Source organism: Scyliorhinus canicula, chromosome 5 (genome assembly GCF_902713615.1).
Source record: "Scyliorhinus canicula chromosome 5, sScyCan1.1, whole genome shotgun sequence".
Lineage (NCBI taxonomy): Eukaryota > Metazoa > Chordata > Chondrichthyes > Carcharhiniformes > Scyliorhinidae > Scyliorhinus > Scyliorhinus canicula.
Genome location: NC_052150.1, coordinates 123573953 through 123862310, shown reverse-complemented (window position 1 = coordinate 123862310; position 288358 = coordinate 123573953). Strand labels below are relative to the sequence as shown.

Genomic DNA, 288358 nt, shown 5'->3' with positions numbered 1-288358 from the left:
ACTAGTGGAAGATGATCAGGTGATTTTTTAAAAATTCATTCAGGGGATCTGAACATATCACTGGCTAGGCCTAGCATTTATTACCCTCCTTGTGAAGACTAGTGATAGGAAAGGTGAGGAAAAGGGGACTCAATTGTAGTTTCTAAGGGATGTAGTAGTGAGGGCAGAAGTGAAGGAGGACAAACCTAGTTGAAGGCCTAGTCTACAGAGTGGAAGGAGAATCCATGGGTAAGAATAGCAAAGACATTTCAGAAGCTCTTGTGTAGATCGTGGAATCTGACGAGCAGATGAAATGGAGACAAAGAAATTGGGAGAAAGGAATAGAGTCCTTGTAGAAATTAGCTGGGAATGAGTATAATCTAGTAGTTATGTGAGTCAATGGAAACCCCAACTCTGGAGCTGGAGAGCAAGAATCCCAGGAAGGGGAGGGAAGAATTATGCATGGATCATAGGAAGGTGAGGAATGGATTGAAACTCTTCTTGATCAGGCAAACTGGAAGCAGCATTGAAACAGTCATCAGTATAATGGAAAACCTGAGCAGATCAGAAGCAAAAGAGGTTCTACTAATGCTATGAACAAAATCAGATATAACTCAGGTTCCCACAGTTTTTAGCCAGAGAAGGATGCTGAAATTAAAAGATAATGGCTGGAATTGTCCGATCATTGCAATTCACTTTTCACACTGGCAGCACACCCCGCCAGCATGTTTCCTGTTGGCGTGGGGTGTTTTTTTTATGGGAAATCCCATTGACAAGCAATGGGAATATAGAATTGCGGCACCAGTCAACAGCGCGCCACCAAGAAACCCTGAGCTGGCGGACCAGTGAATATTACCCAATTAGTTTCAAATGGGAGCAGGTTCAACCAAATGGAGGAGGGTTGATGGAAACTGATTTCGTCACTGTGCAACAAGGAAGCAGACGGGACTTCCGGTGGTGGCCCTGGAGTGAGCGGTCACACATTTGGTGGCTCCCACTCAAGGCGGTATTTTTTACTCCTTTCCCCGCCCAAATCGCAAAGTGTTTGACGGCAAGACATGGGGGAGTGCCTGTGGAAGGTGTTACTCCTCTGGTGTGGCTGGTGGATGGATTCTCAAGCGAGGAGTGGGCAAAGAACAAAAGAGCTGCTGGACCATCAGAGTCTTCATGGTGTGCCACGGGATAAGATGGCGGAGGGCAAGGGAGCTCTCCTGCCCGCCCAGTCGTCAACGGAGCAGCTAACAGAGTTTTATTTTAAATTTAGTGTGCCCAATTCTTTTTTTCCAATTAAGGGGCAATTTTAGCATGGCTAAATCCACCTACCCTGCACATCTTTGGGTTGTGGGGGCGAAACCCACGCAAACACGGGGAGAATGTGCAAACTCCACACGGACAGTAACCCAGAGCCGGGATCAAACCTGCGACCTCGGCGTCGTGAGGCAACAGGGCTAACCCACTGGGCCACTGTGCTACCCTGCTAATAGAGTTTCTAAACGCAAAGTTCTGTCAGCAGAGGAAGGAGGCCCTCGAAGACCTGGCCAACATGGTGGAACCGATCAAATCAGGGATTGAGAGAGTGGAACAGCACGATAGCACAGTTGCTAGCACAGTTGCTTCAACGCTCCAGGGCGCCACGTTCGATTCCCGGCTTGGGTCACTGTCTGTGCGGAGTCTGCACATTCTCCCCGAGTCTGCGTGGGTCTCCACCGTGTGCTCCAGTTTCCTCCCACAGTCCAAATATGTGCAGGTTAGGTGGATTGACCATGATAAATTGCCCTTAGTGTTCAAAACAAAGGTGAGGTGGGGTTACTGGGTTGCGGGGATAGGGTGGAGGCGTGGGCTTTAGTAGGGTGCTCTTTTAAGAGCCATGCAGACTCCATGGGCCGAATGGCCTCCTTCTGCACTGTAACTTCCATGAAGTCTATGAAGCAGAGGCTGGAGTCCCAGGGCCGGGCGATCCAGAAAGTGGAGGAGGCGGTGGGGGAGCACAAGGAGCAGCTGGCCTCATTGGTGGCCGAGGTAAGGGTGAATGCGGGAGACCCAAAAGAGGCTGAAGGAGAAGGTGGAGGATCTGGAGAATCACTCTAAAACCTGAGGATCGTGGAGATGCCCAAAGGCATCAAAGGTGCGACGGCCGGCGCGTATGTAGCCAAAATGTTGAAGAAGCTGATGGGGGAGTGGATTGTGACGGACCCCTGGAGGTCGAGTGAGCGCTGATGAGGAGGCCACCAAGGGCAATGGTGGTGCAGTTGCACTACTTTCTGGATAAGAAGAAGATCCTTCCATGCGCGAGGCAGATGAGGAAGTGCACCTGGAGAGGGAATTAGCTGCGGGTGTACCAAAATCTGGGAGCAGAATTGGTGAAGAGGAGGGCCGGGTTTAACTGGGACATGGCTGCCCTCTTTAAGAAGGGGGTGAAGTTTGGAGTACTGTACCTGGTGGGGCAGGTATTCCACTCGGGACAGGATATGAAGTCGAGGGAGGTGGCAGTGTTGGTGAATAAGCGGGTGGCATTTGAGGTAGGGAATATTGTGGCAGACTTGGGGGTGGGGGGAAAAGTTCGCGATGGTGAGTGAAAAACTGGAGGGGATGCCGGTGATCCTGGTAAACGGTTGCGCCCCAAATTGGGATGATGTAGATATTATGAGGTGGGTGTTGGGGAACGCGGCGCTTTCTGGACAGGCTGGAGTTTCCCAAGGTAGAGGAGGAGTTGGTGCAAGGATTGGAGGCCACATGATGTGCAGGTTAGATGGATTGGCCATGCTAAATTGCCCTTAGTGTCCAAAAGGTTAGGTAGGGTTACTGGTTTACAAGCATAGGGAGGAGCCGAGGGCTTAAGCTTAAGTAGGGTGCTCTTTCCAAGGGCCGGTTCAGACTCAATGGGCCAAATAGCCTCCTTCTGCACTGTAAATGCTATGATTTTATAATTGGGTTGAGGGAGGTGATGGACAGCATGGAGGTGATGCAGGCAGGGAAGGCCCCAGTACGGACGGGTTTCTGAAGGAGTTTTATAAAACGTTTGGGGGACCTGGGGCCGCTGCTGGTGAGGGCGTATAATGAGGTAAGGGAGGGGAGGGAACTTCCCCCCTACACTGTCGCAGGTGTCCATCTCCCTGATATTGAAGAAGGACAAGGATCCGGAGCAGTGTGTGTCATATTGCTTGATATCGTTATTGAATGTATACGCCAAGTTGTTGGCAAAGGTGCTGGCTTCGCAAATTGAGGACTGTGTCCTGGGGTTGATAGGTGAGGATCAAACGGGTTTTGTGAAAGGGAGGCAGTTATCGGCGAATGTGAGGAGGCTACCCAATGTAGTTCTGATGCCTTTGGAGGGGCAGGAGGTGGAGGTGGTGGTGACGATGGACGTGGAGGAGGTGTTCGATCAGGTGGAGTGGGAATATCTTTTGGAAGTGCCGGGGTGATTTGGGTTCAGGCAGGGGTTTGTGGACAGGGTGCAGTTGCTATACATTGCAGCTTTGCGGACGAACCGAGTGAGTCCGGGATATTTTAGGTTGCGTCTGAAGACGTGGTAGGGGTGCCCGCTCTCCCCGCTGCTCTTTGCTTCGGCGATAGAGCCACTGGCAATGGCGCTTAAGGCATTGAGGAATTGGAGAGGGATTATGCGGGATGCGCCAAGCATAGGGTCTCGCTGTATGTGGACGACCTGCTGCTGTATAGTTCGGACCCTTTGGGCAGTATTGGGGACATAGTGGGGATTTTGGAGGATGTTGGCCAGTTCTCCGGGTACAAGTATCGGAATGAGCGAGGTATTCTCGGTTGAGACTAGAGGGCAGGAGAGGAGATTAGGGGAACTGCCGTTCAAGGTAGTGGGGGTGAGTTTCAGATACTTGGTTATCCAGGTGACGCGGGACTGGGTGCAGCTGCACAAGCTGAACTTGACTCGGTTCGTGGAGCAGATGAAGGGAGATTTTAAGAGGTGGGATGTGCTGCCGCTTTCGCTGGCGGGACAGGAACAGACAGTGAAAATGACAATGTCGCCAAGGTTGTTCGTATTTCAGAACCTCCCAATCTTCGTCCCAAAGGCATTCGTTAAAAAGGTCAATGTGCTGATCTCTGGGTGGTTTGTAATCCCGCGAGTTAGGAGGGCTTTCCTGGAGTGAGGCGATGAAGGGGGGCGGGTGCTGGCATTGCCGAACATTGCCATGGTCAGGAGATGGGTCATGGGGGGATTAGTTAGCATGGGGTGGATGTTGGCATGTAGGCAACTTTGTGTAGGGGAATGAGGACTTTGTTGTCAGTACCTCTGCCATTCTCGCTAGCCGGTCACTTCATGAGCCCAGTGGTGGTGTCGGCCTTAAGGGTGTGGGGGCAGCATTTGGGACTGGACGGTGCCTCGGTGTGGGCAGCAACCGTAGGTTTGTGCCGGGGGTGGGGTGGGGGGTGGATGTGATAGGAAGCAAATTTGCGAAGCTGGAGGAAGAGTACAAGTTTCCCAGGGGGAACGGTTTCAGGTACCTGCAGGTCTGAGTCTTTGTAAAGGGAGAGATGCCGTCCTTTCCTCTCTGCCTCCACTGGGGTTGCAGGATAAGGTGCTGTTGAAGGAGGAGATAGGGAGGGGAAGGTGTCCGAGGTCTACAAGGTTATGGACTGAGAAGGGGCCCTGGTGGGGGACATAAAGCATAAGTGGAAGGAGGAGTTGGGAGAGGAGGTAAAGGCTAGGATGTGGGCTGAGGCCTGCGGAGGGTGACTGTGTCCTCGTTGTGTGCGAGGCTGAGCCTCATTCAGTTTAAAGTAGTTCATAGGGCACACATGACGGTAGGACAGATGAGTAGGTGTTTTGGAGGGGGGTAGAGGATAGGTATGGGAGGTTCGCATCACGTCCACATATTTTGGGCATGTCCAAAGCTGCCTGTCTGTGTCCTGCTACCAGTTCTGCCTTCCGTGAAGTGTGTCCTCACTTCCTGTCCCGGTGTATTTATAGCTCTCCCGTGCTCCCTCTAGTGTTTGCTCAGTTGTATTGCGTCTACTCAGATCTACAATCACCACATACAGTGATTTTCATCCATAATAATAAAGGAGCTGCTCTGAGCCAGAAAGAATTCTTTAAAACAGCAGAGGGCTTCACACCAACAAAGCAATAGATATTGGTGGATGAGAACAGGGTATAGAGTCAAGACATGAGGAAATTAGTTGGGAGAGACAAGGGCATGCTGAAGTCCTGTTTCTGTATCGTGTGGAGAAGCTGGAAGTTAAACAAAGTTGGGTATTTAAGAATGTTGCATGGACCTTTTAACAAGATCGGTAAGCTTTACTCTACTAAAAAACGAGAATTCCAGCCTCTAGCATTCTAGTTTGTGAGGGTTTCTTCAGGGTAAAACATTTTCTTGAAAATTGTGAGCAGTAGTTTGCTTTAGAAAAAGCCTAATCTGCATTTGTAACAATGGCCGGGATTCTCCCCTACCCGGCGGGGCGGGGGCTCCCGGCGTGTTGGAGTGGCGTGAACCAAAGGTGCAGAAGTCGCCGCACCTTTAGGGGCCAAGCCCTCACATTGAGGGGCTAGGCTCACGCCGGAGTGGTTCCCACTCCACCGGCTGGCGTGAACGGCCTTTGGCGCCACGCTAGCCGGGGCCGAAAGGACTTCGCCGGCCGGCGTAAGTCCGCGCATGCGCCGGAGCGTCAGCGGCTGCTGACGTCATCCCGGTACATGCGCAGGGGAGGGGGCTCTTCCGCCTCCGCCATGGTGAAGGCCATGGCGGGGGAGGAAGAAAAAGAGTGGCCCAACAGCACAGGCCCACCCGCCTATCGGTGGGCCCTGATCGCGGGCCAGGCCACCGTGGGGGCATCCCCCCCGGGGCCCGCGCCGCCAATCCCGCCGGTCAGGTAGGTGGTTTAATCCACACCGGCGGGAGAGGCCTGTCAGCGGCGGGACTTCGGCCATCGTGGGCCGGAAAATCGACGCGGGGGGCCCGCCGACCGGCGCAGCGCGACTCCCGCCCCCGTCGAATCTCGGGGGTGGAGAATTCGGGACATGGCGGGGGGCGGGATTGATGCTGGCCACGGGCGATTATCCAACCCGGCGGGGGGTTGGAGAATGCCGCCCAATGCTTTAATATCAGACTGTCTTCTGACTGATCCTCACACACTGGAATAGTTTTTGCTTCAAACTCAGTTAAAAATGTGAATATTTGTGTCATACATCGTTATAGAATAGCCCAATGATATATTTTTAACCTTAAATTACAAAATATAAATACAGCAAAAGAAGTTCAGACCAGCATTCAATAAAAAGATGCCAGTAACTCCAGTGATACACAATTAGATTCCAGCCTAATAATTAGTTAATTATGTTCAAATGTTAGATCAGTTGTCATCAACAGTGAGTTTTGACATTTGCTAATTGAGCTACTGGGTGAATACGGCAGCACCATGTCCATTTTGCAGCCTAATACCTGCTGCCAGTCAGTAGCATCATGGCATTGATGTCGGCCATCAATCCTGCTAGCAGAAGAGAAGAGTTTGGTTGTGAACAGTGAGATGAAAATAGATCACGTATGAAGAGATGGCTACATTCTATAAATATGTTTCAAATATTAGTTCGAGATTGAAAACAAATAATTATCAATTTCAGGTGGTCCACCTTTAAAGTTTTTAGCAAAAGACAACTTGTATCCCTGTGAGGACCATGGTACTCTTATGGGGTAGACCGATATTGGGAAAAAACAGTTTGCTGATGGACCTGGAAACAACGCAACCACCATTTAATTTTGTGAATAATTTGTCCTCTTGATTTTATAGGTGCTTGTTTAATTCATGTTAACGCAAAACTGGGCAAATAAGTGTTGGGATTATGTTAGTTACATAACGGGCACGATTTGACTAAATGGGGACAAAGTCCCATAGCGAGCACAGCACCGAGAAACACCTCACTGTTTAACGCAGCCCCCGGTTAGATTGGGGACCTCAGTGAAGAATGCGTGGACAAGGCCACACAAAGCCCTGATTTCTGCACTCATGTGCACCACTCACCAGAACTCCTTGGCGTAGCAAGAGATTGGGATGTCATTTAAACATGGGCTTCCTGATCTCTGGAGCCCCCGATGGAATTTCCGATTCTCTTTCCCCCTCACCTCCCTAGCCCAACTCACTACGTGGGGGTCTGCGCTCCACTTACCCCCCCCCCCCCAAATACCCCAACATAGCCCCGGCTTGATCACCGCCACGTAGAAAATGCCAGCTTGGCCAACCTGGTACCCTGGCCATCCTGCTGGCTGGCAGTGCCATCTGGCACCTTGGCAATGACAGTGTGCCCAGGTAGCACCATAAGTACCAGGCTGCCACTCTGCCCAGAGGGCAGTAACCTGGGGGTCTCCAATCCCCTGGGAGATCCCCGTTTGTGGAGACCAGTACTGAACGTCACTCACCCCAGTTTTCTGAGGCGAAGCGGATAGATCCCAATGCCTCGAGTGCCTCGGGAAACTATATATTAAAGTGAGACTAGCTGTCTCGCTCTCATATGTAGATTGGTCAAAAAGTGATCTCATTAAATCTCACGCGCTGCCATTCAGGCGCAACGTGGCCGTTCAATCACGCCCAACATGTCTTTGTAGTCTTCTGTATGTGAACAGAAAGTCTTTATTAACTACTTGTAAATCCAGACATATTTTAAATTAAGGATACAGACAAGGAGCTATCTCCATGACTAGGTCTTAACATGTCTCTACTCAACACCACCCTGACCCGAGATTTGGGTCATATGACTTCTTACATCACTGTGTGGGCGGGACTATACTCAGTTCCACATTAACCCTGAAAATGAAAATGAAAATTGCTTATTGTCACGAGTAGGCTTCAATGAAGTTACTGTGAAAAGCCCCTAGTCGCCACATTCCGGCGCCTGTCCGGGTAGGCTGGTACGGGAATCGAACCGTGCTGCTGGCCTGCTTGGTCTGCTTTAAAAGCCAGCGATTTAGCTCAGTGAGCTAAACCAGCCCTGTATGTCTCAATAAGTGAAATAGTTGGCCAACTAGGGATGAGCAGCAAGTGCTGGCCTTGCCAGTGACATTCACATCCCAGAAAATAATTTTGAAAACATACTATCCAGTCTGAGCTTGGGTTTAAATCTCGCCCCAAAATGCAAGTTTCATCAGTCTACTGGTTGTAAGAGTTAGATGAGTTTGATCAGCTTGGTTCCGAGTGGGAACAAGTCCTAAGTACAAAACTAAAAATTTGTATAGTTTAATATTATCATTCCGAAGGATCCTAGGAACAACTAACGCAGGAACTGGAAAAAATTGTCCAGGGACAGTGTAATATATTCTTCAGTGTTTACAAATTAATATTTTACAAAGTGATAATTTTGGTTCAAGGTTTGAAGTAATTATTCACTCCAATAATACAAATGGTTTTATTTCTGAAACCAAAAATCTGTGTCATAGTTTAAAATCGCAAATGCTGAATTACGTGACTTTCTTTGCCATCAGATTTATAACTAATTAAGTCTGTTCCAGGGCAATATGTTGAGGAGCTCTTAAGGTCTATCACACAGACATCAAAGAAGGTTCTCCCAAATAACAATGTAGGGCACGATTCTCCGAGGCCGCGCCGGCAGGGAGAATAGCGGGCGGCGGCAGTTTTTCACGCGACGCCGGTCCGACACGCTCCCGCGATTCTCCTCAACGGTAAAATGGGTCCCGTCGTGTTCCGCGCGGCAAAATCCGGAGAATCGACGGAAGCACCCAAAATGGCGATTCTCCGGCACCCCCACTATTCTCTGGCCTGGGGAAGGCTTCCCCGAGAACGCAGCAGCCGGGGGGGGGGGGGGGAGAGGGAGTGAGTAGTGGGGGGGGGGGGGGGGGGGAGAGGGAGTAGTGGGAGGGGGGAGAGGGAGTAGTGGGGGGGGGGGGAGAGGGAGTGAGTGGAGTGGGTCGTCCACCCCTGGATGCAACATGTCAGCCACCCTGCCATGGCAGGACAGTGACGAGGACACGGCCGCTGGTTGCCCTGTGGTTGATGGGCACAGCCCACTGATGCTCCGGTGAGGAGGACGTTGTTAACTGACCGTTGGACGCAGAAAGTGACCAGGGGTTAGGCTGGCCGCGTGTCAGCAGCGCGAGCAGGCCACCGGGACACACAGGTATCCCGTGGCAGACGGCTGCCGAGGGGTCGAATAACCTCCGTCTAACATGTCGCTTCTCTGCCCCCCACCACCCTTCTGTCGGTGACCATGTATTCGAACAGAAAGGTGATGTTCACCGCAGTGGTTGGGGCCGCTGCACTGCAGTTGGCCATCCAGCAGCGTCCACAGCCACATCCCACAGTGGATGCAGGGGCAGCTGCAGCAGCAGAGGGAAGGGCCGAGGAGTTGCCAGTCGTCGCCGTACAGGCCGCAGGCGCTCATGGTGGAGCTAGGGCGCCAGAGGCGCCAATTGAGGCCTAGGGTGTACTGTGACCGGATCTCTTTCGAGGCACTGCCGGACATCACCTGCAGGAGGAGACTCCAGTTCAGCAGGGAGACGGTCGCACATATCTGCCACCTCGTGGCGCACCTCGCCCCACGTGGAACGGGAGGAGGACACGTGATACCGGTTGCCGTCAAGGTGACGGTGGCACTTAACTTCTACTCTACCGGTTCCTTCCAGTCTCCGAGTGGGGACCTATCTGGGATATCACAGGCATCGGTCCACAGGTGCATCCGGGACGTGACCGACGCCCTGTTCGCCATCGCAGACCGTTACATAACCTTTCCCGAGGACCGAGCAAATCAAGAAGCACAAGCCCGTAGCCCGCCGGCAATGTCATGTTGGCTGTGGCGCATTGCTGCCTGTGAGAGGGCAGCCCTCTCCTGGGCCATGGATGACGCGTGCACATGAAGCCCAACACCTTGCAGAACCTGACCCATGGCCGATAGCGTTTCACCCATTGCCTTGACCGCAGATGCCACCCGTGTGGCGATGAGCGGCACCACTCCCTGCTCCTGGACGCGGTTTGACTCCTCTAACTGCGTCTGCAGCTGCTGGAAGATGACCCTCATCCCGTCATTGTGTCCCTGGGTTTCAAAATGCATCGGCTGTCCAGGTTGGTCGAGTAAATCCAGGAACCCGGGAAACGCCTGGGAGCCAATTGGATGCTGGGCCTGGTCTGCCCTCCGACCGTCCAGCCCCTCGGCTGCTCCGACCTCCACCTGCTGTACCGGCTCGGCTGTGTGGTGCGCACCAGACCGTGACCCAGGAGCTTCATCACTTAATTGCCCAACCGAGGTGAGTGTCTCTGGGATGGTGGATGGTGTGGGAGACAGCAGTGCCGCAAGCTCTAGGTCCTCGTCCGTCAGAAATTCAGGAGTGTCCTGGTCCCAGTCATGTCCCGGCGCAGGGCGCACGCAGCCCATGTACGGTTCAGCGTCAGGTGAGTCCATTGACTGCGTCGCCGTCCTTTGTGCGTCTGGGTCCACTGACCCCGTCCTGTCCAGTCTCACGGCCCGACCTTCGGGCAACGCACAGCCATGAAAGTCGTCACTGTCCGTCCTCTGTACGTCCCGCTCGAGAGTCCCAGATTTGGAGGATGGCACTCCTGGCCGACCTCCTGCCACCCTCTGGCGTGCACCCGTAGGTGCGGTGGTCGTCGCGGATGGTCGGCTGTGTGTGGCACCAGACGGCCCTGGACGTTCGTCAGTTGGCCCTGGGGAACAGAATGATACGGGGTTAGTTAGACACGCTCGGCCGGGTGTCGGGTGGTCCAGTGGGCAGAATGTGAGGGGACAGAGGATGGGTGGTCCAGTGGGTAGAGTGTGAGGGCACAGAGGATGGGGGGTTCAGTGGGCAGAGTGTGAGGGGACAGAGGCTGGGGGTCCAGTGGGTAGAGTGTGAGGGCACAGAGGATGGGGGGTTCAGTGGGCAGAGTGTGAGGGGACAGAGGATGGGGGGTCCAGTGGGTAGAGTGTGAGGGGACAGAGGATGGGTGGTCCAGTGGGCAGAGTGTGAGGGGACAGAGGATGGGGGTCCAGTGGGCAGAGTGTGAGGGGACAGAGGATGGGCTGGGGGGGGGGGGGGGGGGGGGGCTTGTCATGCAGGGTTGTCTCACTTGCTTCTGCGCCTCCAACCTCGCATTGCGCAATCTCCCGGGTGGCGGATCCCCCAGCAAGGTCCAGTGCCCTCTGCTCAAACACTGTCAGGGGGTGCATAACGGGTGAACCCCCTCCTGTTCTGTTGCCCTCCCGGCTGTTGTGAGCAGTCTTGTCCTGTTGCGATAGATAGAGCATCACAATTCGGCAGGTATCATCAGGGCGTCCAGATATAGGCTACATTAATGCAGGATGGGGGGAAAGTTGCAGCCACACCACGGCATCTCTCCAGGGGATTGCAGCGCTCATGTGGGTCTGTGACAACGTTGTTAACCACCCTCCACTCACTCTCGCCCCCTCTTCCCCTCGTGCCCGCGGGGGGTGGGGGGGGGTGATGAGGGACATGGGGGGGGGGGATGGTCGTGACCCGGGGGCACCCTCGTGGCACTCACCCTGGCAGCCCTGGTGAGGTTGTGGAGCTTCTTTAAACACTGCTCCCCGGACCGAGGGGTCTGCCCCACAGCACTGACTGCCGTGCCCACCTCGGGGCAGCCCTCCGTGGCTCTGTCATTTCCCTCCCTCCTTTCTTTCCGTGGATAGCGCCCTTTTAGGACGCGGAGCGGCGTCATTCGGACATCGCATGCTGACGACGCGCATTCAATGTCACGCCCCCCGTGTTCCGCGCGGCCCCGATGCTACCCATTCCTGGGGCCAGAATAGGTCACGATTGGGGACATTTTGCGCCGTCGTTGAACTCGACAGAGTAAAGCGCCCCCAAAGTAAGTTTACTGTTGCAAAGATGACTAATGGCACAGATCTATTTAGGTTAGAGGGCCAGTAAATAGCTAAAATGGATTACTGACATCTGCAATATATTGTTCAAAGCAGAGAATAGGAAGAATAACACAAAACTGGCGAAGAATTAAAGTGTGATTCAACCTATAATGCCCATTTTATTATAGCAAGGTTTTAACTTGCTCTCAAATGCTTTACTATGATAATGATCTTCTGCAGTTCAAACCATGAGAGAAGTGTTTAGAATTATGAATCGATGGAACAGGATGGAAAAAACAGATTGTCTCTTTGTGTTGTGGGCTGTGGAATGAGAAATCTTCAATACATGAATAAATGTGAGAGACTGAGAATAAAGAGCAAGAAAGTCTGCTTTTTACAGAGAGCTGTGAGGATGTAGAATTTGCATCCAAGGTTTGTGGTTGAGGCAGAGAATATGACAAAATTAGATTGGGTGTGTTGATGAAGATCTTTGGCCACATCGTGAGTAAACATGATTGAAACTATTTGCGTAAATGGAGGGTAAAACCTTGTATTTTTCAAGCCAAATGGACTATTTCTGTGTTTCACTTTGAATCTGAGCAATTTATCAAAATAATTGCAGAGTTGGATTAACAAATTATTAAAATATTGTAATGCAAACTAACTGAAATATCATAGGGAGCAGATTGGCCTGAAAGAGGCACAAGATCGGTTAAGGTTTAGAGAGTATCAGTGAAACATTCACTTGCAATGTGTTAATGTGACTTCCCTGATGCTTAACAAATTGCTGAGCCATGCAAATCAGGACACTCCCAATTTCATACCTCCCTCGTGTTAATTAGCTGACTTGACCAAGCAATATTTGTATACAATTAGACGCAGGAGGCTGAATATTTAACCCTCAAATGGGTTGGCATGGAGGTGGGTGGGTACACAATTTAACACTGGATGACATACCAGTGCCCCAGGTCAGGCCCACCTCCAGGTAATTTTCCCAGGGTGGAACGTGAGTGCAGGGGGTGGCGGTGGCAGCAGGGTTACCAAACAGTGGGTTGCCAATTAAGATGACTAAAAAGCCTTTTCAGTCCTATTCTGGAAGGCCGTCTGAGATTTTACAGTCAACCCACAAGCTGCAGGAAACAGTAAAGCTGCCTGGAAGTGGCCTCCTGAAGGCAGACTGCAGATATAGACTGGGTAATAATCCTGCTTTACTGGCCTGGCTTCAGCATCAGCCACACGACGTACGATGGAGAGGCAACGGCCATTTTCTGTTTTTGACTTAAAATTGATGGTGAGACGGCGCCTCCGTTTTGGGGAGGCTTCCCTCACTGAATTGTTGCTGCTTCAGTGCTGGAAGGCCTCCTAATGGCCCACTGACTTTGGAAAGGTGTGCAGAAATAAAACATCTAGATACACAGAGAATCTTTATACACACAAGGCCATTAATGTAAAAGAGGAGTTTCATCAAACAGGAACAATTATCCCATCATCATTAATTGGATAGTGAACCCATGCTCTGGCTGCTAATACTCTAATTCAGGGAAATCACAGGTGAGTGACTGTTCTCCACACGGTGCGGTCTTCTGACTCCCACTTGAGCCAGTCGTCAGAGTCCTGAAGCCCACATGGCAATTCTGCCCTGGATTAGGGAAAGGATAATTCATCCAGTGGGAACCTTGTCAAAAATTCCATGTTGGACAGTACATATGTTAAAAACATCAAATGATAATAGGGTGGAATTTTACAGCCCCTCCGGCGGCAGGAACCTTTGGTCCTGTCAAATTTATTGGACATTTGAATGGCTCGCTGCATTTTTCCAACCACAACAATGCCATAGAATTCTGCCCATGTTCTTGGTGCCTTTTCAGTTAAACAGCTTGATCCCCTGTCGAAAATGTGTAATTAGTTTGGTCTGTCTTTAACTAATGATTATTCAAATTTCTTTGGCTTCAAAATGAGATTTTATGAATCTTTGCTTCTGACACAGAACGTATCAATACTGTCGGTGACTCCTTTTGCCACTCGACTGATTGGGAGAAGGCTGTTAACATGGCCAGACTAGAGTTTTACCTCATTTTGTCGACAGGATGAAACCGAGCAACATTTCGTTATTGTGTCGGTGCCAGGGTCTGTATTGTACCAGGGCCACTTGGCTATATGGGAGCGGTTAGCAGTGGTTTGCAAGCTTCAACACTACAGGCAGCATTCTGTCAGGATAAACTATATTTTCTATGTCTGATGCAGTCAGCAATCTTTGACATTATGTGGAGTGAACCATATTGACCAGATATTGACAAAGGAGACTTTGGGAAGATGCAGAGTCAGCTTATCTGCTTATCATTTATTGACTGAGGACAGTTGCAAGCATTCTCGGTCTTGTTTCTTGCTGGGCATTTAGACTTCTTCCATGTACTGCTGCATGCTCAGCGATGCTTAGCAACCATTAATTGATCATTGGAAAAAGGTGCATTGCATTACACGGAAAATGTTAAGGGCCTGATCAGACACAGAATTGGGCACTACGGAGGAAGAGATTTTTAAGGTTCAGAATTCAATCTGTGTTAAACAGTACGTCAGGGGCTGAACAAATCAATACCTTATTGTGCTCTCTTGAAGCAATTGCTGATGATGTGTTCGCAAGACAAGACATTAATGGAGCATCAGCCAAATTCAAAGAGGACTTAAAAGCCTTTGATTATTTTAATTTACAGAGTAACAAGATATTAGAAAGAGCCAAGTTTAACAAAAAGGTTTAGAAATTTGGTGAACCAGTCGATACCTTTATTAATGACTTGTATTGACTGACTGAAGGTTGTGAATATGGCAATCTTAAATCGGAGCTGACACGAGACCGCACCATGAGCCGGGGTAACCAACGACACAATATTCTGACCTACTGCAATCCGAAGAAAACATAACTTTGGAGAAGGTGTTACAGTTAGTCAGGCAATCAGAGGTCAGTCAGCAAAATAGAGCCATACTAAAGGGAAGACAAATTTTGGTTTGGGAAACCCCCAATGAGGAGATAGCTTATTATACAATAAACTGCCAAAGACAGTCTGGGGCAAAAAAGACCTTATGAAACAAAAACTCAAGGTGCCAGTTAACTATGATAGCGCTGTGGCGACATAAAGCCTCATAGGTACAAATAGTATCCTGCAAGCATTGCAGTACGCGTTCATTGTGGAAGGTTCACTTTGGAAAGATATGCAGAAATAAAACATCTCGATACACAGAGAATCTTTATACACACAAGGCCATTAATGGAAAAAATGAGTTGCATCAAACAGGAACAATCATTTTTCCTCGGCAAGATCAAAGGTCACGCTTTCTGGAATGTGGACGTTAGTGTCAATGAGCATATCACTAATTTTAAATTGGACACAGGCACAAGGGCCTTGTCTTGTCCAGTAGTCCAGTGAACTGTGGCGAGTAAAACAATGTTTGTAACCATCTACACCTCAGTTATATGACCAGAAGGGATCAAGCTCCAGGTCAAAAGTAGATTGCAAGTAACGTTCCAATATAAGAACAATAGGGGGGGGGGGGGGGGGGGGGGGGGGCATTTTCCGCTCCCATTTAATTGGGTGGGGTTCTGAGTTGTGGGGGTGAGTTGTTTTGGGGTAAGTAATCTTCAGTTTTGACTTTTATGTATTGGGGTACCCTTTTAACAAGCTAAGTTGCTGGCGGGGCATGCTGACTCAGAGCCTGTCACACGACACTGAGAGCTGCAAGGTACAGACCAGGAGACATCGGCTAACAAGAGCCAGACATCCAAAGTAATCCTAAGGTTGGTGACAGCTTAATACAGCCTGTGAAACAGTGGTATTCTGTTGGTGTGGCTGCATACCCGAGATTGTGTGGAAGCTTGAATGCGCTTTATCAATGACTTTGTTAAGAGATGAAGATAGTTGAAGTGGTGATCCAGGAGAGAAATACTGAAAGGATATGTTTAAATCCTGGATGTGGTTTCTTGGTGAAGTCATCAGTTCACCAGCTCAATAGGTGCAGGTACACATCGGGACGTCTATCCTCGGAGGAGACATGTGGCAGCTGAGGTGGGTCAATCGGCTGCTCATCGCCCCAGGTCACCCTGTTCATTGGCATGTGGCAATCATGTTTCTGTGAGGCAGGAGTCAGACATATATGAAAAACATTTCTCTGTCCTCCCTGCCAAGCATAATCATTCTCCTGCATCATCCGGTCATAACAATTTTGTGCCCTGCCCATGAAAGGAGCGATCTATACAACACCTCCCGCTGGCAGGACACAAGGGATGCAGACTCACAGCCCATGGAGGACACAGACCGAGCCTTCCAATCCCAGTCCTGAATCAAGAGACTATCAGGCTGTCCCTAACCCTGCATCCCATTTGGGCAGTGGCCATCCTCTGCCTCCTCCAGGGGTTGCCCCTCCCTGCCCTCTTTGATTTCCTCCTCATCTGAGGAGATGTGGCGCTCCATTCTATCTTCATCCAGTGGAGTGCCAGGTTGTGGAGTGCACAGCACACCACCATGATGTGCAACATCCTCTGTGGGTTGTACTGGAGGGATCTCCTCCCCCCCCCCCCCCCCCCGAGTGGTCCAGGCACTGGAACTATATCTTTAACTAGTCTATTGCCTGCTTGACCGCACACTTGTAGATGCATGAGCCTTGTTGTACCGAGTCTCAATCGGTGTTTGTGACCTCAGCATTGGTATAATCAGCCATCCCCTGAGGAGCCACCTCTCAAACCGCTGCTCTCCCTCAAACACGGCTGGGATCTGAGAGCATCCAAGAATGTAGCTATCATGGACGGACCCTGGGAAATTGGCACAGACCTGCGGCCCGACGACAGAGTGGTTCACGCCACGCTTTGGCGCCGGTACAGCCCACCCCACCGGTTGCGGGAGAACCGCCGGTTGTGGGAGAATCCCGGCCCATGTCAGAGATACTTAAAGTCCATCTGGAGCCACATCCGCTGGTAGCCATTTTCAGAGTATCAGACTCACCAGATGCTGTAGATGGGGGTGAAGACAGATGCCCTAACCTTTGCCTCGTTAATAGCCTGGAGACGAGTTTTGGTCGGTTGGAGGTCTCCAACTCCACCCAGTGCGTCGGCCTGGTTGAATGACCTCATGTCGTTCTTTCATTTGGAGAAGGTCAAGTATACCATGAGGAGATTGGTAGAAGAGTTCTACCTGAGATGGCAGTCATTAATTTCCTTTTTTAAAGAGCTAGTCAGTTGTTGAGGTGTTTAGTTTAATTTTGGGGGGTTAAGTTAATTAATGTTTTTGATTGTTTGTCATGTTTTTGTCATTGTAACTTGAATTGTTTTTTCTACATTATCTGCTTTATGATGAAACATTTTTAATAAACATATATTTTTTAAAATGGCAGATAAGCTTAACTCATATAAAGCTTTACACATCTACTCAAAATCTTAGATATGTAAAATCATGTAAATGCTTAAAACTTAGTTTGTTCAGTGATAAGTATTGCTGCCTCGTAAGTAGCTGTCAGCAAACCTCAAAATATGATATAAAGAACTGATGGAGTAAAACTAATGCATCGACGCTTTTAAATGAATAGTTTGGGGTATTGTTAAGTATTTATCATGTATAACTTAATAAATTTTGATGTAATTAGTGTATCATATTATCAACATTGCAGATTCCACTTTATTAATCCAATTTTAATCCGGTTTTTAAACCTAACGCCCACCCATCACTTGTTCTTAAGTTTTGCTTTCACGGAGCACTGATTCCTTTCTGCTATTAACACATTCTGTTATTTTTATGCCACAATCAGCATCTTCTTTAGTCTTTAACATTAGCATTAACACTCCCTTTGTCTTGAATCTGTGGCATCTTTGTCAAATTTCTTCTGAGCTCCCACCTTTCCCTGAGCTATTTTGCTGCTCCAGCCCCTCTTAAACAGGATAAAATCCATCACATTTCTCCCTCTCTCTCGCTCTGAAGAAGTCACAAGGGCTCAAAACATCAATTGTTTCCCTCTGCACAGATACTGCCAGACCCGCTGGGCTATTCAAGCATTTTCTGTTTTTATTTCAGATTTCCATCATCTGAAGTATTTATTACAATGTTCTAATGTTATGATGTTACAAGTTGACATGTCTATATCAATGTTCTGTGCGTTCTATTTATTTTTAAGTTTATTGCCATCGGGTAAGTTAGCATTTAGGAATATATCTAGCTTTCAACTGCACCTCATTTGAAGGAAGCATCCTCCTGCTCCTCTCAGGCAAAATAAAAAGTTGCTTTCCTGTGGCGAAGTCGGAATGTGAATTGTTCAATGTGGAAATACGATGATGTAACAAAAAATCCAGGTTGAATACTGGCCTGTGCTGTATCATCTCAGCTCAGAAGAATAACTGCAATAGTGCATTCACTTACGTCAATCGCAGCATTAAAAAAATAAAGTGGTCATTTTAATGGGAGCTTAAAAGGACTAAAGGGGGAATTTTAACTTAGACCATCGACAAGAGAATGACCAGATCGGCTGCCTGTTTTATACCCACAGTGACATTATTCTCTATAGCCTTCAAGTAAAATTGTGTAAAATAAGTGACCAATACACCAGTTTCTTACCAAGCAGGTTAGGTTAAAAATACCCATTAAGGCACAAAAATGTTCCGAAATTCAAATTCCATGCCACATTGATCAGGTATTGGTCATTGGTGATCCTACTCTCTGACACTTCTAAGTAGTGTTACTTTGGTCTTGAGGTTGTGAAGCATGTGACTGAGATTGTACAGATGGAACTCTTGAGGGCAGAGATGGAACTCATCAAAGTGAAATCAATTATCTTCAAAGCACCTACCTGCAAGTATTGTGTTGCTCGCTCGTCCAAAGCATATGGGCCAAATGTCTGTTTTATGCCAACATTGTCAAGGACTGCATGATGCTAGTCACCGTCGTGAGAAGCAACAATACCTGTATTCATTTTTCAGATCTACTAGTGCTGGTGACAGGTTCAGTTGCGCTTATGGTCCACATGAGAGCAGGTTTAATATCCCTCATCCTGAGTAAGTGTATCTGGACTGGTGCTTGAATAACTATGGTGCCATAACATATGATGAATCAGGAGCAGGGAATGTCCCAGTGGAGCTGCCTGATGGCCCGTCAGATGCTTCCTAACTGTGCCTGTAACTGTTCAGTTTTTTGAGTGAGCATACACGAGTATCATATTCACACTGAAGCTCAATAACGGAGGTTGGATTGAATTTGGTTTTGGATTGAAGATGGCCATCTGATCTCTAGATTATCACCAATCCTGCAGGTAATTTGAAGGAGGTGAGGTGCAGTATTGCAGTGAGGACAGTGGAGAAGAGAGTACATTCACACAGGCTTGTTTGATCACAGTTTTCACTGAGCTATGATCTGTGGTGGTTCCTTTGGTGAGGATCATGATTTGCAGTCATCATAGAGGAGGCGGAGGATGGTGACAAATTTCTGCAGTCAGCCAAATTTGAGGATAGTCAATAAGCCTCTGCAGTTGAGAGTTAAAAGCTTTTTCAAGGTTGAGAAATGTCACGTACAGCAGTTGAAGCTGTTCCTTATTCTTTTCTTAAATTTCCTATATAGTGAAGATCATCTCTAGGGTGCCTCTCAATGGGCAAGAGACCACACTGTGTCCCTGGAAGGAGTTCCTCAGCCACTGGGAGGAGGCGGTAGAGGAGGATCCTTGCAATGGTCTTCTATGTGACAGACAGCAAAGAGACTTCTCTACTGTTACCAAATTGGACTTGTCTCCCTTCTTGCATTCAGAGCATTCCTGAAATACCCTGGCATACGCTCTTCTTTCCAGATGAGGAATGTGAGATTGTGCAACCATGCCAGGAACATATCTCCACTGTGTTTCAGAATTTATCTGCTCGAGGGACTTTGCTGCTTTTAAACTCAGAAACCGAGCTCCAGGTCATTGGCAACTCCTTCTCCAAAGAATTGGCGAGTAGAGGATTTCTTCTAGAACTGATAAACACTCCCAAAATCTCTGCTTGATGGCTCCAGTGTGTGCACCCTGGTCTTTATGCCAATATTAAAGAATCATATGTGGGCATTTTAAGACCTGTGTCTTTTTAATGGTATTATAATTTACTTTTTGTGTTGCCTAATATTTTGCCCCTCTTTTTGCTTCTGTGAATCAATTTAACTGTAACTGAATCTGGTCAGTAATTTGACCTTTGCAAAATGATTTAGAAATGTGAATATTTTCTGCCTTCTACATTGGCTGATGATTAAATATTTGCCTATTTAATTTTTTGACGCGAATACATTAAGCTGATACAACAGAGAGTAAAAACGCACACTTCCATTTGCAGATAAGGTCTGGTTACAAAAATCATTGGTCATGCTGTGAGAGGAGGATAATGCAAAAAGAAATCCGAATCTTATCACTGCAGCAGATTTATTAAAGAATTTGAGTTTCTCGTGAAACAAATGAAGCTTCAGCCAAACATATGAAAACTGTTTACATCAAGCCATGCCATCTGTCGGTATATTAAACTATATTGGCAAGGCAACACCTGGAATATTGCGTACAGTGGTGCTCTTCTGGAAGGTTCACTGCGCTGATTCCTGGGATGAGGGTTTTTTCCTTGCGCGGGTTCGGCCTAAACGTATTGGAGTTCAGAATAATGAGAGGTGATCTTATTGAGATATGAGATTCTGAGGGGAATTGGCACGGTGGTGATTCAGGTGATGTTGAGTCATGGAGGAATCTAGAACTAGAGAGCACAGTTTCAAAATAAGGCATCTCAAATTTAAGACAGATAAGGAACAATTACTTCTCTCAGAGGATTGTTAGTTGTTGGAATTCTCTTCCATAAAGAGTAATGGAGTTAGGGGCATTGAAAATCTTCAAGGCTGAGTCAGACAGATTTTTGGATCGACAAGGGAGTTAAGGCAGGAAAGTGCAGCTAAGTCTACAATCTTATTGAAATTTAGAGCAAGCTTGAGGCCAAATGGCAAAATGTTCTTGTTTCTCATGTTCTTCGAGGAAAACAAAATATTGATTGCATGGTTTGGACCATTTCACATGAGCAGGAACATTAAATACACCTCTGCTTCCTTTCATATTGGATATAACAGAAAGCTAGATAAGAGTCCGGCAAGGTGGCACAGTGGTTAGCGCTGCTGCCTCTCAGCACTGAGGACCCGGGTTCGATCCCAGCCTCGGGTCATTGTCTGTGGGGAGTTTGCACTTTCTCCCTGTGTCAGCGTTGTTCTCACCCCCCACAACCCAGGGTAAATTGCCCCTTAATTAGAAAAAAAGAATGTTAACCTACCTGATGTTCTATTTCTGTTTAATGTCACTGCATATTCAAAATTGGCATACACATGACACCTTAAAGTGGAATACATAGAACATAGAACAACACTTCACAGTACAGGCCCTTCAACCCACAATGTTGTGCCGACCATTTATCCTAATCTAAGATCAACCAAACCTACACCCCTTCAATTTACTGCTGTCCATGTGCCTGTCTAAGAGTCACTTAAATGTCCCTAATGACTCTGACTCCACCACCTCTGCTGGCAGTGCATTCCACACACCCACCACTCTCGGTGTAAAGAACCTACCTCTGACATCTCCCCTATACCTTCCTCCAATCAGATTAAAATTATGTCCCCTCGTGACAGCCATTTACACCCTGGGGAAAAGTCTCTGGCTATCTACTCTATCCATTCCTCTCATCATCTTGTACACCTCTATCAAGTCACCTCTCTGCCTTCTTCGGAATACCTTCTGACATGACAAAATTAGGATATATTAAATTATTTCAAAGTAATTACAATTTAACAATCTTCTACTCAAAATGCCACATAACTCAAATTTGTTGGGAGTTGTGTCAGTGTCTTTAAGCAAAATGGAGCATTATGTAAATATAGAATATAGAATATAGAACAGTACAGCACAGAACAGGCCCTTCGGCCCTCAATGTTGTGCCGAGCCATGATCACCCTACCCAAACCCACGCATCTAATGTCTCAGGCTGTGGCAGATTAGTTGCAAATACAACTATCTGTTGAATTCCCGAGATATGCATCTAACTCCCTTTGCTCTTCATTACAAAAGCTGTACCATTGTCCACTTAGAACATAGAACAGTACAGCACAGGACAGGCCCTTCGGCCCTCAATGTTGTGCCGAGCCATGATCACCCTACTCAAACCCACATATCCACCCTATACCCGTAACCCAACCCCCCCTTAACCTTACATTTATTAGGACACTACGGGCAATTTAGCATGGCCAATCCACCTAACCCGCACATCTTTGGACTGTGGGAGGAAACCGGAGCACCCGGAGGAAACCCACGCACACAGGGGGAGGACGTGCAGACTCCACACAGACAGTGACCCAGCCGGGAATCGAACCTGGGACCCTGGAGCTGTGAAGCATTTATGCTAACCACCATGCTACCCTGCTGCCCGTATGTATTTGAAATACATGCAAATAATTGTAATTTTTGAAGTTATGTTTGCATTATTAAAGGGAAAAGAATCAGTTCTCAGCATGTTTCCTTGAAGCAATAGAATCTTGAACAGATCCACGGATAAGTCACTGTAGTTTCTGGAAAGAAGTGTCAGAATAAATTGTGTTCCTGACCACAGCGCGAACACTCTGGTCATTATCATAGGCATTGTTACAGTAAAGAGTCAGTGTTTCCTTCTGCACCACCCAGTGATAAGTAATAAAAGGAAATCATTAATGACAAGTCAGCCTCTCTGGGTTTATTAAAATGCTATGAAAGATTGGGAGTTTAAAAAGTTAAGGAGGAGATTATTATCTGCTTTCACAAGGATAATGCATGATGTTTTACCCTATGAGCCCATTAGGAAATTTAGAAGTGATTATTACCTTCCAGGTAGTGACAAGAATAAAATTGTTTCATGAGTGCCAAAAAGGACATTGTTGTTCCATGAAAATGGTGAGTGATTATGGTGTTAGTTGGCATCAACAGCGGGATAGTTCTCATAGAAGCTGACAGCAAATCTATAACAATCTCAGGAAACTTGGAAATATTGCAAAGATTGTGGGCGAAAATCTCTGTTGCGCACCGTTAGTAGCGAGGTTCTCGATGCATAGGAGAACCAGGCGTCCGGGCTAACAACGGGCGCTGATCCATTTGCGATGCTCTAGCCCACCGCTGCCAATAGAATTGGGGTTCCCACCTGTATACCATTTGCATCTACTTAGCGGGCCAGGTACCATGTACTCCGTGCCCTTGTGATTCTCCGGTCCTCTGGGTCAGGAATCGCATCGGCACAGATTACACTTGTATGGACAAGTGTGGCCCTGATGTGATGGATCTCGCCGTGGGTCAAGGGGGTAGGCCTTAATGGGTTGCCCCCAAAGTCCACCCAAAGGTAACCCCCCACTGCCTAGCCCATCCCCACCAGACCTCATGTCCCCCCAGCGATGCCTAAATAAATAGACCCCTTGAGACCTCCTAAATAGGGTGAGCCCTAGAAACCCACTACCTAAAGGGATCCCCCCAAAGACTTTCCAACTAAAGGGATCCCTCCAGAGACCCCGAGCTAAAGGAACGCCCCAAATACCCCCAAGAAAAGAGACTGCTGTTTGGAAGCTAGAGAGAAGTCCAAGCAGTAAAAAAAATTACTGTTGTAACACTCACCTGGGCAATACACCTGCTGGCTCAGGCAGAGGAAGCACCACTTGTCCATTCCTGGAATGTGAATACCCTCAGATCCTTTAGCTGCAAGCCATTCATTCATTTCTTTTAGTGAGTTGTGATTGACAGCTTCCGCAAACACAACTGTGAGCCTTGCTTCATTCATCTCCCTTCATGGATGAGGACCTCTGAAGTGCTGTAACCACAATGTTTACAAACATAAACCACTTCAAAGAGAGACAAGTGCTGTGAATTTCCAGCTCAGCACTTCAAAATCACTCAAGTGTGAAGAGGGGTGATTGAAATGCACTAAACAAGGGAGTGTTGCAACAGTGAATTTTTTTCACTACCCCTGTATTGACTGCTGTCTAACATCCTGGCGTGGGTCTCTTTTCTGGAGGGCCTGTGGGGGTGGGGGGTTCCTTTAATTAGGGGATCCCTGTGAGGGATTTTTTTATTTAGGGGTCTCTGTGAGGGGCTTCTTGAGTTAGGGAGTTTCAGGGATGATCCTTCTATTCAGGGGGTCTATGGGAGTGGCCCCCCTATTCGGAAAGTCTCTGTTGGGGGGATGCCTCCCCCCCCCCCCCCCCCCATTCAGGGGATCTATGGGGAGGCGGGTGGGCAGGGAAGGTCACTCTTGCACTTGGGGGAGGGAGTTGTGTTATATTACTTGTTTGTAATATGTTGTTACTCTTTGCTTTATTTCCAGAATGGTCAGATGATTAGATTAGCGAGTTGGTCACACCGCAGGTGAAAATTAATGAGGGAGATAGAAAATGGGTGACCAAAAGAAAGAGCAAGAGTAGGAAGGCAGTGCAGGTGTCCCCTGCGGTCATCTCCCTGCAAAACAGATATACCGCTTTGGATACTGTTGAGGGAGATGGCTCACAAGGGGAAGGCAGCAGAGGCCAGGTTCATGGCACCGTGGCTGGCTCTGCTGCACAGCAGGGCAGGAAGAAAAATGGCAGGGCTATAGTGATAGGGGACTCGATCATAAGGGGAATAGACAGGCGGTTCTGTGGACACAATGGAGACTCCAGGATGGTATGTTGCCTCCCTGGTGCAAGGGTCAAGGATGTCTCGGAGCGGCTGCAGGACATTCTAGGGGGGGGGAGGGTGAACAGCCAGCTGTCGTGGTGCACATAGGTACCAACAATATAGGTAAAAAACGGGATGAGGTCCTACAAGCGGAATTCAGGGAGTTAGGAGTTAAACTAAAAAGTAGGACCTCAAAGGTAGTAATCTCAGGATTGCTACTAGTGCCACGAGCTAGTCAGAGTAGGAATGTCAGGATAGATAGGATGAATGCGTGGCTCGAGAGATGGTGCAAGAGGGAGGTATTCAAATTCCTGGGGCATTGGGACCGGTTCTGGGGGAGGTGGGACCAGTACAAACCGGACGGTCTGCACCTGGGCAGGATTGGAACCAATGTCCTAGGGGGGGTGTTTTCTAGAGCTGTTGGGGAGGGTTTAAACTAATGTGGCAGGGGGATGGGAACCGATGCAGGAATTTGGAAGGTAGTAAAACAGGGACAGAAGCAAAAGGAAGTAAGGGGAAAAGTGCAAGGCAGAGAAGACATAGTCAAAAATCTAAAAGGGCGACAGTACAAGGTACAGTGACTGAGGGGAGCTCAGTGAATAGGCCCAGTAATAACAAAAGGAATAAAACTGGATGTGTTAAGATTCAAAACAGAGGTAAAAAAATCAACACAAGTGTACTTTACCCGAATGCTCGTAGTATTCGGAATAAAGTTAATGAGTTGACGGCACAAATCATCGTAAATGACTATGATTTAGTGGCCATTACTGAAACATGGTTAAAGGATGGTCACGACTGGGAGTTAAATATCCGAGGGTATCAAACTACTCGGAAGGACAGAGTGGATGGTAAGGGAGGTGGTGTTGCTCTGTTATTTAAGGATGACATCCGGGCAATAGTAAGGGATGACATTGGTGCTATGGAGGATAAGGTTGAATCCATTTGGATGGAAATCAGGAATAGTAAGGCGAAAAAGTCACTGATAGGAGTAGTTTATCGGCCACCAAATAGTAACGTTATGGTGGGGCAAGCAATAAACAAAGAAATAACTGATGCATGTAGAAATGGTACAGCAGTTATCATGGGGGATTTTAATCTACATGTCGATTGGTTTAACCAGGTCGGTCAAGGCAACCTTGAGGACGAGTTTATAGAATGTATCCCCGATAGTTTCCTAGAACAGTATGTAATGGAACCTACGAGGGAACAAGCGGTCCTAGATCTTGTCCTGTGTAATGAGACAGGATTGATTCATGATCTCATAGTTAGGGATCCTCTCGGAAGGAGCAATCACAATATGGTGGAATTTAAAATACAGATGGTGGGTGAGAAAGTAAAATCAAATACTAGTGTTTTGTGTTTAAACAAAGGAGATTACAAGGGGATGAGAGAAGAACTAGCTAAGGTAGACTGGGAGCAAAGACTTTATGGTGGTTCAGTTGAGGAACAGTGGGGAACCTTCCAAGCGATTTTTCACAGTGCCTTTTTCAGCAAAGGTTTATACCAACAAAAAGAAAGGACGGTAGAAAGAGGGAAAATCGACCGTGGATATCTAAGGAAATAAGGGAGAGTATCAAATTGAAGGAAAAAGCATATAAAGTGGCAAAGATTGCTGGGAGATTAGAGGACTGGGAAATCTTTAGGGGGCAACAGAAAGCTACTAAAAAAGCTATAAAGAAGAGTAAGATAGAGTATGAGAGTAAACTTGCTCAGAATATAAAAACAGACAGTATACGTTTTTACAAATATATAAAACAAAAAAGAGTGGCTAAGGTAAATATTGGTCCTTTAGAGGATGAGAAGGGAGTTTTAATAATGGGAAATGAGGAAATGGCTGAGGAACTGAACAGGGTTTTGGGTCGGTCTTCACAGTGGAAGACACATATAACATGCCAGCAACTGATAGAAATGAGGCTATGACAGGTGAGGACCTTGAGAGAATTGTTATCACTAAGGAGGTGGTGATGGGCAAGCTAATGGGGCTAAAGGTAGACAAGTCTCCTGGCCCTGATGGAATGCATCCCAGAGTGCTAAAAGAGATGGCTAGGGAAATTGCAGATGCACTAGTGATAATTTACCAAAATTCACTAGACTCTGGGGTGGTCCCGGTGGATTGGAAATTAGCAAACGTGACACCACTGTTTAAAAAAGGAGGTAGGCAGAAAGCAGGAAATTATAGGCCAGTGAGCTTAACTTCGGTAGTACGGAAGATGCTGGAATCTATCATCAAGGAAGAAATAGCGAGGCATCTGGATAGAAATTGTCCCATTGGGCAGACGCAGCATGGGTTCATAAAGGGCAGGTCATGCCTAACTAATTTAGTGGAATTTTTTGAGGACATTACCAGTGCAGTAGATAACGGGAAGCCAATGGATGTGGTATATCTGGATTTCCAGAAAGCCTTTGACAAGGTGCCACACAAAAGGTTGCTGCATAAGGTAAAGATGCATGATATTAAGGGTAAAGTAGTAGCATGGATAGAGGATTGGTTAATTAATAGAAAGCAAAGAGTGGGGATTAATGGGTGTTTCTCTGGTTGGCAATCAGTAGCTAGTGTTGTCCCTCAGGGATCCGTGTTGGGCCCACAATTATTCACAATTTACATAGATGATTTGGAGTTGGGGACCAAGGGCAATGTGTCCAAGTTTGCAGATGACACTAAGATGAGTGGTAAAGCGAAAAGTGCAGAGGATACTGGAAGTCTGCAGAGGGATTTGGATAGGTTAAGTGAATGGGCTAGGGTCTGGCAGATGGAATACAATGTTGACAAATGTGAGGTTATCCATTTTGGTAGGAATAACAGCAAATGGGATTATTATTTAAACGATAAAATATTAAAGCATGCCGCTGTGCAGAGAGACTTGGGTGTGCTAGTGCATGAGTCACAGAAGGTTGGTTTACAGGTGCAACAGGTGATTAAGAAGGCAAATGGAATTTTGTCCTTCATTGCTAGAGGGATGGAGTTTACGACTAGGGAGGTTATGTTGCAATTGTATAGGGTGTTAGTGAGGCCACACCTGGAGTATTGTGTTCAGTTTTGGTCTCCTTACTTGAGAAAGGACGTACTGGCACTGGAGGGTGTGCAGAGGAGATTCACTAGGTTAATCCCAGAGCTGAAGGGGTTGGATTATGAGGAGAGGTTGAGTAGACTGGGACTGTACTCGTTGGAATTTAGAAGGATGAGGGGGGATCTTATAGAAACATTTAAAATTATGAAGGGAATAGATAGGATAGATACGGGCAGGTTGTTTCCACTGGCGGGTGAAAGCAGAACTAGGGGACATAGCCTCAAAATAAGGGGAAGTAGATTTAGGACTGAGTTTAGGAGGAACTTCTTCACCCAAAGGGTTGTGAATCTATGGAATTCCTTGCCCAGTGAAGCAATTGAGGCTCCTTCATTACATGTTTTTAAGGTAAAGATAGATAGTTTTTTGAAGAATAAAGGGATTAAGGGTTATGGTGTTCGGGCCGGAAAGTGGAGCTGAGTCCACAAAAGATCAGCCATGATCTCATTGAATGGCGGAGCAGGCTCGAGGGGCCAGATGGCCTACTCCTGCTATTAGTTCTTATGTTCTTATGTTCTTATTTCAAAGTAACTACCAATCTTCAATTCAAAGCAAAATAGGTTTAATAAATAACAATCTGAATACTAATCAGTTTGTTCACTCTTACAGAACTATAACTGGTGATAAAGTAAATCAGGATAAGTATTAACTATATTTAACTATAAGTATTAACTATGCTATATCTATCTCTCTAACTGCTGTCTAGTCACTCCTGGTTCACAGAGACACAAGATCCTTCGCGTTCACTTATTTATTCATGAATCTAGTGCTGCCATCTAGTGGTGTCTTACACTATGACGTTGTTGTTGACTCTTACATGGCAGCATTTTTACATATCACTACATGTGGAACTCTGAAAATCGGGGTGGGGGGCTGAATCGTGATGTGGGTGGGGGAGGGGAGCTGATCCACGACACAGGGTGGTGTCCAGCTGCGGAACCTCACTATCGGTCCACCTGCTCAAAATGGAGGTCCGGGTAGCAGGATTCCCTTGGGAATCCCTAGTATACTTCACCATGCATAAGTTTGCATGGTGAGGGAAATTAAATTCTTTCCTGCTTGCTGGGAGCGCAATCAGGTGCAATTCATCTCTGGAGGGAGAACACAATCTCCTGAACTAAGAATTGTGCCCTGTGTTTTGAAAATATTGTCCTGGAATCTGTCAATACCAGGGTTGGGGCATCTCAGTACACAATGTGTCATGAAATTATAAAACTAGTTATAAATCATATAGCACACAGGCAAGCTCAAGCAAGATGGTACAAAAGAACCAATGTATTTTAATCATGTTGTTCCCTCCAAATTAATAGATTCTCTGTTGGATTAATTTGTTATCATTTTCTTTCAACACGTTTGCACTTTGCAACAAGTTCAGGAGTTTGCACATTCTCCCCGGGCCTGTAGGTTTCCTCCACGTGCTCCGGTTTCCTACCACAGTCGAAAGTTGTGCAGATTAGGTGGGTTGGCAATGCTAAATTACCCATTAGTGTCCGAAGATGAACATGTGAGATGGGGTTATGGGGACAGTGTGGGGGAGTGGGCTTAGGTAGTGTGATCTTTGAGAGGGTTGGTGCAGACTCGATGGACTAAATACCGCCTTCTACACTGTAGGGATTCTATAGAATCGAAGGGCAGAAGTGTCTAAAAATGGTTAGTTGGGGTTACGGGGAAAGGGTAGAGGTGTGGGGATAGGGTGGAGGTGTGGGCTTGGGTAGGGTGCAGACTCAATGGGCCGAATGGCCTCCTCCTGCACTGTAAATTCTATAATAAGTGTTATATTTAGCCTCTTTCTAACTGAACACGAAACATCCCAGTTTCAAGTATGATGTTGATCCAAGCACATATCGTTATGCTGAATTAGGAGGCCTGAGGCTGACTGGAAATTGGGCCTCAGGCCTCATTAATATATATCGTGTCAGCTGCCAGTGCCTGTTGTGACTCTACAGGGTGCTACCCCATTTTGAATTGATGAGGCTGCTTGCTCACTGGAAACATTCCTCTTTGGTGCTCCCTTAAATAAAGCATTTCATACCAATTTACCTTGATATACACATGCAGGAGATTAATTTGGAATCAAAACTGTTCCACTGGAAGAAATATTTCTTTTGATTCATTTAAGAATATCTTGTTTAACAGTTTGAAACTGACTCTATGGGCGCGATTTAATTTTTAAAAATTAGAATCTGCTCCAGGCGGGATTTGGGAACAATCCCGCTATCTAACGGCACTTGGTTGCTTTTTCGGCCCCAAGCGGGGAATGCCATCCAAGGCCGCACTTAGCAGCATTTTCTGCACTGAGAAGCTTTGACGAACAGAGCTCCTCAGTACAGGAAGTGACCAGAGTGCCATTTTTAAATGCAGGCTGTTCTCCCAACATTCTGACACAACCCCCGGACCCCTCCCAACGACCCAAGGCACCTACAAGGGGGTCCTCGGGGCCTCCGCACCCCACCTCACATGGGCAGGGCACTCCCGAGCCTGATCCCTGGCATGGGCAAAATGCCAGCCTGGCACCATGGCAGTGCCCCTGCCAGCCTAGCAGTTCCATCTGGGCACCCATTGTGGGTGGGATTCATATCGCAATGTCCCGCAAGATTAGGTGAATCTTGCGTGGCGTTGCGAGCCAGGTGATACCGGGAAAGGGGTCTCCCGGCTTTCAATGGCCACGCGGTGTCGAGGTGAACTGCTTTTCGGGTGCACCCAATGTCTATATGAAACACTCAGTTTTGTATTTGAGCAATATTTTTCAGGCTACACCTGAACCTTACATTACCCATTGTGTGTTACGCTCACATCATCTGCCTCTTGCTTCTGACCAATCTCCCAGAAGTTTCTTGAATTTTGCTGAAGTCTTCTATCCCCAATGGTCCATTGAGACCTTTCTTATACCTTTTGATATAATTCAAAAACTAATGAGCTGTGTTTAATAAATCATGGTTTCCACCCAAAGCCCCATTATCCAGTGCAAAGATTACCACACACCCAATGTCCCTGTATGCTCAGATTTCAAATTTATGACCTGCCCAGCCCCACCCACCAGCGAACATCGTTTATTTTGACCATTGGGACAGTTATCAGAATTATCAAGCACAAAGGGGCATGGTTTTTCATTGGGGACATATAGTATCCTTGTTGGGTAATGGTTCCTGTGAAGGACCCATGATCAAAGTCTTCAGCCTTATGCCTGTAGTTAGATATCTGTCTTCCCCTTCTTTTCACAATATCGCAACACATCTGTCGCTGACCTTGGTTTCCATACACAGCTAGCCCTGCCCTACCTCATTTTTACCTGCTATTCAGATGTCTTCTGCCACATTGCTCCAGTGTGAATAAAATGATCTTACTTTTATAGATAAATGTAATGTAGTAATTTATTAGTAATGCACTGGGCTAAAGAACCTCCCAGGTTTTGACATGATAAAGGAGAAAAGAGACATTCTGGCATCAGTGCCAGATCTCTGTTACTGACTTGCCAAAATCTCTGGAGTAATGACTCTATGCCTTATCCAAAATGGCACTTTGAGCCTGAATCCAGAAGTCCCATCCCTATAATCCAGCACCAGCCATTTCATCTGGGGGCTGAACAGATGCATTTTCCACATGCACGGTTTACTGAAATGGCAAATTTAAGAGTGCAGTTGCCTTCAATCAGAAGCTATTTCTGTCACAGAGATTTCCATAACACAACTCGTGGGACTTAAGACTTTGAATAAAAGGTGGAAAGCTTAGTGGAAGATCTTTGGAGAGGTCAGGTACCCTTTTGGAGAGCTTCAAACATTTCAATAAGTGCCACAGAAGTTGACCATTTCAAACACAGGTGTGTAGCTGACAACCAATGGAGTTGGAAGACGGGACCTGTGCCCTTGGAAGGGCAACATATCCTCAACCTTCCTGACTCGAGCATCCAGGTGAGGGAAGGCGGGTGTTCCAGATAAAGGGATGAATGCATGTCATGCCAGAGATGCTGCAAAATGGGGATGGCACCTTTACATATCCATGGTATAGAAGTATGTGATTGGGAGCAACATGCAGTCAGAGAGAGGGGATAAGGCCAGGAGTTGGAGGCACCACAACATTGTGCCAAGCAGAAGGAGAACAACATGGTTTTACCTCAAGGCAACAATTTCTGCCACCAGTCAGCAGATCCATGTGTTCTAAGGTCACAGTGGCTCTGAATCTTTGGTTGCATGGATATAAAATGTACTTATTGCATTTATTGGTTTATTGATCCTGTGTATCCCAAATATTTGAAGAAAACAAAGTTTTACTTAGGCACGAGAGCTATGAATATTTCTTCTGAATAATGGTTTAGAACTGCAGTGGTTTAGCTCTCCACTAAATGGCCTATTCTGTAACATGACTACTGTGTTGCTGTATTCAGCCACTTCAGTACAAAACTAAAACAATGGAAATCATGGCATAGTAGTGAACAATATATTTGCTATATTTTACTGAGATGAAATATGCAGTAGTTCAATAACTATTCTTGCACCTGCAGATTGGAAACTCAGACTGCTAACATGACCTTTTCTGCAAGAATTTTATTTGAACGTAATTCAAGCTCTCCAAAATCAATTCCACAGATCCATTGCAAAATTCTTCCCTAACTCAGTAAAAAATGTATTAAGTAGATTCTGCATGTTCTACACCCTGGGACATGAGATAGGGCAGAACAGTAACTGTGCCAAGCCCTGGGACACACATTAGAAATAGGACAGGACAGGAGGCAAACAAGCCTTTTGGGACATTGTTAATGACAGGACAAAACAGTAGATGTACTGGGCCCCGGTGCACAAACCTGTCAGAGCAGTCTTTAACTGTGTCCCAAAACCAGGTTACTCAGTCCTTCCTCAAGATTTTCAATAATTTAACCCCAACAGCTTTTGCCTGCCCATTATCTTTTTGCCTTCCTTAATATTAACTTTCAGCACACATCCCTAATCCAGATGAAACAGCTTTATGGAATTGAAGGATGCCAGCTGTCAGCAAATGGTTGGGATTTTGAAATGGAAAACAATGGCAGCTCATCATCAACACATCTGTGTGTGTCAGAAAATGTTGTTTCAGCATCCCAGGCAAAAGTGGAAAAGCCATCTTCATAGGCATCATGTGAGCCTCATAAATGGGAGTTGGAGGAGAGTGAAAAGATGACCATCGACTCAAACTGGAATAGTTCGTAACTGCTGATGTATTGTAATGGCAAGCACTAAAACAACATGCACAATTGTAAAAGTTAAATACTCCTCTTTCTGCACAGAACCTAACTCATGTTTTTCTCATGAGCATTCTCTTAATTATAGGTTTCTGCAATGTCCCACTACCCTCTCAGGAATGTCAAATAATCCATTGGTCTCAATAAAAATGATTGGCAGACAACAGGCAACCTTGAAGGATTTGTTTCCACCATTTGTGTGTCTTTTGATGTTTTGGGGAGCTAAATTCTTCTGAAAATGTGCCGGCTCCAATTTGTTATGTTAATTCCATGCAAAGAAGATAAATTGATCAAATAATCATACGGAGGACATTAAAATTGAAACTTTATTTCCACTAGTATGATAGACTAAGTGCTCGATCTAACCGGATTCGGGATTCGTTTTAAATGTGGTAGTGAGCAGGAAATGCCAGGTGTTTCCCAACTGCTGATCCAACGGGCCGTCACCGGTATCTAACATTAATTAGTGCACTTAATGATGCCCCACAGGCTTCACACCACAAATGATTGTCCCACCGGCTGATTTACAGGGACTGTCATCAGCACATATCCGCTAATAAGGGGGAGCAGCACTTAAACCGATCCCGCAGAGCAAACCCCACACAGCACCCAGCCATGCCACCAGACCAGCTCTAAGATTCAAGGATGCCCACCTGACCAGACTGTTGGATGTGGTCAAGACCAGATGGGATACCCTGGACTGGATTCTCCAATTTGGAGACCGTGACCGCATGCCAGTGTGGGAACGGTGGAAAACTGGCACAAAATGGCCACCTGCTAGCCCCCTTTTTGCTGGGGGCTAGCAGGACGACAGCGTAGAGCACCTGGCTCTAGTTGCTGGTACGGCCTGGAGAATTTCCCAGTCCATGGCCATGCAGGCGCACAGCGGCGGCCTGTAATGGCTGCGCTGTGCTTTATGGCAGACATAGCCAGTGAAATAGTCCCACCCTTCGTTCGGCTCACAAACCCTGGACCGCCCCCCCACAGTTCCCCCAGCCCCTGTCCGTGGATCAGCTCTCCCCCGACTGTGGCGTTGCTGGACTGAGTCCGCAGCAGCCGCGCCGTGTTCCCGATGGGTGAGACGATATGTGTCCCATGCCATCGGGAACTCGACTGATTGTGGGCAGACCACTGGGGGTGGGCTACGGGCAATGGCCTGAGGCCGTCAATACGTGGTGTAGCGTACTCTGCAACTATGCCGCTTTGGAGAGGGCAGAGCATCATGAAAACGGCACCACTTCTGATTCGGTCGGGAAATGTGATTCTCTGGCCGTTCGCCAAAAGCGATTTCGCCGTTGGCAACCGGAGAATCCAGCCCCCTGTACCACTGAGGGGGTCGACAGGTCAGCCACAGGTCAGCCAGTGTCACCTGGGAGCTAGTGGCAGCGGCCTTCAGCTCAGGGAGCATCACCAGGAGGTTCACCACCCAGTGCCGTAAGAAGTTCAACGACCTCCACCGGGTCGCATGGGTGAGTTGGCATCAGCCCCTTGGCACCGGTGCCCCACGACCCTGTGCTGGGTGCTTACCCTCCACCCAGCCCCAGCACAATGCTGCGACATGTCCCAGTGCACCCTGGCACCCACCAGCACACCATTCCCACGACTGTCACCCACCATCCCCCCCTCCTCCCCCCCCCCCCCCCCCCCCCCCCCCCCCCCCCCCCCCACCCAGCCTCGATGTTTGAAGTGTGTGGGCCACGATGTCCCCAAAGAATAAGTTAGCCCACAACAGATGGGAAACGGCCCCGAATGGTTGTGAGGTGCTGGGCCTCTGAGTCCTCACCACCTACGAGAAAAAGCCTCTGGAGGTCACTGGGGTGGCCAAGAACTGATTGGTTACTGACATCGAGCTTGGCCTGCGCCGCAGAGGTGAGCATCCACCAGCCCCCGACCCGGTGACTGTCACACGTGAGTTGTTCGTGCCAAAATGATGACCCTTCCCTCTCAGTGGTGATCTCCATTCCTCCGCAGGATCTCATTAGATGGTGCCCCTCACCTCTCCCCTGCCAGCCAAACGAACACCTCAGAGGCGAGCTCCAAGGTTATGATCATCGATGCGCCATGGCTATCATCCCAACCCTCCACCAGTGCAGAGACAACACACCTCGTGGTCAGAAGTAATGGACAGGCTTTTGGGGCACAATCTTCTAAGCACCACACAGTCGCAGATGTACATCAGGTGGAGACAGGAACTCCCAGGCGAGGCTACAGTCGGAGCTCTGCTGGATCCCAGGACCCAGCTGGGTCCCAATCAGATACTGAGCCTCTGGATCAGGCTATCCCGGAGCTGATGCAGTCGATTGGGTGTAGCCATGAGATTCATAGGGTGATATCAGTGACACTCCAATGGATCCATAGCCGATTTGAGGAGTCCCAAAGGATATGGGCACAGGAGAGCGCCGGCAATGCATGGCACCGAGGCCAACACTGCCATGGTGGCAACACACAGTGGAGAGCCTGGAGCTCGATGTCAACACCATGAGTGGTGGTGACCAAGGCGTTGCTCAGTCAGTGACCGCCATTGCTGAGCGCCTCAACAGCATATCCAAGTCACTGGGGGATGTGTCCCTGATGCAGGTGGACCTTTCTGAGGTGCTGCGGGGAATGCCCCAGTCTCAGGCGAACTTTGCCGGAACACTATGGAGCATGTCCCAGTCTCAGATGTGCATCGCTGAAGCGCTCCAGAGCATGTCCCAGTCACTTGCGCTCGTGTCCCAGATGAAGGTAGACATTGGCGAAGCACTGCAGAGCATGGTTCGCTCACAGAGGAGCATCACCGAGGGCATTTACACCATTGTGCAGACAATCGGGGAGCCACCAGGGCTGGCAGAGCCAAAAGATGCAGGGGCATCTGGAGCTCAATCCAGCTGCCCCTCAGTCCCGAGGTGATTCCCAGAGCTCTGCCAGTGCCGATTATGAGGGGAGAGCACTGGAGGCCAATCAGGAGCCTTCCTATAGGGTGACAATTGCAGTCATCACCTCTCCCGAGTCCACCCACCCCCCGACAATGGCGCATCCTGGGGTCAGCTTGCAGAACAGAGTAGCAGGGAGAGGCATGTGCCATCACCAAGTCGGTCAGGGACCTCCGGGCCCAAGCCTTCCAGAAGACGCCCGCCAGAGGGGCATAAAAGGCCAGTGGCTATGGTAAGCAGCAGGCTATCCCCACCCCTGATGTGTGTTCTGGGGTACACCTAAACATGGCGGCAGAGCACAGAGGGCTAAGCAGATAGAGGATCACTAAAAGGGGCGGAGGGGGGGGGGCGGCACCACTTGGGGCTAGGGACAGTTGAGATTACAACTGTACACCACTAAAGAAACATTACACCCGAGACATGTGAAGCCTCTGTCAGGTTATTCCGCACTACCAGCCGGCATGCACATTCTTCCCCCATAGCCTTTCACCCTCCCCCAGCTCCGACCCCAGCCCCAGTCCCCAGATTCCCAGCTACCAAACCTGCAGCCCCACCCCCACCGCAGGCATACCATGGGATGGGTATGAGCACTCACTCAGAAACAGACAGGAGTCAGACTATGGCATAGATTGAGAAGCGCCAGAGCTCAGCTCACAGAGAGCCTGCCTTGGCATTCACATGCTGCTGTGCAGGGCCGGCTCAAGGTACCGGCAACTCGGGCAGTCGCCCGGGGCGCCATGTGCCATCAACGAGTGTGTGACCGGCGTCAGAGACCTGCCGACAGAGAGACCGGCCCGCCGATCGGTGAGTCCCGATCATATACCAGGTCACTCCGCCCCCCCCCCCCCCGACCCGACCCGACCCCCCCGCCCCGACCCGACCCGACCCCTCCGACTCCGACCCGACCTCCCCGACCCCCCCGACCCGCCCCCCCCCGACCCCCCCGACCCGACCCCCCCCGACCCCCCCGACTCGCCCCCCCCCGACCCGCCCCCCCGACCCGACCCCCCCCCGACCCGACCCCCCCGACCCGACCCGACCCCCCCAACCCGACCCGGCCCCCCCGACCCGACCCGACCCACCCGACCCGACCCCCCCCGACCCCCCCCGACCCCCCCGACCCGACCCCCCCTGACCCCCCCCGACCCGACCCCCCCCCGACCCGACCCCCGACCCCCCCCGACCCCCCCCGACCCGACCCGACCCCCCTGACCCGACCCCCCCCCCGACCCGACCCCCCCCCGACCCCCCCCGACCCGCCCCCCCGACCCGACCCGACCCCCCCCCCCCCCCCGACCCGACCCGACCCGACCCCCCCCGAAGTTCAGCTTGCCTGGGGCGCCAGCAACCCTAGGGCCGGCGCTGCTGCTGTGGCTGCCGATGAACTGCCTATGGAAGCAGCAAGCCTGACTCCATCCTGTCTTCATCTCCCAAAACTAAAATATGGTGGGCAGGGCTTCTTTTAAAGGAGACTGATCTGCCAAATTAGAAAGTTTCTGGTCTTGGCCTCCCTTCCTCCTCCACAGAAATTCAGCACTTGGCGTGGGACCCTAGTTAAATCCCAGCAGAGGCGGAATTAGGCCCTTAGGTGGGTCATTAATTTACTACTTGCAGCCACAATTCACCCACAGGTTGGATGGTTGCCTAACGCAACTCCCCAACTGTCATTGGTAAAATTGCGGTATGGGGGGGCGGTCATTGGACATGGCACCCAGTGGATTTTATGTGCCTCCCTGCCTTCAACCCTGCCACTGGGGGAGTGTCAAATCTGGTCCTATGTGTCAGATGTTAAGTATTCCCACATGTCCAAATGGAAATCAAAATTCACCCTTCTGCATTCCTCATCATTTCCAATATTCCTAACTTGACACATAACTGTTCCTATACTATGTTTAATATGGGAGTAGTGTCTGGTAAAAGACTGGTATTCCAAGGCCCACACATTGGAAGCTGGTGACTTGAGCACCCTAATAAGCAGAATGTGAACACAGCTATAATCATCCCTTTTCTTCATATCTGTCAGCCATTCTCCACGTAGTAAGGTTTTCAATGCAGAATCACAGCAAGCAAAAGAAATTGGCCCATTAATAAAACATGACTCCATTTCAAAATCAGATGTCTTCAAAACAACACTGAATAATTCACTTTTCTCCAGAGTTCTCTATTCAATGCTTGACTCTTAAGACGAAGGAGAGACATTGAAATTTGAGTGCAAGTGTTCACTTTCTTCATCAGCAATAAAGCTAGAAGGGTAAGAGGGCAGGAAGAAAGTTGCCCATGAACTGGCTGAAAGATTCAGGGATTAAATTTTCAGTGCTGTTGTCAGGAACCTCTCAAAGTACTTGGGAAATTGCTAGCTCGAGAACTGAGGAGGGCAGGGTTCCTAGAATCATAGAATGATACAACATGGGATGCAGTCATTCAGCCCATCATGCAAGTGATAACCCTTTGGATAACACTTTCAGTTTGTCCCACTTCCCTGCCATTCCATGTAGCCGGCATCCTTTCATTTTTGCAGGATGATAAACATTGCAGCGGGGCATGGGGTAGCTGCATATGGTTGACATTACTGATGGCTGAAGAAACCATCCCATGAGGTGCAGATGCTACTACAAGTGCCGTATATGAAGTGGTTATCAGATCTTAATGCAATTTGGTGTTTTCAGTGTGGCATCTGTTGTCAAGTCATTGTAGCCACTGGTTATCTTGGTGGAAAACACCAGCCTGCAGTTGGTATCGTCATTTATCTCTTTCATTGACTTGTAGCTCCCAGTCTGCAAATCAATGTTTGTGGCCTTCATGTTACACTTCCAGGCGTCCTTGAGATGAAACTGTGGACATTCTATTGGTCTTCCGGCTCCAGAGAGCTGACCGTACCAAAAATCCTTGTATGTACATCTGTCTTCCATCTTGCCTGAGCCAGTGAAGGCGCCTCTGTTTAATAAGTGCAACATACATGGGAAATTTGCCTTTGGGCAGACTGCTCATTTGAAATTTTCTCCTTTCATGAGATGCCCTGAATGTGGCACAAACAGCAAAGATGAAAGTTGATGAGCTTCCTTTCTTAATAGTTGTAAACCAGTGGTAGGCAGCCATCAGCCCGAGGGACACAAGCGGCCCATCTGGGTTCTGAGTGTTGCCCACAAGAAATTTTGTTGACCATTGCCCATGTGCAGGGTTACCACATTCTGCTGATTTCCATCCACATAGTTTGTTCCCTCCCAGAATACACACATAAAGCAAGAGGAACTGAAGTGAAGTGCACGCTGATTGCACGCAACATTGGCTGTGAGAGACGTGCATTCCCTCTGCATCCAAAGCTTAAATATGCATTTTGCTTTTACCATTTGAAGCTGATGATAGTTCTATTAATGTATGAATGATTAAGCGTTTTTTATAATTTGCTATGAAATATGAAAATGAAAATCGCTTATTGTCACGAGTAGGCTTCAATGAAGTTACTGTGAAAAGTGGTGTGTATTAAATATATTTCATCTTATCCATGGGTGATGTTTAATGAACAAGCCTGATTTCAATCTTGGGAAAAGAAAAGCTCCTGGTCAGGAGAAGGCCCACTGAGGTGAGGGAGGGTCACTCATGCAGCCCACCCACTACCTTAGGTTGCCCATCATTGTTGTGGACCTTTACGGGTAGCCCTGCAATTTTGCCTTCTTCAAATATTTAGCTACTTGCTTTTTGAGATATATTATTGAAGTGATTTCCCCATACTTTTAGGTTCTCTTCTGTCAGGCCATGGGTCAGGCAGGATAAAATTATAGATTGATTATTTGCTATTCTGATTCTGGAAGTTTATGTAAAACAAAATAGTTCCATGCTATGTGACACCAACATTGATGAATAAATGGACTGTTGGTTTAAAAATAGGTGCTTGTTATTATTGGAGTCTTATAAACAGTCCAATGAAAATTTGTCTAATTAAATGGCGCTATTTGTAAAAGAAAATATCTCACTTAAAAATGCAGACTATTCTACTGAGTTCAAAAAGGTTCTTTGTGGTGCCAATAGAAGAGAGCTCCATTCACCAACACAAGGTCATAGTGTTATGTTACTCAGTTTCCTGGAATTTGAGTTGAAGAGGAAAGATTTTAAGTTCTGGGCAGGAATATGGTCTAATGAGCTGCCAGCCCATCTTGGAATGGCAGTGGGGAGCCATAGATAATACTTACTAAACAGCCTGGATTTCAGACGGAAGCAGTTTTCCAACCTGATAAAATTGAAGGCAGGAGAACATGATTGGGGACCAGAGAGAGGCTTTCCAGGATTATGCTGTCTTCAGAAGAAACGTCCAAGAGAGCTTGTTGTCAGGGGAGGGAAAAGCTCCTGGTAAGGGGAAGGCCAACATTTCATTCTAGCTCACAAGAAAGAGTAAAATGATTTTTTTTTTTTAAAGCTTACTTTTCTGGGCTCTTCTCATATTCCTGTCAGCTTTGGAAATCCATCAATGCTCACTGCTCAGACTCATGGTTAAAATTGCAGTTGGGCCCCAATTTATTTGAGCCCTGTCAGCTTATTTAAAAAACACTATGCCAGGCTCCACCTTCAAACCAAGAGTTTTAAATCAATCAATTCATCACCCCTATGCATCATCCCTAATGCTACGCATTAATTTGTTCAAAATGGTGAAGAATTGTTCATTTCCCAGCAATCCTCCTAAACATTGTGATGCATCATTCCAGTCACAAATCAATGACGCTGCTTGATTGCACTGACTCATTGGAGATATATATTCAGACTAGCGCTGATAGGTTTGTGTGAAAACTATACGTCTTCAACTCAGCAAAACTAATGCAGTGTCCAAAGCATTAAGGTTCATTTTTTCTAATGACACTAGAGGAAACGTCTGATTTGTTGTGGTCTCTTGGTTCTAGTTTGGTCTGTTTTGTCCCATTGCGGTCTGTTTTGTGCTGTCCGTTCCAGTAGATTTTGTCAGTTCAGTTTTCTTGGTTCTCCTTTGTTGTGTTTGGTTCAGCTCTATTTCGTTCTGGCTTTACAGATGCCATTGAGGATAATGGAGAAGGTATTATGTTTCATTACTTGCTTTAAATCACGTTTCTGGTTTTGCATTTATGGGTGAAGCAGCTCTTAGGGATGTTCAAACAAAACATGTATAGGTACAGAGAAGATAGCAGCAGGAGGAGGCCTTTTGACCCTTTGAGCCTGCTCCGCCATTCATCACGATCATGGCTGATCATCTAAGTAAAATGGGAAACAGTGGGTAACCAAACTGTCCTGTGCTTTCTATTATTTGTTTTTAAATTACATTTAAAACTTCTGTGAAGTGTTATGTTAGTTCCTGTACTGCTAGCATGTTGTCCAGCACATACCTATGTTGGCAAGAAGTAAATTAAAGGTTAAGAGAAGCGTAGACCTAGGTTTCAAATATTTACTTAGTAAATTTGTACTGGAGTGAGGTGGTTTTCTCTGTTCTTTCAGTTCTTTCCAGAATACATAATGTGGCTTGGCTGAGAGCTCAGAAATCCATGGGCTGGATTCTCTGATTCTCAGGCTAAGTGTTGATGCCGTCGTAAATACCGTTGCGTTTCTCGACGGCGTCAACATGCCCTCAGGAGCAGCAATTCTGACCCCGAGAGGGGGCCAGCATGGCACTGAGCGACCCACGCCGCTCCAGTTGCCGATGCCGGCATCAGATGCATAGTGGGACCGACACCAATGTGCGCTGCACAGTGGCTTCCTTCTCTGTACCGGCCCCGACGCAACATGGCGTAAGGCTACAGCGGCCGGCGCGGAACAAAAGAAGTCCTCAGCCCGAGAGGCCAGCCCACCAATCGGTAGGCCCTGATCACGGGCCAGGCAACAGCGGAGGCGCCCCCCGGGGTCAGACCCCCCCCCCCCCCACCACTCACCAGGCAGCCCCCGGATGCATGTACACCGAGATCCCACTGGGTAAGACCACATGTGGACGGCGTCAGCGGGACTCGGATTTTTTGTACAGTCGCTCGGTGCATCCCGGATGGAGAATCACCGGGGGCGGGGGCGGGGGGGGGGGGGGGGGGGGAGGCACATAGAGCCCATGGTGCCGATTCTCCACTCTCCGGCATTGGGGTGGCGTTGTGTGATTCGCGCCCATCCTGGTGATTCTCCGGCCCGGCCTGGACTGAGAGAATCCGGCCCCATAAGTGTGGTAAAAGATTGATCGATTGACAGCTTTGGCTCTCTGAAATCTGCTGCCAATTGCACAATGTTTATTTACACAAGGTGAAGAGATTTCAAGTGCTCGCAGTTTCAGTGATTGAAACTTTAAAGGCTCTGGGTCACTGACATTTTCATTACCCTGTGGCAAAATGACTGAAAAAAAAAAATATAGTGGACATTTATAAATGAATAACATTTTAAAAATAAAAACAGAAAATGCTGGATAAACTCAACAGGTCTTTGGAGAGAAACAAATGTTTCTGATCTAAATGGCCTTTCTACAGAACTGTAAGGGTCATTTATATCTGAAAGATTGGGTGGAATTCTCCCCAAAAATAACTTGGGCTCGATTCTCTGGACCCCGGCCATGTGTTTCAAGGCCTTGTGCTGGTCGCTAACGGTGGAATTCTTTACTCCGCCACTTGTAAATAGATTTTCCATTGAAAGCACCCGATGCCACCACAAAGCCCACTTCCTGGGGTGCGCTGCCTGTGGGAAAAGTGAATTATAATAATCAGAGAATTCTGGCCAGTGGCATTTTGGGGGGAGGAAAACGGTGCAGATCCCACCGGCTGTTCCAGTACAATTCCCATTGCAATTCCCCCACCCTTCTGGCCAGCATCAGGTTACTGTCCCAATTATCAGAAGAAGCAGGGTTGTCTGGTCCGTTTCCCCTTTCCCCCGCCCCCCAACCCAGTGAGAGATATCCCACTATCAGGTCACCAAATGCCCACCCTTCATGCCTCCTGCTTTCATATCCCCCTTCATGCCCCCCCAAACACCCATTTCATGGCCGTGCGCTATGGCAGTGCCAACCTAGCACCCTGACAGTGCCAGCCTCTCTGTTGATGGAGACCAGCAGTTCTCCCCCTGCGCCAGCAGAGGGGGGCAGTGTAGTGAGACTCCGGCTTGAAATGGGCTGAGCATATTTAAATGCTTACTTAATTATGCTAATCTGGTTTATGCCCAGTGAGGGTGTGAACCAGATTGCATTGTTGCTATGGGCCGGGAGCATTGCAATCCATTCAGCGCCCACCACAAACTCCACTTAGGGGCTCTCTCACTATTCTCCGGGAATACCGGGATGTGTGCCGGGTGAAATGAAGTTGAAGATTTGCCCCTTTTTTTTTTTTTTTAATTTTTTTTATAAATTCAGATTACCCAATTATTTTTTCTATTAAGGGGCAATTTTAGCGTGGCCAATCCACCTACTCTGCACATTTTTGGGTTGTGGGGGCGAAACCCACGCAGACACGGAGAGAATGTGCAAACTCCACACGGACAGTGACCCAGAGCCGGGATCGAACCTGGGACCTCAGCGCCGTGAGGCGGTTGTGCTAACCACTAGGCCACCGTGCTGCCCTAAGATTTGCCCCTTTAACTCTGTGTTTTTCTATATAGGTGCTGCCAGACCTGCTGAGTTTATCCAGCATTTTTGTTTCAGACTTTCAGCATCTGCAGTTCTTGGTTTTTAGAATCGTTTAAAAGTTGACTTTGCGCATCCTATTCTCCCTATAGGGTTGGTTGGTTCTTTTTAAAAATTGATTTTTATGGGATGAGGGCTTCGCTGGCTGGGCCATCGTTTGTTGTCCATCCCTAATTGCCCTTGAAAAGGTGATGGTAAGCTGCTGCCTTACACTGCTGTGGTCCATGAGGTGTAGGTACACTCACCATGCTGTTCAGGAGGGAGTTCCACAATGTTGATGATGGTCAGTGACTTGGAGAGCAACTTCCCATGTATCCGCTGCCCTTGTCGTTTTAGGTGGTAGTGGTCATGGGTTTAGAAGATGCTGTCAAAGGAGCCTTGGTAAGTTCCTGCAGTGCATCTTGTAGATGGTGCACACAGCGGCTACTGTCTGTGCGTCAGTGGTGGAGAGTGTGTAAGTTTGCGTTTCTATACGGTCTCTAGTGGGAATGGAGATTTAAATGCCACAGTTTGGCATAGGGAGCATGAGGGTCCATGCGAGTGTGGGTGGAGGGGAATGTGGTGGCATAGATGGGCCATGGGGAATGTGTGGCGAGTGTGGCTGGAGGGATTTTTTGTTTTTATTTTAACTTGGGCTAACCCTTGCCTCAGAGCCTGATAGCTGCTGTTGCCACATTTTCCCCAGACCAGCAGTCCCATATCCAGCTCACACCAGTCCCGGCACAATGAACACCCCATTCTCGCGGGCACTTCCACCTGAGGCGAGAGAGCCAAGTCGGGAATTTTCTTTACTTCTGCTATCTGCCTCGAGGATTAAAATCCAGGCCAGAATTGGGAAATTTCTTGGATGCTTCAGATTCTGGAACAGTGAGAACAACTTTGCTTCTGTACAACCAAAGCAAGTTCAAACATCCTGGGAAAAAAGTTTGAAGACTTAATTTTATACATTTTTTTTTAATGTTTTAGTTAAGAGTGGAAGCATGATTTAACATTGCAATTTATTACTGGCAGATGATTAGCATTGTGATATTGTAAGGTATGCCGTGATACCCTCTTCTATTTACGTAAGGCAGTGTTTTTCCTTTAGGATCAGCCCCTTTAGATCTGACAGGCAGTGGAGAAAAATTTTTTAAAGTCTCAAAATGTTGCTAGTAGAGTCCAATAGAATATACACATTACCGTGCCAATTACTCTTCGGGTAGTTTGTAACTGTGAGAATCATGAGTTGTACAGTGGAAGGTAATTGCTATTTCATATTGTACACAAACTGTTTCCACAATTTACTTGCATCTATACCAATTCACGGGGGCCATTCATTCATCTTCTGACCAGATATCTTTCTCGGGGTAATTTCACATCCAATCCTAACAACAGTTCTACCATTGCCAGATAATTTAAAATATTTCAACTTTATTTGACCTGGTATTAACTCCATTCTTTGTTCTTGCAGCCGGATCCTGCTGGGAGAGATTTTGCAATCCAACCATTGCTGGAGCACTGTGAAAATTCCCACATGAGTATTTGGCTGGGCATTGTATATGCATATAAAGGGCTACTTATGGTACGAATGCACTGTTTTTATTTCAGAGCCGTTTTTGGATGAATCACATGTATAGTCTCAAATTGTACAACTTTGCATTTTCTTTGATTTTCATCTGAATCTGCAGTGGTCCCATTGACACATTAAGCACACAAGATGATAGACTGTGGTCAGATACACTCTCCACTCTGAACCGCAAGTGAATGTTTGTGGATGTCTCCTCAGAAAGTCCACTCAAATGGCTGTCACTTGACAGTTTCCAAACTCTACACCCAAAGTCTTCTCTCATAATTATGCTTTCCCTTGGCGGTTTGCATTGCGAAATCCAGACCAGGTTTACCAAATGACTCCTCAACAAAGCTTCCACTCCATCTTTGGGCAGCACGGTAGCATTGTGGATAGCACAATCGCTTCACAGCTCCAGGGTACCAGGTTCGATTCTGGCTTGGGTCACTGTCTGTGCGGAGTCTGCAAATCCTCCCTGTGTGTGCGTGGGTTTCCTCTGGATGCTCCGGTTTCCCCCCACAGTCCAAAGATGTGCAGGTTAGGTGGATTGGCCATGATAAATTGCCCTTAGTGTTCAAAATTGCCCTTAGTGTTGGGTGGGGTTACTGGGTTATGGGGATAGGGTGGAGGTGTTGACCTTGGGTAGGGTGCTCTTTCCAAAAGCCAGTGCAGACTCGATGGGCCGAATGGCCTCCTTCTGCACTGTAAATTCTACGATAAACAGTCAATCGAGTCCAGGATTTTGCACCACTCCTTTCAGCCTCCGATTTCCAGTCATTTCAACTCATGTTCCACAGGCTGTAGTAAAATCTCACAAACCTGAAAATTGCTTCAGATACCTTTCTGGTGTCTCAGCCTTCTTCCCAGTTCTGTCTAACTTGACTGAATAGTGCTCTGTTCTAGTCCTTTAACCCCAGACTTCTTGGAAACCTCACTTCTTTTCCCTAATTTCCTTAACCATTTGCTCTTCAGATCTCTGCACTTGTTTTCACAACCATTACTCCATGGGATGGCTTTTCTTCTAGCAAAGCTGAGATAGACATTCCCTCTCTAGTCTTCTAAACCAACTCCTTCTAGCAGAGCTCTGAGAGCTGCCTTTTCTCTCACTACCTATCTCCAATTTCCCACAAATTCAGCTAAAACTAAAACTTAAAAGCGTCTCCACCTTACAAAGCCCCAGTTTCTACACAACCCCCGCTGGATTATTTATTCTTCACAGTGTAGCCCTCTCTAAGCACAATAGAAAAACAGGTGGAACTTAATCAACCCCCACACATACATCACCTTTCTCTAACATAAATCTAACTGTAGGTTTCATGCATCCAAGCACAAAAACATTAAATTAAACGCACTTAAAACGATACCTTATTTCTAATGTTTACCGATACAAATATAAATCCCTTATAACTACTTTTGTTTTTCTAAAACTACATTTGTTTTATATCAGCCTATTAAAAAAAATAACACTTGCTATTAGTTTGCCATTATAGACATAGTTGAAAAGATAACAAATGGAGATAAGAAGGTACATAGCAACAAAACAGCTTTATTAATGCTCATTTGTTAAATATTCCTTCATTGCATGTTTTGTGGCTAAGCATTTACTGTATCCACATAATATTCCTCTCTGTTATTTTAATGCGTTAGTCTAGTTATTTTAAATGGATTCATATACTCTCTTAGATTAGTGAACTAAGCATTCATCTGCTTACATTGCAAATAGTATTTTAACTGATTTTTTTTCTCTTTTTCAGTTGTTTGGATGTTTTCTTGCTTGGGAAACTCGGAATGTGAGCATCCCAGCCCTGAATGACAGCAAGTATATTGGAATGAGTGTATATAACGTGGGAATCATGTGCATAATAGGAGCTGCTGTTTCATTCCTAACTCGAGACCAACCAAATGTCCAGTTCTGTATCGTTGCTCTGGTGATCATTTTCTGCAGCACCATCACTCTCTGCCTGGTTTTTGTGCCAAAGGTATGTTGAATGAGAAGTTATCAATAAAGTAATTTAATGCTGTTCTTCAAAGAACCTCGCCTGCTATGTCGCATCTATCCCACTAACAATGGGGAGCAGCACTTGGACTGATCCTGCTGAGCAAAACCCAAACAGCACACAGCCACGCAGCCAAGGAGACCAGTCCCACGATTCAGGGATGCCAACCTGACCAGAATGTTGGATTTGGTCGAGTCCAGACGGAATACACATTCCCCCAAGGGGCTCGGAGGATCAGCCACAGACAAGCCAGTGTCACCTGGCAGCATCCGTCAGTTTGGGGAGTGTCACCAGGAGGATCAGCACCTAGTACCTTAAGAAGATCAATGCCTCCAGCTGTTGAGTTGGCACCAGCCCCTCCAGCCACCGCGCACCCACCCCCCTGCTCCTGACGGCCATGCACACAGCACTGCCACCGCCCAGCACCATACCATGCACTGGCACACCCATACTCATACCTGCCACCACACCCCCCCCCCCATATCCCCCCCCCTCCCCTGCGATGCACAAAGCGTGAGGCACACGATGCCCTCTCTGTGTCTCCGCAGGAGAAATTGGCACACAGCAGGCGGGAAAGGGCCCAGACAAGTGGCGGTGCAGCACATGAGAGTCCTCACCTCCTACAAGGAACGGGCCCTGGAGGTCGCGGGGGTGGCCGAGAACAGATCCGTTACCGACGTACATGTTGACATACAGCACGGATGTGAGGATCCATCGGTGCCCATCAGGATGACCTGTGACACATGCATTTTAATGCTGGACAAATGATCACCCAGTGACCACAAGTCCATTCCTCCTGAGGGTCTCTATCCGATGGTGCCAGGGTGGTTCCCCCGCTCCTGCCTCCCAAAAGAATGCCTTGGAGGGGAGCTCCAAGGAGACCACAATAGATGTGCCACAGCCCTCAACTCCACCCTCCACCTACACCGAGATACACACCTTGGTGTGTAAAAGCAGTGGACAGGCTTCCTGGACACAATCTGGTGAGCACCACAAAATTGCTGAGGCACATTAGGTGGAGGCAGAAACATCCGGGGGAGATAGCAGTAGGAGGTCTGCTGGATCCCAGGACCCTGGGTCCCAGTCAGATGCTGAATCTCTGGACCGGGTTTACCCGGAGCTGATGCAGTCGATAGGGCATGGCTGTGAGATTCAGAGAGGAACGCTAGTGATACTCCAGCAGGCCTATAGCTGATTGGAGGAGTCCGTACGGGCGCAGGAGCTTTTACCAGCAATGCGTGGCACTGAGGCCAACACTGCTCGGGTGGTGACTGCAATGGAGAGCCTGGTGCACGACATCGGCAGCATGAGTGGGAGGTGTCCAAGGCATGGTTCAGTCAGTGACAGCCATGGTTGAGGGCGTCGGCAGCATGTCCGAGTCGCAAGGCAATATTTCACAGTCCCATGTGGATCTTTCTGAGGCGCTGCAGAGCATGTCCCAGTCTGAGGTGGGCATTGCTGAGGCACTCCAGAGCATGTCCCAGTCACTGAGAAGTATCGCTGAGGGCGTCAACACCATGGTGCAGACATTGGGGAGACGACAGGGCTGACACTGCCAGTGACTCAGGGACACCCGGAGCTCAATCCAGCTGCTCCTCAGTCCCGATGTGACCCCGAGGGCCTTATGGTCACCGACTGGTAGGAGGGGGCTCTGGGTGCCAACCCGGAGCTGCCCTATGGGGTGACAACGGTGGTCATAAGCTCACCTGAGATATCACCCTGACAATGGCACATGTTAGATAATTTGGACATTCCTGTGGTGACTCGGGGCTCTTCACAGTAACTTCATTGCAGTGTTAATGTAATGTAATGTAAGTGACAATAAAGATTATTCAGTAAATTCATCTCAGTGTCAACCTCCGGAATGGGGAGGAACAGGGAGGCATGTGCCGCTGGCAACTGAGCCATGTCCCTCCAGCCCCCAGAGGACGCACGCCTGGGGCAACAAAGACAATGGGACACAGAAGGCAGCAGGCTGCCTCCACCTCTGATGTGCATGCTGGGGACATACCTAGATTCAGCGATGGAACACGGAAAGCTAAACAGGTCAAGGATCACTGAGAGGGCACTGGAGGTGGAAGGGGAGAAGGGGAGAGTGGCGGGGAAGGGGGGGGGGGGATCGTCACCATCAGCGGATAGGGGCAGTTGGGGTCACCAATGTACATCATTAAAACATTTTGCACCCAAAATATATGATGCCCCTGGCACATTACTCGGCAGTGTGGACCAAAATCCGAGCCCCTGCTTCAGGGGTGCAATGACGGACGAAGCCACGTCCTATGAGAAGCAGAATAGGATGAGGGCCTTCCTGGCCCTACAGGAATGCCGGGCACTCACCACTGCTGCCGGCCTCCATCCTCTTGCTGGACCCTCGGGCCCTCCCCGGGCTTGTCCTCCAGCTCCTCCTGGTCCGGTGCCTCCACGTCCTCCTCCTCCTCGGTGGCCGCATGTTCATTTTCCTTCACATCCAGCAATTCATCCTGCTGCTCTGCCAAGTTGTGGAGGGCACAGCAGACCACCACAAAATGAGGGACTCTCTGGGGGCTGGACTACAGGGCACCACCAGAGTGGTCGAGGCATCGGAACCGCATTTTGAGAAGTCCAATGCACTGCTCAATGACAGCCCAGGTGGCCACATGGGTTCCATTGTGTTGGGTATCGGGTCTTCACATCGGTCACCAGGCTCTGTACTGGCATAATTAGCCAGGTCCTAAGCGGGTACCTCTTATCCCCAAGAGCCAACCGGCTATCCTGGGATGGTCCTCGAAGAGGCCAAGGATCTCCGACAGCCACAGGCTGTTGCTGTTGTGCACACTCCCTCGGAAGCGTGCACGCGCCTGCATGATCAAGAGATGGTGATTGCGTACAAGTTGAACATTCAGGGAGTGGAATCCCTTACTGTTGATGTACGGCATGCGCAAGGCGACATGCCACCTAGGCATCTTGTTGGGTCTGATCCATGTCAAACTTTATATAGCTAGCTGCCTGGGTGAACATGGTATCCGTGACTTAATTGGCAGGGTGTAACTTGTGAAATGCTGCACAAGTCCCTCTCGGGGCCTGTGATGATCCTGCGGTGTAAAATTTCAGGTTTGCAATGACCTTGATGCCCACCAGGGGTGGGTATCATTCTTCTCCACATGGTTCCAAGTCCGCAAGGGCATGGCACAGGTACCATACCATTCCCTTGTTGAGGCGGAGCCTCCAGCGGTACACGCTGTCTGTCATCTGTGCGAAGGACCAGCGATGTTTGTACACCTTGGGCTGTCGGCCACCCCCTCTGGGGCCCTCCAGGCCTGGCGGGCAGCCGTGTCCTCAGGGTGTGGGGCAGGCTCTGCACATGGGCACCGCTCCATCGACGCTGCTGCTGCCTGCAGCGACTGGCCGCCTGGCCTGTCCACACCATGAGGGCAGCTTCCACGGGGTAGAAGATATCATCCATCTCATGCAGTATCTGGAAGGAATTGGAGAGGTTGAGTGATGGACAACCAGTGATGGCTTCCACCCCGGGACCCTCCTGTACCCTGTGGCTTCCCCACCCCCTCCCTCTGCCCCTCACATCCCCTGCCATCCCTCAGGGTGCCATCCAACCCGTCCTGCTCACACATTCCCGGCGCACCAGGGGCCCTGGGCACCGGACCTCAGACCCTGTACCACAGACACCGACTCGAAATCTTACCTGGTCTGGGCGCTGGTTCCCTCACTGGTCCCCAACCCAAACTCTGGTCGGGTTGATGGCCCCAGTGCTGTGGCCCAGTCCCTGGGTGTTCGGAAGTTGCCTGCTGAATCTGTGGTGTTGAGTCCTCCAGAGTTCAGGCAGAATGTCCAGGCCTCGTGATCTGATTGAGATGCTAACCAATAGCTCCCACCTGCAACATGGCACGCCTACTCACGGGAATCCACTTGAGGGCTGTGAAGTGCTCACTTTACTACGATTGCCAATTCCCTATTAGCAATAGCCTTCAGCCATGCAGCCAGATGCCCCCACGGTCAATAGGAGTTGTGGGTGGTCGGTGGGTCAGAGGGGTGTGAGCCGGAGTTGCAGGTGGTGGCATGGTGGACCCGTGGGCACTGAGAACCCACCCACCACACCCATGGACACCTCCCCAATCCCCAACATTGGTGGCCCACCCCTCCCCCAACCCCCGACTGTGGCCTCCCTCCCCACGCCCCAGTCAGGGCCAAGGTTGCAAAAGTGTCGCGCTGATTCTCTATCCCATGCTCCCTTTGGGCACATCTCTCTGCTGTGAATTTACCCTTCTTTGTATCTTCATCTTTGTAATGAATAAAAAAGCTATTCCTCTGAGACAGCTTTTGTAAATTAAGCTTATTCTGCTACGTGGGATCTTGTATAACTGGGTTATAACCTAGTTATGACAGGAATACCCCCTGAACAGCCATAGATTTTTAAAAACCCTTTGATTTAGTGTAGCGCACTTAACTGTCCTTTCCTGGTACTCTCCCTACAGTTGATTACATTAAGAACAAATCCAGATGCAGCCACTCAGAATAGACGATTACAATTTACCCAGAATCAGAAGAAAGAAGACTCGAAAACATCGACCTCTGTGACAAGCGTGAACCAGGCAAATACATCTCGACTTGAGGGCTTTCAGACTGATAACCATCGTCTGCGAATGAAAATCACAGAGGTGCTCACTTTTCTTTCAACCAAATCTGTTTTGTGTTCTCTTTTCTTCCCATGGATCATGCAAACAGTTTCACGCAAAAACAACAGTGAATTTCTAGTGAATACCCTTAAGAAGAACAATTGTTTGAAAACTCAAAGGAAAATGATTATTGTTTCTGCAGGGAAGCATGAGGTCAATGGGGTGTGGATAGAGAGGCATAGGTTGGGATGGAGAGAATGAGGAGCCATGAAAATGGGTGGAGAGGCTACATCAAGGCAGAGAATGGGTGCCATATGCCAACCAACATCAATTTCTCAGTTAGTTTTAATAGACTCAAGCAAATAGACAGTTCCCAATGAAGGTACAGACCAAAGCTTTATAAATTCTGAAAATTAATAAATCCCTTGATGGATGGAAGGACTCAATTCATTTTCTGTGGTTGTTTACTATTCTTTTTTATCTTAACTGTTAGCCAGTTTACTGATCATGATGAATCAAAGCACATGTATGACCATCTCACACTGCAGTGATATATTTATATAATATATATATTACATGTGAAAGTGTAGGCATGTTACTTACCATTTCTAAACTGTCAGAGTGCAAATATTTTGGTCTGAATTTTTGCAACGACTGGGTGCGTTCGCAGCTTAGCCAAAATTCCGCCAGAGCCCCAATTCCGGAAGTCCCATCCACAAACCCAGCATCCATCACTTTCAGCAGGGGTAGAGGTAACAGGGCAGGTTGTATTTTGCAAGTCTGTGATTCACAGAGGCTGCTGCACATTGAAAAATGCAGCTACCTTCAAACAGATAGAATTTTCATTCATGGGATGTCCAAAACACGATTTATGGGCTTTACATTTTTCAAGAAGGTCTAAACTTACCGGAGTTCTTTGGAGAAGTAGGGTACCCATTTAGAGAGTTATGGTACACCCTTTTTGCATAGGTCTAGGTCCACAATTGGGAGACGTCAAGGGCCCTTTGGATTGCCAAAAGTAGATATGAATGCATGTAAAAATTGAATAAACTCATTGGAACTATCAAGCTGTCAAAGCATATAAATCACCCTGAAACTTCAAATTGGCAAAGCATTTAAATCCTTTAAGGCCTTTAAATTTAGAAAATCTGTATTTAAAGAAATATCAGTGTTTCATATCATTCTGTCTGTTGTCATAGGCCTGAGAGCTATCATTATAGGATTTATGCTGAAGAATGATTCCACAATCTATCATTATGAAAGTGGGTACCTGTCAGTTCACAAGTGGTTTCAAGTGGTTATAAATCCTTTGATATGGAGCTATGAATACGTGCTTGGTTTGTAAGGGATTAACTAGTTGAATGAATCTAAATATAGTGAGTGGGTTTTAAAATCAATTAGAGTGTTTTATTTTTATTAGAATGTCATATCTCAGCCTGGATCCTGTGGTGTGCCAATGGTGGAGGCTGTGTGAGTTGTCATGGAAGATGTGAGGTGGATGGGGGTCATGGGTTGGCATGAAGTTGGCAAAGGGGTTATAACAAGTCATGAGATGGGTAGAGAGGTATTGGTTGGCATGGGGACATGAGGCACCATGAGAGGGTGTGTAGTGGGACATAGGTTGGCCTGGGGATGAAATGTAGGGGTGGGTCAAGAGGAATAGGCTGATCTGGAGTGTTTGAGGGGAAATGGGAATTAAGAGAGGGGCATACTTTGGGATGGAGGGAATGAGGAGCCATGAGATTGCGTAGAGAGGCATAGTTTGGCATGGAGGGTATGGGAGTCCATGGGGAGTGAGTGGAGGGCAAGAAGTTGCATGGACTGGGCATGGGGAGTGTGTGGGGGTATTATCGGTGAGAGCAAGATGCTTTTTTTTGTTTACTTGATTTGAGCTGTGACAAAGTGCCGGCTGGTCTTTCACACATCCCGCCTTCGCATTTGGCAAATCACCTTTGGCTGCTTTCCAGGGGATGCAGCCCACCCTCACCCCATCCCCCACCCTCTCCTCCACCCCCGACTCCGGCAACGGGACAGAAATCAAACCATCCAGGGGCACTTTCTCCCAAGTTGGGTTGGGGAGTCAGGAATTTTTCCAACCCTGCCCTCCTGACACAAAAGTGAAAATTCAGGCCTCTGTTTACATTCAATACATGTTAATGGTAACAGAGACAATTTCTCAAGGAGAAATTATTTGCACGCACTGGTTGTTTGCCAGTGTATGCTCTGATAGATTTATGTTTACTGGAGATTGTCCAGTGAATGTGACAATTTAATTTCTACTGGGCCATCCTAATTAATTGACTTTGACTACATCACAGGGCAGGATGAGAGCGAAGTGCAGAATTCATGAATCTGCGATGAACTCCGAGAAATGGAAAATTCAAACTCTTATCTACAACTTGGATGCGGTACAAATTGCAATTAAATTCCTTGAAGCATCTGATGCTGCAAATCCTCTCTTTGCCCATAGCTTAGGAAAGGTCACAACCATTCACAGAGCCGTTATTGAATTGAAACTGTGTTCATTGAAGGTGTGCCGTTTCCCTTTTACAGCTTGATAAAGAGCTTGAGGAGGTTACCATGCAGCTACAGGACACGCCTGAAAAGACGCAGTACATTAAACAAAACCACATTCAAGAGCTCAATAACATCCTGAGCATACGGAACTTCACAGATGGAAATGGTAAGAGCATCTGTCTGTAATACCCTCAGAAGGTTCAGCAACATTTCAAAGAAGACACAGCCAGTGGGCTTTCTGACATTGTTTAATCATATTTGATGCATAGCAGCAAACTGATGGTGTTTGCTGCAAATTGCAATATTTGTATATATTTGTCCTGGAAGGCTCTTCAGTGCATTCAACAATTTGCATACCAGCTCATGTAGCTTTGGATCGCTTAACTGAAAAATTACAGTATAAATTGTGTATTTATTTTTTCCTTGGCTGCATTGGTAACTCTCTGATCGTACTGGACAGCAAATGGAACATGAGATCCCCAAAAAAGGACCAAAGAAAGCCCAATAGATTAGATTTTTCTGGCTGACTAGCTTCTAAATTGTTCCATTACAGAGGGGATTACATTGAGATACCTGTTCAGGACAAGTTGAGGTCACAAAGGTTTTTTTACATTAAATAGCTGGTAATATATTCAGACGATATAAGGGAAAACCCACATTAGACCAGATCTTCGAATATATTACCTTTTTTATTTTGGGAAACACACACAAGTATTGACTAAGGAAATTAGTTAATTTTCCTAATAATTTAAAGTCTGTATTACTATAATTTTTGTTACCATTCCTTAGCAATTTCAAAATAGCATCAGATGGCACCCCATGCATTAATGGGAAAGGCAAGGTGCTCTCCCTTCTCACCCCTTCCCCAGTGCTCAGCAACTTACATCTGACATTGCTTGTGATTGTCTCTGTGCTGATGCTTGCACTGGTAAACTCTAGAATAAAGTTGGTGAGTATACACTAGCAGCTGTAAATCTGGGAATGATGAGCAATCATTGAAGTGATTGGTTTCTTCCTCCATTATAGCACCTGTGATGTCAGTGACAGAACACTGATGGGAAAAGGAATGGGAAAAGGCCATACAGCCCCTTGAGCTTGCTCCATCATTCAGTTAGATCATGGCTAATTGGTGTGTTAACTCTATCTACCCACCTTGGTACTGTAAGCATTAGTACATTCACCTAGCGAGAAAATCTAACAACCTCAGTTTTGAAATTTTCAATTATAGCCTCAACACCTTTTTGAAGGAGAGATCTCCAGTTTCCATTCCCGTTTGTATGAATGAGTGCTTTCTGACTTCATCCCTGAATGGCCCAGTGAAGATTTTAAGTTTATACCCCTTGTTTTAGACCCTTTTCCCTCCAGCTCGAGGAAGTAATTTCCCTTTATCAAATCTATTTGTCATCTTAAGCACCTCAATTACATATTTCTTCTACTTTTGAGGAAATGCAAGCCTTATCTAGTTCAGGCAATCTGACCCTTTTAGTCCTGCTATCATTCTGCTGAATCTATGCTGCATCCCCTCCAACGCCCGTTTATTCTTCCTGAGACATGGTGCTCAGACTGGGTGTTGTACTTCAGATGAAGTTTACCTGGAGTTCTGCACGTATGTATTAAAACTCCTACCTCTTTTTTTCGGCATTCTTGAGATAGAGGCCAGTGTTTCATTTGCCTTTTTAAGGCAAGTTTAGTAGCTTTGTAATTAGTGACATTTGCCCTTAAATTAGTGAGTAAGTGAAAGAACTTTAAAATACTTCATGAATGCATAAGAAGCTGGAACTACATATGATGATTATTGTGGACAGTCTTTATCAATGTCCTCTTCTCAGCTCACCCCTGTTGGGATGGTACGGGTGAGAGAACATTTTTGTTCAGGAAGTCTTTGTACCTTCTGTATGTTAACAGCAATTTTTTATTAACTATTTTATTAACTAGCCCCTGCTCCGTAAAGTGGAGTGTCCGTTGTTCGAAGCCAGAGATCTTTGAGCCAAGAGCCTTTGAGTCTTGTCCACCAGGGCTATCACCTGAATCTAATTTAAAATATGTTCGCAAACAGGATATCAGCATTCTAAAATGAAGAACCATAATCTTTGACCTCACCCAAGAAGCATGGCCTGATCCGACCCAACCTGACTCCAACCCAATCCAATGTCCAACTCACCCATGTCCAATCCCCGCAACCCCCCAATGTCTGATCCCTTCCACCCTCGCTGATGCCTGACCACCTCCATACTCTTCCCCAGAAGTACGAACCCCACCTGCCACCCACCTGTATCCGGCCCCCCCTCAGCCGATGTTTAACCACCCCCATGTCTGACCCCCGCCCCCCACCCAACAAACCCCATCCACTTACCTTTGACACTTTCCTTCTCCCTGATCTGTTATTTTCATTGGTGACTTTGAAATCGGTTGCTTTACAGCAACTAGTGCCGTAAAAAGGTTGCGTGTCTTTCTTTTCTCCACTTCTTTTGGACTTTGATGCTGGAGCTGGGGATGCACTGCACTGCCAGAATCCCACCCAGCTTGAGTCAGGAAGGACAGTTGAGACAGGCACTGATTAGCGCAGATAAGTGGGTAAGCAGTGGCAATCCGGCACTGATTGCCTCCAAGGAAATGGTGGCGCATCAAGTTTTGAAATGTACCTACTGCGAGTTCATTGCATTTAAAACAAATTCAGAGCATTTTACAATAAGGGAGAAGGTGCAAGGAGCCCTGGGAAAAAGAGAGAAGAATGGAGAGACTCGGGGTGGACTTATCCCCACCAGGATTGTCTGGTCCCACCGCAAATCAATAGACCTTTGGCTGCCCCACCACGTTACCTGTGGCAAGTTCCGCCATAGCAAGGCTGGAAAGTCCCAGCCTAGGATTTGGAATTACTTAGAAGCTTCATAACTACTTCTTCCCATTTATATTCATTAATTCAATGCCAGTACATAAGTATCTCATTCTAACACTGCTCCAATGAATTCATTCTAAAAACATTCAGCAGTTATTTGACAATCTACTATTAAATTTTGTTTGAGACACTTGTCTGATAACTCAGCTCCTGTTCTTGTTTACAACTTCAAATTAGTTTCCTGAGCAGTATGATTGTAAGGCTGCTGACCTGTCCTGTGCATAGGGTACTGGTGATGCCTTTGTACATCCACACAACACTGGACAGCTTTTAAATAATCAAATGTGTGATACTGTGTGCACTCTTCTTTATTTTTCAGAATCACAAATTTTGTTACAGAATTAGTATCAATAATAAATAAGGATGCAACTATGGCAGTAATGGTATATTTATCCTAAGGAATAACTCATTTGGGGAAAACAGGTCTTAATAATAAGAATAATAATCGCTTACTGTCACAAGATGTCTTCAATTAAGTTACTGTGAAAAGCTGCTAGTCGCCACATTCCGGCGCCTGTTTGGGGAGGCTGGTATGGGAATTGAACCCGTGCTGCTCGCATTGTTCTGCATTACAAGCCAGATATTTAGCCCACTGTGTTAAACCAGCCCAGCATGTACCGCACTATCATTTAAAAAAAAATTTAGAGTGCCCAATCATTTTTTACAATTAAGGAGCAATTTAGCATGGCCAATTCACCTACCCTGCACATCTTTGGGTTGCGGGAGGGCAGCACGGTGGCCTAGTGGTTAGCACAACCGCCTCACGGCGCTGAGGTCCCAGGTTCGATCCTGGCTCTGGGTCACTGTCCGTGTGGAGTTTGCACATTCTCCCCGTGTCTGCGTGGGTTTCGCCCCCACAACCCAAAAATGTGCAGAGTAGGTGGATTGGCCACGCTAAAGTGCCCCTTAATTAGAAAAAATAATTGGGTACTCTAAATTTAAAAAAAAAATAAAAAAAAAATCTTTGGGTTGCGGGGATGAAACTCACACAAACAAAGGGAGAATGTGCAAACTCCACACGGACAGTGACCCAGAGCCGGGATCGAACCTGGGACCTCGGCACCATGGGGGAGCAATGCTGACCACTGCGCCACCGTGCTGCCCGAAATGCATTAGCGTATGATTCGCATTATTTCAGATTATAATGTCATTTGATCAAGACTGTGGTGTGCCTCTATGTTGTCAGTTTGTTTAACATCCAGTCTTGGATGAACTGCAATTTCCTTCTGCCAAACTTTGAGAAGGCCAAATTATTGTCTTTGATCCTTGCCACAATGTACATACACCTGTCATTAATTCCACCCCCCCCCCCCCCCCCCCACCCCTCTTTTCCATCTAATGTCTCAGGCTGTGGCAGATTAGTTGCAAATACAACTATCTGTTGAATTCCCGAGATATGCATCTAACTCCCTTTGCTCTTCATTACAAAAGCTGTACCATTGTCCACTTGCAGTGAACTTCTTAGCTATTGTAATTTCATGAAAATGTCAATACAGCTATAGCTGGAAAGAAGACCTATCTTTATTTTTCTAACTGGAATTTTCTGTATATTCATTCTTTGTGAGAGATCAAACTACTTTTATCTTTATTTTTACAACTGGAACTTAGAGATGTTGCTTATGATAAGTCAAGACATAAGCTGTTTTAAAATAGAACGGTAGATTACTTTTTTCTGAAGGCATATCTGTGACTCTTAAGTGCTATTTATAGTAAATACAAAATCCAGAGCTGGTTAATGGTTATATTTTCATATGTAAGGGGTCTGACATCAGTTGCAGGCACCTGGGAGGTTTACCTTAAAGATGAGCAACCCACAATCAGGTTGGATGTCGTTTGGGTGCCCTTTTGACATTGGTCTCCAAAATTGGTTCTTAATGCACCAGTTCCATATCCATAAAATAGACACATTATTAAATTTCTAGTCTTGTAAAAATGAGAAGTATGATTATTGAACCGTGGGTGGCATCGCACCAGAACAATCAGGAGTGGGAGTGAACATAAGCCAGTCCAGCTCCTCTCCCCTGCTCCACAACCCTATCAAATAGCTACATGATTCTAAGGTCAATTATATATTCCATTATTAGAACGCCAACTAAGATGAGTTAAATGACAGCAGGCAGAAGGTAGAACCTGGAAGATTCTGGATCTGTAGTTCAGCTACTTATTGCTTTAACCAACTAAATGATCAATGTTATTTAACTGAAATGAAAGAGCCAAGGTAGCAGTGTACTATAAGCAACAAATGAAAGCTCCTGCAAACATGTAATAAGTATAATAACAAGAAAATTTGGAAACCATTTTGGGGTTTAAAACTTTGATGCACCCCTTTTGGGTGTACTTTGGAATATGTACAGCAAAGTTACACTTGTACACTGCTTTCATTTAGAGTTAATACACAAGCACCTTAGTACTGGGAAAATGCAATTATGCAAAATATATAACCAGTGCATGCCAAGGAGCAGTGCATTGGTGTTTTGAACCATATAACATAAGATATGGGATTGGTGCCAGAGGACTGAAGAATTTCAAGTGTTGCACTTGGGGAAAAAAGGGGAACGGTAGATTCTCGGCAGCCACAGGCCAGTCAGCATACCATCAGTGGTGGAGAAACATTTAGAGACAATAAGGGTTGATGGACACTTCAAAAACTGTGTTAATAAATGAAAGCCCGCATGGATTTGTTAAATGCAAGTTGTTGACTAAGCTCCTTGATGAAATAATGGACAAGATTGATAAAAACTGAGTTGCATGTTTATAGGCCGGGATTCTCCCCTACCCGGCGGGGTGGGGGGGTCCCGGCGTAGCGGAGTGGCACGAACCACTCCGGCGTCAGGCCTCACCAAAGGTGCGGAATTCTCTGCACTTTTAGGGGCTAGGCCCGCGCCGGAGTGGTTTCCGCTCCGCCGGCCGGCGCAAATGGCCTTTGGCACCCCGCCAGCCAGGGCCGAAAGGCCTTCGCCGGCCGGCGGAAGTCCGCGCATGTGCCGGAGCGTCAGCGGCTGCTGACGTCATCCCGGCGCATGCGCGGGGGAGGGGGTCTCTTCTGCCTCCGCCATGGCGGAAGAAAAAGAGTGCCCCCATGGCACAGGCCCGCCTGCCGATCAGTGGGCCCCGATCGTGGGCCAGGCCACTGTGGGGGCACCCCCCAGGGCCAGATCGCCTCGCCAGGACCCCGGCCCCCGCCCGCGCCGCCAATCCCGCCGGCACCAGACGTACTTTGATTCCCGGCGGCGGGAAAGGCCTGTCAGTGGCGGGACTTCGGCCCATTGCGGGCCAGAGAATCGCCGCGGGGGGTCCGTTGACTGGCGCGGCGTGATTCCCACCCCCGTCTATTCCCACTGGCGGAGAATTCGGGCCAAGGCGGGGGACCGATTGATGCCGGCCCCGGGCGATTCTCCGACCCCTCGGGGGGTTGGAGAAATCCGCACATGGTCTTTCAATGGGCATTTGATAAAGTATCACACAATAGACTTGTTAGCAAAATTGAACCTTAAAGGGACCACAAGGACAACAAACCACCATGCACATCAGAGGGAAATTGGAAGGAACATTACTTAGGAGCTTGTGTGTAGGGTCTTTGTAGGCAGCAGGACAAACTGAGAGACAGTTGAAAAGGCATATAGGGATCCTTAGCTTTACAAATAGAAGCATAGAATACAAAGGAAGTTATGCTGAGCCTTTGCAAAACAGACCCCCAGCTAGAGGATTGTGGTTTATTCTGGGCACTAAACTTTTTAAAGGACATCAAGGCCCTAGCAAGGTTAGAGAGGACAATTAATAGAATGCTAGAGAAATCAAAGACTTTTGTTACATAGAGAAACTGATGTGGTTCTCCTTTGAGCAAAGAAAGTTAAAGGGAGATTTGATAGACTGCACAAAATCATGAAGTGTTTTGATAGAGTAAATAAGGAGAAATTGTTCTGAGTGGAAGCAAGCTTAGTAACCAGAGGGAACAGATTAAAGTAATTGGCAAAAGAACCACAAACAACATGAAGAATAAAATGTTTATACAGTGAATTGTTATGATCTGGAATACAGTGCCTGAAAGGGTGGTGGAAATGGATTCAATAATAATGTTCCAAAAGGAACTGGATGAATACTTGGTGGAAAAATTGCAGGTCTATGGGGAAAGAGCAGGGAAATGTGATTAATTATATCTTTCTTTTCAAGATCTGGAGGAATTGGTTTCCTTCTGTGTTGTATCATTCTATGTTTCCATTACACTGATGCAGTGTTATTTATATTTTGTTCTGATTTGCATTCAGTAACGTGGGGATGGATTCCTGCAGGGTGCAAAATTCACATTATCACATTTCTTTATAGATAGTGACAAGCCTCTAATGAAAAACCAGCATGATTCGCGGACAGAGGTGCCTTGGGGCACCACTCTGGAGCCTTCCAGAACAAACAAAGATGTCATAGAAGATATCAACTCTCCAGAACAGTACGTAATGTAACATGTATATTATCAAAATTCAGAAGCAATTATTATTGTTATTATTAGTGTATTTCATGTTAAAGTCAAGACACTGTCTCTCTAAAGACATTTTCTGTTAATTTTTCAAGTAATTTGCCTTATGATTTATTCATATTCTACATTTTTCACTATGTCCTCAGCTGCAAATATACCTTAATGTTGTGACACTAAGCTCAGAACAGTGAGCAGCAGTGCAATTATTTAATTCCTGTGTTCATCACTGGTGAAGCCATCTTCTACATCTTTTTACATTGACAACAGCGAGACAAAGATGGTCTTGTTTTCCAATATTGTGATCCAAAAGTCACTTGACCAGGAAACAGATCGAAGCTACACATTAATTCACAGAGATATCAGCTTGGATAATCAGCATCAATAGTTTCAACATTGAGGAACTGTTCTATTCCAATACCATCCACTAGATGATCTGCATACTGATAACCTTGAGATCCCCTATCAGACCAGCTTTTTCTTCTGCCACTGTGGCAGAGGATGACAGCAATGTGTTTGGCCTCAACTTGAGATTCTCCATTATAGCCTGGTTCATATGCTGTACCAGTGTCACATGGAGGAGGAAGTAGATATTTGTGATGGCCTTACTCTGAGCCTTTTATCTGCTGAAGTCTGCCGTGTTTACCATAATTAGGGTAGCCTTTATGAGAAGTTACTGTTGCTGAAAATGCTGCAATGTGTGGCAGAAAGTGAGAATAAAACTAATGTATAAGCAACTTGATGTTTCTCGTAACATTTCGAGAGAATTCAGGGAAAGATTTTTGAAAGCTTGTTGCATGATGCATTTTGTGGGATAATGGTTACTGGTAGCTTACAGGTCCCATTGATATTTTTAAATAGAATTTACAGTGCAGAAGGAGGCCATTCGGCCCATCGAGTCTGCACCGGCTCTTGGAAAGAGCACCCTACCCAAGGTCAACAACTCCACCCTATCCCCATAACCCAGTAACCACACCCAACACTAAGGACAATTTAGGACACTACGGGCAATTTAGCATGGCCAATCCACCTAACCTACACATCTTTGGACTGTGGGAGGAAACTGGAGCACCCGGAGGAAACCCATGCACACACGGGGAGGATGTGCAGACTCCGCACAGACAGTGACCCAAGCCGGAATCGAACCTGGGACCCTGGAGCTGTGAAGCAATTGTGCTATCCACAATGCTACCCTGCTGCTCCGTCTTGCTTCAGGCAAGAGGTTTCTTGTTTGAAACATGCCTAGTTTGTGACCAAATCTGCATATGGACAAATATGAGACACATCTTGTAGAAAATACCCATTTTATTGTTGTACACATTCTGAAACTGGCTTCCTGCTTCGATTAATTTGATTTTGTTTGCCTGCAAGAGTCCAAGATATTTCCATAGAAGCCGAATAATTCCATTATAACAGCATCTGACTGCCTCTTTAATGTTCTATATGCATTAGCAGTCCAAGGTCCTGTATCTGGAGGATATCTGAAAGATGCCAACCTGATTTTGTTTCGAGAGAAATGTTTGTGAGGCCAGAAAAAGTGAGGGTGCTCCTTTTAGCTCCAGAAAATATTATGGTCTGCTGACAGCCTGTGCTCAATCACCTCTGGATCAACTGCTCTCACAGACCCAATCTACCATTAGGTCCCGCACAGGAGCTGGCCAATTTCCCATCCTGTCACTCCTGGCAGTGTTCAAATGTGGCCTACACTCACAAAGTGATAAAGTGCCATGTTATGATGCTAGCTGCTGTCAACACTGGACAAGTCAAATCCTAGAGTGAAACCTGGCTTGTTAGATCCTAACTTATTTTTTAGAAAGCGTGGGGAAAGTAACTGAACAAATTCATAGAAGGTAGCTGATGAACTTTTAATACAAATAATAAAATATTTATTAAATCAAGAAAAATAAAATATTTTGCATCAGACAAAAAGTTAGGAAAGACTAATACAAATTCAAGAAGATGGTTCAAATGTCCGCTATTCCTTTACCCAGCAATCTTTACAGATGCATTAACCAGTGAAGAATTACCACTAGCATGGCACAAAGGCTTCTTGCTTGGGACTGGGACAGTTGAAAATTATTTTCTTGTGAATTCCTGAGCATTCATTTGATTGTAAGTCAAATTCCCAAAAATAAATTTTAGTTACTGAGGAAACTCTGGCAGACGAAGAAAAATGTTAAGTGATTTGTGCACCCATTTCCCACATCCAGGGGGTAATATATCTTTGCTGGAAAGTAGCAGCTGATCTGTGTAGTGCAGGCCATGACACTGAAGCTTGCCCCTATCATGGTGCCATCTCCAGCAATAACCTGAACTTCTGGGCCTTCAAATAAAAATATGTCCTTGTACCAAATTCAATACATAACTTGCCGACTGCGTGGAGTTTGCACATTCTCCCTGTATCTGCGTGGGTTTCCTCCAGGTGCTCCAGTTTCTTTCCACAATGTAAAGAAGTGCAGGTTAAGTGAAGTGGCCATGCTAAATTGCCCCTCAGTGTCCTAAGATTAGATGGCATTATTGGGATAGGGTGTGGGAGTTGGCCTGGATAGAGCATTCTTTCCGACTGTCAGTGCAGACTTGATGGGCTGAATGGCCTCTTCCTGCACTGTAGCGATTCTATGATGCTATAACTCACCAATCACTTGTGGAAATTCACACAGCAAACTAGAGATATCTCTCTCTGCTATTCATGTGTTGCTGAACTCCTCTTTCTTTTTCTGCTTCAGTTTCTCTTTCCTCTGGTACGGAGGGCATTAGCTATGAGGAGAGGTTGAATAAACTTGGTTTGTTCTCACTGGAACGAAGGAGGTTGAGGGATAACCTTGTAGAGGTCTACAATATTATGAAGGGCATAGACAGAGTGGATAATCAGAGACTTTTTACCAGGGTAGAGGGGTCAATTACTAGGGGGCATAGGTTTAAGGTGTGAGGGGCAAGGTTTAGAGGAGATGTATGAAGCAAGTTTTTGACACAGAGGGTAGTGGGTGCCTGGAACTCGCTGCCGGAGGAGGTAGTGGAAGCAGGGACGATAGTGACGTTTAAGGGGCATCTTGACAAATACATGAATAGGGTGGGAATAGAGGGACACAGACCCAGGACGTGTAGAAGATTTTAGTTTTGACCGGCAGCATGGTCGGTGCAGGCTTGGAGGGCCTAAGGGCCTGTTCCTGTGCTGTACTTTTCTTTGTTCTTTGTTCTTCTTGCTGTGTGTGGAAAAATACAAGGTGGTACTTTACCTGAATGACCAAGAATCAAAGTTGACTGCACTCCAGTGATAGAACGGCTAGCAAATTAAAGAAGCAATAAATGGAAAATGATGTAAAAGAGCAAATAGCAAACTCGAATAGATTCAATGAAGAAGAGACAAGGTTACCTTCATAGAATACCAACTGTGCAGGACTCCATATAGCCCCTCAAATCTGCAGCGACCCTTTGAAAGAGCACCCCACCTAGGCCCACTCGCCCACTCTATTCCCATAACCCCACCTAACCTTTGGACAATAAGGAGCAATTTAGCATGGCCAATCCACCTAACCTGCACATCTTAGGACTGTGGGAGGAAACCGGAGCACCCGGAGGAAACCCACGCAGACACAAGGAGAAAGTGCAAACTCCACAGTCACCCAAGGTCATAATTGAACATGGGTCCAGCGCTGTGAAGCAGCAGTGCTAACCACTGTGCCACCGCGCCGCCCATCTTTCCTGCAATTGTGGAAACACAGAGGTTTTATCTCTTCTTTTCTTTGATAGTATTGGTGATCTACATCTACAGGCACCAATCAAAGAATAATAAGAGCATCAAGCTAGCAAGTTTTACAACCAAGTTAATAAAAATAATTACTTAAACAGACTTTACTGCTGTAGCTAGTGATGAATTTGAATTTCTTGGCAAATGTCCTATAAATGATGATTAGTAACTTTATATTTTCTTTTTCAGTATACAACGCAGACTGTCTTTGCAGCTACCAATTCTTCATCACGCCTACCTGCCATCAATAGGTGGAGTTGATGCTAGTTGTGCCAGTCCGTGTGTTAGTCCTAGTGCCAGTCCACGGCACAGACATGTGCAGCCACCATTTCGAGTCATGGTTTCCGGCCTGTAAAGAAGAGGTTTTGTAGCCTGAACTGAAGAGTACTCAAGTGTTTGGACTGTGTACTCCACCTAGTTCTCTGCTACGTACACGATGCACGCTCTCCTTACCACAGAGGAATAGGCATTTGAAACAGACACTACTGAGTTCCTGAGCCAGTTTGTGTGGTCTTGGGAGATGTCCTGAATCTGACCTGTAGCCTTATCTGTGAAGTTTTTGTTTCTGCATAAACTGGATGTACGTTTCCTCCCCAGAAAGAGTGACAGGTTTTCTTAAGGAAGCAGGGACTGGAGTTTTATCGAAGCTGCACAATGGTTTTTTAATGTCACAATCATGAAGGGAGAAAATTGAGTTGCTATGCAAAATTTGATACATAATAATGGTTCACACTTCAAACAAAATCAAGTATATAAATATAGGTTTCAATTGTAGCATATAAGCAAATATTGTCACTATTTCTGCACATGAACACACAAAAGAAGCATTCTGTACTAACCCCCTTGGCAAATTTTGATATGGAAAATGAAGCTTTGTAATAAATATGTCCACTGTAGAAGTACGTTTCTGTTGTAGAAACGTCTGCCTGATTTAGGAAGACACATTCCGATAAGTCACAGGGGTCTTTTGAACATGGTAAGTGGACAGTATATAGGTTGGTGTAGAAGTGGTTTTGCTAGCAGTTTCATAAAGAGTTAGGTTTGCCAATTAAAAATATTCTGGCTTGCTTGCGTCCTTTGTCCTGATAAAACTTGTTATCTGTTGCTCGCAAGTTGATGATTTCTGGTTTTGATGTACATTTGTAGTACTACAGACTGAAACTGGTGTTTACTCATCAAATCAGAACTTGAGTGATACCAGTAGACATGTGGAGGTAGTCAGTTCCTGGTTGAACAAGAGAGAACAAGTGATGAGTTTTCTTAGTTCAAATACTGAAAACAAGAGATAAACGGATTTGATGTGGATATGTTTCACTCTCCGCCTCTGTTTTCCCATATGCCTATCAGTATCTTTGCTCAGCTATCTCACTCTAGGTGCGGATTTATTATATCCTTGTCAAAATACTACATATGACTAGTTGAAAGGCTGTCACATGTGAAAAACAAATCATTACTTTCCCCAACTGACTTCAGCAGGCAATCTGCTGAATGGGCAGCCAAGAAAGAGATTATCGTATTGTTGTGACAAAGTACACATTTAGGCAGTACAAAAAGATGATTAAACAGAATCTGTTTTGAAGCTAAAGTCCAAGGTATAATCAAAAAGATATACTGTGTGCAAGTTGAGCTACAACGTGACTTATGACCTTTGCTTATCGTCAGCTAGGTATCTGACATGTACAGAAATGTGACACCCTGGTTGACAATCTCCAAATTCAAATCATGCAGATCTTGTTTGCCTGGTATACAGTGCATATTCTGTCCCCAGCGGGGTAGACCCCATTCAGCGACACCATCAGAATTTAAGAGAAGGTGAGCAATAGCAAAGCTTTTGGGATCTCCAAGTGAGTGTGGTGGTACTGCTTGTTTTTTTTTAACCAGCTGAGATTGAGTCGCCCACTGACACAGAACACTGGTCAGCCTCCAGTTAAGTGTCCAGCTTGGACTATACTTCCTGTTAGGGAATTAGTCTTGTGGATTATCTGCATCCAAGTGGGGGGAAATCTCAATGCCCATGACAAGTATACTCCACTAGATTCCCCGAGTGAACTGAATCCACTTTCAAGCATCTGCAGCACTTTAGAGGAAATATCTGGCTCAGGTATTGAATTTAGAGTTTTGTCTCAAGAGAATTGGCTCTGTGCCATTTCCCATGCGTCACCTTGAACTCAAATTAGATCCTTACCAGATGCCACTTATTGCCCCTTGAGAGAAGATGGTGCCTAGTTGATCAATGAGACGACTGACAAGTGTGGTTTTGAGCCCTCACTTGCAGGCAACATGTACTAGGAACTCATCTCGACTACAATGGAGAAGCATCTGAATGAGAGATTGGTGTTTTACTGCTACCACAACAATCAATGGTTGTATGTTATAACTTCGATTCTGATTGTGTCCAAAAGGCCCCATTGAAGTTTAGGTTTACACTCCCCATTTCTGTAAAGGTTGCACAATCCCATGTTCATCTATGTCAAAGGAGCATGCTCAGTGCACTGATAAACCAGTAATAAGCTTTTCATAGGATTCCTACAGTGCAGGAGGCTATTCGGCCCATCGAATCTGCACCAACCCTCCGACAGAGAGCCCCACCATGCCCCGCCATATCCCTGTAACTCGACCTAACGTTTTGGACATTCTGGGGCAATTTAGCATGGCCAATCCACCTAACCTGCACATCTTGGGACTGTGGGAGGAAACCTGTGGACCCGGAGGAAACCCACGCAGACGCGGGTCGAATGTGCAAACTTCACACGGACAGTCACCCATGGTCGGAATTAAACCCGGGTCCCTGGTGCTGTGAGGCAGCAGTGCTAACCACTGTGCCGCCCAACGTTAATCAACGTTGTGAAGAAATGCTGTTTTCTGGTATTCTGAATGGCAACACTGGCTGTTAATGTATTTCCCTGCCTCCTTAACTCAACTTCTAACCAGGTTTATTTTTGAAGACAGTTCATCACATGGAAGGAGGACTGATTATTGTATATAATGTATACACAAGTTCTCTGTAGAAATATTATTCTAACATAGCAGGAAAAAACAAAAAAAAAGTATTGGACTTGGAGGTGAGCGTGTGTATCTGTGACTGTCTGTGAATACTGACTGTGTGCAGTTTATTAGGTTTAAACCATGCAGTACATTTCTGTCTTAATGATACAGTAGTTCTTTCCCGTAAGGAAACATTTTTATTTCCTGCCAATATCAAAGACCCACAAAGTAATATAGTTATTTAATGTTTCTGTTCTTTTATACAGCAGCAAAAAAGGGTAAATTTATGGAGAAGGCTGTGCCCCTAATGGCATTTTCCAAATCATATTCGTGCACAAATGCTTTAAACTAGACTGGAACTGCCAGGATAAACTGTAAATGGACAGGAGGTTTCTTGTACCCTTATACTGCATGAATCAATTTTTAATAAATTGTTGCGAATCTGTTTTTATGAATAAAATACAAAAACTCAAGATTCTTGTATTATCATTCTGTGAAGTAACCTGACTTACAGATCTGAGAGTGGTGCACGCTGCGTTCCTGTTGCTTCCCATATTGCAGCACTGCTGAAAGACTGCTGTGGGCAGAGATTACTTTCACACTGTGAGCTCCTTGTAACAATCTTATTCAAACTGCCACATCACAGACAAAAAAATAACATTCCCTCCCTCAAGTATGGCTCGTTTCATCCAAAAAGGAATTCAATTTAGCAGACATTTATCTGTTTGATATGCTATTAAATCAAAAGGTCCTCCCATGTTCACAATGTTTTACTATATGATTCAGCCAATTTTGAAATTGTTAATGTTTTGGTATTTTAGATGTTATTAAAATTGGCTTGAGCACAGTGAGGACAGGGTATGACACCTGCACCTCGATGGAGAGGACCTGAATGCCCTCCGTATTGGGTCACAGACCTTCTGTCTCAGTCCCATATTGCTGAAAGGCACCAGGAGCCCCCACACCCAGTAAGGGGTGATGCAAGACTGAGCTAGCATTGCAGTCTCTGCCAGGTAAGTCAAAACCAGGCAAGGGGATCCTAGATCAGGGAGAGCTGGGAAATTTGAAAGCTGGTGGGGTGGAATGGATGGGGGTGGGGGGTGGGGTGCCGGGGGAGTAGTAGAGAAGAGGAAGAGGTACCCAGCCTTGTTCTTTTGACTGTGGAATCGGGAGATACATATATCAAAAATATAACCCAAAGTTTGGTTTTCCTGATTGATGTGTTATTTACTCTGGGATAACACAGGCTGCAACTGGATGCTGCTTTAACCAAAAGATACTCCAGACCTTGAAGTTAGTTCAATCTGTTTTATTGAACCAGTATCACAGTTAGCACAGTTCTCCATGAGTTCAACTCTTGGCTAACCTAAGTGTGGTTACTCTGTCTGACTGAACCAGACTAGCTCTTAGCCATGTGCTGGAGGTGTGATACTGTACATACACCCTGACTCACTCTGTAGATGTTCATCAGTGGAAAGAGGCGGAGTGTGAGTGCCTTGTGCCTTTTATGGTGAGCTACCACCCCTGAGTGTCCTGCTTGCTCATTGGTCATGTCCTGTTCTCTGTGTTGATTAGCTGCCTGTCTGTGCCTGTCTGTATATCATTATCTGCATGTCTGCATATCATGACACTGATTACAGCTGGAACTGGCTGCCTCAATATAAATCAGTTTTCACATTGTTATTCGGTTGCTTATTTCTATATGCATAGATCCTATCACCTACAGCAGAGAAGATGTAAGCACAGGGTGGGCATGTGCGCATGCATCCTGCCTGATATATTGGAACTTAGTAGACCGATTAATGTCTTAAAAGAGGTGCTGTGTGGCCTAATTTATAGGACATATGAAATAGGAGTAGCCATCGAGCCTGCTCTGCCATTTAGTGTTCCCATATCCCTTGATTCCCTGAGACACCAAGAATCTGTCCATCTCAGTCTTAAATATATTTAATGATGGAGCGACCACAACATTCGGGGAGAGAATTCCAAAATTCACAAGTCTTTGAGTGAAGAAATGTCTCCTAATCTCAAAAATGATCAATCCCTTATCCTGAAACTGTGTCCCTGTGTTCGAGAGTCCACAGCTGGGGGATACAGGGGGCGGGAAATCAGGAAAAGTGATTGAGCGGAGAATAGGTTCTGACGCCAAAATCATGGCAGACGCTGATTTGACACCCAATCACAATTCTCCGTCCCCTCAACAGCGGCGTCAATGCATTGTGGAACGCACATATGGTAGAAAGCGTTTGCATGTCATTGGCGGGCCTGATTGGGTATTCTCCGGGGCCTCCGAGATTCTCCACCTCTGATTGGCCGAGTTCCCGACGGCGCAATTAACTTATGCTTTTAAAAATCGTGAAACCAATGTCATAGCTGCTGAGGGAGAGAGAGGGGTACGGAAAGTGTCCAACGTCACCATAGTTTAGAACATAGAACAGCACAGAACAGGCCCTTCGGCCCTCAATGTTGTGCCGAGCCATGATCACCCTACTCAAACCCACGTATCCACCCTATACCCGTAACCCAACAACCCCCCCCTTAACCTTACTTTTATTAGGACACTACGGGCAATTTAGCATGGCCAATCCACCTAACCCGCACATCTTTGGACTGTGGAAGGAAACCGGAGCACCCGGAGGAAACCCACGCACACAGGGGGAGGACGTGCAGACTCCACACAGACAGTGACCCAGCCGGGAATCGAACCTGGGACCCTGGAGCTGTGAATCATTTATGCTAACCACCATGCTACCCTGCTGTCCCCTTGACTGTTTGCTGACAGTCGTGCCGCTGTCTGGGGGGCTTCTGCCAGGGTCAGGAGAATAGCGGGGAGTGGCCAGGAGATGGGCTGTGGGGTCGGGTGGACAGTCATGGAACACCATTGCCGCAGCCTGCAAGGCAGCCATGCAGCTGTGCACGCTGCTGACAGCCCACTGTGAACGTAGGGTCACAGGTCATATATGTGTCCCCCTACCCAGGACACTCCCCCAAGGTGCCCTCTGGCCTCAGATGACCCATCAGCGGGATGGGAATTCTCCACTGCAACCTTGTTGGCTGGGATGAGTGTGTGCGGGGATTGTAATGTGTATATGCCGCTGCAGCTTGTCAGCCTCCAGAGTGTCAACCAAGGATTCAGTGAATCCTGCACTGTTTTTCATTGGAATCGATTGTGTTCCACATGGCACCGGTGCTAGCCCCTCCACAGTTGCTGAATCGGTCCAGGTTCTGTGCCAGTTTTGCTGTCATAAAAGTCAACAAATCCTGTCCCGGCTTAGTCTCAGAAACGGAGAATCCAGCCCAACATCTCCGTATCTACCCTGTCAAGCAGTTCACTGTGGGGGACAGTCTGCAGGCCTTGGAGGTCCAACCAAAATGTTGAGTTTTATTTAGAAGATGTCAACATTACAGGCTGCCATGTTAGATGCCATGACATCACGCAGTCATTCTCTTATAATTACCCTGTCCAGCTACAAGGCTGCTTGTGAGGAAACCGTAAAAGCACTTTGAATATACGTTTCCTTCCACTGTAAATCAAAGATCCCTGACACAATAAACAGTATATTAACAATCGTCAATGCGTCAGACATTCTGGAGGTTGTCGTTCTCTGTGTAGTTGTCGGCAAACGTCAGGCATCTGCTTCTTAAATGTTTTTTATTTTTCCAATTAAGGGTCAACTTAGCATGACCAATCCACCTATCCTACACATCTTTGGGTTGTGGGGTGAGACCTACGCAGACACGGAGAGAATGCGCAAACTCCATGCGAACAGTGGCCCGGTGCCGGGATTAAACCCGGGTCCTTGGTGCCATAAGGCAGCAGTGCTAACACTGCATCACCGTACTGCCCTTGGGCATTGATGTGTTAGGCAGGTTGGTTTGACGTTGACTGCAACTGGATGCAGGGAGGCTGGAAACAAACGTCTAACACCGGAGGTGATCCAACACGGTTTTATTTAAACAATGAACTGCTGTACATGTTCAGCTGTGGGTTGACACTCTACTAATCCTACTGACAACATCTTACTGGCTTGACCAGATTTACCAGCTACCGCATGGCAATAATGTCCACTGACTTGTCCACTCTGACTGTCTCAGTGTCTGTGTCCCGAAAAGAGCGGGAGTCTTAATGCCCTGTGAGCTTGATAGTGGTGGTGTCTTGTCTGGCGATTGGTTGTTCTGTGTTATGTGTTCATTGGTCATCCTATGTGTCAATCACTGCCTGTCTGCATCTCATTATATACTTGAGTGGATATTATGACAGGCATCTCCTTTTTAATAATTGCTGCAACCTCTGGTGTCTTTGGCTTGGTGTGAGCGTCAGTGGTTATCTTAACCGGAGTCAATGTAGTAATATGAGGTTGACTCCGTGTTTGATTCATAATCGAGGTGCTGTTATCTCCAGTTGGTTCGATTAGTGTCAGGTTCTTGGGCAGGTCCAAGTTGTCTTTTAGTACAGCTGGATTTGGACTCTCTCTTGGTATTGGTTCTTGCTGCCAAATGTTAATCTGCATGCCTTTTCCATACTAAGTTTGTGTGGCATAGGAAACTAGTCCTCTGTATGCTAAGATGGGGGCAGGAATCTACTTTTCAATTGAGTATAATTTCTTGCCAAAACGTTGTGACCCTGGTGGAAAACACATTTTGCTTTGTTCTCCCACCGTATGACCTGATCCTGCTGCTTTTTCTTGACAATTTATTTTGTCTTGGGTGATTTTAGCAAATCGAATGCTGTGTGTAGTTGACATTTAACCATTAGCAACACTGGAGAAACTTGGGTTGTTGAGTGCACAGTATTCAAGTACATAAGCAGGAATTAACTCAAGTATTTAGGCAATGAACATTGTTCTCTGGTTAACTTTAACAAATGTTTCATCATCTGTACAAAACAGTCTGCCAGCCCATTTGTTGTAGGGTGATAAGGAGCAGACCAGATGTGTTGAATCCCATTCTCCTTCAAGTAGTTTATGAACTCTTGAAATATGAACTGTGGTCCATTATCACTCACCAGTTGTCCAGGGTAACCAATCTGCTGAATATTTCACCCAATCTCTCAATTGTTTTCTCCAATGATGTTGACTTCATGATAGCAACTTCAGGCCATTCCGAGTGAGAGTCGCATACAATGAAAAACATGCGCCCTTCCAGTGGTCCGGGGTACCTGTTGTCATGCCTCTTCTGACCATTCCCCTGGGTGCAAGGAGGCTCATGGTCACAGGTTCCATACTTTTACAGAAGACTAACATGTTCTCGCCTTCTCCTCAATTTCGGCATCTAACCCTGACCACCAGAAATAGCTCCTGGCCATCTGCTTCATCCTTCCAATACCACAGTGGCCTTCCTGCAATTGGCTTAACACGCATTTTCTTAATAATGGTGGAATGATGACTCTCATTGTCCAGAGGGCACAAGCTGCCTGTGAGGCTAACTCAAGTCTTCGGGTGAAATATGGCTTTAACTCGGGGTTTGCTCCTGAAGCCTCGCCTCAAAGCACCATGCCCATAACCTCTGACAGTACCGGTTCACTTCTGGTAGGCTTCTTCACCTGTCCTGCACTTATCTACTTGCTCAAAGTAGAAAATGTTTCCACATGAACTGCATATCAATGAACTATTTGGTGCGGATAGTCAGGAAAGTCCATCAGCGTTCCCATGAAGGGTTGACTGATGGTACTTGATTGTGTATGTGTGTGCTGACAAGAGCAATGCCCACTTCTGCATTCTGCTTGCTGACAAACCTTCCATGGTAATCTAGTAAACCTAAGGAAGATCGACGTTGGTTGACAGTTTGAGTTGTATGTGCCTCAGTAATGGATGTGACTTTTGAAGGCGACTTATGCAGACCCTTGGCATCGATGACCTAACCCAGATATTCACTTGAGGATTGGAAAATGTTGTATTTGTCTTTTCGGACTCTTCATCCATAATCTTTTAATCTTTAGTGTGGCATCTTGGTTGCGGAGGTCAAATCTGCTGTTTGTCAATTTAATTGCACTGTTACATCAATACAGCCACTTACTGGAACCTTCCCCGGTGTAGGTTTTTAACAATATTTTCGAGGGTTGCAGAACAATATGCCGGAGCTTTGCTTAATAAACAGTTTCTGGCATCAGTGAGACAGCTGCACCATCTACACTGGCCGGCCGGCCAGTAATGAAGTGACCCAATATCGGTTTGTTGCAACAGCAATACCTGGTAAATTTAATGGCAGGTTATTTTCAGAATGTGAATAGAGTTCCTTCTCGTGTCCATTTTGTACCACATGGACACTTTTCCCTTGATTCAGCTTGCCATTTCTTTATTCGGATCTTGCTTCCTGCAATTTTTCCTGGAAGTTTGTTTCTTTTTCCAACAGGTGTGTGCAATGTGACTCTATCTGCCACAATTTCTGCACATAATGTCTTTGCAGCAACAATCTGCTGCTAAGCGCCTGTTTTCTGCATTTGCGTCTGTCTTTACGTTTGAGATTCAGTCAACATTGAACCATAAATGTTACAGCACAGAAGGAGGCTACTCGGTCCATATTGTCCATGCCAGCCCAAGAACACCCAGGTGCCCTTTCTAATCCCACCTTTCTGCACCTGATCATAGCCCTGTAGCTTATAGCACTTGAGTTTAGGGTCTCTGCCTCAACCACCAACTCGGGCAGCGAAGTCCAGACTCTCACTACCCTCTGCGTAAAAAAGGTCTTCCTCATGTCCCCACTATACCTTCTGCCACGTTTCGTGAATCTATGTCCCCTGGTTCTTGAATTCTCCACCAAGGGAAATAATTGTAACCTGTCCACTCTATCACTTCCCCTCACAATTTTGTACACCTTAATTAAGTCATCCCTGAGCCTTCTTTGTTCCAAGGAAAATAACCCCAACCTATCCAATCTTTCCTAATAGAAATGCTTTTCTAGCTTGTAGCCACCTAAGATGGACACTGGGCTAACAAAATGGAGAACTGCTAAGACTGTAGGGAGAAAACAGTCTTAACCAGGACAAGCAGTCTGCAAAGGCTAATTAGCATTCTGCACGTAGCGAAACTAGTTTATGGCCAGGTGGAAGATCTCAACCAAAGGTGTAAATAGCAAAACGCTTTGCATAGTAATGAGGCAATCCAGATCTGGGCACACACAATAGCAACATTTGGGTTTGAATGGATACTTTGAGTGGACGCCCAGACGAAACGGCACCAGAAGTATCCATCACAAAAGACCCTAGAGACCGCCCCACCCATCGAGAAGAGACCCTCAGATTGGGGGATTTGTAAGACATCGATTGGGAAATGACCCAATCGATACATGGCAGGTAAAGGCCCGCCCCAAAAAGGCACGGACATTGGGGCCCTATAAAGATAGACCCCGCACATGGTTCTGTCTGTTGTGCTCCGGCTCCGTTGCTGTTTTGCTCCGGCTCCGCTGTTGACTCCAGCCCAGATCTGCTGTTGTATCCTGACTCCGACTCCAGCCGTTGATCCTGTCTCCCATCACCAGCCGTTGAGCACCAGCCATCGTTCAGTAAGTGCCAAAACGACGCTCGCTACGTGAACCCGGCATTACTTATACAGTATTCGACTATTAGTGAACAGAAGGTGCAGCCCAGAAAGGAACAAAGGCCTTGTCCCCTGACCTTGCTGGTTCCTACTTAGATAAGTATTTAGTCATTTAATAGTAGTAATAAGTATTAGTCTTTAGCGTGTGCATGCGTATTTATTATATTTGTATAATAAATATCAATCGTTTGAACTTACTAATTGGTGTATAGTTTTATTACTTTGAACCTGACCTTGAAATACTTGTGAGGTGTCTAAATACGGCACCTGGCGACTCCGAGCTGAAAATACACACACAGAGCTGTAGTAGTGTTAAGCACACGGCCTTTAAACGGAGGCGTGTTAATACACTCCAATAAACGCGTGATACACTCAAGTAAAACGTGCAACAAGCTCTGGCAACATTCTTGTAAACATCCTATACACTCTCTCCAGAGCAATTATGTTCTTCCTGTAATGTGGTGATCATAACTGCCCACAAAATACTCCAGTTGTGGCCTCACCGGTCTTTTATACATTCCAACATTACATCCTTACTTTTATATTCCATGCCTCTGCCAATGAAGGAGATTATTTCATGTGCTTTCTTTACAACCTTGTCAACTTGAACTGCTGCCCTAAAGGACCTGTGTACCTGTATGCCAAGATTTCTCACTTTATCTACCCCTCTTAGTATATTCCCATGTATTGTGTACTTTCCATAACTGTTTGACCTCCCTAAATGCATGACCTCACACTTCTCTGTGTTAAGTTCCAGCTGCCACTTTATCGCCCACTCTACCAACCCATCTGTATCATTTTGGAGCAGACAGCTATCCTCTACACTGTCTACCATTCAGCCAATCTTTGTGTCGTCTGCAAATTTCCCAATTGTGCTCCCCCATTCATGAGCAAATCGTTAATATACAGCACAAACAGTCCTAGATCAAGCCCTGTGGAACACCACTTTAAAAAACTTTCCATTCACAAGTGTATCTATCGACCATTGTCCTTTGTTTCCTGTTACTGTTTAGCTACCTGTGTGGTAGGTAACATGTGCTACTCAATCCTTGGTTAATGATGAGGTCTTCTGAATCTCGATGAAAAAGACTTGAACTCGTCCAGTAGTAACAAAAGGTTTATTGAGTAACTATAACAATAATTGTATGAATTCTTTCCTTTAACTTTGATACTAGTGATAAGGTTAACAAGATCTACGACAGTAACTTTTCGCAACTCCACTAGCCATCTGAACTAGTCTGATATTGCCCTGGTCACAGTGCACCCAAGAGAGCGAGAGACCCCATGTGGTTGCTTTTTATACCCCTGTTGGTCCGGCTCTCTAGTGATCATGTGGTGCTACTGATTACACATTAAACCCTTGTGTACATGCACATACAGAGATCACTACATCCCCCTTTTATTCGTGTTACATATTTTCAGTATGTTGTAAAGAAAATTGAACAAACATAATGGATGCAGTTTGCAAATGCATTACATAAAATCAATGAGTTAATCCATCAAATGTTAATACATTAGTCTCTTAGGTTCTTTTGTACAAGTTGTGACGATATTGATGATTATACAAAGCCAATTAATATTTATGAGTCCAATCTTAATAAAAATGTTTGTGAGTCCAAACTTTATGAATTTGTTTGGTTGAGCTGCTTTCTTCTTCTGTTGTTGAAGTGGTGATGTTGATGTCGTTATTCCTTTGTGAACGTCATCAGTGTTCTTGTGTTTAAGTGACCATCCAGTCATCATGAGGTGTTCGAATGGTCAAATCACTTTGTTGTCTGATTTAGACTTTCTTTTTTTTTCCTCTATGCTTGTGGTAGTGATTCTATATTACATCGTTGTCTGACCTGGACTTTTTCCCTTGCTTGCGGTATTGATTCTGTATGTCACCTTTGTTGTCTGACCTGGACTTTTAACTGTGCTTGCGGTATTGATCTAGTGTGTCATCTGCCTTGAAAGCTGGTGTGCTGGAGCAGATGTGAATTCGTGAGATTCTTTGTCATGCCATGGCATGTTTGTAGTCTTGTCATTGTTTTGCAGTGTGCTGTGGCATTGTCCTTCATGTGCAGAGTTGTACCATGTTGTACAGGTTGTTGGTTTATTGTTGTTGTTTCTGTCGTTTCTGTGTTTGTTGTTTTCATTGCCTTTCTTGTTGTTGTCATTCTTGTTGTTTTTGTTGTGCTTGTTGTTTCTGTTTTCTTGTTTTCACTGTTGTTCTGGTTTTTCTTGTCATGCTTGTTGTTTCTGTTTTTGTTGTTTTTGTTGCTGTTCTTGTCGTTTTTCTTGTCATGCTTGTTGTTTCTGTTTTTGTTGTTTTTGTTGCTGTTCTTGTCGTTTTTCTTGTCGTGCTTGTTGTTTCTGTTATGCTTCTTGTTGTCTTTGTTGTTCTTGTTGCACTGCATGTTGTTTTTGTTGTTGATGTTGTTGTTCTTGTTTCTGCTGTGTGTCTTGCAGTGTTTGTTGTTTTTGCTGCACTCAAATGTTCTGTGTGGGTGATTTGAATCATTGTCACAGTTATTGGTGTCAGTGTCTGTTGTGGTATCTGTTACATTGAGCCTTTCTTCTTGAAAATTGTGAGAATTATCTGATATTGCATTGATGTTGGTGACATCAGTCATTTGTGGTGGATTTGATTCCTCTTCTTTGCTTCTGGTTTAGCTCAGTGGGCAAGACAGCTGGTTTTGTGATGCAGAACAAGGCCAACAGCGCGGGTTCAACTCCCGTAACAGCTTACCCGAAGAGGCGCCGGAATGTAGCAACCAGGTGATTTTCATACTTCATACTTGGTGACAATAATAGGTTATTATAAGGGGCCTCACGGTAGCATGGTGGTTAGCATCAATGCTTCACAGCTCCAGGGTCCCAGGTTCGATTCCCGGCTGGGTCACTGTCTGTGTGGAGTCTGCACGTCCTCCCCGTGTGTGCGTGGGTTTCCTCCGGGTGTTCCGGTTTCCTCCCACAGTCCAAAGATGTGCGGGTTAGGTGGATTGGCCATGCTAAATTGCCCGTAGTGTAAGGTTAATGGGGGGATTGTTGGGTTACAGGTATACGGGTTACGTGGGTTTAAGTAGGGTGATCATTGCTCGGCACAACATTGAGGGCCGAAGGGCCTGTTCTGTGCTGTACTGTTCTATGTTCTATGTTCCTTCGTACTCCTCTTCTAGAGTTATTTCTGGTTCAATTGAATCATCATTGATTTCTTTATGCTCCTCTTCTGGAGTTATTTCTGGTTCATTTGAATCACCTTTGGTTTCTTTGGGCTCCTCTTCTGGAGTCAAAATCTTCACAATTTCATTTTCTTGTGGGTCTTGGTGCTCCTCTTCTGGAGTCAAAATCTTCAAGATTTCATTCTCTTGTGGGTCTTGGTGCTCCTCTTCTGGAGTCAAAATCTTCACGATTTCATTTTGTTGTGGGTTGTGATGCTCCTCTTCTGGAGTCAAAATCTTCAAGATTTCTATTCGCGTGGTCTCTTTGGACTCATGAGTAGCCCTCCTCTGATTGTTGAGTCCTTCTGTAGAGACGAGCTGGGATCTGTCAGTCTCGCTGTGATCTGGCACATCTTGTATAGGAATTGTAATTTCTTCATCACTTGTCTCTGTACAGTGGGTAGACATTCAGTGTCTTTTTGTTGGTTAAATGAGCTTGGTAGACTTTCATAGTCTTTTTCTGGTGGCGCAAATAAGCTTGGTAGACTGTCATAGTTTTTTTCTTGCATAGACTTCGCTATGGGGAATTGTGGAGCCTGTCAACGAGCTCGCTGTGGAGGCTTGTATCATTCCCTGTGTGGAGTCATGCAGTGGTCTCGCTGTGGAGTCGATCTGTACGCTCTCAACAGAGTCGTGGACTCTTCCTGGTGTGTGGACCACTGGTTTGGCATCAGGCTACTCTCTGTGGGCTTGTATTGCTCTCTGTGTGGAGTCGGGGACTCTTCATGGTGCATGGACCACTGGCTTGGCATCAGGCTGCAGCAGAATCCTGTACTAGTGGGTCAGGATGTCGTCGATGCTGGGCTGAGGATCCGGATGAGACGGCGTCATGGTGTAGACCCATCGTATGAGGTTCTGTTGCTTGCAGGCGTGCGCACCTAGCAGGGGCGCCATATCTGGCTGAACCATCTCGTAGCGTAAGCTTGTCTGTCTGTGTCGGTTGGACACTGTCAGATGGCAGGACCCCAGTGCCTTAATTGCATTGTCAGTGTAGTCCTGGAGTTTGCAGGCAGCTGGAAGGAGCCTTCTTGATTCTCTTGAAGTTCAACTGCGAGATCAGATTGGCGGAGGTACCTGTGTGATGATGCCTACTCGGTGTGCGTTATCCAGGTAGTCATCGTCTGGATCTGTAGCACTACCTTGATCAGAGTCATGAATTCGGTGTCGCACGCTCCTGATGCCAACGGAGTTATTCAGCACTCGCAGTGTGGCATCGTTTTCTTCTTCTTCAATGAACAAATCATCTTCTTTGATTTTGGATTTGTCATTGTGCTCTTCACTTTGGGTGGGGCAAATTGCTTGTTCCAGGGTGCTGCGGAGGTTATTTTCAACTGTGGTAGAAGTTCAGGCATTGTTCTGTCCTTCGAGGTGAAAAGGTTGTGTTTTGTGGCTTTAAAACTCTTCTTTTTAATTTTCGGACATTTCCCCTTTAACTGGGCGTGGTCCGGGTCAACTGGCATCATGACGCTCTTTTTACAACTGCGCATGCGCGAATGCGCAGAAGACTGTTTCGCCGGTTTGCGTCTTTTAAGGTCGTGCTCATGTGCGTACTGGCCGGAACGCTCTCGCTCAAGATGGCTGCCAATCAAAAAGTGCTGTTGCATCAAGTAAGGTTCTGCCTCTGCCTCGTGGTGAGTATTTGTGCCATTTTTACGGATTTTTTTTTCTAGATAATAATTCTGTCTTTGTAAAGACTCAAAGGGCGCGATTCTCCGCTACCCACGCGGCGTGGGAGAATCACGGGAGGGCCCCCCGACAAAATTCATGCCCCCCGCAATTCTCCCCCCCCCCCCCCACCCCGCTCGGAAGAATCGCCGCTTGCCGTTTTTCACGGCGAGCGGCGATTCTCTGACCCGGATGGGCCGAGTGGCCTGCCGTTCGCGGCCGTTTCACGACGGCGGCAACCACACCTGGTTGCTGCCGTCGTGAAATGGGAGTGAGAAGCCCGTTTGGGGCTTGTAGGTGGCCTAGAAGGGAAAGAGCACCACAACTGTGCTCGGGAGGGGACAGGCCCGCGATCGGTGCCCACCGATCGTCGGGCCGGCGTCCAAATCGGACGCACTATTTCCTCTCCGCCGCCCCACAAGATCAAGCCGCCACGTCTTGCGGGGCGGCTGAGGGGAAAGACGGCCACCACGCATGCGCAGGTTCGTGCCATCAGCATCATGACGTCAGCCACGTATGCGCGGGTTGGAGCCAGCCAACCTGCGCATGCGCGGCTGACGTCATTAGGCATGCCGGCCGCGTCATTCTCAGCACGACGCCCCCGCGGCCGAGAGTTACCGTGCGCCCTTCCTAGCCCCGCCGGGAGGGGAGAATAGGGGGCGAGGAGCGGCCTCCGAGGCCATCATGAAACTCAGCCGAGTTCACGACGGCCCTCCCGATTTTTCCCGGGAGCGGAGAATTCCGCCCAAAGGATTGATTTTGTTTTTGTTCATAAGCAAGGCATTTTTGTTTCGTTATTTCTAATGTTAAATACTCTTTTTGTGAAAGTTCTTCCCTCACATTTTTTTCAGATAGTCCCCAAATTAATTGATCCAATACTATAGCATCTTTGTAATTAGCATAACTGCAGCCTTGTGCTAGTACCTGGAGGTCTGTGATAAAATCAGTGATGGGCTCACCGTTTCTCTGGCATCTATGCCAAAAGTTACAGTATTCTTCAAATTTTGCGATAATCACTTTAAATTTAGTTTTGTCTTCACCTTCCAAGAAATTAAAGGAGTTATAGCTCTCCTCAGCTTCATGTCCTGCTCTTACGAGTAGAATTGCTATTTTCCTTTCTTCAGAGACCGTGTTTAAATTATTAGCTGCCATATATACTTGGAATTTTTGTATAATCATTTTCCAGTTATTACTTAAGTTACCATCAAATTTCAGCTGCATTGATACTTGAACGTGGTCCATTGAATTGTTTAGTTGTTGAGGATCCATCTGCTCCGAAGTCTTCCGCAGTCGAATATCCGGTCTGAATTTCCTTCTCTTTTTGCCTAACCTAATCTAACTAGTTCTGTTAAAGCCAAACCACCTGGTACCATGTTTTGTTACCTGTGTGGTAGGTAACATGTGCTACTTAATCCTTGGTTAATGATGAGGTCTTCTGAATCTCGATGAAGAAGACTCAAACTCGTCCAATAGTAACAAAAGATTTGTTGTGTAACCAGAACAATAATTGCATGAGTTCTTTATTTTAACTTTGATACTAGTGATAAGGTTAACAAGATCTAACTACAGTAACTATATGTAACTCCACTAGCCATCTGAACTAGTCTGATACTGCCCTGGTCACAGTGCACCCAAGAGAGCGAGAGACCCAATGTGGTTGTCTTTTATACCCCTGTTGGTCCGGCTCTCTAGTGATCATGTGGTGCTACTGATTACACATTAATCCCTTGAGTACATGCGCATATAGAGATCACTACAGTTACTAAGCCAACTTTTTATCCAGTTTGCCACATTTCCCTATATCCCAAGGGCTTTTACTTTTCTGACCAATCTGCCATGTGGAACCTTGTCAAACTCCTTGCTAAAATCCACGTACACATCCACTGCACTACATTCATCAACCCTTCTTGTTACTTCCTCAATGAATGTTACTTCCTCAATCAAATTAGTGAGGCTAGACATTCCTTAAACAAATCCATGCTGTCTATCCCTGATGAGTCCATGTCTTTCAATATGACAGTTAATCCTATCTCTCAGCATTTATTTTGGAGAGGCTGAATTTCCCAAAGGTGGACAGGGAGCTGGGAGAAGGGCTGGGGGCCCCACCTGGGCTGGAAGAGATAGTGGAGGGTCTGAAGGCCATGCAGGCGGGTAAAGCCCCGGGTCCGGATGGGTACCCAGTGGCGTTTTATAAAAAGTTCTCTGGGATATTGGGGCCGGTGTTGTTGAGGATGTTCAATGAGGCAAGGGAAAGAGGGGTGTTGCCTCCGATGATAGAACATAGAACATAGAACGATACAGCGCAGTACAGGTCCTTCGGCCCTCGATGTTGCACCGACATGGAAAAAAAAACTAAAGTCCATCTAACCTACACCATGCCCTTATCATCCATATGCTTATCCAATAAACTTTTAAATGCCCTCAATGTTGGCGAGTTCACTACTGTTGCAGGTAGGGCATTCCACGGTCTCACCACTCTTTGCGTAAAAAACCCACCTCTGACCTCTGTCCTATATCTATTACCCCTCAATTTAAGGCTATGTCCCCTCGTGCTAGCCACCCCCATCCGCGGGAGAAGGCTCTCGCTGTCCACCCTATCTAACCCTCTGATCATTTTGTATGCCTCTATTAAGTCACCTCTTAACCTTCTTCTCTCTAACGAAAACAACCTCAAGTCCATCAGCCTTTCCTCATAAGATTTTCCCTCCATACCAGGCAACATCCTGGTAAATCTCCTCTGCACCCGTTCCAAAGCTTCCACATCCTTCCTATAATGAGGCGACCAGAACTGTACGCAATACTCCAAATGCGGCCGTACTAGAGTTTTGTACAACTGCAACATGACCTCATGGCTCCGGAACTCAATCCCTCTACCAATAAAGGCCAACACACCATAGGCCTTCTTCACAACCCTATCAACCTGGGTGGCAACTTTCAGGGATCTATGTACATGGACACCGAGATCCCTCTGCTCATCCACACTACCAAGAATTTTACCATTAGCCAAATATTCCGCATTCCTGTTATTCTTTCCAAAGTGAATCACCTCACACTTCTTTACATTAAACTCCATTTGCCACCTCTCAGCCCAGCTCTGCAGCTTATCTATGTCCCTCTGTAACCTGCAACATCCTTCCGCACTGTCTACAACTCCACCGACTTTAGTGTCGTCTGCAAATTTACTCACCCATCCTTCTGCGCCCTCCTCTAGGTCATTTATAAAAATGACAAACAGCAACGGCCCCAGAACAGATCCTTGTGGTACGCCACTCGTAACTGAACTCCATTCTGAACATTTCCCATCAACTACCACTCTCTGTCTTCTTTCAACTAGCCAATGTCTGATCCACATCTCTAAATCACCCTCAATCCCCAGCCTCCGTATTTTCTGCAATAGCCGACCGTGGGGAACCTTATCAAACGCTTTACTGAAATCCATAAACACCACATCAACTGCTCTACCCTCGTCTACCTGTTCAGTCACCTTCTCAAAGAACTCGATAAGGTTTGTGAGGCATGACCTACCCTTCACAAAACCATGCTGACTATCCCTAATCATATTATTCCTATCTAGATGATTATAAATCGTATCTTTTATAATCCTCTCCAAGACCTTACCCACCACAGACATTAGGCTCACCGGCCTATAGTTACCGGGGTTATCTCTACTCCCCTTCTTGAACAAAGGGACCACATTTTCTATCCTCCAGTCCTCTGGCACTATTCCTGTAGCCAATGATGACCTAAAAATCAAAGCCAAAGGCTCAGCAATCTCTTCCCTGGCTTCCCAGAGAATCCTAGGATAAATCCCATCTGGCCCCGGGGACTTATCTATTTTCACCTTGTCCAGAATTGCCAACACTTCTTCCCTACGCACCTCAATGCCATCTATTCTAATAGCCTGGGTCTCAGCATTCTCCTCCATAATATTATCTTTTTCTTGAGTGAATACTGACGAAAAGTATTCATTTAGTATCTCGCTTTTCTCCTCAGCCTCCACACACAACTTCCCACCACTGTCCTTGACTGGCCCTACTCTTACCCTAGTCATTCTTTTATTCCTGACATACCTATAGAAAGCTTTTGGGTTTTCCTTGATCCTACCTGCCAAAGACTTCTCATGTCCCCTCCTTGCTCGTCTCAGCTCTCTCTTTAGATCCTTCCTCGCTTCCTTGTAACTATCAAGCGCCCCAACTGAAACTTCATGCCTCATCTTCACATAGGCCTCCTTCTTCCTCTTAACAAGAGATTCCACTTCTTTGGTAAACCACGGTTCCCTCGCTCGACCCCTTCCTCCCTGCCTGACTGGTACGTACTTATCAAGAACATGCAATAGCTGTTCCTTGAACAAGCTCCACATATCCAGTGTGCCCAACCCTTGCAGCCTACTTCTCCAACCAACACATCCTAAGTCATGTCTAATGGCATCATAATTGCCCTTCCCCCAGCTATAACTCTTGCCCTGCGGGGTATACTTATCCCTTTCCATCACTAACGTAAAGGTCACCGAATTGTGGTCACTGTTTCCAAAGTGCTCACCTACCTCCAGATCTAACACCTGGCCTGGTTCATTACCCAAAACCAAATCCAATGTGGCCTCGCCTCTTGTTGGCCTGTCAACATATTGTGTCAGGAAACCCTCCTGCACACATTGTACAAAGAACGACCCATCTAATGTACTTGAACTATATCTTTTCCAGTCAATATTTGGAAAGTTAAAGTCTCCCATAACAACTACCCTGTTACTTTTGCTCTTTTCCAGAATCATCTTCGCCATCCTTTCCTCTACATCCCTAGAACTATTAGGTGGCCTATAGAAAACTCCCAACAGGGTGACCTCTCCTTTCCTGTTTCTAACCTCAGCCCATATTACCTCAGAGGAAGAGTCCCCATCTAGCATCCTTTCCGCCACCGTAATACTGTCCTTGACTAGCAGCGCCACACCTCCCCCTCTTTTGCCCCCTTCTCTGAGCTTACTAAAACACCTAAACCCCGGAACCTGCAACAACCATTCCTGTCCCTGCTCTATCCATGTCTCTGAAATGGCCACAACGTCGAAGTCCCAGGTACCCACCCATGCTGCCAGTTCCCCTACCTTATTTCGTATATTCCTGGCATTGAAGTAGACACACTTCAAACCACCTACCTGAACACTGGCACCCTCCTGCGAAGTCAAATCTGTGCTCCTGACCTCTATACTCTCAATCTCCCGTACCCCAAAACTACAATCCAGGTTCCCATGCCCCTGCTGAATTAGTTTAAACCCCCCCAAAGAGCACTAACAAATCTCTCCCCCAGGATATTGGTGCCCCTCAGGTTCAGATGTAGACCATCCTGTCTATAGAGGTCCCACCTTCCCCAGAAAGAGCCCCAGTTATCCAGAAATCTGAATCCCTCCCGCCTGCACCATCCCTGTAGCCACGTGTTTAATTGCTCTCTCTCCCTATTCCTCATCTCACTATCACGTGGCACGGGCAACAACCCAGAGATAACAACTCTGTTTGTTCTCAATCTGAGCTTCCATCCTAGCTCCCTAAAGGCCTGCCTGACATCCTTGTCCCCTTTCCTACCTATGTCGTTAGTGCCAATGTGGACTACGACTTGGGGCTGCTCCCCCTCCCCCTTAAGGACCCGGAAAACACGATCCGAGACATCACTTACCCTTGCACCTGGGAGGCAACATACCAAACGTGAGTCTCTCTCGCTCCCACAAAATCTCCTATCTGTGCCCTTGACTATTGAGTCCCCAATTACTAATGTTCTACTCCTTTGCCCCCTTCCCTTCTGAGCAACAGGGACAGACTCCGTGCCAGAGGCCCGTACCCCATGGCTTACCCCTGGTAAGTCGTCCCCCCCACAAGTATCCAAAACGGTATACTTGTTACTCAGGGGAACGACCGCAGGGGGTCCCTGCACTGACTGCTTCTTCCCAGTCCCTCTTACAGTTACCCATCTATCTCCAGTCTTTGGTGTAACTACTTCCCTGAAGCTCCTATCTATGTCCCCCTCTGCCTCCCAAATGATCCGAAGTTCATCCAGCTCAAGCTCCAGGTCCCTAACACGGTTTTTGAGGAGCTGGAGTTGGGTGCACTTCCCACAGATGAAATCAGCAGGGACACTGACGGCGTCCCTCACCTCAAACATTCTGCAGGAGGAGCATTGTACTGCCTTCCCTGACATCACCTCTAGATTTAAAAAAAAACAAGAAAAAGAAAAAGAAAGGAAGAACTTACCTGATATTACCTCAAACCCTGCTCCCGCTGAAAGTTAAGCAAATTTAAAGGCACTCACTCACCTTCACGACAGGCCCCTGCTCCCGCTTCCCAACCACCGTGGGGTGGGGGGGTTGGTTAGAGGAGGAGGTAGGGTGGGAAACACTCACAAAGTGTTTTGGGTTTAACTGTCACTTGCCAACAGCCCTTCCACAAACCACCTTCAACTTAGGCTGACCGCACTGCACATATGCAAATTCCCCCAGAACAGCTGATCAGTAGCTTTGCTCTGCTGGATGCTTGCTTTCACTCAAACTCCTTGGGTCTCCTTCGCCGGTTCACCTTCAACTTAGGCTGACCGCACTGCACGTATGCAAATTCCCCCAGAACAGCTGATCAGTAGCTTTGCTCTGCTGCCCTATGCTGGATGCTTGCTTTTACTCAAACTCCTTGGGTCTCCTTCGCCGGTTCACCTTCAACTTAGGCTGACCGCACTGCACGTATGCAAATTCCCCCAGAACAGCTGATCAGTAGCTTTGCTCTGCTGCCCTCTGCTGGATGCTTGCTTTCACTCAAACTCCTTGGGTCTCCTTCGCCGGTTCACCTTCAACTTAGGCTGACCGCACTGCACGTATGCAAATTCCCCCAGAACAGCTGATCAGTAGCTTTGCTCTGCTGCCCTCTGCTGGATGCTTGCTTTCACTCAACGATGTCACAGGCAACGAGTTTGCTGATTCTTAAGCGGGACAAGAACCCGGAGCTGTGTGGGTCCCACAGGCCAATATCCCTGTTGAATGTGGATGCCAAGTTGCTGGCCAAAATCTTGTCCTCCAGGATCGAGGATTGTGTTCCGGACATTATTGGGGAGGACCAGACGGGGTTTGCCATGGGCAGGCAGTTAGTGGCCAATGTAGGAAGGCTGTTAAATGTGATCATGATGCCCCCGGAAGGTAGGGGGAAGTGGGGGTAGTGATCGCAATGGATGCAGAAAAGGCTTTTGATCGTGTAGAAATGGGACTATCTGTGGGAGATACTGGGACGGTTCGGATTCGGGTGGGGCTTTCTTGACTGGGTCAGGTTACTGTATCAGGCTCCTGTGGCAAGTGTATGGACAAATAGGACAAATTCGGACTATTTTAGACTGCACCGAGGGACGAGACAGGGATGCCCTCTCTCCCCACTGTTGCTTGCGCTGGCTATTGAGCTGTTGGCAATTGCTCTGTGAGCCTCGAGGGGCTGGAGAGGACTGGTCCGGGGGAGGGACGGGGGGTGGAGCACAGGGTTTCACTCTATGTGGATGACCTGTTTCTGTACATTTCGGACCCAATGGAGGGGATGGAATAAATCATGAGGACTCTAGGGGAATTTGGCCAGTTGTCGGGGTATAAGCTTAATATGGGAAAGAGTGAGATGTTTGTGGTTCAGGCGAGGGGAATGGGAGAGGCGACTGGGAGAGCTGCCGTTTAGGTTAGTAGGGGGAAGCTTTAGGTATCTAGGCATCCAAGTGGCCCGAGAATGGGACCGGCTGCATAAATTGAATCTGGCCCGGCTGGTAGACCAAATGAAGTTGATTTTCGGAGATGGGACGCGCTTCCGTTGTCTCTGGCTGGGAGGGTGCAAACAGTGAAGGTGACGGTCCTCCCGAGATTCCTATTTGTATTTCAGTGTCTCCCCATCTTTATTCCGCGGTCCCTTTTTAAGTGGGTCAACAGAGTGATTATGGGTTTCGTCTGGGCGGGCAAGGCTCCGCGGGTGAGGAAGGTAATACTTGATTCGGAGAGAGGGCGGGCTGGTGCTGCGAAATTTTAGCAACTATTATTGGGCGGCGAATATAGCCATGATCAGGAAGTGAGTGGTGGAGGAGGGGCCGACATGGGAGTGTATGGAGGTGGCTTCATGCAAGGGCACCAGTTTGGGGGCGTTGGTAACTGCGCCTCTGCTGTTCCCGCCGGCACGGTACTCCACCAGTCCCGTGGTGGTGGTGGCCCTGAGAGTTTGGGGCCAGTGGAGGTGGTGTGTGGGAGCAGTGAGAGCATCGGTGTGGGCCCCAATCTGTGATAATCACCGGTTTGCCCCGTGGAGCATAGATGAGGGGGTTCCGGTTATGGCGGAGAGCAGGGATTCAGAGGATGGGGGATGTGTTCAAAGAGGGGAGTTTTCCGAGTATGAGGGAGTTGGAGGAAAAGTTTGGTTAGGCAAGGGGAAACAAATTCAGGTATCTGCAGGTGCGAGACTTCCTTCGTAAACAAGTGTCAACCTCCCAGCTCCTAGCGCTCAGGGGGATTCAGGACAGGGTAGTTTCCAGAGGGTGGGTAGAAGAAGGGAGCATCTCAGACATTTATAAGGAGCTTATGGGGTCGGAGGAGATGCAGACCGAGGAGCTGAAGTGCAAGTAGGAGGAGGAGCTGGGAGGTGAGATAGAGGATAGTCTATGGGCAGACACGTTGAGTAGAGTCAACACGTCCGTAACATTTGCCAGGCTCAGCCTGACACAGTTTAAGAGCAGGCTCACGGCTGCAGCACTTTATACTTCAGGTAGTGGGAGGGGCCATAGGCGGAGCTATGGGCGGAGCCAAGGGTGGAGCCCTGTACAAGCTCCTCATCTCCCCCTATGGGCAGAGCCACGCAATGGCTCACAGACAGAGCCCACAAGGACACAATACAATGCAATGCAGTACAGTGTGAATTACAATGCAGTATAATTCACCACATTCACCCCCTGTAAAAAAATCAAGTACGGTGGGGGTGACGGGTCTACAAGTTGAGCCGGTCCGGTGGCCGAGTCGTCCTTTGGGATCGGCGGAGCACCGGGGATGCAGCCTCTTCGGGTGGCTGGGCGGTGATGATCGGTGTGGGTATGAGGGTGGACTCCAGGGGTGTTTCGGTCCGAGCTTCATTCCTGACCGGTGCGACGGGCGAAGGGGGGCACTGGAAACCTGGAGGCGCGGGGCCACAGGGCGTGGGGGCTTGGGTGGGGTATAGTGTGAGGGGTGCCTCGGCGGCGGTGGTGGTGGATCCTGCAGGCGCCAGGTCCCGGAGGGAAACGGTGTCCTGACGGCCGTCGGGGTATTCAATAAAGGCGTAGTGGGGATTAGAGTGAAGCAGTAGCACTCTCTCTACTAGCGGGTCTGTTTTGTGTGTCCGGACATGCCTCCGGAGGAGAACCGGGCCCGGTGTCCTCAACTAGGATGGGAGCGAAGCCCCCGTGGTAGTGCCCCTCGAGAAAACAAATACTCGTTTGTGAGGGGTCTGGTTGGTGGCGGTGCATAGGAGGGACCTAATAGCATGGAGCGCGTCGGGGAGGACCTCCTGCCAATGGGAGGTCGGGAGATTCCTGGACCGGAGGGTCAGTCGGACTGTCTTCCAGACCGTCGCATTCTCCTTCTCCACTTGCTCGTTCCCCCTGGGATTGTAGCTGGTAGTCCTGCTCGAGGTGATGCCCTTGTCGAGCAGGTACTGACGCAGCTCATTGCTCATGAAGGACGAACCCCTGTCGCTGTGTACATAGCTGGGGAAACCAAACAGGGCGAAGATACTGTGCAGGGCTCTGATGACTGTGTGGGAGGTCATTTCGGGGCACGGGATGGCAAAGGGGAAGCGGGAGAATTTTTCGATGACGTTAAGAAAGTACACATTTCGATTGGTCGAGTGGAGTGGCCCTTTGAAATTGATGCTCAGGCGTTCAAAGGGCCGGGAAGCCTTTACCAGGTGGGCTTTGTCTGGTCTATAGAACTGCGGTTTGCACTCCGCGCAGATCAGGCAATTCCTGGTGACAGCTTTTACCTCCTCGGTGGAGAAAGGCAGATTTCGTGCTTTGACGTAGTGGGCGAGCCGGGTGACCCCCAGGTGGCAGAGGTCATTGTGGATAGCCTTCAGGCGGTCATCTTGCGCGTTGAGCTTCCCCGGTCGATATATGATATCGTAATTATAGGTGGAGAGTTCGATCCTCTACCGTAAGATTTTATCATTTTTAATTTTGCCCCTTTGCGAGTTGTCGAACATGAAGGCAACCGATCTATGGTCGGTGATGAGGGTAAACCTCCTACCTGCGAGGTAGTGCCTCCAGTGACAAATAGCCTCCACAATGGCTTGAGCTTCCTTTTCGACTGAGGAGTGTCGAAGTTCCGAAGTGGAGAGGGTTCGGGGGAAGAAGGCGACTGGTCTCCCTGCCTGATTCAGAGTGGCGGCGAGAGCGACCTCTAAGGCGTCGCTCTCCACTTGAAAGGGGACGGATTCATCCAACACCCGCATGGCGGCTTTGGCGATGTCCTCCTTGATGCAGTTGAAGGCCTGGCGGGCCTCAGCTGACAGTGGGAAGAGTGTGGGCGGGCTTTGTCCGCATACCGGGGGACCCACTGGGCGTTATAAGAGAAGAATCCCAGGCATCTATTGAGGCCCCTGGGACAATGAGGGAGAGGGAATTGTAAGAGTCCGGATCGGGGCCCAGGACTCCGTTTTCCACGACATAGCCGAGGGTGGCTAGTCTGGTAGTGCGGAAAATGCATTTCTCCGTATTGTAGGTGGGATTAAGTTTCTGGGCGGTTTGGAGAAATCGGTGGAGGTTGGCATCGTGGTCCTGCTGATCATGGCCGCAGATGGTGACATTGTCCAAGTAAGGAAACGTGGCGCGCAGCCCTTACTGGTCCACCATTCGGTCCATTGTTCGTTGGAACACCGAGACCCCATTCGTGACACCAAAGGGGACCCGGAGGAAATGGAAGAGGCGGCCATCTGCCTCAAAAGCCGTGTAGTGGCGGTCCTCCAGGCGGATTGGGAGCTGGTGGTAAGCAGACTTCAGATCCACCGTGGAGAAGATGCGGTACTGGGCGATCTGATTGACCATGTCTACAATTCTGGGGAGGGGGTACGCATCGAGGTGCGTGAACCGATTAATGGTTTGGCTATAATCAACCACCATCCGGAACTTTTCTCCGGTCTTGACGACCACCACCTGAGCTCTCCAGGGGCTGTTACTGGCCTCTATGACTCCCTAACGTAGGAGCTGCTGGACTTCGGCTCTAATAAATACCCTGTCCTGCAGGCTATACCGCCTGCTGTGAGTGGCTACGGGTTTGCAGTTAGCAGTGAGATTAGCGAAGAGTGGAGGGGGTTCGATTTTTAGAATCGCTAGACTGCAGATAGTGAGTGGAGTTAGAGGTCTGCCGAAGCTGAGTGTGAGGTTCTTGAGATTACATTGGAAGTCGAGTCCAAGTAAGAGTGGGGCTCAGAGGTCGTGGAGTACGTACAGCTGGAAATTAGAGTAGCTGGCCCCCTGAATCGTTAGGGTCGCGACGGTGCGCCCTTGTATGTGGACAGAGTTTGAGCTCGAGGCGAGGGAGATAGTTTGCCATGCAGGGAAGATAGGGAGCGAACAGCGTCTTACCAGGTCAGGATGTACGACCCTCTCGGTGGTCCCAGAGTCGAAAAGGCCTGTGGTGTCCTGTACCCATTGATTTTAACGGACATCATCAAGTTCTGGAGGTGCTTCGGACGCGACTGGTCCAACGTGACTGCGTTGAGTTGCGGGTAGTCAGCGGCTTGATCAGCAGTGCTGGAGTGGCCACGTGATGACTGTCCGCTGAGCTCGTAGTCGTCGAGGTGAACTTCGGTTGATGGCCAAGCTGGCGGCCCCCGTTGATCGTATGTGGCGGGTGATGAAGAAGATGGCGTCCAAGATGGCGGCCCCCATGACTCGCACATGGCCGGCCGCGTGGGGAGGATTGCCAAGATGGCGGCCCCCATGAGTCGCACATGGCGGGCGGAGGCGGAGTCGGCAGACACGCTGCAGCATTACGGGGTCTGTGGGCCTGCGCGTTTGGGAGGCGAGTGCTCTGGACTGCGGGGGAGTTAGAAAGTTTAAATTTTTCCAGTCATACTCGGGCATAGTGTCCTTTGCGACCACAGCTGCTGCAGGTCGCGTTGCGGGCCGGGCAGTGCTGCTGCAGGTGTTGGGGCTGGCCACAAAAATGGCACGCTGGCACTCCATAGTGGGTGGGTGGCCGCGTGGCGCAGACCTGGGGCAGTCGCTGGTCGGGGGCCCACGATGGGGTCGCTTGGTCCGCGGGGAATGAGTTCAGACTGTAGAACGCGACGTCCATAGTCGTTGCTAACTCTACCGTGTCCTCCAAGTTCTGGGCCCCTTTCTCAAGTAATCGCTGGCACACATAGTTAGACCTGGGCCCTGCAACGTATACATCACGTACAGCGAGTTCCATATGTTGGGAGGCCGTTACAGCCTGAAAGTTGCAGTCCCGAGCAAGGGCTTTTAAGTCACGCAGGAAGCCTTCCAGCGACTCTGCGGGGCGCTGGCGGCGGGTAGTAAAAATGTGCCGCGCGTAGACCTCGTTTATCGGCCGCACGTACAATTGGTCGAGCATAGCCAGGGCCTCAGTATATGAGGTGGTACAATTAAGTTGCGTAGAGATACGATGGCTCACCCGTGTGTGCAGTAGGCTGAGTTTCTGCTCCTCTGTAGTCTCGGATGTGCTTGATTCAGCCAGGTAGGCCTTGAAACATCGAAGCCAGTGTAGGAAGATTTCCTTCGCCTCTGCAGCCTGCGGGTCGAGTTCTAGTCGATCAGGTTTGAGGGCTGATTCCATAGTAGTTTTCTTCAAGTTTTCTAAGACTATTAAATTGATGTGACCATCAATTCACTAGAGACACGATTGGAAGTAAACTGTGGTTTTAATAGTCTTACAACTGAGCCTGCCTGCAACCAGAAGAACTGAGAGCAGGCTCACGGCTGCAACACATTATACTTCCGGTAGTGGGAGGGACCATGGGCGGAGCCATGGGCGGAGCCAAGGATGGAGCCCAGTACAAGCTCTTCATCTCCCCCTATGAGCAGATCCGCGCAACGGCTCACATACAGAGCCCACAAGGACATAATACAATGCAATGCAATACAGTGTGAATTCACCACAGCCCCCAGGAAACTATATAAGGTTACGCTTAGTGGGCAGCGTGCTGTGAGCACACTTCTCGGCAGCTGTCTGGTTCTCTGGTAATTAAAGCCTATGAATTACCAATCTTCTCTCCTGTGTCATAATTGAGGGTATCTCAATTTAAGTACCAGATTACATCAAGATGGACAGCGCTCGAAAGCCGGAGAAGCTCAACCTAGATGCTCAGTCGCCGGAGGCAGCTGAAATTTTAAAATATTGGCTCCGGTGTTTTGAGGCCTATCTGAATTCCTCAGAGACTGAAGTTGACGGCCCTCGCAAGCTGAGCTTACTACATGCCCGGGTGGGCCACCGACTCTCCTCCGTGATTGAGAAAGCTACGACGTACGAAACTGCGGTCGAAATACTAAAGAAGCTCTTCGTAAAGCTGATAAACGAGGTACACGCCAGACATTTCTCTCAACCTGCTGCCAGCGCTCCGGGGAAACTCTAGACGAATACGTGGAGAGACTCACTGCGCTCGCTAGGAACTGCAATCATAAAGAAGTGACGGCAGAAGTCCAGATGAGCTTACATATTCGTGATGCTTTTGTGTCCGGTATCAGATCTACGTACATCCGGCAGCGGCTCCTAGAAGACGGGGCAAAGGCACGGTAACGCTCGCCTCTTCTCTGGAAACAGCCCACCATAACCTCCGCATGTACTCCGCGGACCTTGCGATCCCCTCCAGATTCGGCCACGCTACAGTCCTGCACTGTGCGGTGACCCGCTCACACCGGGGGCTCCCCATTCTATTTCTGTGGGCAAGGCCAGCACCCACGTCAGCATTGCCCAGCCTGCTCCACTATCTGCAACGACTGCGGGAAGAAGAGACACTTCACAAAGGTCTGCCTGGCTGGGCCCAAAGGCCAGAAACAAAAGTCTCATCAATCCCAGAAATCGAACTCCCGGCCTCACAGGCCCCGCAATGCGGCTGCGCGGTGGCCGGACACGCCTACTTCTGACGCGTCATCGGCCTCGCGCGAGTCATGGAGCGGCCATCTTGGCGGAAGCCATCTTCGAATCCCGACACGTGCGACCGATGGCGGTGGCCATTTTGTGACTCCCGGTGGCCATTTTGTGAGTCCGACTCAAACTTAGGACTCTGACTACCCGCAACTAGGAGCGATCACACTCGATTAATCTCGGCTGAAGCACCTGCGGAACTCAATGATGCAGGTTCAAATTAATGGTCACGACACCCCCTGCCTATTTGACCCCGGGAGCACGGCGAGCTTTATTCATCCGGACACGGTAAGACGCTGCTCCCGGCGCACCCACCCCGCCTCCCAGATATATCACCACCGAGAACGACCGTATCAACGGCACTATCACCGGAGCGGAGAAGGTCAACATGGACAATCAGACCACCCAAAAGACTGAACTTGTAAGTCCACTTCACCCCCGACGGACTATGCGTTTTTTTTTAAACAGGGGGTGAAAATTGAGATACCCTGAATTACAACACAGGAGAGAAGATTGGTAATTAATAGGCTTTAATTACCAGGCAACCAGACAGCTGCCAAGAAATGTGCTCACAGCACGCTGCCCACTAAGCGTAACCTTATATACAGTTTACGGGGGGTGGAGCCAGAGGCGGAGTCCCCCAGGGTTCCAAGCCCGGTCTTAAAGGGGCCATTGCATTAAAGGTAAGGTACAGTTATACAGATACCATTCATCACACCCCAACACCTCCCGTCAGCCTCCCTGAGCCCTTTACCTCCTTCACCCTTAGCCCCCCCCCCAACACCACTCTGGCCTGCTGTCTAATGAGACATGTCGTCTTGTGTCTTACAGGACCTGCCGGAGATGGGGCTGGTCCATCCGGAGCCCCCCACCCCTAGCCCGTGCCAGAGCCGGTGCCCCCAAGACAGCTGAGCAGTGATGGGGAGAGCAGCCCGAACACCAGCCCTCCGCCCGAGACTCAGAAGACCCCGGAGCTCGGGTCGGAGAATGGCACTGACTTTCCGTCGCAGCTGTCTCCAACACCCTCCACCATCCCAGAGACTATCACCTCAGTTGGGCACATTAGTGAAGAGGCTCCTGGGACACTATCTGGTGCACACCACACATTGCATCCGGTATAACAGGTGGAGGTAGGGCCAACCAAGGGACCAGACGGTTGGTGGGCAGGCCGGCCCCAGGAACCGGCTGCCCTCCAGACGGGTCCCGGGCTCCTGGAACATCCAGTCCCAGCCATAGTCAGGTGCAGACAGACAGCTAGAGACGGCCAGCATCCAGCACCTGCTGGTGCAGGTGGAGGAGTCCATCCCCGTGCAGGAGCAGGAGATGGTACCGGTCATGCCAGCCACCCAGGCCGACAGCGCACGGGTGGCGTCTGCGGTGGAGGCAATGGTGGCGACGGTGTCGGATATGGGTCAGAGTGTGCAAGGCCTGGGACATTCTGTGCAAGTGGCGGCCGAGGCCCAGGGCAGGGCTGCCCTCTCACAGGCACCATGTGCCAGAGCCACCTGGACATTGCAGCGGCTCCTCAGCATGGCCCAGTCACAGCAGGCCATGGCTGAGAATGTCGCCGGCATTGCCCAGGCGCTGGCCGGTGTTGCGCAGGCACTGGGCGGGCTGGCCCAGTCACAGAGGGAGGTGGCCCACACCCAGAGGGAGGTGGCCCAGTCACAGAGGGAGATGGCCCAGACCCTGAGGGAGGTGGCCCACACCCGGAGGGAGGTGGCCCAGTCACTGGCTGATGTGGCACAGACCCTCAGGTGGTGGCACAGTCCCAGATGGAGATGGTCCACTCCATGGCCACGAGCGTGCAGACCCTGGTCAAGACAAGAGCAGGCATCCAGAACTGGCAGTGCCAGGTAGTGGGGCCTGGGAGTTTGGCTCCGCTCACATCTGCATCCCAGGGAGTATTCCCAGGGCCATCGCCCACCACGAGGGAGGAGGAGGTGCTGGGGCTTGTGCCGGTGACACCCGCAGCCGAGGTGCCAGAACACCGCAGCACCTCGGACTCCCCCCTCCTGTCCCTGGTGCGTCTGGTGCGCAGTGGGCATTACAGGGTGGCACCACGCCACCCGGAATCCCGAGCAGCGGCTGGGTCCATCCAGGGCGGGTCACCCCAGGAGACGTGCGCCAACGGCGACCTTTGTTTCAGGGCAGGAGTCACAGCAGGCCACCTGCACTGCTGCTGTACCATCTGGGCAACCAGCTAGGCATAGTGTTAGGGCCGCTAAGGCCAGAAAGTTAGGCACCAGTTAAGTTGGCATGGGTGCAGGGCACAGTTCAGTCATAGGGGCTTGGGCACTGACAGTATATATTTCTCCACAATAAACACCTGTTATCACCATTGAAACCTGCCTTGGTGCTCTGTCTGATGGGTGTGGAGGTCGGCCGGTCAGTACTGGCCAGAGGGAGTGGGGGGTGGGGGACGAGTGCAGGCCCTGTGGATGGACCGTGTCCCCCAGCTTCCCCCGCCCACGCCCCAACCTCTCCAGCACCCCCACTTCAGGGATTTGACGGGACAGCGTGATGGACTGGCCAGCTCGCATGCAGGGATCACCCAGGTGGAAGGTGGAACATTGTCATACGATGTGAAGCACTGGAGCTCATCGCAGAGTAGGCTGTCATCATCCTCCATCGCTTGGACCAGACCCAACCCAGTGCCCCCAGCTCGTAGTGCCGCAGGTATGTGTCATGGAGGGTGGGTCTGGGATGGCGGTGTCTGTGCCCCTGGTCAGCAACCCCTCTTCTAGTCATTGAACCGTGTCGTGATTAGGGCATCCCGTGCATGTTGGCCCTGGCGATGGCGTTTTGTGGCCTCCTGTGCCTACCTGGGCCCCATGTCCCGCTCCCCCGCAACCTCCTCATTGGACGACGCCTGCCCTTCCTCATCAACCTCCTCCTCCAGCACTTCACCCCTCTGCTGAGCTATATTGTGGAGATCGCAGCGGGCCACCACGATGTGGGCGAGTGTCCCAGCCTCGAACTGGAGGGCCCCTCCAGAACTCTCCAGGCACCTGAAGCGCATCTTTCGGATGCCGAAGCAGCACTCGACCACACCCCTGGTCGCTGTAAGGGCGTAATTGTATTAAATCTCCACGTCGGTCTGTGTCCTCTCGGTAGGCGTCATCAGCCACGACTGCAGCGGGTAACCTGTCGCCCAGCAAGCAGCCACGTAGGTCAGGGCGGGGTGGGGGGGGGGGGGGGGCGGTACCTCACAGTGTGTGGCAATATGAATGAGTCGTGCACGCTGCTCAGGTACCGAGAGCAGACGTGCATGATGCGCATCAGTTAATTACAGACCAGTTCATGGAGTGGAACCCCTTTCTGTTCGTGTAGAGCCACTGGTTATCCGCAGGTTCCTGTAGGATGACATGCATGCCATCGATCACCCCCTAGACCCGGGGCATCCTGGCAATGGCAGCGAACCCAGCTGCCTGGGCATCCTGGTGGGCGTGGTCCACATGGAACAGGATGTACTGGTCCACCTGGACATATAGGGCATCCTGTGCACCGAAGTCTGTGAGACTCCGGACCGGTCCCCACTCGGCGACTGGAACGACCCCGTCGTATAAAAGTTGAGGGGGACCGTCACCTTGATGGTCACCGGGAGCGGGTGTCCTCCCTCACACCCCTGCGGTGCCAGGCGTGCCATGTTCAGGGAGATGTGTCTCACAGTCCCTCTGCTCATCCGCAGTCTCCATCTACATTCCCAGTCCGGCAGGTCCTTGAACAACATGCGGTTGTGGTACACGCGAGGCCTCATGCGGTGCCTCCAAGGCACCTCCTCCTCGGCCTGTTCGGCGGCCGGCCCTTCAGCTTGTGCAGCCATTGGCTGCCCCTGTGCAGCCCGTTCCTTTGCTGCAGCTTCCTCCTTGTCTCTGAGCGGCCTCTGAGCCCCTACTCACGCAGCCACAAAGCATCTCGCAGGGATGGGGCCATTACCACAGTGGCCAACATCATGGGTTGGTGTCCGAATGCTATGGTCTGCAGGGGGTGAAAGGCCAACATGTTCGCATGGCGCATACTCCTGTGCCCATTCAGGTTCTGTGGGCTACATGCTGGCTGGCCCTGGTTGACACTGTGGGCCCCGCCCACACATGTCCACATATCCGCACCCCTGCCCCATCGGTGCCCCCAGTACTGACAGGGGGGGTGGGGGGGGGCGCACCCATACAGCCAGTGTCACTGTGTAGAACCAGGGTCCGGGGTGGGTGGTCAGCAAGTTGGCCGATGTAATGGCAGTTGGTAACTGTGGGGTGGGGGGGGGGGGGAGGGGGGTACCCGGCTGCTTGGCCCACCCTCCCCATCCCCCTCCACCTCACCACCCAGTTGCGGCCAGCACAGCAGGTGACCGGGCCAGCAGCCCACAGTCACTCCACACCATTTCCTAACTCCATTCTCTCGCTCAGCAGCCAGGACGCAAGGTTCAGGATTTTTATAACCACAAGTGCACAACACCGTTGGGAAATCAGCCCATCATAGGCCGTGAATCGTGGAGACGCCGGAGCATCGGGTATCAGGCCCACTAATGGTATGCCTACTGTACTTTTAGCCCGTGCGGCGAGCGGAACATTAACGTCCTATTCGGTGTGCTGGAGCATCCTGATTTGGTGGCAAATCGGCGCCTACCGCGATTTTGGTATTGGAAGCTATTGTACGCCTATTCTCGTTTCGCAATTTCAGCGTCGGCAAACAGAAAATCCCACCCAGTGCCTTAGAAACGGAGTATCCTGCCCATGAAGTCCCAGTACTGATCCATACAGCACTTTATTAGTCACAGCCTATCAAATTGAAAATGCCCTATTTCTTCCTACTTTCTGTTACCTCTTCGTTAAGCAATATATTATGCCCAACTGCATGAGCCGTAATCTAATAACCTTTTGTGAGACACCTGATCAAATACCTTTTGGAAATCCAGATATAATATAACTAGTGGCTCCCTTTATTTATCCTACGTTCTCAAAAAAATCTAATACATTTATCAAACAGAATTTTCCTTTAAAAAAAAATAAACATGGTTTTATGAATAATATCATGCATTTCAAAGTGCATTGTGAAACCTTCCTTGATAATACCTTCCAGCTCTTTCTCAATGACTGATATCAGGCCAACTGGCGTGTAGTTCTTAGTTTTCTCTCTCCCTCTTTTCTTGAATAGCAAATGGAACATTTACTAAATTCCTATGTGCCAGGATCATTCCAGAATCTCGGAAATTTTAGAAAATCATAGCCAACTCATCCATAATCTCTGCAGCTATCTCATTTACAACGCTAGGATGGAGGCCATCAGGTCATGGGGGTTTGTGAGATTTTAGTCCTTTGGATTTCTGCAGTACATTTTCCTTTGCTGATATTAATGACCTTAATTTCCTCACTCTTATTAGCCCCTAGGTTACCTTCTAATTCTGGTATGTAACTTGTGTCTTCTACTGTGAAGACATACAAAACATTTGTATAATGTCTCTGTGATTTCTTAATTTCCCTGTGACGATTTCTCCTGTCTCTGCTGCCGAGGGACCAAGTTTACTTTAGCTACTCTCTTCCTTTTATATCCTTGCGAAAGGTCTCATCGGTTTTGATATTCCTTGCAGGTTTACTTTCATAAGCAAGAATTTTACGGAGCGCAAAATCTCACAAGACATTGGGTACATGTCCTGACACCATAGTGCCCTCCAGCAATATTTCAGTCAGCGAGCATGTGTGAGTTGGAATCACGCCACTCATAATTTCAAGGGCAATTAAGCAATCAATTGCCCCGAATTTTAGGTGGCCTGTGTTCTTTCACGTTTTGTGCATGAGTCAATTGGCCAGGTGGTGTGCACATTATTTCACCATTTCCAGTTAAAGGAAGAATTCAATATCTGGAATAAAGTAAAAGAGTATATTTCAGGGTTGAGATATTTTGTGTTATGCTGCCAGTTGCTTTATTCTGTTATATGGAGAATGTTATCAGTGTTTTTGGTGCAAATTTCATTGGAACAATACTGCAGCTCCCTGAGGCAGCTGCCACCCTTCAGGGAGATTGCTGGAAATGCCCTCCTGCACAATCACTTCTCTCAGCGCCCACCCTCTTCCAGCCCTCCCCAGTAGCGTTCAGCCTTTCAAAGTGCGCATTTCATGCTATTTGGCTGTTAATTGGCCAGCCAGGCTGAAATCAGGCCCCAGAATCAATCATGCTCAGAGAGCACATTTCAGGCCTGACAAGTGTGTGCACCCAATGGGTGACAAATTCAGGCGAAATTCAATTCTCTCCCTTTCATCAACTTTTTGTTGGCCCTGTCCTACACAATGCACTAATAGTGAACAAACTGTGCACTTAGAAAAGTGTAGCATGAGTAGAACAACTTAAGATGGGCATAATTCACTCAAAAAATGACTAGGGGTCATTGTGGGTGGGTTTGGCGGGGTGTTGCGCACCGGCTTTTTGGTTCTGATCCAGACATGGATTCACCCACACTTGGTCACTTCTTTGGGTCCTGGAAAGTTTCTTACCAGTCCAGCCACAATTAGAAATATTTTCATCAATGGGAGCTGAACACACTGCCGAGATTGGCTGCTCAGAGATCAGGGCATCATTTTGAAAAATTACCCCAATCTCTAAGTGAGCTAGAGGCACCTCCCCCCACCCCCTCGACCCTCACCCACAGACAATGCCACTCCCCGCAGATATGGGCATTACCACCCCCAAATCAGCACACCCCACTATTGGCCCTCCTTTCAGGACCCCTCTAACTTTTATGATGCCCCTTCATACCCTTCAGACACTCCCCTCACCCTCTTTCATGGGCATGAAAAGGGACTCCTCCCTTTTCAGGCCTCCCCAAACCCCCAACCTTTATTAGGCCCCTTCACCCCACCACCCTTCATACTCCCCTCAGTCCCCCTTTCATGAGCATGCCCCCCCTCAGGCCCTGACACTTGGCAGTGCCCCTCTAATAGTGTCCCTGCCAGTGCCACCTGAGCACCTTGGCAATGCCAGGGTGTCAATGTGAAGGTGGCAGAGGGCGAGCCAGGGGGCCACCCTGCCCTGTTCCTAACCACCAGACCCTCCTAAGGCCAGGGCAACCTCCCAGGTGCCTGGTCCAGGCCTCGCTGGCAAGGCCATTAGTTCCTGGACACTGGGAGAATCCGGCGCAGATATATTTAAATGAACCAAATATGTTAATCTGTAGCTCGCCCAGCACGGGACAGATTCAGATCGTGATGTATCGCGAGATGTCTCAATGCCTCTCACGAGATTCATCAGCTTTATTGCGATACCAGGTAGGGCGCCAAAACTGCTAAATCGCGCCCATTATCTTTCACCTCTTTAGTCAGCCATAGGTGGATTTTTCACAGAGATTTTGTTCTCAATCGAATGTATTACTGTTGAATATTTTGAATTGTTTCTTTCAATGTTTCCTTTTGTTTATTTACCACAATCTTATCATACGTTATCAAGTGTCAGGCGCAGGCTGAAAACTGGCATGTAGCTCTCCAGTTGCACAGACCGGCTTTCAATCCAGATCTTGAGCCTCTTTGAAGAAGGAAAAAATGAGTGGGTGGGGTTTAAGCCAAAACCTAGCAGGGCAGGGCCTGATATAGTCGGCACCCAACTCCACTGAGATTGGGGCACTGTCTTTAAAGGATGCCCTGATGAGACTAGAATTGTTAATCCACCCCTCCCCCCTCCCCCCACCATGAAGGTATTGGCCCTCCCCCACCTTGGACAAACATTGGGGGCTCCAACCCCCAGAAGTATCACCAGGGTTCCCCTGCCTCAATGTCTACTTCCCCCATACCTCAATGCCCACTCTTCCCAGCTCCAACCACAGAAAAAGGGAACCTCTCCACCCCTTGGGGCTCCCGGAATGGCCCCCGACACAGGTTTGCACATCCAGTGAGGGGGGAATCATGAGGCAGGGAGGTCATTAATAATTTATTATAATTCATTCAAAGAGGTCCCCGTCATTTATGGGTGTGAACCTTATGATATCGTTGAGTGGCATTGAAAATCGGGAAATGTGATCTCTCTGGAAAAAATCGTATTTCCCAATTCTCTCTGGATTTTCTGCCCACGTCGTTGTTCTCTCTGGTGGCAATCATGGGCTAACAATTGCCCCCATTATCTTTTTGTCTATTTACCCAGTCCTTGTTAGCCAGTTCTCTCCTCATTCCGATGTAATTGATTTTGTTTAAGGTTCTTGTTTGTTATTCAATTAGATTATGATCAATATTTCCAAATGCATCTGTGACATTACTAATTAACCTGACATCATTCCACAATGCTAGATCTAAACTAGCTTCATCACAGGTTGGTTCCACAACATATTGTCCCAAGAAAGTTATGAAAGCATTCTGAAAACTCATTTTGCAGGCCACCTTTTTCAATTTGATTGCTCCAGTCTACACGAAGATTAAAACCCTCCACAACTATTACATTGCCTTTGTTACAAGCCCCAAAAATGTCATGTTTAATGCTCTGTCCAATAATATCACTGCTGTTATGGGGCCTATAAACTATCCCCACCACTGTATTCTGAACCTTACTAATCTTGGGTGGCACAGTGGCTAGCACTGCTGCCTCACAGCTCTGAGGACCCGGGTTCGATCCCAGCCTTGGGTCACTGTTCATGTGGAGTTTGCACATTCTCCCTGTGTCTGCGTGGGTCTCACTCCCACAACCCAAAAAGATGTGCAGGGTAGGTGAATTGGCCACGCTAAATTGCCCCTTAATTGGAAAAGAAGAATTGGACACTCTAAATTTATATTAAAAAACTATTCCTAATCTCCATTCTACTGATTCCACTTTTTGATTGAGCCAAGAACTTTTCTCACTGATGTCCTTATGCCTTCCTATATTATCAGAGATATTCCTCCTCCTTTTCAGAAGTGTTGTGTACCCTGGAATATTTATTTTCAAACTTTGGTCACTGTGCAATCATAATCTCTGTAAGGCAATTAGACCTAAACCATTTATATTTATCTTATTTCAGATGCTCCTCACACAATTGGTGACTTAAATTGTTTATTGTTCTCTGCATACACTTTACTCTCTGGTGCAATATTACTGTTAAACTATATTTTCTTATCCCATTCAGTTTGTCTCTACCCACATTGATATACTTCCATATTTCATCTGTCAATTCTGATCACTATCCAACACTATTGCCTTGTCTTTGCTCTTTAACTTTTCCAAATCTCCTCTAATTTGAATGTTCTCCCATTCCTCCATTTAGAAGTTTAAAGCCCTCTTTTCAGCCTTAGTTATACAACTTATCAGCTCACTGTTTCCAGCGTGATTCAAGCGAAGACAGTCTCAATGGTACAGCTCTTTCTTTTCCCAGGACTGGTGCAAGTGCTCCATGAAACAATACCCATTTTTCCCACACCAATCTTTGAGCCATGTATTTACCTCAGGTTGATGGCCCTTCTTTGGTAATCTAAATTCAAATAGGAACAACATTCAAAAGGATAGCATATTTATGTTAAGAGTTCACTGGCTTAACCATCAAAGAGCGTGAATCAATATGGACTGCAAAACACACCCAACAAATAGTGACAATGGATTGTCTGCTCAAGACATTGTCATGGCAGCCTAAGGTTGGCAATGTAGCAATGAAGACTCAGAAAATAGCTTATCAACACCAGCATATAGCAGGATGAAAATCCAACATCTTTGGTACTGCATTGGTGACAATCCTTTATCAATAGCTAATGTTGAAAGTGATGATCCCTTAATATTGGTTGCAGTTGAAGCATGTCAAACTTATGAATTTCAAAACGTATAGAGCCTTGGGGAAAGCCTTTAGGCTCCTCATCTCAAACCAAACCACCCAATATTGATAATGGTGTTTTTCTTATTGGCTGAGGTGTGAATGAAACAATTGGCACCATGTAGTATCACTTGAATGGATATGATTGAAACATTTTGGATTGGTGCTGTGTGGTCAGAAGGCACTGATTGGCTGACAGTTCTAATGTGGCACCTGGAACCATTAATGGAGGAGGCGAGGTTGGCCAATGTCATTTAGAGAGGGCAGTTCAGCCTTTCCATTTTCATACTGATCGTTATCTTGGAGTCTATGGTTCAGACTGAAAATCTTGAGACAACTATGGTGTGCACTATGTCATACTAAGTAATCAGCCAATTTGTGAGGCCTATTTAAAAACCTCAAAGTATTTTTCACTATTTAACACCAATGGGCAATGAACAAATGCAAGAGCTTCAAAACTTAAAATTTTAACAATGCAAAAATACACGTTCTGATGAAACGCCTCCAAATTACCGTTTGACAAACACAGTACCAGAGAAGTGTGAATAATTTGCAACGTCAGTGAGCATAGGGTCATTAAAGTGAAGTTGTGTGGTGATCAGTATAATGGGAATAGGATCGAGAGGAGTTGGGTATCGTGAAAATAATAAAACTTGGTGACAATACGTAAGGAGGTAAGAGGAAAATTAAAAAGGGGTGCAAGTTGAGGCCTAGAGAGGAAGCTGATCAGAAACTAAGCTTGGTGGGCCGGGACAACGAAGGGATGGGGCAGAGGCAGTTGAACAGATTGTTTCAATCTTATTAAGAAAGAAGCCCATAAGCTTCCCCTATTTTCTGTTGGTGCTGAGGGTGAAGGGGAGAGGGGTTCAAGGACTATGTTTGGGACTATGCGGATCCAAGCACGCCTCACCTGAATCTGGGAGACTCCTTGGGAATTTGGGATTGTTAGTAAGTGGGGAAGAGAGATTCTGAGAGTTTAAAGTTTCCACTGAAGCAGTCCCAACCTCCAGTTCAGTGTTGCCATCAGCTGGCACCAGCGATCGTGATGACAGGCCATCTGCCCATAAAAAACAGGAGTAAGAGTACACCATTCGATCAGTCCCTCGAGCCTGCTCAGCCATTGAATAAGGTCATGGTTGAACTAATTGTAACCTCAACTCCAATTTCCTGCCTGCCCCCATAATCTTTGCAACTCCCTTGTCAATCAGAAATCTGTTTAACTCAGTCTTGTATCAGGGAAGGCAAAGAAAGGGGAGAGGCACTATACTGGTGAAGGAGGGCCTTGTGGAGAGGGCAGCATTATAGCACAGTGGTTAGCCCTGTTGCTTCACAGCACCAGGGTCTGGATTCAATTCCTGGCTTGGGTCACTGTCTGTGCAAAGTCTGCATGTTCCTTCCGTGTCTGCGTGGGTTTCCTCCGGGTGCTCCGGTTTTCTCCCTCAAGTCCCAAAAGAGGTGCTGTGAGGTGAAGTGACATCCTGAATTATCCCTCTGTTTACCCAAACAGGCGCTGGAATGTGGCGACTAGGTGATTTTCACAGTAACTTCATTGCAGTGTAATGTAAGCCTACATGTGACAATAAATATTATTGTACTTATTATTAAAGGCAGAGAAAGGGTGTCAGGACGTTAAGACAGGTGTTGGGGAGGGAAGATGGCTTTTGGGACTTTGTGGAAGGTCAGAAAATCTGGATTCGGGTAGTGGCCGGGATTGTTGGGGAACAGTACTGCGTGGGAGAGAAGAATGGTACCTTCTAATTTCCATAATTTTATGTAAACTCTCCTTTATTGGGTCCCAGCCCATGGAAAGGTTTGGAAATGCTGCGCTGAAATAAGTTTAGGATCACATTCTGCCCCTTCCTGCGATCTCTCAGTTCAGTTCAGGTTAGTCTATGTGGTTGGTTTTGATGTGAAATTGAAGCACACACCATCTGGGAATGAGGCTCCCAATTCAAATTTGTCACCTTCACAAAGAACCCGGGAACAACGAGATAGGGCCAGACGAGTGATAACATTTGTAGATGGCATATGGTTAAAATGTTACAGGATCAACTTTCCAGGATGACTACCAACCAGAGCTGGCAAATTTACATTTAGCCGAGTGGTATTTTCTGTTGCAATTGTGTTCTGAAGATTTAGAACCTTTACATGGGAGAGATTTAGCCGCTACCTCACAGGTTCAGCAGCGCATCATGTCTGACCTGATGAAGTTACAGTACTAATTGTTCCTGATTTCATTTGCAGCTCAAGCTTTGCTGCACCCAGAATACCAATTTTCTTGGTTTTCTCCACTAAATGTTGATCTGCAGACACAAGTATAGTGTCTTCTGTGGTGGCTGGGGGGTGGGGGTGGGGGGGGGGGGAAGAGAAGCTCTCTCTCATCAAATTGACACACTTGATTTGTAACTGCTCGTATTCTCTTTTAATTTTCTCCAGTATTTCTGGCAGCGCATATAATGCAAACAGTATCCATGGTAATTCACCCGAGCTATTAATATGTGCTTCTAAGTTGGCTTTCTTCCCTTATTAAATGCTCTGAAAATTATTTTGAGCACTGTATTTCCTTTAATGTATTTATTTATTTTTTATTTAAAATGAGCGGACCTCTATTATTGTTGAGGAAAATACAAAGCATTGTGTAGCTAAGAGTTAAAATTCAGCATTTGTTTCTGCAGATCATTACCATCTGTTTACATTTGGTCGATCAGCCTGGTTGCCGAGCAGAACTATATTCTGAAACCCTGTGGTGACATCATCCCTCTGCAGGGTGTATGTCGTCTGAGACATGAAAGTGTCAGCTTGTAAGCATCTATGTTAGTCTCTGAAACTCAATTCAAAATTATCAGCATCCTGACCACAATGTATACATTAAAACACCGCTACAGAATTTACGTTTCTTCCCCAGCCCAAGAAAATCTCAAATTTTGTGAACACCATTGATATTTGAAGGGTACGTCTCTAAAATGGCAAGCACACTTTAGCAAATGAGGCCATTTATAAGAAAATCATTACATAAACCTGATTTAATGCCATTTTGAAAAATGGGAAGACAATAACTTGAATCAATCTCTCCCAGAGTTGTCCATGTCAAATACACACCTGTACATACCATTTAGAAACTCAGGTAGGTATTGTGATCCCCAGGCTCCTCGATACCTTGACATGCTTCTCCCAACAAGAGCTTTCCCAGAGGTCACACAGATAGTGGTCACCTATGTGGATTCCTTAGCAACCATTCATTCATGTGGATTCCTTAAGAACTATTGAGATTTACAAAGGCATTGGAGATAGATACAACAGAACGGTTAGAAGATAATAACTGAGATAGGTGTAAGATGCGAGGGGCAAGGTTTAGAGATGTACAAGGCAAGTTTTGTACACAGAGGGTAGTGGGTGCCTGGAACCCGCTGCCGGAGGAGGTGGTGGAAGCAGGGACGAGTGACGTTTAAGGGGCTTGTTGACAAATACATGAATAGGATGGGAATAGAGGGATACGGACCCCAGAAGTGTAGAAGATTTTAGTTTAGACGGGCAGCATGGTCGGCGCATGCTTGGAGGGCCGAAGGGCCTGTTCCTGTGCTGTACTTTTCTTTGTTCTTTGTTGAGATGAGTTCATAAACTCTAACTACCAAGCTTGATCACATGATCACTCACATTGAACTCAGATTACTGGAGTCACATTTCTGAGTGTACAATATGCATCATGTAACTTACCGGATTAATTTTGATTTACTTGCCAGTAGCAGCCAACATGGCAGATACAGCAAATTTGATATGTGATAGCCACTGAATGAAGAGACTGAAGAATGTAACAGGCCCTACAAAGTGATATTTTCCAAAATCCGATGCATAAGTACGGTCAGCACATAGCATAAATAGGGCGACAGTGGTTAGCACTGGCAACTCACAGTGCCAGGTACCCGGGTTCCATTCCGGTCTTCAGTTTCCTTCCACAGTCCAAAGATGTGCAGGTTAGGTGGATTGGCCATCCCAAATCATCCCTTACTATCCAACGGTTAGGTGGGAGTTACGGGAATAGGACCAGGGAGCGGGCCTCGGTTGGGTGCTCTTTCGGAGTGTAGGTGCAGACCTGATGGGTCAAATGGCCAACTTCTGCACTGTAGCAATTCGACGTATTCCATAAAAGTCCTTCTGAGCCACCTGCGTCTGAAAGCTGCAATTCATGCCAGGTAACTAAAGTCGATCATACTGTTAGCCTGGACTGAGTGTCAGCAAGTTCATCAAATTTGGGATCCATTGAAGCATTTGGACGATACAACTGCTTAAAATGATTTTCTCTTGCAAAGCAAGTTCCGAGCAGTCAAACATTACATCAGAATTTCCAAATGTGAGCTTGGAGCACCCTCTGTTGGTTTGCGATGATCGTTGCAAAATTGCAGCGTCTCTTATGTACTCCATTTCTACAACAGCTGAAAAAAATATTGCCATTAAAAGCAAAACTATTGTTTGATGCATTAAAATTTATTCTTTAAAATTAAAAAAACTGCATCAGTTATATCGCAATTAAATCAATAGTAAATTATGAAATATGGTAACATTGCAATCCAGTATATTGGTTTATAAATGAACTGTAGTAAACATGCAGAACAGAACTTCATGGCAGTGATTAATTCCCCCTCCCACTACTAATAATAAAAATAATAATTGCTTATTGTCACAAGTAGGCTTCAATGAAGTTACTGTGAAAAGCCCCTCACCCTAATCATGCCATAAAGTTAAAACTCTCAATGCCAGCTAGGTTCCAGAGGAATGAGAGAAGGAAAAATATAATCAGGCATTGACCCAGCATGTATTTTACAGAGCTGAGCTGACAGAAAGACATCTGGGAGTGAATGTAACAAATAATCCCTGATGTGGAAGCTTCTAAACAGAAGCCAAAAAGTTATAGGAAAATTGTTGTGTGTGCAGCAAACTTCAAAAAGTAACTCTTTTTCCAAATCTAATCTTTTAATACTTAACCAAGTAACTTTTTTAAAAATGAGCTCCATAATTTTATACAGAACCCAATAATTTATTTTTAATCTGAACAAAGGGATTGATTTTGTTACTTGTAGCTTGGAGAAGCTTCCTATTACAGTTCAATGAGCCTGGTAGATGACTGCAAAAAGCAACCAATATAAAACAGCTCTGCGACACAATACCTGATGACAAAGTCTAATTATTTGCACTATAAACTGTAATAATTAGAAAAATGTGTTGGAAATGTGCCGACTCTGATGGCACCAGTTGTGCTGAAAAATCATTTAATTGTTGTCGTTAACTGCTGCAACAATTCTAGGACTTATTATTTGGTTGTTTGATAAATTCCACGAGCCATATTTACACTTGCAACTCTGCTAAAGTTGCACCGTCTCCTGTGTGCATCCCACTCGTCTGTGTATGAATTACCGGGAAACCAGAGAAAAGAAAACAATCTTCAAAAGCATTCACATTAAAATCCAAATCATAAAGCTGGAGTGCTTTTATTCCTCCTGTAATAGTGTTTGGCTTGCTAAGGCAGCCTACTACACTTAGCTCCATCATCTGGCAGTGCAAGGAAATGTTATTACATAACAATTATGGCAGGCTGGCACATATACTAACACATTGCAGGGAACGCGCATTGAAGATGTGTGTATTTGCAAAGTCAAGAAACATTTAAAACCAATTTGAAAAAATCAGATTAGGATATATATCAAACCTTGAAAAAAAACAGATGATTTCTTCTGCAAATGAAGCGATGATACAGATCCACTGTTCTGTGGCAGAAAGATCACATTGCAATGTGCTGATGCTCCCCTTTAGTGTTCGATTCAAAGTGATGGTTCAGAAAAAAAAGCCAAGCCAATTATTGCTCGTATATAGGCTGAGAAAATGGCACCCAAGAGTGAAATTTAAAAGTGCAAAGGTTAACGAACTTTATAACAGCTAATGTTTCTGGAGTAATTGCTTTCATTTTTAAATAAATAAATAGTGCCCCAAAACATAAACCACTTTACAGCAACAATTAAAGACATTTTATTGTTTATTGTCAATATAAAAATTGGAATGAAAATTGGTTTGAGGCTGAAAGCAGGATTAACAGCCTGATAGGATAATGTTGGGGTTAAAATCATTATGGGTTAAAATAAATACATTATGGTGAGAGTGTGATTTGTTTATTAATGGGAAAATGAGTGTTGTCTGGGGAAAATCAACACAGCCAGTACAGGAAGGAAGAACCATCCAGCACATTTTGAGAAAATGCTAACATTTCTAGACCCTACTAATGGGAATTATCATGAATCCCATTTTAGTGAATTGAAATTGTGGAACAATATTGTTTTTCAAAGTTCACTCTCTATCTAACATTAGAAACCAGGTATCACTAGAAGAAAACTTGCAAACGCCATAATTATTGATCAGTACATTTATTGAAAATAAGTTCAATTCCAGCACATTTTCCAGTTTCTGTTACGTTCCTGGACAGCAGAACAACACTGCAGATAGGAATGCTGTATTATGCTGTTTTAAGCAAATGTTTTCTTCTGCAAAACTGTTGACTAACGGGCTAAAAGGAGGTTCCATGATGGTCACGTGATCATATTTTTGTCTGTCATATGCACAAGAGCTCCAGAATACTATACTTTTGCTCGGTCTTTCTCTTCTTTCCGATACTGTATACCAAAAAAATGTTTCTCTTCAATCACAGTATCATTTTCCTTTGGGTAGCAAACATTGCTTTCCAGAAGTTAGAGAAGGGCATCTGTATTTGACGGAATCTTGCCAGCCAGAAAAGCAGCAGATCTGAAGAGAAAGTTTCTTGTATTTAAGTTAAAGTGACAATCTGTTAACATTGAAAATACTGATACTGTGATCAGTGCTACAACTTGCTAGCTGCAACCAGTTGCTGTCATTCCTGTCATCATAACCTGCTCTTCCCACAGATCGTCTCCACCGCAGACGTTTAACAGTTAGAGTATGGCACTGTCTGAATCAAAATCAGTTAAGGGAAGTAAATAAGAGACCAGGTTGATCATAAATATCGGACTGATCTGAAATGATGTGTAAATTCCATTACTCATATAATTAGTGCACTGATTCAATGTTGTCAGCTGAGAGACCGACTTGTCAAAATGTTCAGGTACAGAACACAATAGAATTACCATAGTTATTAACAGAAATGACAATTTATCATCCAGTTCGTAATTTACCCCAAATCAAATTGCATACCAAATTCCAGCTTGAATACATCATCAGGTCCACCAGTGCATGACCATGATGATGTTTGTAGCAACTAGTTTTGAAGATTTGTGATCACAGAAATGTCAGATTTATTTTACATTCCTCAGAATTTTAAAATATTTTTCTTCAAGTATTTTAAACATTTTTTTTATTCAAAAACATTTTCATTATAACAAAATAACAATATAGCAAACCTCAATACAACTTACACCCACCCGAACCCCAGTCCATGCCCACCCCACCCCACCCCACCCCACCTAAGCCACCTGTCGGGAAAGCAAAACCTTAAACCTACCCCCCCCCCGCCCAACATCTGACGGTAACCAGTTCCCTGAAAAAGGAGATGGAAGGCTGCCACCTCGAGTAGAACCTTTCCACCGACCCCCTCATGGTATACTTGATCTTTTCAAGGTGCAAAAAGTCCATCAGGTCTCCTAGTCAGGCCGAAGCCTTTGGCGACAACGGCACCTTCACCCAAGCAGAAATCATCTCTGGGCTATTAGTGAGGCAAAGGCTATGTCACCTTCCTTCTTCACCACCTGCAGCACCAACAGGTCCAAAACTCCAAAGACGGCCATCAACGGGCATGGCTCCAGCTCAACACCCAAAACCCCTGACATAGATCCCCGACATAGCGTCAAGAAAGGAGACCCAGAGACTAGCAAGCTTGGAGCAAGATCAAAACATGTGCGTATGATTCGCCGGCCCCCTACAGCAAGGCTCACACTTATCCTCTACCCCCAAGAAGAACCCACTCATACGCGCCATGGTCAGCTACGCCTTGTGCACCACCTTGAACTGGATCAGGCTTAGCCTAGCACATCAGGAGGTGAAGTGAACCCTGTGAAAAGCCTGACTCCACACTCCCCCTCAAAAACCAAAACCAGTTCACCCTCCCATTTCTCCTTTATTTCTTCCAACAAAGTCTGCTCCTCGACAACATCTGCCTATAAATATCTAAACTCTTACTCTCCCCTAACTCGGCCAAGTACAGGACCCTGTCCAAGAGCAAGTATCTGAATACGTTCACTCCCGGGAGCTGGAATTTCTCTAAAAACGTATCTAGACCGACGAACCTACCTTCGAGAAACATGTCCCAAAACCTCTCTAGGCCCCCCCTTTCCCACACCCTGAACTATGAATCCATGTCAAATGGGACACCCCTATACTTCCTACAAATCGGAGCCAACAGTGACATGGTGCCCAGTTTAAAATGCTGCCTAAACTGGAGTCTGCACATTCTCCCTGCGTTTGCATCGGTTTCCTCCGGATGCTCCGGTTTTCTCCCACAGTCTAAAGATGTGCAGGTTAGGTGGATTGGCCTTTGTGTCAAAAAGGTTAGGTGGGGTTACTGGGATAGGGTTGAGGTGTGGGCTTAAGTAGGGTGCTGTTTCCAAGGGCTGGTGCAGGCTCGATGGACCGAATGACCTCCTTCTGCATTGTAAATTCTATGATAGTGACTGTCATCACCGGATTCGGCGTGAACCTTGCAGGGGAAAACAGGAGTGGGGCAGTAACAAGGGCTCTCACATTCAACCCTATGCACGATACATCCTCAGCCGGCCCCATATAGAATCAGGATCCCTGAGCCAAGCCACCCCTCACCAAGATTTGTTGCCCAATAGTAACAAAATAGATTAGGTAGTGTCAATCCCCCTCCGACTGCCTATCCCTCCGCAGAAACGTCCTATATGGAGTGATATCATGGTTGTTTGTAATTCATCGACTGCCACTAGGAGTCTCACTGGTATATAAGTGAATGTTAGAGTCAGCTGACCTCAGACTGGCTGGAGGAAGCTGAAGAGAGAGGTTGCTTGTGCATGATTTACTGTTATTCACTTGTTTGTTTTGTACATAGTTTACCCACAGTTAATTTTAATAAATCGTTTATAGCTTTAGCTACAAGTGTTCTTGTAATAAATCAGGCCATCCGACAAGAACATTACACTCACACCCCTGGACTCTTACCAGCCCAAACAATAGTAGATATCAATTTATTGATCTTTGAAAGCCTTGGGAAGAAAGACTGGGAAACACTAGAACAAAACCAGAAACCTGGGGAGAATATTTATCTTCACACTCTGTACTCTTCCTGCTCAGGTCAGATGGAGGGCATCCCACCTTTTCAATTCGGCCTTCACCCCGTCCACCAGACCAACAAAGTTAGGTTTATGGAGTGAGGTCCAATCATGGGCCACCCGGATTCCCAGGTAACGGAAACAGCAACCTCCTCAGATTGAGAAAATGAACAGAAAGGCATAATGGCTAGTTAGGTCAAGTTAGAGTAACATTTTACTGCAGTAGAATAAGGAGTTAGGTTGGGGACTTTTAAACATCAACTGGGATTCAAGGCAGGAAGAGGGGGATGGGCAGTCACTAAGACCATTTCTTTGTTGCCAAGGATACTGGGAAAAGGGGCCTCCGGCCAGGTTGAGGAATGTGGGGAAAGCCTATGGGAGCTTTGCATTTGTACTGTTGCTTTATTTGGTTATATGTATGTGAAATTTGATGCAACTGGAATGTATCTGTACAGAAATGCTTGGTCCCCTTTGTTCACTGGCTGTTGAAGAACCAGGAGACATGGTTGTGTCCTGCTCTTCTAATGGAGTGAGTCACCCAGCTAGCTAGTTAAAATAAACAATAATTGATACCTGCAAATCCGTCTCAAATTTTATTGAGCCCAGACTGTCAGCAAAAGAATCATGATTGTCAAGATCAGCTCCCCTCCCTAGGGGATTCACCGGAAAATGTTCACTTTTGCCCAGATTCAGCTTGTACCCCGAGAAGGAGGCAAAACTCCTGAGCAGCTTCATCACCTCCTCCCCATTGGAGAGTGTGCCGTAAGATATACTAGCAAATCATCCGCGTATAAGGACACTCTATGCTCCCTCCCCCCACGCTCTATCCCCTCCCCATCTGGTAGACGGCCTCAATCTGCGGTCAATTGCTAAGGCAAACTAAAGTGGAGACTAATGGACACCCCAGTCTTGTATCCCTATTCAGTTGAAAATAGAATGAACTCAGGGCATTAATATGCACAATCGGGTGGGGGCCTGTCCAAAAGTGTAATCCATTATATAAATTTTGGCCCAAAGCCAAATCATCTGAAGCTTTCAAAGTGCTACCCCCACTCAACCCTATTAAATGCTTTCTCAACGTTCATCAAAATAATCATCTCTGGCTCAGGCCCTAAGGAAGGTGACAACACAACAGTTAACAACCTCCACATGCTGACCGACAGCTGTCGGCCCTGAACAAATCCAGTTTGCTCATCTGAAATCAGCGCAAGAAGGCAGGATTCCAAACGTGTTGCCAACAATTTAACTTCAGCGTTTAACAACAAAATAGGGTGATATGACCCACATTCCATGGGCTCCTTGTTCTTCTTCAGGATCACGGTAATCGATGTCTGTACCAACGTGGCCGGAAACACCTCCCGGGACACAGAATCATTAAACATCCAGCAGAAGTGGGAGCAACTAGCTCGCAAATTGTTTGTTAAATTCGATACAGAAACCGCTGCTTTGCCCATCTACATTAACCTAATACAGTTCATGATGTTCTCCAGCTCTATCAATGACTCCAACTTCTCTCCTGTTCAGCCTTCGGAAAGGCCAACATATCTTAAAACTGCATCATTGATGATCTCTCCTCTGGGGCTCTGACTTACATAGATCTCGGTAGAAGACCTCAAACGCCTCATTGACCTTCTCTGGGGCAGCAATCAACCCGCTGCCCAAGTCCCTGCTCTGCACTGTCTCCCAGGAAGCTGCATATCATCTCACTTGGTGTTCTAACAGACGACTGGCTTTCTCCACATTCTTATAAAAGGTTCCCCTCGAGCCTTGCAGCTGGCTCACCGCCTTGACTGTTGACAACAGCTCGAATTCCATCTGCAATTTCTTTCTGCTCGCCAATAACTCCAGTGCGCGCACCCCCCCCCCCCCCCCCCCCCCCCACTTCCCTGTCCCAATGACTGCCTTCAGGGCTTCCCAGAGTGTGGAAGGTGAGACTGCTTCATTTCTGTTAAACTCAACATATTCCCCAATGGCGGAGTATAATTGCTCATAAGATCTCTTATCCTCTTATCCGCGAGCAACGCCGTGTCCAATCTCCATGGGGATTGCTGAGACCTGTCTGGTTCCGCTATCAGCTCCACAAAATGCGGAACATGTTCTGAGATAACAATCACCGAGTACCCCGCCTCCCCCACCCCAGGGAGAATGGATCGATACACCACAAAAAAGTCAATCCAGGAGTAAACCTGATAGACGTGGAGAAAAAGAAAAGAAAGCTGCTTATCCCTCAGATGCCTAAATCACCACTGGGGTGCGCACCCCATCCCCCAACCCCCCCAACAAAATTTGGTCCATGAATACCAATAACTTCTTTGCACCCCGATGGACTCAGAGATTTGGGACTCGACCTATCATGTCCTAGGATCCAGCACAAAATTGAAGCCCCCCCCTCCCATTATTAGCTGATGAGAATGCAAATCTGGAATAGAGGCCAGCACCTTGTAAAGTAAGGCCGTGCCATCCCAATTCAGTGCATACACATAATAATAATAAGCTTTATTGTTAGAAGTAGGCTTACATTAACACTGCAATGAAGTTACTGTGAAAATACCCTCGTCGCCACATTCTGGTGCCTGTTCGGGTACACAGGGAGAATTCAGAATGTCCAATTCACCTAACAGCACGTCTTTCGGGACTTCTGGGAGGAAACCGGAGCACCCGGAGGAAACCCACACAGACACGGGGAGAACGTGCAGACTCCGCACAGTCAGTGACACAAGCCGGGAATCAAACCCGGGTCGCTGGCACTGTGAACCAACAGTGCTAACCACTGTGCTACCGTGATATAGAACAGTAATGGAAAATAAACACCCACCCCTCATCCCACAAACAACTCCAACAGTACAATATGTAAACACCAATGTCACCCAGAAAAAATATCCAACAAAGCTCCATAACAACCCCATGTACAAAAATCCCACAATAACTACAAATAGATTAAAATAAGTGAACAAACATCTAACTTCTTAGTCCTTGAGCACTTTAGTTCACCCCCAGTCCGTGCTTCCTGACAAACTCATTCACATCCTCCTGCGCATCAAAGTAATAATCTCTGTCCTTGAAAGTCACCCGAAGACAAGCCTTATACACCACACCAAATCTTACATTGCCTTTATACAGAGGCTGTTTTATGAGAATAGGTTAAGCAGGATGTATCGATACACATTAGAGATAAGAAAAATTAGAGATATGGCCAGATTTTTCTGGAGACGGGAAGACTCCGGGATCTGGATTTGGAAGTCCTGCTCCCAATTTGGTCCAATTTTTGTCAGTGGGATAACAGGGGTGGGGTATCAAGGACACAGGTGTGAATTACAAATCGGCTGGGCCATTTAAATTCAGTGAACAGGACAAACAGGTTCCATTTCCCCACCGGGAACATCCTGAACCTTCATGTGTGATCAGCAACTTTATGATGGAGATGTAAATGCTCATGAAGGATGGATAAGGTATGCAAAAATTAGTGTGTCAAGATTTTTAAACAGCTTGCCCTTTAAATAAAAGAAACCTGCCATTTGATATCTGAGCATGAAAATAATCCCTTCTAGTGGATTCGAAAGATGTTTGGTGACATAACTCTAAGTGCGATCAGAACTTTTTATATGGCGAAGTCTGTAACCGATACTTAGAATTTTATTTTATCTCAGCGTGGTTCCTGAGCGCTACTAATGGTGTCTACTGGGTGAGTTGGCATGGAGGGCAAAGGTAAAGAGTGGTGGGTGGGGCATGAGGTGGCACGGAGGGGTCACTGGGAGTGGGTGGATGGTCATGGATGGACATAGAGTGTATGAGGAGCCATTTGGGATCTGGGGGAGGGGCATGGATTGATATGAGTTGACATGGGTGGAACATGCGAAGTGGTGAAAATGGGTCTAAGATGGCCTAAAATAAAACAACACAACTGGGATGAAGTTCCAGAGAACAGAGGTGGGATTTTTACTGAGCCCACCTTGGCACTCGGTAGCTCCTGTTGCTGCCTTGGATATAAATTCGACTATTTCAAACACCTGCCCTCCCGAAATATAAAATGCGCCAACTGGGGCACTTCCCTGAAGTGGGTGTGCTGAGTTGGGAAATATCTTGACTCAAGCTCCCACATCTAAGATGAAATCCAACCCTGTATAAATGCAAGTCTTTCTCCTGTTCCAGTGAAGCAGAAATCTACCATCTGAACATATGTGTGCAACTCTTAACATTTGTAAAAGATTAAACTTTTTTGCTTCAATCTTCTTGCTGTAGCGTAAACATACATTTATATCAAAACAGAACCCAGTCAATCCAATGAAAAGAGGTCATTAAGTTCTGCTCCAATAGAAGATTTATATATCATCAGCTGAAATAGCTAAGTTGGGAGAGCATTAGACTGGAGATCTAAAGGTTTAATCCTGGGTTTCGGCACAAAGCAACACACTGGCTTTCTTCGCTATCTGTGAAATAGCTTTGCATTTAGAAAGGCACAGTGGTTAGCACTGCTGCCTTATAGTGCCAGGGACCCGGGTTCGAATCCAGCCTTTAGTGACGGTGTGGAAATTACGCTTTCTCCCTGTGTATGCATAGGTTTCTTCCGGGTGCTCTGGTTCCCTTCGACACATCCAAAGGACGTGCAGGATAGGTATATTGCCCATGCTGAACTTGCCCCTTAATGTCCAAAGATGTGCAGGTTAGGTGTGGTTACGGGGGCAGGGGGCCTAGGTGGGTTGCTCTATCAGAGGGCTGGTGTAGACTCAATGAGCCGAATGGCCTTCTTCTGCACTGTAAGGATTCTATGGATTACTGAAGACAATATGTTAATGCTTATGGACATGCTAATGTTGCCCAGTTCTTTATGTTTCTTTGGGGGAAAAGAAAAAACTTAGTTAAAATATAGTCAAGTGCTCATTATTGAGACAGGCCATATCAGTAATTAATATTACCCAAATGCACTCAATCACAATCCCAAGTATGCAAATTTTAATTGGAATCCAATATCCAAGCTGAATATTACCAAACAAAATTGGTTTAAAAGCTAATGAAGCACTTTAAAAGCCATTCATTCACATAGATTAACATACAGTACCACGAAGCAAATGACTTCAAAATAGTTTAGTGGCACAGAGGGAAACTGCAAACAGGATATTTAAATTATAGATTATAACACAGCTGTAGCAGCCAAAGTAATTTTAAAGGGGAAGTCTTTTATTCTCCCATGAGTCAGATAAGAGATTGGTTTATTTTGTCAAGTTTTGATTATAGAGAACTAATTAAATAAAGTTGTTCCAAGCTGTATCCATAGCAATGTAACAAAAGCACCTATACTGTTCAATGCAATACTAACTATAGCTTTCATGAACACAAAGGATACGATTTGTCCAGTTCCAAACATTTTGTCCAGTCTGTATTTGCTGAAGTATTTTCATTTGGTTTCCACTTGCATAATAATATATTTCCACAGTCCAAACCTACTGCAAGAATGTAGCTGTCAGAGAGAAAAATAAACTAAATTTACAATGCTAGCTCTCATTCACACCAAATAGAACTATAATATTCAACTGTGTACAAGTGGGTTATATTCCAAAACTTCAAAGGGTCAAAATATTTTGAAGCATTTTCCTTTGGCACATTGGTGCTGAACTGTAAATTTCATATACTTCATATAGATGTCACAGAATCATAAGTTCCTAGTTAAAGTCTTGACTGGTTTAAACATTTAAGTGCTGTCCTTCCAAAAAGGATCCATTCATTTCCCAAAATGAACTTGATGTGTAATGTGAGCACTAAGTTCTTCCGAGAACACATCACGGCTTTGCGAAAAGAGGATCAAACCACTTTCTCAGCCAGCATTCTAGTTAGCTCCTAATGCCACTTTCCTTGCTTTTTCTCCAGGTAGGTGCATTTCCAATATGGCGATATTGTTCTAAACATTGACTGTAGAATTAACACCTGTGACATTACTTTTCTAATATAAGCCACAGTAAAAATGCAATTAATATACTTGGTGGCTTAGAGCTTGTTTCAACTTGTATGGAAATTACTTGTCAAGTGGTGCAATCGACTTGGCTTTGTAAATACTGACAGAGCTATGTGAGGTGCAGTGTGGAAAGAAGGGGAGAAATGTATATCAAATGAAAGGATTGAAACTGTATTCTGATGCAAAAGCACAAGACAAAACAAAACAAGCATGTATTCCAATAAGCTCTTTTGAGTTGGACTTGTGGTTGAAAAAAAGGCCCGGAGTAAAGAAATAAAAATAGTCTCTTTAGTATCTAAGATGACTATTAATGCTCAAAATAGACTTTCTGCATTACACATGTCTCTGTAATTGCACATTTATCTTTACAATTGCTAACATAATAATTGCAGAAGAGAACCGTATCAGCGTATTAATCTACCTCCCATCTCGACTTGTAACAGGGCTGAAGCTGACAGCTGTGGCTGCATCTCCTACATCCAGCACTGATGAACATGGCTTGACAATGCCCAGGCTGCTTCCTTCAGTTCTTCCAGCTGAAGCCATATCGCCCCATACAACAACCTACCAGAGAAAAAATACTATTTACTGCAAATATCATGACACGAAATTACCAATTTAAATGAGCAGAAACTAAGAATTTAGAAATCCAAATATTAGAAATGGGAATTAGAAAGCAAAGGCTACAAAAGTAGCTCATACATGTAAAAGAAGTAAAGCTTACTTAATCCAGTTACATGTTTACTGAAACAATGGGCGGAATTTTAAGGCCGTTCCCACCGGCTTCCCGTGGGCTCCCGGTGGCAGAGGTTGCAAACAAATGGGAACCCCATTTGACAGTGGCAGGACTGGGAGATCCTGCCGCCAGCCAATAAGGGCTGCCTCAGCTGCCACAAAACAGACCGCGGCGAGGGGCCATGCCCTTTTTCTTTAGTGACATTTCATTGTGTGCTGTTCAATTTCTACGGTAATAACATATGCCTCTAGCCTTCTTCAAGAAATGCAGGAATGCACAGTACCAGAAAAAAACACTTCGCTCAATTTGGATGGCTCCAAAGTTCAAAAACACAATTCACTATCTATAATCTCCCAACTGTCAATAACCAATATATGTACCCATTTGATATTAATGTTCCATCTGTTTCACGTAAAGAGGAAAGATGGCTTCACCTGTGGGCAGTATTGGCAGTGTAACTAAAAGAGGACATTTTCCTGATATGCTACGTAATAAAGTTGCTGATGTGCAAAAATAGAATTGAATAGTACAAAACTATTGTTGCTGCAGAGGTGTGAAGAATAACCTAGCTTGTATGTGGTGATAGATTCCTGAAACAAACAATGCCAGTAGGGGTGTCAATTGATTTTCCCTAGTGTTGAGCTGGCTATGCACTGCTGGCTCTGACACCTATCCAGATGAGTGATGAATATTTTATTATACTCCTGACTCAAAGCTTATAGATAATAGAGAGCCTTGGACAAGTCATAAGGTGAACCATTTGTCACAGAGTTTTCTGCGTTTGCCCTGCTCCTGTGACTATGTTACTATAAATCATGTTACTATATGAACATATAAAACTCTATAGTCAATGATGAACCCCATAATGTTGAGGATGAGAAACTGAGTGATAGCAGCATTGTTGAAGGTTAGGTAGGGAGGGGAGGAAAAGAAGACTACGATTGGTCTTCCTTATTCAAGATGATCATATATGTGGTGAGAATGCTGAACTCATCGGTTCAAACCTGGATGTTGTACAAATACTGTTATACGCTGCTATGACTTTGTCCATTATTGATGGAGTCGTGGAATCATCAGTGAACAGCCCCACCCCTGACCTTGTGACAAAAAAGAATGTCATTGATGAAGTATCTGAAGATGATTAGATTGAGAACTCTGCTCTGAGGAACTCCTTCGGTGATATCCTATAGCTGCAATGATTACTTCTGACAATCACAACCATCTTCCTTTCAATCAAGAATAATTCAAGCCTCTCGAGTGTTTAACCATGACCTCATCGACCTGAGATTTGCTCATACTCCCTGGTGTCATAGTTGATCAAATGCTGCTTTGATGTCTGGGGAAGCTATTCTCACCTAATCTCTGATATTTTTCTGTGGTGCTGATGTCTGCATCAAAGGTGTGATAAACTCTGGAGCTTAATACGATGCCAGACCAGACCACAACATTGGCTAGGATACCGAACGAAAAGCCCATTTTTAAAGTTTATTTTAAGGTTGGGTGAGGAGTGATTGCATGAAACAAAATAGGGCTTTGGCATTTCTAAAACAAAACCTTTCTTATAAACACAATTTTATACTGTTAACTTAACACCTGAAAAAGAACAGCTTATAATTACTCCTTAACACGACTATATAATTTCCCATTAAACAATAAGAAAATGAAATGAAATGAAATGAAAATCGCCTATTGTCACAAGTAGGCTTCAAATGAAGTTACTGTGAAAAGCCCCTAGTCACCACATTCCGGTGCCTGTTCAGGGAGGCTGGTATGGGAATTGAACCGTGCTGCTGGCCTGCTTTGGTCTGCTTTCAAAGCCAGATATTTAGCCTTGTGCTAAACCAGCCCCAGAAAAGAAACATACAGCTCTTAATCCAGTTTACAATTAGCAGGACTTAAGAGTAATACTTGCGGTACAGAACAGATTCTGATTCTTGTTAGAACCCCCCCATATTCTGGCTGAATATCTTGAAATAGCTGCTTCAACTTAGTTGTTTCAGCCCCTTCCTTGTCTTCTGACAAGAAGGTTCAGTTTTAAAATATCATTACTCTTTTTTCCCTGTCCTACTGGGAAAGAAAACTTTTAACTGTGGCCTAAAAAACAAAAGGGTTGGCAGATCAGACTTCACTTCCAAAAGCCTTTTCTCCAAAACGCTGTCTCTCGCCACATTCTCCAAAACGGACTCTCTCCACAGCTTCTCAAAACTGCCTCTTTCTGCATTCCTTGGCTCCACCATGCCATGATCTCATCTCCCCAAACTGAAAACACATTGGACGGGATCCTCCGCTTCGCCGGCAGCGCGGGTTTGCCGACGGTGTGGGGGTGGCCACAATGGGAAACCCCATTGGCCGGCTGCCGGGATGGAGGATCCCGCTGCCGGTGGAGGTGCACCACACCAGAAAACAGGACGAAGAATCCCTCCCATCATCTCTGCAGACTACAAAAGCACATTAACACCCCAGGAACTTCCCCAGTCAATACACTGTGCATTCGTCCAGACTGATAAGCACATTCCTTGGTCAATTTCACATACTGGCTGTTAAAACTACCCTAGCCCTGCAGAACAGAACTCTCCTTTTTAAAGAACAGGACCATTGCAATACAATACATTCTAAACCCAGGCTTTTAACCCTTAATTTGCCCAATACTTTTATAATCCAATTTTCCTAAAATCTTCCAAATGTCACAAAGCTGCGTGGTTCCTGCAGCCCCAGCTGAGAGTTGATGGGACAATGACTGCCAAATGAGTGCTGCTTGGATGGCTTTATTGATAACGCCTTCCATCACTTAGTTGATAATTGCGAGGAGGCAGGTTAGCTAAATGTTTTTTGGTATATAGTATATCGGACAGTTAACTCAGTTAAGCAACATCCACCTAATCTTCTGTCTACTCCTCTGATTATCAAAATTAAAGAAAACATATTTTACAGGAATCCCACTTTTGAGATATATAAAACCGTTTCCCTCTTCGATTTCAATGTCTCAACATAAACAAGGTTCCAGACCTGTGTCAATGATATGCCACAGATTGCTTTCCTACAATCAGAAAAGCTGCAATGACAGAATTTTGACATATCGCGAGATTAAGTAGAAAACTTTTTCTAAAAACAAATGCAGCCTTGGACACATGACAATCATTTAAAAATCACCCGTTGTTTGAGAATATGACCACAGTTTTCCAATATTATTTTCTCAAAGATTATGTAAGTTTCTCATCTATCCCCCTCTTGACCTGCTCGAAATGCTCACCTTCTTGTCACGGCTGCCAGTGACAAAGTATTTACTATTGAAAGTCCAGTCACAGGACCAAATAATTCGGCTGTGTACAGATGTATTTTTATCAGTGTGTGCAAAGATGGAGAAAAACGGATCTGAAATCAAAACACAAATATATTACATAGAAGCATAACACTTTCAATATAATTAATTTAATTCAGGTTCATTCAATAAACATTATCATGGATATCAATTGAGTAATACAGGAATGTAGCAGAAGCACCTCCTTGTCACCTGGCCTCAGTCTTTATATCTTTCCTGCTTCTGGCAGTGAATCTGCTTTATTTTCTGGCTTTTGCCATGCAGAAAGAGCTTTTTAAAGTTGGGACATCTTGTTGAAGTTGGACAAGACATAAGTAAGGCCACACTTGGAATACTGTGTAAAGTTCTGGTCACCCAATTATAGAAAGGATATTATTAAACCAGAAAGAGTGCAGAAAGGATTTACTCGGATGCTACTAAGGACTTGATGGTTTGAGTTATAAGGAGAGGCTGGATAGACTGGGACTTTTTCCTTGGAGCGTAGGAGTCTCAGGGGTGATAGTATAGAGGTCGAGAAAATAATGAGGGACATAAATAAGGTAGATAGTCAACATCTTTTCCCAAAGGAAAGGGAGTCTAAAACTAGAGGGCATAGGTTAAAGTTGAGAGTGTAGAGATACAAAAGGGTCCAGAGGAGCCAGAGGCAGTAGTCGAGGCGGGTACAATTTTGTCTTTTAAAAAGCATTTAAACAGTTATATGGGTAAGATGGGTACAGAGGGATGTGGGCCAAATGCGGGCAATTGAGACCAGCTAAGTGGTAAAAACTGGGCGGCATGGACACGTTGGGCCGAAGGGCATGTTTCCACGCTGTAAACCTCTGACTTTATAAAAACGTGATTGTTCCCCACCTATTTTGCTGTGGTACATAGCTCCTTTGAGGCACAGAATTCTATCTGAACTAATCACCTCTTCCCCAGTAGTTATTATTCATTATTCCTAAATCTCGCTGCCTCTTTTTCCTCCTTTAAGATGCTCCTCAAAACTTTTCTTTTTAACTAAGATTTTGGTAATCTGCCCTAATACCTCCTTATGTGGCTCAGTTTCAAATTTTAGATGCTAACATGCCCGGAAGGCTACTTGAGATGCTCTGCTAATGTAAAGGAGCTATATAAACACAAGTTTTTGCTTTCTTTATTTGTCGTCAACAGAAATCCAAGATATCCCGTACAAGGCCCTGCACCAAAATGGCTTTCTAATCACAAGTTTCAGTGCAAAACATCTGTTGAAAGTCTGTGAGAGAATGTATATGAACATAATGATTGGCTAAACACGTTCATTTATCACAGACCAAAAAAATTTCGGCAACTATTTGGGATGTCTGAATGAAAGCAATTACAGTACTGATTTAAGAATAGAATTACAAAATCAAATGATATGAATATTAATATACCATAGAAACTAGAATAAAATTTTACAGAATGGGGCAGAATTTAGTGGAAACATTTCTAAGTTCACTTGTGGCGGGTTTTGCTGGGTGGTTCCTGCCAGCTCTGCCAGCGAGTTCCCTACTGCTATCAAACTACACTTCATCACTTTTTTGGGGCCCTGCGGAGATTCTCACCGGTTCAGCACACACTTAGGGCACGATTCTCTGGAAAGAATTCCAAGTGTCGTAGGGAACGGGTACTGCCAGGAACTTTATGGCGCAGCGAGGCTGGTAACGCTATTCAATGTTAATTGGTCCACTTAACAAGGCTCCACGGGCTTCGTGCCACGAATGAAGGCTCGCCAGCTGATTCGCCAGCATTGCGATCGGGTGTTCCTTTCTACGCTACGCGCAGTCTGTTGCCTGCCCCCGGGTCGTCGCGGGACTGCCCCTCTGGGTCCCTCCCTGGCCTGATGGGCAGCCGGGTCCTCAGGATGTGGGGCGGGGTCTGGCATATGGTCCGTTGCTTTGAGCATCTGTTGACGCTGCTGCAGCCGCTATCTCCGGCGTATGGCTGCACAGACTACCAGCAGCACCACCTCGGCAAGTTCTGGCTCCAAAATCCCTGCCATAAAGTTCAATATCTGTAAGGCATTGGGGGAGGGTGTTAGAGTAGCAGACAGCTGTAGCTCCAACCCTGGGACCCTCCATTCCCCCATTGATACCCTCCCTTCCCCTCCACCTGGAACGCCCGCCCATGCACACTCGGCCGCAGTGGGCACCCTCACAGAACTCCAGACTCTGTACCCTGTACACCCGAGCATAATGCCGTCTGGACCGGGCGCTGGTCCCCTCCCTGTGGCACTCCGCCATCCTCCTCCATGGACATGTCCCCGGAGCTATGTACCATCCCCTGGGTGTTAGGATGTTGCCCCCACAGTGTTCAGGCGCATATCCAGGGATCAAGGTTGGATTGGGATTCTAGGCAATGACTCCCACATGGTGCATAGGCCGCCCACCCATGGGTATCCACTTGGGTTGTGTGAAATGCTCACTTAATCACGATTGTCAATTTCCTATTAGCAATTGCCTCAGGCACATGGCCAGAGGCCTCGGCAGTCGGTGGATGGTATATGTGGTTGGTGGGGCAAGGGTTGCCCCCGGAACAGATACACCCGATATAGGGGTACGCATGGTGGTGCCGTGAGCGGTTGCCCCCCTTGTGCCTCCCTCCCACCATCCCAGCGGAAGCCTGCCGAGCACTGAGGAGGCATGCCCAGCACTCTCGGGCTCTTTGTCTGTGGGCAAAGATGGCTACTCACCTCCTCGGCACCCCACAGAAGCCCTTCCGTCAGGTTCACATTTTTAAAAAGGAATACTAATCGGCGCCAGCGTGACCACTTCCTGGAGAGGCCGATGAATGACGGGAGGCTGTTAGATATGGGGTGGCTGCCATTAATGTTATGGAAATAGGGCTTAAGTGGTAATAATTGGTTTCTCGCCACGCTACGGCGGGATCCCGATTTCGCCTACAGGAGTGTGCTGGTTGCATCACAAACTGTTTGGCGCCTGGTGCGGTTCTCTGCCACTATTCACTGGGCTCGCTTCGTTCCAGCGAGGGCGCAATGAAGCCGGAGAATTGCGCCCTCAGAATTTTTTCATCACTGGGGAGCTGAACTCAGAGATTGGGCCGCCATTTTAAAAGGGTGCCTCAATCTTTAAGTGGGCATGTGGGTCCATCCCTCAACCATGGTCAATGTCATCCCCCACATGGGAATTACACAATACTCCCCCCCCCCCCACCCAAGTGAGATCCCTGCCCCCCCCCCCCCCCCCCCCCGCACAACCCTGTACAGGCCCCCCCTTCCAGGCACCCCATCTGTAACCCCCCAATCTCCGAGAGGTCGGTATTTACCTGCCCTGTATCCCACCACCCTGCAAACATCCACCCCCACCCTCCTTTCATGGGCATTGCCCTCTTTATGCCCTAACCGTTGGCAGTGCTACCCTGGCACTGTGCCTGCCAGCTTGGTAGTGCCCCCGGCATCTTGTGACTACCAAGGTGCAAGCCGGGCAGTGCCACCATGCCAGCGTTCCAGGGGGAGATCCAAGGAGCCACTCTACACTAGCCCTGACCACCCAGGGGCCTCCAATGGCCCAGGAGATCCCCTGGGTGCCGATCCTCCTGGTCCATGTTTGTGTGGACCAGTACTGAACGGGGCACGTCTGCAGCCTTGCTGGGGAAGTCATTAGATTCCGGGAGGCCGGTAAATCCTGGGTAAACTTGCCCAAGTAGATTTAAACCCTACTGAGGCGCGCACCGATGCCTCGCGGGACTTGGGTATATCCCGTGACACATGAAGACTCTTGGGAAGCTCACGGGAGGCCTCTCCCGGGATCTACTGGCCGCGCCACCCTAAATGCCCAGATATTTTTGAGTGACGGTGATACTCATTGGATAAGCCGGTGTGTGTCTGTCATGCTCGGGTACCAGTTTTCAATTTGTACAGGGCATCCCCATGTTATTTTCATGCTGACTATTTTCTAATACTACTCCTTCCTCAGATTATATTCCAGTCGACTAGCACTTGTACCTTTAAATCTAGCTTCCAAATTAATAGCAGTCTCCTGGAGTCCAGCAAAGAAAACACAAATATGAACGTGGTTTCGGTTTTTAAAAAGTGGCTAAGTGGTTGGATTTGAAATGATAGCCATAATTTGCTGCACGTTGATTGTCCAAAGCCATGAAAGGCACTGGAGGAGTGAAAAAGACTCAATATGTAAATCAATCTCATCTTCTCTAATGCTTTGTTGATTACAGAACAATACTGGCAGATGCATGGAAGCAGATTTCTACTGAGATTATAGCATCACTCAAAGTACACTGAAGGTGAAAAAATGAAAATATTTGAAAATAAATGTCTTAAATTCGAAAATATTCCTCCAAATTGCTTTGTGGCTGTTGTGCCTGTAAACTGAATGGTTTGAGTGAAAATTTCAAGTTTTAACCAATCGAGGGATGATTTTCCTGGAGCTCACAGTATTCATGAGGCAATGCACTGGAATAATACTGCACATTACATCACTTCTCTGCATCTTAATTTCCTCTCAGGGCTAATTAGTGTGCGCTATTTCATGGGCAAGCCTTAGTTGTAAGGATGGAAGAAATCAAAGCGCTATTGTAGGTTTTAAAGGCTGCTGCTGAATAAAAGGGCTAGAACATACTGGGTCCTGGGGATAATCTGTGCCTGAAACAGGGAAGGCCTGGGCGTGGCTGAGCAGTGGGGAAGCCTACAGAGAAATACCTTGACGTCTGCAGAGAAATAGCTTGAAATGCATCAGAAAGCAAAATTTGCTTGATCGTAAGTGGCACGCAAAGAAGCAAGGTTTAATTAAAACAGTCATATGAATCACAAAAAGTTGGTTTGCAACAGGTAATTACGAAAGCAAATGGAATTTTGTCCTTCATTGCTAGAGGGATGGAGTTTAAAAGCAGGGAGGTTATGCTGCAGCTGTATAGGGTGCTGGCCATTGTGGGTCGGAAGTCAAAGAACGATGAGTCAGAATACAGGAGGGAGACAGAGAACCTAGTGGAGTGGTGCAACAACAACAATCTATCCCTCAATGCCAGCAAAACTTGGAGTACTGTGTACAGATTTGGCCTCCTTACTTGAGATGGATGTACTGGCACTGTAGGAGGAGATGCAGGTGAGATTCACTCGGTTGATTCTGAAGTTTTGAGGATTGGCTTATGAGGAGAGACTAAGTAGACTGGGACTTTACTCATTGGAATTTGGAAGAATGGGGGGGATCTTATACAAACATATAAAATTACAAAGGAAGTAGATAAGATAGAAGCAGGGAGGCTGTTTCCACTGGCGGGTGAAACTAGATCTAGGGGCATAGCCTCAAAATAAGGGGGAGCAGATTTAGGACTGAGCTGAGGAGGAACTTCTTCACCCAAATACTAAAAGGAATAAAACTGGAGATGTTAAGATTCAAAACGGAGGTAAAAAAACCAACATAAGTGTACTTTACCTGAATGCTCGTAGTATTCGGAATAAAGTAAATGAGTTGATGGTACAAATCATTGTGAATGACTATGATTTAGTGGCCATTACTGAAACATGGTTAAAGGATGGTCACGACTGGGAGTTAAATATCCGAGGGTATCAAACTATTCGGAAGGACAGAGTGGATGGTAAGATGGTGGTGTTGCTCTGTTATTTAAGGATGACATCCGGGCAATAGTAGCTATAGTAGCTAGTAGCTAATAGTAGCTAATATAGTAGCTAATTATAGTAGCTAGTGGTGTCCCTCAGGGATCCGTGTTGGGCCCACAATTGTTCACAATTTACATTGATGATTTGGAGTTGGGGACCAAGGGCAATGTGTCCAAGTTTGCAGATGACACTAAGATGAGTGGTAAAGTGAAAAGTGCAGAGGATACTGGAAGTCTGCAGAGGGATTTGGATAGGTTAAGTGAATGGGCTCGGGTCTGGCAGATGGAATACAATGTTGACAAATGTGAGGTTATCCATTTTGGTAGGAATAACAGCAAACGGGATTATTATTTAAACGATAAAATATTAAAACATGCCGCTGTTCAGAGAGACTTGGGTGTGCTAGTGCATGAGTCACAGAAGGTTGGTTTACAAGTGCAACAGGTGATTAAGAAGGCAAATGGAATTTTGTCCTTCATTGCTAGAGGGATGGAGTTTAAGACTAGGGAGGTTATGTTGCAATTGTATAAGGTGTTAGTGCGGCCACACCTGGAGTATTGTGTTCAGTTTTGGTCTCCTTACTTGAGAAAGGACGTACTGGCGCTGGAGGGTGTGCAGAGGAGATTCACTAGGTTAATCCCAGAGCTGAAGGGGTTGGATTATGAGGAGAGGTTGAGTAGACTGGGACTGTACTCGTTGGAATTTAGAAGGATGAGGGGGGATCTTATAGAAACATTTAAAATTATGAAGGGAATAGATAGGATAGATGCGGGCAGGTTGTTTCCACTGGTGGGTGACAGCAGAACTAGGGGGCATAGCCTCAAAATAAGGGGAAGTAGATTTAGGACTGAGTTTAGGAGGAACTTCTTCACCCAAAGGGTTGTGAATCTATTGAATTCCTTGCCCAGTGAAGCAGTTGAGGCTCCTTCATTACATGTTTTTAAGGTAAAGATAGATAGTTTTTTGAAGAATAAAGGGATTAAGGGTTATGGTGTTCGGGCCGGAAAGTGGAGCTGAGTCCACAAAAGATCAGCCATGATCTAATTGAATGGCGGAGCAGGCTCGAGGGGCCAGATAGCCTACTCCTGCTCCTAGTTCTTATGACATCGGTGCTATGGAGGATAAGGTTGAATCCATTTGGGTGGAAATCAGGAACAGTAAGGCAAAAAAGTCACTGATAGGAATAGTCTATCGGCCACCAAATAGTAACGTTATGGTGGGGCAGGCAATAAACAAAGAAATAACTAATGCATGTAGAAATGGTACAGCAGTTATCAATGGGGATTTTAATCTACATGTCGATTGGTTTAACTACGTCGGTCAAGGCAACCTTGAGGAGGAGTTTATAGAATGTATCCGCGATAGTTTCCTAGAACAGTATGTAATGGAACCTACGAGGGAACAAGCGGTCCTAGATCTTGTCCTGTGTAATGAGACAGGATTGATTCACGATCTCATAGTTAGGGATCCTCTCGGAAGGAGCGATCAAAATATGGGGGAATTTAAAATACAGATGGAGGGTGAGAAAGTAAAATCAAAGACTAGTGTTTTGTGTTTAAACAAAGGAGATTACAATGGGATGATAGAAGAACTAGCTAAGGTAGACTGGGAGCAAAGACTTTATGGTGGAACAGTTGAGGAACAGTGGAGAACCTTCCAAGCGATTTTTCACAGTGCTCAGCAAAGGTGTATACCAACAAAAAGGAAGGACGGTAGAAAGAGGGATAATCGACCGTGGATATCTAAGGAAATAAGGGAGAGTATCAAATTGAAGGAAAAAGCATATAAAGTGGCAAAGATTGGTGGGAGACTAGAGGACTGGGAAATCTTTAGGGGGCAATAGAAAGCTACTAAAAAAGCTATAAAGGAGGTTTAATAATAGGAGATGAGGAAATGGCTGAGGAACTGAACAGGTTTTTTGGGTTGGTCGTCACAGTGGAAGACAAAAATAACATGCCAGTGACTGATAGAAATAAGGCTATGACAGGTGAGGACCTTGAGAGGATTGTTATCACTAAGGAGGTAGTGATGGGCAAGCTAATGGGGCTAAAGGTAGACAAGTCTCCTGGCCCTGATGGAATGCACCCCAGAGTGCTAAAAGAGATGGCTAGGGAAATTGCAGATGCACTAGTGATGATTTACCAAAATTCACTAGACTCTTGGGTGGTCCCGGTGGATTGAAAATTAGCAAACGTGACACAACTGTTTAAAAAAGGGGGTAGGCAGAGAGCAGGAAATTATAGGCCAGTGAGCTTAACTTCGGTAGTAGGGAAGATGCTGGAATCTATCATCAAGGAAGAAATAGCGAGGTATCTGGATAGAAATTGTCCCATTGGGCAGACGCAGCATGGGTTCATAAAGGGCAGGTCATGCCTAACTAATTTAGTGGAATTTTTTGAGGACATTACCAGTGCAGTAGATAACGGGGAGCCGATGGATGTGGTATATCTGGATTTCCAGAAAGCCTTTGACAAGATACCACACAAAAGGTTGCTGCATAAGATAAAGATGCATGGCATTAAGGGTAAAGTAGTAGCATGGATAGAGGATTGGTTAATTAATAGAAAGCAAAGAGTGGGGATTAATGGGTGTTTCTCTGGTTGGCAATCAGTAGCTAGTGGTGTCCCTCAGGGATCCGTGTTGGGCCCACAATTGTTCACAATTTACATAGATGATTTGGAGTGGGGGACCAAGGGCAATGTGTCCAAGTTTGCAGATGACACTAAGATGAGTGGTAAAGTGAAAAGTGCAGAGGATACTGGAAGTCTGCAGAGGGATTTGGATAGGTTAAGTGAATGGGCTAGGGTCTGGCAGATGGAATACAATGTTGACAAATGTGAGGTTATCCATTTTGGTACGAATAACAGCAAACGGGATTATTATTTAAACAATAAAATATTAAAGCATGTCGCTGTGCAGAGAGACTTCGGTGTGCTAGTGCATGAGTCACAGAAAGTTGGTTTACAGGTGCAACAGGTGATTAAGAAGGCAAATGGAATTTTGTCCTTCATTGCTAGAGGGATGGAGTTTAAGACTAGGGAGGTTATGTTGCAATTGTAGTAGGTGTCAGTGAGGCCACACCTGGAGTATTGTGTTCAGTTTTGGTCTCCTTACTTGAGAAAGGTCGTACTGGCACTGGAGGGTGTGCAGAGGAGATTCACTAGGTTAATCCCAGACCTGAAGGGGTTGGATTATGAGGAGAGGTTGAGTAGAGTGGGACTGTACTCGTTGGAATTTAGAAGGATGAGGGGGGATCTTATAGAAATATTTAACTATAAAAATTATGAAGGTAATAGATAGGATAGATGCGGGCAGGTTGTTTCCACTGGCGGGTGAAAGCAGAACTAGGGGACATAGCCTCAAAATAAGGGGAAGTAGATTTAGGACTGAGTTTAGGAGGAACTTCTTCACCCAAAGGGTTGTGAATCTATGGAATTCCTTGCCAAGTGAAGCAGTTGAGGCTCCTTCATTACATGTTTTTAAGGTAAAGATAGATAGTCTTTTGAAGAATAAAGGGATAAAGGGTTATGGTGTTCGGGCCGGAAAGTGGAGCTGAGTCCACAAAAGATCAGTCATGATCTCATTGAATGGCGGAGCAGGTTCGAGGGGCCAGATGGCCTACTCCTGCTCCTAGTTCTTAGGTAAAGAGTTGTGAATCTGTGGAATTCCCTGCCCAGTGAAGCAGTTGAGGCTACCTTGTTGAATGTTTTTAAGGTAAAGGTAGATTTTTGAACAGTAATGGGGTAATGCGGGTGGGTAAATGGAGCTGAGTCCACAAAAAGATCAGCCATGATCTTGTTGAATGGCAGAGCAGGCTCAATGGGCCAGATGGCCTACTCCTGCTCCTAGTTCTTATAAAAAACAATAACAATCCACCAGCCTATCAATAAGGAAACCTATTTATTTAGGTTGGGTTGAAAAAACACTAAGCAGCTGGTATAAGGAATGGTCTGAGCAGCAATGTCCAATTTCTCTGCCATGGAATTAAGGTCATGAAGGCAGTGGTGTAATGAACCTAATAAAAGGTAGCAAAGCCACCAGCAGCAAAGTGGCATTTTTATTTAATCAAAAACAGAAAATACTGGAAAAACTCAGCAGGTCTGACAGCATATCTGTGGAGACAAAACAGAGTTAACATTTCGAGTCCATATGACTCTTGTTCAGAGCTGAAGCGAGGGAGAACTGTGATGGATTTTATACTGTTAAAGAGGGTTGGAGCAGTTGGAGCAAAATAGAAGACCAGGGTTAGGTGGGAGCTGGGAAAGATTGGACAAAGATGTTTGGGGCGCAAAGCAAAATAAGTGTTAGTGGTGGTGTTGAGGACTAAATGAAGTGCTGTTAGTGACGTAAAAGTAAGACAGTGTTAATCGCAGAACAAATGCCAGCGCTCTGTGAAATCAAAACTTAAGAGCAAGTGACAGATGGACGTGTGGGGATTTGGGGGTAGTTTGCATTGGGGCAAGACATTTTTGGATTAAAAAAGGGGTCAAGATGAAGTTCACAGTCTAAAGTTCTTGAACTCAATGTTCAGTCCAGAAGTCTGTAAAGTGCCTAATCGGAAGATGTTGTTCCTGCAGTTTGTGTTGGCTTCACCGGAGGGGGGGGGAGAGGAGAGCGAGGAAAGAGAGAAGATATGAGGTGAAGATGTGTTTTGTGGTGGTGGCATCATACTGGAGTTGGCGGAAATGGCGGTAGATGATCCTTTGAATGCGGAGACTGGTGGGGTGAAAAGTGAGAACAAGGGAATGCTACCATGGTTCTGGTAGGGAGGGGAAGGGGGTTAGGGCAAAAGTGCAAGAGATGGACTAGACATGGTTGAGTGACCTGCCAACCACAGTGCGGGGGCAACCCTTAGTTCAGCAATGTCTGAAGCACTGTTTTGGAAGAAGGCACCATCAGAATATTTGCCGTAGAGGCATAGAAACGGGGTGAATGGGATGGAGTCCCTACAGGAAGTGGGGTTGGAGGAGCTGTAGCCAAAGCAGCTGTGGGAGTCTGTGGGGTGGTCATAAATATTGGTGGTCAGTCTATCATCAGAAATGGAGACGAGAAGGTTAAGGAAGGGAAGTATTGGAGATGGACCACGTGAAGGTGAGAGAGGGGTGGAATTTGGAAGCAAAATCAATAATTATTTCCAGGTCCAAACGTGATCATGAAGCAGCACTGACCCTATGATTCCATGATACAGGGATTCCATGATACAGTCACTGATGTCACATAAAAAGAGGTGTGGGAGCGGGCCTGAGTAGAACTGGAACAAGGACTGTTCCACATACCCCACAAAAAGACAGGCATGATTGGAGCCCATGAGGGCACCCATAGTCACACCTTTTATTTGCAGTTCTATATCTTAGAGCTCAAACCAACATGGGGGCAGGCAATTAAATCTTGCAGTGAGATAGGAGAAAGCAAAGCACATCTTTAAGTGTTTTGGCATTTATTGGGAAAAAACAACACGGCCATAGTGGGTTGGAAGTCAAAGAACGATGAGTCAAAATACAGGAGGGAGATAGAGAACCTAGTGGAGTGGTGCAACGACAACAATCTATCCCTCAATGCCAGCAAAACTAAAGAGCTGATCATTGACTTCAGGAAGCAAAGTACTGTACACACCCGTCTGCATCAATGAGGCAGAGGTGGAGATGGTTGACAGCTTCAAATTCCTAGGTGTGCACATTACCAAAAATCTGTTCTGATCCACTCACATCGACGCTACCACCAAGAAAGCAGAACAGCGCCTATACTTTCTCAGGAAACTAATGAAATTCGGCATGTCCACATTGACCCTTACCAACTTTTACAGATGCACCATAGAAAGCATCCTAACTGGCTGCATAACAGCCTGGTATGGCAACTGCTCAGCCCAAGACTGGAAAAAACTTCAAAGAGTCATGAACACCACCCAGTCCATCATACAAACCTGCCTCCCACCGATTGACTCTATCTATACCTCCTGCTGCCTGGGGAAAGCAGGCAACATAATCAAAGACTCTTCCCACCCGGCTTATTCACTCTTCCAACTTCTTCCATCGGGCAAGAGATATAAAAGTCTGAGAACACGCACAAACAGATTCATAAACAGCTTCTTCCCCGCTGTTACCAGATTCCTAAACGACCCTCTTATGGACTGACCTGATCAACACTACGCTCCTGTATGCATCCCCCGATGCCGGTGAATATGTATTTACATTGTGTACCCTGTGTTGCCCTATTATGTATATTATTTTTATTTTATTTTTATGTACTAAATGATCTGTTTGAGCTGCTCACAGAAAAATACTTTTCACTGTACCTCGGTACACATGGCAATAAACAAAACTAAATCCAAAGAGGTCTAATCAAGGTTCACTGAAGCAAGACATCTTTATTCCTATACCAAAATCCTCTTGCGATAAAGGCCAATATTCCATTTGTCTTCCTAATTACTTGCTTCATCTGCATTTAAGCTTTCAGTGAGTTATGAAAAAAAAACACCCTTTGGGCATCAGCATTTCCCAATCTCTATTTGAGAAATATTCTACACCACTCTTCCTCCTACCAAAGTGGATAATCTCTCACTAATCCACATTACATTCCATCTGGCATGTTCTTGCCCATTCACTTAGTCTGTCCAAATCCTCTGAAGTCTCTTTACATCATCCTCACAATTCACATTTTCACCTAGTTTTGTGCTATCCACGAACTTTACTTGTTACACAGATGTGTAAACGATTTGCCCCGCATTTATTCAGCTTCTTAGCTATTTACATTGTGCATCAAGAAAAGCCTTCCAGTTAAACAGGGCTAGCATGTCTTCTGCAATATCTGAAAATTATGTAAAACCTAAACATTATGCACTGGTTTGTGAAAACAATAGTAATCATCAATTCTTGCAGAACTCAAAACAGAAATTTAACAGTTTTAAAAAATAAAGTATTCTTTTTATTATTGACATATTACTTAAATGTTCACAGCACACAATGTATGTCACATCAGAAGAATTCAATAAGATGATGTCTCAAACTGCTGTCAATCATTATTATCACTGATACAGGAGTAGAGATCAAATATACCATACACAGTCTCCCAGTTAACTCTATCTGCATACAGTTTTATCTTTCAACAAACAACCCACATTATTGTTTCACCAATCCTGGTGTATTATTGGAACATGTACATGAAAGAGAAGAACGCAACAATAACAAACACTTTTAAAACATAAGTTTGGATCTTCTGTGAAGGGTAATCATGCCAATACTAGCTGCTATAAAATAAGTTTAAATGTCCAGTGTGAATGTTAGCAAATGGATAAATGTTAGTGAATGGGTGAATGCTAGTGAGTGGGTGAATTCTAGTGAGTGGATGAATTTTAGTGAGTGGGTGAATGTTAGTAAGTGAGTGAATTTTAGTGAATGGGTCAATGCTAGTCAATGGGTGAATTTTAGTGAGTGGGTGAATGTTAGTAAGTGGGTGAATTTTAGTGAATAGGTGAATGCTAGTGAGTGGGTGAATTTTAGTGAGTGGGTGAATGTTAGTGAGTGGGGAAGTGGATGAATGAGTGTGAGGTGGTAGGGTGGATAGGTGTGTGAAATAAGTGGGTACGATGAGCAGGGTGGCAGGTGGATGGAGTGGCATGCAGGCACGGTATTAGGCAGGTGGGGGCAGTAGGATCAGTCGGGTCAGGAAGGGTAGTCAGCTTTAGCCTGAGCTTAATGTGGTTAGGAGAGGTGGTCAGGTAGGGTTGGGGGCTAGTCGGTTCAGGTCAAGGGGAGGTTGGGGGGAGTCAATGATGTCTATTAGGGGTAGGTTCTGTTGGTATGCAGGAATTAGATAAGGATTCTTCTTTCTCACATTTTCTAGTTAACTGCTTAGCTATCTCTCAATGAATCACTTGAAGTCACTGATTGCAGCTAAGATTTCAGGACTTTTGCAGATGGTCCCGTTGAGCAGGGGAATTGCTTGGCCCAGGCAATTTCCATGGAAGTCTGTGCGACAGGGTTTTCTTAAGATCCTGATGCACATTTTGGGTCATATGTTTGGTCTACAGCAATCGAAGGACTTTAACGTCAGGGCCATCAACTGGAAATAATGTGCAACTGAGAAAAATCATTAAATCTCCAGGGAGAATTTTTTAAGCCCCGTGTTTGAGAGAGTTGGTGCGGCAGGAATGCCGATGCCTACCCGCTGCAAGGTGGCAGGCAGCCAATCTGCATATTTACGGTCACAATTGGGGGTCATTTCGAGCACTCTCTTGCACTTTTCTGATGGCCTCCGCCTGGCAGGTAGGGTGCCATGAGAGTTGGAGACTCCATCTCCCAAAGAGTGGACCCTGCCACAAAGGCTGAATACACGGCCTAAACGCTGCCATCCAAATTGTTTAACCTCTGATCGGAGGGATTAATTTACTTGGTCCAACTAAAAATGTGTTTTAGTTTTCATCCTTCTAATATTGCACCAATTTTATGGAGTGGTCATGTTTGCTGACCTCTCTCAGCAGGACCCACTTCTCTCAGTGGGACTGCTGAGGCTCTAGAACAAGGCTTGCAACATCGAGCGCCCACCCACCTTCCTAAGTTGGAGGGCATGCTGAGAAGTGGCCAATTCGGAGGTCGACTCCAAGGAAATAATTTTCCCAGTCTGCACACAGCAAATGTGCCTCAGGACTGTAGTGAGGTCTCAATATCTGGATCCCAAAGCTTTAAGGAAAATCCTGTCCTCTGTGGTTGCAATAGTTAGAATTGTGACAAATTAGCAGATTTCACTAATCTTTTAAGGTGATTCATATCCTTGTATTAATCTTCTGCATGCAGTTAAGCTTCCCTGTCAATTCCTGTCCACTCATATGGTAGAGTCAGAGTAAAGAAGGAGGCCATTCAGCCCATCATGTCCAAACATTTCTCTGCAAGAGTGAATCTGCTAGTCCCACTACCCAGTCCTTTCCCCATGGCCCTGCATTTTTTTTTTCTCTTCAGGTGCTTAGCCATGAAATTCACTCTTCTGATCAAGCCACCACCTACAAAAATCACCAATTGTCTGACATATTATAATAGAATGTCCTATTTTTTTAAAATTTAGAGTACCCAATAATTTTGTTTCCCAATTAAGGGGCAATTTAGCATGGCCAATCCACCTAATGCACATCTTTGGGTTGTGGGGGTGAAACCCATGCAGAAACAGGGAGAATGCGCAAACTACACACGGGCAGTGACACAGGGCCGGGATTCAAACCCGGGTCCTCAGCGCCGTAGGCAGCAGTGCTAACCACTGTGCCGCCGTGTCGCTGAGAATGTGGGCAGCACGGTAGCACAAGTGGTTAGCACTGTGGCTTCAGAGCGCCAGGGTCCCAGGCTCGATTCCCCGCTGGGTCACTGTCTGTGTGCGTTTCCTCCGGGTGCTCCGGTTTCCTCCCACAGTCCAAAGACGTACAGGTGGATTGGACATGCTAAAATTGCCCTTAGTGTCCAAAAAAGGTTAGGCGGGGTTATTGGGTTACGGGGATAGAGTGGAAGTGAGGGCTTAAGTGGGTTGGTGCAGACTCGATAGGCTGAATGGTCTCCTTCTGCACTGTATGTTTTAAAGAAATGTCCTATTTTTAAGTTGAAATGTCAAAATTGCTTGAGATGTATTGTTCAATTATGTGTTTTCCCCCACTAATTTAAAAGGTGCCATGTATCTGCTGGAGAAAAATAAGCCGATCTGATCCTTCTTTCATTTTCAATGTGAATTAGAATGAAAGCACCCATTCTAAGTGCAGTGATCCTGGTGCTTCATGGGGCCTTCTGGAGCTAGGCAACAGTTTTCTGATGATGAAACAATGCAGAATTTCTTAGTAAAACTCTTCACCTTAACTGGCCCGCTAATAATACAGATCCAGGATCAATAGTGAAAATTTCCTCCCTATTTGCGACACTGAACACTCATTGAATATGAAGTATACACATTAAAACTTAAAAAGGGAAAGTGTTGGCTGGATATAACCTCGGGTCAAGAAAACATAAGCTCTAATTGGAAACATGTTGAAGATAGCAATGTTCTGACAATTATGATTAATATGTAAAACTTTTGAAGTTTAGACTTGGTATTATCTTTCACTTGTACTGCTGTAATGTAAAAGTACTTGCAGTCTAACAACAGCAATAGCCAGGATGCGAATAATGAACCCAAGGTCACATAATATAAAAGACCCAATCAACTTATCCAACCAAGGCCAGGGTGACAGACAATAATCAACGGACATCAACAAACTACTAAAGCTGAGTGCTGGAAAAGACAGTCCATGAATGAAAACAGATAGCGCCACTGCAAAACTACAGAACAAACAATGCTGGAATCACACATTACTGACAAACAATTCAGCAAGAAACTGTCTGATAGTCAATCAATGACATTGCTGCTTTACAAATAATAGATATTATCAACCGCCAAACAGCTAGAGCAGACTAATCAATAAACACAACAAGCACATCAGATATCTTCTAATTAATCAGCCTAAAATGACCTATGTAACTCACCGAAATATCAAAAAAATCAATTCTACAGCTAACACATTCAGCTAGGAACATAAGGAAAAGGAACAGGAGGAGGTCAATCTGGCCTCTTGAAACTGCGCTGCCATTCAATCAGATCATAGCCTTAAACTCCACGTTCCCGTTTGCCCCCAATAACCCTCACCTCCCCTATATATCAAAAATCTGTCTAACTCAGTCTTCAATATATTAAATAACCCAGCCTCCGTGGCTCTCTGTGGTAGAGGATTCCAAAGATTAGCAAAGGAGATAAGAGGAAAAATTCCTCCTCATTTCAACTGAATCATAGATTCCCTAAAATGCAAAAGGAGGCCATTCAGCCTATCGAGTTGGCACTGACCCTCTGAAAGAGCACCCTCCCTCGATCCACTCCACTGCCCTAACCCCACCTTATATGCACATCTTTGGTGCTGTGAGGCAGCAGTGCTAACCACTGTGCCACCCCACTTAAGCGGGAAGGAAGATGAATGGAACAATGCTGACAGCTGGGTTTGTGTGGAAGCTGTCAATCACAGCCTGGTAAAAATCAATATTAAAGAGATATTGTTGGATGGCTTGTGGATCAAAGATCTGAGGGGGTTTTAACCCGGCTGACTGGTTTTCCCTTTCCAGGAATTGACAGGTGCTGCTTCCTGTGTTTGAGCTAGCAGGCGTATTGCCCAAGTGAATATTAAAGCAGTGATTTTTTTTCCCACTGCCTTTGTCTGGACTTCTCTCTAGCTTCTAGGCAGAGGCCTCTCCTTTTTGGGGGAGGGGGGGGGGGGGGGGGGGGGGGGGGGGGGGCTTGTAGAAGGGCCTCTCTTCTGGAGGGGGGTGGGGTGTCTTTATTTAAGGAGTCTTAGCGGGTGTCTCTAAATATTTAATTAGGGGACAGTGGGGTGGGCAGGTCTTCCATTCTGGGGGGAGGTGGCCCTCTGATGGGCTTAGGGGGCAAGTTCCATGAAGACTTACCCCCTTGGCCAACCACGAGGTTCACTGCATCAGGTACGCGCTGGTCAGTGCTTGCACCAATTCTCGCCCACATGATTCCCGGCCCAGAGGACCGTAGGATCACGAGGGCCCAGAGAATATGGTGCCCGGCCCATTAATAGCTTGCAAATGGGTCTTAATCAATTCACACGCACACAGAGACACTTATTAACCAGGAGTCATGAACAGCAATTGCATTAGCGGGTCTGGCAAACGATCTTTTTCTCCCTACTCATTCCTTTCCCAGTGCTTTCAAGATAAACCTGTTCTATTGGTGAGGGACAAGAGATCGAATCTTTCTCAAAGTAGAATTTTAAATGAAAAAATTAACTAAGTAATCAATTGGATGCACGCAGTGAAAGTCAAGCAGGAAATTGAGATGACGAGATAGTTTTAAAAATCATATATTTGAAAGTAAAATTGTATTTTGTTTTAAAAATGTGAAAGCTAAGCAATGGAGAGAAAAGCCCTGAAGGAAATAAGAAAAGAAAGAATTAACTTAGACAGCAATATAAAACTAAACTATCATCAGGCAGGATTTTCCTCTCCCACACACTTTGGGCCGGTTCACCATCAGGAGCGGAAAATATTGCGAGAAATGCAAGGTCCCATTTTTTGTCGGCATAAACACATTACATGATTCCCCTTTTTCCTGTTCAACATGAGGAACATCATTATAATAAATGAATATATCATTATCAGGCCCCTGAGCCAAAATCATCCCCAACCCCCCCGCATCAGAAAATGCATTCCCTTGCTTCTATATTCTCCTATGAAGGAAAACATTTTTCAGCACCTACCCTGTCAAGCTCCCTCAGAATTCTATGTATAATAAGATCTGGTCTCGCTCTTCTAAACTCCAACAAGTACAGACAACCATGCTCAGGGTGTCTGAATCAGACAACTGCTTCATCCCAGGAAGCAAACTTATTGAAACCCGAAGAAGATACCTGGCAGTTTCGGGAAAACTTGTTCTCTTCGAGGTGCCACCAGCAACCACCTGTGGACGATACAGCCCAACTTCAAAGAGAACCATACAAAGGTCATCTGAATTTAATAACCAAGGCTGGCCAGAAGATGAATTGTCTGCTATGACAAAGATCCCACAAACTTTTCAATTCCGACAAGGTTAGGAATTTAAGTCTTTGTAATCCAGATGATGGTTACACATCATTTGTCAAAGATGGTGGCGATGTGGCAGTCATGTGACACGGGCCTCTGGCTTGAGGAACAAGTAATATTGCCTGGCTGAACTGCATATTCAGTCTGCAGCTTACCATCGATTTTGCAGCCTCAGAGCTCTGCCTCAGTGGAATACCTGGCCTCCCTTTAAATTGCTGCTGGAAATTTTGGACCATCACCTACAAGCCAAATTAATTTCTTTTTTCTACTTGTTAAGGGGCAATTAAGGGGCAATTTAGCGTGACCAATCCACCTACCCTGCACGTCTTTGGATTGTGGGGTGGGACCCAGGCAGACACAGGGAGAATGTTCAACTCCACATGGACAGTGACCCGGGGCCGGGATTAAACCCAGGTCCTTGGCGCTGTGAGGCAGCATTGCTAACCACTGCGCCATGGTACTGCCCTAACATTAATTCATTTCTGCATGCCTATGTCAATGTGTGAATCAACACCACTGGAAAAGTGAATTATCCAGTATTGGTTTTCAGACCACCAAAATTCGTGATGGAATGCTTCATCGCATTTTATTCTGAACTCTGGAACTTACAAGAAACAATGTGTCCACTCCCTGTACTGTCAATATTTATTTTCTTTATTCCTCTCTTTACTATCTGACTGAAAAGGGGACAGTGCAAACCCTCTTTTTGCATTTCGAGTCTGCAGATAAACTAACCTTTTGAGCTCACCCTACCGTGAGTTTGCTGTGGAGTTATTAATAGAAAATTAGAAGACACCAAAACTGAGGGTTTGGGAAATACCCTATTCTACTCTTGCAAAGAGGGAAACAAATCAAAACACCTTTCTGTTTAGTGCCGGGTGTTCAGAGGATAAATGAGGACTGTTTAAATTAAACCCTCTCCTGTGTGTAACACTAAAGAGACCAAAACTGTATGCAAAATCCTGTACGTGGTCTCATCAATGCCCTGTACAGTTGCAGCAAGACTTTCCTACTTTTATACTCCATCCTCCTTGCAATAAAGGCCAACATTACATTTGCCTCCGTAATTACTTGTGGTATACTAGCTTTTTGTGATTTATGAACAAGGACACCTAGCACCTTTATAGCAGCATTCTGCGCTCTCCGTTTAAATAATATCCTAATTTTTTATTCTTCTCGCCAAAGTGGGCAGCCTACCATTTCCCCGTATTGAACTCAACCTGTCAATTCTTTGTCTATTCACCTAACCTATCTATGTCCTTTGAAGACTCTTTCTATCCTCCTCACAACTTGCATTCTTACCTTACTTTGTAACATCAATAAATTTAGCTACATTCGTTTTACTTTATCCAAGTCATTGATATAGATTGTAAATAGTTGATGCACCAGCACTGATTCCTGTGACATTCCACAAGTAGCAGTGAACCTGAAAATGACATTTATCCCGACTCTGCTTTCTGTCCATTAGCCAATCCTCTTGTCTATTTTAATATATTAACCCAATGCCAATAACTTGTGCACCTTATGTTGCATCTAACTGAGTGCCAATTGAAATGTAAATACATTTGGAAGGGAATTCTGCAGTGAGTAACTCACCTCCTAACTCCCCAAAGCCTTTTATCTGCAAGGTATAAGTTCGGAGCATGATGGAATACTGTCCAATTGCCTAGATGGGTGCAGCTCAACAACACTCAAGAAGTCCAGTAGCTTCCAAACCCACAACCACAACTTCAAATGACAAAGGCAGCAGATGAATGGAACACCACCAACTGCAAGCTCCCTTTCAAGCCACACACCTTCCTGACTTGGAACAGTATCATGGGGGGGGGGGGGTCGGAGAATCGCCCGGGGCCAGCGTCAATCCCGCCCTCGCTGTGTCCCAAATTCTCCGCCCCCCGAGATTCAGCGGGGGCGGGAATCGCGCCGTGTCGGTCGGCGGGCCTCCCGCGGTGGTTCTCCGGCCCGCGATGGGCCGAAGTCCCGCCGCTGACAGGCCTCTCCCGCCTGCGCGGATTAAGCCACCTACCTGACTGGCGAAATTGGCGGCGCGGGCAGGCTCCGGGATCCTGGGGCGGCGATCTGACCCCGGGGGGGTGCCCCCACGGTGGCCTGGCCCGCGATCGGGGCCCAACGATCGGCAGGCGGGCCTGTGCCATGGGGGCGCTATTTTTCTTCCACCTCCACCATGGCCTTCACCATGGCGGAGCCGGAAGAGACCCCCCTCCCCTGTGCATGCGCCGGTATGACGTCAGCAGCCGCTGACGCTGCGGCGCATGCCTGGATTTACGCCGGCTGGCGAAGTCCTTTCAGCCCCTGCTGGCGTGGCGCCAAAGGCCGTTCACGCCAGCCGGCAGAGTGGGAACCACTCCGGCGCGGGCCTAGCCCCACTCCGACACGCCGGGATCCTCCTCCCCGCCGGGTAGGGGAGTATCCCGGCCCATGTTTCTTCACTGTGGCTGGGTCAAAATCCTGGAACTCCCATCCTAACAGCATTGTGGGGTGCACGTATACAATATGGACTGCAGCAGTTCAAGAAAGCGGCTCACCACCATCATCTCAAGAGTAATAAGGAATGGCAACAAATACTGGCGTAGCCAGTGACATCCACATGCTGTGAAAGAATTTTTTTAAATATCTACCGGTTCACAGTTATTCTATGTGTTACAAACTCAAAGAACTCTCATAAATGTATTAATTACGATTTCCCTTCAAAAAATCACATTGACTCCACACAAACTTCACAATAGATGGATCGTTTAATTATATCTAAATCTGGATCAAGTCACCTTCCAAGGGCAACCAATTCTAAAGTCTTACTTCCTAATTTTGGAAAAGAATTTTGTGCGGAGCAAAATCTCAATTCCCCTTTAATTTGCTAACAAATTCTCAAATTCAGACTGAGGTTTGGATGGCTGACGAGGACACAGGAAGATTTGGAAACTTTGGACTGAAGTGCTCATGCAAAGACATATTTCCATAGTGAAGAAAATGCCCTTTTATTTTTGAAAACATTAAAAACAATTTTCAACTGGCTGGAAATTCAGAACTTTTAATATCGAGACAACAAGCTGCTTTAAAATGCGAGTCCACCTTGAAAATGAAATGAAAATTGCTTATTGTCACAAGTAGGCTTCAAATGAAGTTACTGTGAAAAGCCCCTAGTAGCCACATTCCAGCGCCTGTTTGGGGAGGCTGGTACGGGAATCGAACCGTGCTGCTGGCCTGCTTTTGGTCTGCTTTCAAAGCCAGCAATTTAGCCCTGTGCTAAACCAGCCCCAAGGTGAAGGTTTGAAAAGCTAACAAGAATTCCTTCCAAAGGAATTTCAAAGGAAACCTACAAACCCAATATTCTAACTAAGGAATTAAAAAAGCAAACTGCTGAATTATAATCAATAGAAAAGATAATGGGAACTGCCAACCATCAGATACACCAAACAGACACTCAAACCCTCCCCTGTGCAGATGGAATAACCCCATCGCCCAGTGGTAGAATAGGAGGCTTGGTAGGGCCAGACCTATCTAAATAGTAAGAGGAACCCTAGGCAGCACGTTCATTTTGACCGTCTGTATTCTTCTCACAGAAGAGGAGTAGTCCCATCTTTGTAGTCCCTCTTCACCTCCTCCACCAGGCTGGAGAGGTTCCACTTGTGGAGTCTTGTCCAATTGTGGGCCATTTGTATCCCCAGGTACCTGAACTTGGTTTGAATCACTTTAAACGATAGTCCTTCCAGCTCTGGGAAGACTTTGCTCTTCCCCAGCCTGATGGGGATAGCAGGCATCCCTGCCATGTTCCCCTATGCAGCCTAAAGTACTCAGAGTTGGTGGCATTCGCCATTCGCTCGTCATAAGAGCGCTGTACAGGAGATACCCCCACGCTATGAACCCTGTTCCAAACCCAAGCCGTTCAAGCACCTCCATGAAGCACTTCCATTCTACTCGACCAAAGGCTTTCTCGGTGTCCAGGGAGACGATCACCTCTGGTGGACTCTCCCCGGATGGGGTCATTATTATTTTCAGCAGATGGCTGATGCTCGCTGTTAACTGTCTGTCCTTGACAAACCAGGTCTAACCTTCCGCAGTCACTTCTGGCAGGCAGCTCTCCAGGTGCCTCTCCAGAATTTTTGTATCAGTGCTCAAGTGAGCGATGGGTCTGTACAGTCCACACGCTGTTGGGTCTTTACCCCTTTTGGGGATCAGTGAGATCGAGGCCTGGGCCAGCGTGGGCGGCAAGGCCCCCTTAACAGTGAATCGTTGAACATCTCCAGTGCTGCCGCAAATCTTTTGTAAAAGTCTGCTGGGAACCCATCCGGTCATTGCGTTTTCCCTGACTGCATGGATTTAATACATTCCATGATTTCATCCAGCCCTAGCAGTGCTTCCAGCCCTTGTTTCCTGTCCTCCATCACAAGCAGAATGTCCAGTCTGTCGAGAAACTGCTTCATATCCGAACCTTTTCCGGGGGTTGGCAGGCATACAGGCCTTGACAAAAGTTTGCAAAGGCTTTGTTCACTACGTTCAGGTCTGCCACCATCCACCATTTCCAACTTGCGCCATCTCTTTTACGACAGCTTGTTTTCTTAGCTGGTGCGCCAACATGTGGCTGGCCTTGTTTCCAAGTTCGCAGAAGGCCCCCATGACTGGCAGAGCTGATAGACTGCCTTTCCTGTGGAGAGTGTGAGGAGAAGGCGGGCAGTAGGAAGGCGTGAGGAAATTCCGGTGGGCAGTTGTTTTAATAAGCATCATGTGATTTAAATTAATGCAAATGCCATTCACGCCAAACGGCAGCAGGTTAACCTGCCATTGGGAGAATTGGAAACTGTTTTTATGTCAGTGGATTTCTACTTTTTGTCTGCCGCTCCCACAAGCCAAAAACCTGTCCTGGGTGGGGTGGGAAAATTCTGCCCCTTTTTTATAAAACTACATTCTAAAAGACTAAAATTCAAGATGGCTTCCAAGTAGTTCCAGGTGTTTTTTGTAGATGGAATGATCTTGTCTCCAGAGAGAGGAAAAAAAAGGACCCCTTCTTTTTTTAAAGTTTTAAAATTTTTCCAATTAAGGGGCAATTTAGCGTGGCTAATCAACCTACCCTGCACACCCATGGGTTGAGGGAATGAGACCCATGCAGACATGGAGAGAATGTGCAAACTCCACACGGCCAGTGACCTGGGAAGAGGACTCACCTTCTGATATTGGCTCAATGTTTGTCAGACCAGGTGATAAACTAAACCCCGTGATACGTTAATTTTAAAAATATGGATTTTGTCCTTTTTCAAACACCAAAGGTTTCAGGTGACTGAAACCACAAGTTGGAGAAGAACACAAACTGTTTAATTAAATTACCACAATCCTTGATTTGGGATCATGACTTGACACTGATGTGAGGTCATGTGATACAGCGGCAGTCTTGGCTCTGTGTTAAAGTTATAGCAAAACATTTAAATTGCTTTGCCATGAAGCAGCTCCCGAAAATTCAATGTCGACTTCCCTTAGAAACAGACAGTCCTGCAAAAAGGCATCATGACTTTGCAGTCAGCCACGCATCCTATGTATAATCCTGCAATACCTTACAAGAGAAACAAGGACTCTCTCTTCTAAACTGTTTCCACCACCAAGTTCACCGGAGTTCCCAAATTCTGGCAGATCTCCTACAAAAGCTTTCACAGCCATGGGGAAATCCTTGCTTTTCAAGATCTTCATTTCATCAACTCAGCGAAGAAACATCGGGCCCACAACAAATTAGAGACCAAGTTATTTTCCATTTTTCTTACCTTCCAGTTTTTGTGTTTGATGGTGTAGGTGAGTCATGTGAGTGAAACATCAAGCTTTTGCTTACTTATCACACACTTGCCCTGAAAGTTAAAGTAACTTTCTTCATTTTTAATGCACAAAAGCTTGCTCCCGAGTTATTTAAATTTACTCAATCACTCCAAGGTTAAGGAAATACACACATCCACCTCTAAATATATTTGATCACAGGCAATAAAAGGCAACACCTTAACATTGTCCATGACGATATACATTATAGAGCTTAAAATATTAAAAATTACAATGCCACTGTTAATTTCTTGACTATAAAATCTTATTTCTTGTTAGGTTCTTAGCATTACTGCGGCAATGGTGAGTCACAAATTGTGAAAAGTATCAAAACTAAAAGTACATTCGAAATATTAAGGTAACATTTCATGCACACATTTCTCAAGTACGATGCTTATTTTCCTTAGTTTTAAACAGTTAGTGCATATCTTAATAATCCTTCATAAAGCAATGATACAAATCAAAAGTTCAACTACACAGAAAGACCCAACAAAATGTTGTGAAATACAATTAAAAATATGCTTTTATTACCACCGAAGGTCTTTTTTAAAGAAACTAAAAATGCTATTGGATGCTTAACTTCAACTTGGGAGCAGCAACTTTACAATCAGACATCAGAAACTAAAAATGCGGTAAGACTTTGTGATATTGCACTGAGCGAATTACATAACAGCAAAAGAGTGTGAAATCTTTTATTCCGAACTGATGTTTTTTGGAACATGAGGTGTAACAGGTAAATTGAATACTGCAAATAATTGAAAGTAAAATACTTGTTCAAAACCTATTTAGTAGAGTCTGGAAATCAAATTATCAAAGGCTTAGTGGCCTTAAGTACAGCATACATTTAAATAAGTATCCTTATTGTGTTCTTACCTGAATCAGATTCAGCCATTTCATGTTGTTTCCAGAGAGACCAGGTTCGATCTCGTGAAACTGCCAACAAGAATTGGTCATCTGGTGAAAATGCCAACTGGGTGACGGTCAGGCTGTGGAATGGTAAGATGAGGAGCTGCTTCCATTTGGAGGTACTCCATAAAATAATTGCTGCATGCTCCACTTTAGAGGCCTATGACAAAACACATGCAGAAATGTCATGGAAGGCAGTAGAGTCTGTTCTATGATCCTGTACTCTATACTGGAGGTTCTCAACAAGGGTCTGTGGATTCCTAAAAGGTTTTTTAATAATCAATTTAGAGTACCCAATTCTTTTTTTCCCAATTAAGGGACAATTCAGTGTGGACAATCCTGCACATAATAATAATAATCTTTATTGTCACAAGTAGGCTTACATTAACACTGCAATGAAGTTACTGTGAAAAGCCCCAGTCGCCACATTCCGACGCCTGTTCGGGTACACGGAGGGAGAATTCAGAATGTCTAAATTACCTGCAAGCACGTCTTTTGGGACTTGTGGGAGGAAACCGGAGCACCCGGAAGAAACCCACGCAGACATGGGGAGAACATGCAGACTCCGTACAGATAGTGACCCAAGCCGAAAACGAACCTAGAACACTGGCGCTGTGAAGCAACAGTGCTAACCACTGTGCTACTGTGCCGCCGGTGAAATACCCAATAGAGTTTGTATTAAACTGTATAAAAAAACCTAATAAAGTTTGAATTAAACAGGAAACCAAACAATTAATGAAAATGACACAAAGAGAGCTGCAAAGGGGCTGGTTTAGCTCACCAGGCTAAATCACTGGTTTTTAAAATAGGCCAAGGCAGACCAGCAGCACGGTTCGATTCCCGTACCAGCCTCCCCGGACAGGCGCCGGAATGTGGCGACTAGGGGCTTTTCACAGTAACTTCATTGAAGCCTACTCGTGGCAATAAGCGATTTTCATTTCATTTCAACATTTCACTCAATAGTATTCAGGAACCTATTCTCCGCTCCCGGGAAAAATCGGGAAGGCCGTTGTGAACTCGGCTGAGTTTCACGACGGCCTCGGAGGCCGCTCCTCTCACCTTATTCACCCCCAACCGGGGGGCTAGGAGCAACGCTCCGTTATTCTCGGCCAACCGGGCCTTGACGCTTGCGTCAAGGCGGCGCGCTGAGAATGACGCGACGGCGGCGCCTATGTGACGTCAGCCGCGCATGCGCAGGTTGGCCGGCTCCAACCCGTACATGTGCGACTGACGTCACGACGGTTCAAACCCACGCATGCGCGGTGGCCGTCTTCCCCTCCGCTGCCCCGCAAGACGTGGCGGCTTGATCTTGCGGGGCGGCGGAGGGGAAAGAGTGCGTCGCTTTTAGACGCCGGCCCGTCCCCTCCCGAGCACAGCCGTGGTGCTCTCTCCCCTCTCCGCCCCCCACAAGCTTCAAACGGGCCTTTGGCACCCATGTTCACGACGGCAGCGACCAGGTGTGGTTTCCGCCGTCGTGAACCGGTCGCGAACGGCAGGCCGCTCGGCCCATCTGTGCCGGAGAATCGCCGGTCGCCGTGAAAAACGGTGATTCTTCCGAGCGGGGGGGTGGGAGAATCGCGGGGGGCGCCAGGGGGGCGTGAAATGAGTAGCCCGGCCCTCCCGCGATTCTCCCACCCGGCGTGGGGAGCGGAAAATCGCGCCCCTGAATACCTTTATGACCAGGTAGCGTGGGCAGACTTGAAAAACCATGCTCCCAAATTCCCACTAAAATTTGGTAAATTAAAATGAGATTGTTGGCTAACAAGCATCAATGGAGAAACAGAAAATGCTGGAAATACTCAGCACGTCAGACAGCATCTTTGGAGTGAGAAAGTAAATTGACGTTTTACAGCACAAGGACACCTAGCACCTTTCAGAATGTTTAAATTACATAACAGCATGTCTTTCGGCACTTGTGGGAGGAAACCGGAGCACCCGGAGGAAACCCACACAGACACAGGGAAAACGTGCAGACTCCCGCAGACAGTGACCCAAGTCGGAAATTTGAACCTGGGCCCTGGCACTGTGAACTAACAGTGTGAACCACTATGCTACCGTGCTGCCCATCTGTAGGTTGTGGAGGTGATACCCACGCAGACACGGGGAGAATGTGCAAACTCCACATGGGCAGTGACCCGGGACCGGGATCAAATCCAGGTCTTCAGTGCCGTGAGGCAGCAGTGCAAACCACTGCACCACCATGCTGCCCACCCCCAACAAGATTTTAAGCAATTATTTTTATACTTGCACAAGATGCAAACAATTCTGAAAAGGCCAGCATTTGCTACCTATTCTTAATTGCCCTCGAGCAGATGGTGGTGAGCCATTTGTTGAACCACTGCTGTCCATGTGGTGTAGGTACAGCACAATGCCATTAGAAAGGGAATTCCAAGATTTTGGCCCAGCGACAGTGAAGTAACAGTGATATAGTTCCAAATCAGAATATGTATGGCGTGAAGGGAAACTTGCAGTTGATGGTGATCCCATATATCTGCTGCCCTCGTCCATCTAGGTGGCAGAGGTTGGGGGTTTGGAAGTTGTCAAAGAAGCTGAGATGGGTTGCTGCAGAGAATCTCATAGATGGCAAACATTGCAGCCACAGTGCACTGATGGTGGAGGGAATTAATTTTTGAGGTGGTGGGTGGGCAAATGAAACTCGCTGCTTTGTCCTAGAATGCGTTGAGTTTTTTTGAGTGTTGCTAGAGCTGGACCACGCCAGCTAGCTGGACAGTATCCCATCACACTCTTGACTATATCTTGTAGATGGTGAAAAAGCTTTGGGAGTCAGGAGGTTAAGTTACTCGTCACAGAGTTATTAACTTCGATCCTGTTTTTCTAGCCACAGTATTTATATGGCTGATCCAGCTCAGTTTCTGGTCAGTAGTGACCTTTAAGATTCAGAGATGGCAATGGGAGGTGCTTGGGCTCTCTCTTGCTGGTGGAGCTCATTGCTTGGCACCCCATATGGTAAGGATGTTACTTATCACTTATCAGCCCAAGCCTGAATCTTGTCCAGATCTTGATGCACACAGGGATACATTATCTGATTAGTTGTGAATGAAACTGGACACTGGAAATCATTAGTGATCATCTCAAATTCTGACCTTAAATGGTGGGAAGGTCACTGATGAATGATCAGAAGATGGTTGGGCTTAGGATACTATCTTGAGGAATTCCTGCAGCCTTGAAATGCTTGGTCTCCCATAACCACAACCACCTTCCTTTGTTCCAGGTATGACTTCATCCAGTGGATAATATATGTCTCCCTGACACCAACCCCAGCCGTACCACAACCCCATCCTCCGATCCCACTGGTGTACACTTTATTAGGATGCCTTGATGTCGCACTCAATCAAATGCGACTTTGGTGTCAAGGGTAGCCCTCTCACCTCACCTCTGGAATTTAGCTCTTTTGCCCATGTTTATACCTCAGCTGTCAAGAGATCTGGAATCAAGTAGTATTGGCAGAACCTAATTTTTTAAATTAATTTAAGAAAAGATAAATTTAGAATAAATTATTTTCCCCCCAATTATGCGGCAATTTAGCATGGCCAATTTACCTAATCTGCACATCTTTGGGGTGTGGGGGTGAAACCCATGCATACGTAGGGAGAATGTGCAAACTCCACACGGACAGTAATCCATGGCCGTGATTCGAACCCAGCTCCTCAGTGCCGCAGTCTCAGTGCTATCCACTGCACCTCGTGCCACCCTGCAGAACCTAAGTTAATCATTGGTGACAAGTTATTTGTTATTGGTACATAAGTGCCACTTACAGCACTTCCTTCACTATCAATAATGAGCAAATCAAGTCTTGTTTCATTCTTCATCTCAATCTGACACCCACCTAACCAACAATCTTTGCCAAACTCGCACTTCTGGATTAAATGTGGCCAATCAGTTTGTTTGGATTACTTCGTGTTTGGGGGGAGGTGGCATTCGATGCAGAGAGATGCATCTGGAATGGACCAGCAGGGAGCACATTGAAATTATCGCCAATAGCATCAGGGAGATAGCAGATTTCATCAATCCATTTACTAAGATGCAGCAGCCAGTGAATAATAAATAACCAGATGTAATGCCAAAATCATTCAAAGAGAGCTTCTTCCTACACGCACTGGCTCTGGTGGGTGCCTGCACTGATGGGATTTAGGGCCTGGTTCAGATCATTAGCAGTGTTCATTTGTCCCTAACTAGACAGCAGTGCAAAATTAATATAGCATTGAATTCCCATTCATTGATTGAAAAGAATAGAATAAATATTTGATTGAGTTTAAATCATCTATGAATAAGTAGACTAAACAGCTGTGTCTAATTGAAGGTGGCTCTCCTCCTACGAACCCAAAAGGCGCTTGTACCCAAAATAGTCCACTAAAACAGGGAAAAAAGTATTCCCTCACCCCAGCTAATAATATTACAAGAAAGGATGCCGAACAACAGCAACACCAGAGGCTGGAAGCAGACCAGAAAGGGGAAAAACCAGGAGAAACAAGTGACCGAGATGGCAGACGCACAAGTCGATGAGACACCGGCCACGCCAGTGAGAAGAGCCGGCAAGCCGCACACGGGAATTCACCCTCACCAGAGGGTGGATCGAGGATTTTCCGCTCCAGGGAACTAAGAGAACTAAGAGACAAAGACCAATATCCAAGCTGTGGTCAGGGTGGCAGTCGCGGAGGCCATGGCAACCATGCAGGTGGCCCTGGACAAGGCAGAGACACGACTCGGGGCCCAGGAGTGCACCATAAAAGAATTACAAAAAGCCTCAGCAGACCAGAGTGACCAGTTTTCCACCCTGGAGACAGAAACAGCGAGGTTGGACACGATGCAGGGAGGTATCAAGGGGAAAATAGAAGATCAGGAGAACCAGTCACGGTATCGAAAATTAAGAATAAAGGGTCTGCCGGAAGGGATCAAAGGCAGAGAACCCAAAGACTATGCAGCCCAGATGCTGGGAAACCTGGTGGTAAGGGCCAGCTTCCCCAACCCGCCAGAAATAGACAGAGCCCACCGGTCGCTCTGGCCAAAATGCACCAGAACTAAGGCCAGAAAAGAATCTTGCGCTGGGCCAGGCAGACAAGGGCCTGCAACTGGGAAGGACATCAGATCAGAATTTACCAGGACATTGGGGGGAACCTGGCCAAGCACCGGACAGAGTTCAACAGGTGAAGGCAGCCCTGTACAAAAGCTAAGCCAAATTTGGGATGTTACCCGGCTAATTTCTAGGTCACATCCCAGGGCAGGAAGTTTTTATTCACAGCCTCTGCGGATGCGGACAGATTTGTCTGAAGAACGGGCTGTGAAAACAGCGGCAGATACAGCGGTGAAGAGGATCACCCGAAAGGACTTTAATCAACATGAGAGACACTTTGTACGGGATTGCACTGCCTCGCTTTGAAGATGGGAACTAAAACGGAAGGAAGGGCGAGGGCAGCGGTGCACAAGAGAGGGTGAGGATGATGGCAGGAAGGGAAAACAGAAGCGGGCGTTGGATAGACACAAAGCCGACACCTGGAGAGGAGCCACCACACTAGTGGGAATGCTAGCACCATGAGTTATGAGCGAGAGGGGACCTCGTCGCATCTCTCACAGAGGAGAGAGCACCAGGCAACGGGGGGGGGGGGGGGGGGGGGGGGGGGGGGCCTTAACACCAATGGGGGGGAAAGTCAGGGCAGTAAACAGGGGTCAGGGGTAGGGGAGCAAGGGTGGAGCAGTAACAGGAGGGACGGAGAGAGGCAGGAGGAATGAACCATAGGGGAAACACAGGGACAAGGGTAGTAAGAGCATTAAGCTGGCTAATTTCCCAAGGGGAAATTATTGCTTACAAAGCACAAAGAGATAGGGAAGCGAGGATGGCTAAGTGACAGCTAATCGATTCTATACTGGAGGTAGGCCGGTGAAGGTCCTGACCTTAGAGCTCCAGGCAGAGAGGAAGACGCTACAAATGGACTTTGACCTGCTCCCACAAGGAAAGTAGTGCACAAACTCCGCCAGGCACCGGATACCCTTTATGAGCATGGAGACAAAGCCAGCTGGCTCACCAGCTGAGAAAGCAGGCAGCGACGATGGAAACGGCTCAGGTCAGAAATATCAGAGACAAACTAGTAGTGGAGCTGGAAAAGGTCAACGAGGCACTTGAGGCCTTCTACCAAGGGCTGTACACCTCTGAGCCCCCCCCCAGGGGACTTGGGGATGAAACAGCTCCTCGAAGGAATGTACATATCAGTTATAGGGGAGGATAGGAAAAGGCGCCTGGAAGTACCGCTAGAACAGGGGGAAGTTATGGAGAGCATCAACTCCATGCAGGCGGGGAAGGCGCCGGCACCAGACGGATTACCGATGAACTTCTACAAAACATTTGAGGCAACACTATCCCCTGTGGCAGATGTTCATGGACTCGCTGGCAAGGGGCATTTTGCTGCCCACAATAGCACAAGCTTCAATCTTGCTGATACCCAAAAAGGACAAAGACCAAACATGAATGCGGGTCCTGCAGAACCATCTCACTGCTCAACTTAGACGCAACAATACTGGCCAAAATCCGAGCCAAGCGACTGGAGAACTGTGTACCAGAAGTCGTGGCAGAAAACCAGACATGCTTTGTCAAGAATAGCCAGCTAACATCGAACATCAGGCACCTGCTGAATGTTGTAATGACCCCACCCAGGGAGAGAACACCAGAGGCGATTATCGCCCTGGACGCAGAAAAGGCCTTTGACTGAGTTGAATGGAAGTACCTCAGAGAGGTACTCGAGCGGTTCAGGCTTGGAACAGGGTTCACCGCCTGGGTAAAACTGTGCAGCCTTCCCTTGGCGAGCGTTTGGACGAACACCGCCAGCTCTAAGTACTTCCAGCTGCATGGACGCACAAAGTAGGGATTCCCGCTGTTCCCACTGCTGTTCGCCCCAGCAATCGACCCACTAGAGATCGCGCTAAGAGCGGCAAAGAACTGGAAGGGGATCGACAGAGAGCACAGAGTCTCGCTCTATGTGGATGACCTGCTCCTCTACGTCGTAGACTCACAAAGCACCTTGGGAGGGAAACATGGAGTCCTGAAAGAGTTTGGAACCTTCTCAGGCTACAAACTCAACCTGAGCAAAAGTGAGATCTTCCTAGTGAACCCGCAATCTGGAGGGGCAGAGCTGGAGGGACTGCCATTTAAATAGTCCCAACACAAATTCCGCTACCTGAGGATCCACATTGCCCATGACTGGACACGGATCCACAAGTGGAACCTGATCAGCTTGGTGGAGGAAGTTAAAAAGGACTTGCAGAAGTGGGACACACTCCCACTCTCTCTGGCAGGGAGGGTGCAAATGATCAAGATGAATGTACAGCCCAGGTTCCTTTCCCTGTTCAGATCCGTACCAATCTACATCCCCAAAGCCTTTTCAACTCAGTAGAAAAAACGATCATGGCGTTTGTGTCTGTATGTGTGTGGGGGTGGGGGAGGGAAAAACCCAAGGATCCCTCAAAAAGTCCTGCGAAGAATGTGAAGCATGGGGGGCACTGCCCTCCCAAACCTGCAATATTATCACTGGGCAGCAACAACAGAAAGAGTACAGGAATGGATAAAAGAATTGGACACCAAATGGGTAAGAATGGAGGAGGACTCCTGCACGGGGAAGTCCCACTTGGTCCTAGCCACAGCAGTGCTCCCATCCCACCGGCAAGACACTCAACAAGCCCAGTGGTGATAACCATAGTCCGGTCACGGAATTAACTATGACAGCACTTCAGTCGAACCGAGATATCCATTAAGGCCCCCTTCGGCAACAACCACAGGTTCGGGCCAGCTAAAATGGACGCCACTTTCAAAAGGTGGAGATAGGACGGGGGGATGTTGACTGTTAGGGACTTCTACACACACAACAGACTGACAACACTAGAGGAATCGATAGAAAGATTCCAACTGACCGGGGGAAACAAATTAAGGTATATACAAGTCAAAAACCTTTTATGTAGGTAAACAAAGACATACCCACCACCACCGCAACAATCGCTATTAGAGGGCCTACTGGACGCGGACATTCTAGGGAGGGTAACCTGCAGGGACCTATATGAGCGACTACTGGGAAGGGCGCACACACCACTGGACAACACAATGGAAAAATGGGAGGAGGACCTAGGGTTTGAAATAGGATGGGGACTCTGGAGTGAAGCACTGCACAAGGTCAATTCCACCTCCACTTGCACAAGGCTAAGCCTAATTCAGCTGAAAGCGGTACACAGAGTTCACTTAACCAGAACCCAAATGAGTAGGTTCTTCCCGGAGCGGGAGGACTAACGTGAACAGTGCCAAGGAGGCCCGGCCAACCATGCCCACATCTTCCGGTCATGTCCCAGACTTGCCGGGCTCTGGACAGCCTTCTTCGAGGTGATGTCCAAGGTTGTGGGAATGAGGGTGGAGCCATGCCCATGAGTGACAGTCTTCAGGGTATCAGAGTGGCCAGAACTCTTTATGGGAGGAAAACAGCGCCCTTGTCTTTGAATGTCTAATTGCCCTCCAGAGAATCCTGCTCACCTGGTGATCAGCAGCACCACTCAAAGCTGCGGACTGGTTGTCCAATCTATCGGAATTTCTCCCAAATGGAAAAAAATCAAATTTGCCATCCTGGGTCGGGAGAGAGCTTCCACAAAATGTGGGAACCATTCACTAATCTGTTCCAAGACCTGTTTGTAGCCAACAGCCAATAATAATAATATTAACTTATTGTCATAAGTAGGCTTCAAGGAAGTTACTGTGAAAAGCAAGAGGGAGGGAGGATCCACAGAAGAACCACAGACACAATCTGGAAAAAAAAAGTGTGGGGTGGTGGGGGTAGGAAGGAGGGAGGGAACAAAGAAGCACAGAACCCAACCATACCCAACACGAAACGGCACACGTAGCACCATGCCGCCCCAACAGGGCCAGGTTGGAAGACCCAACGTGCAAAGAAGGCATGCTAGATAACAGGAAGGGGAGGGGGAAGTCAGGAGCAGGGGGGCCGAGCCAAAGCTAGGCACTTGCTGAGAAACACAAATTTTAATGGATGTATATAGCGAGTGGTGATCAATGCATACGGTTTCTGTGTATGTTCATGTTCATCTTTGCTTTGTATCAAAAGAAAAACCTTTCATAAAACATTTAAAAAAAAAATTAATCAGGTCCTCAAGAGCAGTGCATTGAAATCCAGTGCACTGGCTATTTGCAAAGTGGAACGTCTCTTAATTCTATAATAATGTGTCCAACAGTACACATTAAGGTAGATTTATTAAGATCTCCTTCACGTTGATAGCAGGATACAAGAGTTGGTCAGTCACTTCCTACCTCAAGTTTCCAACCTTTCTCAACGCAGCACTCCCTCAGTACTGCACTGTAGATTATGCAATCAATCTTCTATTCAAAGGAGGTGAAAAATATTTATTTGATTGTGTAACCTTTTGTTATACATGAAGAAACGTATGTTAAAGGAGGGCCACAGAATTTTTTATAACCTTGGAGGGGAGGCCTCAGAAGCAAAGGTTTCAGAATCCCTATTCCACAATGCGTAAATGGAGATGGAAATTGAATGAAGTGCATTTTTTTACTGAAGTGAATGGAACTAGCAGCAGATCGCAAAAAACACTTACTTTAAAAAAACTTCTTGAAAATTAAGAGGCAGAAAAATATCAAAATTTGTTGCAGTACAATTTCCCTGACATGCAAATTTGATTCTTCATCCCAAAAGAACAGGGGCCGGGATTCTCCCCTACCCGGCGGGGCGGAGGGTCCCGGTGTAGCGGCGTGGCGCCAACCACTCCGGCGTCGGGCCTCCCCAAAGGTGCGGAGAATTCCGCACCTTTGGGGGCTAGGCCCGCGCCGGAGTGGTTGGTGCCACGGCGAGTGGCGCCAAAACCGGCGCCAGCGGCCTTTGACGCCCGCCGCCGGCCGAAAGGCCTTCGCCGGTTTGCGCATGCGCCGGTGCGTCAGCTGCCGCTGACGTCACCACCGGCGCATGCGCGCTGGGAGATTCTCTTCCGCCTCCGCCATGGTGGAGGCCTTGGTGGCGGCGGACGAAAAAGAGTGCCCCCACGGCACTGGCCCGCCCGCCGATTGGTAGGCCCCGATCGCAGGCCTGGCCACCGTGGGGACACCCCCCAGGGTCCAATCGCCCCGCGCCCCCCCCCCCCAGGACCCCGCTCACGCCGCCAATCCCGCCGCCACCAGAGGTGGTTGAAACCACGGCGGCGGGAGAGGCCTCTCAGCGGCGGGACTTCGGCCCATCGCAGGCCAGAGAATCACCGCAGGGCGCTCGCCGATCGGCGCGGAGGGCACGCTGATCGGCGAGGCGTGAATCCCACCCCCTCCAATTCCCGGGTGGCGGAGAATTTCTGCCACGGCGGGGGCAGGATTTTCACTGGCCCCGGGCGATTCTCCGACCCTGCGGGGGGTCGGAGAATTTCGCCCAGGGTTCTTGTAAAGATCCAGTCAGGTTATTGAGATTTTTGTTTTTGGCACATTGTTGATGAACAGTGCTACTTGAAAGTATGGTGGACGACACTTTCCATCTTCTTGCTATGATTGAGAATAGACTAACAGGCTGCTAATTTGCTAGATTGGATTTGTTTCTGCTTTCTGTGGATGGGACATATCGGGACTATTTTCCACTTTGTCAAGTATTTGGCAATGCCGTAGCTGTACTGCAATAAATTGACATGGGGTACTGCTAGTTTTGAAGCATAATAATTCAGCACTACAGCTGGATGTTGTCAGGGCCCACTGTATCCAATGCTGTATACAATGTGTTCAGTCTTTAGTTGGTATCACATGCAGTGAATCAAATTGGTCTTTGATGATATGCATCTCAAAAGAAGTTGGATCATCCATTTCATAAAGCAGCTGAAGATGGTTGGGCCTAGGACATTAGCCTGAGGAACACCTGCAGTGATGTCCTGAAATTGAGATTGTTGTGAGCCTAATGCCGCACACTGTTATTTACGCACGACAGGCAAGGAGGAATTGTGTGGTTAAATACCAATATCCAAAAGCTACTATTCATGTTGTGTCACTCCACCATAAGCTTTGCATAAATGAAGTTTCACTCACTGCCTTACCACTGAAATGCATTAATGCCTTAAAGTTGCTTTATTTACATGATCGGTACAAACTAAACGGACTACAAAGTTATGTCAAGTCATTTCAAGCGCATTTTAATTCATAGAATCCCTACAGTGCAGAAGGAGGCCATTCGACCCATCGAGCCTGCACCGACCTTCTGAAAGAGTACCCTACCTGGGCCCACTCTCCACAATCCCGTAGCCCCACCTAACCTGCACATCTTTGGATGTGGAGAGGCAATTTAGCATGACCAATTCACCTAACCTGCACACCTTTGGACATGGAGTGGCAATTTAATGGCAATTCAGCGTGGCCAATCCACCTAACCTGCACACCTTTGGACATGGAGTGGCAATTTAATGGCAATTCAGCGTGGCCAATCCACCTAACCTGCACATCTTTGGACATGGAGAGGCAATTCAGCGTGGCCAATCCACCTAACCTGCATATCTTTGGACTGTGGGAGGAAATCAGAGCACCCGGAGGAAACTCACACAGACAAGAGGAGCATGTGCAAACTCCACACAGACAGTGACCCAAAGCTGGAATTGAACCTGCTGTCTTTCTGCTGGGAGATTTTTTTATGTAACTTTTTAAAAAGTACTTTTCCTCTGTCTCTTTTTCTCACTCTAGAACACTGAATTCACCCACTCTAATTTAGAGTTTCTTCTCAGTCCACACTGTTACTTCCATTTCCCTCACTTTATTAGTTTGCACTTTCATTAACTTGTTCTGAAAAACATGTTGAAACGTAAACGTGAAAGTGTGAGGTTAACTAATGGCAGACACAGTTGTACGCCCTGTTACAGCGAACTCCAGCCACTTGAAATCACAGAACAGTTGAGAGTCACACTAATACATTTCAGTTAGATAAAACCTATTGCTGTCGAGCAACACAATGGCCAGGATCTGCAAAGACGTACAAAGTTAATTTCCTAATTTACTGTAGGAATTGATATTGTTGAAAGCAATGACACAACATGATGTTAAAGCCATGGCACCAACGGGCATAACAGGTATGGCAGGTAAATATAGACAGTTTTATCGTAGATTAATTGTAAGGGATGCTGGCATAAAGTTTGCCAATTATTCAAAATTGAATGTTGTGATCAACTCAGCCATTTTAATATGAATAGATAATACTTGTTCTGACACTAATAGTTGGCTACCGATAAAAACAGAGGAAGATTTCTATCCACAGCAAAATCAACCTCAGTATTAAAAGTAGACTGTTTACTGAACAATGCATACTTTATTACAGCAATGTGTATTTATTATCTTCCCTAAAGTTTCACACAATACCTTACATGCTGAGGCCACCACAGTCGATGAGCTATTACAGGCAACACAGAATACTTCATAACCATGTCCATATCTACAGGAGAGAAATAAAAAAATTGAGGCACTTTTAAAGGAGGAAATGTCATCTGTAGTTAAGTACTCAAAAAGAGGAAGAGGTGTAGGCATTTCGCTTTATTGGAAGGGAAACATAAAATTATGCTGTAAGTATAACACTAGTGATGCTAAACAGTTTCACAGTGAAATGCAAGCAATGTATTCTGATACTTTTGTATTTGATGATCTGTTGTGCCAATGAAAATGGAGAGCCAGCTAATAAAATAAAAAAATAGCTTATGCCTTTATTTAGCTGCAGATTAGAACATGTATTTTTACATCCATGTCCATTACAGTCTATCATAGGTAAATACAACTTTCGTTCAGATGCCTGTAAAAAAAATTCTGATTTCCCAATCTTAAGCAGGATTCTCCATTAGGGAGTCCATGTTCTTCTGCTGAAGCTGAATTGCACCTGATTTGCGCTCACACTGGTTCCTGGACCACATCAGAGTAAAGTGCTTTCTGTTAGTTTCACAGCTGACTGCTTCAAAAGCTTCAAAAGCACTTATAGAATCATAGAATCCCTACAGTGCAGAAGGTGGCCATTCTGCCCATCGAGTCTACACCGACCCTCTGAATGAGCACCCTCCCTCAGCCCATTCCCACGCCCTATCGCCGTCACCCACCTTACATTCACATCTTTGGTGTTCTGAGGCAGCAGTGCTAACCACTGTGCCACCCCACTTAAGCGGGAAGGAAGATGAATGGAAAAATGCTGACAGCTGGGTTTGTGTGGAAGCTGTCAATCACAGCCTGGTAAAAATCAATATTAAAGAGAAATGGATTAATGGCTTGTGGATCAAAGATCTGAAGGGTTTAAACCCAGCTGGCTGGTTTTTCCCTTTCCAGGAATTGACATGAAAATTGCCTATTGTCACAAGTAGGCTTCAAATGAAGTTACTGTAAAAATCCCCAGTCGCCACATTCCGACACCTGTTCAGGGAGGCTGGTACGGGAATTGAACTGTGCTGCCGGCCTGCTTTAAAAGCCAACTATTTAGCCCTGTGACATGTGCTGCTTCCTGTGTTTGAGCCGGAAGGCGTATTGCCCAAGTGAATGTTAAAGCAGTGATTTTTTTTTCACTGCCTTTGTCTGGCTTCTCTTTAGCTTCCAGGCAGAAGCCTCTCTTCTTGGGGGGGGGGGGCTTTTAGAGAGGGGTCTCTCTTCTGGGGGGTCTCTTTACTTAGGGGGTCTCTTTAATTAGGGGGTCTCTGATGTGGGGAGCAAGTCCTGCATTGTGGGAGGGGGGAGGTGGCCCTCTGATGGACTTTGGGGGAAAGTTTCATGAAGACGTACACCCTTGGCCAACCACGAGGTTCACCGCGTCAGGTACACGCTGGTCAGGGCTTGCACCAATTCCCGCCCACATGATTCCCAGCACAGAGGACCGTAGAATCACAAAGGCCCAGAGAATATGGTCGTTAATAGCTTCCAAATGGGTCTTAATGAACCATTTTCATCCTGATCCCTCCCGAAACTAGCGAGGGACTAGAGCATCGGAAAGGCCCCATTTTTTCCCCCGACGCTGAATTCACTGCCGCATCGGGAACTCTATGACCGGTGGTGGAGAATTCAGCCCTGTATGTCTGAAATTTGGGGCATGATTTCACAGGTGCAAAGAACCCCACCACGCCAGTACCTCAACCAACTGATAATGCTTCACACGCGCACACACACACACACACACACACACACACATACACACTTGTTAACTAGGAATCATGAACAGTAATTGCATTAGAGGGTCTGGCAAACGATCTTTTTCTCCCTACTCATTTATTTCCCAGTACTATCAAGATAAACCTGTTTTATTGGTGAGGTAAAAGAAATCGAATCATTCACAAAGTAGAATTATAAATGAAAAGATTAACTTAGTAATTAATTGGATACACGTAGTGAAAGTCAAGTAGGAAATTGAGATTACAAGATAGTTTTAAAAGTCATGTATTCAAAAATAAAATTGCATTTTGTTTAAAAAAGAATTGAAAGCTCAACAATGAGGAGAAAGGCCCGGAGGAAAATAAGAAAAGAATTAGGTTAGACAGTATTACAAAACTAAACTATTATCAAATTGGGATTTTTCTCTCCCACACATGTTGGGCAGGTTCACCATCAGGAGTGGAAAATATCGTGAGAACTGCAAAGTCCCACTTTACGTCAGCATAAACAAATGACATGACTGTCTACTTTCCTGTTCAACATCAGGCACATCATTATAATAAATGAGTATGTCATTATCAGGCTCCGATGTCAAAAGCAAACCCCTCCACCCCCCAGCATCAGAAAATGCAACCAGGCGGCATGAAGGCAGATCAGCGTGGAACCAGACTGGTCTCTGAAGCCATGTACTGTACCTGGCGAGCAGACATCCCAGGGAAGCTTTGATGAGTGCAGCGTTCAAGGGGGTGTGCAGAAGAGGCTCATGCCAGAGGTGGCAGAGTCCTGGGGGGTGGGGGTGAAATGCCAGGGTGACCTAATTAATTATGCAACCGGGCACTTTGTGCCATATTCCGTGGTGGGGCAGGCCTGATAACGCATAGTCCACTGTCATAGAAATGACCAACCAGTGAAGTGCTTTGGGAAAAGGCACAATATAAATAAAAACTGCTTTACACCCTCCCCAAATACATTGACACTTTTAAAAATAATACAAATGGAGTAGCCACCGCTTAACCAGTCAATTGAATGCAGTCCAGTAGTTTCAGCAAGAATGTGTAACCTAGGCTATCTATTTAACTATTGCATGTTAACTTATTTGTCAAGATTTACTCCAGTAACTTTATAATGGCAGACACTTGCAGTGAATTTTTAACTATACTACAGATTCAGGCTGTGCAAGCTAAGTGCTTTTGTCGGCTTCTATTTTAGAGTAAGGCTTTCTATCTAAATAATATAGCTTAATTAGGCAGATGAAGATTGAAAGATTTTCCATCATGATTGCCTTTGGAATTGCCTTGGGGAAGCATTAACTCATTCCTATCATTTGTTTAATCGGATAGCTTTAAAGAGGCCTGATACTCTGTGTGGTACCTCAGATAGTGGAACAGAACAAATAAGTAGGTACAAGTCAAATAACAGAATTGTGACCTCCCATGGCACAAGGACCATTAGGAATAAGGATGCTTTTGGTGCACGTATTCTTGCAGTTGAAGTATAGATGCTAGAACGGTCTTGGAATGAGACTGGGTCACTCACATGTCAACGGAGGCGATTTGAGATTGATCACCTCAAAACCTTGTACATATCTCTTCAACTGATTATGCAATAAGCATAAGCTTTATATTTTATTTTCTTTACTTCTCTTATTGCGGCTTCTTTTATAACTGTAAATAAATGTATATATTTTGTACAAGGCTCACTATAGTTTTCAAGTACTGAAGACTGAAACTCAAAGAAATCTAATAAAGCTTCCAGCTGCAGTACAGAATCATATAACAGTAAATACACTTAAAAAGTATCAAATAGAAATTAAGTGTTTTGGAGGCAGCAAGTGGATGTGATAAATGTAGTTACATGGTGTACCTTGTGTTGCCCTATTATGTATTTTCTTCTATTTCCTTTTTTTTAATGTACTTAATGATCTGTTGAGCTGTTCGCAGTAAAATTGTTTCACTGTACCTTGGTACACGTGACAATAAACAAAATCCAATCCCTTAAATGTAAAATCAATGCAAAATTTTTTAAAATGTCAATATTGTTACTGTGGTACCACTGTGGTCAGGAATAATTGACTGCACAGATGTATTTGAACGGCATAGAGCTTTGTTAAACAATATGCAAAAGCAAAAGACCGCCCAATGGATTGCTTGAAAATTTGTTATATTTATAATTTTTTGCATAGAATATGAAACCCAACATTGTCAGGCCACTTATTTAAGCTGAACTTTCACATTAAGCTACTGAGCTTGCATTTAATATCCGTTATGTTGCTACCAAATTGAAACTATTTGCAGTAACAAGCCAGTTTTCCAAATGCCATCATAGCAATTAATATGTATTTAGCCAAAACCAAATGAAAGGATCCCCATGTAATTGGTACCTCAAGGAACAGCTGGAATACGAAAGAGAATTAAATTTCAGAGGGCTATGACATACCTTTTTGGTTGGTCCCAGGAAATGTGAATGAACCATCAGGGGTTTTTAAGATCGGGAAGTTTTGGGGGTAGGGGATTGGGGGTATGAGGAAGTGCGATGCCATGGTCAAGACCATATCAGAGAGCAGGCAGAATCCTCATCCCCATCAGTTTCATGACATTGTACAACCAGACTGGCTCCGCATGTAGATCTATTAGATTTACTGGACTGCTATGGCATATATCTGGGAGATCTGTTTTTTCCACACTGTGAGGGGCTGAACATGGAGATGGAAGCTCTCTAGTTTGCATTTAGATATCATATTAGTGTCTCATCTAAAGCATGTCCGTTCATTCTGTTGATTTTTTTGCATTGGAAAGCGAAAGCAGGTGATCTACAGGGTCTTTTGTCCCACTTGCATGGTCCACGGATGGAAAAGTGCAATAGTCACTGAATTACAGTAATAGTGAATTTCGATAGCTTCGCTGTTATTAGTGCAGCAAAATCCAGGCCATTCAATCAAGAATAAAGGGGAGAAAATGCTGAAGGAATAGTGATCGCATTTCATTATAATGATACAGCAGACTTCAATAAAATATTAAAAACCATCCGGTGGAAAACTTTGAAATAAGTAACTTGAAATATAATCAGGTACACATTAGCACAGATACAATTCTTATACTTTTTTAAAATTTAGAGTACCCAATTACTGTTTTTTCCAATTAAGGGACAAGTTAGCGTCACCAAACCACCTGGTCTGCACATCTTTTGGGTGGTGGGGGTGAGACCTACGCAAACACGGGGAGAATTTGCAGACTCCACACGGATAGTGATCTGGGGCAAGGATCGAATCCGGGTCCTCAATGCCATGCTAACCACTGTGCCATCATGCTGCCCTCAATTCCTATACTTGGGTGTACTCCAAATCATATAAATAACATAGGGAAAAGATAGAATTGGGACCACTGTCACAGATGTGGTGACAGCTTGTGCTACCTGTGTTGGTGTTATTATTGTGTTGGTTATTATTTTTGTTTCTGTGGGCAGCTCACATCCCAAAGATGTGCAGGGTAGGTGCATTAACCATGCTAAATTGCCCCTTAATTGAAAAAAAATGAATTGGGTACTTTACATTTATATTAAAAAAGATTATTGTTGTTCCTGTATTGTTCTGCAGTTTGGATATTAAGTGCAAAAATGCCAATAAAAATATTTTCAAAGAAAAAGTGTACTCCAAATCACTCAGAACAGTCAAAAATATGCCTCATCCCACAGATGCATTTAGCTGTCCAAGATAACTCTTTTGGGGACACTGAGGAAAAATTCTTTGGTACGGTGAAACAGCGGTTAGCACTGCTGCCTCACAGCCCCACAGCTGGTTCAATTCCAGCCCTGTGTCTGTGTGGGTTTCCTCCAGGTGCTTCGGTTTCCTCCCACAGTCCAAAGATATGCAGGTGAATTGGCCATGCTAAATTGCCCTTGATGTCCAAAAGGTTAGGTAGGGTTATGGGGATAGGGTGGAGGTGTGGGCTTAAATTGGGCGATGTTTCCAAGGACCGATGCAGACTTGATGGGTTGAATGGCCTCCTTCTGCACTGTAAGGATTTGGCAAAGCTCCTTTTTGACTTAAACTATAAAATATAAAGACTGGCCCATCATTCTTGATATCTTTGTTACTAAATTGGCAAAATAAAGTATTTGAAGTTAAGCCTTAACATAATTATAACCTTCCTTTTTAAGAAATAAAGTTGCCGCATCTCCAAAGCAGAAAAAAATCCCTGAAGTAGAAAGGTAGAAGACAAATGCTAACTAAATATTTTTACCTGAAAATAACATTAGTTAAGTTGAAAATACTGTATTACAATGGAATCTTTATTACCGATCACAATAGAGGCAATTACCCCGGGCAGAGATGTTCAATGTTTTGTTGGACTGAAAATCACAGAATAATTTCACAAAATTTTCTGACAGGCACTCTTGGCAGGCAGGACTCTGAGCCTGGAGAGTGTAATTAGAACATTTACTGTTAGATTTTAAATTTCCCAGCTGACTCACAAGCAATTAATCAAAACACTCCCCAAAAAAAATCAAAGGATTTGAGTGTTGACAACACTGTGTTGTTCTTTTGACATAATTCTTTTTTAAATCGAGCAGGCAAATGTTTTGAAGCAAACCTACATCTTTACATTAATCGACAAAAGTCTTGCATCAAGTGCACATTTTCATTCTATAACGATAATTTTTTACTGTCACAAGCAAGCTTACATTAACACTGCAATAAAGATACTGTGAAAATCCGCTAGTCATCACACTATTCAGGTAAGCTGAGGGAGAACAGAATTTTCTGAACCTGGGTCCCTGGGGCTGAGGCTACTGTGTCGCTCTGTTGCACTTACTTCCTAAGCCGTGTTTTTTTTCACCCCTGGCTTTAATCCATAGAATCCCCACAGTGCAGGAGGCTATTCAGTCCATCGAGTCTGCACCTACCCTTCGAAAGACAACCGTAACTACCCAGGCCCAATCTCCTGCCTTATTTTTGTAACCCCATGCAATTTAGCATGGTCAATCCATCTAATCTGCAATTTTTTGCACTGGTGGAGGAAACCGACGCAGACATGGGGAGAATGTGCAAAATCCATAGAGACAGTCGGTATTGAACGCAGGTCCCTGCACATGTGAGGCAGCAGTGCTAACCACTGTGCCACCATGCCATGTCTGGCTATTACATTTAATTGCCAGAATGCATACTTATTGGCCTGGATTTTGCCATATTAATGACAATGAGACTGTCAATGTTTCCTGTGATTACTCCTCAGAAACTGACAGCTACTTTTAGAGTCTGTGAATGCACAATTAAAAATGGCAACCTAGAAGCTGCTGTCAGTGACTTGATGCAACCTTATAGATGCGCTGTTGAATCAATCCCAGACTGTAGGCAAGTAGAAAATATTGAACTGATGGAAACAGGCCTTTTACATTCTTGATTTTGCTGTTAAACCCTTGAAAAAGTTACATATTGCTGCATAAGGTACAAAGTTTATCATTATTGCAGAACATCTTCAATGTCCTGAAAAGCTAATTTTATATTTTAGTTTATCAAATATCTTCATGACAGAAAATTCTATTATTAAAGTATTTTTGAAATGGTTATCATGGTTCAGTTTCCAGCCTAAAATGTACGTATGTCACAATCATTTATTTCTCAATCTAAAATTTTTAACTCCAGGTAAAAAATTCAGTTCCTTTTACTTCCTGCTGTGTTGTCTATGAGAACACTTAATTATGCATGGCTGCTTATTGTGCTGAATGAAATCACTCTTGGATTTCTGGACACCCTGTTCACTTGGTGCCATATTCAAATTAATGGCCCCAATTGGGAAATTCACACTTGAGATAGTTAAATCTTTGTCAGCACTTTTTCATCAAGGTCAGCAGCGAGTGCCATTGCTTCACCACTGTGGTGATTGTCTCTTTAAGGCCAACACAGCAGAGTAAGGGTCACAAGGCATGTGCAACCAATCAGGTCTCAAACATGTGGAATCACCTCACGGAGAGAGATTCTTCGACAAACAGACATTTTGAGAGCTAGCTACAGCCATGAGCTTGCTGTATAGTTCTTCCACCTTTTGTGTTCATTAATAAGGTCTGGAGGGTGTCATGGGAATGTCACTTTAAGAAATGTTTGTCTGCTCACGTGACTGCAGTGATGTCAGAGTGTGGGTGGAGCTGAGCTCTGGCTCTGCTTTTTAGTTTTGCTTTTGAGGAAAAGCTTAGGTGTGTCTGTGTTTTTTGGTTTCGTGTTTAGTGTTGGAGCTGAAGCCAGCTAGAGAAGGTATAATTTCGATCTCTCGGCCATCTAAAGACTATCTCTAGATCACTAGATAACTGCTTTCAGTAGAGAATATTAACCCGATGTGCTTCTGTAAAAAGGATTTTTGTCTTCTGGATGTTAAAAGGACAGTTTAAGGATTACTTTGGGTGTTGTATTCTTTGGGGGGTGTATTTGAATTGATGGTTGTTGAGATGTTCACTGTATGTTTTAAAAAGGTTAATTGAGTTCATAGAATAAACATTGTTTTGCTTTAAAAATTATTTTTACATTTCTGCTGCACCACACTTGTAGAATGCTCCCCATACCACAATCTAGTAAAAGTCGTGGGTCCGGTTAACTCCATGATACACTTTGGGGTACTCTAAACCCTGGCCCATAACAAGGGCAGCACGGTGGCACAGTGGTTAGCATTGCTGCCTCACAACACCAAGGTCTCAGGTTTGATCTCAGCCCTAGGTCACTGTCCGTGTGGAGTTTGCACCATCTCCCCGTGTTTGCGTGGGTTTCACCCCTACAACCCAAAGGTGTGCAGGGTAAGTGGATTGCCCATGCTAAAATGTCCCTTAATTGGAAAAAATGAATTGGGTACTCTAAATTTATATTTTAAAAAATTAACGAGGTCTGTGAAAGTGCATCTTTACATCTGGCAACGGGAATTAATTATCTTGAAACTGCCTCTGGCCAACACCTGTGAGTATCTTGTTTTAATCAAAGTCTAAAAAATAAGTACTCACCAGAATGCCTCTCTTTGGGCGAAAAGACCCACTTGACTCCTCCATGGAGGACTGGACACAATACATCAAACGGTATGAGTATTATTTCCAAACAAACAAAATAGGGGAGGAGGCAAAAGGCAAAGCAATTCTCTTAAGTGTTGTCGATTCCGAATCATTTAGTAACCTCATGGATTTAGTAATGGCTCAAGTGCAACCTCAACCATCAGTCATACTCTAGAGATTCAAATTTAGTTTGAGAGTGAGCGCCCCAGGCAAATCGATTGATACTTACATTGCTAAACAGAAGCAATTATCGGAGTATTGTGATTTTGGAGTTAGCCTAAATTACATGTTATGGGATAGGTTTGTCTGTGGCATGAACAACAATGCCAATCAACGTAGATTTTTTGCAGAGGTAGACATACATTGTAAATGAGCAATGTAGATAGTGCTGGCCATGGAAAGCGCTAGAAAAGGTGCACAAGAGCGGCAGAATGCACAAAATGGCCTCATTCACGAGGTAGGGCTAGAGCCTGCAGTCAGCCGTGGTACCAAAACCATTGAAACAGCCGCGAACAGGAAACAATTTCAGCCACCAAAAAAACAAAATGGCACAGAATAGGCAATCAGTCAGTAATTCGTAAAGTGGTACGTTACCGACGTGGAGGTAATAACTGCAATCATGAATCAGTTGATTTAAGAAGACTGCGTGTTTTTATTGTCACAATAGAGGACATTTGATAAAGCAGTGCAAAATCAAGTCAAAATCACTGAGTAATCGATCAACTAAGATGTTTCAAGTATACAACATGGAAGAGCCTAGCACACGTGATTCTGATATTCACTCTCTTTTTAATCTCAAAACAGGCCAGATGGACTCTGGGTGCAATCTAGCACAGTGGTTAGCACTGTTGCTTCACAGCACCAGGGGCCCTGGTTCGATTCCCGTTTGGGTTACTGTCTATGTGGAAAGGGCACGTTCTCCCTGTGTCTGCGTGGGTTTCCTCCGGGTGCTCCGTTTCCTTTCACAAGTCTCGAAAGATGTGCTGGTAGGTGAATATGACATTCTGAATTCTCCCTCTGTGTACCCGAACAGGTGCCGCAATGTGGTGACCAGGGGCTCTTCACAGTAACTTCATTGCAAGTAAGCCTACTTGTGACAATAATAAAGGTTATTATTAACAGCCACGTTGTGCCAACATGGATCGGGTGGCGCCGGTTAAATAACGGGAGAAGCCTAGGGGATCTATGTCGGATGCAAATCGGTTTGCGATATTACCGGCCCATTCCTGTTGGCGTGGACGTGGCAAGACATCAATTGAGACCAATTAAGGGCAATTTCCAACTCATAAGCGAGATGGAAGTCCAATCTAACGGCCTCCTGAGAACTAACCAGCTCCCCAGTGAGAGGTCACGCAGGCATAGTTTAGCACTCCTATTTACAAACGGGAAACTAACGCAATGGCAGCTGAGGGCCCTGGAGGAGATGAGTAGCCATTTTTATGTTCAGGCACTGGAGCTACTGCCCTGTGTTCGGCGGGGCCTGGTGGTGGATTGGGTGCCATTGGTCGGTGGTCTACCCTGGGCTGGAGGCTGAGGGACTTAGCGTCCACAGATCCTAACGGCCATCCTCCAATATTATGTACACCCATAACATGGGCAACTACAGCTGCTGTCCGTCTGTCCTACCAACGAAAGGAGATGCAGGAAGACCGGTTGAAGGCCATCGAGAAACGGTGGCACCCTTGAAAGGAGCGATGGAAAGAGTCGAGACGTGCCTGGAGGCACAGAGGTCACAGATACGGGAGATGGAAAGGTGATGTCCAACCACAGTGATACCCAGAGGGGGCCAACAACTTTATTAGACACTATAAACTGGCGGATAACTGAACATTGATAGGAGATGGAGGAGCTGGAACAAAACAGATCAGAAGATGCGGGTAATGTGGGGGCAGGAGGGTGGGGGCTTTTTCTCCGGTGGGGTGATTTTGTTGTTGTGATTGCTTGCTAAGGGGCAATAAGTTTGTAAGGGGGCAACTGCCCCCCCCCCGCCCCCTTTACGCGGAAGGAATGGAGAGGGTTTCCCAAGCTGCTGGAGTATACCTCACTGGAGTAGTTGCTGCTCCCAGATGTGGAAGGGGAGAGTAAGATTGGGGATGTATATGGGTGGCAGGGGGAACAGGGGGAAGCGCAGGTGGTGAGGATTAAGGAAAATGGGAAGAGGAGCTGGGGGGATGGGGAGTTTGGAGTGAGGCAATGTATAGGATGAATTCAACCACCTCATGTGCGGGTATGAGTTTGATTCAGTTTAAGGTGGTGCATAGGGTGCATATGACTCGGACGAGGATGAGTGGGTTCTTCCAGGGGTGGGGGACGAGCGGGTCAGGGGGGGAAACTTGCACAAACTGTGAACTGTGAGGTGTGGAGAATTCTCCTTTATTTATGTTTTTGCACCTTTGAATATGTTTGGAATAAATTACATTGAAAAGAAAAAGGAACGAGAGGGCACAGATTTACAGTGATTTGCAGAAGAAGCAAATGTGGGTTGGGGGACGTGTACGATTTTCTCCGGTATATAAGATTAAATGTGAGTTGAGGGGTCAGCGGAGGGCTTCGAGACACAGTGAGGGTTGTTCATGACAATGTTTGAGGAACGGTTCGTCACGGAGTTGGTGAGAAGGGAGGGAGGGGCTAAAAGGGAAAAATTGTACAAATTGGACTGGATGTTTGTGGAGTGTGTTTTTGTATATGTTGCTGTTTTTTTTATATGTTTGGAATAAAATGCATTATTTTTTTAAATGCCTGAACACCTAGTTTTTGTTTACTGCTGCCTCTTCTGCTTCTGTGGCACGGAATCTGTAAGCAGACCCACTGCCAGTCTGTAGAAGGGGAAGGGGTGCTCTCTCACTCCTTTGCTGTGTTCCATGTTAGTGTGGCTTTCAGATAATGAGTGCTCCTGCCTTTGAGAGTCTACTGCTGGGAGCTGCCAGAGAAGCTGGGAGCGAGAAGCAGATTGGTCCGAATGCTGCTGCAGCTACTTTGAAGCTGTGTGTCTATTTGCTGCTGCCTCTTTTGCTTCTGCGGCCAGAGCGAGGAAGCTGGTGCCTGTCTGACGAAGGGGTAGGGTGGCAGCCTGATTCAACTGAGCAGCTGGCTGGAGCTATGAGGAACTACTCTTGCAGCTTGCCGGTGCCTTTGTTGTATTGCTCACACTTCAATGTTTGGAAGCCAAGTGTTTGCTTGCTACCGCCTCTTTTACTTCTGTGGCCTGGACTAAGCACTGGGTGGAGTCAGGTGTCTCTAGTACAAGAGGGTGGTGGTCCGATACCATTGAGCAACTTGAAAGTCTTGAAGAAATGCGTTTGTAGATTGCTGGCGGATTTATTATGCTGCTGACTGCTTATTGTTTCAGGGGGGCGACACAGTGGCACAGTGGTTAGCACTGTTGCCTCACAGCACCAGGGACCCAGGTTCAATTCCTGCCTTGTGTGACTGCGTGGAATTTGCCCATTCTCACCCTGTCTGTGTGGATTTCCTCCGGGTGCTCCGGTTTCCTCTAACAGTCCAAAGATGTGCCGCTTAGGTGGATTGGCCATGATAAAATTGCCCCTTAGAGTCCAGGGATGTGTAGGCTAGGTAGAGTTACAGAGGTAAGACTGGGGAGTGGGCCTATGTAGGGTGCCCTTTCAGAGGGTCGCTGCAGACTCAATGGGTCCAATGGCCTCCTTCTGCACTGTAGGGAATGCATGGTTCACTGTTTTGGAATCCGAGCAAATTATTGGTGCCTTTTTTGTACTGTTTATGTTTACTGTTCAGAAGCCATGTGTTTGCCATTGTACTGTTGCTGTTTACTGTTTGATGCCTGAAGGCTGTGTGCTTGTCTGCTGCAGCCCCTTTTGCTTCTGTAGCCTGGAGTCCGGAACCATTGTCAATGATGGTGAGGGGAAAGGGGTGCTCTCTAGCTCTTCTAACATGCTCTACATCAGTGTGACTTTTTGGCATATTGTTGTGCTAACCCCAAGCAACTTTCCACTGATGCAAGTCTGCTGCTGAGTGCTGTGGGCTCTTAGGCAAAGAGACATTTTGGGAGAAAGCTACAGCCATGAGGCTACTGTAAAATTCTTATCAATAAATACCTTTTGTGTTCATTAATGAAGTCTGTGAAAGTGCATCTTTACAACCACTGGTAGCAAAATCTGGGCAATTAGTTTTACTTTTCAGTCCTTGCAGCACTCGGTGGTGCCTCTGCTTCCTCAAGCTCTAGCATTCAGTTCTGTTTCTCTAAGTTACACTGCCTGTATTTTTAATTTGTTCCCAGTTGAATACTGAAAAACAGCTTTGCACTCAAGCTCCTTTGTGGGACTGGGGGAGGTGGTGACAATAAGAGGGTAGGAAATGGGAATGAGAGCAGTCTCTTTGCGTGAGCTAAGAAGCAAAATCAAACTGGCCTCTTCAGGAGCAGTCAATTACTGAGACCTTCTAGCAGTCAGCAGCCTAATAAATTATGTAATATTTATTACATATAAAAGGTAACTGACAGTTTGATAAGTGAGGTTAAATTTAAATGATCCGTAGAATTGAAATTTTAAAAAAATTGATTGTAGAAATTACTGTTGGGCTGTTGTGAAAGTTCATATGCTTAATTGCTTACTAAAATATAAATAAAAATGATACTCTCATAATAAAAACGAACTTAAACATTACACCACCTCGAACATAATTATCTACCTTATTTTAAAAGAATAAAAACCAAATCAGAGCACTAAATTTTGACCATTTGAAATGTAAAATGGGATAAACCTTTAGAATAAGACAAACTATAATCCGAAAACAAGATCACGTTAAACAATGTTCGAGATTCTACAATTTGTTAGCCATGTTTCCACTTGATATGTTTCACATATTGGTTTTAATAGACTACTGAAAGGATATTACTTGAGATGATTCAGATAATTTTGTTCCAATGTTCTTCTTGTACAATACTCTTAGCGCATTAACTCAATTTACTTCGAACACCACCAACAGGTCTTCGCACATAATTACATACCTCAAGTGCTCTCTTAGAGCAAACTAGTTTTTTAATATTAGAGTTCAGGTGAACATTGCACACAACTTTCATGCACTCTTATTGCACTACACTTAAGTTTTAGTGAACACCATGCCTACAGTGCAATGACGTTAACGTTTCAGATGCTCTCCAGTAACAACAACAGCGCAGAACAGCATCATGCTTTGGTGATGCAAATTTAAGCTGATGCAAACTCTGAATTATGACAGCAGCATTGACTTTGGATGAATGTTTGTTATAAGGTAGTTTTCAAGATCACCTTTGCAAAAATAAATTAAAAATAGTAATCTTAATTTCTGCATATGAACATACATACATGTGAATTAGAAACAGGACTAGGTTCCAATTTCCTCAACTCCAATTTCCTTTCTAACCCCCCCCCCCCCCCCCCCCCCCCCCCCCCATTCCCTTTGACTTCCTTGTCAACCAAAACCTATTGAACTCAGCCTTAAAAATATTCAATAACTTGCCTCCATTGCTCTCTGGGAAAGAGAGCTCCACAGATTGTGACTCTCACAAAAAAAAAAATCTCCTAATCTGTTATAAATGGGAGACCTCTTATTTTCAAATTGTGTTCTCCCCTAGTTCTAGTCTCTTCCACAAGAAGAAACATCCTTTCGGTTCCACCCTGTCAACTCCACTCAGAATCTTGTATGTTTCACTCATTCTTCCAATGGGTACAGACCCAAACTGGTAACTTTTCCTCACAGAATAAATCCTTCATCCCAGGAATAAGTCTTTGAACTGCTTCTAATACAATTACATCCTTTCTTAAATAAAGAGACCAAAATTGTAGAGTACTTGAGATATGGTCTCACCAATACTTCATACAGCTGTAGCAAAGCAGCTGTAGCAAAACATTTCTACTTCGATATTCCACTCTGCTTGCAATAAACAACATTCCATTTACTTTCATAATAATTTGCTGTACCTGCATACTAATTCTTTGTGATTCTTATGTCATGACACCCAGATCCCTCTGCAGCTCAGACTTTTGCAATCTCCCATTTAGTTAATATGCTGCTTTCTTATTCTTCCTGCTAATGTGGACTAGTTCACATGTTAAATCGCTGAGGAACAATACCCTTCACAAGAAGTTCTTAACCCCAAGCATCAGGACTGTCGGGGCGAGGAATGAAGGGCAGCAAGAAAATGGAGTCATACCCACATGACAGGATCTTTCGGCAAAGATGGAGCTACTTGGAGATGATGGAGAACCGGTGCTATAGAAGAATGTGTCTCCCAATGCAGATGGTCACTCACATCTGTTCCCTCATTGCCAAAGGCCATCCACCTTATAACACGGCCCGCCACATTCTGCCAGTTGATATCAAAGTCGCTGGGGCCTTGAATTCTTTGCTTCTATCCCCTTCCAAGGGTCAGCTGTCTTGGCAAATGGCTGTACGCCTACTGCATTTTACAGGTCACTGATGTCTACTTCGTCAGAGATGGACAGCACATTCAATTCATAATAGTCACAACCTCGCTGCGCCAGGGGGCATTGGCATCCATTGTTGGCGTCAAGAAGAAAGAAGCCTGCCGAAAGCCACCCCTTGCTCTCCTGCCAATCTGCCTCATCCCCACGAACCCCAGCCTGTACATACCCTCCCACTATCATGCACTCACCTATGCCTGAGCCCTTCCTCAATCTGAGGCCTCAGATTGGTGTCATACTAGTAGCAGCCACTGCCTCTCCAGTGGAACTGCCGAGTACAGAAAAACTGCCAGCCTCCGATTAGTTGGCACCTCTTGGCTGACAGGCCTCTATCCCCAGGGTCTGGCCTATGGCATATCATTCTGGGGGTCTTCCCTAAAAGGGTTGACACAGGACTCTCGCCGCTCTCTAACCAGAGACGTTGCCTTCATCAAGTCCAACCTTTGGTGTGCTGATCATAAGTATGGGAGATGAAACATTTTGCAATGAACTAATGTGTACAAAGCAACAGATGGAAGCAGAATCAGGATCGCAACTGGACTAGAGATGATTTAGGACTTTGTGGATTTAATTGAGCAACCTATTGGAGAAATATCAGATTTTTAAGGAATTTGGGGTTAAAACAACTTACAGCTTCTGAACTTCAGCCCAGAGTGTATTCTGTAAAAGATGATCTTCCGAGGGAGGCTCTGCAGAAATAAATGGAAAACAATGCATCAAATGAAATCGACCATTTTACATGATAGGGTCCAAATTATGTTACAGGGACTACACATTTATTTTTTTTCCGCATTATTTTTCCAATTAAAATTTGGAAGTGTGCACACGGCATTCTTTTATCAATTGAATCAATGGTGGATAAATCTTAAATTAGAACATTGTGAATTGGCAGTATAAACAAAAGGAGACATATGCAAACGAATTAGAATACTGTCTTAAAGTCTTTATGTCCTGCATTAAACCCCATGGTGCAAAACAAACCAACTCATGAAAAATCAGAATTCCCTCCACATCCACACACAGGTATGGATTTTTCTGCTTCGACAGTCCAGGTGTTTAGTCTATCTCCTACTTTTTTCACTTAGCCACCTTTTGGTTCTTCTCTTGTGTTTCCTCCACTTCTTGACACCCAGTCATGCCACCTTCAAATTTCTCTACTTTTGGGTATATTGCCTCCAAAACTTACTCCAACCCATCATTATTCTTCTGCTACTGCTCCAGACTTAAAGCCCATGGAAGACCTCACAGATACATTTTGCACTTCTCTCAGCATTCTCTGAAGTGCTCATTGAAACACCTCATTAGATTCCACCCACCATCCTCAAGTTGGAACCAGCACACCAGCGGAAGCTTACACCGCCAGCCTCTTTCGCATTCAAATCACTGCCATCTGAGTCACCTTGGATACTGCCAGAAGATCAACAATCATAATCCCTCTTTTCATGTCCCTCTAGAATACCCATTCAGTTGAAAACAAAACGTTTGCCAAATGTGATAGTATTTTTAAATAATTCTTTGGCAGCATGTGAACGTCGCTGGCTAGGCCAGCAGTTTTATTGGACATCCCTAATTGTTCTTGAGGTGGTAGTGAGCCACCTCTTAAACCCCTGAAGATCATGTGATGTAGGTACACCCACAGTGTTGTGATGGAGTTCCAGGGTTTTGACCCAGCAACAGTGAACGAATGGTGATATATTTCCAAGTCAGGACGGTGTGTGGCTTGGAGGAGAACTTGCAGGTGGTGGTTTTTCCATGCATCTGCTGTCCTTGTTCTTCTCAAAGGAAGAGGTTGCTGGTTTGGATGCTGCTGTTGAAGGAGCCTTCGTGAGTTCCTGTAGAGCATCTTGGATGGCTGAATCCAGATCCTTGTTTTGACTCAAACTTGGCTCACTCGAACTACTGTGGTGGCACTGTGGCATCATGACTTAAATCATATTTTGATTTCTCTCCCTATTCCTCTTTCTTTCCTTCAAGCACCTCATTAGATTCCCCCCACCCTCCCCTTTAACATTCTCATTGACCAATGCTCTTAACCTTTTGTCATTTGAACCTTCCTCCCAGATTCCTTAGCCCTCTCTTCACTGAATTTGTTGTCCTCAAGTCCTCCCTGAACTTCTTCCTTATATCAATTCCTACCCATACTCACAACTAGTCAGCCTTCAAACCTAAACATCTCACTTGCTCTTTCTCCCACATATGAGGTCTTATCTGACTTATTTGTTTGATATTACACCATGCACAACATCCTACTCCTTTCTAACCTTGTTTGATTTCTTCTCTATTCATCCCTACAAAAAAAACTTAACATACAGTGGCACTTTCTAAACGTCAACCATCTAGTCTTTAGTCCTTCATTTGCTACAGTATTTCTGGAACTGACAAACTGCTCAACAAATCCCTCACCTCCACCTTGAATGAGAGCACCTAACCACTTGAACCTATTTTCACTAAATTGCTGACTATTCACCATCTCTTTCTGGCTAACTTGCATTGTAAATGGTTTGCTTTTCTCAGATACTGCCCCCTCACTTTCAAAACCAGTTCCATGAATTCTTCTCTGATTATCCAGCAGAGACTCCTCTTTCCTCGGCAGTTACCTCTGGAATCTGCCAAGCATCTGTCCTTAGCCCCCTTCTCTTCATCATCTACAGGTCACCTTATTCACCGCTATATACATAGAACAGGACAGCACAGAACAGGCCCTTCGGCCCTCGATGTTGTGCCGAGCAATGATCACCCTACTCAAACCCACGTATACACCCTATACCCGTAACCCAACAACCCCCCCCCCCCCCGAACCTTACTTTTTAGGACACTACGGGCAATTTAGCATGGCCAATCCACCTAACCCGCACATCTTTGGACTGTGGGAGGAAGCCGGAGCACCCGGAGGAAACCCCAACCTGGGACCCTGGAGCTGTGAAGCATTTATGCTAACCACCATGCTACCGTGCTGCCCCCATATGTCAACTTCTGCACCTAACCATTACAATGAATGCCCTCCTGACTAGGATTTTATACTCCATCTTCCATAAATCTGAACTTGTCACAAATTGCTGCCCATATCCTCTTATACACCGAGCTCCATTCAAGGCTTTTCTGATGTACAGTTACACAAATTTGAAATTCTGATCTTGGTGTCCAAATTGTTTCATGGCCTTGTCTATCCCTATCTCTGCAATCTCATTCAGCCCAAAACCCTCTCCTCTGACTCTGGCATTTTGACATTTCCACTTTCACCTCACCAGATGCCTTCAGCCATCTAGATCCACGTTCTGGAATTCCCTCCCTAAAAGGTTCTGCCTCTCCAGCTCCAAGTCCTTTTTTAAACCCCGTAGCTGCGGTCATTATACCTCAACTTTCTGTTTTGTCTGATAACATCTCTGTTGTTCTATTTTGTGGAAAAGTAAGTTGTTGCACACACATGAAAAGAAATCTTTCATTCGGGTACAATATAACGATCAATATACTTCATGTACAATAACTGTAACAGTTTTGGGAGTTGATTTCTCAGAAAGAAAAAGACAGATCAAGCAAATAAACATAATTAAAGTTTTTTTACTACAGTTCTGGAGATGTAATAATGACTGCCAGCAAAAGTTTACATTACAACCATCACAAAGAAGCTTCTTATATAACTGGTTGGGAATAGGACATAAGTTTTTATTGGTATTATGAACAGTTCTGGGATAAGCCACTTTGAACATCAAAGAAAATTATATTTCAAAAAATCTAGTGCTGTTCTATGTTGAAAAATGTATGTTTATAGACAGTGGGCAGGATTCTCTGGCCTACCAGCCACATGTTCTTCGGCAGTGGAAGGCAGCACGCTGTTCGCTGGTGGTGAGATTCTCTGCTCCCGCCAATGTCAATGGGAATTCCCATTGAAGCCATCCCGTGTCACCGGGAAACCTGCGGATGGAGGTGCGCTGCTGGCGGCGGGACCAGAGAATCCCGTTTCCAGCGAACGACTGGACAAATGTCCACATTTTGACAACATGGTTGCGAAATATCCTAACTCCGACTATATTAGCAAATTTAGAAGTCCCCATGAATTCCTGGGATAATCTGGAGACTTTTAGAATCAGGTACCTGTGAGGTTGATTGGCTGAAAGTAGGTCTGAGGATACTGGTCAGCAGCACTGAGTGGCATTGCACTTTGGTCCATTTTACGAGCATTGGCAGCTATATCTCCTGAATGCAGAGAAAGTCAGATAACCCAATTAGGCATCAACATTCAGCCTTTCCTTAAAGCCTCAATTGGTTTAGGTGTATTTGATTATAATGGTATATTGTGTTTAATTTAACCTACCAAATAAATTGAACTGTGCTGTATTTTCAAAGCCAAACCACAATGTATTCATAGATTTAATTCAAACTGTTGTTTACCTTCGATGGCATTTCTTTTTAGACCTTGCACAATTAACTTCCACTAGTTTAACATTTTATTACCTTTGTACATTAGCACAGCGAGAACGAAACTGTCTTAGAATGTCCTATTAATTTTATTTATTTATTTAGTGACTGAAAGTCCTCAAAGCCAAGTGACAGTCTCCTCCTTTGCTGATTTTAAGGTGATTAATCCACCACTTAGTCTGTGGAGAGGACATTTCTTGGCGTGTGCAGCATCATTTGTCTCTCTCCACAAGTGCATAAGGGGCTTGTACTGAGGTGGTGGAGGTTGCCTTGGCCTGTTCTGAACTTGTTTAGCAAGGACCACTCTCGCCATGGGAATTCAGAGCCTGCAATTCAACAGATGTGGGTTGTAGCAAGGAACCTTTTTGTACTTTTGTGTGTTTTCCATTCCTTAATCCAAAGGTTGTCTGTTCGTAGATCTTGCTCAGGAAGGGTGCTCAATATGAGGATTCGAGATGGAAGGCATGGAGTGGTAAGTGAGGTGCAACATGGATGGTTTCAACCAGCTTGTGGGTTTCTGTCAATCGGCGGATTAGTGAGCGGGTAATGCCGGCGGTAACAGGAAGCCAGGGGAGGAGCTTTGAGCGGAGGATTCCAATTATGTGCATTATTATAGTCAACCGAGTGTCAATAAGATGTGTGTGTCATGACTTTTGCCAGACAGGTGCGCAGTACTCTGCTACAGAGTAATGACAGGCCAAGTACTGAGCTTTGCTGCGTTATGGCAGCAGTTTGGTTAACAGATTGTTTCTAGTTTTGACATTTGCTGCTGTTTTCTTCAGATTTTCCCAGAAGGGCAGGGTTCTATCTAAAGTCACTCCCAAGTATGTTGAGGCGGATTCATGCTTTAATCCCTTGTCATCCATGGAGGTAGACAAATTTGTTTTGCCACTGGCACTGTGAAGGTGCAATACATTGGAAATGGTTTTAGTGGGATTTGGCGTGAGACTGGATATAGTTTTAGAGGGATTTGGCATGAGACTGAAGTAGTGTCGGTAATATGTTTGAAATCTCGATATTATCAGGTTATGAATATTGGGCTAAGATTAATTGGTTTAGCCAGAATAATATGGTGACAGAAATTCTAACCTGTTGATTTAAATTTACAATTGACAATTAGGTTAGCCGGAATAATATGGCCCCACGAGGGGCGAGAATAAATATGGCTACTGTTACCATTGATTCTTTGAGAGGAATTCTCCCCCGCATGTGCTCAAGTAAACTTTGATATTGCACACATCTCTGCCTCCGGAATAGTGTTTGAAAAATCCCCACAATAATTGGAGTACTCAGCAGGAACTCCAGGATCAAAACAGGGGAGGCACTCGCAACCATCAATGAACATCAATGTTTATTCATCACAATTTAGATAGGTCTGTTATGGTGATGGGCCACCCCTCTGGCCAGACGGGGATCTGAGCTAAAGTAAAGAGGCCAGATCTTGAATATCAAAGTTGACTCAGAGTGTGGCATATGGGTGTTTCTGGTGTAAGCGGGGCGAGTGCCGGTCCTTGGATAACACAGAGCGCAGGAGTTCCAGGGATAAACAGAGGCTGGTAACTTCCATTGGGTAAACATGGAAAATGGATGTTACAATTTAGTGTTTTTAACTTCCTAGGAAAAGCTGGGTTCTGTTCAAGCATGTTTTCCTCTGTGTTCAGAGCAAAGTACAGCAAAAAGTTAAACAAGACCAGTAGCAAATCCAGAAAATGAAAGGTGGCAATGATCAGTTTACCGCGTCAGTGTGGGGAATCTTGGTCCCGGAGCGGTGCTCCAACATATAGTCATACACTGCGAGCAGCAATGCCCATCACCAGATGCGAGCAGAAGCAAAGAGGGGAATCGCCCAATCCTCCATGAAGAGCCCTAGGAGGGGCTTGTGGTCCGTGAGAATGGTGAAACGCTGCCCGTAAACATATTAATGGAATTTCCTGACCCCGAATACGACAGCCAAACTCTGCTTCTCGATCTGGGCAGAGTGTTTCTCTGCGTTGGCTAATGTTCTTGAGGCGAAGGCGATGGGACGTTCAAATCCATCGTCCATTTCATGGGCCAGTACGGCCCCAATGCTGTACGGAGAAGCGTCGCAGTTCAAGAGGATGGGTTGAAGTGGGTTAGCAGTCTTGACGAGGAGTGTTGTTCTTTCACCTCGGCGAAAGAAACTTGCTACTCTCGGCCCCACTCTCAGTATTGCCCCTTCCTCAACAGACGGTGGAGGGGAGCTAAAGTGGTGGCCACGTTTGGGAGGAACTCACCATAGTAGTTTACCATTCCCACCTGGGCCACCTGGTACAGGAGTGTGCCGAATTGCTTGTATCTTCTCCTCCATTAGGTGCAAGCCATGGCGGTCTACGCTGCAGCCGAGGTACGGTACTTGGCATTGAGTATATATTTCTCCCTCCGGAAGCGGACGCCGGCACCAACAAAATGCTCCAGCAGCTCAGCCAGGTTTTGTAGGTGGGACAGGCCTGTGATCAGAACATCATTGAGATAGACCGCCACGCGGGGCAGGCCTCACGGGATGGTCTCCATTACTCACTGGAATATCGCACATGTGGAAGAAACCCCAAAGGTGGGTGTATTCATAAGGCCCCCTAAGCATGTTCACGGTTACAAAGCATCTGGACTCAGGTGCCAGGACCAACTGGAGGTTAGCGTGACTCATGTCGAGTTTCGTAAACGTGCGACCACCACTGAGATTCGCATAAAGGTCCTCGATCTGGGGAACTGGGATATGGTCCAGTTGAGACACACGGTTGACCATTATTTTATAGTCGCCACACAAGCGTACTGTTCTATCCAGTTTCATGACCAGGACGAACGCCGCTGCCGAGTCAGAGAATTGTATCGGGCAGATGATGTCCAAGTTCCCCATCTGGTCCAACTCAGCGGCCACCTTGGTTAGGCATACGAGACAGGTCGGGTGCAGAAATAGCACAGATGACCACAGCTCCTTTTATGGTGCCCAAGCCATCCCAGAATACCGACGGAAGCCTCAATAGAACTCCCTCAGGCCTCTCTGGGTGCATGCGGCACACTCGCTGTCAATCTAACCGCAAGTGGCGTGGCCAGTCACGCTGCAACAAGCTCGGACTGTTCCCGTGGACTACCACCAGAGGAAGGTTTGCAGACTGTTGACCGTACCTGATTGGAACTATTGAAGTAGCCGCTACGGCCAGTGATTCGGCGTATAAGTGGCCAACCTCACGTTGGCGTCCAACAGGGTCAGCAATAGAAGGCCAGATCGAATGCAGTCAAGCGTACGACGACTGGCTACTGACACTGCTTCCCCAGTGTCAAGTTCCATGCAGAACGGGAGTCCATTAATCCGCAAGGAGATCTGGATGGGGATACTCTTGGCGCAGCCACGCAGAAAACTGCTGGTAGGTGCTGTCCGCATCTTCCACGTACTGAGCCCTGTCACGTGGGGGTTGCTGGTGCCTCGGGGGTCGGCGGGCGGTTAGATCCTCGCAGGGCCTCCTGGCTCTCTGGTTCCTGCAGCCTGTAGTGGTCCATGCTGGCTGGTGGTCATATTCCTGTTCCTGCTGGTCGGGGGAGAAGGTCCGGCGGTGTCGCCGACCTCTATTACGGACGTCTGTGTTCCTCCGGTGGCCGTCCCGTTGTCAGGGGCCAGCCTCCTTGGGTCTGAGTATGATTGGTGCTTGTGATTGCGTCTCAGACTGAGCACTGTCAAGACCCTGGAGTCATTGGACCCCTTATTCGGTGCTTTCTCTGGAGAGAGCCATCACCTCCGTGCATTACAGGTCCAGGTGAATCTCAGCTAGTAATTTTGGTTGCGTGGCTGTATCGTGGAGTCCACACACCAAACGGTCCCTGAGTCTTTCATTCAGTGTCACTCCAGATTTGCAAGTCTCAGCAAGTTTCTGGAGGCGGGCCAGGAAGTTATCCACTGACTCGGCTTGGGCCTGAGCAGCCATGTGGAACAGAAACAGTGTAGGATGAGTGGAAATGCTCCCCCACTAGGGTCACCAGGGCAGCGAATGACCGGGAATCTGGGGCGTCCAGGTGAATCAAGATCTTTATCACACTGTAGGCGGGACCGCCACAAGCCGTCAGTAATATCAGTTTTCCGTGCATCGCCAGTAATCTCATTAGTTTGAAAAAAAATAGTCCATGCGTTCAATATATTGCACCCAATTGTCTGTACCTGCATCAAAAGGTTCCAGCTTTCCTATGAGTGGCATTTCGGTAGTTGCTAGTAAAGCCTGCCGAAGCCTAGATGAGGTGGGCCGGGCCTGTAGCAACCGGTGTTGACGGCAGCGCCACTGACTCCTCATCGCCAGTGTTGAATCCACAGTAGGCAGAACGAAAGTAGAAATTACAGAACAAGGTTTATTTCCTTACAATTACAATACTCCTCCACTCCCCTCAGGGTTCCTTCCCCGATCTGCAGCCAGGCCAGCATTTATTACAACTGAAGCTCTGCTGGTAAAGAGGAAACCCCGCCCCCTTAAAGGAGAAGGCCTGCCTGTCTTAAGGGTAAGGTCACAGGAAATCCTGATATAGTCCTGATCCTGGGACCTCCATTGGGGTTATAACAGGTTGTGTATTGTCATGTGAGAGTACCTTTAAGAAATGGGTGTTTATCAAATAGCTGCAGTGATGTCAGAGTGTGGGTGGAGCTGGGTTTTGGTCTGTGGCTTTTTACTTTCACTTTGAGCTAAAAGCTGGTGTGTGTCTGTGTTTTAGTTTCGTTTTCAGAGTTGGATCTGCATCCAGCCAAACAAGGTGTAATTTTGATTTCTCTGTTCATGAAAAAGAATGTTTTCAGATCACTTGCTAATTTAAAAGTGATAACTGCTCTCAGCAGAGAATTTAAGCCTGCTGCTTTTGTTAAAGAGGGTACTTGTCTTATGGATGTCTTTTGTTAAAGAGGGTACTTGTCTTTTGGATGTCTTATGATCAATGTAGATTAGATTCAAGCATTTTAAATTGTCATCATGGCCATCATTTCGGCGGGAGTGGTTGATGAGTTCAACATAATTGAAATGTTGTGTCATATGAGTTTGACTCATCGGGATTTCATTGTATAAAACAGATTCTTACTAATGTAGCTTATATAAACTATATAAATCAAATATACCATATCACCAAAACATATTATTTTCAAACAGGGTTGCAACTTAAAAAAGGTTAGTATTTTCTGAGAAAAATACCTTGAAATACTGCCTTATTTGATAATCCTAAAGCAGGTACACTAGCACCTTCAGGAATATCATCATTTACCTGCAATGAAAACATAAAAATAAAAATCAATAACTTCACACAGTGTGCAGGTGGTTGATGGGATGCCGATCAAACGGACTGTTTTGTCCTGGACGGTGTCAAGCTGCTTGGGTTTTGTTGGAGCTGCATTTATCCAGGCAAGTACAGAGTGTTCTATTACACTTCTGACTTGTACTTATAAAATAATAATAATCTTTATTATTGTCACAAGTAGGCTTACATTAACACATGAAGTTACTGTGAAAATATGGGGAGTCTGGAAGTGAGTTAGTCTCCAAAGAATTCCCAGCCTCTGACCTGCTCTTGTATTCTCTATATTTATATGGATGATCCTGTTCAGTTTCTGGTCAGTATAACCCCCAGGGTATTGATAGTGGGGGATTTAGCGATGCCCATGTCAATGAATATCAAGATGAGATGAGTGGATTCTCCAATGCTTAGTACTTGTGTGGTGTGAATGTAACTGGCTACTTATCAGCCCAAGCCTAAATGTCGTCAAAGTCTTGCTGCACTTGGGCATGGACTGCTTTAGTATCTGAGTTGTAGTAGATTGTGCTGAGCATTGTCCAATCATCAGTGAACATCCCCATTTCTGTCCATCTGATGCAAGGAAAGTCATAGATGAAGCAGGTGAAGATGTTTGGGCCTAGGATGTTATTCTGAGGAACACTTGAAGTGTTGTCCTAGAATGGAGATGATTGACCTCCAAAATCCATAACCCTCCCTTTGTGGCAGGTACGACTCCAACCAGTGGAAAGTTTTCCCCCTGATTCCCATTGCTTCTAGTTTTACTAGGGCTCCTTGATTACACACTAAGTCAAATACTGCCTTTTTGTGACGGGAAGTCACTCTCATATCACTGCTTGACATTAGATCTTTGGTTCAGACTTGGACCAAGGCTGCAATGAGGTCAGGAGCTGAGTAGCCCTGGCATAACCCAAACTTGGTTAATGAGCGGTTATCTCTGAGTAGATGTCACTTGATAACAATGTTGGAGACCCATTCTGTCACTTTACTGATGATCAAGAGAAGACTGAAGCGGTAACTGGCTGGGTTGGATTTGTCCTGCTTTTTGTCTACTGGACGTGGCTGGGAAATTGTACACATTGTTGGGTAATTGCTAGTGTTCTAATCGTACTGGAATAACTTGGCTGGAGGTGCAGCGGGTTCTTGAGCACAAATTTTCTATGATTGCTAGAATGTTGTCGGCAATATCCAGTGCCTTCATCAGTTTCTTGATATCATATGGAGCAAATCGAATTGGCTGAAGACAGACATCTGTGATGCTGTGGACCACTGGAGGAGGCTGGGATGGACCATCCACTCAGCACTTCTGACTGAAGATGGTTTCAAATGTTTCAGTCTTTTCTTTGCACTAATGTGCTGGGCTCCCCATGACTGGGAATTGAGATATTTGCAGAGCCTTCTCCTGCAATTAGTTGTTTACTTGTCCACCACAATTCACAACTGGACTGCAGAGTTTAAATCTGATCTGTTGGTCTATTGCATGCAGATTAGGCTTTCTGGCATGCAAGTAATCCTGTGTTGCAGCTTCACCACGTTGAAACCTCATTTTAGGTATGCTTAGTGCTGATCCGGTATGCCCTCCTACACTCTTCATTGAACGCTGCTGTGCACAACTACAGGGGTAAAAGACCAGTTTTATGAGGAGCTTGACACTGCTATCTGCAGAATCCCTAAGTCATAAAATTCCGATTTATTGGGGGATTTCTATGCAATAGTGGGCATGAACCATACGTAATGGCCCTCCGACGACATAATAATCTTTATTGTCACAAGTAGGCTTACATTAACACTGCAATGAAGTTACTGTGAAAAGCCCCTAGTCGTCACACTCCGGCGCCTGTTCGGGTACACAGAGGGAGAATTCAGAATGTCCAATTCACCTAACACCTCTCCCTTTGTGGCAGGTACGACTCCAACCAGTGGAAAGTTTTCCCCCTGATTCCCATTGCTTCTAGTTTTACTAGGGCTCCTTGATTACACACCAAGTCAAATACTGCCTTTTTGTGAAGGGAAGTCACTCTCATATCACTACTTGACATTAAATCGGGAGTTGTGGGAGGAAACCGGAGCACCTGGAGGAAACCTACGCAGACACAGGGAGAACATGCAGACTCCGCACAGACCCAAGCCGGGAATCGAACATGGGCCCCTGGCGCTGTGAAGCAACAGTGCTAACCACCGTGCTACCGCGCCACCCTAAATTACCTGACAAGGAAAAATGAGAATGGCCAGAGACCACTTGATCTATTCTGCTACCATGGCCTTTGTGGCATTAACGTATTAATGCCTTGTTCCGAAACAAACCATGCCACAAGATGACCTAGAGCTCTTATTTCCCATATGTTCAGAGTGTTGCATTATAGACGGTGCAGCTGTGCGGGGATGTTGGAGTCGATGGACTGTTGGTTTCTAACTAGCTGGACAGTATGGATGATACAAGAATGAAATTTCTGCTATGAATGGAAAATGTCAAAGGTTGCATTCACACCCTGGTGAACACCAGGCAGTGACCTGCATCACAGTCAATACTTTGGTATCCGAGCGCGTTGAGAATGAGAATGATCAGATCCAACTTATGCCCTGACCTTGGATGCCTCCAGTAACAGAGTTCTGTACAGTGAAGCCCACATCAGGTTCATGTCTGTGCTTTATACTCTTGCCCTGCCAGATGAACGCATATAGTTTTCCTTTCAGTGATTCTCACTCGGCGAGCCTGGTCACTTGCAGGGATGCAATGGCAACATTCAGCCTATCAGGTGGGAGCAAGTCCATTGTGCTACTTCGAATACCAGAGGCCACTCAATCCTAACGTTAGAGGGAAATCTAAATCCACTCCCATTGAAAGCCAAAACATTGATCAGTGGGGTGGAAGGGAGATATCTGTCAGTTCCCCTCCACCAGATACACCTACAGTGCGACCCTGGTGACAGTGGGGATCATCCCCAGAATGACAGTGACCGGAATTGATTTCCACCTTGGGAATGATTTGGCTGGTAGCAAAGTTGTTGCCAGCCTTTGACTTTTAGACCTGCCAAAAACAGAGAGGGAATTCCGAAAGAGATGAGGGAAATAGGTAAATTGCAGGGAACTGTTTTGGCGAAGTCCCAGGCATTGTAAGAAGTCAGAACACTTTAGAGAGGCAGTGCAACCCAACTGATTTCAGCAAAACTCTGCTGCGTGGCAGAAGGCTGAAAAACGTTCCTAGAACTTGCAGAAAGAACACGCCAGGAATAAGGTGGCTCCAGAAAAGCTACCTGGAACTACAAAGTCTGTGATTCGGCCAGAAAATTTGAAAGAAAGCAAGATTAAGAAGCAGAGATCTGTAGAGGGAAGAAACCTGGCTAAGTTGAAAAGGGTAGGATAGCCCCCGCAGACCTCAGACGAGAGCTGCTCGAAGGTAGCAAGGCCAATTCAAGGCCAGTAAAATTAAACCAGGTCCAGAGAAAGCTCCTAGAATCCAAAGTAGATTTGTCAAATATCCTCAAGCTGAAATGGAGGAAAGTCTTCAAGCAGGGGAGGAAATAATGAGGGAGATGCCCCTTGTAGCCAAACAGCCAGAAAGAAAACAGGGTATTAAGGTGAGAAAGAAGAAGGTTAAGGCTTTGCCTGAGGCATGGCTGGCAGAAACCTTCTTTCCTATTTTAAATAGGGTCCCAGAAAATCTCCTGCCCCAGACAGTCAATTTAAAAAGAATTAAATAGAATTAATTTCATTTCAGAAGGGAAGGCATGTCACGGTCGCGACATTAAAGAAAATATATATTTGTCATTTGAGCTACTGTATAAGTTAATTTTTTTGTACTTTTCAAAATGGACAATTGCTGAGCTGACAAGGTGACTCCAGCTGGTCACATGCCGGTTTCCAGAAATTTCTGAGCCATTTCAAAGCGAACAATGACTAACACCTCAAAGGTCCTGAAGCTAACCGAATGTTAGAATTTATTGCGAGAGGAATTGAATACTAAAGTAGGGAAGTTATGCTTCAGTTCTACAGGGCGCTAGTGAGACCACATTTGGACTATTGTGTAAAGTCACCAGAGCCTCAGATGTCCATAGGCTGCTTTCCCCTTTGAGGGGGAAAGCTGACTGGTGGTGATTTAACCTGAGGATCACTACACCTCAGGCGAGTGGCAAGGTTGCAAAGGAGGGCCTTCTTGAATAACCTCAGCCGGTACGGGAATTGAACCTGTGATCTGGCATTGGCTGCATCACAAACCAGCTCTCTAGCCAAGTGAGCTAAACAGCTAAAAGTGAGCCAAGTGAGCTAAAACTATTGTGGAGAGTATCGGTCACCTTGTTTACTGAAGGACGTAAATGCATTGGAAGTGATTCGGAGAACGTTTACCTGACTAATCCCTGGAGTATGCGGGTTGTCTTGTATGGAAAGATTGGATAGGCTAGGCTTGTATCCGCTGGAATTTAGAAGAGTAAGAGAGGGTTTGATTGAAACATAAAAGGGGTCTTTTGAGGGGTCTTTTGAAGGGATTCTCCTCTTGTGGGAGAATCTAGAACTCGGGGTTATTGTTTAAAAATAAGGGGTTGCCCTTTTAAAATGGAGACAAGGCAAAATCTTTTCACTCGAGTGTCGTGGATCTTTGGATCTTTCTTCCTGAAAAGGCAGTGGAAGCAGAGTCTTTGAATATTTTTATGGCCGAACTAGATAGATTCTTGGCAAGGAAGGTTATCGGGGGTAGGCAGGATGCAGATTTGAAGGTACTATCAGATCAGCCATGATCTTTTTAAATGGTGGAGGAGATTCAATGGGCCTACTCCTGCTCCTTGTCTTATGTTCGTAAGACCCGAGTTGGGGACTGCCTCAGTCTCAAGAGACTCATGATATCACATGGCAGATAAGCACCAATAATACCCCTAGATCTTCGGTATGATCTCAGCTCAGCATCACAAGCCAATTGAATGTAAGAACAGAACAGAGAGAGGAGTACTTGAATTTCTCGCTCTTGTCTTACTGACCAGAACTGGATATAGTATTAAAAGTGTGATCTGACCAGCACATAGTCAATACAATTATCTTGTGGCTTCTACGCTACTATTTTGGCTATCCTTCATAATTTTATTTTCCCTGCTTTTGCTGCTCTGCAACAGTTGGGCTTACTTAGCATTTTGTTCACTAACACTGCAGCACCTCTCGGAAACTCATTCTTAGCTACTCTGATCAATTTTCATCATACATGCAGTACTTAATTTGTATCTGTCGTTCTTTACAAATAATAACAATCTTTATTAGTGTCACAAGTAGGCTTACGTTACACTGCAATGAAGTTACTGTGAAAATCCCCTCGTCGCCACATTCCAGCATCTGTTCGGGTACACTGAGGGAGAATTCAGAATGTGCAATTCACCTAACAAGCACGTCTTTCGAGACTTGTGGGAGGAAACCGGAGCATCGTAGGAAACCCACGGAGAGAACATGTAGACTGCACAGATAGTGACCCAAGCCGGGAATCGAACCCAGTCCCTGGCGCTGTTAAATATTTTTATTTCTCAAGCTGGTACCTTAATCCACTGCCTCTCCATGTTTGGCACCACACACTGATTTGTAATGAAGTTTTGAACTTCAGCTATTGGTGCAATTTAAAGAAGTGGCAGTCAATGTCCCTCTAAGTTGTTCATTGTGTGAAGCCTGTTTACTTGAATGTGCAGCACCTTTAATGTTTTTTGTGTAGCCATACATGTGTGATATCTTAAACTTGTGAGCGACCTGCACTGTACAGCCCAAGATGCTGTTTCCCCCACTTGGAGGAAACATTGGTAGGGGTCCCACTCCTGATCCCTAGAGCACTCCATTAAGTATTTACCTTGACGGTGTTCTTCTAACAAGTAACTATTTGTTTTTTTCCTGTTCAGTCAATTTCTTGGCCTATAATATGCCATCTCTGGGGGATCAAACCAGGTTGGTCCTCCAGAAGATGCATTGGGGGGCACCAACTCCATCCGCCACCCCAGAAATCCCATTCAAGGACTGCATGGGAAGTGCATGAGAAGTGCAAGTTTCCTGTGGGCAATTCCCCTGCGCCTGGAACCATCAATTTAGATTGGAAAGTTCGGATGGTTCTGACTGTCTTGAATAGGCTGAGGCATTGCCATGGAGAAAGCAACGGGGAAATCGGCCAGAGTGGACTTACCAACCATCCTGTTGTATAAATTGTTGTGATTGTTTGTAATTTGGTATTCTTGTATTTATTCTGCTGAGTACAAGATGAAAAGTTTCAGCAACATAATCTCTCTTTTCAGAAATATTCAAGTTCTGTACTACCAAGTGACAATCAGTATTCAGTGTACTTACACTCTTTGAGAGCAGGCCCTCAAGCGGGGTACAGGTAATGGAACTGAAATTTTCCACAAAGTTTCTGGTGGCAGTGAAGACTCGTAGAACTTTCTCATCAGCACCAGACACAAATTGAAAACGACCGATTATGGCTAAGCACTGCATGTCAAATCCATGGATCTGTGGCCGTGCTATTTCATGCCAGGTCACCTATATGAAAAAAGATAAAGTTACTCATATCTCCGCTTAAGTAACTGCACGAGACTAAAAAGTGTCTGCATCAGCAAGGGTGAAAAGAACATGAGAAAGGTTAAGGAAAGAAAGGGACAACTGGCCAATCAAAGTCGTCCACCTATTTTGATCAGCACCAATAAATCTTCCCCCAAGCCATATATCTGTGTTTGCATCTTCCACTCCTCCAACTTCACACTGCTGCTTGTAATTGATTTCCTCCACTCCACTGTCATATGGCCCCCCCATCTTCTGAAATCATCTCTACAAATAACATTACTCAATACCTTTTGCACGGTCCTCAAGAGTTTCTTAAATACATTTGAGATAAGGGCCTTGAATCTCCCATACCCCTCTTTGATAAGCTTTGTTCAGCTTTGTTGCTTTTCTGTCATGGAAAGCGGCCAGACAGTGGATTTAATTTTGTTAGGAGCACACTTTGAGCAAGTTGTTCTCTCCAGGAAAGGTATAGGAACAGAAACCGGGCAAAATTTCTATCAACTTTCATTCAACTATTTTGGCTAGTGATCCTCGTATTCTGATTTTATTGAAAAAGCTGCTTCACTACATTAAACATTAAAATCAGTGTAATTACTATTGCTCCCAGAGCTATTCCAACTGCATTCATTGCATACTTAACCTATATGTTTTTGACTCAGATGCATTATGTATCAGGGTTAAATTAAGCACTTGTAACCTTATTCAAATTTATACCTGCAATATTGGTCTCTGTGGTTCTTTAATTTTTTTATGAGATCAGCTATTTAACAAGCTTATATTTGGTTCTCTGCATTTAAGTCATTTATGATATTAGAAATAGGGTTGTCAGTACTGACTCTAATGGGACAGGATTTAACAAATTATTCCAAGTGCAACTTTCTTTCTGATTTTCCAATGCTGACATCCTTTAGACTTGAATGATTACTAGCAGATTTTTGACAAACTCAAATGCGTGCGCTTGTTGAATACATACTCATCGGTATAGCTTCAACTGCAGATTTGACTGGTTGGAGAGAAGACATATACAATGAGGGTGGTTAAGTCAATTTTAACACAGTGATAATTGCAGGGATGTGTAACAGCAAGACAAAACAATCCGCAAGCCTTTGGGAAACCTCAAAGGCATCTCAACCCAACAGCTTTTGCCAAGGCTGATGGCAGAGGTCTGCGTTGCTGTGTGGTCCGTAGTGTCCAGAAATGCATGAATGGTGCCCCCCACAATTCTATTAAACAATACCCACTTCAACTTGCTGCTCCGAAAACAGAAGGATATGTTGTTAAGAAGTTTGGAATCACAAAACAGTTACAGCGTAAAAAGATGCCTTTTGGCCTGTTGGGTCCATGTTGGTTTCTGCAAGTGCACATCAGCTCATCCCAATCACCTGTCCTTTCCCAATAGCAATGTTTTTTTTTTCTCTTCGGTTGTTTATCCAATTTTGTTTTGAAAACCACAACAGAATCTCAAGTAGCGCATTTCACATCCTAACTACTTATTGCGTAAAAGAGCTTTCCATCATGTTGCCACCAATGCATTTTGTGCTAATCACCTTAAATCTGTGTTCTTTACTTCATGATCCTTCCAACAATGGGAAGAATTTCCCACTGTTCTATTCTGTTTCGATCCCCTCATGATAGCGAACATTCTGTCAAGTCTTCTGTTAACCTTCTCTTTTCAAAAAAGCAGTCTCAGCTTCTCCGATCTATCCAGGCAACTGGAGTCACTCAGCCCTAAACTATCCTACTAAATGCTTTCTGTACCTTCTCTAAAGCCTCCAAATCCAGAAATGTAGAATTGGACACAATATCTCAGTCGAGGCCCTACCATCATAATATCCTTGCTTTTGTATTCCATGGCTTTATTTATAAAGCAATAGAGAAAGTGTGCTTAATCACGTCTTATTTTAATCATCAAGCCAATCAAAACATAAGACACAGGGAACTTTAAAATAACAGTTTGGGAATTTGTTTTGAAATAATTATGCCTGGTATCACTCTCACACCTGTAGGAAAAGGAAGCCATCAGGTTTCAGAACCCTATCAATATTGTAAATGATTGCCAACAAATATGGAAAAGCAATCAAGTGACTTTCCTGCTCGCGGTCTCCCTCCCTTCAGTTGGAGGAATAGATCTCAACAATTTTGCAGTACTGCTCTAACAGACTAGTAGAAATGGGTCCACACACTTTTACTATTAGATTCAAGAAACATGTACATAAATCAATTTTGTACAAGCTGTTTCTAGATATGTGCATTTTTTTATGTTTATTGGTCAAATGTTTGTTCATCAATCCCAGAAAGTTGGTATGTAGGTACAGCATGTAATAAAAAAGCCAAATGGAATTTTAGGGTTTATTGCAAAAGGACTGGAGCATAAAAGTAGTGACGGAGTGCTGCAGCTGTATAGGGTGTTGTTGAGACCACATCTGGAGTATTATGTCCAGTTTTGGTCTCCTTATTTGAGGAAGGTTGAGGTGGCATTGGAGGCAGTTCAGTGGAGATTCAGCAGATTGATTCTGGGGATGAAAGGGTTGACAGATGAGGAGAGATTGAACAGTTTGGGGTTATACCCGCTGGAGTTTAGAAGAATGAGAGGGGATCTGATCGAGGTATATAAAATACTAAGTGGCATTGATAAAATACACGTAGACCAAATGGTAAAAGCAAATTACTGCGGATGCTGGAATCTGAAACAAAAACAGAAAATATTGGACAATCTCAGCAGCTCTGACAACATCTGTGGAGAGAAAAGGGAGCTAACATTTCGAGTCTGGATGACTGTTTGTCAAATGATCCCCCTTGTGGGATAGTCTAGAACGAGAGATCACAGATATAAGTTGAGAAGCAGTAGATTTAAAACTGAAATGAGGAGGAACTACTGCTAGCAGAGGGTGGTAAATTTGTGGAAATCGCTGCCCTATAGTGCGATATAGTCTGAATTATTAAATGGTTTAAGAAGGAGATAGATATATTTCTGATAAATAAAACGGGTTAAAGGGATATGGGGAACAGGCAGAGAGGTGGAATTAAGACCAGGAAGAGATTAGTCATGATCTGTTTGAATGGCGGAGCGGGCTCAAAGGGCTGAATTGTCTACTTCTGTAGACACTGTTCCTATGAAACAAGACAACATTCCAAACTGTCAAATAAAAACACATACATTTAAATTGATAGCTTGATTGAATATCCTTTTAAAGTAATGTAAAAATCAGACTTTCTTTTTCGCAGACATTCTAACCACATCGACATCTGATGCTGCTAAGTGTCAGACTGCTTACCTGTTCATATCCTGACTTTCTCCAAGGAGCAAACAATCTAGTTGTTTGATCTGAGCCAACACTCAAGATAAAGTCTCCTTTCGGATCCCAGATCAAGTCTTGTACAGAACCAAAATGTCCAGAAAGCACAACGTTTGCTCGCCACTCTCCCTGAAAGCATTTGAAATTGAAACAAGCATCAGTCTGAAAATGCAGATTAAGCAGAAACCACTACTCACAGGGAACACATATCTTGATATTAAATATACATACTTATCCCTTTCAATTATGATTTTGTACAACAGAAAATGATGTCCTTTATGATTAAAAATACTTTCTAGTATGCAATAATGCGAAAAAAATTGCTGAACTAGGAAATAAGAGACATTATATGAGCATACAATCTATAATAATAACACTCGTTTTTTGTCTGCCGAGACAGTTTCCATTTGTCAGTGGGCTGATTTGATAGGCAGAGCCTGGCCTGCGATACATGTGGAAAGAAATGAAGCATGTGACACAGAAGCAGCTGCCAATGGTTAGTGGTGGTGGTGGCAGGGATAACAGTGGAAGGTGAGCCTGTGACATCAGAAGCTGCATTTGGGTAATAGCTGCTTTAAATTATTCCCACTACTCATGTAACAGTAAGAAATCAATAACCATCCATCCTTCCCCACAATCTAGTTGGTTGCCAGGCAGGAAACAAGTAAAAAAAAAGAGAGATTCTGGCATTAGATTCACAAGGACCTCAGCATTCAGGAATTTCCAAGCTTCCCTCGCTTCCTCCGCTTAAATATAGGGGCCATTATTAACACACATCATCCACAAACCTTTCATATTCTGATAGTTCGATAAATATGTTAAATTCTCAACGGATTTTTGGAAATAAGATCCTTAACAGTTACAAGGGGCACCATTTTTACATAGATACATGGAAGATCGGAGCAGGAGGAGGCCTTTTGGCTCTTCGAGCCTGCTCCGCCATTCATCACGATCATGGCTTATCATCCAACTCAATAGCCTAATCCTGCTTTCTCCCCATAGCCTTCGATCCCATTCTTTTTGAAAGGAACTCTTTATTATAGGAGACAATGGCCCAGATGAAATAATAAAATCCAGCAATTTTTTTTAACGATGTAAAGCAAGTAAATGGTGTCAGGGTATGTCTTGTCATGACCTCCTGGGCTAATGCATGGTGAATTCTAGCCCCACTAGACCCGGTGAAACACAGGTGAAATTTGATTTTTTTTTTTTAAATATCCAAGGTTCTTGGTTGAGCCCAATAAACTGCAGTCACCAGTTTTCTTGTTATTGTAGTTTTAAAACACAAGTCACCTTTTATTATGTACAGTATCATTTTAGGCTCACTCGGTTTATGGCATCACGGTAGCACAGTGGTTAGCACTGTTGCTTCACAGCACCAGGGTCCCAGGTTTGATTCCCGGCTTGGGTCACTGTTTGTGGAGTCTGCACGTTCTCCCTGTGTCTGTGTGGGTTTCCTCCGGGTGTTCCGGTTTCCTCCCACAAGTCTCGAAAGATGTGCTGTTCAGTGAATTGGACATTCTGAATTCTCCCTCTGTGTACCCGAACAGGCGCCGGAATGTGGCGACAAGGGGATTTTCACAGTAACTTCATTGCAGTGTTAATGTAAGCCTACTTATGACAATAAAGATTATTATAACTGACAAAATGTAATTGACTATCCAATACCCCTTTCCTAACTCCCCCTTCCCAATTACCTCACTCTCTATACACACAAACAACAGTGAGAGGGAAGAAAATATTAATAAAATAAATAGATATGGATTTTTGATGCACTGGAATGACTTCCAGTTAATATCGTTTTCAAATTCAGGCTTTTGTTTTGGTATTTCTTCCTTTTAAGCTTGAGATGGTTTTCTCTGGCAAGGTTGTCTACTTTTTCTGCAGACTCAACCATTTCAGGTTTACAGCAAAGATGTGCCAGGCAATCACTGGTTTTATAACAATAAAGCAGTTCTTTCTCTTCAGCAAACAGGAGAGAGTTCCTTTCATTTCCAACGTCTAAACACTTCTACTAAGTTATCTCAGAAAGCATCACGCAGGGAAAGAGGAAGGCTGATGTCGTGGCCTTTGCCTCTCTGATCGCACGGCGGCAAATTTTGCTGGAGTGGCGGTCGGCATCGTCACCGGGGGTACCTGCATGGTTGGGTGACCTCTGCGACTCCCAGTGGTTGGAGAAGGTAAAATATGAGTTAAGGGGCTCAGCAGGGGAGTTTGAGAAAAGGTGGAGGATATTTGTGACCGTGTTTGAGGAGCTGTTCATCGCATGGGGAGGGGGGGGGGGGGGGGGGGGGGGGGGGGGATCTGTACAAACTGTGCAGTTGATTGTTGGGAAGTATGTTTCCCGGGGTGTTTATTGGTATTGGCTGTAACCTGCTTTGATACATGTTTGTAACAAAATACATTTTTTTTTAAAAGCATCATGCGGGGAACCAATCACTGACCGTTGTCAGGCAGAACAATGTCCCTGGCCAACATACCGATTGCCAGTTAACCAATCAAACCAAGTTCCTCCAAACGTGGTTCTTAAGATCCATTCAGTGCCAAAAAGTATGGTTTCTTCTCTCCAAAATACAAAACCTGGAAACACAATGTCCTGGCAAGCACTCTTCTGGTTAAAGGCACATTTTGATTCTGGTTCAAGGACCAAAAATAACAAAATAAATGGGAACAAAGGAAATAAAAAGGAAGAACTCTTAAACTCTGCACCTTTTTGTGAATCGGATATGACAAGCTATTTCTGAATGCATTGAGATTCTGGTTTGCTTTGTATTTTTGATGATTTCCTCTGTTCTAATTAGTAAATCTCCTGTTGCTTTAATGCTGTTTCTTGTGGCCTCAGAGAGCACAGTCTGAAACTAATTAATGCAGAATTTGCAGTCTCTAATTATAAAGCCTCTAACTACAATGGCAGAAGTAGGGCTTGATGGAAGAAATGAAAGTGCCCCGTAGACGTAACGTAAAGTAAGTCAGAATGTAGAGAAACACTCCACTAAATTTGCACAGAGCCAGGTCCAACAGACAGTAATGACATTAAATGACGAACCAAATCTATATTGTTAGCAATGTTGATTGCGGGCAGATGTTCACCAAGATATCATAAGAACTTGCTGGCTCTTCTGCGAACATTAACATATTGTAGGAATCTACCGTGCGGTTTAAGTGTAGTCTCGTATACACTTCAAAACTCAACTCGAAATTTAAGTTACACTTCCCGGATGCGAAATAAAAATCTTTTATTGTATCTATTGATTATAATTGAGAGACTGAAATCTTCTTGCGTTATAAATCAAATGTTCTCAATAAAGCCCTTGCCAGCAAAAGACTTTTAGAGAAATAATTGGCTTAATGATTTACAACAGATTTAACTTTCAAAAATACAGTAATGGATCTTGCTCAAAGCAAAACAGCTTGTGCGAACTTCAAGAGTTAGAGTGGAAATATGAAAATACGAAATAAGGATAGCGAGTATTAGGTACAAGGTATAGAGTGATCCTGGATGGAAAATGGCTGCCCGAACCTATGTCTTTAAGGAAAATGTTATCAGTCTGACTCCATCTGTCCCTACCCCTGCAATGTGCTGATTGGCTTGGATCGGTTTCAAATGCATTTGGTTGTCAATCATCAATGTGCAACATATATTTGGATATGTTGCATTTTTGGATGTTTGTGTGTATTGGAATGTGATATATTCTTTCAATCAATTCTAGCTTTCACTGGTTTTATTGCTGACTGTACTATTATCTATAATCTGAACAATGGTGGGTTCCTGTAGTCATGGTGACCTTGATCAGATTGTGGTATGGCTGCATAACCTTTGTAGTTCTATTCATTAGAACAATGGTCAGTTTATAGTATCAGTAAAATGTTGCATAGGCTTTAGTTAGCTTTTGAATGTTTCAAATTCTGTGCTTTGCCACTGCAAATTCTGCAAGCTGTGTGTTTTTGTAATGATGAAATAGCCAGTTCCCTTCACATACAGTCGGTTACATCCACCCGAGATGTCAAACAGGTCTTTGGTTTAATATCTCAGCAAAAAGACTGCATTGGTTTGCTGCTATATGTAATGACTGCATTTCAAATGCATTTAATTCAATGTGAAATGCTTTGGCACATCGAGGTAGAATACTCTTGAAGCTTGAACCAAATGGCATCTCAGAGTGAAGTCACTTTGAGAAACAACCTTACAGAAATCTAAGATGGTTTAATGCTGGCCAAAATTCTTGGTTTTGTTTCAATGACAGGCACACAAGTTGCAACTGCTTCCAAAGCAGTTATACTTCTAACACTTGGAAGTTCAGAAAATAAAACTTTTGTGCATTTGCCAAAGCTTAAGAAATGTGTATTTTGTTTAAAATACACATATTTCACATGCCTACTCGGGTTATCTTAAGGTCAGAACTGGCAACTCCTGCAGATACACATAGTTGATTATTTTGCAGAACGTTACAAATTCCGTATCTGGTTTCTTGAGTTTCAAATCATCGTTTTAGTCCAGGTTTCTGCATTTCTTGGATTAGAGCCTCAAGCTTCAGTTTAAAACCACACTCTCCCACTTTCTTGGGATTAAAGGTTCATACATGACAGTTGCCAATATTTCCTTGGAACTACAAGTATCGGGTTTGATGTCCAAAAATAACATCTCACCTCAATGAGCCAAGTCCCTCAATAAGATGTTTCATTATAATTAAGCATATCATTGAAAGGTTCAAATGGTATTCGAGAAAAACAACAGATGGCAGCCTGAAGTTTAAAATAAAATCATAAGTCCCGGCTCCTATTTCACTTTACCCCGGGTTCAGTGCTCTGTTCTAAGATTCGAGCAACTCAGACTCCAATGTTTGATGACTTGTGATGAATGCAACAGTACTTTGATGAACTGCAGGAACACACCAAGGCTCCTTCGGCAACACCTTTTAAACCCACAACCACTACCATCGAGATGGACAAGGGCAGCAAATACATGGGAACACCACCACCAGGAGATTCCGCTCCTAGCCACTCACCACCTTGACTTGGAAATATATCACCATTCCTTCATTGACAAAGTTCTGGAACTCCGTCCCTAACAGCACTGCAGGTGAACCTACATCACGTGGACTGCAGCACGTCAAGAAGCAGCTCACCACCACCACCTTCTCAAAGTCAATTAGCCAGGAAATCCAAATACCAAGAATGAATTGTTAAGAAGTACTTTAAAAGAAACTAACCCAATCCCTATTAAAAAATATAACACAAAATACAACTGCAGATCGAACCATCGCTATCATAAAAATAAATCACATTTTAACATTAAAAATTCTGAACAGAAATTTGTTTTAGAAAGTGCACCATTTTCAAAGAATAACTCCAAACTGATTTACCTTCTTAGACTTGTTTTGAGACCAGAGGTGAAGAGCTCCATGGAATGCATGAGCTAATATCATTGATCCATCTGGACTAAACTGACAGCCATAGAATCCCAATGTATTTCCACCCACTTCTCCAACACGAACCTGGAAAGAAGGAGAAGAGAACCTTTTAAGTTCCCATCCAAGCCCAAATATGGATCAAAAATATCCACTAAAACCTCTACAATAAAGATGTGTACCTCTAAGTAACAAAAACAGTGGCACAATCTGCAACAATTTGCAGGATTTTAGGTCCACAAATCCTTCACAAGAGTAAAATACAATGTGATGACAACAGGTCGAAATATGTCATGCCAGTCTCAGGCAATACACAAGGTCAGGGGAAGTGTAAATCGAAACCCATCCGCTATTTTTAAAATCCACACTGAATAAGCTATTAAGTTTGTTAAAAGCCAACTGTATGGAAATTTTCATTGAATGCTGCATTATTCAGGCAAGAGTTTGGGAGTTCATTACAGCAGGCGACACAAGGGCAGAAGGCCTGCCACCAGAACTGTTGCTGCATGTAGCAGCCGATTCTGTTGGCGAAGGTGGTTTTGTCTGCGTGTTTTTTTTAACCATCATTTATTACATTTTTGGAGCCTTTGATAGGATATAAAGAAAGATAAAGAAGAGGAGGGTGCTTTTAAATTTGTATGACCACCTTCCTGTTCGCAGCAAATGCCATTCCGGGCTTGATTCCTAATGAGCACGGAGACACACCTTGCACCACTAATTTGCCTATTCTCTGCTGATGGTCATAAATTTGCCATGCGACGATCTAAATGGCAGAGGCAGGAGCAAGCAGTCCACTCGCTTTCCATTCCTTCTCCAACAGCCCAACACAAATCCTAGCCCAATGGATAAGTGATCTTTTTTCTCACATTATGTCCAAGAAGGATAAAGGAAACTGTGATGATTTTGTCAACATCTTAAGTGCAGCAGATGCATAACTCCAAAATAATACATCAAGTTTAATGTTGTCAGATTTTCTATTCAGCTGAGCAAAGCACATATATATTGTAGAGATAGCACTCCCTGCACCCCCAGAGACTATGGGCAGGATTCTCCGTTTCTGGGACTAAGTGTTGAGGCCAATGCAGAATTCATGGACTTTCATGACTGCAAAACTGGCGCTCCTCCTGGACTGATGGCGTTACTGTGGAGGGGCTAGAATTGGCGCTGTGTGGAAAACAATCTATTGCAATTAAATCTTTGTCACATTACATACCATCTGCCACATTCTTACCAACCTGTTGATATCCCCCTGCAACCTCTTCACATTTTCCTTTGGCACCTTCTCTCCTGCCTAATTTTGTATCAACAGCAAACTTAAGTATGTTAACATGTACATACACACGCACACATGACTTAGCCCTCTTCCCTTGTCCCAAAACAATAGAACACTTTGAGCTAAATCCAAATGAGTTACCATCCACGAGTTATCTTTAAGTTCAAGAAGCCTTCTTCGGTTCAGCATCGTTTTCCTCTGCAGCAGCTTCCAGCCGAGAATTCTGTTTTCTGAAAGAGTTCTGCTTTTCAGCTGGGTGGGTCTGTGATCGCAACTATTTTTCCAGCTCCTTCTCTTATTTCTCCTTTCAACCTCTCCTGTAAGTAGAGCTATCGGCTACTGATATACAATATTTCCCATTTGATCTCCTCCTATTTAAACAACTCGATTTAGAAGCTAGGCTTTTAGTGCATACGTGTAATCTGCATTTTCATATCTCCACTTTGAACTCCTCTCTTCTGTGGTTTTAACATCTAGAATTCTATTGTTCCCCATTTCACTTAAGTAAATATCTATTTAACTTGCTTCCAAGCTCATTTATATCAAGGCCCCTTCAGACAGCTGGACTCATCAATTCCTCTTTCATCCGATTCTTCAAAATGTATTTCATCCAAGCTTCTTTAAACTTTATTATATCCCATTCTTCAATCATTACTTTATTCAAGCTCTTGATATGCCATATTTCCTCCCTCCTTCTTTCCAACTTTTCACAACATGAAATATATTTACTGTCCAGCTCAGTCTTTGAAGCAAGTGAGATGGAAGTACAATGTGATGGTAATGCTGAGTCATGATGGTGATTGGCTTGAAGGGAAACTTGCAGCTGGTGGTTTTCTCATGCATCTGCTGCCATTGGCCTTCTAGTCATGGGTTTGCAAGGTCCTGTCGAAGGAGCCTTGGTGCAAGTGGAGATAATTCCAGAACACTCCTGATTTGTGAATAGATGGGCAGGCAGGCTTTGAGGAGTTGAAGCTGAGTTACTCTCTGCAGAATTGCCAGCCTCTGACCTGCTCTTGTACCTACAGTATTTATTTCACAAGTCCAGTTTAGTTCCGTTTCTGGTCATTGAAAGTGCCAGAATGTTAATCGTGGGGGATTCAGATATTGAATGTCAAAAGGGACGAATGGATTCTCTCTTATTGAAGATGGTCATACCTGGCACTTGTGTGGCATGGATGTCACTTGCCACTTTTCAGCCCAAGCTTGAATGTTGCCTAGGTCTTGCTGCATATGGACATGCACTGCTTCAGTACCGGAGAAGTTGCAAATGGTGCTGAACATTGCACAATCATTAGCGAACATCCCCACTTCTGACATTACGACAGAGGGAAGGGAAAGAATGTTTGTAAGTACGTTTGTATCGTTACGATCCCAGTTGATAATACAATTTAGACTGGAAGATCCCAGAATGGAACCCTGGCTCAAAAGACTACAACTTTTACTTTTTTACATAAAACATGTGAGGCAGAGTCACAGGACCACTAATTAATTTTAGCAAGAAAATAATATTTATTAAACATGAAAAAATTGGATTGTGATACATTACACTTTATTCCCCCTTATCTTAATAATTATACACAGGTTTTAGGATTAACATGGATTATAAAGTACATCTTAATCTACAATGGTCTCATTAACACAAAGTCCCCCTAACCCTCAAGCACACAAAATGCCTGTGGTCAAATACACGCACTCTGCTCTGAACCCAAGTTAGCGTCTGTGGATTTCTCCTCAGAATCACCCCCAGATGATGATCCAAGGGGTTACCATGGACCAGCAATAGAACTGGACCAGCTACATCAGTGGTCTCCAACAGTCGATCGGGTCTCGAAAAGTCGATTATCGCTGCCTACCGAACCACGTCAAAAATGTGTGCGACTCGGGCAATGAGATTTTCATAGGTGAGAAAACTTGGAATGAGCTGGTTGAAGACAAAATGTTGATCGAGGAACTAAGAGGGTAAAAACCTACTATTTCTACCAGGAATGGGAAAACAAATTTCTTTTATAGGAATGTCAATGACACGTCCATTTGTCTCATGTGTCATTGAATCATAGAATTTACAGTGCAGAAGGAGGCCATTTGGCCCATTGAGTCTGCACCAACCCTTGGAAAGAGCACCCGACTTAAGCCCATGCCTCCAGCCCACGCCTCTACCCTATCCCTGTAACTCAGTAACCCTACCTACCCTTTTGGACACTAAGGGGCAATTTATCCTGGCCAATCCACCTAAACTGAACATCTTTGGACTGTGAGAGGAAACCAGAGCACCCAGAAGAAACTCCACACAGTCACCAGAGGCCGGAATTGAACCCGGGTCCCTGGAGCTGTGAGACAGCAGTGCTAACCACGATGCCACCGTGCCGCCCACAACAGAGTAAAGGAATAATTTGGAACGGCATCACAAGACAATGCATGCTAAATTTCAAGAGAATTTCCCTTTTAAGAGTGTGATTCGGATGAAGAAAGTTGGGGAGCTAAAAGGAATTTTCAAAACCTGTGGCAAAAGAAAAGGCCAGCAAAGAGGTATCTTATTCACCGATGGCGAAGTTATCAAGGAGGCTATGACGGGGTTGCTGTTGACACTTTGTTCAAAGACTTCAAAAATAAAGACAAAATTATGATAGCCACCAAAAGCATTCCGCTTGGTGCTTTAACAGTAGCCAGAAGGGTGGAATCGGTGTCCAGGGACGCATCTCAGCAAATGCACCAATACATATCAGGCTGGTGAATGTTTCTCACTGCAGTTTAATGAATCAGTAGACATGACGGATACAGCCCAGCTGATTGGTTTTGTTCGCATAGCATTCAAAGAATCAAAAACAAAGGAGAACCTTCTCACTCTTTTGCCACTCAAAGAGAGGATAAGCGGTGAGGATGCCTACAATGAATTAAAAAGGTCTGTGACCGAGAAAAACATTCCAATCAAGAAAGTGGTTTCAATCACAACTGATGGTGTACTATCAATGCTAGGAGTCAATACAGGCTTTGTTGCACTTCGCAGAAATTATCCCGAGTTCTCCTACTTTGTCAATTACCACTGTGTTATCCACCAACAAGTCCTAGCGAGCAAGATTATTGACTTTTCTCATGTAAAAACAGTCGTTGTCAAGATCGTCAACTGAATTCTTGCTGAGTTTTGCAACATCGCCGATTCAAGTTGTTACTCGATGAATTTCATGCTACCGACGGTGAACTAATCCTTCATGCAGATGTGAGATAGGAAAGGTCCTCCTGAGATTTTTAGGTCTACTCCCTGAAATTGTCACCATTCTTAAATCAAGAAACAGGGTGTACAGCTAGCTATCAGATAATGAGTGGTTGATAGACTTGGCATTTCTTACAGATATCAGAACAAAATTGCATGAGCTGAATCGCGAACTGCAGGGGAGGAACAGAGACTTGACACGCATGATCAGTGCAGTAAATGAGTTCAAATTGAAACTGGGATTGCGGTCCCCTCAGTAAAAGAACAAAATTACTGACCACTTCCAAAAACTGGAGAAATTCAACAACAGGTCAAACAGAAAGGATTCCATCCAAACAAATTCTGTGACGACCTGGACAATTGGAAAAGGAATTCAACAGGCACTTTCAGGAGTTAGACAAAATGGAACAAATTGCTATATTTGTCTCAAATCATTTTCTTCAAGTGGACATCGGAGAACTGACAGCAACATTTTAAAAGGTGTTTGAACAAAGCAATGGACTTGACACAGAAATCACTACCATGAAAAATGACATGGAGTTGAAAGCCAGGTCAAGGGACAAAAACATTTGGGGACTGGTAGACAGAGGGAGTACCCTCTTCTGACATCCTGCGTACTTAAGGTGAAGGCCTACTTTGGTTCGATCTACCTCTGTGAAACGATAATTTTCATCTGGGAAAAAGACAAGTCCAAATATTGCACTCATCTCACAGATGCCGATCTGACGGACGTATGCAATTGGCCATCTCAACCTACAACCATGGACTTCACAGCAGTCACAGATAATGTGCAAGCTGAGGTGTCACATTAAGAATAGGTGAGTGTTATGCATAGCGTACATTTTGGGTGCGTTTTAGTAAAGTCCAATTTTTAAGAGTTGATCTTGTGCTACATTTAGATTCTAAAAGTGAGATTGTGCTTCAAAAGTATGGAGACCACAGAGCTACGTAAATACTGCAGCTATAAAAACAGGTCAACGGCTAAAATTCTGAGAGGGGTAATGTACCTCCTGATTCGCCAAAGCCTGTCCGCCATCTATGAGGCACAAGTGAGGTGTGTGTTGGAATACTCTCCACTTGCCTGGATGAGTGCAGCTTCAACACTACACAAGGTAGAGTCTGTACAGGACAAATCAGCCTGCTTGACTAGCACCCCATCCACCACCTAAAATACTCACTTCCTTCCACATGCTACAGAGACAGCCATGTGTACCATCTACATGATGCACTGTAGCAACTCACCAAGGCTCCTTCAACAGCACCTTCCAAACCCACAACCTCTACCTCCAGATTCATGGGAGCACCACTACCTACATGTTCGGTGCCAATCCACAAATTTGGAACTGTAACTTGCCATTCCTGTATTGTCACCACATCAAAATCCTGGAACACCTTTAGCAACAACATTGTGGGTGCACCGAATTCAAGAAGGCAATTCAAAAACAAAGTTAAGCTTACTGCTAATATCACGCTACATGGGTCTGCAACAACTATTCCATTGTAACCATAAGCCATAAACAGTCTTCCTAAATTCACATGGCACTTGGGGTTACAATGTTTGAACAAAAATAGAAGGAAGTAGAGTCTGAAAAGTATGAAGGATTGCTAATGGATAGGTTGATAAATCATTTATTCATTCATATGCATTTTGATCTTTCAATGCTGTGAAAATTCAAATCCTTCTATTTTCAATACTATAGCTTGGTACAATGGCATGTAGATTCATGCTGCAGCCACTCCACAAGTTAAAGTTTCCCTTTCTCACCAACCTGCTGTGTATTTTCCACCATTTTCTGCTTTTATGTTAAAACTTCCCTTCCTTGTTCTGCAGCTTCTCTTATTCAGGTCCCATGCCATTTTCAGTCTTAGTGAAGCAGAATTACAGCAGTTCCCTTGCAGAGGGTGTGCTTTGCCAAATATGAATAATTTAGAATTCTGTTTTAAAAATGCATGCAATTCCATTACAGTAAGTACATTTCTGATGAGTTGAAGGGGAGACCTACATCGGTTTTTATGCTACTGACTTGTTTTTTAAACTATTATGACCTACTTAAAGAAGTTTGTTTCATGAACGCAATCAAAACTGGTCTCAAATTTACTTTATGGGTATTGTATGAGAGCAAAGAAAAAGCTTGAAATTATACAGCATTTTTAACAATAGAAGATCACCTAAAGTGCTTTACAGGGGAAGAGAGAAACTAGAAACATTGCTGAAAAAGATAAACCTTTTGTCAAAGTTTTCATCTTGCACTCAGAACCAAACTCTGCAATCTTGAACTTGACCCCTCTCTGTGCAGCTGGATCCTTTACTTCCTCACCAACAGACCGCAATCTGTCAGGATAGGTAACAGCACCTCCTCCACAACAGTCCTCAACACCGGGGCCCCACAAGGATGCATGCTCAGTCCTCTACTGTACTCTCTATACACACAGACGACTGTGTGGCAAGATTTAAATCCAACTCAATCTATAAATTTGCAGATGATACGACTGTGGTGGGCCGTATCTCAAACAACGACAAATCAGGCTACAGGAGAGAGATAAATCATTTGGTTGCATGATGTACCGAAACCAACCTCTCTCTAAATGTCGGAAAGACCAAGGAATTGATCATCGACTTCAGGAAGCGGAACACGACACAGCCCCCGCCTGCATCAATGGCTCCGAATTGGAGATGGTCGATAGCTTTAAGTTCCTGGGGGTCACCATCACCAACAGTCTGTCCTGGTCCACTCACGTTGATGCAACAATCAAGAAAGCCCAACAACGTCTCCACTTCCTGCAGAAGCTAAAGAAATTTTTCTTGTCTGCATTGACTCTCACAAACTTCTACAGATGTGCCATAGAGAGCATCCTATCCGGCTTCATCACAGCTTGGTATGGCAACTGCTCGGCCCAAGATCACAAGAAACTGCAGAGTGTGGTGTACTCAGCCCAATGCCTGACACAAGCTTGCCACCCTCACATTGATTCTGTGTACACCTCCTGCTGCCTCAGAAAGGCAGACAGCATTATCAGAGACCCCTCCCACCCAGGCTTTGCCTTCTTCCAGACCCTTCCATCAGGCAGAAGATACCGAAGTCTGAAGGCCCACACATCCAGAAATAGGATCAGCTTCTTCCCCACAGCTACTAGACTCGTCAACGACTACCCCTTGGACTGATCTGTTCCCTGCAAGAACACCATTCATGACACCCTTAACTGCTCTTGCTCATGTATTTGCTTTGTTTGGCCACTTGTTCCGCACTGTAACCAATCACTGTTTGTCGATGTACCATTTTTCTTTTTGTGTCTACTGTGTATGTTCCCTTGGCAGCAGAAAAATACTTTTCACTATACTTTGGTACATGTGACAAATCAAATCAAATCATCAGGACCATTAGCAAGAATATCAAATGTAAAGGGAACAACAATGTATTCTGCTTGAGAAGAGAGTACTGATTGTAAGGCAAGTGGACTTAGATTGGTGGAGATGTTGTCATGGAGAATGTACAGTTGATGGTGACTCACAGTTAACTGCCAAATATTGTTTGAAATTTAAACCAGACATCTTGGCTCTAATTGGTCGAAGAATTGCAGGAAGAATGAACAAGCGAACGGCTGTCACTTATTTTGTTTAGCTGAAACAGGCGCAATTGTACTTGTTCTTTCTGCCTGCAAAAGGTAGATGCCTCTACCAATCAGACTCCATTTATCAACCAATCAGCACTCTTTCCTACTGCAGTATAACATGGTATTTGGTATTTCTGCAAATTGTCCTGTTGAAAGGCTTTGACAAAAAAAAGCACTATTTTTTAAGCAAAACGAAAATTAGCGATTCCAAAGGACTGTAAACTCAAAATAATAAGGGTAATGTAATCAAGTCATGGAAGTCAGGGCGAGGAAGCATGACAGAAGGTTTGATGAAAAAGAACGTTTTTGAGATGTTTACAATCAGTTTGCAGTAAAACTTCTCTTCAGGGCAATTTGCTCAATTAACCTGGGTCCAGTTATAGATCAGCATGAATGAAAAAAAAATGGCTAATGTGAAAAAGGCGCTCATTCTTCCAAAGTATACCCAATTAAGTGTGATTCTGTGAATCCACCCGCCCCCAGAAAGCATTTCTTGGGAAAATGTGAGCACGCAGCTCGTCGTTTTATGGCTGGACTTAAAGTCACCCCAATGAATATCCTTCAATGGTTAAAAAGTGAAATGACTGCAGGAATCTTTATCATAAACTAAAGATTGAAAGAGTTGCATTTTGCAAATTTAGCTTTAACAGCTCCATTTATTAAAGATTGGGAGAAGTGAAGTGTCTTTACCATTCTCAAGATTTAAATGGGGGTCAGATTAAATCTGCAAACAGGAAAAGAGTTGCATGATTAAGTCCCACAGACACCAAAAGAGATGAATGATCAGACGATTTGTTCTGCTGAACTAATTGAGCAATTATTGTCAGCCAGTACACCAGAACTCTCCTGCTCTTCCTTGAATAGTGTCATGAGAGCTATTACGTGAACCAGACAGGTAGGTGGGGCCTTAGTTTAATGTCTCGATACAGCTTTCTCGGCACCACACTGAAGTTTCAGCCTAGCTCAGCGGTTTCCAACTGCGAGTCGTGACCACAATTGGGGATCACAAAAAGGGTTACAAGAAGTAAAATCGCATTAATCTCCTCTGGTCTTCAATTAGTTCCAAGGTGGAGGGTAACATACATACTACATTTAGGTGGAATCAGGCCCCACTAAATGTATTTCTTTGTGATGCCTCTTAGCGATTTTTTTTTCCACAACCCCACCCCTCCCGAACTGCATCAGTCATCCCCCCCCAAACAGTTGATACATTGATTTCTGAGGACTGCAGCTTTTGTTTTATTACACCAGCAGTCAAATGAATGTGGTGACCTCTGACCCAAAAGCAGTACAGAACGGAAAAATTGTAACTTCTTGAAAACATCTGTGGAAATTGTGAATGTTTGAAAGGGACTTTGGAAAGTTTGCATCATGTTTAAAGGGATCATTTGCAATTTTCTTGGATAATTAGAAATAATGGTCCTTGTAATCCTTGCAGTACCAACAAGATGGAAGTTAAGAAAGGAGTCAAGTGGCTGGCAGACACAAAAGAAAGCTACAAATAAAGTGCTGGGTGGTTAAGGCGATCAGCACACTGATACAGACAGAAAGAGAAGGCAAACAGAGACAGAATGAGGAACACACACAATTATTTGGAGAAGAAGCAAATCACTGTCAGGAAGACGATAGTTTTTCTGTTTGGTAGGAAAGGAGGCAGGAGTTCTGGGAGGTAGTGTTGAAGCTGACTAAAAGAGTGAAACCTGGAATGTTGCATGAAAAGTTCAGAGATGCTAAAGGACCCAATTTCCAGCTCTCTCCAGCTTTGACAAAGAGTCATTCAGAGTTGAAACATTAGCTCCCTTCTCTCTCCACAGATGCTGTCAGACCTGCTGCGATTGTCCAGTATTTTCTGTTTTTGATAAGTAATGGAACTTGTTTCTGACACTATGCAGAGCTTCTATTTCCAGCCGCGATCCTCCTGACTTCGTTGAAAATGAGAAATGAGAAAGTAAGAAACATCTTCGTAAATACGACGAGGCCTTCCCAAGTGTTTTTACTAAATCCAAAGGAAGGCCAAAATGCCTCATTTGTCTCTAGGTGCTGTCTAGCGAAAGCATGAAGCCAAATAAGTTGAAGTGACAATTGGAAACCATTCAGAGAGAAAACATCAGGAAATTCCTTCAGCATCGACAGACTAACAGTACTAATTCATTTTTCACTTGCTAGGAAAGCACATCAATATTAGTAATTCTAATGCTGTCAAATGAATACAGAATTAATTTAAACACGCAGAATATAATCAGTTATGTAATCCTAAGTGAAACTTGAAATGATGAGGAGAGGAAAGGAAAAAATCCATTGGACTGAAATGCAATGATTTGTTGACATACAGCAGTCAGCTCTCTGCATATTTCATTCATATACATTGAACAGAGACTAACAAACAGATCCAGCGAGTGGGGCTTTACATACGCACTTATTATGTGCTTCCGAATAATCCAAGTAACTGCAAAAAAGTTCTGCCAATAAGTGGGGGAGGGGATATAAACAGATTAAGTGAGTGGGAAAACTAATGGCAAATAGTGTTTGTTTTGTTATGCTCTTGACGTAGCATAAGCTGCTTCCTCGATGTGCAATCTGACAAAGGAAGGTTCAGACTTGGAGATAGCTTTAACACATTTATTAAACTGTTAACAATTCTCCTACTTGGATTCAACTCTCCTGTTAATCCTGCTAGAGCTACTCAGACTGACAAACCAGTCTGCTACAATCCAGGTGGTGGGTGTGATGTGTTTCAAATCAATCCTGTGTACTCACTAAGTGCCTCCCCTGGAAAGAGGAAGATCATGTGTGCGGTGTCCTTTTATATGGGTTGGTGTAATGCCCTTCTGTGGTAGTGTCACCTCTGTATGTGTCGTGAATGCCCACTGGTCGTGTCCTATCTTACTGACATATTGGTTGAATGTCTGTGTGTCATGTCTCTGGTGCTCCCTCTAGTGTCTAGCTAGTCTATGTGTATTTACATTAACCCCTTGTGTATTTACAGTGATGCATATCACCACAGAGTTTACTGTGGCGGCATGTGAGTTCAGTCTCTTTGGATAAATTGCACCATTGTCTACATAGTGAGATAATAGGAACTGTAGGGGAACAAAGAGATTTGGGAGATCAAGTACACAAAGTACTCAAAGCTAGTAGACAGGTATAAGAAGTAACCAAAAGGGCTAACAAAACATTGGCCTTTATCTCAGCGTCTGGAGAGGTTACAAAGAGGAGGAAGCTATTCTTCAGTAGTACAGAAGCTTCATCAGGTCTAATCTGGAAAACTGCACTCAGTTTTCGGCACAATCCCTGAAAATCAGTCTTTGGACAGAGTGCAAAACAAACTTATTAGAAGAATTCCAGGATTTAGTGGGTTAAGGGCTGAATAAACTTGGCTTGCATTCCCTTACATTGAGAAAGAAGAGGCATGATCTAATTGAGGTGTTTGAACTTTAAAAAGGATTGAATATTGTAGATATGAATAAACTATTTGATCACCTGGACAAATCAAGAATATGGGGCAATTCAGGACTGAAAACGGAAAGTACTTTTTCCACATAATGGGTACTGGAAATTCCCCCAAGAGGCCCTGGATATTATGACCAAGTGAGTCTTCAAGATGCAGATAGATTGCTTTTGTCAGGTCAGGGTATCACGGTGGATAAATAGTGTTTGGGTGCTGTTAGAACCGTAGAAAAGTTACAGCACAGAAGGAGGCCATTCACCCATCTTTCCATGCCAGCCCAAGGACGCCCATGTGCACTTTCTAATCCCACATTCCTGCACCCAGTACATACCCCTGTAGCTTTCAGCACATAAGGTGAAGATCCAGGAATTTTCTAAAAGAGTTTAGGGTCTCTGCCTCCACCACTAACTCAGGTAGCGAATTCCAGATACCCACTTCCCTCCGCGTAAAAATGTTCTTCCCCTCCCCTCTACACCTTCTGCCATTTATATTGAATCTATGTACCCGGTTCTAGAATTCACCGCCAAGGGAAACAATTTTATACTGTCCACTGTCTCTTCACCTCATAATTTTGTACACCTCAACCAACGGTAGCATTGTGGATAGCACAATCGCTTCACAGCTCCAGGGTCCCAGGTTCGATTCCGGCTTGGGTCACTGTCTGCGCGGAGTCTGCACATCTTCCCCAAGTGTGCGTGGGTTTCCTCCGGGTGCTCCGGTTTCCTCCCACAGTCCAAATATGTGCAGGTTAGGTGGATTGGCCATGATAAATTGCCCTTAGTGTCCAAAATTGCCCTTAGTGTTGGGTGGGGTGACTGGGTTATGGGGATAGGGTGGAGGTGTTAACCTTGGGTAGGGTGCTCTTTCCAGGAGCCGGTGCAGACTCGATGGGCCGAATGGCCTCCTTCTGCACTGTAAATTCTATTAAATCACCCCTCAGCCTTCTTTGTTTCAAGGAAAATATCCCAACTATCTACTCTCTCTCCTCGTAGCTACACTTTTCAAGCCCTGGCAACATTCTTGTAAACCCCCTCTGCACTCTCTCCAGAGCTATTACATCCTTCCTGTAATGCGTTGACCAGAACTGGGCACAATGCTCCAGTTGTGGCCTCATCAGTGTTTTATAAAAAGGGGCTTTTCACAGTAACTTCATTTGAAGCCTACTTGCGACAATAAGTGATTTTCATTTCATTTCATTTCAATTCCAAAATTATATCCTTACTTTTATATTCCATACCTCTGCTAATGAAGGAAAGCATTCCATCTGCTTTCTTTACAATCTTGTCTACTTGAATTGCTGCCTTTAGGGACTTGTGTACTTGTATGCCAAGATCTCTCATTTCATCTACCCCTCTTAGTATATTCCTATTTATTGGTACTCTCTCTAACTGTTTCACCTCCCTAAATGTATGATCTCACACTTACCTGTGTAAAATCCTCTGCCACTTTACCGCCCACTCCACCAACCCATCTATATCGTTTTGGAGATTTTAGCTATCCGCCACACTATCTACCTCGGCCAATCTTGGTGTCGTCTGCAAATTTCTGAACGTGCCACTCATGTTCACGTCCAAATCATTAATATATAACACAAACAGTAAGGATCCGAGCACTGAGAACTGTGAAACACCACTTGAAACAACTTTCCATTCACAAGGGCATCCATCGACCATTACCCTTTGCTTCCTGTTACTAAGCCAACTTTTTATCCACATTACCCTGTATCCCATGGGCTTTTACACTTTTTACAAATTTGCCATGTTAGACCTTGTCAAACGTGTTGCCAAAATCCATGTACACAACATCCACTGCACTACCTTCATCAACCCTTCTTCTCACTTCCTCAATGAATCCAATCAAATTTGTACGGCAAGACTTTCCTTTAACAATTCCATGCTGACCACGCCTAACCAGTCCATGTCTTTCAATGTGACAGTTATCCTACCTCTCAGGATTTATTCTACTAATTTACCCACAACCAACATAAGACTAACTGGCCTATAATTGTTTGGCATTTCCTTTGATCCCTTTTCAAACAATGGAACCACACTTGCATTTCTTCAGTCCTCCGGTACTTCCCCTGAATCTAGTGAGGATTGGAAAATCATCCTCAGGGCATCTGCTATCTCCTCCCTGACCTCCTTCAGTAGCCTCGGAAACAATCCATCTGGCCCTGGCAACTTATCAACTTTCAAGGATTCCAACCCTTCGAGTACTTCCTTTCCCTTTGTGATTATCCCATCCAATATCTCAGTGTTCCTCCTGGACTGCTATATCTACATCATCCATTTCCTTTGTAAACACAGAGACAAAATATTCATTTGAAACCATTCCCACAGCCTCTACATCAACACACAAGTTCCCTTCTTCATCTCTGATAGGTTCCACTTTTTCCATAATTTAACCTTTCACCATTAATATAGTGGTAAAACATCTTTGGATTTTCTTTAACTTTACTTGCTAACCTTTTTTCATGTCCTCACTTTGATTTCCTTATTTCCTTTTTTATACTCATCGAGGCTACCTGCAGTGCTTAGTTCTTTGTGCCCTTTATATGCCTTCTTTTTCTATTTGATATTCCTCTCGACAACCGGGGTGGATCCAGATTTGGCAGTACCAATCTTATCCTTGCAGGGGCATGTCTACATTTAGGACCTCGCTTTTTAGTGCTTCCCACTGGTTTTCCATTAATTTATTCTCTAAGTGCTGCCCCGTCCATCTCAGCCAAGTCTCTTCCCATTTCTGCAAAAGTTGCCTCCCCCAGTTGAAAACTTTTAATCCTGCGCTATCTCCGTCCATTTCCATTGTAATACTGAGTCTAACTGTATTGTGATCACTATCTCCGATATTTTCACCAACTGTCACTTCACCCACTTGCCCTTCTTTGTTCCCCATGACTAGGTCCAGAATTCCATCTCCTCTTGTTGGGTTTGTCATTAATTGGTAGAAAGAATTTTCCTGGACACACTGCATTAATTTTTCTCCCTCAGTGCACCTTATGTTATTTGAATTCCAGTTGATATTGGCACAGTTAAAGTCTCCAACTATTATTGCCCTCTTGTTCTTACAGGCAGAAATGTGCCTGCATATTTGATCCTCTATCTTCCTTTCACTATTTGGGGGTCTGTAGCATAATCCCAGTAGTGTGATTGCCCCTTTTTTATTTCTAATTCTAACCCATAAAGCCTTGTCCGATAGCACATTTAATATATCATCCGTTCTCACAAGTGAAATTGATTCTTTAACCATCAATGCTACACCCCCTCCTTTTTTATCTCCCACTCTATTGTGTCTGTAGATTCTATAACCAGGGATATTGAGTGTTCAGAATTCTGACTGGGTCAAGAGACTCAATCACTGCATCCTCTCCTCTTTTCCTTCCCCCCCCCCCCCAACTGCCACTCAATTTCTTTGTTCCCATTTCCTTCCGTGATACCACTAAGCAAGTGTTTAAAATCACATGTACAGTTCCATTTATTTCCAATTCAATAAAGTGCTATTGTGCATAACTGAAAGGTAGAATCAGAGTACCCAAAGTGGAGACCTCTTTGGAGAGGTGGAATTTCCTGCCACCACAGAGATGTTTCTTATCCCTGCCAACTTTCCTGCTGTGGGGTTATCAGCATGTTGGAGGCTGATTCCCCCGCCTCTGCCAGTCTGTTGTGCCAGGCTAGGGCCAGCCTCTTAGAGCAGCAAATTGTGGGGTCTGCTGCATTGGCAGGAAGCCAACAACTACTGAGCTCACTGAAGAAAGTAACATATTTTCATTGAAACAAATCACATATTACCACTAGGGAATGCATGACCACATTCCTGTTTGATAATTATAGCTCTGAAAACCTCTCTGCCGTCAACAGGCTGCACAGGGCCAGAATCTGAACTGGGAAAATGGTGCAAAAGCTAAGTGAAGCATTATTTTCTTTATTGGCATGTTATTTGCATGCACCTGCTCTCCAAAAAAAAGGGAAACTCAGGAGCACAAATGAGAGTATTCTAGCCTATTCCACCACTCATCTGCCAGCATAGTGTTAAAATGAGCTCGGAAAACTTAAAACTATGCAATGCCCAAAGGAATAAGAACAGGATAAAATGAATTAGCCCAATATGTTGTGCTTTATGGATTTGATGTAAAAATACTTTAATCAGAAACAGTAACTGATGTACAACCAGATGTGGTCAATTTTAATTATGCCACAAAAAGTTCTAATTTGCTATCAAAAATTTGAAAACTGTCTTTCGGCACAAGGCATTTGAATAATATACTAGGGAATAAAGCTCACCTGTTCTAACCAAACGTCAGATTCTTCGTCTGAAGCCCACAGAATCATTGTTTTGTCCATTGATGCAGACAACAAGGACAAGGGTTGTTCAAGTCTGCCATCTGTCGGAGAAGCAAGTATACTTATCAGTCAAAAGAGTATACAAAGGTTTGCAAAATGTCAGAGCTCCCCTGCTCTTCTCTGAATAGTTCCATAGGTTCGCGCCAGCCACGTTGGACACCACCTTTAGGAAGTGGAGACAGGGTGGGAGGACACTGACCGGTAGGGACTTCTATACAGAGGACAGACTAGCGACTTTAGAGGAACTGACAGAAAAACTACAACTACCCAACGGGAACAAAGTCTAACACACTCAGGTAAAGAACTTCCTCAGCAAGGAAACAACATCATACCCACGGACCCGGAGACATTCAATGTCAGAGGAACAATTGGACGCGGGCAATCTGGGAGGGGGAAACCACAGGGACCTGTAAAGAGGGCTACGAGAAGGGGCATGCTTCCCACTGGACGAGACAGGAGAAAAATGGGTGAAGAACTCGGGATTGAAATAGAGTGGGGATTCTGGAGCAAAGTACTGAACAGGACCAACTCCATCTCCACTTGTGCAAGGCTAAGCCGCATGCAACTGAAAGTGGTGCACAGAGTACACTTAACCAGGACCTGAATGAGCAAGTTCTTCTTGGAGGTTGAGGAAAATATGAAAGATGCCAAGGAGGTCTGCATGTTGTGGGCATGCCCCAGACTGGTCGGGTTCTGGACAGCCTTCTTTAAAGCAATGTCCAAGGTTATGGGGGTGAGGGCGAAGCCAAACCAGAAAGTGGCTGTCTTCTGCGTATCAGACCAGCCAGAACTATTTATGGGGAGGAGGGCCGACACCCTTGCCTTTGGCTCCCTGATTGCCCCCCGAAGAATCCTGCTCGACTGGCGATCAGCAGCGCCATCCACAGCTGCAGATCTGTCGGAATTTCTCCACCTGGAGAAGATCAAATTTACCATCCGAGGGTCAAAAGAAGGCTTTCACAAGACATGGAAGCCATTCACCAACTCATTCTGGTTGGTTTAGCTCATGCTGGTTTAGCTCACTAAGCTAAATCGCTGGCTTTTAAAGCAGACCAAGCAGGCCAGCAGCACGGTTCGATTCCCGTACCAGCCTCCCCGGACAGGCGCCGGAATGTGGCGACTAGGGGCTTTTCACAGTAACTTCATTGAAGAATACTCGTTACAATAAGTGATTTTCATTTCATCCCTCAAGCTTGCTCTGCCATTTAATAAGATCATGGCTGATCAGTTTCAGTTGAGTTCCATTTTCCTATCTACCCCCACTATCTTTTGATTCTCTTGCCCAACCCTTTGATTCGTTTGCACGTTCTCCCGTGTTTGCGTGGGTTTCACCCCCACAACCCAAAATGTGCAGGGTAGGTCGATTGGCCACGCTAAATTGCCCCTTAATTGGAAAAAATAAATTGGGTACGCTAAATATATTGTTTTTAAAAGAGGTAGCAAGTGTTAATTTTCCAAAATTCTGTAGATTTTGGGAAGATTCCATCAGACTGGAAAGTAGCAAATATTCAAGGAAGGACGGCAAAAAAACCAGGAAACTAAAGACCCGTTAGCTTGATGTCTATCTCGGGGCAAGTGTTAGAATCAATCATTAAAAAGGTTACAGCTGGGCACTTCGGAAAACTCAAAAGCAATCAGGAACAGACAGCATGGTTTTGCGAAAGGGAAATCATGTTTAACTCATTTATTTGAGTTCTTTGACATGTGCTGTGGATAAAGAGGAGCCTGTAGGCATGCTGTACTTGGTATTCCAGAAGGCCTTTGATAATGTGCCACATCAAAGGCCACTGCGGAAATAAAAACTCATGGCGTAAGAGGTAACATTTTGACATGAATACAAGATTGACTGGCTGGCAGAAAACAGAGTCTGCACAAGTGGGTCTTTGGTTGGCAGGATGTGACGAGTGGAGTCCCACACTTGTAAAAATTAATTTTCAGCGCTACAGTGTTGATCAATAATTAAAATGCTAAATTCATTACTGGACAAGCCCCAACTTCTCCGGAATGTTTATTGAATATAACATAAGAACATAAGAACTAGGAGCAGGAGTAGGCCATCTGGCCCCTCGAGCCTGCTCCGCCATTCAATTAGATCATGGCTGATCTTTGTTTCATGCAAGTACCACAAATTCACACCCTTCTAAACATCTGAATGCTAAGGCTCTCAGTGAAGTGCCAGCATGATCAACCTTCAAATTGATCTCCTCCTGCTGAACAGCTACTTTGTCACATCCATGTTTGACTACAATGTCTGGATATTCAATATTGTTGTCTGATTTACTCCTTATAATAACAAGTGTGGGGGTGGCATGGTTGCACAGTGGTTAGCACTGCTGCCTCATGGTGCTGAGGACCCGGGTTCGATCTCGGCCTCGGGTCACTGTCCGTGTGGAGTTTGCACATGCTCCCCGTGTCTGCGTGGGTCTCATCCCCACAACTCAAAAATGTGCAGGATTGGCCACGCTAAATTGCTCCTTAATTGGAAAAAAAGAATTGGGTATTCTAAATTTTTATAAAAATAAATATAACAGGTGTGGAAAGAAAAATCCAAGCCGACTTCCGGTGGCGGCCATGCAGTGAGTGGTCTCACGTTTGGGGCTCCGTTCGATGTGGAATTGTTTGGTCCTTTTCACCCAATATAGACGGTGTTTAGTGGTGCAAAGTGCATGAACAGTGAAAGACAGGAATTCTCCTCCGGTGGGGCTGGCTAATGGCTTACCCAACGAGGAGTGTAGCGAGCAAGGGACAGCAGTATGGCCGAGTGGACTTTTGAAGTGCGACAGAGGGAAAGATGGTGAAGTGCGTCGTTGGCTGCCCAGTGGTCTAACAAATTGGTGACTTTTTGAATGGCAAATTCCAGCGCAGAGGCGAGAGTCCTCGGAGGACCAGGCTACGGTCGCAGAGCAGATTAGGGCATCCACTAAGAGAGTGGAGGAAAGGCTGGAGGCACAAAGTTTGGTGCTCTGGGGAGTGGAAGAGCCGGTAGGGGATCATGAGGACTGGTTGGCCGCTTTGGACGCAGAGACAGTTATCTATACTGTGTGTGGATGTGGATTGGCTAAGTGTGTTCAACTGTTTTTGGGGAATTGTGGGTTGAGGAGTGGTAGAGGGGAAGAAGGTTGTAGATGGTTTCCTCGAGTGTAGGCCACCATGCAAGCAGGCAGGCTAGGTAACAGGAGTGCAGTGGCGGGACGATCCGTGGAGGGTGTGGGGGACGGGTAGGTTTGTTTTTTGTTTAGTTTTTTATGGGGGGGGGAGGGATACTGATGTGGGCGGAGTTGGTATTGCGCAGTTAGTTAAACGGAGATGGTGCCGGACAGCTTGGGTAGGCCCAGAGTATGAGCGAGGTGTAGACCTGGGGGGAGCTGGATAAAGAGGGACTATGGCTGATTAGAATGGGGAGCGTGGGGTAGGACCCCCCCCCCCCCCCCCCCCCCCCCCCCACCCAGGACCCGGTTGATTACTTGTAATGTTCGAAGGTTGAATGGGCCGATTAAGACGCCTTACGTTTTCACTCATTTAAAGGTTTTTTTCAGGCGTTTCTTCAGGAGATGCATTTGAAGGTGGGGGACCCGACGAGGTTGAGGAAGGGCTGGGTGGGATAGGTAATCCATTCGGGGTTGGATATGAAGACGAGGGGGGTGATAGTATTGATCAATAAGAGGGTGACTTTTGGGGCGAGAAGTATCGTGACAGGGTTAGATTTGTGATGGTGAGTGGGAGGTTCGAAGGGGCATCCATGGTGCTGGTGAATGTGTATGCTCCAAATTGGTATGATGTGGAGTTTTTGAGATGGGTGTTGGCAAAGATTCTGGACCTGGACACCACACTGGCTGATTAGGAGGGAGGGGGATTTTAATATGGTGCTGGACCCTGGGCTGGACCGGTCGTGCCCCAGGTCCCTGAGGGTGTCAGCCATGCCAAAGGAGCTATCGGGGTTTATGGAATGCATGGGAGGGGCAGACCCGTGGCAAGAAGAAGGTTTGTGTGAAGATAGGGGTGGCTATTTGGAACTATGTGGAGCAGAATAAGACGAGGTAGGTTTCTACCTCCAAGCTGTGGAAGATACTGAAGGTGGTGGTAAGGGGGAGGTCATTTCAATCCATGTGCACAAGGAGGGTGGAGCGGGCTGAGAGGTTGAGGTTGGTAGAGGCAAATCTGAGGGTTGACCAAAGGTACTTGGTGGCGCTGTTGAAGGAGCTGCAGAAGCTCCAGATGGCTGTCCACAGGAAAGGCAATGAGGGCCAGGGGGCAATATATGAATATGGGGCGAAAGCCACAGGTTGCTTGCGCATCAGTTGAGGAAGCAGGCTACGGCAAAGGCAATTGGGAGGATGAGAGATGGCGGAGATACAGTGGTAACCGAGCCGGAGGTTGTGAATAGGGTATTTGATGAGTTTTACCTGAATCTATATATCCTGGAGCCTCCAGCGCAGAAGAGGGTTTGAGGCAGGTTTTGGATGGGCTTGTGTTCCCAAGGATGGCAGAGGCGAAGGTGCAGGGACTGGGAGCTCTGATCGAGCTGAGGGAGGTAATGGATTGCATGGGTCGATGCAGACAGGCAAGGCCCCGGATGGGTTCCCAGCCAAGTTCTATAAAAAGTTTGGGTCAGAGTTGAGGCCCGTTAGTCGAGATGTATAATGAGTCGATGGTGAGGGGACCCGTTTGGGGCTTTGACAGGATCATTGGGATTTGGGGGAGTATGGTCTCTTCGGGGTATAAGCTCAACATGGGGAAAACTGAGACAGGAGAGGAGTTTGGGAAGACTGCCGCTTTGTTAGAAGTCGGACTTTAAGAGATGGGATGTGTTGCCATTGTCGTTGGCAGGGCGGGTCCAGACGGTAAAGGTGACGATGCTGCCGGGGCTTTTGCTTGTTTTTCAGAACTTCCCAGTCTTTGTGCCCAAGTCCTTTTTTAGGAAGGTTTATGGGATAATTTTCATGTGGGCGGGTACGGCACCGTGGGCTAGGAGGGTGTTGCTGGCGAGGAATCGATAGGGGAGGGGGTTGCATTAGTGTTGCCGAACTTGCAAAACTATTATTGGGCAGCAAACATTGTAATGGTTAGGAAATGGGCCGTGGAGGACTGGTCCGTGTGCGGAAAGATGGAGGCAGCCTCGTTAAAAGTGGCCAGTTTGAGGGCACCATTGTTGCCACACATTCCATTCTCCCCAGCCAGTGGTGGGATCAGCGTCCAGGGTATGGAACCTAAAATGCTGGCAGCATTTTAGAATGGAAGGCATGTACCTGTTGGTGCCGATCTGTGACAATCGTAGGTTTGCTCCGGTGGTGTTGGATGCGAGGTTCTGGAGGTGGCGGCAGGTGGGGATAGTATTTTAGAGATTTAATTATTGGAGGGAAGTTTGCAGACTGGAGAAGTTGGAGGGGACATATCAGTTGCAGTTGCAGAGGCGGAATGGATTCAGGTATCTGCAGGTGAGGGACTTTGATGAAAGAGATGCCTTTGTTTATGACACTACCAAACCCAGTGCTGCAGGACAAACTTCTGTCTGAGGAAGGAGAGGGCAAGGTCTCAGATATATATGAGAAGCTGTTGAAGAGAGAGGTTAGGCACAAGTGGAAGGAGGGACTGGGGTATGGTGTGAGGCTTTGCAGAAGGTTAATGCATCCTCGTCGTGTGTAAGACTAAATCTATCCAGTTTAAAGTGGCACACAGGGCCCACATGATGGTGTTCAGGATGAGTTGGTTCTCTTTAGTGGTGGAGGATAGTTTTGGATGGGATTTGCAGATATGACTGCAAAGATTTTGGGGCAATGGTTGGCAGCTCCGAGTCCAGCGGCGGCAATACTTGGGAGTGTTGGAGGATCGGGATGTGCAGGTGGGGAGAGAGGCCGATGTATTGATACGTGGGGACACTGGGAGCCGCCGAGTGTAGGTCTGAGTGATTTGGCAGAATTCCTGCACTTAAGAGAAGATCAAGTTCGCCTTTAGGGTGGCAGAGGAGGGGTTCACCTCAAGATGGAAGCTGTTCATCGATTTCTTTAAGGAGTATTGAGTTGTCAGCAGGGACTGTAGGGGAGTTCTTTTTCAGTTCAGGTTGGGTTAAAAGTTAAAAAAGGGACAACAGCCGCTGGGGTGGCAGTGGGGGGAGGGGGAGATGGTTGGGGGGGAGAGGGGAGGGTAAGGATATTTTGACTGTTTGCTGTTCCCGCGGTTGTTTTTTGTGTGTTTTTTTCTTCTTTGATAAGTATATATTTGAAAATGCCTTCAATAAAATGTTTTTCAAAAAAAAAAAGAAAATTTCAAGCCAATTTTCATATCTCAAATCTAGAGTCAGCGGGAAGGGGAATACTGCAAGATGAATTATATTTCAAGAACAAATCAGGAGCATAATAAACTTGGGAACTCAAATACCTTCTCTAATCATTCACTGTCCACATGCAGCAAACCTATGTCACAACACTAATGGTGGTAATTGGTGCTGCTGCATTGAATTTCATTTTAAGTAGCAATTAGAGAGTGCTGTTTAATGATTGTGTGAAGATGTTCAATTCATCTGCCTCACATATTCAGTTTACAGCAACTCAATTTTTAAAAAAAATCTGCCTTCAAAACAAGAAATTGACATCTCCAGAATAAATCTAGTCGCTGTTCTAAGCAATTTCCGATGCATCAATGCATTTTTGAAGACACTGAGACCCACACATTATCACAAATGTGGCTTCGCTAATGAACCATACAAGATTAAAAATTGCCCATTACAAGATAGACCCTAATGATTAATCTTGTACCATGTCAGTTTTGGCTCAGTGGCGTCACTCTCACTTTTAAGTTCGAACATTGGGAATTTAAGATCCATTCCAGAGTTACACTCGGCTGTAAAATAGTTAAACTATGAAGACCAGCTGAATAAATTTGTGGTATCTTATAGTCTCTTGAATTCAGACAATTCACGTATGATCTAATTAACATGTTTAAAATTATAAATGGATTCAATGAGGTGGATACAAAGAAGGCATTTACTCCATTGGGAGAATGCAGAACATAGTGGGCGCGGTTCTCCCATGCTGCGCCGTATGGGAGAATCACCGTTCGCGTCATTTTTCTCCCACGGCGCCGGTCCGACTCTGCGCGAAGGGACGAGTGGGGGGCGGCCTGTGGGGCAGGGAAAAGCGCTTCTTCACTGGGGGGGCCTCCGATGGGGTCTGGCCCACGATCGGGGCCCACCGATCGGAGGGCCGGCCTCTCCAGCCCCGGCCCTACTTTATTATGTAGCTGGCCCCTGAACCCCTCAGCCATGTTGCATCGTGGCCAGCGCACTGAGGAAGCCCCCCGCGCATGCATGGGCTGGCGCATCCCAACTGCGCATGCGTGGGTTGGCGCGATGCTCATTTGGCACCGGGAAGGGAGGCTGGAGCTGCGTGAACTGCTCCGCGCCGTGCTGGCCCCCTGTGGAGGCCAGAATCGCTACTGCCCGCGGTCATTTCGCGCCGTCGTGAAACGCGACGGCATTCACGATGGCGCGAACACTCTATCTCCATTTCGGAGAATTGCGCCCAGTGTGTCCCAATAGTAGGTGTGTCCAAAACCAGGGGTCACAGCCTGAGGGTATGGGGTAGACTATTTAGGACAGAAATGAGGAGCGATTTCTTCTCTTAGAGTGGTCGGCCTGTGAAATTCGCAACCACAGGAAGTAGTTGAGTCCAAAACATTGTACGGTTTCAAGAATCAGTTAGATACAGCACTTAGGGTGAAGGGGATCAAAGGATATGGGGAAAAGCGGGATTAGGCTATTGAATTGGATGATCAGCCATGGTCACAATGAATGACAGAGCAGGGTTGAAGGGCTGAATGGCCTCCTCATGCTCCAATTTTTTCTAAGTTTCTATAGTGGCGCAATCTTAAAATTAGAATTATGTCATTCAGAAATGAAATCAGGAAGAATTTATTCACAAAGTGCTGTGGAATTCAGGAACTCATTCTCTCTCAAAATATCATCAATGCTGAATCAAGTGAAAATTTCAAGACTGAGATTCATAGATTTGAGTAAGATAGGGCTATTAAGGAATATGGATCTTAAAATGTAATATGGGGGCCACACCTTCAGCATTCAGCACTTCAGACTTCCCCCCATAAACCTCCCTCCACTTTGCACTCCTTTTCTTATGAACCTACATAAAAAAAATACTTATGTGACCAAATGTTTGGCAACCTGTCCTGGGAGCCTGATGTTTACAATCAGTGGCAAAAGGACAGCTTTGCATTCACCTCGCTGGCAAATGCCCCCAAAGTTTTCAGAGCAGATTTGTTTTAATCCAGTGTCTGATCCAGCATGCTGCCTTTTACAGGGCGCTGTGGGCCGGGAGTTTCCAAGCCCGCGGCCTAGTCGGAGAATCGGCGGCGACGCCAAAAATTCCCGCCACTCCGCTCTGACACCGGGACCAGATTCTCTGGCAACCGGAGAATCGGCACCAGTCGCGTGCGCGCGGTTGACGCGCCGTCAGTCGGGGGGAGGGCGTCGACCAGCTGAGTTCCTGCCGAGGTTCGTTGGCATGGTTCCAACTTGGTACCACCTGGCGGGAGCACGGACCCGCGGAGTGGGGGGGCAGGGAGATCAGACTCCGGGAGAGGGGGGGCCTGCATGACGGCCAGGCCCGCGATTGGGGGCTACCGATCGGCAGGCGTGCGCGATCTGGAGGGCGTACCTGCACGGGCCCGCTGTGTCGCTACACTACGTTGCACAGCGCCAGCGCGGAAATGACCCCCACGCGCATGCGTGGACCCGCGCCGGCTGTGCAGCTGCGTATCGGCACCGGAGCAGCATGGAGCACTCCGGCGCCATGCTGGCCACTGAATCGCTGAGATCCGATGACGCCGGCATAAAACACTCCGGTGTTTACGTCGGTGACAACACTTAGCCAGGATTTTGGAAAATCCCGACCATGGTGTCTGTGAGCAGGGCAAGAATCAACAAAGATTGTTAACCAGAGTGAAGAAACCTCACTGAGACATGCAAAGCCCAACCACAAAGTACAAATTGGAATGAAATAATGTACAGCAAGTGAAATAAAGATTCTAAAATACAGTAGAATTAAAGGGGCAATGATAAAAGGGCACAGATTTTGTTTTTAAATCTCCAACACTTATTATTTTTTGAAGGAATGAGACTAGAGCTTTAAAAGGTCAATTTCTCAGGGTCAAGAGGTTGCTCCGCAGTAATGATTACTTGTCACATTAAAAACTCACTCCTGAATGAATCAGTTCTAACTTTTTCAGCTGTCTTTAGGTTAGGGGGGGAGGGGGGGCAGGAGTCCCGGGTACATAGTATTCCTTTTGTTGTGTTGCTTAATAGCAAGGACTGGTACAGCACACCGTATGGAGGACCAGGTTATCTCTGACAGCAACTTCTGAATTTTTACGTTTTATTGCATATGTATAGATAGTAGAAGATTCTTTCAAATTTATCTCAGTACAATGCCAGAGGATTAACAAATAATTAATGTTATATCTATACAGAAAATGGAGATAGAACAAGGGCCGGTTTAACTCAGCGGGCTAGACAGCTGGTTTGTAATGCAGAACTAGGCCAGCAGCACAGGTTCAAGTCCCGTAACGGCTTATCCAAACAGAATGTGGAGACTAGGGGATTTTCACAGTAACTTCATACTTGTGACAATAAAAGATTATTATTAGGTGAGGGCCCTACAGATCAGTCAGTATAACATTGGTAGTTTTAACATAATGAAATTCCAACAAATGAGGAAAACATTCAGAAACCAAAATTAAAATAACAAATAGTTAAAATGGATTCAAAATGGAAAGTCTTGCTTTTCCAACCTCATTGAATTCTTTGAAGTAACAGGCAGCGTACACAAGGGCAAATCCATAGGTTAAAGATGCCTGGATTTCCAAAACACCTACAATGCATATAATAAACTAATGAATAAAGTCAGAGCATATGGAATCAATGGAAAATTAACAGGATGGATTGCAACCTGACTGAAATCAGAAAGTAAGGTGAAGGGTTGTTATTCAGAGTCCCATAAGGCTCACTGTTAAGATCACTGTGGCTTACAATTTACATTAACGATTTAGATTTTGGAATAAAAAAACAATTTTTAAACTTAGAGGACGTCAAATGGGGATCATTTAACTGTGATTGTGATTCACAAGAGATCAGACATTAGAATTGGACACTTTGTTGATAAATTGACTACACCACTAGCCTAAGGTGTATTGGCATATTTTCAAGGGAGTGAGATCACTTAAGATATGAAGTGTATTTATAGCACTTTCCTCATACATGTTGGTTTTAGAAATTGAGGCGGCTAAAATTTACTGGGTGCTTACACTGGTTGCATATTAATAATTGATTATAGTCTCATATTTGAAGCAGAAGTATCGAACCTGATGCTTCAAATTATTTTTATTTGTGGCAGATAATTCTGAGAAGATTGGTTCAAATTGAGGTTTGTGCCATATAGTTGATCATAAAAGCCCTATGTGAACATTGTGAAAAAGGCTGGCAGTGCCCGAGTGGCATCGGGAGTGCCAGAGTACCACCATGCTCAGCCCTACCACCCGGGGGCCTCCGAATGCCTGGGAAACCCCACTCCCTCCAAGTGCCGTTACCCCTGGTCCAAGTTTGTGGAAACCATGCTAAACAGCGTCACGGCAGGGTCTCCGAAGTGAGGCGGTTCAATCCCGCACCTTCGGTAACTCCGGCGTAGACATATTCAAGTAAGATTAACTACTCACTTGAATATGCAAATCTGAATCACGCCCATTCAGGGCGAGATCCAGATTACGATACCTCGTGGGATCTTGTTAGATCTCGCGAGGCGTAACGAGCGCCATAAATCTTGAGAAGCCTCTCGTGAGATTTAACAGCCTCGTCGCATCCAAGTCGGGCTCCCGCGTCGGACAAGATGAGGTTGATAGATTGCGCCCTGAATCTTTTCGGAGAATGCTTCTGGGGCCTTATCATTGCCAGAATAAGGTGCTTTGGAGATCCTCTGAGTGAATTTCAGAACTCTTTGTACACGTTCTGAAGAAGCTGAACCAACTCTGTGACAATAATATGGGTTAAAACCTTTGCAGCAGGACCTATGCTGACAAGTAGATGAAGAGGTGAGGTCAGAAGCATGGGAATAGAATACTAATGGACAATTTAGGAATGCACATGATATACCATATGCCACACAGACTCCAAATTTAACCCTTTCTGTTAACAGAATGTGTGCATAAATATGCAATGCTTGAAAGGTTTGCTGATACCATCAAGTTCGACCCTTTGGACACCAATTAAAGGCTACAAATCCAGGTCTTGCCTTACATTTCCACTCTCTTCAAAAGTATTTTGTATAAGGGGCATATCCTAAGTTTTCTGAGGATTATAAAGGTTTGACAATGTAAAACTCATCATAAAAAAAGCTTGCATTTTATGTCAATTTGAAAAACAATGCAAGAGTCTGAGGGGGCTTGATGGAGTAGATGCTGAGCGATTGTTTCCACTGGCTGGGGAATCTAAAACATGGGCACAGTTTCAGGGTGGCACAGTGGTTAGCACTGCTGCCTCACATCGCCAGGAACCCGGGTTCGATTCCGGCCTCGGGTGACTGTGTGGAGTTTGCACATTATCCCCATATCCGCGTGTGTTTCCTCCGGGTGCTCCTATTTCCTCTCACAGTGCAAACATATGCAGGTTAGTTGGGGTTAGGGGGATGCAACAGGGGAGTATGCCTGGCAGGGTGCTCTTTCAGTGGGTTGGCGCAACCTCGATGGGCCGAATGGCCTCCTTCGGCAACTGTTGGGATTCTATGAATTCTGCAACAATTTCATGACAACACTGATGTGGATGAAGAATGGACAACTAACTGGCAAATGAAAGTCAACTTAAAAGTTTGACGTTTTTGGAAAATAAGGTGACAGTCTACTTGGAAAATTAAGCACTAAATGGGCATCGGGGAGTACAAATAGACAAATCACTAAAAGTAGTGATGCAGGTCAATGAGGCCATAATAAAAGCAAACCAAGCATAAAAGTCCAGCTCAACAGAGCAGTTGAGTGCTTAACTCTAGGAATTTTTAAATGATGAAAATAGGTTTTGAGGGAGGAGGCACTGTTCTGCTCTTTTACAGAGTAAGGAATGATCTGAGAGAGGGAACTGGAGGTTGTGAAGCCAGCAGGGTGAAGCCTAGAGGCATTAATTAGGTGGGCAAGTAGGTGATTGGCTGTGAGTTGTAAAGGGTTTTTTCTCTTTAAACTGGGACTCTAAACTCTAAAATTTCTCTCCATTAATTACAAAGTTTTACCTTTATAAAAGGGGGGATGCCAATGTAGTCCGTAAACCCAGTTTTCATGACCAGCCAGCACAGTTTCCAAAGTTACTGCATATGTCACCACTCCTTCTAATGGGGAAGAAAAAAAAATCAATTTAATTGAAAGGAACAATTATGTAGTCACCTTGCTAGGTAATAGCTTGAACACTTGAATCTGCAGAAATTAAAAATTGATACACAAATTATTTTTACAAGTTAAACGTAATAAGTTGTCAGATAGCTCCATTTAAAAAAAAATTCTATTTATGAGGTTTTACATTTGTATGCATTTTTCTGATGCATGCACAATTTGCCCTGATGGGATATCTGCAAATACCTTTAAAAAGTACTTGCTTATATTCAAGAGTACAATTGCAAGAACCTGTGTGCAAAGCATTGATTATGTTGTAACCATTGGCCCCATTGCTCTAATCTAGACCCGATAAATTCCCAGAAATGGTACTTAAATTTGGACCAAAGCTATATATGCATGTTTAGTGACAAAGGGCCATTATTTACAGTACATGGCAGCCCTCCTCACTGCACTTTATTCCTCTGCCAATCTTGGAAACTGGCAGCTTATCTTCGCAATAGGAACAAAAGTTTCCAGAGAAATAGAACAGAATTAGTTACTGTAAGTAAAGTAAGTAGTTGTTATAAAATGCTCAATGAAACATGCAATGAACTTTTAATTACCTGCAATAATAGAACATAGAACAGTACAGCACAGAACAGGCCCTTCGGCCCTCGATGTTGTGCCGAGCAATGATCACCCTACTCAAACCCACGTATCCACCCTATACCCGTAATCCAACAACCACCCCCCCCCCCCCCCCCCTAACCTTACTTTTTTTTAGGACACTACGGGCAATTTAGCATGGCCAATCCACCTAACCCGCACATCTTTGGACTGTGGGAGGAAACCGGAGCACCCGGAGGAAACCCACACACACACGGGGAGGACGTGCAGACTCCGCACAGACAGTGACCCAGCCGGGAATCGAACCTGGGACCCTGAAGCTGTGAAGCATTTATGCTAACCACTATGCTACCATGCTGCCCCAAAATGTTGAAAAGTTTAGGATTTTTCTGTTAATCATTGGAAATTGAACTTTCAATTTTAGGCACCAAGTGACAGCAAACATTCCCAGGTCAGGTGCAGCAAACAGATACTAAGTAAAAACTCAATTTTATCACCTCAGCAATGTGCCTACTCCAGACAGCAACATCGCCCTGTGCTGCTCAAAGGTCACAGACATGAAATGTTAACTGTGTTTCTCTCTCCACAAACACTGTCAGACCTGCTGAGTATTCCCACCATTTTCTGCTTTTATTTTAGACTTCCATCATCGACAGTATTTTGCTTTTGTATTCCCACTTTCACATCAGCGATATCATGACCAATTTAAGCAGGACTGCCAACTTAGCACCAAATTAGAAGCATTGTTTATTTTGCTGTGGACCTATTTTGACAAACTTTTACCCAGAGTAGGACAGAAAGGAAATTTTCTAATTTCTTTAAAATGTTTGTGGAATCTGTAATTAGTTTCAAGAATGTTTCAAATAATTGTAACGGTATCAATTGAAAAAGGGTGGCACAATTGCACAGTGGTTTGCCTTCTCACGGCGCCGGGGACCTGGGTTTGATCTCAGCTCCGGGCCACTGTCCATGTGGAGTTGACACATTCTCTCTATGTCTGTGTGGGTCTCACCCATACAACCCAAATATGTGCAGTGTAGGTAGATTAGCCACGCTAAATTGCACCTTAATTGGTAAAAAAAGAATTGGGTACTCTAAATGTATTTCGAAAAATCTTGAATAATAAAAAATACAGCCCTGGACTTGGAGGCAATACCAACACGAAGGAAGTTGGGAACCGCAGAAAAAGGACAGCAGCAGCACGGGACAACAGAGAAGGTACATTTAGAAAAATGTGCATGCTTGTGTGTCTCTGTGTGTGCGATACAGTTGGGCAGGATAGAAAGCTAAAGACACGGGGCTGGATTCTCCGATTTTCAGGCTACGTCCTGACTCTGGCGTGGGAACGGTGGCATTTTACGATCGAAAAATCGGCGCAAATCGGGCATTTGGTGGGGGGGCTAGCAGGCAGGCAAGGGTAGAGCAATGTGGCTCTAGCTGCCGATACGGCTGGAGAATTGCCAGGTCCACGGCCCACATATGCACTGCGGCGGCCTGCAGCTCCTGCCAAAATCCCTCCTGCTAAAATCTCATCACTGCGCCGGCGCTGAATGGAGTCCGCAGCTGCCAGCCAAGTTTCTGACAAAAAATAGCATGAGAGACCCACACCGTCGGGAACTCGGCCAGTTGGGGGCGGAGCATCGGGGGGGGGGGGGGGGGGGGCCTCAGGTAACGTCCTGAGCCGTCGATACGGTCTGGTGCGTACTCCTAGAGTACGCTGCCTTGGAGGGGGCGGAGCATTGCAGAAGCAGCGCCGCCCCAGATTTCGGCGTAAACGGGGATTCTCCGGCTGATCGCCGAACGACATTTTGGCGTCGGGAGACCGGAGAATCCCGCCCACTGTATAGCAGAGATTGTGAACTGGATAATTTCACGGCTGCTGCATCATTTTTCCCAGTGCTGACCAGACCGCTTAAAGGGGTTTCCAGGAAATCTGTCTCATCAAGGCTATCTTGAACCTAGCTGAGGAGGTTCTGCAGGGATATGCTGTTCAGGTGACGATCTTCTCTGGGGACTTTGAATGGAATACAGAATGCATTTGAAGGACCAAACTGATTGAGTGTGCAAGTGAGAGATCCTATGTACCAGAGCCCAAGTTATAGAACTTTGGAATTACACATGATGCCACCATGTCTGCGGGAGTGATGCAGGTGCTTACGGTTGTATAAAACATATCTTTGTTGAAAAGACTTAAAAAGTGAAACCTACCTTTTTATTTGAAGTATCACTTGCCTGTTAATTCATGTGTAATTTGCATTCGTTCTGATTTGTGTTAAGTATAAGTTACAAAAAATGAAATCTTGTTGGTATATTTCTCATTTGGGAGTCATTTGGTAAAATTGGTTATTTTGCTTTCTGGTTCCCCAAAGGATGAACTAGATTTAGTCCAAGTATAATTTACAAATAGTCTGATTTGTGGCGTAATATTAAAAGAGTCAAGTAGGTTATTAAATCGAAAATCAAATACTCATCAGTTCCAAATCCATGTATGTCAACCTTTCCTACTTAAGAGCTCAAATGAAAGAATTATTGGGAATGTCATCCACACCAGGTAAAAATGTTTTAAAAAATCACCGCCATAACTGATAACACTGAAAGCCATCCTAAGAAATAATGCCAGGAGACCTTTACAACCTCAATAGCCAATTTTTTCTCTTCCTACATAAAAGGAGAAAATAGTAATTGCTAAAAATCTTTGCTTATAAGAAAAACTAGTTTGCCGCAGAATAAAAATCATCCTTCCTCCTCCAAGTTTCTGCACTTCATTCCCATTAGGTTGGGAGGTACTAAGCAGAAGGCCAGTAGATATTAAATTTAATTTGTGTGAAATTAAACTTAAATATATAGTGGATGGTATGGTGGCACGGTGGTTAGCACTGCTGCCTCACAGCATCAGGGACATGGTTCAGTTCCGGCTTCGAGTCACTGTTTGTGTGGAGTTTGTATGTTCTTTCTGTGCCTGCATGGGTTTTGTCCCACAGTCCAAAGATGTGCGTATTAGGTAGATTGGCCATGATAAATTGCCCCTTAGTGTCTAGGGATGTGTAGGTTAGTTTATGGGGTTACAGCGATGGGGGGGAAGAGGGCAAGGATAGAGTGCTCATTCAAAGGGTCAGTGCACACTCAATGGGCTGAATGGTCTCCTTTAGCACTGTAGGGATTCGATGATTCAATCAGGATAGCACCTTTCAGTATAGGTAATGTTAAGAAATATCAGAATGTTTATTACGTTGCAGGAAGGATCCTACCCTGCTTTGTTTAATTTTTTGGAAAAAAAATATTTTTACATTTCCACCAACTTTTAAGACTCACTATCACTCTGAACACGAAATAAATCTTCTTTCAATTTAATAATGCCTTCATTGCAATGCTTGGAAGTAGATTCGGTCCTTATAAATATTCTCCATACGCGTATCAAGCAGTCTTGGGAACAGCTTGCTAGTAAAAGGTTTCCATCTGTTAGAGTAAAACAAAATTGGTGCACAATTACTCATTACATTTCAAAATCTCCATTGAAAAAAATGTCATGTTTTGCTACATCCACATGAGATATTCAGTAGATTGAATTAATAAATATCAACAACCCAGAAGATGTCTTAGCTCAAAAAATTCAAACTTATGGTCAATTAACATTAAATTAAGAACAGACTGTGGAGTAGTTACTTTGAATAACAAGATTTTAAATAACAACTTAAGGACATATAATGATATGGCAGCACGGTGGCACTGTGGTTAGCATTGCTGCCTCATCGCACCAGGTTCAATTCCAGCCTCGGGTGACCGACTTTGTAGAATTTGCAAGTTCTCCCTGTGTCTGCATGGGCTTCCTCCGGGTGCTCCAGTTTTTTCCCACAGTCCAAAGATGTGGAGTTAGGTTAGAGGGCTCTTTCAGAGGGTTGATGTAGAATCGATGGACCGAATGGTCTTCTTCTGCATTGTCGGGATTCTACGTTGAATAACGATTGAAATTACTCACCACGTAGAGCCCATTCAACCCCTCGAATCCAGTCTTCATGGCCCATTAGTAATTGAATTTTCTGAAACTGCAACAAACCTATTTTTCACTTCACTGCAAATAATTATCCCAATATATTAAGATATACAACAAATGATCCGTGTATGGATGTCAACTATTCTAAACAAATACAACATTCAACATATGGCAGGGTATTATGAGTTTTTCTCCTACTTTCTGTAGGGTAGGCCTTTATAACACATTTCAATTATTAAATAATAAACTTCAACATAGTGTTAAAACTAAAAGGCTATGACTTTAACATACTGCCATATTGAAAACAAAACATATTTCAATTTTGGCTCTGGTTTAGTGTTCCAAGATGATTTAAAAGGTCACAGTGTACGGAGCAAGGCCTGTGGCGGAGCTGTCAGAGAGGCAGAGGCAGGGAGCACAGTCATGTAAAGGGCGAGGCCGGGAACAATGTGGTCGGAGAGGTTGAGAGTGGAGCAGTATGAAGATCGAGGCTGGTTGTGTAGTAGTCCAAAGAGTGAAGCTGAATGTGGAGCAGTCAGAGGGCGGGCCTTGGAGCAGAGTGGTGTAAAGACCAAGGTTTGGTGTTGAGAACTCAAGAGAAGATGACGCAAGGAACAGAACAGTGTAAAGAGCGAAGCCAGTTATGAAGTGGTCAGAGAGGGTAAGGCTAAAGGCACACCGGTCAGGGAGAGTGAAACCAGGAGCAGAGTGGTATAAAAAGCGAGGAAATGTGGGAACAGAGCCATGGTCTCTGTTCATTGGTCGGACAGGAAAAAAAGTTGTACAATGACATCATTACCAAAGGCGACACGTAAAGGCGAGTCTGTAGGTAATTATTTAATGTAGTCAATTTAAAATGCAAAATAGACCAATTCATTTGGATAAAAAGAAAAAGTGAGCCAATTTGATATAATACAAAACTTCAATTCATCATATTTTATATTATCAACACTTAATTATTTATTTCTCATCTCCCTAGATCTGATTAAAAAGGAATACTATCATGAAATTGTTCCTATTCTTGCATTAAATCAAAATCGGAAATAGAGAAAGACAGATAGATGGACAGAGAGAGAGAGCGAGATTAAGAGTTAAGTAAAATCTTTAAGCTAAACTACCTATGAAATAAATCACATCAACTGATAGCAGATGAGAGTTTATTTTATTTTCCTGAATTAGTTAATAGAATAATTAATAGAGGAATGACAGGGCATCTCAATCCTGTAGAATGTGCATCCTGTGCTATGTAGGAAACTCAGGATATTTCTTGTGTCCTGAACAACTACTTGTGCAGGAAGTGTCGTCAGCTAGAGGATCTCACGCCCCAGGTTTCAGAGCTTGAACTGCAGCTGGCACTGCTGCAATAAACCCTCAAGGCTAAGAGCTAGGTGTTTCTAGAGGTAATCACATCACAGCTTAAGAGCAGACAGAGAGAGAATGGCCGACCACCAGACAGTTAAAAAGGAGCGGGTAGGTTGTGCTGGAGATTCCAAAATGCACCTCATTCTCCACCTGGAATACTGATGAGGATGATTTTACCTCTGGGAGTTGAGTCCACTGTTGAAAGGTTGGGTCAGTGGGGTGTGCCGAGAAAGTCAGGAAAGCAATGGTAATAGAAGATTCTATAATCAGGGAAACGGGCAGGCATTTCTGCGGATGCAGACCTGATTCGATGTTGGCACACTGTTTTTGTGGTACCAGGGTTCAGAGTGTTACTGAGTGACTATGGAACATTCCGAGAGGAGGCTTATTAGCCAGAGGTTGTGCTCCATTGGCGATGGCGGCTGTCCCTCTATTTGAGGATGATGTCTCCTCAGGGTTGTGAGTTTCTGCCATGGGTCTTCAAGTGCTTGAACAGGCCAATTCTCAACCAACAGATCTTTGGGCATATGGGCAGGATGACCCACGACAAAGTGAGATCCGATTTCAGGATTGCTTCTTTTTCTTTTCTTCTCACCTGCTGCTTTGCCTCAGCATTTAAATGTCAAGACACAAAGCAAACAAGTTCAATCATTTTTATTAATTGCATCCAGGAGAAAACTCTTCCCCGTCATTAATGTCAATGCTGCCAGGTTTTAAGGAATTTCTCTCGAGCTCTTGTGTGTCACTAATATATAATCCAGATCTTACTGCAGCACAGGAGTACAGTGATGACAACTGCTCTGTACACGAGGGTTTCTGCTGACTTGCGGAGATCTTTGCTGTCAAACACTTACAGCAGTAGTTTGTAGAAGTTGGAACTGGGGCAGCTGATCTAGTATTGGATCTCTATCTACATCAATGGTGGCCGCCAAGTTATTTGCAAGCGTTCAAGGACAGGCTGCGTTTCCTGTCTGCAGAATTGAAGAGGTTAAGTGTGGCTTTCAATACTGGTGCAGAGTGGGCAACAACATTGCAGCCATCCGCAAACTGTAGCTCATTCATGACTATGGTGGTCAGTTTACTTTTGTCATGGAGGCAAATGAGGTTAGAGAGCTCTCTATCTCGGCGATATTTAATATTTGTAGCAGTGGGCAGTTGATCTTTTGAGGAGGTGAATAACAACTGTCAGATAGATTGAAAATAATATGGAGGCTATCATACAGCCTTGGTTGACCCGAATTTGGTTTTTGAAGGCGTCTTTTTCAAATATCTCACTCAAGATAGCTGCAGTCATATTATCATGAAGTACTAGTAGGATTGTGATGAGGTTTCTTGAAACATTCAAATCTTTGGAGCACAATCCACAGAACCTCACAATTTACTAAGTTGAATGCTTTTATCGGGTCGATGAAAGAAGAGTTCTTGATGTTGTTCTTGATATTTTTCTTGGATTTCTCTGGCAACCAACACCATGCCAGAGGTTCCTCCGGAAGGTCTAAAGCCATACTGTGTCTCTGAGATAAATTCCTCAGACATAGGAAGTCGGTTATTCAGGAGGTTGTATGTCAGGATTTTCCTTACAAGAGGAAATACCTCAATAGTTTCCACAGCATGATTTATTGCCGTTGTTGAAGTCAGTTAAAACTGCCCCTTTCATAAAGTTGGGGAATGGGGTGTCATTTTTTTTTGCTCAAATCTGCAGAACGAGTGCATATCTTGATGTGAGCAAAACCCCACCATCTTTAAAGGCCTCAGCTGGAATACCAGCATTCAGCATTGCAGGTTTTATTATGTTTCACCCGTTTGGCGCTTGTTACAGCTCCCATTGATGGTGGTTCACCCATGGATTCTACCACAGGGTAAAAGAAGATAGCCTAAAGCTGCCGCTATGGATTCACAGTTGGGTAGATGTTGAAAATGTTCTTTCCAGTGTTGATGGTTGGAGTTATCATCCTTAAACAGAGAAACACCATGCTGCGACCGAAGGGGATTTTGAACATTTGACCTTGGTCTATAGTTGCTTTATATGTCTTCAAAAAGGCATTGCATGTTATCATGGTCAGTATATTGTTGGATCTCTCGGGCTTTCTCTTCCCACCTCATGTCCTTTACCTTCTGGATTTATCCTTGAGCATCAGCCTTGAATCTTTGGAATCTTGACCTTGGATTGTTCTGCAAGGCAATGAAGGCCGCTCAATTTTGTCGTGGAGGTCACATATTCCAGCATCATTTTCATCAAACCGGTCCTGGTGACGACGATACGGAGTCTAGTACAGCTGAATTTATTTGATCCCAATGTTCTGAAATCGGTTGGATATGTGAAGGCTTCCCAGACTGGTTGTGAGCTGCACTTGGAATTCCTCTTTTTAGTTGGACTGCTCGAGGGCTGAGACATTGATCTTCTTCCTCAAACACGTCAATGATCTGTCCACAGGCATCAGACCCGAATGAGACTGAGTGATGCAGACATTTCCGGCCCAACAAGGAAGGAGGCATTTCTATATCTGGTTTTGGGGAATGAGCTGGGTCAATTGGATCAAGTATCAAAGGGGGAACATTTAGAGAACAGTGATCATTGTATTATAAGATTTAGATTACCTTTGGAAAAGGACAAGGAGCAACCTAGAGTAAAATTAGTGAATTGGAGGGGGACCATTTTCAGTGCATTGATAAGGGATGTGTCACAGATAAATTGAAATCAAAGATTGGCAGACAAATCTGTAGTCAAATCGCAGGCTGCTTTTAAAAGGGAGATGGTTCGGATACAGTCGAGGTACATTTCCATGACGAGGAAAGGACAGCCAAAGGCAAAGTGCCCTGGATAAAGAAGGATGGCGAGAAAGATGAAATAGAAAAAAGGTTGATTTTAAAAAGGAAGTTGGGCAAGCACCTGACGAGTAAAAACTGTCGGGATTGGGTTGGGAAGTGGGGCTCCACATCTCTTCTGGGACTGTCCTGCCAAGATTTTCCATGAATGCAGCACCAGCTGCCGTGTGTTAAATTTCAATGTCCAGTTTGAATATTATTGAATGGTTAGGAGGATGAACGGGTGAATATGTAGGATGGGTGACATAAGTGGGGAGAGTAGACAAGGTAGGTGGATAGATGAGTGATATGGGTGAGATGGGTAGATGGGACAGTGGTTGGGGTGGTTGGCTGGATGAATCAGCAGGTGGGTCTGGAGTGGACGGGTAGGGTCGATCTAAGAAGATAGTCAATTCAGTTCAGGCAGTCAGGTCAGGTCCAGTCGGGAGGGGGGGGGGGGGGGTCGGTCATGTGGTAGGTCAGGTCGAGGAGTAATTAGGTTGAGTCAGATGAGGTTGAGTCAGAAGGGGCAGTCTGGAGTCAGGAGTGCTTGGTTGTGTAGTTACCCAGATGTTAGGATCCTGGAGAACTATCCAGGTAACTGCTGCGGAATTATTCAGAGGGGGAGACTTTCACAGAACGCCTTGAGGAGCAGTGGAATTGCCTTTTGGACGTTCAAACCCTTGACACCAAAGAGTGTTCTGAGAGGTAGCTGGAGCCTGGGAACCAGGCTGTATGATTTATATGTCATTTAAAGAAAGGACCAAGTCAGTCACTGCAATAAGAAAACTCAAGCAGGAAGGCAGCACGGTGGCACAGGTGGCACTGCTGCCTCACAGTATCCAATTCCAGCCTTGGGTAATTGTGTGGAGTTTGCACTATCTCCATGTCTGCGTGGGTTTCCTCTGGCTGCTCCGGTTTCCTCCCACAGTCCAATGAAGTGCAGATTAGATGGATTGGCCATGATAAATTGCCCCTGGTAGTGTCCTAAAATGTGCATGTTAGGTTGGATTACAGGGCTACGGGGATGGGTGGGGGGGTGGGCCTGGGTAGGGTGCTCTTTTAGAGGGTTCATAGAATTTACAGTGCAGAAGGAGGCCATTCGGCCCATCGAGTCTGCACCGGCTCTTGGGAAGAGTACCCTAACCAATCCCACACCTCCACCCTATCCCCATAACCCAGTAACCCCACCTAACACTAAGGGCAATTTGGACCCTAAGGGCAATTTAGCATGGCCAATCCACCTAACCTGTACATCTTTGGACTGTGGGAGGTAATCGGAGCACCCGGAGGAAACCCACTCACACACGGGGAGAACGTGCAGACTCCACACAGACAGTGACCGAAGCCGGGAATCGAACCTGGGACCCTGGAGCTGTGAAGCATTTATGCTAACCACTATGCTACCGTGCTGCTGGTACAGACCTATGGGCTGAATGGCCTCCTTCTGCACTGTAGCGATTCTATGAGCTGAGTTACTGTCACTGGACTTTGTTGCAATGGTAACCATGAAGAATTTCTGCTAAAAGGCAGCCTTGCCTCAACAGGTTAGGTGCAGCAATGATTTGAGGATTCATTTTCCACTGCACTGCTCCACAATATAGCTTCAAGCCATCCAACTGCAATATTTCCATTTCTCCAGCCAACCACCCCTTTAAGTCATTTATGTGAAATTAAGACAAAATCTGCACAATTCTGTGCTGAAAACTATAATCCTCTGACAAGTGGGCTGAGAGCATCCAAAATCTTTTCGGCAGAGAAAGAACACGACTGGCTCTTTTAACCCGGAAGGAGTCCAATATTGGGCAGAATGTGTGAAAAGGAAATTGTGGAAATTATATCTCCTTGAATGATGAAAAGGTGAACAGGCATTGTTTAAAATAACCAGGCTCCGCGGATAGCGATGCAGAGGGAAAACAGAGAGAAACTGAGCAGGGAAAGGAATGAATACGAGTTCATTTCAAAGTTACTAAAACATCAGTCACAGAGTAAAGCAAGCTCTTTGCTTTTGACAAATATTCAGTTCCAAAAGCTACAAAACTATTTTTTTAATTACGCTCTCAAATAGAACATAGAACACTACAGCGCAGTACGGGCCCTTCGGCCCTCGATGTTGCGCCGACCTGTGAAACCATCTTGTATGTAGATAGAGATCCAATACTAGATCAGCTGCCCCAGTTCCAACTTCTACAAACTACTGCTGTAAGTGTTTGACAGCAAAGATCTCCGCAAGTCAGCAGAAACCATCATACTCTAAAGTTGCAGTGTTTTCACACCCAGGAGTAACAGACACACAAAGCTTTGCTATCTAAATAGCAAGATCACCAATTGTTCATTTAAAAACGACAAATTAACTCAAAAAGGAAAATGTTCAGATTTCAAAATAAATAGTAAACGCCGTTGCTTTTAATGAATTATTTCCATAAACACAAATTTCCGAAATTATATCAACTTACTTGTTCATTTTCTCGGACGAACAAATAAACTTTGCCATCATCACCACCACAAGCCAGAATTACAGCTGGAATCAGACAAGTTGTCAGTAAGATGAGCAGAATTATACAGTGTAAAAGATATGCACCATTATCTTTCAGAAATTTAATGATCTGTACTTACAAACAAAATAATCAAATGAAAAAAATAACTGTTCTTTTAACCTGTTATTTTTATTGCTACTTTAAATACAAGCCAAATGAACCACCAAAGCCTTTACATATTCAAACACATGCAGCTGGATTCACCTTTCCTGAGACTAAGTGTTGACGCCAGGGCAGGATTCGTGTACTTCCACGACAGCAAAACTGGCGTCGCACCTGGACCGATTCAGCGACCCTTGAGGGGCTAGCGCCACGTGAACACAATCAATTCCAATGAGAAACGGTGCTGGATTCGCCGGGTCCGTGATCGACACTTGGGAGACTGTCAAGCTGCATATACATATTACACTCCCCACTCATCTCAGCCAACATGATGATACTGATTGCACTGTAGCGTGCCCATCCCGCTGGGGCCTGAGGACACCTAGGCTGTCCTGTGGCCCTATGTTCACAGTGGGCAGTCAGTGGCGTGCTCAGCTGCATGGCTGCCTTGCAGGCCGCGGCAATGGTGCTGTGTGCTGTCCACCCCAACCTCAAAGTCCACCTCCCGGCCACCCCCACCCTTCTCGTCCGGCCCTGGCAGAAACCCCCCTGACCAGTGATACGACTGTCAGCAAACTACGACGATCTTGGGAACTTGCTATACCTCTTCTCTCTCCCTCAACAGCCACGGCTCCTACTTCACAATTCTTAAAGGCACAAGTGAACCTCGCCATCAGGAATTCGCCCCGGTGGAGGTAGAGAATCGCAGAGCCCAGGAGAATACCAGGTCAGGCCTGCTAATGATATGCCAATGCTGTTTATGGTAAATTTGTTCCAGAACGCATTGGCGCCGCTGTCAAGGCACCTGAGAATTGTGATTTGGCGTGAAGCCAGAACCCGCCACGATTTGGCATCAAAACCGATTCTCCGCCCAATCGTGTTTCCCGATTTCGGCGTCAGCAAATGGAGAAACCCGCCCATTTTCTCTTTCAGGAGTAGCAAAAACTTATATTTCAAATCAATAAATTTCAACTTAAATTTGTCCGTTACAAAATGAAATGTCAAATCAATCTAATTTCCATTCACCTCAGTGAAGGATCTTTGCCTTTTCATACCCAAATAGTATTATTGTGGCTACCAACCTGTTATGTTCTTTTAATCATGGGCAAACATACCAATACCATGACTCTTGTTGGTAAACAATAACGTGGGCTGATGAAATTGGGACTTCCGGGGACAGGGATGTGCTGAGAAATCGCACATCAGGTGGCTCTCTTCCTACAAACCTGAAAATAGGCTCTTTTATCCAAAATAGCCCGCTAAAACAGGGGGGGGGGAAAGTATCCCCTCACCCTAGCTAATAATATTGCAAGAAAGGATGGCGATAAACAGCAACTCCAGAGGCCGTAAGCAGACAAGGATTGGGAGAAACAAGGGGCCGAGTCGGCAAATGCATGAGGCGACAGGACACCGGCCACACCAGAGCGAGAAGGGCTGGCAAACCGCACACAGAGTTCCCCCTGACCAGACAGCGGATTGAGGATGACAGTCGAGCGGATTGAGGATGTTCCACTCCAGGGAACTAAGAGAACACAGGGAAGAGACAAAGACCAATATCCAAGCTGCTGTCAGGGTGGGGGACGCGGACGCCATGGCAACCATGCAGGTGGCCCTAGACAAGGCAGAGAGGCGACTCGGTGCCCAGGGGAACATCATAAAGGAATTAGAAAAAGCCTCAACAGACCAGACTGACCGGTTTGTTGCCCTAGAGTTAGAAATAGCGAGTTGGAAGGGGTGGGTAGAGGATCAGGAGAACTAGTCACGGCACCAAAACTTACGAATAGTGAGCCTGCCGGAAGGGATCAAAGGTAGAGACCCCATGGACTAAGTGGCCCAGATACCGGGAAACCTGGTGGGAAGTGACAGCTTCGCAACCCGCCAGAAATAGACAGAACCCACCGGTTGCTCTTCCCAAGACTGGAGAGCAGCCGATAGCGATAATCACCAAAATGCGCCAGTACCAGGACTAGGAAAGAATCTTGCACCAGGCAAGGCAAACAAGAACCTGCAACTGGGAGGGATACTAGATCAAGATTTTCCAAGGCATTAGGGCTGACCTGGCCAAACGCCGGGCAGAGTTCAACAGGGCGAAGGCAGCCCTGTACAAACAAGTCAAATTTGGGATGCTGTACCCGGCTAAACCCTGGGTCACATTCCAGGGCAGGAATCATTTCTTCATGACACCTGCACACGCGGAGAAATGTGTCCTGGAAAACAGGCCAGAAAAACAGCAGCAGGGAAAGCGGAGAAAAAATCACCCGGATAGACACTTTGTACGGACTGCATTGCCTCGCTTTGAGGACAGGAACGAAAGCATAGAAAGGAAGGGGGAGGATAGTGGAGCCTAGGAGAGGGTGAGGAGAACGGCAGGAGGGGAAACCAGATTGCGGGCAAAGGTAGACGCTTGGCCAACCCAGGAAGGGGGCCCAGTCAGGGGAGGAAACAGGGATCGGGGTCAAGGCGGGGAGGGGGAGGGGGTGGGGGGGGACAGTAACAGGACGGGGTGGGGGGGGGGGGGGGGAAGAGAGGCCGGGGTGGGGAGGTGGGGTGGAAGAGCCATAAGGGAAACATAGGAACAAGGGTAGTAACGGCATTAGGCTGGCTACAACAGGTCACAGGAGGCGACTTGGAACAGAAAGGCACCACAAACAGCCACTTTGGAGGGTCCCTAAACAAAGGGAAACCCTGGAGTGCAGCGGCACACCCACATGGCGGTACACAGTTGGCGGCCATGTTGGGTGGCCCCTAGACAAAGGGAAATCCCGGAGCGAAGGGGCCCGGACTCATCATGAGAACGGTGACCGTGGCCATTTTGGATGGCCCCTTAACAAAAGGAAACCCTGGAGTGCAGGGGCATATCCTCAAGGTAAGTATGGGTGATCCCGCGGGGGTGGGGGGGGGGGGGGGGGGGGGGGGGGGGGGAGGAGAGAACAAAACCCCGCCATCAGGATAGTCACCCGAAAGGCATGAATGTCATATAGTCTTCCACCAAGCGATGCACCGGAGTGAGAAGGACCGACTGCAGGTAAGGAAGAACTGGGTGGGACAGACCTACCATTCCTGCTACGGGACGAGAGCAAGGGGGGTAGCCATACTGGTGAATAAGAGGACAATGATACATAACATATACACATGGATCGACTTCTTTTTAGTGGGGAAATCGGTGCTTCAAAGAGCGGAATACTCTGCGATTGTGATCTCTGACACTGCTCCACACTACATGTATATGAGGTTGGAGATGGGCTGTGCCCAATACCACCTACGGAAGTTGGACATGGCCCTCCTGGCTGACAAGGCTTTCTGCGAAAACATATCACAGGCCACAGACGTGTATATTACTAATAACCAGAATGGGGAGGTCTCATGCTGCACATTCTGGGAGGCACTGAAGGCGATGATCAGGGATGAAGTTAATACTCACAAAGCACGAAGAGATAGGGAAGAGAGGGTGGCGAGACAAGAGCTAGTCGACTCCATACGGGAGGTGGACTGGCAAGGCCCCAACTGTAGAGCTCCTGGCAGAGAGAAAGAAGCTATAAATGGACATTGACCTGCTCTCCACAAGGAAAGCAGTACACCAACTCCGCGAGGCATGGGGACCCTATACAAACATGGAGACAAGGATAGCTAAGAAAGCAGGCAGCCACGAGGGAGATAGCCCAGATTAGAGATAGTAGAGGCAAACTAATAACAGAGCCAAAAAAGGTCAACAAGGCATTCGAGGACTTATACCCAGGGCTGTACACCTCCAAACACCACACAGGGAACTTGGGGATAAAACAGTTCCTCGATGGACTGGACATACCAGTTCTAAGGAAGGATAGGAAACAGGGGCTGGAAGGGCCATTAGAACTGGAAGAAGTGATGGATAGCATCAACTCCATACAGGGGGGGAGAAGGCTCCGGGACCAGATGGATTCCCGGCGGACTCTACAAAAACTTTTGTGATAGCACTGGTCCGAACCTAATTTGATTTGATTTATTGTCACACGTGCTGAAGTACAGTGAAAAGTATTTTACTGCGGCCAAGGGAACGTACACAGTAGAAAAAAAAGATTAATTGACAGAGTACATTGACCAGTGGTACATCGACAAACAGTGATCGGTTACATGAGCAAGAGCAGCATAGGGCGTCGTGAATAGTGTTCTTACAGGGAACAGACCAGTCCAAGGGAGAGTCGTTGAGGAGTCCGGTAGCTGTGGGGAAGAAGCTGTTCCTATGTCCAGATGTGTGGGTCTTCAGACGTCTGCCAGGATCTGGAAGAAAGCAAAGCCTGGGTGGGAGGGGTCTCTGATAATGTGGTCTGCCTTCCTGAGGCAGCGGGATATACAGAATCAGTGTGAAGGTAGCAAGCTGGTGTGATGCATTGGGCTGAGTTCACAACACTGCAGTTTCTTGCAATCTTGGGCTGAGCAGCTGCCATACAAAACTGTGATGCAGCCAGATAGGATGCTCTCTGTGGCACATCTGTAGAGGTTTGAGAGAGTCGATGCAGACATGATGAATTTCTTTAGCTTCCATAGGAAGTGGAAATGTTGTTGGGCTTTCTTGACTGTTCCATCAACGTGAGTGGACCAGGACAGACTATTGGTGGTGGTGACCCCCAGGAACTTAAAGCTATCGACCATCTCCACTTCGGAGCTATTGATGTAGACAGGGAGAGAGAGAGAGAGAGAGAGAGAGGGGGGGGGGGGGGGGGGGGGGGGGTTGCGCTATGCTTCCTAACTTCGATGATCAGTTCCTTGGTCTTTCCGACATTTAGAGATAGGTTGTTTTCGGAACACCATACAACCAAGTGATCTATCTCCCTTCTGTAGTCTGATTCGTCGTTGTTTGAGATACGGCCCACCACAGTCGTATCACCTGCAAACTTATAGATTGAGTTGGAGTTAAATCTTGCCACAGTCGTATGTGTATAGGGAGAACAGTAGAGGACTTTGCACATATCCTTGCGGGGCCCCGGTTTTGAGGACTATTGTGGAGGAGGTGCTGTTGCCTATCCCAACAGATTGCGGTTTGTTGGTGAGAAAGTCAAAGATCCAGTTGCACAGGGAAGGGTCAAATCCACGGTTGCAGAGTTTGGTTCTAAGTCGCGTCGGGATAATGGTGTTGAAAGCGGAGCTGTAGTCTATGAACAGCAGTCTCACATCAGTGTCCTTGTTGTCGAGGTGTTCGAGTGTTGATTGCAGAGCCAGGGAGATAGCATCTTTGCTGTGGACCGGTTGCGGTGATAGGCGAACTGCAATGGATCGAGACCATCTGGAAGGCTGACGTTTATCCGTCTCATGACTAGCCGCTCATTGCATTTCATGATAACAGACGCAGGGCCACCGGTCGGTAGTCGTTGAGGCAGGCTACCTTGTTCTTCTTTGGTACTGGTATTATGGTGGCCTTCTTGGAGGAGGTGGGGACATCAGAGCGGAGGAGTGAGGTGTTGAAGATATTTGCGAATACGCTCGCCAGTTGGTCTGTGCAGGCTCGGAGTGCTCACATAGGGACTCCGTCGGGACCCCTCGTTTTCTGTGGGTTCACTTTCAAGAAGGCAGCTCTTATCTGAGGATGTTAATAGTGGGTATGGGTGTGTCCAGGGCTGTTGGGGCAGGTGGCACTGATGTATTGGTTAACTGTTCAAAGCGGGTATAGAACTTGTTCAGTTCATCCCGGAGGGATGCTCCAGCCCCAGATATTCCGCCTGGCCTTGCTTTGTAGCCTGTGATCTTGTGTAAGCGTTGTGGGTTTGTGTCATAGACACATAGAAACATAGAAGATAGGAGTAGGATGAGGCCTTTTGGCCCTTCGAGCCTGCCCCGCCATTCATCAAGATCATGGCTGATCATCCAACTCAATAGCCTAATCCTGCTTTCTCCCCATAATCTTTGATCCCATTCTCCCCAAGTGCTATATCCAGCCGCCTCTTGAATATATTCAATGTTTTAGCAGCAACTACTTCCTGTGGTAATGAATTCCACAGGCTCACCGCTCTTTGGGTGGAGAAATGTCTCCTCATCGCTGTCCGAAATGGTTTACCCTAAATCCTCAGACCGTGACTCATGGTTCTGGACACACCCACCATTGGTAACATCTTCCCTGCATCTATCCTGACTAGTCCCGTTAAAATTTTATAAGTCTCTATGAGATCCCCCCTCATTCTTCTGAACTCCAGCGAGAACAATCCCAACCTAGTCAATCTCTCCACATATGACAGTTCCGCCATCCCTGCAGTCAGTCTGGTAAACCTTTGCTGCACTCCCTCGAGGGTAAGAACATCCTTCTTCAGAAAAGGAGACCAAAACTGCACACAATACTCCAGGTGTGGTCTCACCCCCCAGGTGTGTCGTTGGCCTGGGACTCTAATATGATGCGGTATTGTCTTTTGCGTCCCTGATGACTTTCCGTACATCGTACCTGGATTTCTTATATAGGTCAGGGTCGTCAGACTCAAGCGCCTCCGTTTGTAACTTCAGCAGCGAGTGAACCCTTTGGTTGAGCCAGAGTTTCCGATTGGGGAATACCTGTATTGTCTTCTTTGGTACACAGTCCTCGACACACTTATTGATGAAGTCTGTGACAGTGGTTGGGTACTCATCCAGGTTAGCTGCCGCAGCTTTGAATATGGACCAGTCCACAGACTCCAAGCAGTCGCAGAGGATGTCCTCTGATGCCTCGGACCAGCACAGCACAGTTTTCATGACTGGCTCAGGACGCTTGAGTTACTGTTTATAAGCCGGAACTACGAGTACCGATGTGGTCGGATTTGCAAACGTGTGGTCGGGGAATGGAGCAGTAGGCACATTTGATGCTCGTGTAGCGGTGGTCCAGGGTGTTTGCACCTCTGGTGGGGCAGGAGATATGTTGATGAAGTTCGGGTCGAATCTTCCTGAGGTTGGCCTATTTAAAGTCTCCAGCCACGATTGTCAGGGCTACAGGGTGATTTGTTGTTGTTGCTGGTGAAGTGTAGTTCATCAAGTGCTTTCTTCACTTCCGCCTGGGGTGGGATGTAGATTGCTGTGATGAGTACAGAGGTGAATTCATGTGGGAGGTAGAAAGGGCGACATTTCACGGTCAGGTATTCTAGGTATGGGGAGCAGTGGCACGCTTGGGGCGCCATATCGGAGCACCAGGAGCTTTGATGAGGAGGGAAACATCCCCGCTCTTCGACCTGCCTGAGGCCATTGTGTGATCCAATCGGTGGATCAAGAAGCCTTTGGGTTGGATGGCGCCGTCTGGTGTGGCCGGAGTGAGCCATGTCTCGGTGAAGCAGAGCACACAGCAGTTTCCAACTTCGATCTGGGTGGTAAGCCTAGTGTTGAGATCATCCAGCTTGTTCTCAATCATTTGAACGTTCGGCAGGAGTACGCTGGGGAGAGGAGTCTTGAAGCCGCGTAATTTAAGTTTCACCTTCAGGCCAACGCGTTTTCCCACTTCCTGGGTTGGTGGCTGCTCTTGGATGAGATGGTCACGGACCTGCTGGCAAGAGGCACCCTGCCACCTACATCGGCATCAGTCTCAGCTCGCTGATACACAAAAAGGGCAAAGACCCACAAAATGCGATGAGGGCCCTACAGACCCATTTTGCTGCAAAACATAGATGCGAAAATACTGGCCAAAATCCTAGCCAAGCGAATGGAGAACTGCGTACCTGAGGTGGTGGCAGAAGACCAGACGGGTTTTGTTAAGGGTAGACAGCTGACATCAAACAATTAGCATCTGCTGAACATGATAATGACCCCGCTCAGAGAGAGAACACCAGAGGTGATCATCTCCCTGGACGCAGAAAAGGCCTTGACAGAGTCGAATGGAAGTACTTCATAGAGGGAATGGTATGGTTTGGGCTTGGAACAGGGTTCACCACTTGGGTGAAACTCCTACACAGCGCTCCCATGGAGAGCGTAGAGAAGAGCATTACTAGCTCTAAGTACTTCCAGCTGCACAGAGGCACAAGGCAGGGATGCCCGTAGTTGCCGCTGCTGTTCGCCTTAGCGATCGAACCACTAGTGATCGTGCCCAGGGCGGCAAAGAATTAGAAGTGGATCCGGAGAGGGGACAGAGAGCACAGAGTCTCACTCTATGTGATGACCTGCTCCTCTGCATCTCGGACCTGCAAAGCAGCATGGAGGGAATCATGGCGCTCTTGAAAGAATTTGAAACACTCTTGGGCTGCAAACTCAACCTGAACAAGAGTGAGATCTTCCTGGTGAACCTGCAACGTGGAGAGGCAGGGCTGGAGGGAATGCCATTTAAACAGGCCGAATCAAATTTCGCTACCTTGGGATCCAAATCGCCCATGGCTGGACACGGATCCACAAGTGGAACCTGACCAGCCTGGTGGAGGAAGTGGGACGGCACAGTAGCACAGTGGTTAGCACTGGTGCTTCACAGCGCCAGGGACCCAGGTTTGAATCCTGGCTTAGGTCATTGTCGGTGCGAAGTCTGCAAGTTGAAATGAAAATGAAAATGAAATTGTTTATTCTCACGAGTAGGCTTCAAATGAAGTTACTGTGAAAAGCCCCTAGTCGCCACATTCCGGCGCCTGTTCGTGGAGGCTGTTACGGGAATCGAACCGTGCTGCTGGCCTGCTTTAAAAGCCAGCGATTTAGCCCTGTGCTAAACAGCCCCTAATAACGAAATGAAAATTGCTTATTGTCACGAGTAGGCTTAAATGAAGTTACTGTGAAAAGCCCCTAGTTGCCACATTCCGGCGCCTGTTCAGGGAGGCTGGTACGGGAATTGAACCGTGCTGCTGGCCTGCCTTGGTCTGCTTTAAAAGCCAGCGATTTAGCCCAGTGTGCTAAACTAGCCCTAGTTCTCTCCGTGTCTGCATGGGTTTCCTGCCGGTGCTCCAGTTTCCTCTCTCAAAGTCCCGAAAGACATGCTTGTTAGGTGAATTGAACATTCTGATTTCTCCCTTACTTGTACCGGGACAGGTGTTGGAATGTGGCTACTAGGAGGTTTTCACAGTAACTGCATTGCAGTGTTAATGTAAGCCTACTTGTGACACTAATAAAGATTATTATAACAAGAGGTGGTACACACTCAAGAGGTGGCAGGGAGTGTGCAGACGGTCAAGCTCGTGTCCAGGTTCCTCTTCCTGTTCAGATCCATACCGATCTACATCCCCAAGGCCTTCTTCAACTCAGTGGAAAAATTGATCATGGTATTTATTTGTGGGGAGGACCCTAGGATCCCCCAAAAAGTCCTGCAGAGAACAAGAAGCATGGGGGTGCCGAGCCCTCCCAAACCTGCAATAATATAACTGGGCAGCAACTGTGGAAAGGGTAAAGGGATTGATAAAGGAGCCGGAGGCTGAATGGATAAGAATGGAGGAGGGCTCCTGCACAGGGACCTCCCTCTGGGCCCTCGCCAAGGCAGTGATCCCATCCCCTCTGACCAGGCACTCAACGAGCCCAGTGGTGATAGCCACACTCCGGTCGTGGAACCAACTACGACAGCAATTCAGTTGAACCGAGATGTCCATTAAGGCCCCCATCTGCAACAACCACAGGTTCATGCCAGCCAAAATGGACGCCACCTTCAAAAGATGGAGTCAGATCGGGGGGATCGTTGAGAGTTAGGGGCTTCTACACACACAACAGACTGACAACACTAGAGGAAATAACAGAAAAGTTCCAAATGTCGGGGGAAACAAATTAAAATATATGCAGGTCACAGACGTCTTACTTCGGAAAACAAAGACATACCTGCAGCCACCGCAACAATCGCTATTAGAGGACCTACTGGACGCGGACATCCTAGGGAGGGGAAACTGCGGGAAAGTGTATGGGGACTACTGGGATGGGCCCACTCACCACTGGATGAGACAATAGAAAAATGAGAGAAGACCTAGCGTTTGAAATAGGGTGGGGAATCTGCAGTGAACCACTGCACAGGGTCAACGCCAACTCCATTTGGGCAAGGCTAAGCCTAATTCAACTGAAAGTGGTATACAGAGCTCACTCAACCAGAGCCCAAATGAGTAGTTTTTTTCCGGAGGTGGAGGACAAATGTGAATGGTGCCAAGGAGGGCCGGTGAACCACGCCCACATGTTCTGGTCATGTCCCAGACTTGTCGGGTTCTGGACAGCCTTCTTCGAGGCGATGTCCAAGGGTCTGGGGATGAGGATGGAGCCAGGCCCGAGAGTGGCAGTCTTCGGGGTATCAGAATAACCAGAACTCTTTATGGGGAGGAGTACCAATGCCCTCGCCTTTCTAATCGGCCACTAGAGAATCCTTCTCGGCTGGCGATCAGCAGCCACCAGCCAAAGCTGCAGACTGGCTGTCCGACCTATCGGAATTTCTCCAGATGAAGAAAATCAAATTCACCATCCGGAGGTCGGAAGAAGGCTTCCACAAACCATGGGGGCCATTCACCAATCGTTCCAAGACCTGTTTGTAGCCAACAGCCAGTAAGCCAGAGGGAAGGGCAGCCACAGAAGAACCACGGATCCAAACAAAAAGAAAGGGAAGGGGAGAGAAGGGAAAAACAAAGAGGCACAGAATCCAACAATACCAAACACATAACAATATATGTAGCACCACGCCACCCCAGCAGGTACAGGTTGGACGACCCAATGAACGAAGAAGGCACGCCAGACAACAAGAAGGGGAGGGGGATCGGGAGGAAAGGGGGGAGATGGAAGCAGGAGAGCTAGCTAAAACTAGGCACCTTCTGAAAAAAGAAACTGTAACTGATGTATATAATGAATGATAACCGATGTACATAGTTTCTGTGTATGTTCACATTCATCTTTTCTCTGTATAAAATTAAAAACCTTAATAAAAACATTTAATAAATATAATGTGGGCTCTTCATTAGATGATATGATTATTTACAGACAAAGTTAACTGGTGGTGCTGAGTGGGCATATCTGCCCAGGAGCTCTGCTACTATTCTGAGTACAAAGTCTGGGGGTTGCACATCACATCTTGACTAGAGGTGGTTAATGAGCAATGGCAGTTTAAGATATGTGCCCATTAAAAGGTACATGTACGTTGTATCATTGTATCACAACACTCCCCACGAGTAATTAAAACCAAAGAATGGCAGAAATGTGAAAATGTAAACTGTAGTTATGACAAGTGTCCCAACTGCTCAAACCTCTGCCTACTTTCCTCTTCCTTTGTAACGAGTTTTCAGTAATATTTTAGCTCAACATTTAAGTGGTTAAATTTCTATGCAAACATGTACTATAAAAATCCCCACGTAATGTTGCTATTTGCCTGTTATCAAGCCTCTCATCCTTTGATTTGTTTCCTTAGTGCAGGAATTTGTCCTTTTGTCCAGCCCACAATTGTTCAAGCTTTTTTAAATTTCTCTCCACGTTTTTCCTTCTCCCAATATGTACAAGTCTCCAGCTCCCTGAGCAATCAGCTGCACCATTACCATATTGGCTCCAGCATATCTAGCCTCATTCTCACTCCCTCTGTACCACTCCCATTGTGACAATTTATTGTTGAGTCTGTATCTGCTGCTCAACATTTCTTACTCAGTTCTGCTCAATCCTGTCATCTCCCATCAATAAACTGGCACTTAGTTTCTCAAACTGCAAGGGCCACTTGTATTTTAGGCACTTCTATATTTTTGAAACCATTTTATCAGTGACTACAGTGACTACAGTTTGCAGGTGAAGCTTCGGGGCAATGCAGGATCCTAGAAGACACACAGGGAAGATGATGGGCAGCATATATCGTCTACACACACAGACCCAATTCTATTTGGTCATGACAGATCTACAGATAACTGAGCAAAAAAATGTTTCATGAGCCACAACTGGGGGGCAGTGGTAATAATCACAACAGCAGCGCCTGAGTTTTAAAAAAAACATCCACCTTACCCTGTTTTCCCTTCCCAACTTTTGACTTTAGACTTTTGTGAGAAAATTCTCTTTACCCACACCTTTTTAAAACACCCAAATAATCTCTATTTTTCACAATCTATTTAAAAATCCCGTTCTATTTTTTCCACAACTCATCAAATTACTTAACACTCCTATATTTTTCAAATTAAGGCCCAGTTTATTGTAGTCTTTTGTCCCTTCCTCCTTTTAAAAATCCTCGTGTCCCCTCCTCCTTTTAAAAATCCTCTTGTGTCTCATTAACATTTTCGTAATTGCACTTAGTATAATGTAACTATTGTTTTTTTTTACATAAAACCAACACTCCTTCATAATGTATCCTCTAAATCAACATAAGGAATGCCATGGGGGTTCTACTAGCAATCTATAGAAGAACAACTAAAATTCCAATTTGTCAGCACTTACCATCACTACCTGGCAATCTGGCTAACGCAACATCCATCATAAAACCATTTCCGAATGGCAAGGTTTGTACACATTCACCTAGCCATAAACAGATTTTGAAGTTTAGTTTGGCATTTTGAGAATTGAAACACTTGATAGAAAAAGGGAACACAAAACAAATGCTGTACAAACATGTAAAGGCAGTCGACCATGTGCAAACTGAATGAATGGTGCAAGTTAATCATTTATAGATTATTGTAAAAGGTAACCATTTATAGATTATGATACATTAATAATTTTCCAAACTGCCCAAGCTTATAAACAAACAAATGGGAACAATAAGAAGTTTTCACTCTGGTGCAATTATCATCCAGCTATTTAACCTATTTTTAAAAATTAATTAAACTGTATCACAAGAAACTCAATATTCTGGCATATCTAGCTCAGAGTTAACAAGAAGCATTCCTCACTTCTGATTATTCTATTGTTTTTTATTTTGGGCGGGATTCTCCAGTCTCACCCGAAAGCCAGAACACCATTCACTTTCAGCAGCACAGGAAAATCCCAGCCACGATCGAGGGCGGAAGATTTTGGTCAGAATAAAATGGAAGTGCTGCAACACAGTGAACAACATGGTTTCCTAGCGTACTCTGTTCTAAAAATAACCCACGTATATTAATCATTGTACCTCAGGAAAGTGCATTATTTTTACACTATTTTTGGTTCCTTCAACTGTTTCAATCTTGAAAATTGGTTATAACCTGCATTCAAAATTTGGATTTCTGTAAAATTTGTAAGTCAGATTTCAGACAAAATGCTATTAGTTATGGGACTAAATCGTACTTGTAAAATTACAAGTTAGCATTCATCTCAGTTACGCTACTGAGTTGTTTAGTAGAGGTCACAGACGATATTTGGGGGAAAAGTGATTGATTTTTCAAACTTACCAAACAAATTCACTGCAAGTTGCTACAACGAACAATCTTATTAGACAATCTGGAAAGACAATAGCTTAGGAGAGGGTCTCCAAATTGCCCTCTTGATTAGCAGCCATGTCAAGGTTTAAAAAATGAACAGAAAATTCAATTCAATGGAGCTAGCAAAAGCTTTAAAAGCAACATTAACTGGGCACACTTGAGTAGTCGGAGCTGGAGACCAACTGGGAATTTTGTATTCATGAAGTGCTCTTGGCTGTACAGATCACCAGCTACCATTAATTGATAATCAATTAAAATGTGATTTGAAAAAACTGAAGGTCAAAACAAATCAGGAAACCTGTGAGGAATTGAACTCTGAAGAATAACAGTCCAAAACAGCCCAAACGACCATCATTTCAAAGAAAAAAAGGAAAATAATGCAGATGTTGAAATATGAACTAAAACAAGCATCGCTGGAAATATTCATAGTTCAGGCAATATTTGTGGAGCAAGAAGCAGATGTTTCAAGGCAATGACTTTTCATCATTACTGAACCTGATCCATAACAACAGCACTGACACATTACTGCAGCCAAATTTTCATTTACTTGTACTTCTTCGAATTTAGCCTTTAGCATTCACTGCCTCTGATGAAATTTCCTCTACACTGGGAACGCAGTGACTGATTGCTTTGGTGAACACTGCAGTCTGCAAGCAATACCCTGGTTACAAGATTGTTTATGCTATTTTAAGCACTCCTTTAATCTGATGCATTTGTCCCCTTTATATTTTCCACGAAGCAAAATAAAAGTGACAGGGTTCAGTAATTTATACTTGCTAACTTGCTGTCTATGAGAATATTTCAATGCATTTGCTGCTTATCCTTCTTAACAATATAACTGCTGCTGGATGCCTGGCGGTCCCCTTGACTTGTCAGATTCAAACTGACGTCGGTAAAAGGAAAGAGATGCTCGGTGTTTGAAGGTAGCTTTCTTCCAGGTCAGTAACGACTGCTGTGGTTTTGCTACTGATCGTAAAATCCAGCTCATTGTTTTACAGGGCTGGTTTAGCTCAGCGGGCTAGACACCTGGTTTGTAATGCAGAACAAAGCCAGCAGCACGGGTTCAATTCCCACACCAGCTTACCCGAACAGGCGTCGGAATGTGGCAACTAGGGGCTTTTCACAGTAACTTCATACTTGTGACAATATTATTATTCTTTCTTAATTTCAAGCTGGTGCTGAGTAACAATTCTGTCAAGATGGGGAAGATATCGACAAAAGCAAACAGACATAAAGTCAATGGTCGCATGTAGAGAGTAGGGGCGGGATTCTCCCCTTCCCGGCGTGACGGAGGGGTCCCGGCGTAGGGGAGTGGCGCCAACCACTCCGGGGTCGGGCCTCCCCAAAGGGGGGGAATTCTCCCCCCCCTTTGGGGGCTAGCCCCGCGCCGGAGCGGTTGGCACCAGAAGACTGGCGCAAAAAACTGGTGCTCCCGGCAGCGTGGCTGGCTGAAAGGCTTTCGCCGGTCAGTGCATGCACGATGTGGGTTTCTCTTCCGCTTCCGCCATGGCGGAGGCCATGGCGGCCGCGGAAGAGAAAGAGTGCACCCAGGGAACTGGCCCGGAGTCTGAGCGGGGGGCACCGATCGCGGGCCTGGCCACCGTGGGGGCACCCCCCGGGGTCTGATCGCCCCCGCCCCCCCGGGGTCTGATCGCCCCCGCCCCCCCCCCCAAGGACCCCGGGGGCCCGCTCGCGCCGCCGACCCCGCCGCCACCAGAGGTGGTTCAAACCTCGGCGACGGGAGAGGCTTCCCAGCAGCGGGACTTCGGCCCATCCGGGCCGGAGAATCGCCGCAGGGCCTTGCCGATCGGAGTGGTGTGATTCCCGCCGCCGCCACTTCCCGGGTGGCGGAGAATCTCTGCCACGGCGGGGGCCGGATTTTCAGCGGCCCTAGGCGATTCTCCGACCCTGCTGGGGGTCGGAGAATTTCGCCCCAGATCTGAAAAAGGAAGACATGATTAACCGAGAAGCAGAGAAACAATTAAACCAACACTCAGTGAAAGGTGGGAAATCTTTAACAAGAGCGTCAAAATACTCGCAGTGACCAAGTCCGAATGGAGAAACAGGAAATGATAAACCAAAAATGCAGTTATTAGTAAAAGGAGAAAAAAGAACAAAAGTCAAAAATAATGTTCAGAGATTAAAGTCCTAGTAGGAGATGTTTAACCAAGTGTATTTCTGAAGAAGGATGCTGCACTGAGTGGAATCTGGAATTATGTTAGTTAATGATTTCCCATTGCGTGTTTCTGCCCCCTGACCCCCACCCCATGCCAGCTCCCACATTCCGTACAGTGGCTCCAGAGCTCGAGCCTGATGCCTCTGCCCCCCTTCTCCGGAGTTGTTCATTGGAAAGCCTAGAATTGCTATGTGGCCCCTCCCGCAAAATTAAAAAATCTGCAGACCCACAATCTGGGAAGGGTCAGTTAAATTAGCCTGGGTCAAAGGACACCCAAAGATGTTAGAACAAACGTGGTTGGCCAACAGGAATACCGATGGCAGTCCTGCAACTTTTTAAGGCAGACCTGTTAAAACTTCGGCCATGAAGGCTGCCATCTGCTGATGCACTTGTCATCTTGCCTCAGTGACAGATTTTACAGTTCTTCAGTGGCACTTATGGGGCACTTCAGTTGGACACAATTTGCTGTGAAGTACAGTCTGATTTGGCAACCCCCAGGAAATCCTCTCACGAGTGAATTCAGAACCCCTACAACAAACAGCAGCAGTTGGTGATGGCAGAGAGAGAAATAAAATCAAGACGGCTGTTCAGAAATAATCTGTCATCCACTGATGGCCATAGATTTTAATTTAAAAGGATGCCAATTGACCACTAAAAATCATTGTAGTCATTGCAAACCATGGCTAGCAAAGTTCAACAGATGATGGACAGCACGGTAGAGTTACCACCCATTTCATCACCATGTTGATTTTAATCAAAACACTGCAAATATCCCCATCCTCAATGATGGGCAGTCAAGCGCATGAGTGCAAAATATAAGGCTGAGACATTTACTGCAAGCTTCAGCCAGAAGCACCGAGTGGATGATTCATCTCGCCCTCCACCAGCGGTCCCCAGAATCACAATGTCAGTTTTCAGCCAATTCGATTTAGTCCCCATGATATCAAGAAACTACTGAAGGTACTGAATACTGCAAAGGCTGTGGGCCCTGACAAAACTTTGCCAATAGTACTAAAGACTTGTGCTCCAGAACTTGCCACTCCCTTAGCCAAGCTGTTCCAGTTGTGATGAATGTAGGAATTTCAGATATTTTGTATTATATGTAGTTGGTGCAGTCATGGTTAAAAGCCGGGGTTAATATGTGTCTGTTATAGTAAAGCTTCTTAAAATTCTGGTTTGAAAGACAGCCAAACTTTGTGGCTACAAAAGGGATAATTAAAGCATCGCCTTAACTACCCATTTGCATCCATTTAGTGGAGCTGGCACCCTATGCTCCAGCCCTGCTTGATTCTCCAGTCCCCGCAGCCGGGAATCATGTGGACGCGGATCAATTGTGGGCTCTACCACAAGTGGGTAACTCATGGTTCAGTGGCCTAAATGATGCAACACTAATGTTTACAAACTTTGACCACATCGAAGCGAGGCAAGTGCACTGCAATCACATGCTTAAGTCATTGGAGTCAGTGCAATCACATGCTTGAGTCATTGGGATGCACTCAGTGCTTGGAATGCACTTACCTCTCTTTGTTGTGGACAATGTTAGTAAACATTGGGGTTTGACCATTTAGGCCACTGAACCACGAAGTGAGATGAATGAGTCAAAGCTGCATATGATTTGTAGAAGCTGTCAATCACAGAATACTACTCGAAAGCTATGAATGGCTTGCAGCTAATGGATCAGTGCGAACCTGACGCAAGTCACAACTGTTCTCCTTTCAGGAATGGACCCGTGGACTTCAAAGTAGGTGTTACAGCTATAATTCTTCTCACTGCTCCTGTCTGGATTACTCTCTAGCTTCCAGACAGGGGTCTCTTTTCTGCAGGGAGGGGGCACAATATTCCAGGTGTCCCTGGGGTGGGGGGGGTTCACCTTCCAGAGGTCGCTAGGAGTTGGGGGGGTCTCCTATTCCAAGGGTCTCCTATTCCGGGGGGGGCAACAAGACAATCCAGCGGTGGAGGGCTGCTGTGCCTTGTGGCGGAAGAGAGGGGGGGGGGGGGGGGGGGGGGGGGGAAATCCCTCGTATTCCATGCAATGCATAAATGTGCATGGCAAGGATTACTGAATTGCTTGCCGGTTTGCGGTCTCAGGGGGATCGAAAACTGGTTACAATTCATCTCCGGCAAGAGAACATAGTCTCCCAAACTGGGAACCCAGCCCCATATATCCCTATTTGTGTGTGGAAACACTCCTGGAGCAAAGTATCCTTTCCTCAGTCTTACAAGTTAAATAAAATATTGGGGCTTCTGTCCGGTATCCTAGCAACTGTTGACGTCTGGTCCAGGATCGTAATACAGTCCGGCGTCCAGCTACAACACTGGCATCTACCCAGTAATGTGCTGTACATATGTCCTGTACATAGGAAACAGGAAAAATCCAACCTGGTCAATTACCACCCCATCAATCTACTGTTGATCATCAGCAAAGTGATGGAAGAGGTCAGCAGCAGTGCTATCAAGCGGCACTAGCTTAGCAATAACCTGCTCACGGACGACCAGTTTGGGTTCCACCAGGGTCACTCAGCTCCTGACCCAAGTACAGCCTTGGTTCAAACATGGACAAAAGTGCTGAATGCCAGAGGAAATGTGAGAGTGACTGCCCTTGACATCAAGGCAGCATTTGACCGAGTATAGCATCAAACAACCCTAACAAAACTGGAGTCAATGGGAATTAGGGAAAAACTCTCCAATGGTTGGAGTCATACCTGGCACAAAAGAAGATGGATGTGGTGGTTGGAGGTAAACTATCTTAGCTCCAGGACATCACTGCAGGAGTTCCACAGGGTAGTGTCCTCGGCCCAACCTCGGCTTCATCAATGACCTTCTTTCCATCATAATATCAGGAAGTGGAGCTGATCATTGGTGATTGCACAATGTTCAAAACCATTCCCGACTCTTCAGACAATGAAGGAGTCCATATCCAAATGCAGCAAGACCTGGACAATATCCAGGCTTGGGCTGACAATGCAAATAATTCACGTCACACAAGTGCCAGGCGATAACTATCTCCACAAAAGAGGATCAAATCATTGTCCCTCGACATTCAAAGGCATTGCCATCACTGAATTCGCCACTATCAACATGATGTGGGTTACCATTGTTAGACTAGCTATATTAATACTGTGGCTACCAGTGCAGGTCAAAGGCTAGGAGTCCTGCGATGAGTAACTCACCTCCTGTCTTCCCAAAGCCTGTCCATCATCTAAAAGGCACAAGCCAGAAATGTAATTGAATACTCTCCATTTGCTTAGATCAGTGCAGCTCCAATAACACTCAAGAAGCTTGACACAATTCAGGACAAGCAGCCCACTTGATTGCTACCCCTTCCACAAACATTCACTCCGTCCACCACTGACAAACAGTGGCAGCCATGCGTACCATCTACAAGATGCACTGCAGGAACTCACCAAGGTTTCCCAGCGAGCACCTTTCAAATCCACAACCATTACCATCTAGAAGGACAACAGCAGCAGACACTTGGGAACACCAGATCTTGACGGTTCCCCTCCAAGCCACTCCTGATCCTAACTTGGAAATATATCGCCGTTTGTTCACAGCGCTGAGCCAAAATCCTGGAATTCCCTCCGTACAGCACTGTGGGTGTACGTACACCTCAGGGGCTTCAGCAGTTCAAGAAGGCAGCTCACCACAACCTTTTGAAGGGAAACTAGGAATGGACAAAAAAATGCTCGTGTAGCCAGCAACTCCCACATCCCGTAAATGAATAATAAACCACTGTGGGGAACATGGCAACTCCAATCAACACAGTCCATCTGCCCCACCATCTCCCCATTGCAGAGGCCTCAAGTCAAGTTGCTGCATTCCTTGTTGATGTTCAAACTATTGAAAAAGTGGTCTTAGGTTCCAACATATAATAGATGGTTCTCCTTTGCACCTTGGACAGGCTCAATAATCAGATGGCCAAGTCACTGACTCAATCTTTGCAATTTCAGCAATCTCTGTTCTGTGATTGCTGGCACACAGAGCAGTGGGTGGACACTGCCCAATTACAGGGGAATGCATGGAACAGGAACAAGTATGGCAATGCTGTTTCTGAAGGTACATCAGGACCTTCCTGCCACCATTCAATAAAGGTAAATGTGACAGCGAACAGGCAGAGTCAGACGGAGGTCAAGGAGCACATCAAGAGCATTTCACAGTCGCTGAACAGCTATTCAGCTTAAATATGCCCGCCTCTAGGTGGCAAGATTAAATCAGCATGAAATCCAGTTTCACAGCATATCAGGAAAACATTGTGATGAACAATTCTATACGCAGATCATTTAAGGCAGGGGTGGGCAAACTTTTCCGTGCAAGGGCCACATTCAGAAATTCACAATTTTAAAGGGCCGCATAGTATATTAAGTAAAATAATTAATATTTTAAATAGCCAAAATAAAAGGTCTTTAAAGAAAAAAAAGCACATTTATTTGAAAAACAAAGTAACTCAGTAAGTAACAGAACAATGTCAATGAGAATGATGCATCTGACTGCAGTCATTTACCAGTTTGTTGAAATCAGGTGTCAAGTTGCTTGTGCTGATCCTTAACACTGACAGAAGCACAGCCTAGCCGAGTCAACGATAAAAACGCGCGTAGTGGGGTGGATGAGTGGGGCTGCCTTATTGGTCGGTTTAGTTGGGTGTGCGACCAATAGGAGTCCAGGTTACAAACAATAATAAGGCTTATTGAATAAGCGCATTTACTTCAGCGGCTTTTCCCCGGCGGCTTTTCAAAAATGCCGGTTATGATTCCGGGCACCTCATTGGCGGGCCGCATAAAAACCTTTGTCGGGCTGCATGCAGCCCGCGGGCCGTATTTTGCCCACCCCGATTTAAGGCAACAAAATGTATTTAGACTAAAGCTATGCTGCATGCAGAGAATGCTCTTGTTATGGTATTGAATAGAATATCATCGGATGACAATTAGCAGTTCTGTAGGCAATGACATTTTGTAGGTACAGGCATATTTGTGAGGGCATGTGAAGTTATCAGGAAGACTGCGGACTGTCTTAAAGCAAAGGCATAACACCTCATCCTTGGAATGTGGACTTCATATGGACAAGTGAACATAAACAGATTGCAACGGAAGGAGTGAAAGCCCTGGCATTTCACAAACAAACAGGTTGATTGATTCAGATCATTCAGACACGAGTGCAATATTGATACCAATGGACTTTGTTCATTCAAAACAAAATAGCGCCCCTGTGTGCCATTATTAATTATTCACAGCAAATTAATGAAGTTGCCCACTATACTGTCAGTCACTTAACTGAAATATTTGTGTACTGCAGAAGGACTGATGTACTCTGCAGCAGTCTGGAATGAGCCTTCGTCAAAAAGTTTAAGGAAATTATCTTGACGTCCATTGGTAGTTCTCCGTTTTTGAGGAGTTTATCTGCAATCCAAGATTGTGGCATGCAGCTGACTTTGTCTCCTTACTTCCCGGGGGGCATGTTTCATGGTACTACCATCCTTCTTCTTCTTGGGCTGTTTGGCACACATTGTAGCTTCACCAGCTTGACACCTCATTTTTCGGTATGCCTGATGTTGCTCCTGGCATGCTCCCTTGCACTCTTCATTGAACCAGGGTGATCGCCTGGATTGGTGGTAATGGTAAAGTCAGGGCTATGCCGGGCCATGAGGTTGCAGATTGTGTTTGAATACAATTCTGCTGCTGATTATGACCCACAGCGCCTCATAGATTCCCAGTCTTCAGTTGCTAGATCTGTTCAAAGTCTACTCCATTTCGCACAGTGATAGTGCCACACAACCACGATGGAGGGTATCCTCAATGTGAAGATGTATCTTCATCTCCACAAGAACTGTGCGATGGTCACTTCTACCGATACTGTCATGGACAGATGCGTCTGCAGCAGGCAGATTGGTGAGGATGAGGTCAAGTATGTTTTTCCCTCTTGTTGGTTCCCCCACCACCTGCTGCAGTCCAGTCTAGCAGCTATGACCTTTAGGACCCGGCCAGCTCGGTTTGTGCTGGTACTACCGAGCCACTCTTGGTGATGGACATTGAAGTCCCCCACCCAGAGCATATTCTGCACCCTTGCCACCCTCAGTGCATCCTCTAAGTGCTGTTCAACATGGAGGAGTACTAATTCATCCGCTGATGGTGGCTGGTACGTGGTGATCAGCAAGAGGCTTCCTTGCCCATGTTTAACCCGAAACCATGAGACTTCATGGGGTCCAGAATCAATGTTGACAACTCCCAGGGCAATTCCCATCTGACTGTATCCCACTGTGCCACTGCCACCTCTGCTGGGTCTGTCCTGCCATTGACAGGACATACACAGGAATGGTGATAATGGTGCCTGGGACATAGGTCAGGCTGCTGTGAGCAGCTCTCTCAACTTTGGAACAAGCCCCCAGATGTTAATAAGGAGTACTTTGCAGGGTTGACAGGGCTGGGTTTACACTGTTGTTTCCAGGTGCCTGGCACGATGCCGGGTGGTCCGTCCAGGTTTCATTCCTTTTTTGTGTTTCTGTGGCGGTTAAATACAACTGAGTGTCTTGCTCGGCCATTTTAGTGGACATTTTCAGAATCAACCACATTGCTGTGGGTCTGGAGTCACATGTAGGCCAAGTAAGGATGGCAGGTTTCTATTCCCAAAGGACATTAGGGAACGAGATAGGTTTTTACAACAATCGACAATGGTTTCATGGTCATTATGACTTTTAATTCCAAACCCACGACCATCTAGGTCAAGAGCAGCCGATACCTGGGAACATCACCACCTGGAGAGTCCCCTCCAAGTCACTCACCACCCTGACTTGAAAATATATCCCCATTCCTTCATTGTCGCGGGTTATAATCTGGATCTTCCTCCCTAACAGCACTGTGGGTGTACCTATACCCCAGGCACTGCAGCAGTTCAAGAAGGCAATTCACCACCACATTCTGAAGGGTAACTAGGGATGGGCAATAAATGCTGCTTTAGCCAGCGACACCCATATCCCATAATTGAAAAAAACATAGTCAAACTCCTCTGAAACTCATCATACACATCAAACACACAAGACTCATTAGCTGCCTGTTCCATCACAAAACTTGATCAAGGTAGTCAAACACAGTGTGCCTTTACCAAATTTGTGTTAACTTCTTTGTCTCCAGCTTCCTTGAAATAATGCAAATCCAAAGAGATTCCATAAGGAGACTACATGCCCAAATTTGTAGGTGAAATCAAAAATGGATAGCCTAAAACCCACTGCCATAAGGTCTCCAGTCACTGAGCTGACCAAACATCACCAAGTAAAGAATTAGGGTCAAAATAAAACAAGCATTAAACTTCCAGACTGTCTGTTTAAATAGTGTTGCATTCAAAAGCACAATGTGAAACCACAATTTATATGAATAAAACAAAGAAATAGTACTGCCAGTATAAAAGCTAGAATAGCATTGAAATTCAATGACAAAATGATGTTACAATGAAAAACCTGCATATTCTTGACCATCCAGTCACCCAAAGCACACGCCGATTGCTAATCTCCACGTTTATTCTTGCTCCATTACATCCCAGGTGGACTCACTCATATAGCTTAATTTGGCTGAAAATCAAGAGTTCATGTGTTTGCCATCTTTTCTGATGCATGGAGTTGAGAGAAAATTACTAATTTTAAAATGTATACAACGTGGCAGCTATTTCCACCTGGGGCAAGAATGAGGACAATAGTTACAGGGTATCTGACTGTGATTGTTATATAGCAATAACAAAGACATTTAGTGGAATGAAAATTTTCCATTGTGTTCTCATTTTAATTCACCCATCATATTTTCATTTTCCATAAACATATACAGTAAAATTAATACCTTACCTACAAAACCTTGTTTAGTCCAAATTTTGACAGAGGAGTCTGCTGCTGCTGAAGCGATCAGCAATTTTGGATGTTCATTCAAGTCAACAGGTTCATAAACAGCAGTTACAGCACACACAGCTCCTGTGTGCCCTTCTAGTGGGGTGGAGGCTGCGAACTGAATAGCACAAGGAAAGTAACTGATCATTCATAAAAACTGCATGTGACCAACCATTGCTGTCTATTTTGCAGCATAATGATAATAAAATGGCCAAGGAAGCAAGGGGCAAGACAATAGTGGGACCTTTTGACAAGAATTTTAAATTTGATCTGCTTGGGTACAGGTAGCCAATGCAGGTTAGCTGAGATAGAGGTGATGGGCAAAACGGACAGTGCAGGATAAAAGACAGATATTCTGGATTATTTGCAATTGATGAAGGTACACATCAGGTTACTGGAGAGGAAAGCATTGGAAAGTCTAGACGTAACTGCATGGAGCCAAGGATCTTAGGAATATTGGATTCTGAATATTGGGGCAATTTAAGGGTTGAAACCCTGAGGTTAAAGTGTGTTTGACTGCAGTGGTCATGTTTTTTTAAAAAGTCTTGTTTTGCGGGGCCTGGGAGATTTTAGGAGCCAGCAGGTGACATTAACAAATGAATGATTTTTCAATCTGGACTAATGGACTATGGTTTGACGGGGAATGATCCTGGGGTGTCGATGTGCTTTTAGCCTGGAAAGTTCATTTGTTTTTCAGCTTGGGGAGATGATGTCATTGCTAGGTGGAGCTAAGAGATGGAGAGAGATTTGTTCTGAGAAAGCTTTGGAGTTGAAATCTGATCTGGCAACCCTTGTCTTGACCACAAGTAAAGGCAGTTATAAAATGAGTAACAATATTTTAAAGCAGAGCAGTCTTATCTGAGAACGAGGAAGAAGCTGAAGCACGCAAGGTGAACCAGCTTTTTGAAGACCTTCAGCCAGAGTCTGCAGGGGTTCTAATAGGAGTCCAAAACTGTTCAGTAAAGCAAGTATTACTCTATGCCATGCTGATTTCAAAATGGATTGAGAGCTGTAGGTTTATTTTCTTGTTGTTTAGTGAGTACCAGTGTTCAAAGAGTAAATGTAAGTTGTTCTTTTCGTGTGTAAAGTTAAAGAGTTTAATATTGCGTTCATAATACAAATTTGTTTTAAAAATACCAAATTCCTATTTCTTCATGGAATCACTGTTGGAGCGAAGCATTCTTCCTGCACATTTTATACAATAAACTAAAATATTAAGGTTTTGGGCCAGTATCCTTGCCACGGTTGGGGTCTAGTCTGAGATCGTAATAGGAACCAAGATGTGGCTAAAGCTTTCATTAAAGCTCAACGTGCCTCAACGACTATTGTCCGGTCGGCTTGACATTGCGGTAATGAAGTGCTTCGAGAGGTTGAGCCTGAGGCACATCAACTCCATACTGCCAGAATACCTAGATCCACAGCAATCCGCATACCGCCACAAGCAGTCCACAGCAGACGCCATCTCCGTGGCTCTACACTCAACCCTGATGCATCTCGATAACAAGGACTCCTACATCAGACTACAGCTCCGCCTTCAACACCATAATCCCAGCTAAATTCATATCAAAGTTCCAAAACCTAGGACTTGGCTGCTCACTCTGCAACTGGATCCTTGGCTTTCTGATCCACAGACCACAATCAGTAAGGATAAACAATAACACCTTCTCTACGATAGTCCTCAATACCGGGGCCCCGGAAGGCTGCGTACTTAGTCCTCTACTGTACTCCCTGTACACACATGACTGTGTGGCAAAATTTGGCTCCAACTCCCTCTACAAGTTTGCTGACGACACGACCGTAGTGGGTCGGGTCTCAAACAACGATGAGTCAGAATATAGGAGGGAGATAGAGAACCTAGTGGAGTGGAGTAAAGACAACAATCTCTCCCTCAATGTCAGAAAAACTAAAGAGCTGGTCATTGACTTCAGGAAGCAAAGTACTGTACACACCCCTGTCCGCATCAACGGGGTCGAGGTGGAGATGGTTGACAGCTTCAAATTTCTAGGTGTGCACATCACCAAAAATCTGTCCTGGTCCACCCACACTGACACTACGACCAAGAAAGCACAACAGCGCCTATACTTTTGCAGGCAACTAAGGAAATTCTTCATGCCCACATTGACTCTTACCACGTTTACAGATGCACCATAGAAAGCATACTATCTGGCTGCATCACAGCCTGGTATGACAACTGTTTGGCCCAAGTCCGTAAGATGCTAGAGAGTCGTGAACACCGCCCAGTCTATCAAAGGAACCCGCCTCCCATCATTGACTGTCTACACCTCACTCTGCCTTGGGAAAGTGGGCAGCATAATCAAAGACCCCTCTCACCCAGCTTATACACTCTTCCAACTACTTCCATCGGGCAGGAGATACAAAAGTCTGAGAACACGCACTAACAGATTCAAAAACAGCTTCTTCCCCACTGTTATCAGGGGCGGAATTCTCCGACCCCCCCCCCCCCACACCACCGCAGGGTCGGTGAATCGCCCAGGTGTGGCGTAAATCCCGCCCCTACCGTGGCCGGAATTCTCCGCCACCCAGGAATCGGCGGGATCGGGAATCACGCCCCGCTGGTCGGCGTGTCTCCCGCGCCGATTGGCGGGCCCCCCGCAGCGATTCTCCGGGCCGCGATGGGCCGAAGTCCCGCCGCTGACAGGCCAATCCCGCCGACGTGGTTTAAACCACCTCTGTGCCGGCGGGATTGGCGGTGCGAGCGGGCCCCCTGGGTCCTGGGGGGGGCGTGGGGCGATCGGACTCCGGGGGGTGCCCCCACGGTGGCCGGGCCCGCGATCGGGCCCACCGATCGGCGGGCGGGCCTGTGCCATGGGGGCACTCTTTTTCTTCCGCCGCCGCCATGGCGGAGGCAGAAGAGACCCCCCCTACCGCGCATGCGCCGGTGGTGACGTCAGCGGCCGCTGACGCTCCGGTGCATGTGCGGACTCACGCCGACCGGCGAAGGCCTTTCGGCCAGCCCCGACGCCGGCCGGCGTAGCGCCAAAGGCCGTTGGCGCCAGTTGGCGTTACGGGAGGCACTCCGGCACGGGCCTAGCCCCTAAAGGAGCAGAGAATTCCGCACCTTTAGGGGAGGCCCGACGCCGGAGTGGTTGGCGCCACTCCGCTACGCCAGGACCCCCTGCTCTGCCGGGTAGGGGAGAATTTCGCCCCAGATTCCTAAACGACCCTCTTATGGACTGATCTGATCTCGTCACACATCTCCTCTACTGAGTAGTACTACACTCCTGTATGCTTCACCCAATGCCTGTGTCTATGTATTTACATTGTGTATTTTATGTTTGCCCTATGTATTTTCTGTTCATGCACGGAATTATCTGTCTGAACTGTACGCAGAACAATACTATTCACGGTATCTCAGAACATGTGACAATAAACAAATCCAATCCAATCCAGCTGGGGTTAGAGTAGGCTCAGGGACAGGAAAGGTTATCAAAGTGGATGCAAAAGGAGATGGGTTGAATCGAACACTGAGAATGTGAATCACCAAATTTAGCTGGAATGGTGAGGAGAAATGAGGATGGATTTGATGGAAAGTGTGTATAGTGTGCTTAAAAAATATACCCTCAACATTTCCAATGTTCAACGGTCGGAATTTCTGACCCATTCACAACAATGTCAGACATGCGTTCAGAGAGCAACGGTAATGAGGTTGTAATAAGTGTTGAAGATTTCAAAGCCTATGGATGGTGTCACAAAGGTGTAGCACATCGATGGGGGAAAAAAGGAGGACATTTTGGAGAATTCTGAAGGTGATGATACAGGAGCTGGAGAAAATGTTGTTTCACAGATGGGCTGGTTGCATAGGGACAGGTTGGACTGGACAGCAAAAGGAAAGTGGTCCAATACCATAATCACTAAACTACTGCATCATATCATAATTAGTGCTTAAAAAAATGCTCCCAAATTATTTTTTATTGAAGAACTTTAACCATGCTGTTCCTAAATCTTGCTAGATTTCTGTCATCAATTTTATCCGTCCTGTTTTCGTTACCAATAACTGCGATAAAATTAAAACACATTTTCCTAGAAAAAAGATAGTTCTAAATCTGCTATTGGGGACTGAACATAAATATTAGCTGTTTTCGAATCTAATGACTCACCTTAAAATTCTGCAACTCCCAAACAATCAGACAGTTATCAGATCCTCCCGACACAAGTTCTGTCTCGGGACCTAAAACAAAAAACAGTTGATTTAACTCATCAATACAATGTTCACTTTTAAAAGGTGTAAAATTAACAGAACCAGACATTCTCCCATTTCTGCAAAACAGTCATATCAAGGGGTTCGGCAACAGTTTTTAGTATTGCTTTTATGGCCAAGCTACTTTTATTAAACACATAATGCATGTAAGCTTATTGAAAACTTTTTAGTTCAGCAAGGAGTAAGATACTTCTGAAATCAAAGAATTTATCTTAATGTGGAACTTGAAGCTTGCATACTTGCAGTGTGCCTGTCTTTACTCCGATTTCCAAATGAAATGCTGATAGGGCAATAGGGATTAAGGTGAGAGATGGTGGGTAGGGAACATTAACACTAGCATAAACCAGTTGGGCCAAATGGGCTGTTTCTCTGTTGCAAACATGCACTTCTACAAGGTACATAGAAAACTGCAAAATAATTTCTGGAATTTTGACCTCAAGTTTTTAAGAATTAATTAATGTGATGCGGCGTTGTTGGCGAGGCCAGCATTTATTACCCATCCCTCACAGCCCTTGGGAAGATGGTGGTGAGCTGCCTTCTTGAACCACTACAGTACATGTGGCGTATGAACATCCAGAGTGCTATTAGGGAGTTCCAGGATTTTAACCCAGAAACAGTGAAAGAACAGCAATATATTTCCAAGTCATGATGTGGAGTAACTTGGAGGTGAATATTCAGCTGGTGGTGTTGCCATGTTTCTGCTGCCATTGTCCTTCTAGATCAGGGGTGGGCAAACTACGGCTCGCGGGCCGCATGCGGCCCGCCAAAGGTATTTCTGCGGCCCGCCAAGTCATTAAAAAAAAATAATAATTTTTTTTTTTTTTAATTTTTTTTTTTTTTTAAATTTTTTTTTTAAGGTTAATGGGGGCGGGCTGTTGGGTTACTTACTGGTATAGGGTGGATACATTGACTTGAGTAGGGTGATCATTGCTCGGCACAACGTCGAGGGCCGAAGGGCCTGTTCTGTGCTGTACTGTTCTATGTTCTATATGAGGCGCCCAGAATCATAACCGGGTGAAGTAATTATTTTACTTAATATACTATGCGGCCCTTTGTGAATTGTGAATTTCTGAATGTGGCCCTTGCACGGAAAAGTTTGCCCACCCCTGTTCTAGATGGTAGCAGTGTGACTTTGAAAAGTACTGACTAAAGAGCCTCGTTGAGTCCCTGCACTGCTTCATGTAGATCATACACACTGCTGCTACTGTCCCTCAGTGGTGTTGGGAGTGAATATTTGTGGAAGGGTTGCCAATCAAGAGGGCTGCTTTGTCGCAGATGGTGTTGAGTTTCTTGAGTGTTATTAGAGCTGCACTCATCCAGGCAAGTGGAGAATATTCCATCATACTCCTGCCTTGTGCCTTATATATGTTGTACAGGCTTTGGGGAATCAGGAAGTGAATGACTCTGCAGACTTCCTCTTCTGACCTCCTCTTGTAGCCACAGTATTTATATGGCTGGGGCTGGTTGAGTTCGGTTGGCTGGACGGCTTGTTTGTGATACAGAGCAAGGCTAACGGCACCGATTCAATTCCCGTACTGGCTAAGAGTATTCATGAAGGCCTCACTTTCATAACCTTGCCACTCGCCTGTGCGGATCCTCAGGTTAAATCACTACCAGTCAACTGCCCCCTCAAGGAGAAATTAGCCTACGGTCATCTGGGACTATGGCGACTTTACTTTTACTTCATAGCTGGTCCAGTTGAATTTTTGGGTCAACCTTCAAGATGACTCAGTAATGCTCATTCCATTGAATGACAAGAGTCGATACTCAGATACTCTCTTGTTGGGAGATGGTTATTGCCTGGCACTTGTTATATTAAAGAACACATGGAGGTAAATCCAAAGCTGAGGTGACAGTGACTGTCCTTGGCATAGAGGTAGCATTTGACCAAGTGTGGCATCAAGCAGACTCGCAAAATTGAGAGTCAATGTGAATCAGGGAAGAACCCTCAGATGGTTGGAGTGGCACCTGGTGCAAAGGAAGATGATTGTGGGGACTGGAGGTCAATCATCTCAGTTCCAGGACATTGCTGCAGGAGATCCTTAGGGTAGTGTCCGAGGCCCAACCATCTTGAGCTGCTTCATCGATGACATTGCTTCCATTATAAGGTCAGAAGTGGTGACATTTGCTGATAAGTGAGTTCTCTCAGTGAGCCAGAAGACACAGCCAGCGTGAGGCACAACGAAGAATTAGTTTGGGAATTTGAAGCTAGGTGGGAATTGAATCGATTAGACTGTTCCTTTTTAAATTTCAGGAATTTAAATTAATCTAGAATTGTGCAGTGAAGGTAAACTAGAGACTGCCCCCACCCACTCATCCACTGGTTGGCAGTCAAGTGTCAGTCACCTTAAGCTACTTTGATCTAAAAGCAGGTGCCGGGCGGGGCGGGGGGTCAACTCAGGCCAATTTAAAAAGAGCAACTTTAACTTACTCCCAGTGAATTCTCCCAGTGGGTCAGTGAAGACACAGCGGATTCGAAGCTGGGCGGGGAGCAGGTGCATTTTACTCCTGGTAAGTGACTGGTAAGTAGTTTTTCTTTTCAGTTGTCTATTTATTTATTTTTTCTTTCGTTTTTTCGAATTGTAGTTGTATAAGTTAACCTAAGGTTTAAGACATGTCAAGAGATCCCAGACCCGTGTAATGCTCCTTGTGTGGGAGCTCAGGGACATGTCCACTGACCCTGGCTCCTGACCCTGGAGAGGGGGGGGGGTGAGGCGGGTGAACAGCCAGCTGTCGTGGTGCACATAGGCACCAACGATATACATAAAAACGGGATGAGGTTCTACCAGCTGAATTCAGGGAGTTAGGAGTTAAACTAAAAAGTAGGACCTCAAAGGTTGTAATCTCAGGATTGCTACCAGTGCCACGAGTAGTCAGAGTAGGAATGTCAGGATAGATAGGATGAATGCGTGGCTTGAGAGATGGTGCAAGAGGAAGGGATTCAAATTCCTGGGGCATTGGAACTGGTTCTGGAGAGGTGGGACCAGTACAAACCGGACAGTCTGCACCTGGGCAGGACTGGAACCGATGTCCTCGGAAGGTGTTTGCTAGTGCTGTTGGAGAGGATCTAACTAATGTGGCAGGGGGATGGGAACTGATGCAGGAAGTCGGAGGGAAGTAAAACGGGACCAGAACCAAAAAGCAATAAGGGGGAAGGTGTAAGGCAGAGAAGCCATAGTCAAAAATCAAAAAGGGCCACAATACAGGGTACAGGGACTGAGGAGAGTGTGAAAAGGGAGGTCGCCAATGCAGAATTGAGGGTGTTGTACCTAAATGCGCGCAGTATACGGAACAAGGTAAATGAACTTGCTGCGCACACTGAAATTGGCCAGTACGATCTTGTTGGCATCACAGAGACGTGGCTACAAGGGGATCACGGCTGGGATCTAAATATCCAAGGATATATGTCCTAACGAAAGGACAGGCAGATGGGCAAAGGGGGCGGAGTTGCATTGTGAGTAAGGAATGAAGTGAAATCGATAGCAATGAGCGATACAAGATCAGAAGACATAGAATCTCTGGCGATAGAGTTCAGGAATCGCAAAGGTAAAATGACCCTGATGGGAGTTATGTACAGGCCCCCTAGCAGTAGTCAGGATGTGAGGCAGAAAATAAATCAGGAGATAGAAAAGGCATCTAAAAAAGGCAATATTATAATAATCATGGAGGATGTCAATATGCAGATGGACAGGGAAAATCAGGTTGGTAGTGGATCCCAAGAAATGGACTTTGTGGAAGAGATGGTTTTTTGGAGCAGCTTGTGACAAAGCCCACCAGGAAATAGGCAATTCTGGATTTGGTGATGTGTAATGAGGCAGATTTGATTAGGGAACTTAAGGTGAAGGAACCCTTAGGGAGCAGTGACCCAATATGATAGAATGCACCCTGCAGTTTGAGAGGGAGAAGCTGCAATCCGATGTAACGGTATTACAAATAAATAAGGATAACTACAAAGACATGAGGGAGGAGCTGGCCAGAGTTGATTGGAGAAGGAGCCTAGCAGGTAAGACAATGGCAGGAATTTTGGGGGGTTATTAGGGACGCACAACAGAAATTCATCACAAGAAGGAGGAAACATGCTAAGGGGAGGACAAGGCATCCATGGTTGTCAAGGGATGTCAAGGACAGAATAAAGGCTAAAGAACCTGAGAAAGGACGTACTAGCGCTGGAGGGTGTGCAGAGCAGAACTAAAGAAAAAGCATACAAAGTGGCGAAGATTAGTGGGAAACAAGAGGATTGGGAAGTGTTTAAAAGCGAACAGATGACAACTAAAAAAGCAATAAAGGGGGAGAAGATGAAGTATGAGTGCAAGCAGGCTAGTAAAATAAAGGAAGATAGGAAGAGATTTTTTCAATATATAAAAGGTAAGAGAGGCAAAAATAGACATTGGACCACTAGAAAATATGGTTGGAGAAATAATAATAGGAAACAATGAAGAACATAAGAACTAGGAGCGGGAGTAGGTCACCTGGCCCTCAAACCTGCTCCGCCATTCAATGAGATCATGGCTGATCTTTTTTGGACTCACCTCCACTTTCCGGCCCGAACATCATAACCCTTAATCCCTTAATTTTTCAAAAAACTATCTATCTTTATCTTAAAAACATTTAATGAAGGAGCCTCAACTGCTTCACCAGGCAAGGAATTCCATAGATTCACAACCCTTTGGGTGAAGAAGTTCCTCCTAAACTCAGTCCTAAATCTACTTCCCCTTATTTTGAGGCTATGCCCCCTAGTTCTGCTTTCACCCGCCAGTGGAAACATCCTGCCCGCATCTATCCTATCTATTCCCTTCATAATTTTATACGTTTCTATAAGATCCCCCACATCCTTCTAAATTCCAACGAGTACAGTCCCAGTCTACTCAACCTCTCCTCGTAATCCAACCCCCTCAACTCTGGGATTAACCTTGTGAATCTGCTCTGCACACCCTCCAGCGCCAGTACGTCCTTTCTCAGGTAAGGAGACCAAAACTAAACACAATACTCCAGGTGTGGCCTCACCAACACCTTATACAATTGCAGCATAACCTCCCTAGCCTTGAACTCCATTCCTCTAGCAATGAAGGACAAAATTCCATTTGCCTTCTTAATCACCTGTTAACTAACTTTTTGTGACTCATGCACTAGCACACCCAGGTCTCTCTGCACAGCAGCATGTTTTAATATTTTATCATTTAAATAATAATCCCTTTTGCTATTATTCCTACTAAAATGGATAACCTCACATTTGTCAACATTGTTTTCCATCTGCCAGACCCGAGCCCATTCACTTAACCTATCCAAATCCCTCTGCAGACTTCCGGTATCCTCTGTACTTTTTGCTTTACCATTCATCTTAGTGTCGTCTGCAAACTTGGACACATTGCACTTGGTCCCCAACTCCAAATCATCTATGTAAATTGTGAACAATTGTGGGCCCAACACTGAACCCTGAGGGACACCACTAGCTATTGATTGCCAACTAGAGAAACACTCATTAATCCCCACTCTTTGTTTTTTATTAATTAACCAATCCTCTATCCATGCTACTACTTTACCCTTAATGCCATGCATCTTTATCTTATGCAGCAATCTTTTGTGTGGCATCTTGTCAAAAGCTTTCTGGAAATCCAGATATACCACATCCATTGGCTCCCTGTTATCTACCGCACTGGTAATGCCCTCAAAAAGTTCCACTAAATTAGTTAGGCACGACCTGCCCTTTATGAACCCATGCTGCGTCTGCCCAATGGGACAATTTCCATCCAGATGCCTCACTATTTCTTCCTTGATGATACGTTTGCTAATTTCCAATCCACCGGGACCACCCCAGAGTCTAGTGAATTTTGGTAAATTATCACTAGTGCATCTGCAATTTCCCTAGCCATCTCTTTTAGCACTCTGGGATGCATTCCATCAGGGCCAGGAGACTTGTCTACCTTTAGCCCCATTAGCTTGCCCATCACTACTTCCCTAGTGATAACAATCATCTCAAGGTCCTCACCTGTCATAGCCTCATTTCCATCAGTCACTGGCATGTTATTTGTGTCTTCCACTGTGGAGACCGACCCAAAAAACCTGTTCAGTTCCTCAGCCCCCATTATTAAATCTCCCTTCTCATCCTCTAAAGGACCAATATTTACCGTAGCCACTCTTTTTTGTTTTATATATTTGTAGAAACTTTTACTATCTGTTTTTATATTCTGAGCAAGTTTACTCTCATAATCTATCTTACTCTTCTTTGTAGCATTTCTAGTAGCTTTCTGTTGCCCCCTAAAGATTTCCCAGTCCTCTAATCTCCCAGCAATCTTTGCCACTTTATATGCTTTTTCCTTCAATTTGATACTCTCCCTTATTTCCTTTGATATCCACGGTCGATTTTCCCTCTTTCTACCGTCCTCCCCTTTTGTTGGTATAAACCTTTGTTGAGCACTGTGAAAAATCGCTTGGAAGATTCTCCACTGTTCCTCAACTGTTTCACCATTAAGTCTTTGCACCCAGTCTACCTTAGCTAGCTCTTCTCTCATCCCATTGTAATCTCCTTTGTTTAAGCACAAAACACTAGTGTTTGATTTTACCTACTCACCCTCCATCTGTATTTTAAATGAAATTGCAGACAAACTGAATAGTTACTTTGCATCAGTCTTCACGGTGGAAGACACCAGTGGGATACCAGAGCTTCAGGAGAACCAGGGAGCAGAGGTGAGTGCAGTGACCATACTAAGAAGAAGGTTCTGGGGAAACTGAAAGGTCTGAAGGTGGATAGGTCACCTGGACCTGTTGGACTACACCCCAGGGTTCTAAAAGAGATAGGTGAGGAAATTGTGGAGGCATCGGTGATGATCGTTCAGGAATCACTGGAGGCAGGGAGGGTCCCAGAGGACTGGAAGGTGGCGAATGTAACACCACTGTTCAAGAAGGGAGGGAGGCAGAAGATGGGAAATTACAGGCCGGTTAGCCTGACTTCGGTCATTGGTAAGATTTTAGAGTCTGTTATTAAGGTGCTATGTCTTTTCGTCCAACGTCACTTCGTCCAATGTCACTTCGTCCACGTCTTTTGGTCGCTACGTCTTGTCGTCCGATGTTTTTTTTGTCCAACGACTTTTTGTCCAATTGTAAATAAACTCCGTAGAAAACAAGGTATAATATCTTCAATGATAGATTCATAGAACTAATGATTTATTATGAGAATTTTATTGATAAAATACAAGTAAAATACAGTGGAAAAATGTATTTTAAAAAAAGTTATTTAAGAAAAGTAATAAGATTTAACTATCTAAAAGTTTACTAATTACTAAAAATTACTAAAAGTAATAAGATATCACTTAAAATTGATGCAAATTTCTCAAAAAATGTCCACATTCCTCAAAAAATCAATTTTTCTTGTTGAACCATATTCAGTGACCAATCTTTTGAGGCGTTCAGTTATTTTTTTATATCGCGTACATGAATTTGACGGATCTCCCCGAAGAATTTGAGTCTTTTTCCTCAAAATGCCACATTATTGAAGATATTATACCTTGTTTTCTAAGGAGTTTATTTACAATTGGACAAAAAGTCTTTGGACAAAAAAATCATCGGACAAAAAGATGTAGGACCAAAAGACGTGCGGACAAAAAGACGTAGGACCAAAAGACGTGGACGAAGTGACGTTGGACGAAGTGACGTCGGATGAAAAGTCGGGTCACGGTTATTAAAGATGAGATCACGAAGCACTTGGAAGTGCATGGTAAAATAGGACTTAGTCAGCATGGCTTTGTCAAAGGGAGGTTGTTGTCATAATATCCACTCATGTATACAATGAGATGCAGACAGGCAGAGATTGACATACAGGATGACCAGTAATCACACACAACACAGTGCAGTCAATCATCAGACAGGATACTACCACTATAAAGCCAGAAGGCACTAGGTTTCCCGCTCTCTCTGGACCCAGCCACTGAGAGAGTCAGAGTCCACGAGCTAGCCAGTGCAAACACCATGCGGCAGCTAGTAAGTCTGGTCAGGCTAGTACAAGGTCTCCAGTCAGTTCAGTATAGTGTCGACCCACAGCTGAACATGTATATCAGTTCTATCGTTGAATAAAAGAGTGTTTGATTTTCTCCAGTGTTAGACGCCTGATTCTAGCTTCCCTGCATCAAGTGCAGTCCACATCGAACCAGCCTGTCTAACACATCATGGTACCAGAGTGGTACTGATATTGACAGACCTACCTCGAGTGAATCAGCATTGACCAGCAAGCAGCCATCCGGTGAAATGGAAAACATCCAGCCTCCTCCGAGCTCCGCATCTCCGGCAACCTCGGCGCCAATTGGAAGATCTTCAAGCAAAAGTTCCTCTTGTACATTGAGGCCTGTGATCTCGAAGCCGCATCGGATGCCAGGAAGATCGCGCTATTTCTCTCCACAGCGGGGGACCACGCCATCCACATCTACAACTCCCTAACGTTCGCTGAAGGCGAAGACAAAACAAAATTCAAAACAGTCCTGCTGAAGTTTGACAGCCACTGCGACATTGAGGTGAATGAGAGCTTTGAACGGTACGTTTTCCAGCAGAGGCTTCATGGTAAGGATTAACCTTTTCAGCCCTTCTTGACCCATCTCCGCATCCGAGCGCAGTCATGTAACTATGACTCGATGGCTGATTCCATGATCCGGGATCAGATCGTTTTCGGGGTTCACTCCGACTCCCTTCGGCAGCAGCTCCTGAAATTCAAACAGTTGACCCTCCCTGTTGCTATCGAGACGTGCGTTGTCCACGAGCATGCTAAGAATCGTTACTCCCACATCAGGGCGGCAGAGACTGCAAAGCTGGCCTCCCACGAGGTGCAACAGGTGCAGGCCATCGCACAGATACAGGGCCTGAGCATCGAGGAGAGTGGCCGTTTTGCGCGCTTTTCCCGGGTCCCTGCGCATGCACGCCACGACCGAGTGTACAACGAGACCGACAACCCGACTGCGCAGGTGCATACGTCGACCGACCACACTACGCATACGCGATGGCGCACGGAATGCGCTGACGTCGGCGTCATGACGTGTCCGAATTGTGGCTCCGCCCACTTAAAGCAGCAATGTCCAGCAAAAAGACTCCGGTTTCTACAGTGTGGCAAGCTTGAGACACCTGTTTTTAACAATACAATTGGTTTAATAATGTAGATGCCAAAGGATGCACTTGCTGCTGCTAGAGGATGTGTTTTCTCCGAACTCCTACTGCTTCTGGCTGTAACCCTGCTTCCGGACCTGGTGTATTATTCTGTACGCTGGCTGCCTTTTCCACTTTTGAAGCCTGGACTATGGAAAGGGAGAACAGTGTTACGACCAGTTGGATGGAGGGGAAGAGGTGCCTGTTGCTGCTGCCAGTTGCTTGCAGGGGAGAGAGAGTTGCGTGCCTGCAGTTGCCACACCTAGGACTTGTCCTTGATACTGGCTGCCTTTCTGCTTATTGGCTGGGAGTGGAGCACAGGACTGATTTTGGTTTGTCTGCTGCCAAGCTGAAAGTGGAGGAGAACGGACTCACTTTTGCAGTTTTGGACTGGATGGTGGCCGGACACCGGAACTGTGAAAGCAGCAGGGCGGTGGCCCGAATGACTATCTGTACTCCTTGTACTGATGTTCGCTTTGTATTATTTTTGGGGGATTGTGTGGTTGTTGTTATGGTATGGATGTGTTTGTTGCGTCTAGCACCTGGGTGCTCGCCAGTTGCGACCATCCTGCTTTTGTGCACTCACTCTCTCCTCAACCGTGTGCTGCCGGTCCTCTTCTGTTGAATTGTGCTGCTTGCGGGCGCATCTCCAATGAGTAGGGCTGGTGCTGGAGCCGGAGAGAGGAAGAGTGCGCTGGCTTGAGTGCTGACAGCTTTCCCTTGTACTTAATTGTTTATTGGGTGTCTTGTGATTGCTCTGTATTTTGTCTTTGTTTTTTAGTAAGGGATTTTGCTCTCTCTTCCGCCATGTCCCGTATCGGTGTGTCCCTTTCCAGTCATCTGCGCTACTTGTTTGGATGACTCTCCACCGATATGAGGGTACCTTTGGGGGGGGGAGAAGAGAGATGGCCATATGCTGGCTTTGCAGTTGGTGGTTTGTTTAAAGGAACTGTGCCTCCTCTTGGGAGAGGAACGGAGTGTTCTCTCTCTCACGCCGTGCCCTGCACTGGTGTGTTTTTTTCCAGTGGTCTTGCTGCTCATTTGGGCGCCTTACTGCCGGTGTGAGGCCATTGTTGGGATCAGGGAGTGTTGGCTTGACAGCTGGTGGTTTTGTTTTTTGGTGTCTTGTCAATGCTTTTAGCAAATTACTGATTTCCGTGACTGGTTTTTAGCATGTTGCTGATTCTTTTGTATTCCTGAGTTGCCAATAAAGTTAAAATATTTGCAATTGCTGGCACATTGATAGTGGTACGGCAGTTTCTCTTTAAAGGACTGTCTCTTTAATTTAATTTACTCTTTATGTTAATCAAAATTGTTGGAAGGTTGTAACAACAAATGCAACAAAGATGGAGCAACTGGGAGAATGGAATGGAGTCCTTACAGGAAAAGGGGTGTGAGAGAGTATCGTCGAGGTAGCTATAAACTTATTGTGAATATTTGTTGATAGCCTATCCCCAGAAACGGAGACAATAAAGTTGAATAAGATAAGGGAAGGGTCAGAAGGGGACCCTGTGGAGCTGGGAGAAGAGTGGAAATGAAATACAAAGTTGATTAAATTTTCAGCAGGAAACAGCACTGATACAGTCATCAATGTACCATAAAAAGAGATGACAGGGTCCAAGTAGAACTGTAATAAAGAACGTTCTACAAACCCCACAAAAAGATAGGCACGCCCAAGCAGGTACCCATAGCAATTTGAAGAAAATAGTAGAGTTTTTAAGAAGTTGTTATTCGATACGAGAATGAAGATCGATGGTGGTGGATAGGAACGGATTGCGCTTCCTTTCAAGGAAAACCAGGAAATCCTCAGACTTTGTGGGAATGGAGGTGCAGAGAGATTTAATGTCCATAATGAAGAGGAGAGTGTTTGGAACAATAAACTGTTGGTATGATTGGGAGCCTCAGACGAATCACAGATGTAGGTGGGACAAGACTGAGCTCGGAAGAATTCAGTGCAGTAGGGTAGGATCAGGCAGAAATTGGAAATCTATCAGGTCAATCTGTTTGCACATCTTGGGAAGGAAGCAGAAGTTCTTGGTTGGGTTCCATGAGGTTGGAGAGGAAACCAGTATAGGCGATAACTGACCAGGTGACCTAAGTTTCAACAGCGGTGAGATCATGATTCAGTGGGATGTTGAAGCAGGTGTTGGAGAATTTGGATGTCATTTAATGTATTCAGCCTTCTTGGACCTTCATATAACACCATGGTTTGCTCAATTAAAGAGGTAATAGGTAATCAATTAAAACAGCTATATGCATTAACTACATGCAAACTATGATGTGGAGATGCCGGCGTTGGATTGGGGTGAGCACAGCAAGAAGTCCTACAGCACCAGGTTAAAGTCCAACAGGTTTGTTTCAAATCACTAGCTTTTAGGTGATTCACCTGAGGAAGGAGCAGTGCTCCAAAAGCTCGTGTTTGAAACAAACCTGTTGGACTTTAACCTGGTGTTGTAAGACTTCTTACTGTACATGCAAACTAGGCAAAGTTTAATTTAACAAGCACCTTGGGGTGTTTTATAAAGTTAACGGTGCTATTTTCTTTGAGCACCTGCAAATCCCTGAAGCCATTAATGATCACATTTACTGAGTTTCCAGTGATTAGCCCACCTCTTACATCTGTAAAGGAAGCACTTATTGGCAATGTGCAACTTTGATTGTGTCTTTCCACAAGTGCATAAGGGATTTCGGAGACCCCAGCAGTGCAGGTTGGCCTGACCTGGACCTGTTTAACAAGAACCACTCTCTCCATGGTAGTTTAGAGTCTGTCATTCAACAAATGGGGTCCCAAGAAACTTGTTGGTGACTTCAACTTTTTCCCATTCCTTGATCCAAACAATGTTTGCTAACAGATCTTGATCAAGAAGGGTGCTCCATATGCAGTGCCAAGTTGGAAACCAGGCAGTAGGTCATCATTGAGTAGTAAGCGAAGTGCAGCATGAATGATTTCAACCAACTTGTGTGTTTTCGTCATCGGTGGATGCGTGTGGGAATAATGTTTGCTTGGACAGGAAACTGGTGAGGGGTGTTGAGCGGAGAGTTCCAGTTAAGATGCACATTGTTGCAATCAGTTAAGTGTCAACCCAGGCGTGTGTCCTGAACTTTGGCAGACAGGTGCAAGGTACTCTGTTGCAGACTATGAAAGGGCAAGTGCTGAGGTCTGGAGTTGCTGTCCACCAGATCCAGCGAGGTTGTTTCTGGTTATGACAATTGCTGTTGTTTACTTCAGATGTTCCCGAAAGGACAGAGTCTTATCTCGAGTCAATCCCAAGTATGGTGGGTTGGGAACATGCTTTAATCTCTGGTCATCCATCTAGATATGCAATTCTTTCTTGGCACTGGCACTGTGGGAAGTGGAATTACACTGTCATAATCCCCACGAGGACCGCGGTGAAACCATTGTCGATCTCCATGTGACCACGCAGCTGGAGTTCGTTAGACCTACATATGAAGCCGGCCCAAGCAGGACCCGGTGCTGTTGGTTGTTCCAACAGGGACTGGATTGGGAGAGTTACTGCCGTGGGCAGAGTATTGTACATAGTTCAATAAACCATTGTTCCACTACCAGTGGCTTCCTCAGTTAGTGAACACTGGATATATTTTTGGAGAGATTTACCATGAGGTGCAAGGTGCTGCAGTAGTTTGTCAACTTTGTAATGTCTGGTCCCAGAGTGCAGAAAAATAGAGCTTGGGTGGTATAGCAGATGTCAACAGCATTGATGAACTTGCAGGACATGGTTGTTGATGGGTCATTTGTATATACGCCAAACAGAATCGGGGTTGGTACTGAGCCCTGTGTAAGGGTCCTTCCTGTTTATTACTGGTTTATCCCCTTACTTTCCCTTCCATTTATTTTTGATCGATTTATGGACATGTGTCCTGGAGACACCTGTGTGTTTTCATTCAGGTAACCTGTAACTTTACTTCAAACAGGAATATCCAGAGGATTGTGCTGTTTTAGACTGACACCAGTGATGACCCAGATTTATTGATGTGGCTGGTGATCAATAAATTAGCCTAAAAGACAATGCTCTGCCTGGTAACAGGCAGTGATTGGTTCTGTTCCCACTGAAATGGTTCAGAGGCCTCAAAGATTCTCAGTTCCGCTTTTGGCAACTAAGGCAGAAATGTTCTCTTTCTCCCATTCTGTTTTCTCAAGAAATAACCAGTGAATTCTCACCAAAAAGTCGCTGTGGGGACCAACTCTCTCTCTCTGCAGAAAAGGCTGATGCAAACAGAGACCAGAGCTTGATAATACTCTCTGCAGAACAGGCTGGTGTGAAGCCAGGGGCCTCTCCTGAAAAAGCTGCAAGATATTGCTAACTGAAAGGAAGATCATTGCGGGCTGTAAATCAGAGACTTTAAACCACACTCATACTGTGAAGAAAGCGCACTAAAGAACTCTTCGTCTAAAGCAAGGACTCTTATGTTTCGACTGTAATCCTTATTATTTTACCCCTTTCCACCCATGTCTGTCTGTCTTTTGTGTGTGGGTAGAGGGTGGGATAGTTAAAGATGTAGTCAGGTATCAACATTTCATTAGCAGTTGTATTTACTGCATATTTCATATTTGTTCTTGTTATAAATAAACAGTAATTGTGTTTAAGCTTACAAATCTGGTGACTGTAATTATTGCACAGCCAAGGGATAGCGATTTCGGGTATTTTAATAAGAATTATTGGTTAATTCACTTGTGTTGTGACTTTGGGACGAGTGGGGCTGGAATTGGCCGCACACTTGCTCAGGTGTTGTAACGCCTGTGATAGTCCATTGGTCTGTCACCTCCATGCATTTCAAACTTGTCTAAGACAAACTCAGAATCATTTGTTATGAAGGAGCAGTCAACAACTGTCCTTACTCTGAACAACGTTAAGAGTAGGCAGGTGAGCCACACTGTATCACAGACGTGTGGTCCAGTAGCACTATGCCTGACTTCAGAATGTTTTGGAAGCCCTTTGCATTGCCAGGTAGGGGACAATAGATCAGCATACAAGCCTCATCCCTGTCAGTACTCAGGCACCCTGGTGAAGTCAACAATCCTATCCAGCAGACTGAATTCGAAGTAAAAGTTAAAGGATTCCAAAAAAGCTCCCTTACAGAATCACAACTCAACATGCCATCAACATCACTTGCAAACAAGAGACCCATATTGCAGCTATATAAAATGTTACTTAACTTGAGAATAATGCTTTTCCATAGCATTTTCCTAAAATTTCTTTAAAATCCCCCGGACGGGATCCTTGGTCATGCACTCAGAGCCTGCGCGGACCAGCTGGCAGGGGTGTTCGCGGACATGTTTAACCTGTCCCTACTCCACTCCGAGGTCCCCACCTGCTTCAAGAAGACCACCATCATACCGGTGCCAAAGAAGAACCAGGCAACGTGCCTCAATGACTACCCTTCGGTGACCCTGACTTCAGTCGTAATGAAGTGCTTCGAGAGGTTGATCATGAAACGCATCACCTCCATACTCCCAGAACGCCTTGATCCACTGCAATTCGCATACCGTCGCAACCGGTCCACAGCAGACTCCATTTCCCTGGCCCGACCCTCATCCCTAGAGCAACTCGACAACAAGGACTCCTACATCAGACTCCTATTTATTGACCACAGCTCCGCCTTAAACACCATATTCCCAGCCAAGTTCATATCAAAGCACCAAAACCTAGGATTTAGCTCCCCACTCTACAACTGGATCCTCGATTTTCTGACCAACAGATCACAATCAGTAAGAATGAACAAGACCTCCTCCACAATAGTCCTCAATACCGGGACCCCGCAAGGCTGCATACTTAGCCCCCTACTGTACTCCCTGTACACACACGACTGCGTGGCAAAATTTGGTTCCAACTCCATCTACAAGTTTGCTGACGATACGCCCATAATGGGCCGGATCTCGAATAACGACGAGTCAGAATACAGGAGGGAGATAGAGAACCTAGTGGAGCGACAAAAAATCTCTCCCTCAATGCCAGCAAAACTAAAGAGCTGGTCATTGACTTCAGGAAGCAAAGTACTGTACACACCCCTGTCAGCATCAACGGGGCCGAGGTGGAGACGGTTAGCAGTTTCAAATTCCTAGGGGTGCACATCACCAAAAATCTGTCCTGGTCCACCCACATCGACACTACCACCAAGAAAGCACAACAGTGCCTATACTTCATCAGGAAACTAAGGAAATTCGGCATGTCCACATTAACCCTTATCAACTTTTACAGATGCACCATAGAAAGCATCCTATCTGGCTGCATCACAACCTGGTATGGCAAGTGTTCGGCCCAGGACCGCAAGAAACTTCAGAGTCGTGAACACCGCCCAGTCCATCACACAAACCTGCCTCCCATCCATTGACTCCATCTACACCTCCTGCTGCCTGGGGAATGCGGGCAGCATAATCAAAGACCTCTCCCACCCGACTTACTCACTCTTCCAACTTCTTCCATCGGGTAGGAGGTACAGAAGTCTGAGAACACGCACGAACAGACTCAAAAACAGCTTCTTCCCCGCTGTAACTAGACTTCTAAATGGCCCTCTTAGAGACTGACCTCATTAACACTACACCCTGTATGCTTCATCCGATGCCGGTGCTTATGTAGTTACATTGTATACCTTGTGTTGCCTTATTATGTATTTTCTTTTCTTCCCATGTACTGAATGATCTGTTGAGCTGCTCGCAGAAAAATACTTTTCACTGTACCTCGGTACTCGTGACAATAAACAAATCCAATCCAAATCATATTCTTTGCCCAAAAAGACCAACCAATGAGTTAACCCAATTGGTGGTCTGATTCCAAAATGATGGCCCTGGTAATATTAAGGGTTTCAAGTTATGAACTTTGCAATGTCAAAACTGCATGTTATGGATTTTTGATTTAATTTCTTCATAAAAGCTTACTTTGCCTCTTTAAAAAAAACACCGTCCATCAGTACTTACCACAATTATCTCTATGAACCCACTGCACACAGTTAACTCTTCCTTTGTGTCCATTCAGAGTTTCAATCACTTTCATTTTCTGTTGAACCAAAGACAATTAAAATAGCAAGAAAAGTTGTTGATTGGTCAGTTCAAAGTAGTAAAAACATTACGGCAATTGCTCAGAGTGAGCTATTCCAAACTTGGCCATACAACAGGTACAGACTAACTGAAAACAAAGGCACTCCCATGGGTCAGAGAGGAAAACTAGAAGGCAGTTGAGCTTCCTTCTGTGCTGTAGCAAATTCTGTGATTTTAAAGTAAACAAATTGCTGGAAATACACAAAAGCTCATCAACATCATTCGCACTTTCTTTTTTCCATTTCAAGCTGTATACATGTATTGGATCTAAATACATTAGAAGATCTGTATTGATATTATGGTGAGTCAGAGAATAAAAAGGGTTATCAAATCATGGAAATCACAGGTTACTGACTCTTGTTAACTGTGTAAGTCAAATCCTGTTATAACTAACACAAAAGCACAAGCCTTCCAGTGCTGGAATTCTGAAATAAAAACAGAAATTCTCAGTGGGTGAGGCAGCAGATGTGGAGAGACAAACAGAGCTAATGTTTAAGGTCAACTAAGTGTGCCAAATTCTTACAGGGCTCAACAGGATAGATGCAGGAAGTATATTTCCTCTGGTTGGGAGGGTCCAAGAGCAGGAGACACAATCTCAGGGTAAGAGTTAGGCCATTTAGGACCAAGATGAGAAGGAACTTCTTCAGTCAGAGGGTGATAAGTCTTTGAAATTCTCTCCTCAGGCAGCTGTGAAGGCTCAGCCATCAAGGGTGGGATTCTCCGTTGGCTGACGGCGAAATCGCGAAACGCGATTGGGGGAGAATAGGTTCCGACGCTAAAATGGGGCAGGAGCCGATTTAACACTAAATCGCTAGTCTCTATCACCCCGACAGCAGTGTCAATGCGGTCGAGAACACACGTACGGTAGACACCGTTTGCACATCATTAGCGGTCGGCCAGTGGAGAATCCCACCCTTGCTGGCTGAGCCTCCACAACTGCTTGGGGAGAGAATTTCAAAGAATTCTAACGGACGTAGTTCCTTCTCACCTTGGTCCTAAATGGCCTAACTCTCATTCTGAGGTATTTTCCAGGGCCTCTGCGATTCTCCACCTCCGATGGGCCGTGTTCCCGATGGCACGGTTCACTTGGGCTTTTTTAAATCTTGAAACCGGCGTATTGGCTGCTGAGGGAGAGGGGGTAGGGAAAGCGTCCAACATCGCCATAGTTTGCTGACAGTTGTGGAGCTGGACAGGGGGCTTCTGCCAAGGCCAGGAGGAACAGCAGGCGGTGGCCAGGAGGTGGGTTGTGAGGTCAGGGTGGACGGACACGGAACATGATTGCCGCGCTGGAAGGGCAGCCATGAATCTGCGCACGTCGCTAACATCCCACTGTGGACTTAGGGTCACAGGTCATACAGCTGTCCCCCCAGGCCACCCCACTAGGTGCCCTCTGGCCCCAGCCAACCCATCAGCTGTATGGATTCACTCCAACACAACCATCTTGTTGACTGAGATGTGTGTGGGTGGGGGGGGTTGTAATGTGTATATGCAGCTGCAGCTTGTCAGCCTCCTGAGCGTCAATCACAGAGACGGCGAATCCAAAGCCGTTTTTTATTGGAATTGATTGTGTTCCACGTGGCACCGCTAGCTCCTCCAAGTTGCTAAATAATTCCAGGTTCAGCGCCAGTCTTGTTGTCGTGAAAGTCCACAAATTCTGCGTCAGCACTCAGAAACGGAGAATCCCACCCCAAGTATTTTCAAAGCAGAAGTCAATAGATTTCTATATATCATTGGCATCAAGGGATACAGGGATAGTGCACCAAGATGGCGCTATGGTACAAGATCAGTCATGATCTATTTAAATGCCTCTGGCAGCTCATTCCAGCCACTTACCACCCCGTGTGAAAATATTGCCCCTCTGGACCCTTTTGTATCTCTACACCTCCTCACCTTGGGCGGCACAGTAGCACAGTGGTAAGCACTGTTGTTTCACAGCACCAAGGTTCAGGTGTAATTCCCAGCTTGGGTCAATGCGGAGTCTCACTTTCTCCCCATGCCTGCATGGGTTTCCCCAGGGGCTCCGGATTCTTCCAACATATCCTGAAAAACGTGCTGTTACGTGAATTGGACATTCTGAATTCTCCCCTGGTATACCTGAATAGGTGCCGGAGTGTGGCGACTAGGGAATTTTCACAGTAACTTCATTGCAGTGTTGGTATAAGCTTTCTTGTAACAACAATAAAGATTATTATTACTTAAACCTATGCCCTCTACTTTTAGACTCCCCTATCTTTGGAAAAAGATGTTGACTATCTACCTTATCTATGCCCCTCATTATTTTATAGACCCCTATAAGATCTAAGCCTCCTACGCTCCAGGGAAAAAAAGTCCCAATCTACCCAGCCTCTCCTTTTAACTCAAATGATCAAGTCCTGGTAAAGTTGAAGGAATGACAAATAACTAACGAAAAAGCATCAGCAAGACAATAAGACCAGATTTATAGCACAGACAGGGCAGCACAGTAGCACACGTGGCTAGCACTGTGGCTTCACAGCACTGGGGTCCCAGGTTCGATTCCCCACTGGGTCACTGTCTGTGCAGAGTCTGTACATTCTCCATGTGTCTGCGTGGGTTTCGTCCGGGTGCTCCGGTTTCCTCCCACAGACCAAAGAAGTGCAGGTTAGTGTCTAAAAGAAAGGTTAGATGGGGTTATTGGGTTACGGGGATAGGGTGGAAGTGAGGGCTTAAGTGGATCGATGCAGACTTGATGGGCCGAAAGGCCTCCTTCTGCACTGTATTTTCTATGTATCGCGATACCAATATTGGCAACATTCCTAGACTTGCTTGATGGCAGGAGTAATGGGGGCAGGTGTATGTACCGTCTGGAATATGTCCCAACCTGTAGCCAGTCAAGTGTGGCTGCAAAATGTATGCATTTGGAGCACACCCATCACACTTTAAATGTCAAACTTAGGTTGGAAAGAAAGGCAATTGTTTTGTTGTCATTATTTTATTCCATTGGAGTTGTTTCCAGTCCTTGGCAATTGGTCCATTGAGACCACGCCCTATATTGGTCAGATTGACAACAAGCCGCCTCCCCGCCTCGGCAGAGCCGCACTTTCAGCATCTCTGACACTGAAACGGACCCGATTTGAACCTTTACCTCCGGGTCGTAAATCACAACCGAGCGGCAACTCCCGAACGCCACGCGCCCTCCTCTGCCCCAGGACAGCGCGTGCGGAGTCCGGTTCGCACAGCGCGCAACATGAGCCGTCTCCACGGGCGCCGCCATCTTCATTCCGACCGTCACCTCTGACCCCCAGCGCGGGTCCGGTCCGAAGAGCGCGCGCGTGCCGACGTAATACGTTCGCGCACCGTGAAAAGTGGAAGCTGCTGCCTGGAGATGGGACGGATTCTGTCAGCACGTGGGCGCTCTGAACTGCACACAGTGTGGATGTACAGAACACTCCCATTTACAACCAGGGTGCACCACGCAGGCAGAACAACTGCACACAGTGTGGATGTACAGAACACTCCCATTTACAACCAGGGTGCACCACGCAGGCAGAACAACTGCACACAGTGTGGGGGTACAAAACACTCCCATTTACAACCAGGGTGCACCACGCAGGCAGAACAACTGCACACAGTGTGGGGGTACAAAACACTCCCATTTACAACCAGGGTGCACCACGCAGGCAGAACAACTGCACACAGTGTGGGGGTACAAAAAACTCCCATTTACAACCAGGGTGCACCGTGCAGGCAGAGCAACTGAAGTTGTAGAGAGCAGACAGGGAAGCCACACAGGTAATTGAACTTTTTTCTCCCAACTAAGACCAGGTTAATCCCCTCTCTGTCCAGAAATCCCAGAACCAATGATACATTGTTCAGTTTCATCAGAAGTTGTGCTGCAAGAGTAATTTCTGTACATCTGGCTTAGGGCCTCCAGACACTGTACAGTTACAGCCCACCTCTCGGGTCTTCTGTCGTTCTCTGATCTGCTTTTTCACAATACAAGTGGTCATTGCTCCACTGGGAATACATTCTGTCAGATCCCGTTTGGTAGCTATCATCTCGACATCCCACTGGCTATTTGTGGCTGGCACTTG

At 45.7% G+C, this 288358-nt stretch overlaps 2 protein-coding genes across 2 annotated transcripts in view; one reads left to right on the top strand and one right to left on the bottom strand.

Moving 5' to 3' along the window:
• The window catches only part of gabbr2 (gamma-aminobutyric acid (GABA) B receptor, 2), a 1146382-nt gene extending 1077905 nt beyond the window's left edge, over positions 1–68477 (top strand). Inside the window, exons 14-19 of the mRNA XM_038797583.1 lie at positions 44688–44798; positions 46538–46762; positions 51250–51432; positions 53944–54073; positions 61127–61247; positions 65209–68477. Of these exons, the coding sequence (XP_038653511.1) occupies positions 44688–44798; positions 46538–46762; positions 51250–51432; positions 53944–54073; positions 61127–61247; positions 65209–65374 (936 nt within the window). The 3' untranslated portion in view covers positions 65375–68477. The remainder of the gene's footprint in view (positions 1–44687; positions 44799–46537; positions 46763–51249; positions 51433–53943; positions 54074–61126; positions 61248–65208) is intronic.
• Positions 68478–110674: 42197 nt separating this feature from the next.
• On the bottom strand, positions 110675–287589 carry elp2 (elongator acetyltransferase complex subunit 2). Its single transcript, XM_038797582.1, has 22 exons — positions 287410–287589; positions 284187–284265; positions 268029–268099; positions 263872–264028; positions 252918–252995; positions 240477–240541; positions 233839–233905; positions 233175–233318; positions 229157–229252; positions 216822–216922; positions 200956–201087; positions 195572–195721; positions 192084–192275; positions 185684–185753; positions 180183–180284; positions 176722–176779; positions 160870–160942; positions 148455–148647; positions 123513–123634; positions 119948–120090; positions 118921–119034; positions 110675–111247 (listed from the first exon to the last, which is right to left on the bottom strand). The coding sequence occupies exons 1-22, from the start codon at positions 287542–287544 to the stop codon at positions 111091–111093; spliced, it is 2499 nt and encodes an 832-aa protein (XP_038653510.1). The 5' UTR covers positions 287545–287589; the 3' UTR covers positions 110675–111090.
• Positions 287590–288358: the final 769 nt, after the last annotated feature.

Coding starts and splice junctions, on each gene's coding strand:
- elp2 (XM_038797582.1), bottom strand. CDS start 287,544: ATGAAGATGGCGGCGCCCGTGGAGACGGCTCATGTTGCGCGCTGTGCG. Junction 233,906..240,476: donor TCGTCCGAGAAAATGAACAA/GTAAGTTGATAT, acceptor GGTTTGTTGCAG/TTTCAGAAAATTCAATTACT. Junction 192,276..195,571: donor GAAAGTCAGGATATGAACAG/GTAAGCAGTCTG, acceptor TTTTTCATATAG/GTGACCTGGCATGAAATAGC.